This window comes from Dama dama, chromosome 14 (genome assembly GCF_033118175.1).
Source record: "Dama dama isolate Ldn47 chromosome 14, ASM3311817v1, whole genome shotgun sequence".
Lineage (NCBI taxonomy): Eukaryota > Metazoa > Chordata > Mammalia > Artiodactyla > Cervidae > Dama > Dama dama.
The window spans coordinates 72,799,678-73,088,035 of record NC_083694.1 but is presented as its reverse complement, the minus strand read 5'-3'; the positions used below and the strand labels follow the sequence as shown (position 1 = coordinate 73,088,035).

General features: G+C 43.8%; 1 protein-coding gene and 1 long non-coding RNA gene across 6 annotated transcripts; both read right to left on the bottom strand.

Moving 5' to 3' along the window:
- Nucleotides 1-94,357: 94,357 nt before the first annotated feature.
- Nucleotides 94,358-230,337, bottom strand: NEK7 (NIMA related kinase 7). Of its 5 annotated transcripts, none has more exons than XM_061161082.1 (10): nt 230,216-230,337; nt 173,206-173,290; nt 157,155-157,295; nt 151,023-151,085; nt 149,031-149,141; nt 130,378-130,486; nt 129,378-129,485; nt 114,904-114,998; nt 110,749-110,862; nt 94,358-97,256 (listed from the first exon to the last, which is right to left on the bottom strand). In XM_061161082.1, exons 2-10 carry the CDS (start codon nt 173,260-173,262, stop codon nt 97,146-97,148), a joined length of 909 nt encoding a protein of 302 aa, XP_061017065.1. In that variant the 5' UTR covers nt 173,263-173,290; nt 230,216-230,337; the 3' UTR covers nt 94,358-97,145. The 5 variants fall into 5 exon arrangements, with proteins under 5 accessions (XP_061017065.1, XP_061017066.1, XP_061017067.1 ...); XM_061161083.1 differs by lacking the exon at nt 230,216-230,337 and adding an exon at nt 220,963-220,984; XM_061161084.1 differs by lacking the exons at nt 173,206-173,290; nt 230,216-230,337 and adding an exon at nt 158,659-158,688.
- Nucleotides 145,133-147,580, bottom strand: LOC133069461 (uncharacterized). The gene is made up of 2 exons (XR_009695875.1): nt 147,339-147,580; nt 145,133-146,297 (listed from the first exon to the last, which is right to left on the bottom strand). It is a non-coding gene; the product is annotated as an uncharacterized LOC133069461 (long non-coding RNA).
- Nucleotides 230,338-288,358: the final 58,021 nt, after the last annotated feature.

Below are 288,358 nucleotides of genomic sequence, written 5' to 3'. Positions count from 1 at the left end.
ACTCTCTCAATTGAACAGAAATCTGTTCATCAGCAATCTTTTTAGTACAGAGTTCAAAATAGTGAATTTAAGTGACTCCATCATCATTTAGTCTATATTTCTCCCATTTATCTACCCAAATATCTAAACATATTTATCTAAACATGGAAACAAAGCATCTAAAGCATGTTTCCTATTCTTAAGTATAATAATTCTATCAAAAAAGGAAGGTTTCTGAAGCAGGATTTGTTCTCACTGACTTATTTTTAGGTTAAGCTGCACCCTGGAAAAATTCCAAGAAGCCTAGGTAAGTACTGTTTGCAAAAAAAAAAAAAAAAAAAAGAATTCAGGCAGTGGGTGAGGGGTGGGCAGGGCAGGAAGTCGGGGGCACTAGGCCAGGAGGGTGGGGGGGGCGGTTCTCCATGGGTGGGGGCTTCGTGCAGGAGTGAGCAGTCACCAAGTCAAAACTTTACCTGCTTAATTTCTTTGCAAACACTGGAGATCACATTTATTGATACTAAGTCCTTTTTTCCTTTTCGAAATTTGGAGTTGGGAGACAGACTCTGGATCAGTGTTGCTCCGGGTCCTTGTATTTCTAAGCTTGTCTGAAGGCCCAAAAACAAGAGACCCCCAGTCGGACCCTCAGACTCATGAGTCTCACCTCACCGGCTGGTGGCTGAGATTTCAGAGCGGTTTGCTTCTCTCCTGGCCCTCGAGACATTCACACAGTCAGTCTCGGAAACTTACTTCCTTCAGGCTTAGTTTCCAAAAAGGACGCTGAAGGGAAAATGTTTGTGAAAATACACGCAAAATAGTCACAGGAAGTCCAGAGTGCCTGCAGGAGCTAGTGAATTAGGCATGCGAACCCAGCGGCCTTGCTGTGTGTCTCAGCAAAACGTGGTGACATTCCTAGTGGGACGTCACCACCAGGATGACCTGCTCGTCTCCTTTTCATTATCCAGGCCTCAACCAGAGCATAATCCAAGTTTAATGTTGTTTCTAGGCCTCCAGAAAAAGCAACAATTTTCTTGCTACAGAAATCTCTCTCTAGAGAAGAGGTATGAATTATGTGTTGTCTTCTCATAAACCTTTTCAAAAACACTGTAAGTATGAGGGTGGCACACTCAACCCATGAGAACTTCTGACTCCCCCAAGAGGGAAAATGTCTCTTAGGAATATTGTGGGTGCTAGAAATACTTATTTCTAATTCTATAGCCCTCAAAAATTAGGAAAAGGAGTCCTTTTTTGAAATCTACTCAAAGCTTTAAATGTCAAGCACAAAGCAAGGTGGTGGGATTCAATTTTTTATTTACCCAAGGCAGAATGAAACTCTCTTGCTTGAAACATAAAGAAAACCTTTTCTCTCTGCTTTTTTACAGGTGCTTAATGAACAGACTAACTTGTCTCCTGATGCCACAGAGAAAAGTGTAAGGTAAGGAAGAGAAAGAAGAAAAACCAGAGAGTGGAGAAAGATATTCAAAATCCAGATGCAATAAAGAGACTTTAACATGGCAACAACATAGAATTCAAATCACAATACAGAATAAATAAAGCTCCCTGTTTATGCCACTGTAGGCTGAGGGTGGTGAGAATTCTCTTAACGATGCCATTGAGCAGCATCATTATTTCTTATTGCAATTTGGGAAATAAATGCAATATAGCTTTCTCCTCTCTGTCTCACTTCTAAAATAAAACTCTAGTAAGAGAATAATTGAATCTGAGGATCAGAATGCCAGATAAAAAAATACAGAATATTGGACACAGGTAATGAATAATCCCCCCTTAAGATAAGCAAATTTTCTTTAAAAAATGACAGTGCTTGCAATCGTGCATTACAGAATGTTTGAAAAGATATAAACAAAATGAAAAATAAAATTCCCCTGGCAACAAATGCATTTATTCCAAGAGGAGAAAGAATGACTCAAACTATAGTATTAAATTCTGAGTGCATAAACAGGAGAGACTCATTTGATGTTAACATTTTAACTTTTTAGAAAAGGAAATAGCTTGTTTAAGCTGATTTGTCTTTAAAACTAAATAAGCTCTGTCATCTTATTTAAACCACAGGTTAGTTTATTAAACCTGTGCAGGCAGAGGAGACTTGAGTCTGGTGTATTTGAGACACTGCAGATTTCACATGGATGGAATCTGATTCAGTGATGTGCTGCCCCACCCCTGTGTGGAACTAAATGGAGCTAACAAAATGAAAACTGGCAAAAGTTTGTACTAGCATTTAGTCAGACAGTGGGAAAGCATGAATTTTTTTAAGACTTGTACTTCCCAATTGCTTTCCAGAAATGCTTGCTTGTCACAATTAAATTTAAGCTTATACCAGCAGCAAAAGAGAAGAGACTCACTTTGCAACATAGTCACCAATCCTGGGGATCATTGCTTTATTAACTCTTACCAGTTAAACCCCTCAAGGATGTTACTGTTCTTTAATTTATAATTGTTAAATAGACAGGTAAGTAGAAACATATATAGATAGACGCCATCTTCTGTTTACTTTCAGAGTTTTATTATGGCAAATTTAAAGCACACAAAATTAGGGATCACAGTATATTGAATTTCCAAACAACCACCACTTTTAATTAATTTTTATTGGAGTATAGCTGCTTTACAAGGTTGTGTTATTTTCTACGCCATCGTTTGTTAAGCCAGGTTGCCAGGAATTTCTGCTAAAAGAGCCTTGATATGCAGAAATGGAAAACTCTCACAAAGCACTGATTCCCAAGAATCAACATTTAACGGAGCAGAGATTTTATTACTGATCTTGTTCGCTGTCTAACTAGAAGATAACTGCCTGAGAGCAGGGTATTCATCTGCTTTGTTCACTGCTATGTTTTCAGACTCTGGAAATGAGCTTGGCATACACAAGGTGCTCAGTAATTTGCTAAATGAATGAATAAAAACCTTGCAAAGGGCTGCTTACCAACGTCTGGGAGCGTGGCAGACTCCCTGGCCCTGTCCCATCCACGCTGGGCCTCTAGGGACAGCACGCTGACCACCAGCAGCTGGAGCAGATTTGGGTAAGGAAGGCACATGGAGAAGGTTCACCACGGTGGTCATAGGAGGACGCTTTTCTATCTTTCCTCTCTGAACATGAATTTTAAAGAATGACGAATAGACTTATTAAGTCACCAACAGCCTTTTGGGATTGTGTCTATTTAAGCAGAAATATAAAAGAAAATTGAGATTAGCTGAATACATCAAGGTCTTCCAAGCCCCTATTTTGCTATTTAAAGTTATGTTTAACCTCTGCCATTGCTGTCTGTTCTTTACTGCTGGTTACACTTACCAGAGAACACACTGGTCATAGCAAACACCCTCTTCCTACAAACAAGAGAAGACTCTACACATGGACATCACCAGATGCTCAACACTGAAATCAGATTGATTATATTCTTTGCAGCCAAAGATGGAGAGGCTCTATACAGTCAGCAAAAACAAGACCGGGAGCTGACTATGGCACAGATCATGAACTCCTTGTTGCCAAATTCAGACTTAAACTGAAGAAACTAGGGAAAACCACTAGACCATTCAGGTATGACCTAAACCAAATCCCTTATGATTACACAGTGGAAGTGAGAAATAGATTCAAGGGACTAGATCTGATAGACAGAGTGCCTGACGAACTATGGATGGAGGTTTATGACATTGTACAGGAGACAGGGATTAAGACCATCCCCATGGAAAAGAAATGCAAAAAAGCAAAATGGCTGTCTGAGGAGGCCTTACAAATAGCTGTGAAAAGAAGAGAAGTGAAAAGCAAAGGAGAAAAGGAAAGATATTCCCATCTGAATGCAGAGTTCCAAAGAATAGCAAAGAGAGATTAAAAAAAAAAAAAAAAAATCCTTCCTCAGCAATCAGTGCAAAGAAATAGAGGAAAACGACAGAATGGGAAAGACTAGAGATCTCTTCAAGAAAACTAGAGATACCAAGGGAACATTTCATGCAAAGATGGGATCAATAAAGGACAGAAATGGTATGGACCTAACAGAAGCAGAAGATATTAAGAGGCAGCAAGAATACACAGAAGAACTGTACAAAAAAACATCTTCATGACCTAGATAATCACAATGGTGTGATCACTCACCTAGAGCCAGACATCCTGGAATGTGAAGTCAAGTGGGCCTTAGGAAGCATCACTATGAACAAAGCTAGTGGAGGTGATGGAATTCCAGATGAGCTATTTCAAATCTTGAAAGATGATGCTGTGAAAGTGCTGCACTCAATATGCCAGCAAATTTGGAAAACTCAGCAGTGGCCACAGGGCTGGAAAAGGTCAGTTTTCATTCCAATCCCAAAGAAAGGCAATGCCAAAGAATGCTCAAACTACCACACAATTGCACTCATCTCACATGCTAGTAAAGTAATGCTCAAAATTCTCCAAGCCAGGCTTCAGCAATACATGAACTGTGAACTTCCAGATGTTCAAGCTGGTTTTAGAAAAGGCAGAGGAACCAGAGATCAAATTGCCAATATCCGCTGGATCATCGAAAAAGCGAGAGAGTTCCAGAAAAAACATCTATTTCTGCTTTATCAACTATGCCAAAGCCTTTGACTCTGTGGATCACAATAAATTGTGGAAAATTCTGAAACAGATGGGAATACCAGACCATCTGACCTACCTCTTGAGAAACCTGTATGCAGGCCAGGAAGCAACAGTTAGAACTGGACATGGAACAACAGACTGGTGCCAAATAGGAAAAGGAGTACGTCAAGGCTGTATATTGTCACCCTGCTTATTTAACTTATAGTGCAGAGTACATCATGAGAAACGCTGGGCTGGAAGAAGCACAAGCTGGAATCAAGATTGCCGGGAGAAATATCAATAAACTCAGATATGCAGACACCACCACCCTTATGGCAGAAAGTGAAGAGGAACTAAGAAGCCTCTTGATGAAAGTGAAAGAGGAGAGTGAAAAAGTTGGCTTAAAGCTCAACATTCAGAAAACTAAGATCATTGCATCTGGTCTCATCACTTCATGGGAAATAGATGGGGAAACAGTGGAAACAGTGTCAGACTTTATTTTGGGGGGCTCCAAAATCACTGCAGATAGTGACTGCAGCCATGAAATTAAAAGATGCTTACTCCTTGGAAGGAAAGTTATGACCAACCTAGATAGCATATTAAAAAGCAGAGACATTACTTTGCCAACAAAGGTCCGTTTGGTCAAGGCTATGGTTTTTCCAGTGGTCATGTATGGATGTGAGAGTTGGACTGTGAAGAAAGCTGAGCACCGAAGAATTGATGCTTTTGAACTGTGGTGTTGGAGAAGACTCTTGAGAGTCCCTTGGACTGCAAGGAGATCCAACCAGTCCATCCTGAAGGAGATCAGTCCTGGGTGTTCATTGGAAGGACTGATGCTGAAGCTGAAACTCCAATACTTCAGCCACCTCATGCGAAGAGTTGACTCATTGGAAAAGACCCTGATGCTGGGAGGGATTGGGGGCAGGAGGAGAAGGGGACGACAGAGGATGACATGGCTGGATGGCATCACTGACTCAATGGACATGAGTTTGAGTAAACTCCGGGAGTTGGTGATGGACAGGGAGGCCTGGCGTGCTGCGATTCATGGGGTCGCAAAGAGTCGGACACGACTTGAGCGACTGAACTGAACACTTACCAGATAATTATTATCTTGCAGTCATATTGTCTCAGAGAGCATGGCCTCCAGGGATGAAATTTTTTTTTAACGCCATTTGTTTCAAAACAGATTGTGACTGGGGATACAGTGTGAGGCCGGAAACGAGTTAAGACTCCATGAGGCTGGGCTTTCCTAGGGGTCCAGTGGCTGGTGTGAGAGTCGGAGTATAAAGAAGGCTGAGCGCCGAAGAAGTGATGCTTTTGAACTGGGGTGTTGGAAGAGACTCTTGAGAGTCCCTTGGACCACAAGGCGATCCAACCAGTCCATCCTAAAGGAAATCAGTCCTGAATACTCATTGGAAGGACTGACGCTGAAGCTGAAACTCTAATACTTTGGCCACCTCATGTGAAGAGTTGACTCACTGGAAAAGAGCCTGACGCTGGGAAAGATTGAAGGCAGGAGGAGAAGGGGACGACAGAGGATGAGATGATTGGATGGCATCACTGACCCAATGGACATGAGTCTGAGTAAACTCTGGGAGTTGGTGATGGACAGGGAAGCCTGGCGTGCTGCAGTCCATGGGTCGCAAAGAGTCGGACATGACTGAGCAACTGAATTGAACTGAACTGAAGTGAAATGTAAGCTCTGTGAGGGCTCTGTCCTTATTTTGCTCACCAGGTGCGTAGCACTCTGCTGGGTATATAGCAGATGTTCAGGAAATATATATCAGGAGGAAGGGAGGGAGGGAAGGAAGGTGAGAAGGAGGGAGGGAGGGAGGGAAGGAGAAAAGCAGGGAGGGCAAGAATCTTGCCCTCATTGCTTCTGATCTGGACAACTATCACTAATTTGTTTTAAATCCCAGAGATCTGCTCTAATGGATTCTTTCTCTGGTATCAGCCTCCTCCCCATGGCAGAATCTGGCTTAGAACAGTTGTGTATTTGCCTAAAACTCCAGCAGGCTCCTACAACCTTTCTCCACATCCTATCACATTTGACTTCCTTATATCCAAGCATCCCAGCCTGGGATTCCAGGCAAAGATGGATAAAAAGGCCCTCTGCTCTATAAATTAAAACTTCATAGCCTTTAATGTTCCTGATTGACATAAATGCTGCAGTGAATAGACGAGGAATGTGGAAACACGGTTCGATTTCTTTCTCCATCAGCAGCCGGGCCCTGTGATACTGCTCCTCCAGAAGTGCTCTTTGACGAATGGTACCCCAGTGATGCAAGTAGCTGATGGTACCCAGAGCTTCAGAGGTGGTTGCCTGGCCTCCTAACTGGTTGATGGATCTGCAGAGCCTGAGCGAGAGGGACCCAGAATGGTAACTGCAGCCATCTTTCTCTTTTATGATTTCTCTTTCTTTTCATTAGGTTTGACATCTTGGAGATTGAGCTTTGTAACTAACTATTAGCCCAAGGCAAGGACTGGGAAAATGAGACTTTTCTGAGAAAGTGACCCCCACCCTCGGAACACAAAGTGTGAACAACTGTACTTAGGACCTGCCATGAAAGGAACTCGGGTGTGGATTTATGTTCAGACATTGCAGTTGATTTGATGAAGGAAAATGAACCCAGCCCCCTCTGCACCTGCGAGCAGGGCCAGGGACTTTGAAAAAGAAATATTTCTATTCGTTCTATCTCTCTGTGTTGTGGGATTTGAAATGAAAGTCTGGGTCCACTCAGTACCCACAGAAGATGAACTTCTGCCATCAATGATGAGCTGGGAGAGGCGGCTCATAATAAACAAGCCACGAAGAGGAAGCACAGCAAACCAAAGGCGCCTTGTGAGGACCCTGCACATTTCAGCCCTTTCTTGAGGGTAGGGACCTTCCAACGCACTGTCTGTCTGTGGCAGATGTCCAGAAAGCCACCCAGTGACCGCTCAAGTGTGTGTTAGTCCGCGTGGTTGGGGTCCTCGTGTGTGATTATTCAAGTCTGAGTTCTGGGGAGCCCAACCAACGCTGCTTTGGATTTTTAGCTTCAGCTCAAAGGTTTTCTTTCCAGACTGCAGCAATGCCCTCAGCACAGCGACAACCCCCAGCAGAAAGACCACGCGCTTCTTCTAGGAAATCCCAGTAAAAACTCTTCCTCAAGTGCTTTCAGACATTACTTCCACAACATGAGAACATTTTTTTTTTCCTACTGACATTCTGAAGGGATAGAATTTCCCCACATAAGACACGTTTCCCCCGCACTTAGAAAAAAGACCAAAGATGCTGCTGGGAGGCCAGAAAATCTCAAGGAAACAGTTGAAAACAAGAATTCAAAAAAGAAAAACAAGAATTTCCAGAGGGCCTGGGGCCCCAACTGAAAGAGAATGCAGTTATCCTGATTAAAATAAATTAATTAGCCTAGTAAATGAGGGAGAGGGTGGAATGAGAAAGAGAATTAGCCTTGTTTAATGTGTTTATTCAGGCCCTGAGGGGACAGAGGGGCTATAAAAATTCTGAAGGGAATTAAAACACATGTGTACCAGCAATGTGTCGTCTCCTTTCTCCACCAAAGGGCCAGAAGCCTCCAGAATTCTGTACAAAACATTTACCTACAGAGCATCTATCAGAAGCAATCGATTTCTCCACTGAAGTGTATGATTGGTTACCTAACTTGTTTTTAGCAGTCAAACATCCTTGTCAAGAAGATTCCCTTATATACATACCATGTATAAAATAGATAACTACTGAGAACCTTATGTACCCTAGGGAACGCTATTCAGGGTGGTACCCTAAATTGGAAGGAAATTCAGAAAAGAGGGAATACACGTATACGGGTGACTGATTCACTCTGTTTTACAGCAGAAACTAACACAACATTGTAAAGCAACTAGACTCCGATAAAAATAAATACATTTTAAAAACTTAAAAATAAGTAAAAACTTTAAAAGCAAAGAATACTCCCTTATGATTTCAATAGTCTCTCTTCTCTCCAGAGCACTCAAGGTTTGTCTTTTTTCAGTATAAAAATAAAAAAAACAAGCAGAAATAAAAGTCTTACACAAAAATCTTTGAAAATGGTATTAAGACTGAAATTTGAATATGCTCAAAAATATTTTTAACTGAATGCATTAATATCTCAGCTGATTGGGATATTGGGAGAAGATATGAGACAGATTGCTTATTCTCAAATTTCTTACCAATTATTTTGATAAGCAGTTGATGATACACTTTTAAGATGAAAAAAATATAAAATACTTTCAGTAACCAATAATTAACAGTCAGATTTACTGAATGCTTACAAACTCTTTTTAAAGTATTTACTTATTTACTTATCTGCTGCATCCAGTCTTGGCTGTATCTTCGCTGCACCACGTGGGATCTTTTGTCGAGGTACACGGGACTCTAGTTGCAGTGCTTGGGCCCCAGAGAACATGGGCTCAGCAGTTGTGATACATATGGGTTCTTAGTTCCCTGACCAGGGCTGGAACTCACGTCCCCTGCATCACAAGGCAGATTCTTAACCACCACTCCACCAGGGCCTTCTCGGCAATTCACAAGCTCCTAACTGGGCTTTGAGGATGCACAAAGAGGAATAGTCCTCACCTTTGACAAGTGTGTAACTTAGTTGGTGGTTTAAAACTCAAACACATAGAAAAGTAACTTACCTCTGTAGGTAATAACGTCCAATAAAGCTTCTTTAAGGCCAGTCCCAGACCCCCTGGCACAAACCTTACACTGACCACATCTGATGGTCAAAGAAAGTCACAAGGCCATTCCAGACTCAAGGAGAGAGGAAATAGATTCCACATCTTCCTTATCAGAGCAGAGCAAAGGAAGCGATAGTGGCTTTTTTTTTTTTTTTTTTTGGAGATCATCCTAATCAGAGAGAGGAGATAGATTATAGCTCCTTCCTTGGATATTGAACTGTGAATATAAAAATCAACTTTTATTTGTAAGAGATTTTCTATGTGCTCAGTAATATACTAACCACAGGGGGAAAAGAGAAATCTATTGCTTGGTGTCAGGGTTCAGAGCTTTCAACCATTTTGTTGCTTTTTTTGGTCCTGGAATATTTTTCACATAGATTCTATGTCCAAATAAGATACAGTATAAAATTGATCAAAAATAAACCTTTACTCCTAAAGCAGAATCAAGAATATAACAGAAATCATGTCTGACACATGAAGATCATAAGCAAGTAGAAAAAACAATGGCCTGCAGAATGCTACCTGGAGGATTACAGATAGACTTCAGTCTTCAGCTGAGAACTTTTTACTCTTCAGTTGCTTTCCTGGTGAGTTGGTTACCCCAATTTAAGTAACATTTAAATCCAAATGCACATGTCTACTAGTTATCAGAAAGACACATCTTCAGTGGTAACTCATCAACTAAACAGACAGAATTATATCCCTGGGATGCTGCCCCATTCCTTGTAAATGGCCATTCATAATACAGATGCTGTTGGGATTTTGAGAACAACTAATAAATAATACTACTGTTTTCACCATTTGAATTCTAAGCCCAACAGTAAACAAAGAGTAATGCACAAAGAAATTAAAATATCAGCTTTGTTATAGATGGAGATTTGAGTTGGAAGATGTTGCTTAGTTCTACTGTCAAGGGCTTCCCAGTACAGAGCCTACTGACACCCAGCTCAGACTCTCTGAGGTGCTAGATCTGCCCCCTGCAAACTCTTCTGCAGGGAAGACCCAACCAGACAGCAGCTTGCTGAGAAAGGCAGGCTCCTGGAAGGAAAGAAGAAAACAGGACTGAGGGTCACACGCCTGCCTCCTCCTCCCAAATTAACAGCCAATTCACTCTGCCTTCTCCAGGGAGAAGTCAATGACAGGGTAGGCCAAAAGTCTTTTAGAAACATTCCCATCTTAAGGAGATCTGCTGAGTGGAAATGAACTGTCTTCATGAACAGCTCCTTTTAAATACACATACTTAACTAAATATTAAGATAAAATATATTAGTATTGGTTGGTTTAGTCACTAAGTTGTGTCTGACTCTTGACCCCATGGACTGTTGCCCACCAGGCTCCTCTGTCCATGAGATTTCCCAGGTAATAATACTGGAGTGGGTTGCCATTTCCTACTCCAGGGGATCTTCCCAACCCAGGGATCAAACCCAGGTCTCCTCTATTGCAGGTAATCTCCTACATTGCAGGCTGATTATTTACCAACTGAGCCATGAGGGAAACCCCTGTTATTATTAGAAATAGAGTGTAGATGCAACTTGACCAACCAGAACTGAACAGTTTCTTCCTAGAACTCTACCCTGTTTGCTATATCTCACTTTCTTGCATCCAATTTCTAAGTCCAGAAAAATCTCCGGAAGGTTGAAAATCAAGACAGCTACACACACACACATCATGTGAAAATGATAAGAAAAAATGTGAATCAAGAAAATCTTCATAGTGGTCAGCACTCTTGATATAAAAAGCCAAGGGAAAACGCTAACAACTGTACCTACACGTAATTGGATTTGCAACAGTAAGAGGAAGATAAGTGTCCTTTTAAGAAAGTAGGTCCCATGGGGAACTCTAGTCAATGTTCTGTAATAACTTATAAGGGAAAAAATCTGCAAAAGAAAAATTATATATATGTATATATAGACATAGAGCTGAATCACTGTGTTGTGTACCTGAAACTAACATGATATTGTAAATCAAGTATGAAGTGAAGTCACTCAGTTGTGTCCGACTCTGCGACCCCGTGGACTGTAGCCCACCAGGCTCCTCTGTCCATGGGATTCTCCAGGCAAGAATACTGGAGTGGGTTGCCATATACGTCAACTTAAAATTTTTAAATTTTTTATTGTGATAAAAGCCATATAATATAAAACCATATTTTAACATAAAAATGTTAAAAAATATTTTAACCATATTTAAGTGCACACTTAAGTGGCATTAAGCACCTTCACATTGTGCAGCTCTCACCATTATCCATCTCTTGAATTTTTCACCTTTCTAAACTGAAACTCGGCCTTCATTAAACACTAAGAAGATTTTTTTTTAAAGGTAAGTTCTGTTTGAACAAGAGCAAATAACTTTCCCTTCACATCCTGTGACAACAAGATGACTTCGAAAACTAACCCGATATTCCGAAGTGTCTGCCCTTTATGAAGAGTGCAATTCATGTTCTTCAAAATCTTATTATTGATGTTTATAAGCCAGTTCACCAGATCTTAAAAATCATCACTCAGCCCTCGGGGTGCCAGCAAGAATAGAGTCTGCACAACTGAGGACCCGGCCCTTTCGAGCCTGTGGACACAATCCCAAATCTACCCCAGTTCGGTGGTGGGGTCAGGGCCTGGCTTCTCTGCGTTTCTTCCCAGCCTTGGGCTCCTGCTCCCCCCAACAACCGCTCTGAGTTAACCCGTTCCTGCCTGCACCCTGGCCTGTTTCTGCCTTTTCCAGCCTGACAGATGCTCATCTCTGCCCCCGGCTTGCAGGTGGGAGCCTCAGCCGACGGGCCTTGATGTCAGGAAACCAGCGGCGGCTCGTATATCAGCCTGGTCATTAGCGGCGGATGGCGGTGGACCTTTGCCCAGCGCACCTTACCGAGGCAGGAGGAGGGCTATAAAACCCCGGGCCCTGTCAGCTGTTGTCACTGAGGTGAGAATTTATCAGGTCTCCGGGTGCCCTCTGACTGGATTATTATGAATAATGAATGAGGCTTTATGCTACACTGAAGCATTAATAAGATGGGGGTGACTTGGAGACATTCCGGGCACCGCAAACACCCCAGACCCCCGGGTGGGCGGCCCCCCAGCCGGAGGCCCCGCCGGATCTGGGGTCTGGGAGTGGGGTCTGGTCCCCCGCACTGACAGAGCCCAGCTCGGCGTCTGTGGCCCAGCTCATGGGTGGCAGTAAGGGACCAGGACGCTGTGTGTCCACCCTGCTCGGGCAGACGCAGCGAATTCCAGCATCCCTTATAAATAAAGATCTGAAGGTGTTATGCCAATCATCTCGTTTACTATCACTCCAGTGCAGATCCAGTATTGAAACAGAAGCCTTATAATAAACTTCTAGGATATAAATGCAAGGTTTTTTCATGACTCAGATATTTGGTGTTTGGAGAGGGGAGTTTTGCCTTGTTTTTTTCTTCTTTTCCTTCCTGGACAGAGGACCCTGTGAGCTACAGTTCATAGGGTTGCAGAGTTGAACAGGACTGAAGCGACTTAGCATGCACTCATGCATATCTATATCTATCTATATTCATATATATATATATATATATATATAGAGAGAGAGAGAGAGAGAGAGAGACATGCTATGGAATGAACTTCTTGGCCAACCCAACATGATTTTTCCCTATTCTTTTCCACTGTGGTTTATCACAGGATATTGAATATAGTAAGTTTTGCCACTTTTAATTTTATTTTATTGAAGTATAGTTGATTTACAATGTTGTATTAATTTCTGCTGTATAGCAAAGTGATTCATATATATTTTTTTTTCTTTCCATATATATGTATATATATTCTTTTCCATTATGGTTTATCACAGGATATTAAATACAATGAGTTTTCACCACTTTTCTAAGCATGGCTGGTCCTGGGTGAGTCTCGGAAATTTTACGTGACGCAAAGGGAAAGAAGGCTTAGGAAACAGAAAGGAGAGAGCCCCGGATCAGGCGGGGCACAGCTGTCTCCGATCCATCTGGGTGGAAATCATTTTCTCAGGCCGAGGGAGGACTACCGCAGAGAAGACCTGCTCCCTCTTCCAGAACATTTCCGGACATGCCAGCCACCTTCTTCCAGGGCTCCTAAAGGTTACTGAAACAACAAGGTTAGCTGAATATCCTTCTCAGGAAAACACTGTTCAGTGGAAGAAGGTGAAGAACAATCTGTGTTCTTCTGATTTTCCACTTAAACCTTTCATATTTCAAAGGCCAAGGATGAATGTGTTGGTTCATCTGCTATGATAGACTTGCTGGCCAGATCCCACTCAACCCAATTTCATTCTGCAAACATTCTCTGAGCCTTTAAAACTTTCATGACGGTGGGAAATTAAAAAAAAAAAATAGTACCTCTCCCTAAATGAGTTGATACTCAAGAATAATATATGGGAAGGGAATCCTTTTCCTAATGCACCAGTGGTGACCCAGACATGAAGACCCCCAGCTAGGAAACACTGCCACGCGGTTCCTCTTCCCGATAAGGTGTGGATCTATCCCCGGTCCCTCAGGTAAACAGAAGTTATCAAGTGCAGTCACCCAACACCAACTTGGCAGCTGTGCTTCTCAATGATCTTACTGCTGCTCCCTCCACCTAGGTAGAGCCCCTCCTTCCTCTTCCATTCCTAGACAGTTCTGTGGCCTAGAACTGAAGACTTCCAGCACTGGAGGGCATCTTGAGGAGGTCAAGTTCAATTTCCTGCACTGTCCTTTCTCTGAAAGCCACTCCAACAGTCTGATCACTCCCATCTGTCTCCATCTCCACCTACTCTGCTGCTTTATTCATTAGGTGCTTAAAAATGGTAGGGTTTCGTTGTTTTCTATAGCTTAATAACATTCTGTTTGTATATACAGGCATGTGACATCTTTTTAATGCACTCATCCATCAATGAACACTAGGTTGTTTCCGTGTCCTGGCTGTTGTGAACGATGCGGTAATGAGCAAGGGATGTGGATGGGTTTTTGTGTGTTTTTGTTTCCTTTGGATAAATACCCAAAATTGAATGGCATGATGGTACGTTCCTTCCGGTTTTGACTTTTTGAGGCTCATTCCATCCTGTGGTCCTCAATGGCTGCACCGGAGAATTGACTCTCTTCTTGCCCTTGTCCTGAGGACACGGAGGAGGAGGAGGAGAAACAGTTAAGTGTTCTAGAGCCCTCTTTGCTCTTTCCTGAAAGGGTCTGGTCAGAATAAGAGTTGCTACCATGAAAAGAACTGGAACCAGCTAGTGGACTGAAATTCTGTTCACACCGCTAGAGCTCCCAGCAGCTAGCAGCATCCACAGCATCAATGGGGGCTTCGAGGGGGCCTGGCAGGGAGAGGGGCTGCGGGCATCAGGCAGGCGTTAACAAGGGCGACCTCTCGGCCTCTCTTCTGTCCTGGGATTCCAGGCTCTTTGTGCTGAGGTCTCAGTGAATGCCTGCCCATCTCGGTGGGTATTTGTAAATGCTCAGCTAAGCAAAAGATCCTCTTATTCAGTCACTCAAGCCTCAACATCAGACCGAATTACACCTAAGTGAGCAGAGTTTTCTGATCATCGTGAGCAAATTGTGCAGAGGAGAAGCCATGTGTGTGTGTGTGTGTGTGTGTGTGTGTACCCAAGCCCATGCGCTCAGGCACACATGCTCTGCTAAAATATGTTGTCTGCTGGAGAGGGGGCTCCCCCCACTGAGCCAACACAAGTCTGTTATGCAAAACATTGGCACTGGCAGAGTTTCTCACCACCACTAAGCCGTAATCTGCTTGGCAGGCATGAGGAATGCCACAGAATCCCAAGGTTAATTGGGAACAAGGCAGTAAACACTAGCCTCTCCTGGGGCTCCCTTGGTACTTGGAAGCTTTATCTGAGGACAAGGTCTGTCTCATCATTAGTGGACAGAACTTCTATCTGCCCTGTGAAGGGTAAAGAAAAGCAGTGACACAAGTGTAACAAGATTTTAAGAAAATCGCACATTCTTTTACTTTTAAAACACTGAAAAGATCGTAAGGAGTTAGATGATACATCACCTGAGTGCCAAGCACAAGGAACACGTCTGGTCACAGGGCCACACACAGGCATGTCAGGCCACCCCGGAATGCCGTCATATCTGGATATTTATGGGGTCTCTATGTATCTGAGGCTAGTTTCACTCTTAATATGCAAACTTATGTGACTCTTCTGGGAGCTGAATCAATGCTTCCCACTGCATTAGGGAGGCAATTCATGGAGAAGGCAATGGCAACCCACTCCAGTACTCTTGCCTGGAAAATCCCATGGACGGAGGAGCCTGGTGGGCTACAGTCCATGGGGTCACAAAGAGTCGGACACGACTGAGCGACTTCACTTTCACTGACATTAAGAAGGACGGGTATACACTGAAGAAGTCTTCTCCAAAACACTGTCAGATGGAAAATAAGAGGAAGGGGGTGGGTGAGGAGAGGAAAGTGTAGGTGGGGTGGAGAGAAGCATGGAACGGAAGGAAGTTTGTGGCAACAAACACAAAACAGGATGATGACTAAGGTAAACCGGTGAATACCTTGCTACTCAGAATGAAAATCTACTCCGGACCAAAAGGGAAATGTTTGAAGGGAAAAAAATGAGTGACAACAATGAAAATGGCAAGATGAAAAGCAGCAGAGCCAGGAAAAGATAAAGGTTAGGACACCCTGTGAAAGGAAAGAGGTTGAAAAGGGCTAAACAGGAAAGAACAATATTATTTTGAACAGTAAAAAGAAGCATAAAATCTTTTCTAATCAGTGGTTGCTGTCTTGGTCCTTAAGAGCATAAACAAAGAAAGACAAGATGCCCCGAATGATTATTTATTCATTCCCCTTGCTTCGGTGGGGTTCTCCTGGCAAAATTCCAGCAGCTTTGCCATTTTCAAGAAGGGGGATTTTAGAGCGTGGCTGCTCTGCAGGTTTGGTCCTGTAATCTCCTTTTAATGTTTCTGCTGCAGTAAAAGGTCACTCTTGATTCAGCTGTTCATAAAATTGACATGAGTCTGGGGTCCCTTGGAGATCCAAAGCCAGGGCAGGCAGGGGGGTAGCTGTGATGAGGATCATGCCTCGGACAGAAAGGACCCCTCAGGGTTCTGTCATCTCCAAGGGTTTAATCATCGCTTTGCCACTCCAAGTCTGCACCTTCCTTCTGACTTATGTATGCATATATCCCACCACAAACCAACATTTCAAGAGGAGGCCATGATGACAGATTTAAACAAAGTAGCCCTCCATTGGACACGGCGAGGGAGAAGGCGGCAGAGGTGTCAGGGCTGAGCAGGGACCCGAGGTGTGCTTTTAATAATTACACAGGAACAGGATATATCTCTGTCTCACACCTCATGGCCCTGGGAAATTTTCCACTGATTGAGCCTCTTTGAGGTCCCAGGTCCTTTATATTAATCCATATGGTCTCTGAGAGTTATCCCAACCCTGTGAGTTGATATCAACATCCCCACCTTGTGTCAGAAAAGACTGGGTCTCTGAGAGTGTGAACTGGGGACATACACCTAGGAGGGGTGGCAGGTGTGCTCTGAATCCGAGTCTTACTGAGGGCCGACCAAGTGTGCTTTCAGCTTTACCACCTCAGCCAGACCTGCTCAAGACTGGGGGTGATGGTGTCCGCAAGTCCAGAGGCTGTCACTGCATGCTGTGTGTGTTAGGCTCAGGAGCAGAGACAGAGAGGACAGCAGGGCAATTTCTCCCTTTAAGACACTGACCGTGAAGTGAGGAGCAGACAAGTGAGCAATACTAAGGGCCCCAGCCCACCGGGGCTTCTCCTGAAAAGAATTTACACGAAAGTGAAAGTGTTAGGCGCTCAGTCTGTGTTTGACTTTTTGCGACCCCATGGACTGCAGCCCACCAGGCTCCTCTGTCCGTGGGATTCTTCAGGCAAGAATACTGCAACGGGTTGCCATTTCCTTCTCCAGGGGATCTTCCCGACCCAGGAATTGAACACAGGTCTCCTGCGTTGTAAGTGGATTATTTACCATCAGAGCCACCAGGAAAGCCCATTTAAAACCAATAAAACCATATATGTTTAATTTTTTAAAAATCTTCTTTTTCAAGGACATATAAAGACTAAGGTCATCTACCTAGCAGTAAGTAAATTAAGTAAGTGAAAGTCGCTCAGTCCTGTCTGACTCTTTGCGACTCCATGGACTAATTCATGGAATTCTCCAGGCCAGAATACTGGAGTGGGTAGCCTTTCACTTCTCCAACCTAGCAGTAAACCCATTTCAAATACCAAGCTGACTCTGAAAACCCTTTTCCCAGGGCCACTGACCACATTTCATGTGATTAACTAGACTAGGGAGCTTCAAACCTTGCCAGCCCCACTTCTGGGATAACAGCTATGGACGCAGTCTTCTCTCTTACCAAGGCAGGTCGGGACAAGGACACGGCGTGGAGTCTTTTTGTCCAGGCAGCTGTGATTTCAATGCCGCCAAAAAGGTCTTTGTGTGTGTTCTATATATTTCGTAGAGCTAACTGCCCAAAGCCAGCTTCTTTGCCTTTTCTTCCGTTTAACAGAGACATTCTCACAAGATAGCAGTGTGCGCAGGGGGAGAGGTAGACTGGAGGGGTTAGAAATCCATTGCCACAGGAGAAGAAAGTTCCAGAATAGTTGTCTCCACCTTGATGGAAGCTCTTAGCAGAAGACTGACCCAATGAGACTTCCTTCCCTTTCTCTCCCTCCACTAAACCTTCTGAAGGAGCCTCTGTGGGAAACACCACCAACCTTGAGGGCACTGCCACGCTGCGTCCTCGGCCGGCCCAGCCACCCTCCCATCCCTGTTTCCTGCACAGGAAGGCCAGTCCCCTCCCCACCTCTGTCCCCCTGCACACACCGTTCCCTCGGCCAGGAGTGCTCCTCTACAAGCCCATCAGCTGCCTCCTCGGGGCCAACGACTGTCACCCCTCAGGTCTAACCATCCAGCCAGGCTTCTGGGCTGCTCTTCTGACCGCACCCCTACACTGTTGCCAGGCTAGTCAGTTCCTCCCACCAAATTTGTCAGAGCCCTGCCCGCGTCTACCCCAATGCACATTAAATAGCTATTTGATGACTACTTTTGTCTACGTCTAGATGAAAGAACTGTAACAGAAGTAGTGTGTCTGCACAGAGCACCAGGGTACTCACAGCACGGCACAGTGCCTGGGAGGTCCAAGGCAAATATTGCAGAGTGAGCGATCAAACGAAGGGACCGATGGATCGATGGATGAACACAGAGCTAAAAGCCATCCCCGGAAGACATGACGAGGACTCCCCTGGTGGTGCAGTGGATAAGACACCACCTGCCACTGCAGGAGACATGGGTTCAGTCCCTGGTCCAGGGAAGATTCCGCGCACCATGGAGCAACTAGGCCCGTGCACCACAGGTACTGAGGCCATGCTCTAGAACCCAAGGGCCGCAACTACTGAGCCCGAGCACTGCAACTACTGAGCCCAAGCACTGTGGCTACTGAGCCCAAGCACCTAGAGCTGGTGCTCTGCAGCAGTAGGAGCCACTGTGTGAGAAGCCCGAGCACCACAAGGAACCGGAGCCTCCACTCACCACAGCTAAAGAAAGCCCGCACGCAGCAGTGAAGACCGGCACAACTAAGAAAATTAAACAAATGAGTAAATTACTTTAAAGAGAAAGATGAGGAGTTGTGCCAAAGAAAGCTGACTCATCAATAACCCGAAAAATCAATTTCTACATATTGTCTTGCAGTAGTTTGGTGAAAATCTATGCATAAAAACATTCAGAAATCGCCATGAGATAAATGAATCTCCCTGCTAACAAGAAAATTCTGCTTATATAGACACACAAAATATTTTAAAAACTATGTCATAATTCAGACATGTGTTGATCAAAAAGTATAAATACACTTAAATACAAACATATTTAATAAAACATGAAGAGGTTTTGTTCTTCAATGGAATTCATGACTAAAACTGAAGAATTACTTTCATAACAATGAAGAATTGAAAATATTTTTGGAATTGTAATGTATTAGAGCAACAAAACTTTCAAGTGGATTAAATCATGATCTTCTATTTATAAGAGAATTAATTTTAACTTTTCTGGAATGATGCAGTCTTTATTTGAAACTTTTAATCAAATAAAGTATTAAATAAAATTTAATAATGATCCAAGTTAAGATTATCATCAATTTACAAAAATCATTTTATCTAAAATGCTCAAACATATTACTGGAAGTAAAATAATGCTTCTCTGAGGAATCTGTAATTAGCCCTTCCATCTTTCTTAAACATATGTACTGTATTACTTGTCTGAGAGTTTGCAATGACTCAAAATTCTCCATATAATTACATAATTAGGTGGTTTATTTAAATGAAGAACATGTACTCAAATGAAATATATCTGTTTTATCATGTCAATATATTATCAAACTGTAGACATTTCAATAAAATTCTGGCCAAAACTCATATTAAACGTACAGAAGATGCCTTTTAGGTTTTAGGCTACTGAGAATTTTGTAAACATTACATCAACTAATTTTACTAGCAAAAAAGACTCCCCTAATATTGTATAAATCATGAGGATTATATACTTGGGGATGAAATAAAAATAAACCTCTTCTCAAAAGCATAAAAAATCAGATCAACCTAAAACATTTGAATTTATTATAGAGCTGCATCTAGTTTCTGGAATTATATTCTGATCAACATTATAGTAGTCAATCACTCTCTTTATCTCAATGAACAAGTATAGAATTTCTTCTAAATGTCTGAGGATTGAATTATCCACAATATTTTTATAAAGTAGATTTTATAGTATCTCCAGCCAAGAATGTATCTATGGATAACTAATTCACTTATCCTACCATAGGTGGTCCCTTCCAAAAACCTTCACCTTTTAACTCAGAATTATAGATGGATACTAGTTTGATTAATTTTCCAAGAACTACATCAAAAAATAACTCAGAGTCTTTAAATTTATCTTTTTAAAAATCAGTTTGAAAGTTTGTTTTTACTAGTTGCAAAAAGAACGACTGAATCTCTCAAAATTTAAAGTCTATTAGATGTGTCCTGTTGAAAAATCTGTCTGTTGCTTTCATAAAGAGTCAAAACAAAACACCAAGCTAACAACAGATATTTCTTACACTAAACCACAGTCTGTGTGCTATTTTCTTCCTGGCTTAAATATGTTCCATGTTCTTTTCACCCTAAACTCATTTGGCTTGAGTTGTTGATCAAAGAAAGTTATGCATGAGAGCCCATTCTGCACAGGAATGAGGGTCTGTCATGCCCTGAAACACCCTTGTGATTTATAATATATGAACTTTCTGTGTGAAGAGGGGTAAATAAATTAAAGCAATTTGAAAACAGCTGGAAAACATGCTGTGTATACAATTTATCAGTCTCACAGCCATGGACATAATATTCTGATCCAATTTTAATTTCTAAAAATGCTTGGATGATATGGGCAGAAACAGTCCTAAATATATGTAAGAACACACACATACACACATGTCAAATACAATAGAATCACACTGGAGAAATAAATTTTCTGCTTATGTGACTTTTAAATGTGAATTTGATGCTTCCAAGTTCTTATTGGTGTAATTAAGTAACTTGTCTATTGCTAATAATTTTCATTTTTAACTTTGATTTCTGTAAGTAATTTGCAGTTCATCAGTTACTCAAAGCCAAAGTATTCTTTCTGCTAAACTAGGAAAGGTTTAAGCCACAGCAGTAACAAGCAGAGAGGAAAACAGCAACGTCAGTTCAGTTCAGGTTATTCTTGTGCATCAAATTGAAAGACGGGCCAGTTCCCTGCCTTGTAGGAAAGCAAAAGGGAGTTGATAAGGCAAGGTAATAGAAATTACAGGAATAAATTTGCAAGGACTCCTCAGTCAGGATTGTATCTTGACTTAAAGGTTGCTTTCTGAAAATTTTTGAATGAGAACTCAGATGAACTCGAAAGTGAACGCACAGCTTATTTCGGATAAGGGGACAGGCCACATCTACTTAACCGCAGCTTTGGGAAAGACCTTGAAAACAAGACCTCAGCTAATCTACATGCGGACTCCTAACTGGAGGAAATGATAAGGCCATAAGCATTCTTTAAGTCCCTAGGTCTTTAGAGCAAATGACGAACACATCAGGACTAGGACTAGACCCCAGTGTTTCTCTGCTTCAGCACACACAACTCTGCTGGCGATGTTCTTAAAACTATCTTTCAAGAATTACTTTCCTCACAACTTCCATTTTTCTGCATTTATTTTAAAACTTCCTCTTTATGAAGTAAGTCTGTGTTTTACTAGCAAGAGAGTCTTCCCCTCCCTTTTACTTCTGTTGGCAGAGTTCAGGACAGGTCCTGGATGCTCACTTACGGACAATGTAAACAAGCACAGTCGGTCAGAGTGTGTTTCCAGGGACTGTGCTGTTAAATACATGGCAGATGTATCTGCTCTTAGAACTCCACAAAGACTCAAATAAGCTGAAATACGAGAAATAACAGTCTCGTCCAAGGAGTACCCGCCTGCCTCCCCATTTTCCATAGAACCTGTGCTGTTCCCATGTTTTATCCAGACTTCTACTTACTCTGGTGGTTTGAGGCCTCCAGGTAGGGACTTCTTTTTTTTAAGCTCTTTTTTCATTTATTTGGCTGTGCTGGGTCTTAGTTGTGGCATGTGAAATCTAGTTCCCTGAGCAGGGATTGAACCTGGGTTTCCTGCATTGAGAGTGCAGAGTCTGGATCACCAGGGAAGCCCTTTCTACGTACGGACTCTGTGTCTCCTTTCATAGATTGCTATACAATCTTGGGCGGGTCACTTTAACTTTGCTGAATTAAGGCTAAGCTTGCTGAAATTCTTTTCTCCTTCACATGAGTAAAAATAATATACCTTGTGAGAGAACTTAGAAATCTTGGGAGATATCATTACTGAAGAGCATTTTATCAGATAGCACACTGTTGAATATATTATGCCACGTCTGTACAGAGAATGTGTGTTCATGAAGAGTCACTCTCGCAGCAATGTGTGTGTGCATGCGCTCTCAGTGATGGCCCTCTCTTTGGGAAACCAAGGATCGCAGCCCGCCAGGCTCCTCTGTCCATGAGATTTCCCAGGCAAGAATACCAGAGTGGGCTGCCATTTCCTCCTCCAGGAGATCTTTCTGATCCAGGGATCAAACCCACGTCTCTCAGGTCTCCTGCATTGGCAGGTTCTTTACCAGCTGAGCCACCGGGGAAGCCCCTCCTGGCGACAGTCATATCTGATTGCAAAATCAATCAATAACTCTGACTACATTTTTTGAAAAGATGAAATTTCTTTTGCCTGTGTGCGCTGAATCCTATTTACCACATAATGACACAAAATGCATAAAAAAGCACGCCTTATCACCAGAGATATCAGTAGATATATTATTTGTAATATGTGTATCAATTACATCAATTTGTAACATGTGTGATCATGATAGATTTTTGACCAAGCTTAGCTCAGGAAAAAAAAAAATGTCAGTATATCTTTTTAGTATCAATAAGCAATAGTTGGTTTTAAAAGATCCTTATTGTTCAAACAATTCCAAAGTGTCCTATTCCCTATATTTAATTTATCATTCATTTTTTTTGAAAATCAAAGATATGGGGAATAAATGAAATCTTATTGTGAAAGAATGTAAGAATAGATTTTAATTAGATCTCAAATGCTTTGAACTAGCAATTCTTAAAAAAAAAAAAAAAAAAAAAGACCCCACTGGTTGATATAAACATTGCACTGAATGACAGTCTACCTGATTCCGTCGAATAATCACAGTACATAAGCTGGAATCCAGATTGCCAGGAGAAACATCGATAACCTCAGAAACGCAGATGACACCACCCTTATGGCAGAAAAGGAGAGTAACTAAAGAGCCTCTTGATGAAAGTGAAAGAGGAGAGTGAGAAAGCTGTCTTAAAACTCAACATTCAGAAAACTAAGATCATGGTGTCCGGTCCCATCACTTCATGGCAAATAAATGGGGAAACAGTGAAAGACTTTATTTTCTTGGGCTCCAAAATCACTGCAGATAGTGACTGCAGCCGTGAAATTAAAAGACACTTACTCCTTGGAAGGAAACTTATGACCAACCTAGACAGCATATTAAAAACAGAGACATTACTTTACTGACAAAGGTCTGTCTAGTCAAAGCTATGATTTTTCCAGTAGTCTTGTATGGATGTGAGAGTTGGACCATAAAGAAGGCTGAGTGCCGAAGAAATGATGCTTTTGAACTGTAGGGCTGAAGAAGACTCTTGAGAGTCCCTTGGACTGCAAGAAGATCCAACCAGTCCATCCTAAAGGAGATCAGTCCTGGGTGTTCATTGGAAGGACTGATGCTGAAGCTGAAGCTCCAATACTTTGGCCACCTGATGCGAAGAACTGACTCACTGGAAGAGACCCTGATGCTGGGAAAGATTGAAGGCGGGAGGAGAAGGGGACGACAGAGGATGAGATGGTTGGATGGCATCACCGACTCGATGGACATGAGTTTGAGCAAGCTCCGGGAGTTGGTGATGGACAGGGAGGCCTGGCGTGCTGCGATTCATGGGGTCGCAAAGAGTCGGACACGACTGAGCGACTGAACTGAACTGAATCACAGAGCAACTTTGTTTCCCAGCGTGTGCGCTTAGTCGCTCAGTCGTGTCAGACTCTTTGTGACCCCACGGAATGTAGCCTACCAGGCTCCTCTCTCATTTCCCTGGTCCCCTTTAAATTGTATTCTGTGCAAATCATCTTGTCTCTGACTAACTCTCATGACTTGACTGGTCTAAACTTGCATAAGACAGCATCATATCGTGACTGTAAGTTGAAAGCACAGTCTGAAATCAGGCAAGAGTGTCCAGCCTCAGGTCATAATCAAAACTTCACACCTGATTTAAAGGGAAATTTCCCTCTCCAGCTGGGTCTTGCTGTGGGCTTGCCATGACTGTGGGGAAGGCAGGGCCCTCTTTCTTCCAGGATCATCCCTGCTCAAAGATGTTTCTGACCCAGCTGGGGGCAGAGAAGAGGGGAGGAGAAGAGGGGACGAAGGAAGCTCTGACCTGACTGGAGCTGTCAGAAGCCACCCCTGGCGCTCCTGAGGTGACAGGAGGTGACTGTCTCGAGACTCCTCCTTCCCTGGGGCACCAGCCCTGGGGCAGAGAGAGCGCAGGGACTCCTTTGATTGGCTGCTCCTGACATCTGCTCTGCTCCACCCCTGGACATGCTGGCACCAGGACATCCTTTCGGGGGCAAGACCCCTTCCACAGGGACTGATGGCCAGGCTAGGGTTACCCATCTGTACATTTGTCCTCTACGTCTGTGTCTCTATTTCCACTTTGCAAATAGGTTCATCTGTGCCATTATTCTAGATAACACATATATGTGTTAGTATATGATATATGTTTTTCTCTTTCTGACTTACTTCACTCTGCATGACCATCTTTAGGTGCATCCACATCTCTGCAAATGGTGACTTAAATGGAAAGGATATCCAAAGAGAAAGAGGAGATATATGTCTATGCATATATCTGATATACTTTGCTGTAGAGTGGAAATTAACACATTATAGAGCAACTATACTCTGATACCCTGGAGAAGGAAATGGCAACCCACTCCCGTATTCTTGCCTAGGAAATACCCTGGACAGAGGAGTCTGGCAGGCCACAGTCCGTGGGGTCACAAAGAGTTGGATAGGACTTAGCAACTAAACAGCAATAACAAATTGCATTTTATAGTTATTTTTTCACACCAAGTATTTTTTAAAAAACAAAATGTTTTACTATTAAAATAAAAAACTTTGTATAAAGGCAAAAAAAACCCCACCTATATTCCAATTTAAAAAATTTGTTTAAATTTGTATATAAAAAACAAACAGAAGAGAGTTCCTCATCTAGCCCTTGATATTCCACCGCATTTAGCTTCCACGCCGTGCTGCCCCATGCAGCCCGCAGCCCGTGGTCACGGGTCCTTGACAACGCACGTGCCCCATGCCCCGTGAGCACAGGGCACACGTGCTCCGAGGGGTCCACCAGGCCCCCGTGTGAAGCGTGGCGGACAAGGAAAGTGCTTCCTGCTCGTCCCACCGTCTCCTTCGCCAGAGACCTCACAGCTCAGTTCCCTCCGACCAAGTTCCCTTTATAAAATATCTTCGTCCCCCAGAGCCTTTGTATTCCCCTGGCAAGGATATGGGCCAAGAGTTGTGAAGCTATTTTTTTTCCTTAGTTAACCTGTTTTAAATTTTGTTTTTCTAATTGGAGTATAAATGCTTTACGACGTTGTGCTGCTTTCTGCCGGGCAGTGACGTGAACCAGCTACATGCAAACATACAGGCCTCTCAGCCTCTCTTCCGCCCCCACCCCACCCCCAGGTCATCACGGAGCACCGCGCTGAGCGCCCTGGGCTATACCGCAGCCGCCTGCTGATTATCCATTTTACGCACGGAGCGTACCTATCGCGCTACTGCTCAATTCGTCCCACCCCGTCCCTCCTCGCTGTGTCCACAGTCCGTTCTCTACGCCTATGTCTCTATTCCTGCCCTGCAAATAGGTTAATCTGTATCGTTTCTCTAGACTCCATACATATGCGCTAATACACGATATTTGTTTCTGTGAAGCCACTTTTTAAAACCCAGTTCTTTAGAAGGATGCTGTATTCTTCCTTTGGAGAATCTTATCAATTTCAGCTTCTCCTTCACCAAAATTTCCGACTAAACATACCTGAACCATCGTGGAAAGATCAAGTAGCATCTGGACACGTGATTCTATGAAACCCAGCTGTTCCCACGAGCTGTCAGACCTGCTCTCCTCAGAACATATACACTGAAAAAGACATAAGGCTTGTGCCTGCTTTTGGGAGCCTATTACAAGATAAACATAAAAAGGCCCCTTTCTGACACCTTAGATACCAGGGTTCAGCTGAGGTCAAAGTCATATGGCTATAAATTCCAGAAAAAAATATTACTCTTGAAGCACAGATGTAGCTTAAAAGGGAGCCAGTGAGCAGAGTGCTGGAAGAATAAACGCATCCACAGGCAGGCAAGAGTGAGCCATGAATGTGCTTGGTCACTTAGTCGTGTCCAACTCTGTGACCCCATGGACAGCAGCTCACCAGGCTCCTCTGTCCATGGGGATTCTCCAGGCAAGAACACTGAAGAGGGTAGCTATCTAGGTAGCCATCCCTTCTCCAGGGGATCTTCCCAACCCAGGAATCGAAGCAGGGTCTCCTGCATCGCAGGCAGATTCTTTATCAGCTGAGCCACCAGGGAAACTCAAGAGAGCTGTTTGAAGAGAGATGAATGTGTCTAAGCAAAGGTTTCCGAAAATTTTAATCAGTGCTTTACATGTATCATGCCCTAGCAGACTCGTTGCTGAAGGATATGTCATTTGGGGCATCATTTTAAGGTTGATTTAATGAATCACACATGGCTCTTGCAAGTTCCCATGATCTGCTACTGTGTAACAAACCACCTTCAAATTCAACACATCAAACCACAACCGTCTGTTGTTGTTGCTCAGGCACTAAGTTGTGCTGGACTCTTTGCCACCCCCTGGACTGTAGCCCACCAGGCTCCTCTGTCCATGGGATTCTTCAGGCAAGAATACTGGAGTGGGTTGCCATTTCCTCCTCCAGGGGATCTTCCCTACCCAAGGGTCAAATCTGTGTCTCTTACGACTCCCAGGTAGCTCAGTGGATGAAGATTCTGCCTGTAATACAGGAGTCTCAAGAGATGCAGGTTCGATCCTTGGGTTGGGAAGATCCCATGGAGAAGGAAATGGCAACACACACCAGTATTCTTGCCCAGGAGATCTCACGGATAAAGGAGACTGGTGGGCTAGTTCTTTACCACAAGCACCACCTGGGAAGCCTGGAAATACATCATGGGGAGCAGCTGATGCTGGAGGAGGTGACAGCGCTCCCCACCCCCAAGCTCTACTTTTTCTATACGGCATCATTATCATCGTGGACTTCTCTGAGCTCACTCACCCTGGTAGCAATCTCCCACTAGGACTTTAATCTTTCATCCATCTATCCAGCCATGAATTCAACACACATTCTAAGTATCTTTTATATGACCCAGGCTGTGCCCCACCCAAGTGATGTAAAAACAAGCAACACACAATCCTTTCTTTGCAGAAACTCATGGTTCCATAGTTACAACACAAGTTCAGGGGTGATGTAGCAAAGACCAGCAGAGCTGCTGCCTCCTCCACCCCTGCAGGGCCTTGGTGTCAGATCAGATTCTGAGAGAGGACATGAGCCAGCCTTCTGAGGGATGAGCAGGAGCTTGCTGGGTGCATGGAACGCACACAACATCACGGGGAAAGAGGAATTTTAAACTTGAATGCTTGGAAAGTTGAAAGTAGTTCTGTACAGACAAAGAACAGAGGATGTCTAGGAAATAAATGAGGGCTTCCCTGGTGGCTCAGAAGGTAAAGAATCCACCTACAATGCAAGAGACCCCGGTTCAGTCCCTGGGTTGGGAAGATCCCATGGAGAAGGGAATGGTTACCCAGTATTCTTGCCTAGAGAATCCCATGGACAGAGGAGCCTGGCAGGCTACAGTCCATGGGGTCCCAAAGAGTCAGGCAGACTAGACAACCAACAGTTTTACTTTTCAGGAAATCAAAGGAGGTCAAGACTAGAGACAAAGCAGGACTTCATACATCATTTTTAGGACATTGCATTTTTTTATTTCATTTTTTGATGCGGACCATTTTTGAAGTTTTTATTCAACTTGTTACAATATTGCTCCTGTTGTTTTACATTCTGGGTTTTTGACCATGAGGTATGTGTGATCTTAGCTCCTTGACCAGGGACTGAACCCACAGCCCTTGGATTGGAAGGTGAAGTCTTAACCACTGGACCGCCAGGGAAGTCCCAGGACTTTATGTTTTAAAGCTGCAAGTAAGCAGATGCCCTGGGCTTCCCTGATAGCTCAGCTGGTAAAGAATCTGCCTGCAATGCAGGAGACCCCGCTTCAATTCCTGGGTCAGGAAGATCTGCTGGAGAAGGGATAGGCTACCCACTGCAGTATTCTTACCTGGAGAATCCCCATAGACAGAGGGGCCTGGCAGGCTACAGTCCATGGGGTTGCAAAGAGTCGGACACAACTGTGTGACCAAGCACAAGCAGATGCCCCAGCAGGACAGGTACCTCCTGGATACTAGAAGGCATTCCTTAAGACTGTGGCTTCTTTCTTTCTTTTTCCTGAGCACCATTAGTCTTAGCACCTCCTTCAATGAATAATACTACAGGCAGCATGTTAAATGGTTCTGAATGCTAACAGTTATTATTTAATTACTGCTTTACATTTTTTTTCTAAATCTGAGTTTTAGGTGATGGGGACACCGTGGTTATTTATGCCCCATGGCCTCGTGTGTGGGTTTTCCTGGAGGCAGTTGTTAGGATTATTAATGTCCCACATAGAACTGTGCCACAGAGGTAGAGAAAGGGGAAGCAGCAGATAAACTAGAGAGAAGAAGGAAATGTGACATGTCTTCATGCCAAAGGCATAAAAACCAATCCCTTTGTTCTGTGCAGTGAAATACAGAGATGGCCGTTTAACCTCCCCGAAGAATAAACATGATATGCGCAATCAGAATTAGTTGAGTGATAATCAGGAGAGCAAGGCACAACTCAGGTTGATTAACACAACCCGGTCCCCCATTCGTTGTCTACTGACTATGTCCCAGGCACCTTGGACTCTACAGTGATACATAGAGTTCACTTGCTCTGCTCCTTTGGTGCTCACCAGCTTTCTCCAGGAGGGTGTTTGATGAGAAATTCATAATCATCACCTAGACCTCGTTTTCTTATTAATAAAGTAAGCACTGAGGGATGGGACTTTCCCCAGGGAATATAAGCACTAACATCAGCTCTTCCTCCTCTTGGCTTGGCAGGGATGCTGTTAGGACTCGCTGTGGTCACTACCTGGGGTCTTCTTTGTCTAGAGTCAGTGAAGTTGCTCAGTCGTGTCCCACTCTTTGCGACCACATGGGCTGTAGCCCACCAGGCTTCTCCATCCATGAATGGAGTACCAGAGTGGGTTGCCATTTTCTTCTACAGGGGATCTTCCCAACCCAAGGATCAAACCCAGGTCTCCCGCAGTTCGGGCAGACACTCTACCCTCTGAGCCACCAGGGAAGCCCCTGTCTAGAGTCAGGAAGGAAACAACTTGATAGGAAGGAGGTGGAGTCAAGGCAACTGCTAGTGAAGCCTGGAGTAAGGCTGGGACCAGGCTCCTCCTCTGTCCCACTTAGAAAATGTCTCTCTGAGTGCTTTCGGGGGCTTGAACATATGGGACACAAGGGGGAGGTGAACGTGGTCCTCAGGTTGTGTTCTTCCCTGGCACTCATTCTCCAGCGGAAATTAAATCTTGTAACGTTCTGAATCCAAGGAGTCTACGATCCTTCCCACTTCACGTGGAACTTAGAACCTGTTGCTGTACTCACTCGTGTTCAACTCTGAGTCCCCACAGACTGTAGCCCACCAGGCTCCTTTGTCCATGAGATTTCCCAGGCAAGAATACTGGAGTATGTTGCCATTTCCTTCTCCATGGGATCTGCCCAACCCAGGGATCTAACCTGCATCTTCTGAGGTTCCTCATTGTAGGCAGAGTCTTCACCCACTAAGCTACCTGGGAAGCCCAACTTAGAACCTAGTTTTACTCTGTTCTTTGTTTGGAATTCAGTCCCTTATTTCAGTACAGCTCATTGCCAAGAACTATTTGCCCAGTGATTAAAGACTGACTTTGGGGTCATTGTTGTAGAGTCTGGCATTACTAACTGTTCAAACTGCAAAAGCCTCAGAATTACAGGTTCAAAACCAAAGGCTCCACTTTGATGCTTCTTAGACACAACTTTTGGATATATGCCACTCAGTCTGTTGAGAGCTTGAAGTATATGGCATCCATGAAGGACAGAGATGATCCCGAAAAGAGCATACAGCCCCACCTTGATATCTAAATCAGAACTGGGGCTTGGAGTCCCCATTAGAATTCTTCAGAATTCTCACCTCTAGGCTTCTCACCTTCTCTAGGCTTATCTCACTCTGTCTGGACACAGTGGGTGGATCCTGTGGCCACTTCCCCACCAAGTATTAAATATCAATAATCTGTTCATTTTGGGGAGTTGGGGAACATGATGAGAATTCAATTACTCTGCTAAGATCAATGAAAATAAGACTCTCAAAAGACATTTTATAAGAGGTTCATTTCTACTCCCTAGCTCTTTAATCTGGCTCATTTAGTTTGACTCCATGCTGGAAGGCAATTTGGAGGGAAGACGGGCTTTTCAATTTCGGCCCCCATCTTTCTCCTCTCTTTTTATTATAGCCAAATGCAACATGCTGTTTTAAGATACTCTGGATTGTAAACATTTATGTCCGATCCTCTTTTAAAATTATTTTCTTTTCCAAATTGTAAGCGGCTAGACCTATTAAAAAGTTTAAAATTTCCTAAGTCTTAGTTTAGGGGGAAAAACAAAAATGGCCCTACTCTTCAGCCTTTTGTAAGAACCAATTCAAGGATCTGTTTGTACAGAAGAATCTTTTTCCAAATTTATTTCCAGCTACTTTTGTTTTCCTTGAGGGACCTTTGAAACACTATATTGCTACTTTTCATGTTTTTTATTTGCCCTGTGGAACAATAAAAGCTCAAAGGTTCATAAATATGCATTCTGTAAATGTATTATGCTGACAAAGTGTTGCTCAGATAGCTGGTTTTGCCTTTGGGAAATGAATAAGTTTACAGCATGCTTAAACAACACCGCAAGGTGGGAAGAGAGAAAACAGAGGAGGGGAGGAAGAGGGGAAAATTGGAGATAAACAAAAAAGAGGAGACAGAAATAAGGAAAAACTGAACAGCCACCACAGCAAAAGGCGGTGTGTGTGTGTGTGTTGTGGGGGTGGGGCGGGGCAGGGATCCACAGTGAATGAAAAATGCAGGAGAAAATTAAGAACAAAAGTGCCATCATATTTTATAAACATTTTATAATGTCAAGACAGGGAAAGAGATATTTTGCTACCAAAGATCTGAGGTTGTTTTTCTCCTTAAAATGATTTGAATGGAGCAATATACAATATCTATATTCTAATTTGTATCAGGCTTTTATTAATATAAATTTTGAACACCAGGTTTTTGTCCTTATTACTTCTAATCCCCTCTGGAATTAATCTAGTTCTGCTTCATTCATCTCAAATTAGATAAGCCATAGGCTTGATGATTACTGGTAAGTAAGGACTGAAAAGAGTAACACATTTCAATGACAGAAGTGAAAACACCCAAACACACAAATCTCTAGTGAACTGTGCTAATGAGCGTAAGTGCAGATATTAGGAAACTAGAGCTCTGATATGGATTAAGTTTGTCAGGTGCATAAATGGTTATTGGTTAACTCTGTGTTAATTTTTCTTCTCACGAGAAATTAACTGTGAAATTTAGAAATTCTTTACATTGTTTAAATAAAATTAATTTTATACCCATAACAATGCAAGTCGGAAAGAAGGTAAACAAAAATAACATTTATAACTTAAGGAAAAGGACAAAATACTTGAGATATCAAGATACATTGGGTAATCTGTGTGTGTGTGTGTGCCCAGTCATGTCCAATTCTTCCAGACCCCATAGACTGTAGCTCACCAGGTTCTTCTGTCCACAGGACTCTCCAGGCAAGAATACTGGAGTGGGTTGTCATTTCCTCCTCCAGGGGACCTTCCCAACCCATGGAGTAATCTCTAGTCTATCAGAAACCATTACCAGCTACTTTATGCCACAGACATTTCGTTAAATATGCTCAGTGAAAATATTGAAAATAACAAATATCCTTGACTTGGAGTATAAAGAATGAGAAGTTTATGTAAAAATTTTTCACCCGCACAACTAACTCTCTGGGGACTTCCCTTGTGGTCCAGTGGTTAAGCATCCGCTTTGCAATGCAGGAGATGCAGGTTCAGTCCCTGGTTGTGGAACTATGACCTCACAAGCCAACGAATAACTACTGAGCCCTCGGCCCACAACTAGAGAGTCTATGCACTGCAATGAAAGATCCTGCGTGCCACAACTAAGTCCCCACACGGCCAAATGAACAAATGTAAAATAAATATACAAGTTAAATAACTAATTTTTTTTTTTTAAGCTGACCTGTGATTTACCTTCCTGACATCTTCCTCTATGGAACTATCAACCACTGTCAGTTGGGTAGAAATGTCCTCCCCACCCACGGCCTTAATCCTGTTGCTTTCCTCAAGATCCCATAATTATGAAACCAAGGCATCTTTTCTATATTTTATACAAGTTATGATTTCACTTGCGTTTCTGCTTCGCTTCCTCGTGGACATCGAGAGTGGAAGGTTCTCTCACAGAGGGCTGTTCTCAGAGCAGTGTCTCGTGGCAGAGAAAGGACGCACAAAATCGAACCGGATGTGGTATGTTCGCTGAGAGAGGGAGAGAGCGCGCGCGCCAAAAGGCAACCGGAAGTGCTTGATTCTGCCGGAGAGGAGCACGGAGGAGCTGGTAGGTGCACCCGGCCTTCCAGGTTCATCGAGCAGAGAAACGGGAGTGGTGACCCCCAGAGGCACGGCAGGTTCAGAGAGCCCGCGAGGGCGCCGCTCGGTTAGAGCCCATGGTTTAAAGGATGGGGAGAAGGAGAGACGCGGCTGGGAACGCAGCGGGGAGACCTGGGAGCGAGCCCAAAGCCACCCCGAGTGTCGACTGCATCCTACAGGCCAGTGGCTTTCTTTTCTTTTCTTTTTTTTAATCTTTTTATTGTATTAGTGTGTTTCTATTTTTTCTTTTCTTTTCTTTTTTTTGAGATATATTATCTCTTTTTAAAAATTTATTTATTTGGCTGTGCTTGTCTTAGATATAGCATGCAGGCTCTTTAGTTGTGGCATGTGGGGTCTAGTTCCCTGACCAGGGATTGATCCCAGGCCCCCTGGAACAGGAGCCTGGAGTCTTAGCCCCTGGACCACAAGGGAAGCCCCTAGTCCAGTGGGTTTCAATTTCCAACCGCAATATGGCAGGAAATGCTTTCTATATGTATCGAGGTGCAAAATGTACATGCAATAAATTAAAGTTTTGCATAACAAAATGTAACCCTTCAGTTTGTGAAAATACTGATATCTCAAGCCTATTTAACCCTCTTTCATTTTGTGAAGGTCTGTTACAACCCACCAAATGGACCGCAACCTCAATTTGAAAGAAAATCTGCTACAGGCAGTGGGTGTTAGAATGTGAAGAATACATTTAATCTGAGTTTTAGAAAGAGAACTGGCACCATAGGAGAAGAGAGTTTTCAACGTGGAAAGCTAGAATCAGGCAGTAAAGTGGTCTGGGCAAAGGCTTAGAGTTAAAATAGCAAGATGCAGAATGTTAAGGTCAGATTTGGTGATTTTCTACATTACCATTTTCAGGATTATTCACATTTTCAAAGAAAATCTTTGAGAAAGGGAAGGCTGCACTGGGTCTTAGTTGCAGCACCAGAATCTTTCGTTGTGGCCTGTGAATTCTTAGTTGCCACATGTGGGATCTAGTTCACCAAGCAGGGCTTGAACCCTTGCCCCCACATTGGGAGAGCAGAGTCTTAGCCACTGGTCCACCAAGGAAGCCCCAAGAAAGGGAATTTTTAAGGCAAAGCAATAGCTCCTTAAGAGAGGAGATAATTTAGGAATATACCTTCCTGGAGCTACTCAAGATCCCCTTCTAAGGGGATCCCCTGCATAGGATCTGGGCTTTGATTGTGCACAGAAGTTGGGGTCAGGGAGGGTCTGTTAACAGATAGAAGTGTTATAAACAAGAGGGATAAATCATGGTAATGCATGCCTTTGCCACCAGTTTCTCCTCAAAGAATCTCATCTTTCCTGTGTCGGGGCAGAGTTCCCTCTGACATAAGGTGAGTGCAAGAAATCTATCACTTGAATATTTTCTGACTGTGTGTCAGACTTGACAGACTGAAGGAGGAAGACTCCACTTCTGCATCCTAACATGTGTGAGTCGACGTATCTTTTTCTCTAACACTCAAAAGATTGTATAAATGATGCTAAAATGACACAAAGAAAAAAATAGTCATTGTCTCTACCATAGCAATTATTTCCTCTTGGCTGTAGCCATAGTATATGCACAATTTGCATTCTCTTTGTCACCGCCTTCAACATTTCCACAGGGCCACATGGTCCCGGTAGAACTGAAGCCAGAAGCATATTCCAGTTCCCACTGACAGTGTTTACAGATGTTCCCCCGCTTTCCCCAACTCAGTTTTAAATTCACACCTCCATGCAGGTCCCTGTTGCCACAGGAGGGGACGAGTTTGAAACAGGAGAAAGTCACCGTGATTCACCTAAGGTCTCTCAGAAAGGCAGTTCTAGAATTTGAATCCAGTGCTGCTTGTTCACATGAGGTCTTTTCAACCCAGGTTCAAGACTGAGCCTCTTCTGCGCAGCCGATGTACAGAGAGTTTTAGAAGTAATGCTACAGTTCATAGACACGAAACAGAGTGGAAGCTAATTCTTTATTTTCCTCCTTCGTCTCGTCTAATTTAGATCGAACGCAAATCCTTCTTGTTACGCAAACAGCCTCCTTCTTTTCATGATGCCAGACCCTTCTTCAAAGGCCTTCTGTTTTCTGTGGTCTCCAGTATTTCTCCACTTCACTCACCGTCTATTCCCTCAGCCCAAGTGACATTCCCTTACACTTGAGCCTTTTATTCTAATGTTTTCCCCTCTTCCTTACTTTGATTTCATCGCCTTTTACCTTTTTCATGCTTTCAGAAGAGAGCCCTTCTCTTCTGAAGCAATTTCATCTCATTGCAGAGGCTCCTTTAAGGAAGAATTTTAAAAGCCAGCTTTAATGTGCTCCCCATCCTGCATCCCCTGAGAGCCCAACAAAATCAGCTCCTGCAGTACCGAAGAACAGATCAAAACCAGCCCCTGAGCCCACCTTCTTTATTTGTCGTATTTATTTATTTGTTGTGCTTTGCATTTAGAAGTGGATTCTGAGAATTCCTCCCGATTCTAGGGCATTCCTGGATCTGGATACCAACGTAAAATGTAAGTAAATGGAGAAAAGGAAGAAGATGGTAAACTGTCACCCAGGACTCTATCAGCCCAGAATCTCTGTCGCCGAGGGTGGGCACATCCCTCAGCCCACGGACATGACTATAGTGATGGGTCCAGCAGTGGCCGATTCACAGACCGAGGTCTGAGTAGGCACAGATCACTGTGTGCAGCGTGGGCCCACAGAGATGCTTCTTATTCCTTCAAAATCAGTTTTCCCTTGATGAAACTGAGAGTAGATGAGAGCTGTGTATAAATACATCATCCACACGTTCAGAAACTTTTGGAAGAAATCCCAAAATATCAATATTGAAACATACCACATATCCTCTGCACACTGGTTTTCATTCTTTGATTTATTCATTAAGTGGTGTGTTTCTTCTTGTTCTATGTGAAGCTTTGTGTTAAAAACTTTAAGTATAAGGTCTGCATTCCTATCTCACCCTCATAACCTCATTTCTGGAGCCAATGGCTTACTCTTTTCCCTTAGTTCTAGCAAATTCTCAGCGTTCATTACCTCTGCCTGGACTCTCTTCTGCCAGCTTTCCCTCTCTCGCTGTGGGCTTTGCCAGAAAGATTTCTACCTTTCCTTCATACATCTGCTTAAATTAGATCCCTTTGTTGGAATTTGGTGTTAACATACACATGACTATATATAAAATAAACAAGGACCTACAGTAGAGTAGGTACTGTAGAACTGTACTCAATATCTTTTAATAAACTGTAATGAAAAAGAAGCTGAAAAAGAATCACTAAACTAAAACTGAGTCACTTTACTTAACATCCAAAACATTATAAATCAACAATACATCAATAAAAATATGAATATAGTCAAAGCAAAATAAATATATAAATAACTCAAGGCTCTTTGGGATTAGAAGTCAATTTATTCCCTAACCTGACTCATACACTTTTCTACATGAACTATAACTTTGCCAAAAATAAGACAAGCCTAGTTATGCTCTTTACTACACAGAAACCTTATCATTCAAGCCCCATAGTAAAACTGACAATCAAAGCATTTATTTTTAAATGAGGTTAATTAATTATATCTTTGTTTTTCTGTAAACCCAGTCTAATCAGAGATATGTTTTTATTTGTGTGTTTGTTTCGGCCACACCGGGCATAGCAAGTGAGATCTTAGTTCCCAGACAGGGATTGAACTTGGACCTCTTGCAGTAGAAGTGTGGAAGCAGAGTCTTAGCCACTGGGCCACCAGGGAAGTCCCACGAAGTACGTAAGTCATACTTATTTATTTTAAGTATAACACTCACTCACCTAGGTGTAAAATGATTTTTTAAAGGGTTAAGTATTGTCCCTTCCTTCAAAATGCATGTGGTGGACTGAATAACAGCCCCTGAAGATACCCAGGCCTAATCCTGGGGCTTGTGGCCGTCACAACACATGTGGAAGGGGACTTTGTGGGTGTGGTGACGTTACAGACCTTCAGATGGGACTGTCACCTGGAGTGTCTAGATGGACACTCAGTGTAAATACCAGCATTCTTATCAAACGGAAGGCCACAGGCGACTTGAGGACAGATCAAAAAGGAGCCAGTCACGAGACCCGAGGAGCAGAATTGGAGCAGTGTGGCCACACGCAGAGAAGTGTCAGCAGCCGCCAGAAGTTCCGAGAGGCAGGGGAGCAGGCTCCCGTTCCTGAGCAGGAACAGCCCTGCCTACACCTTGACTCAGCCCCGATCTCTGGCCTCCAGAAGTAGAAGAGATTGATTTCTGTTCTTACGAGCCACCAAGATGTTGTTGTTCAGGCTGACTCCTTGTGAGTCCAGGGACTGCAGCACGCCAGGCTTCTCTGTCCTTCACTGTCTCCTGGAGCTTGCTCAAACTCAGGTCCATCGAGTCTACAACGCCATCCAACCATCTCATCCTCTGTCATTCTCTTCTCCTCCTGCCCTCAATCTTTCCCAGCATCAGGATCTTTTCCAGTGAGACAGTTCTTCACATCAGGTGGCCAAAGGATTGGAGTTTCAGCTTCAGCATCAGTCCTTCAAATGAAGATTCAGAGTTGATTTCCTTTAGGATCAACTGATTTGAGCTCCTTACTGTCCAAGGGACTCTCAAGAGTCATCTCCAACACCACAGTTCAAAAGCATCAATTCTTCAGCACTCAGCCATTTTTACAGTCCAACTCTCACATCCATACATGACTACTGAAAAATCATAGCTTGGACTATACAGACCTTTGTTGGTAAGGTAATGTCTCTGCTTTTTAATACACTGTCTAGGTTTGTCATAGATTTTCTTCCAAGGAACAAGCATCTTTTAATTTCATGGCAGCAGTCACTGTCCACAGTGATTTTAGAGCCCAAGAAAATAAAGTCTTTCAGTGTTTCCATTTTTTCCCCATCTATTTGCCATGAAGTGGGACTGGATGCCATGATCTTAGATTTTTAGATGCTTAATTTTAGGTCAGCTTTGTCCACCTTCATCGAGATGCTCTTTAGTTCCTCTTCACTTTCTTCCATAAGGGTGGTGTCATCTACATCTCTGAGATTATTGATGTTTCTCCTGGCAATCTTGATTCCAGCTTATGCTTCATCCAGCTGGGGATCTTGCATGATCTACTCTGCATATAAGTTAAATAATTTGCAGGCAGTTTAATTGGAGTACAGTTGCTTTTCAATGTTGTTAATTTCTGCTATACAACAAAATGAATCAGCCGTCTGTATACATATATCCCCCCGTCTCGAGCCTCCCTCCCAGCCCCCAGCCCACCCCTCTCGGCAATCGCAGAGCTCCACGCTGAGCTCCTGGTGCCCTCCAGCGGGTCCCAACTAGCTGTCTGTTCTGCACAAGCTGATGTACTCATGTCAGTGCTGCTCTCTGGACTCATCCCACCCGCTCCCTCCCCGACCGGGTCCACGCATCCGTTCTCTGCCTCTGCGTCTCCACTCCTGCCCTGCAAACAGGCTCACCGATACCATGTTTCTAGATCCCACAGATATGCGTTAACGTGTATGTTTTTCTGAATTCCTTCCTTATGTATGACAGACAGACTCGAGGTCCATCTGCGTCGCTACAAATGACACAGTTTGATTCCTTTCTGTAAAGTATAGCTTCTAAATGGCCGCGCCGTTCAGTTGCCTTGTGACGACCAACAAGTCACTGTGCGCCCCTGCTCCTGGCTCCGAGCACTTCCCTTCAGGTGCCGTCCCGAGGATCAAGCGAGCTGGCTTATGGAATGTCACAAAATGTCATGACCGCCTGCCTGGAGCAGATTCTCAATATGACCGTCCTTTTGCCTCAGGCCTGGAACCACCTGCCTCAGCAGACCACCCCCTTCCCCGCCTCCCTGGATGGACCACAGCTGCCCACTCCTCCTTTTACGGTAAGGACCAAGACCCATGGCACGCTGACCGCCTGTGAAAAATAGGCTAATCCTCAGGCTGTATTCTCCCGTATGGTGGACACGAGTCCCAAGTGGATACCGGGCTTCTGCAATGTGTCCAGTCTGAATTGAGACGGGGTGCAAGTGTGGAATATACACCAGATGTGAAGATGTCATGTGAAAAAAAAAAAAGAATGCAAATATCTCAGTCATTCATATATACATATATACACATATATATGGTGTATATATATGTATGTATATGTATATATGACACCACTGACACTACTCATGTACACACCACTGACACTATTCATTGTACACCACTGACACTATTCATGTACACACCACTGACACTATTCATGTACACACCACTGACACTATTCATTGTACACCACTGACACTATTCGTTATACACCACTGACACTATTCATGTATACACCACTGACACTATTCATTGTACACCACTGACACTATTCGTTATACACCACTGACACTATTCATGTATACACCACTGACACTATTCATTGTACACCACTGACACTATTCATTGTACATCACTGACACTATTCATTATACACCACTGACACTATTCATGTACACACCACTGACACTATTCATTATACACCACTGACACTATTCATTGTACACCACTGACACTATTCATTATATACCACTGACACTATTCATTGTACACCACTGACACTATTCATTGTACACCACTGACACTATTCATGTATACACCACTGACACTATTCATTGTACACCACTGACACCATTCATGTATACACCACTGACACTATTCATTGTACACCACTGTCACTATTCATGTACACACCACTGACACTATTCATTGTACACCACTGACACTATTCGTTATACACCACTGACACTATTCATGTACACACCACTGACACTATTCATTGTACACAGCACTGACACTATTCATTATACACCACTGACACTATTCATGTATACACCACTGACACTATTCATTGTATACCACTGACACTATTCATTATACACCACTGACACTATTCATGTACACACCACTGACACTATTCATGTACACACCACTGACACTATTCATTATACACCACTGACACTATTCATGTATACACCACTGACACTATTCATTATACACCACTGACACTATTCATGTACACACCACTGACACTATTCATGTACACACCACTGACACTATTCATTATACACCACTGACACTATTCATTGTACACCACTGACACTATTCATTATACACCACTGACACTATTCATGTATACACCACTGACACTATTCATGTACACACCACTGACACTATTCATTATACACCACTGACACTATTCATGTACACACCACTGACACTATTCATTATACACCACTGACACTATTCATGTATACACCACTGATACTATTCATGTACACACCACTGACACTATTCATTATACACCACTGACACTATTCATGTACACACCACTGACACTATTCATTGTACACCACTGACACTATTCGTTATACACCACTGACACTATTCATGTACACACTACTGACACTATTCATTGTACACCACTGACACTATTCATTATACACCACTGACACTATTCATTGTACACCACTGACACTATTCATTATACACCACTGACACTATTCATGTATACACCACTGACACTATTCATTATACACCACTGACACTATTCATGTACACACCACTGACACTATTCATTATACACCACTGACACTATTCATTATACACCACTGACACTATTCATTGTACACCACTGACACTATTCATTATACACCACTGACACTATTCATTGTACACCACTGACACTATTCATGTACACATCACTGACACTATTCATTATACACCACTGACACTATTCATTATACACCACTGACACTATTCATGTACACACCACTGACACTATTCATTGTACACCACTGACACTATTCATGTACACACCACTGACACTATTCATGTACACACCACTGACACTATTCATTATACACCACTGACACTATTCATGTACACACCACTGACACTATTCATGTACACACCACTGACACTATTCATTGTACACCACTGACACTATTCGTTATACACCACTGACACTATTCATGTATACACCACTGACACTATTCATTGTACACAGCACTGAAACTATTCGTTATACACCACTGACACTATTCATGTATACATCCACTGACACTATTCATTGTACACCACTGACACTATTCATTATACGCCACTGACACTATTCATTGTACGCCACTGACACTATTCATTGTACGCCACTGACACTATTCATTATACGCCACTGACACTATTCATGTACACGCCACTGACACCATTCATTATACACCACTGACACCATTCATCGTACACCACTGACACTATTCATCGTACACCACTGACACTATTCATTATACACCACTGACACTATTCATGTACACACCATTGACACTATTCATTATACACCACTGACACTATTCATGTATACACCACTGACACTATTCATTATACACCACTGACACCATTCATCGTACACCACTGACACTATTCATCGTACACCACTGACACTATTCATTGTACACCACTGACACTATTCATGTACACACCACTGACACTATTCATTATACACCACTGACACTATTCATGTATACACCACTGACACTATTCATGTACACACCACTGACACCATTCATGTATACACCACTGACACTATTCATTATACACCACTGACACTATTCATGTACACACCACTGACACTATTCATTGTACACCACTGACACTATTCATGTACACACCACTGACACTATTCATGTACACACCACTGACACTATTCATTGTACACCACTGACACTATTCATGTACACACCACTAACACTATTCATGTACACACCACTGACACTATTCATTATACACCACTGACACTATTCATGTATACACCACTGACACTATTCATGTATACACCACTGACACTATTCATTATACACCACTGACACTATTCATGTATACACCACTGACACTATTCATGTACACACCACTGACACTATTCATTATACACCACTGACACTATTCATTATACACCACTGACACTATTCATGTACACACCACTGACACTATTCATGTACACACCACTGACACTATTCATTATACACCACTGACACTATTCATTATACACCACTGACACTATTCATTATACACCACTGATACTACGTATAAAATGGATAACTAATGAGCGTCTACTGCACAGCACGGGGGACGCTACTCACCGTCTGTGCCAACCTAGATGAGAAGGAAGTCCGAAAAGGAGGGGACACATACCTATGCTGTGGCTGATCCACTGTGTTGGACAGTAGAAACTAGCACGACATTGTAAAGCAACCAGACCCCAACAAAAGTTTTTAAAAAACAAGATACGTAGTAATCAAAATAAAAACAAAAAATGATCTCATTTTTATGACTATCTAATCAAGGTAGCCAATGCAATGATGTACTGAGTTAAATATAGTACAGTATTGAAATTGATTTCACCCCTTTCTCTCCCTTTTCTAATTCGGTCTCTAGACAGTTGTGAACTATACAAGGAGCTTACGTGTGCAGCTGGGCCGCAGCCCTGTTCCGGAGGGGGCCCTTCTGCTCCCGCAGGGCGTGTGCTGGACAGGCTGCAGCCGTGTTCCACCACACATATGCTTATTGCCCGTTGCACTTGTTACCGTCATGATGCAACCTGATTAAATATGAAAATATAAACACGAGAAGAGGCCTGTTATTTCTAAGAAACTTGAAAATGGCAAGTTGCTAAAATAAGTTACTGTTAAGTGTAGATGTGACAAATGTAAAAAAATGGAGAGAAACTGTAAAATATAACTGTAAAATATATCAAACTTTATTGAATTTCTTACATGAGGCTCCTTATTAGCCCCACCTTACACAAGTGAAAACTGGAAGTCTAGATAATTATCAGTTCAGTTCAGTCACTCAGTCATGTCCAACTCTTTGCGAACCCATGGACCACATTATAGGCATGACTTAGGTAGGGCTTCCCACGTGGCTCTAGTGGTAAAGAACCCACCTGCCAACGCAGGAGATGCAAGAGATGTGGGTTCAATGCCTGGGTCGGGAAGAGCCCCTGGAGGAGGACATGGCAACCCACTCCAGTATTCTTGCCTGGAGAATCCCATGGACAGAGGGGCCTGGCGGGTTATGGTCTATAGACACTCCCATTTTTCTGCACTGCCTCTACTTTCTAAAGACAACTTAGCCCAAGATTTACAGATGAATGAAAATGTCTGAAAGTGAAGTCGCTCAGCCGTATCCAACTCTTTGCGACCCCACGGACTGTAGCCCACCAGGCTCCTCCATCCATGGAATTTTCTAGGCAAGAGTACTAGAGTGGATTGCCATTTCCTTCTCCAGGAGATCTTCTAATTCCCCTAAGAAAACATTGATCTCCACAGGAGTAATACTCGTGACTGAAATTAACCTAAAACCAAATTTTCAAAAGAGAGTCTTCATTGACCATATACAATTAAATTATCCTTTAAAAAATAAAACAATTTAGTCCAGGTGCAACTGAATTTTCCCGTTTGGCCATTTCTTCCTTATTTAGAAAATGTAAGCAATCAGTACAGAGTTTAATGAAGCCCAGCTATTGACCTCCACAGGTCAATATGGGTGCTCGGTATTAGTCAGACACAGTTCAGTTGTCAAATTTGCAATTGAGGAAAAGATGACTGCTTCAGTTCTTAGTATTTATTCCAGGAACCCACGGATTCCCTGTGGTTTTCTACGCAATGTATTTGTCATATTCAAAGCGAAGTGTGAAAGTGAAAGTGTTAGTCGCTCAGTTGTGTCCAAATCTTTGCAACCCCATGGACTGTAACCCACCAGGCTCTTCTGTCCATGGGATTCTCCAGGCAAGAATACTGGAGTGGGTTGCCATGCCCTCCTCCAGGGGATCTTCCTGACCCAGGGATTGAACCCAGGTCTCCTCACATTGCAGGCATATTCTTTACCGTCTGAGTCACCAGTGAAGCCCTATTCAAAGGGAAGCTGCCTTCACGTGCAATATTGACCTTACAGGGCCGTCCTGCAGGACAGAGAAAGTGTTCCTGGCCTGAGTCTCTGTGCGTCGGCCACAGATTTATCCTAATCCTCACCAGTCATCTCGCTTGAGAGAACCGGATGCTAAGGGGCACCGTTCAGGGCAGGGGCGGGGGTAGGGGTGGAACAGGTGGGTCTGAGCAGTAATAACAGTACCCTACCTTTCCTACATTTATCATCTAATGAAATCTAATTGCACCTCTTGTTCTAAAAGACAAATTAACTGGAATTTTCAGCTGTCAGGTGAAAAGACAACAGAAGACGGAAACTGGTCACGTAGACTGATGAAAACGCATCACCGTGAGGGAGGCTAAGCTTGGGGGGCAGGGGGGGCTCTTCTCTCCCGCAGGCACGAAGTCTCTGCCGTGGGGCTCCAGGAGGAGACACGGGGCCGTCCTGCCCCTGACCCAGAAGCAGAGGCAGGCGCTCAGGTGTTCGTGCACATCACATCTCAGGAAGGTAACCTCCAGGTGCAGTGCCTGCAAGCACCAGAAACACAACACAAATGAAGCGCCTGATAGAGGGGACCAGCACAGAAAGCTGCCCAGCAGGGTCACTTAGTCTGTGAACTGTAGTGGGATAGTCTATCTCAGGGGGTCAGATTTTGAAGGGAAAACCAGGTGAGTTTCAGAAGGCACTCATTCTGGGAAGGAAATATGAGTTCTAAGATTTGTGTGCCCAGAGACCATCTTGTCCTGCAAATAAAGCTGCATGCAGGCTCAGTTCTTAGTCATGTCCGACTCTTTTGTGACCCCATGGACTGTAGCCCTCCAGGCTCCTCCATCCATGGGATTTCCCAGGCAAGAATACTGGAGTGGGTTGCCATTTCCTCCTCCAGGGGATCTTCCAGACTCTGAGATCGAACCTCATCTCCTGCGTCTCCTGTATTGACCGGCGGATTCTTTACCACTGAGCCACCTGGGAAATCTCCGTAAGCAAAGCTTCTTCCCCTCAGTCTGCCTCGTCCTCCAGCTCCCAGACACGTCAGATGCTCGCCAGCCGCTCAGCCCTCCACGCAGGATGGGGAAGGGCAGGGAACACCTCCCCGGGTAAACCTCCATCGTCTCAGAGTCTTTGTGGGATGCTGATTAGACATTTCCACTCTCCTAGGATGTTTGAAAATCAATCACAAAATAATCTTTCTAGTGAAGCTGTGAAAAACATTTGGCAACCAATTGATAAGTGAAAACAAACCCAATGTCCGTTCATTAAGTCAGTGGGCCACATGTTCAGTTTTTATTGGGCATCTACTATGTGCCAGCAATAAGACAGTGTCTCACTGTTCACTGAATCACAGGTAAGCAAGGCGCGAGCGGGAAGCTGGAAGAAATCTCAGGAGCCGTAGGAACTGCAGACACATTTATTCTCTCCAGGCTGGCGCAGCAGCAAAAAGGGTTTCTCGGGTGGGGCTTGTACACCCTTACAGAACAAAAGCGGCCCATGGCTAAGCGGGGACCATGTGGCGCGCGTGCACATTGCTGTGTGTGACCCCAGCTCTCACATAGCCTTGCAGTCACTGTTCACCAGCTGTGGGGCCAGAGAGCCTGACTGACGCCACCTTGGCTACATGTTGCTTCCCCACAGATCGGCGTCCAGACACAAGAATCAACGAGATAGAGTCTCGGGCCCAAAGAGCTTGATGCCTAATGCCAGAGGCAAAGTGTAAATACAGCACAAGCGTGCAAAACAGAGGCATAAACCGGGTGGGCAGTCAGGAGAGACTCCCACACGGGAGAAGCAGAACTGGGTCTTAAAAGGTTAGTAGAACTGTGTCAGAGAATAAAGGAGAAGCACAAAGACTGGTTTTTGAAGAGATCTAGAGGCACGGATAGGTCTGGGAAGGGAAGCGCTGGTGCAGGCTGGGGAGAACAGCTGAAAGGTGGGAGGAAGAAAGGGAGAGAAAGAAAGAGGAAGAAGGAAAGGAGGGAGGCGGGGAGAAGGGAAGGAGCAAAGAGGGTGGGGAGAGACAGGAAAAAGGTGGGGCTCAGTCTGAAGACCACACACACCGCGGTGAAGGGCTGGACATTGGCCTCAGAGGTTGAGGTCAGCAGAGGTTTCTAAGCCTGAGAGAGAGGAGAGACAGATCGGATGTATGTGCTGAAAGGTAAACCTAACTCAGTGACCAGCGCAGTGACATTCCGGGCCCTCGGTAGGTATATGATCTCGAAAAACGGATGTCAAGACCATCCTGGAGGGGAGCTGCATTGAAGGAAAAGAGACTGGTTTCACAGTGAGTGGAGCACAGTGAGAGAGAGGAGGCCCCGCGGTCAGAAGAGGGGGATGAGCAGGAGGGAGCGGTCAGCAGGGGCTACGGGGTACGATGGCCATTGCTTGTTCAGAGGCTGCGTGTCAAGGAGAGAGGAAAGAGCCCTGCCGGTGTGAGTCAGAGGAGGGCGGTCCCTCTCAGGAGAGAAGAGAGGTCACGGGAGGATCAAGGCTTTCTGGGAAAGTCATCTCTGTCCTAAGGATGTAGGTAATAGTCATGAGATTATATCTTTAGTATGTCTTCCTTTAGGTTTTACATTTCATGGAGATCATAAAGGTCATGGCATGATGCTTGATGGTTTCCCAGGTGTCTCCAGTGGTAAAGAACCCACCTGCCAATGTAGGAATTACAGGAGATGGGAGTTCGAACCCTGGTTCGAAGAAGATCCCCTGGAGATGGGCATGGCAACCCACTCCAGGATTCTTGCCTGGAGAAGCCCATGGACAGAGGAGCCTGGAGGGCTACAGTCCTTGGGGTCACAAAGAGTCAGACAGGACTTAGCAACTAAGCAAAGGATGCTTGGTACAAAGTAAATGTTCTGTTTAATTTAGGGGAGAAAGGAAGGGGGAGGGAAGGAGGAGAAGAGAGGGGGAAGGGAGGCAGGGAGGAAGAGGGAAGCGGGCGGTTTGTGCACCTGGGTCTAGAGTCCAGGAGAGAGGTGCATGGCTCTGCAGATAGAATTGTCCGTACAAAACCCAAATTCGATGTGCACATTACCGCATCAGTGATGTTGTGCACATGCGGCTTTGCCTTCTCAAGCCCTGTACAGATTGTCAACACCAACAAATTGCTCCCCAGCTAAAGGGCACTTTTCCCATATGTGTCTGTCTCTTTCCAGGGAAGTTTCAACTACATGATTAATTCTGAAGGAAGTCTTTGTAACCGAAATGTGAGTCTTCTTAATTTCAAAGCATCCTGAAAGTGTGGTAGGAAATTACTGACCTTTATTTCACGGCCGTGTGGAAGACTAGTGTGTCTGCAGTAACACACTTCGCTGTCCCATTTCAAATGGGATGTTGTAAACATCCGGAAAAACCACAGGCGTTCTACCAGGCACCGTCTGAGAACTCCCAGGTGGCGCTAGTGGTAACGAATCTGCCTGCAGTACAGGCGGCATACCAGACACGGGTTCCATCCCGGGGTCAGGAGATCCCCTGGAGGAGGACATGGCCACCCACTCCAGGATTCTTGCCTGGAGAATCCCAAGGACAGAGGAGCCTGGCAGGCTACAGTCGATGGGGTCGCAAAGAGTTGGACACAACTGAAGTGACTTAGCACAAGCGCAAGGCAAAATGTCCAGGACCGACAACCCAAGGCCCCGCACAGCGTTAAAACATGGCTCCCACATCGCCAATGGGAAGACCACGTTGTCATCACCAGTATTCAGAAAAGGGGTTTGAAATGATTAGCACATTCCAGGAAGGAACAGAAAAGGAAAAATTACAGGAGGTAGGAGTCTAATACTGCCTGTTTTTATATGTGGAGTCAAATATTCTATGAGGGGCTCAATTTTGCCTTTAGTAAGCCTGACTTAATGGAACATGACTGACATCCGCCCCTATTTCATCTATTATAGTGTTCTTCAATTGCTTGAGCGTTCCTTAATCAAAAGGAGAGTTCCTCACCACCCTTGGGTATCAAAGAAGGTTTCTATAGATATTACTGAACTGAAGAATTATTCTTTGAAGAACCTAAGGTGAAACATTGAAAAAAATCCTTCCGGCTACAGATGAAAAATGCCACATGCATGTGTCTCCCAAGTATCCCGTGCAAACCATCCAAAGACCAATAAAAACACAGGCCCACACTGACTGCACACTAGTGTTCATGTCTCCTATTCTTCTTGAATTTCCACTTATCTGACTCACGTGGAGTCAAGAAGGACTAGGTAACAAGTCCATCCCTGATTAATGAGCCAGGTGAGCGAGCGACCCCTGAAATGCTTTCATTTCCATAAACCTTTTTTTTTTTTTTCCATAAACCTTTTACTCGAAGGAGCCAGGCCAGGGCGGAGGGATATCGCCATGGCAGAGCAAAAAATATGTAACTACGTAACACACGAACAATAGTGAGATTTCCTGCATTCAGGCAGGTTCTCTCTATGGCCATAATGCCCCTGGGTAAAAGTTATTTAATTACTTTGTTCTGAAAAACCCATGCCTTTTGGGTTCAAAAGAAACCTTTAGAAGGCCTGCTGGGAATTAAAATAATTAGCACATAGCCCATTATTTAAAAGCTCGATCCTGTGAGACTAAGTCATTACAAAATCGAGTCACAAATGACTTGACTTTTTTAATGCTGTGGCTGGCAAATGAAGTCCTTTTTTTTTAATTATTATTATTTCTTTTTTAAGATAGAAACCTACCCATTTGAAAACAGAAGCTGTTAACTTGCTCCTTGAATTTAACATCTGGTAACATTTTCATCTTTTGCAAACTAGTAAAATGTTATAGTATTTTTGACAGCGGGAGTTCAGTGCCAGAAGAAATTTTATCAGTACAAAGAGACTGCTAAATGGGTTTCTTACTGGGCCACGGGGTTTCTTAATCTTTATCTTACAGCATTAAAAAAAAAAAAAAAAAAGCGCTGCAGGGCGGGTGCTATTGCCTATAATTTCTCCAGGAATTAATTTAGGGAGAAATTAATGGCCAAACCATGGGCCACAGCTCGCCTCCTATAGTAGGTTAATGTGTAGAGTGAAATCCGCGGACATTTGAACGTCTGGGTTATTGAAAGCCTTTCTGACGCTGCACCTTCCCTGCCATCATCTGTTCCTTCTTTTTCTATCGACTACATCTATCCTTTATTGGACCACATTGGTCATTCATCAGTTTTGTCTGTAAAATAACCTTAATTACCATGGGACAGTCAAAGGCAGGCTTCCCTGGTAACTCTGTGGTTAAAGAATCCGCCTGCCAATGCAGGAGACCAGGGTTCAATCCCTTGGTCGGGAAGATCCCCTGGAGGAGGACATGGCAACTCACTCCAGTATTTTTGCTTTGGACAATCCTGTGGACAGAGGAGCCTGGCAGGCTACAGTCCGTGGGGTTGCAAAGAGTCGGGAATGACTTAGTGACTAAACCACCACCAGTCGAAGGCAAACATGCGAAAATGTGACCAGCAAACTTTTTATATGGAAACATGGAAACACTGGGGCATCAAGCAGAGCCTTCTCGGGGTGTTTGCTGAGCGGTCTGTGCTGTGAGCAGCAGGATTGTTTAATGGAAGAAGTTGTCACGGCGCAGCCTGACGCAGACAACAGCTATGGACTAAGAATCAGGATGCTGGATTCCGGTTCTGGCACCTGCCGGTTCTAAAGACTTCCTCAAGTCCCTCAGACTCTGAACTTCCATTTCCTCATTCGCAAAACTGGGGAAATAAGAAGTGAGGATTACAGTCATGATCGCTCTGCCTGGCAACGCTCGCTGTGGGTCCTGCTTACTCTTGTTGTTCCTACACAGGCACTTGGGAAGCTGCAATTAACAGTCATTATTTCGTATTCCTTTCTTACACCTTTTTTTTTTTTGCAGCACAGGATCTTAGTCCCCCAACCAGGGTTCAAACCTGGGTGCCCTACCGTGGAAGCTCAGAGTCTTAATCGTTGGACCACCAGGGAAGTCCCAATAATAATTATTTTAAACAACAGATACACACGGCTAGAGATGAAGTAATCAACGAGGACCTATTGCATGGCACAGGAGACTCTACTCAACACTCTGTGATAACCTATAAGGGGAAAGAATCGAGAAGCGTGGGTGTATGTAAATGCATAACAGATTCGCTTGGCTGTACACCAGTGCACACACAAAGTAGCACAACACTGTAAATCAACTCTACTTCGATAAAAAAAAAGGATAATAGTTTCAGTCTCCTTATGGTTTTGATCAGAAGAAAGCTAGAAGCACATACACTCACACACGAAGAGTCTGATTGACCACAGCAGTATAATGTGAGTCAAACATTTGCCTGCTCAATTTTCCGAAGCGTCTGTACACAAATAAATTATTCAGCAAGGACTTGGAAGCACAGATCGCTTCTCTGAGGACAAGGAGGGTCACGCCCTGTAAATGCTCTGATTGCAAGGCTCTGCCTCTGTCTGATCTGTCAGTGGTCTTATCGAATCAACTCAGAGGTCAGAAAGAGAATTAGCACCTTTTCAAAAGCAAAACAATTATTTAAAATCTTGGTGAAGGAAAAAAATAATGTTACCCTCACCCACGTGTTCTGTGCAGTCCTCACATGCAACTGAGGAAAAAACTCAGATAAGCAGGTCTCCAGGGCAGAGAACATGATTTCATTGTTAGTAAAGTAATAGAATTGCTAATATTTTTTGAATATTTACTATGTGTTTGGCATATGCTAAGTGATTTTCATGGGTTGTCTTATTGAGAAACTCTAGAATGAAATGGAAGCTTTAAAAGATTAGTAATTTGTCCCAAATCTCACAGCTACAAAGAGAAATAGGGGTCCAGTTCTTACCCTCAGTCTCTCTGCTTACAAAGCTGACAGCTCCTCACCCTACACTGTGCCCCTGAAATCACACTTTTAAAAAAAAATAATTTGTAAGATTAGAATAATTCAGGTGTCTCCAAAAACCTCTTTTTAGAAAAGAAAAAAGTATCTGGTATATTTTCATGAAAAAGAGGACACTACCTGTATAGCCCTGCAATTTTATGGAGTATAATCAAAGACGCACGTTACATCCATGAAGAAGGAAAAGCTGGGAAATGCATAGTCAAGTTTGCATGGACAATAGCCAAGAATTCATGTCACAAAGGTGGAGGAGAGGGATAAGGTTAAACTGGCCTTCAGAACATCAAATGACAGGCAGTAAAACAGCCTGAACCCAAAGCTGGATCAAAACTGTGGATCTGTAATGATAAACCCCTTAGCTGTTAACATCAGAGTGCAACTTCCCTCCCTGATTTCAGGACACAAGACAGAAAACTATTTGCATGTCAAGCCTTGAGCAGAGGCAAGAAGATGACAAAATTCACGTGATGCTGGAAGCGGAGGGGTCACTGGGCCTCCCCTGTTCCTTACCAGGGACCTCGTCGTTGTTCAGTCACTAAGCCGTGTTGACTCTGCACCCCACGGACCGCAGCACGCCAGGCTTCCCTGTCCTTCACTAGCTCCCTGCGCTTGCTCAAACTCATGTCCATTGAGTCGGTGATACCCTCCAACCACCTCATCCTCTGTTGCCCCAGGGACCTACCTCATCCTAGATGAGACAAAGCTGGTGGGCAGGGCTGGGTCCCTCTGTTTTCGGCACATGTGCCACTTTTAGCAAGTGGCTTACACCTTTTCTGTGTCAGTTCCATGATTCACCAAATGGGGAAAACCATTTCTATCTAGGGATAGCATTGATGGTATCTACTTCATGGGGCTTTGACAAAGACCAAATGATTTGCAAAGCACATAAAACAATAATCAACTCAGAGTAGGTTGGTTTTTGGTTAAATAAATACTTTCAGGTGCATATCTGTATAGACATATTCGACCTATAGATCACATCTGGAAACTATTTTGACTGCTTACCGTGTTCCAAGTGCTGGGATAAATTCTAGTTGGATGAGTTTGTTTAATCCTTGAAATAACGTGTGGAGGTGGTACTACTCAGATGAGCAAACTGAAGTTTGAGAACTTTGTTCAAGGTCACATGACTCATAAACCTTGGAACTAAGAGCCAACCCAGGCCATCTGGCTCAAGCCCTTGCTCTTAATTAGAAAACGGATAATTATTCTCCCAAGTACAGGAAGGAAATCTCGTCATTAAAGAACCAGGAGAATTGGTTCATGATAAGCATCAAATGATTTCCAAAGCTAGCATCTTAAAAACATTTACTGGAGTATGTTTGCTTTATGATGCCGGGCTAGTTTCTGCCGTGCAGCAGGATGAAGCAGCTGTGTGTAAACATGTGTCCCTCTTTTTGGGATTTCCTTCCCGTTTAGGTCACCCCAGAGCATGGAGGAGAGTTCCCTGTGCTATCACGGGAGTTCTCATTAGTTATCTATTTTATACAAAGTATCAATAGTGTATATGTGTCAACCCCGATCTCTCAATTCATTCCACCCCCCACGCCCCCACTCGGCTTCCATACATTTGTTCTCTGTGTCTACTTCTGCTTTGTGAATAAGATCGTCTATGACAGTTTTTGCAGACTCGATATATACGCATTGATATACACTATGAGATTTTCTCTTTCTGACTTACTCCATTCTCTATGACTGTCTATAGTTCCATCCACATCTCTACAAATGACCCAATTTCATGCCTTTTTATGGCTGAATAAAATTTCCTTGTATATATATATCACATCTTTATTAATTTACCAGTTGACAGATATTTAGGTTTAAATTTTTAAAATTAAAACAGAGATAACATTGTATATTGTCTTTCACATATAAGGAACATGGGCGTAATGTCAACGATCATTTATGTGATTCCACATGTATCTTTAAACTCTTATCCTTCCAATATTAACTGACGTCACTATAAACAAACCAGAAGAAAATAGCCTCAGAGATTAACAGTGACTTAAGTATATTAGCCTCATTCTCTACTGGAACTTTCCATCTTATTTATTAGGTCTGCATTAGACTAGAGACAAGCCCTTCTCTTCTTCATCATCCTCAAGTTACACTCTTAGACATCCACAAGGGGGTGACGATCTAACTGAAGCCTGTCCTCTCCCACATGCGGCCCTAGCTCACGGCTTTCCAAACCAGGTCCAGGTAAGAATGTCCTATGGGAAGTGTGGTCCCACAGGAATGAACGATCCAAGGAAAAGAAAAAAGTCCCAAACAAATAAATTGATATGTTTAACTGTGAACTGATTTCCCTTTATACTGCAGATTTGCTCAGAGTGACTCATAATGCCGGCCAGTGAGTGCGCTATGAACCTCCGCCAAGGGGATTCCATAAAGCAGTGTGTCCCACATTTGACCACAGAGACTGCAGATGCTGGAACACAGATTCCTATCTCCTGGAGGTAGGTGAGCCCCAGGGCACACTCTGGCCCCTGGCACTTTAGCAGGGGCTAAAGTGTGTGTGTTTTACACACAATAGTTTGCAAAGGTCCATACCTCTGCCATGAGACTGACCCTAAAGCTAGAGACACCAAGTGACTTGGTTGCAAGTGTGAATCGCTCAGTCATGTCCAATTCATTGCAACCCCATGGACTGTAGCCCACCAGGCTCCTCTGTCCACGGATTTCTCCAGGCAGGAATACTGGAGTGGGTTGCCAGGCTCTTCTTCCGGGGATCTTCCTGACCCAGGGATCAAACCCAGGTCTTCCGGATTGCAGGAGGATTCTTTACCATCTGAGCCGCCAGGGACGCACCAACTTGGCTGAGCTTGCAGTTATTAGTGGTTGCAGCTGGATTCAAACCCAGGTCAACCTGCTCCAAGCGGTCTTGCTCTTCCCACCTACAAAGGAACGGGCCAGACGCTCACACGGCAGACCGCCCGCTCACTCCCTGGTTTCCTGCCTCCCAGCCTTCTGGTTGCTGCCAGCAGGAACCTGACATCTGGATGAGAAGAGAGAAAGCCCATAACTGTATATTTGATTTTTTTCCTCCTCCTCCTTATCCTCTAGTGTAGAGTATGTCCTGTAAAGTTAACACCTCACACTGACACCGAGGATTTCTTTTTTTTTTTGGTTGTAATAGCTTGATTTTTGAGGCATAATTTCAAAAGCATTACATAATAAATATGCTTCAGTGATTAAAATTGATATATTCTGCAGAATAAAATAGAAAACAGCAAGAAAATATTTTTAAAGTTTTCATGCTGAAGAAATCATCTAGTTCATCACTAAGAAATCTAGCACGAAGACCAAAGATTTTTGAAAACACAGATTTTTGATCCACCAGAACATGAGTGCAAACATCCCTTTCAAAGACTACTAGGAACCCAGAAACATCCAAGTGTAGGTCAGATTTCCATCGGGAAAAATGCAGGTCATGTGGTCTATTGGTGGGCAGGCAGAGGTGGGACAGAATGCAGTCTAAGTTCATTTAGGAGCTCAAGAATCAGACTTTTACCTTTCTTGCAAGACTCCTGTCTCCTCGTGCATATAGTATTTCTTTCCTTAGGACAAATAAGAGCAGCCACATGGCTCATCCAGACTTTTCCTAACATGCTCAAAAATTGACTATTGCATGTTCAAGAGTCACAGGATTATTTCATTCACTCTAATATCACCCAAACTTTTCATCTTTCTACAACCTTCATCCTCTTACTTAATACTTTATTACCAATGATTTTATTGAGCTTCTACTGCATGCTGTACATATTCTTTCTAATGCTCGCAACGACTATGTAAGATACATAAAGAACAAGAATTTCTGGGACTTCCCTGGCTGTCTAGTGGGTAAGGCTTCACTCTCCAGCGCAGGGGGTGTGGGTCTGATCCCTGGTCAGAGGGTGAGACCACACATGCCTCCCGGTCAAAGAACCAAAAATGTGCAACAGAAGCAATGTTGCAAAAAGTTCAATAAAGACTTTAAAAATGGTCCACATCAGTTAAAAAAAAAAAGAAATCTTGAAAAAGATTAAGAATTTCTTAACCCCTCTGAGTACATTAGGATAAATTTTCTTGTGAAAACATTTTCTTAATATTTAATATTTATCTCTTCTACTCCAGTTCAGGAATTCTGTGGTTATTACAGAAAACATACTTAGGTGAAAGCGTCAGTCGCTCAATCACGTCTGACTGTTATGACCCCATGGACTGTAGCCCAACAGGCTCCTCTGTCCATGGGATTCTCCAGGCGAAAAACTGGATGGGTTGCCATTTCCTTCTCCAGGGCACCTTGCCAACCCAGGGATCAAACCCAGGTCTCCTGCACAGACTATTTTCTTTGGTGGAACAAGCAAACCTTACCGTCATTTCCATGCATACAGGTTGTGGTTTTCATTTCTAGGTGGGGAATGGGGAAGGGAATTATTCAGAATCTGAACCTTCTACACAGTTCTAAATTCAAAGGTCTCCATCTCCTTCAGCTCCCACTCAAGTTTTCACTGATAAATTTACTTTGGTCAAATCAACGCAGTCTTTTCTAAACTGCAAGGTAACAGGAACCTTGCAGATAACAGGTAACAGATAACAGATAACAGGTAACAGATCCTAAACACTGTGTGATAAAATAGATCATTTTCCCTTGTGTTCACGCATCTGACATGGCTTCACCGTATAAGGAGGTAGCATTTCTCATTTTTCACCACTGATCTGTTCTCAGCTTCTGAAATTTTTGACAGCAAAGCCTCTTGAAATTTGGTTGGGAGTAAAGGCTGAGACAGCATGTAATCAACCAGGCTAAACATAAATTCCTTTTTCAAATGCTTGCTTTTGAGTTGTTCTCAAAGTATCTATGGCTCCATAATACACAAAAGAAATGAGAAAGCAGGAAGTCTACACTCCCTGCAAAGTAAATTCTTCAACTATTTTAAAATTTGCCCCCCAAATCCCAATACTTTATATTTTACTGTATTTGGATGTTTGCACAGTGTTCAAACACTCTTTGAGTAGAATTATGAAGGTACTTTTCATAAACTCTGTTGTCAACACCTATATGTTTTTGGTAGCTAATAAACATTACCCAAAGAAGCTGCTTTTTTCATTTGCTAATGTCAAGTTTAGGGAGTAAAAGATATGAAGTCGTGAGTGTTTAAACTTGATGAAGCAGGTAGAGGCGGGGAAGCAGCTGAATTCAGACACAGTCTGATGGAAGGTTGGAACATGTGCTCTGGGTCTTTCTGTTCAAGAATGAATAAAAATAGAGTAAGTGGGAAGGGGCAGAAATGAGAGAAGTCACAGATTTCAACACAGGGTGGGATCAGTTCCCACTAAATGCTCCATGTTTAATAAATTCATCTACTCTCAGGAGTAATAAGTCTTTTAGAAGGCAAAATTTTATTTTACATAAAATTCATGCCCAAATACAAACATGTATTAATTAACAGTAACCATTTTAACAAAGAAGACATGTAAGCCTTTAATGGCAAAAAATCTAGTTTTAAATCATTAACTGGCATATTTCAGACCCAAGAGAGACTTGACATTATGACAACTGACTCGCAGCCGCAGACAGAATGCTCTATCAAGAAAATTCCCTATAGCAAAAAACCTCCAGAGTAAGATACTTGTCTTAGGGGGAAATACTGAGGCTAGAGACTTTTCAGATGAAAACTCCTGTTTTCTTCGCTGGAAGAGAGCCAGGAAAAACTGAGAAACAGATAAACAGTGGTGGACGTGGTGGGTGAACCGCAGGAAGGGGAACTTTTGCTTTCTTATGGAATTTGGTAAAACGTCCCCAAGTTCTGTGATGGCAGGTCATGCTCGCTGCAGTTAATGGGGGTGCCAGTCGGCATCTTCTTAGATCAAGCTGCCAGTTTAGCTCAGAATGTGGAGAATGACCAATCCAATTCCGTACAAAGAGGAGAAGGATGGGGGAGCAGGACGAGGCAGAGAAGAAGGCTCTAGGAAAACAAGAAATACACGCTTTCCAGGGCCAAAAGCCACTGGAGACGACAGGTACGTACACAGCTCCAGACTTACCCTGAAGCTCAAGATGTGGCCCCTCACGGCGTGGGCTCTTCCAAGGTCTGGGGTGATGACCCAGAAATGTGTTCACGGGGGAATATAAGTTTGTAAAATTTGAAAAGTTTGACTATTTAAAATACAACAGGCTTAAGATTTTGGTCATCTCCTACTCCGGCTCTCGCTCGTTTTCCCTTTTGTTAAAGCATGCGGAGAAGCTAGGATGCCTGCAGCTGAGGGGCAGTTGAGATGGGGGTACATTTGATCTGGGATATCAGCCTGGGTCACAGCAGGAGATGAGTGCCGCGGTCATTTTAGGTGGGAAGACTTAACTCACAGAATTATTGACTGGGAAAGTAGATGGGAGTAAAGAGGGACTGGCTGGCAAGAAAGAAAATCCTAAAAAAAAGAAAAAACCAAAACCATAGGAATGACAGAAATCAAGGACAGTCACCGCCCCAGGGCTGAGATCAAGTGTGGGGCAGGCAGGGAGGGGGGCATTTCCTTAATAGAGAGCCTGACTTTGCTGACAAGAGCAAGAGAAGCAAGCAGCTAATTGATAAGAAATACTGTTACTTGCCTGGGCTTCTCAGGTGACACAGCGGTAAAGAATCCACCTGCCAATTCAGGAGACGTAGGAGACACGAGTTTGATTCCCTGGGTCAGGAAGATCCCCTGGAGGAGGAAGTATTCTTCCCTGGAGAATCCCTTGGATGGAGGAGCCTGGTGGGTTCCAGTCCCTGGAGTTGAAAAAGAGTCATCTAAAGCGACTGGGCATGCACCCGCGCCTGCATGATATTCGTCAGCATTTTAAAAGTTTTTATTTCTTGTATTTTCTTCCCTCATTCTGGATACCTGTATGCTTTTGTATTGAACTCTGCATTGATAATTTTGTATACTTCTCTTTAAACTTTCCAAAAGCATGTAAGCTTCAGGTCCATCCAAACTTGGATCTACCCCTGTGTATATGAGTCATACAAACATGGGTCTTGTAACGGCAAATCAAATCTGATGATTTAGTCCTTACACATGTTTAAAATTAAGCATTATTTAGATACTCATCCGACGCTTTTGCTTTTTTTAATCCTAAAACAGTAAAAGCAAATCTAAGACTTCTAATTATTATGGAAATACTGAGCTCCATCAACAGACTACCTTCTGCACCAAGACTAGCACAAAAACCAAGGTCTTGGCTTTCGTTAAGTTTCTCACATTACGGTGTTACATTTCTTAAACATAAACTTTATTAAAATCAAAACTAAAAAAAAAAATTGTTTTCTCAGCCTCACTTCAAGTCCTGGCAAGCCTGTGTGCCATTTAGAGTCTCATATTTGTTATAGTATTTTCCCAGCAGGTGGCAGTAAAGAGTCTAGTTCGAAATCAATTAGTCTATTACAGTTTCTGACCAGATGAAAATAAAATGTTCCGAGGGCAGGGATGCTGCTTTTCTGATTTAGACAAAGGTGCTACCTGGGCTAGAGTCCCTGCTGAGCTGTTTCAGTTATTTGGGAATTCTAACCTAAATCAGACGCACATTCACTTCTGTGAGCCCGATGTCTCGCAAAGCTACCCAGAGTTGGGGATTACTGAGTGTGCCTTGGAGGAGAGAGGACAGATATTGGTAGCATCGTATTGTTTCTTCAGGGAGGACCTTGTTGCATCCCTAACGAGGAGGTATTTCTCTGGATCAAATTACAACAACTCTTGGAAAAGAACTCTAACCTGTTAAATATTAATGCTTGGTGACTCTCAGCAAAACCATTCATTGAATAAGGTGAACAAATATTCGCAACATTGTGACTTGTGATACCAATTTGGACCTGCTTTTCATTTTATTTAAAGCTCTGGTCTTCATATATATATATAGTCTTCCTTATTTTATAATAGTTTTCTTTGTTTACACACACACACACACACACACATATATAACTCTGGTATTCCTTATTTTATATATATATATATTCCTTTATATATATATATATGATTATTTGTTATCATATAGAAATGCAGTTATCAGATATATAGTTTAGAAAACCAGAATTTTCATATGTTAAAAAGGAACAGATGGTCCTATAAAAATTAGTATTTGTATGGTATTATTGTAAGCAATGAAGTAAAAGAAAATGAGTTGAAAACCAAAGCTGACAAACAGCAAGAATATCTTACATGTTGAATTTAAGATACAATGTGCAGCTGTGAGCTTTGAGGTTAACACCTCCTGGAAACAAGAATGAGACAATTCTGAATAGTCTAAAGGCTTAGACATCAACCTCAACTAAGAGACTTATATGGATGTGCTGGTTAGTTATTCTTTTAATTGAAGACTGATACAAATTGTTCCATTATTTTAGCTGCATAAGATACCCACTTGTTTGGTATAGCTTTTGCTGGCCTCTTGACAAATTAGACTTAAAAAGTCTCATTTCAAACTAAAAAGCATTATTAATATAATCACATTAAAGACATTTGACAGGTGAGCACCTCCTTGTTAAGTCCTTTTTCTGGTGTCTTCAAAATCTAAGAATGGTACAAATTAGGCTGTTTGTACTTAATTTTCATCTTTGACTGAAAAACTCAGAAAGTTTAAAGAATCTATTCACCATTGATTTGTCTGTCAGTCAATAAGATAGACTTTCTTTTGGGAATTCTCTCTTCTCTCCCTGCTCTTTTGTGATTCTACACTGCACAGAATTCTTAAACATCAAAAACTATATATTCTTCCTGAATAACCCACCCTTCCCACTCCTATAGTCTCATTATATACACGTAGTGTGAGTTTTCATTGTTGTTTTTTGTGTTTGGTGCATGAGTGTGCACAGGGGTTTGGGGGAGAGTTATTTTATTTGTTTTGGGGGTTTTTTGATTTGAAGCAAGTACCCGAGCCACATTTAAGAGTTTGCTAAATCAGACTTCCTTTGTGGTTGCAAACAAACATCTTCTCCCTCCAAAGACTACTGCCTATTAAAGAGTGGCCTCATCTTTCCCAACAAATAAAAAGTTACCCAAAATAACAGTACCTTAGGAACACTTCATTCCTGAATGTTCAGCAACCCAAGAAGCAGTTAAGTTAGAAATACAAATGCAATCTTGTGTGCCAGTGTACTGGAAAGTTCAGTCGCTCAGTCGTGTCTGACTCTTTGCGACCCCATGAATCGCAGCACGCCAGGCCTCCCTGTCCATCACCAACTCCCGGAGTTTACTCAAACTCATGTCCATCGAGTCGGTGATGCCATCCAATCATCTCATCCTCTGTCGTCCCCTTCTCCTCCCACCTTCAATCTTTCCCAGCATCAGGGTCTTTTCCAATGAGTCAGCTCTTCACATCACGTGGCCAAAGGATTGGAGTTTCAGCTTTAGCATCAGTCCTTCCAATGAATATTCAGGACTGATCTCCTTTAGGATGGACTGGTTGGATCTCCCGTGCAGTCCAAGGGACTCTCAAGAGTCTTCTCCAACACCATGGTTCAAAAGTATCAATTCTTCGGCGCTCAGCTTTCTTTATAGTCCAACTCACATCCATACATGACTACTGGAAAAGCCATAGCTTTGACTAGACGGACCTTTGTTGGCAAAGTAATGTCTCTGATTTTTAATATGCTGTCTAGGTTGGTCTTAGCTTTTCTTCCAAGGAGCAAGCATAGAGTCAAGGGTACAACAAAATATGAAGATACTTAAAAAAACTTTGCAACAGAAGGAGGATGGTTAAATGAGTAACTACTTGTTACAGGCAGCTAAAAGGGGGCTAAAGTCAAGAAATTGTTCTGCAGATCAGAAAGAGTCCTTTTAAAACTTATATTACCATATGCAAAATAAGATAGCCAAGGGGAATTTGCTCTATGTCTCAGGGAACTGAAACAGGGGCTCTGTATCAGCCTAGAGGGGTGGGGGTGGGGGGGGAATGGGAGCAAGGTTCAAAAGGGAGGGGAGGGATGTGTGCCTATGGCTGATTCACGTTGAGGTTTGACAGAAAACAGCAAAATCCTTCAGTTAAAAAATAAATTAAAAAAAAAAAAAGAAAGAAAGGGTCCTTTTAAAGATACTTGTCTGAATACTGCTTGATAGCATTTATACGAGGTACCAGAAGAGTCACCTTCATAGAGTCAGCAAATACAACGGTGGATGCCAGGGCCAGGGGAGGGGAGGGTGGAAGGGGCAGATGGAGCGTTCCTGTTTCATTGGGGTTAGGGCGTCCCTGGTGGCTCAGATGGTAAAGAATCCGCCTGCAATGCGGGAGACCTGGGTTCGATCCCTGGGTTGGGAAGATCCCCTGGAGAAGGGAAAGGCTACCCACTCCAGTATTCTGGCCTGGAGAATCCCATGGACAGAGAAGCCTGGCGGGCTGCAGCCCGTGGGGTCGCAGAGTCGGGCACGGCTCACTCACTTCACCCACTCAGTCCAGCTGAGGAAGGTGAGTGTCGTAGGAGACGGGTGATGGTGAGAGTTGCACCGCTGAGCTGTACCATTAAATGTGGTTAAAACCGTATGCTTTCTATTATGTGACTTTTACCACAATTTGAAAAATATTTTAATAAATAAATATAAAGAAACTCGTCTGGAAGGGAGAGCCGTCTGTTCTTTGTGGTATGAGGCACCTGGACCCTTTGCCACCCAAGGTCCCTTTGAATCGAGGAGCTCTTTGACACGTAACATGATCTTCCTTAGACGAAGGAGACTCAGAGGGAGACGCGGAGACACAGAGGAGACGTGAGCAGGGCGGAGGGCTGCAGCGCGGACTGAAAGCGGAGCAGGTGATGGAGAGGGGTGGCCCGTGAGCTCCTGGGGAAGGCGCTAAACCGGGCTCAAAACAAGACTGACTTAGACATTCTCTTCCTCGGTCACCCTGAAATTGGAAATGAAGCTTCCCAAAGGAAGGGCGGCTTCTGAGAACACAACCAGCGGCTGGGCACAGACACCACTTCAAGGATGTACTCAGACATCCTTGTCAACAACGCACCTGTAGCCAGTATCTTCCGGTCCCTGCTGGTGGACCGTCTTCTCAGGGGCGTTCCTGCAGGACCAGGAAAGCATCCTTCCGTCCACCGGACGGTGGGAGACTCCCCCCGAGACTCTGGGGGTGTCAGCTGCTCTGCGGCTCCCCCGCCCCTCCTCATCCTTTACCCATCACTCAGCTTCTTGTCTCGTTTCCCTCAAAGGGGTGCAGGGGACAGAGGGATGAAACCATCACAAAGAAAACACGCAACCGGCGCGAAGATGCTGCTCTTCTCTCGTGACTTCCTGACCTCTGCCCGATGGATGTTCTGTTCTTGAGCTTCAGGTGAGCAGGGAGGAGACGCACCCGCTGGATGCAGGACTCTCCACCAGACTGAAACCCACAATCGGCTTCTCTCCGTCTTCCCCAACCATCTGCTCAGGAACTGAGGGGCGCGGGGTGGAGCGGGGAACAGCACTGGCTACGGGTGCATTGTCAGAAATGAAATATAGCATTTCAACTTTAGAGGCCTTTTGGAGTAGGTTTGAAGACAATTGTTGAGAGTTCTGTAAAGTGCAATTTGTGAAGCTGGAACTCCAGAGGTCAGCCATTCTTAGCTGAATAAAATGCATGACTGACCTCCTAGGGCCGACCCTGCTCGGATCCTGTCCCCTAATGATGCCTTCCCACGCAATCGTGACATCTGAGAGAAGGACAAGTCTCATATCACTTACAGGTGGAATCTTAAAAGTGATACAAGTTAACTTATTTATGGATTACATTTGAGAATCTGAAGGATTTACATTAGTGAGATTCATCATCACAAAACTCTCCATGCTTTAGAAAAATGTATATAATCTGTAGTGGAGGATTTGCCAAACCCCTGATCTTGTCTAAGTGTATGGATTCATTGGAGACAAGGATGCAAAAAAAAAAAAAAAAAAACAGCATGATTAGTAATCAGGGGAGGTTGACTTTGGTTCAAGAGCTGTTGTTCAGAATGCCAGTCCCAGGACTTCCCTGGGGGTCCAGGGAATGTGGATAGAGAACATGCCTTCTGATGCAGAGGACATGTGTTCAATCCCTGGTCAGGGAACTAGGACCCCACGTGCTGCAGGGCAACTAAGCACCCAGCCACAACTAGAGAAGCCCCCCTGCGCTGCAACTAGAGAAAGTGCAGGTCACAACGACGGCCCAGCATGGCCAAAATGAGATAAAATAAATAAATAATAAGGTACCTACACGTTAAAAGGGAGCGGGGGAGGAGAATGCCAGTGGCCAGCATGGCAACTCAGACACAAATGGGTGAGAGAATCAAAGAAGAACTCGGGTCCCTCCTAGGCCCCTACCCCGCCAAGCAAAGGATGAATGCCTCTTTGCTCAACTTTTCCGTATTCAGAGATAGGTACACAAAGCCCCTGGTCTCTGGGCAACGGGTGATGTGTACATTCCCTCCTCCGCTCGGTTCTGCTCCGAGAGCTGCCTTACTGAGCCCTGCGATAATGCCGTCCACAGGTTCCTGTACCCGCTTCTTAGCTCTTCAAAGAATAAGGAAATCAATCAAGTTTTCTCGTTTGTTTACTGCAATCTGGGATACCGTCACTTCAAAACCCCCTTTCCCTGCTGGCTGTACCGGCAGAGGGGAGGCGGGCGGGTAGGAAAGCGTGTCTTTCTTCCCAAGCTTCGTGATCTCTGCCCCTGTTCCCTGCGGCTGACGACGCGATGGCTCTGCTTGCGCGCGGCGAGGGGGTGTCGTGATGGGCTGTGACACCCCCGCCCGGGAGGAAGGCGAGCCCAGAGCCCTGTGACGGCCGACTGCAGGAGCCCTCACTCGCCAGCAAATCTGCGGCTCTTCCGGGTTTGGGAAGATAGCGTTTTCTAGCAGGAATTTCTATTTCTCTGTGTTGTCAGGCTCTTTGACCATATAAGCAATCATTTCTGATGGCTGCTGTGTACTCTGCCGGCCTGCAGCCACTGGGAGCTTCTGAATAGAGCCAGCCAAATGGCTACTGCTTAAAAACTAAGTTTTCTCTTTTGTTAGGATTCTGCTTTAAGTCAAAATCCCCCTCCTGGTTATTTAAAACAAAACATTAAATCTGACCTTCTGAAGGTTCTTTCTTTGAAAATAAATAAATAAATATATTAGTTCAGTTCAGTTCAGTCACTTAGTCGTGTCCTACTCCTTGCAAGCCCATGGACTGCAGCACGCCAGGCTTCCACGTCCGTCACCAGCTCCCGGAGTTGACTCAAATTCATGTCCATCAAGTCGGTGATGCCATCCAACCATCTCATCCTGTGTCGTCCCCTTCTCCTCCCACCTTCAATCTTTCCCAGCATCAGGGTCTTTTCCAATGAGTCAGTTCTTTGCATTAGGTGGCCAAAGGATTGGAGTTTCAGCTTCAGCATCAGTCCTTTCAATGAATATTCAGGAATGATTTCCTTTAGGGTTGACTGGTTGGATCTCCTTGCAGTCCAAGGGATTCTCAAGAGTCATCTCCAATGCTACAGTTCAAAAGCATCAAATCTTCAGCGCTCAGCTTTCTTTATAGTCCAACTCTCACATCCATACATGACTACTGGAAAAACCATAGCTTTGACTAGATGGGCCTCTGTTGGCAAAGTAATGTCTCTGCTTTTTAATATGCTGTCTAGGTTGGTCATAACTTTTCTTCCAAGGAGCGTCTTTTAATTTCATGGCTGCAGTCACCATCTGCAGTGATTTTGGAGCCGCCCAAAATAAAGTGTATCACTGTTTTCATATTTTCCCCCTCTATTTGCATGAAGTGATGGGACTGGATGCCATGATGTTAGTTTTCTAAATGTTGAGTTTTAAGCCAACTTGTTCACTCTCCTCTTTCACTTTCATCAAGAGACTCTTTAGTTCTTCTTCACTTTCTGCCATAAGGATGATGTCATCTGCATATCTGAGGCTATTGATATTTCTCCCAGCAATCTTGATTCCAGCTTGTGCTTCTTCCAGCCCAGTGTTTCTCATGATGTACTCTGCATAGAAGTTAAATAAGCAGGGTGACAATATACAGCCTTGACGTACTCCTTTCCCGATTTGGAACCAGTCTGTTGTTCCATGTCCAGTTCTAACTGTTGCTTCCTGACCTGCATACAGGTTTTCAAGAGGCAGGTCAGGTGGTCTGGTATTCCCATCTCTTTCAGAATATTCCAGTTTGTTGTGATCCACATAGTTGCCCAACGTTTGTTTGGGTTTTTCTGTAAGATGTTATGGAAAACCCAAATGAATGTTTTGGCCAACCCAATAGTTGAGTTTACCCTTAACTTAATTGTCTACTAAAACTGGGGTCGGGGGACCACAGTTCTGTACCAGTAAACTGTAGGCAGGGACAAGTGTGCTTCTTGGGTGCAAAGGTAGGGCACTTCTGCAAAAAAAAAAAAAAAAACAAAAACCACCACCTGCCCTTATATTCAATATTAAATATATATTACATGTGTCCTTATTCCCCTTTCATTTCATTCTGCAGTGCAAGAGAATGTAGCCCATAACCCACAAAGCTCTGTCTTTCACAAAATCTTTCTTGACCTTCCTAACAAGTTTCAATTGTCATTTACTTCCTCCTAAGCTTCCAGATGGAGAAGGCAATGGCACCCCACTCCAGTACTCTTGCCTAGAAAATCCCATGGATGGAGGAGCCTGGTAGGCTACAGTTCCTGGGGTCTCGAAGAGTCGGACACGACTGAACGACTTCACTTTCACTTTTCACTTTCATGCACTGGAGAAGGAAATGGCAGCCCACTCCAGTGTTCTTGCCTGGAGAATCCCAGGGACGGTGGAGCCTGATGGGCTGCGGTCTATGGGGTCGCACAGAGTCGGACACGACGGAAGCGACTTAGCAGCAGTAGCAGCAGTAGCAAGCTTCCAGAGTCTTTCATTTGATCCCCTTTAATAGCACACATTTTCTTCCTTGTAGTGTATTTACCAGCTGAGCCACAAGGAAATCCCAAGAATACTGGAGTGGGTAGCCTATCCCTTCTCCAGCAGATCTTCCCGACCCAGGAATTGAACCAGGGTCTCCTGCATTGCAGGCGAATTCTTCACCAACTGAGCTATCAGGGAAGCCCAGTGTGTATTATCAGTGTATGATGTTATACCCATGGTTGAAAAAGAGTCTTTGCCAACAAAAGCCGTCACTTACCCATTTTTGGAATGTCCATAGTGTATAGAACTGAGTTGTCCATGATGGGTCTTCAAAAGATGTTAAATGTAGTTTTATAGGAAACTTATTTACCCAAATGTATCCCAAGTTAGCAAAATATGTGGTGGAAATAGTGAACAGGGGGTAAGTTTCCTCCCAGCCGCCTTCTTCTTTCTCTTCAGAAGAGGGTATGTTTTTAAATGTGGGTTCTATCCTTACGCAAGTAGGGTGAATGGACGGATCAGGACACAGGTGTCGTTGGAAGATGGTTTGTTGCTCACAGTCCCCACGGGAAGGGGTCACACCACACCACACGGGAACCACAAGGAGATCCCTGGGCAAGAAACTTTACTGCGGCTCTTGCAGGAACTGAGTCGGTAAAGAATCCGCCTGCAATGCAAGGAGACCCCAGTTCAAATCCTGGGTCAGGAAGATCCACTGGAAAACGGATAGGCTAGCCACTCCAGTATTCTGGCCTGGAGAATTCCAAGGACTTTATTGTCCATGGGGTGGCAAAGAGTCGGACAGGACTGAGCGACTTTTGCTTTCGCTTTCACTTTCAGGAAAGAAGAGAAAAGGTATGTTGAGCAGTTGAGCAGGATTGTGAGTGTGTGAGTGTGTGTGTGAGTGTGTGTCTGTGTGTGTGTGACAGTGTGAGTGTGTGTGAGAGTGTGTGTGTGTGACAGTGTGAGTGTGTGTGAGTGTGTGTCTGTGACAGTGTGAGTGTGTGAGAGTGTGTGTGTGAGAGTGTGTGTGTGTGAGTGTGTGTGTGTGTGTGTGTGTGTGCGTACGCGCATGCTCAATCACTTAGTCGTGTCCGCCTGTTTACAACCCCATGGACTGTAGCCCGCCAGACTCCTCTGTCCATAGGATTTTCCAGACAAGAATACTGGACTGGGTTACCATTTCCTACTCCAGGGGATTTGGACCCAGGGATTGAAACTGCGTCTCTTGCATTGGCAGGCAGATTCTTTACCACCACCTCTTACCACCTGGGAAGCCCTAAGCAGGATTAAATCAGAATAATGTCAGTGAACTCTGGAGTGTATGGCTCCAGCAATCCCTGGAGGCTCAGTGGTAAAGAATCTGCCTGCCAGTGCAGAAGATGCAATAGACACAAGTTCATTCCCTGGGTGGGGAAGATCCCCTGGAGAAGGGAATGGCAACCCGCTCCAGAATTCTTGCCTGGGAAAGCCCACGGACAGAGGAGCCTGTCCGGCTCTGGTCCATGGGGTCATAAGGAGTCAGACAGGATTGAGCGTGCATTCTGGAAGAGCCTGATACGGAAGCAGCTGGGGGTGGGCGCTGGGTTGGCTGCTTTGCATATGAAAGTGCTGCCCGCAGGGGAGTCCTGTGGCGTCTCCAGGAACTGTCTGAACCTGGGAGGGGCAGTCTCTCCAGGGTCAGCAAGACCCCAGATGTCAAAGCACCGGAAACCTTGAAAATAAATAAAAGAGCATAATTCCTATGGGGTCTCTTTCCTCCTGGAAGCTCCCACCTCTTCCTCACAGACACCAACAACCTCTCTCTGTGCGCTCCCCTGTTTCTGCCCCATTTATCTATAAATAACAGTCCAATAGCACCAACAGGAAAATACATTTTCTATAAAATTTACAGAGAATTTAGAGGTGGTCTTTGAGACACCATGATATTCATCTTTTAAAAATTGAGTTACACTGTTAATATCTACAGAAAAACACACTCACCCTAGGGATATATAGCTCTATGAATCATCAGAAAGTAATGATGGTCCTGTTTTATTCTAACCACATTATGTGACATTTTTGGAAGCACAGTACACGTTTCCTTACAGTGTCGCCTGAGGTGTAGACTCAGCCCCAGAGTGTCTGAGTTCTAAATCCTGCCTCTGCCACCCCCCATCTGTTCCTGGAAGGCGTGACTTTTAACCTTTCTGTAAAGCCTTCTCAATTTTCCCATGTGTAAAATGATAATAGTAACAACCTCGTGGTGTCGTTGTGAGAAATAAAAAAGTGCCTAGGACAGTTCCAGGTATCCAGTGCACTGCTCAATAATATGTGCTTCTATATTACTGAGAAACAGTACGTAGAATAATGATGAATTTTCCTTGACGACGATACACAATGATGCAATGGACACAGAAGACAACTCCAGCTGCCGGCTTGCCAACCTAGTCTCGTGGCTATGCTCTTGGCATTTTGCTATCTGCTTTTTGTAGACTTTACTTCTTTTTAATAAGACAGACCATTAGTCCCAGTGTCTTTGGGGGGACTTTCCCTGGCAGTCCAGTGGTTAGGACTTTGCCTTCCAGTACAGGGGCTGTGGGTTTGATCCCTGGTCAGGGAGTTAAGATCCCATTATGTGCAGTGGCAAAAAAAAAAAAAAAAAAAAACCATAAAACAGAAGCAATATTGTAACAAATTCCATAAAGATTTTTAAAGTGCTTCATATTAAAAAGAAATCTTAAAAACTGTCTCTGGGTTCCTTCTTACTTCCATATCCTCAGGACCTGAAGCAGAACTTAAAACATACCTGTGTCCATTCGACGTTTTTGAAAGGCCAGATAAACTATCATTCCTTGCTTTGGCCATTGTACTTGCTTCCAGCACCAAGCAGCAAAATTTGTTGCTTGTGATCTGCTCGGTTCAGGAAAACCAAATACACTGTCAGGAAAGGATGAATCAAACCCAAGAGGATCTCTTTATTAAGCTTGAAGCACCGTTTTGTGAGTAACCTGATTCTGCCCCTGATGCAGCACTGGGTCTTGCCGGGGCTCCACCGGGCCGTGAATGAACGTTGACAGCCGCATGCGGTGGACGCCAGCGAGCTGGCTGTGGTGTGCCCGCGCCGGGCACAGCTCGGGGCAGAGGCTTTGCTTTCTCTTGGTCTTTCCCCCACTTCTCCACCGGTCGCCTGGGAAGATGCTTCTTCAATCCTGGCCACTGAGGGTGATGACGGCTGGTAGCCCTGAGACCCAGTGACAAGAACAGGGACCAGGGGGACCCAGGGGGAGACAGAGCCAGGTCAGCCAAGGCGAGGGACTCGGGGGGATGGCCTCTGTGCCCGCTGAGGGGGCCATGCCTAGTGAGGTGCTGGCGGGGCTCGGCAGAGGGTTAGAAGCAGGTGACTGGACTTGGAACTGAAAAGTAATGAGATGGTCCTAGAAGTCCTTTTTATTTAACAGATATTATGGTAGGTTTCCAACGATGTCCATACCCTCATCCTAGGAGCCTGTGAATGTGTTACTTTATTTGGCAAAAGAGGGGACTTCCCAGGTGGCTCAGTGGTAAAGAGTCTGCGAAAGAGGCTGCGGGTGTGACTAAAATCCAGGATCTTGGGATGAGGGAGTTGCCTGGCTTATCCAGGTGGACATAATCTAATCACACGAGGTTTTAAAATCAGAGAGTCCTTCTGGGTTGCAGAGAGAGGGCGGCGTGAGACAGACGTCACACTCCTGGCTGGATTGACGCTGCAGGAAAGGGGGCTCGTGGGGGTCCTAGAAGCAGGAAAGTCCAGAAGGGTTTCCCCCGGAGCCTCCAGAAGGAACACAGACCTGCCGAGCCTTGATTTTCAACCAACGAGACTCATGCAGGACCGGCTTCCGCCCTACAAGGCTGTAAGGTAATGCATTTGTATTTAAGTCATCAAATTTGAGATAATTTGTTCTAGCAGCAACAGCGCCTGCATGCATGCTCGTTTGCTCCGTCGTGTCTCTCCCTTCGCAACCCCACAGGCCCTGGCCCCCCAGGCCCCTCTGTCCATGGGATTCTCCAGGCAAGAATACAGCGGTGGGTGGCCATTTTCTCCTCCAGGGGATCTTCCTGACCCAGGGATTGAACCTACATCTCTTGCTGGGCAGGCGGACTCTTTACCGCTGAGCCCCCTGGGAAGCCCAGGAGGAACAATACATGAATATAAATATTTATAGAGTCCCATCTTGGGCCCGCACTGAGCTAAATATTAAAGCTACAACAGTATACAAAGTAAACCTGATTTCTGCCCTAATGAGGCTTACTTACAGACTAGGATCGAGAGTCGTCAACCAGCTGAAATCTACAGAACAAGATAACAAGGTCTTGTTACAGCCGTTCACCTTCTACTGTATTAACTCTGCAAACCATATTCGGAATCAGAAGCAGTTTCTAAATCAGTTTTTCTAATGAAAACATGTGCTCGATAGAAGTAGAACGTATTTGTGTGAGTAATTTCTGACTACTGAGATGGAGTAGCACTCAAAAACTACTTTTTAAAAAGGGCGAGCAGCTCTACAATATTAGCAAGAACCGACAGAGGGCATGAAGAGCCGACAAGTAACTTGGAAAAGGTAATAAGAACAGGTGACTGTGGAATTAAACACAGAAGGGTGACAACTTTTGTCTAGTTTCATAAAATTGGTTATTCATGAACTACTGTAACCGAAAGTGCCGTCTGGCTGCTGTCTGCTCAGAAGCCATTAAAGAGGCCAGGTTGGTGGAAAGGAAAGTTTGTTTTATTTAGGATTTCGGCAACTGGCAGCGGGGTGGGGGAGGGCGGATGCCAAAGGCTGACGACCCCCTCCTCCCACCCACCTGCCCCAGTGGGCATCAGCTTTTATAGACAGAAGGAGGAGGCTACATGCAGAAACAGCACAGTCAGCTCCGACAGTCATCTTCAGATTGGGCACAGAAGGTCTGACCAGCGTCATCTTGATTCACTGCAGTTAGTCTTCAGTTCCAGGGTTGGTTGGTTGGTTGTTTTTTTTTTTTTTTTTCCCGTTTCTTGAGGCCAGCTCTCAGAATTGTGGCAGCTAATGTCATGGCTACTGTCTGTCATTATGTAGTTAATTTCTTCCCCCTGGGGGAGTTTTAGTAACTATAAGACAGCTCACAGGATATGGCTCAGCAGATTATCTGTAGCCCTTGAGAAGGACCTAAAGGTCCTTGACTTTGCTTAATGACTGTTATTACTTGGTCTCCTTTGTTTACCTTTGTTTCTGTATTTTCTCACTTCTCTGATTAAACCTATCCTTTGGCTAAAGTTTTTCTGGGGCTTCCCAGGTGGCTTAGTAATAAAGAATCCTCCTGCCAACAGAGGAGATGCAGAAGTTGTGGGTTCAATCCCTGGGTCAGGAAGATTCCCTGGAGGAGGAAATGGCAACCCACTCCAGTATTTTTGCTTGGAAAATCCCCTGGACAGAGGAGCCTGGTGGGCTACAGTCCATGGGGTTGCCAAGAGTCAGATGCAGCTGAGCACAAGCACACACAGTTTTTCCATAGACAAAGGGCATGAGGGGCAAGGATCACAGAGTCCTGCTCAGGTTCACTACCACACAGAAATATAACTACATATAAACTTATAATGTGTTGACTAATGGATCTGCAGGTCACAAGCATCTCAAGAAATGAAGCACATTTTTTATTGATTTCAAAATTATATTGTGTATTTGAACTTAACGTGTGTAAAATATTAAAGGGGAGCCATTTCCTAAGAAATGAGATATGCTTGTTTTCGGTTATCACCGATATCTCACAGGAATGAAAGGCAAGTTACAAGGGGGCAGAGCTACTATTGCTTATGCTATTGACTTAGCTTGGAAGACGACAAACAAAACAATTTTTTTTTGCATTCTCAACTATATCATATTATTTTTCCTTTTGCATTCTCAACTACACCATGTCTCCTTGTAGAAATCCAGCCTAATTTACATCATGATGAATTAGGAAGGGAGGCGGGGTCCTTATACATGGTAGACTTAGAGAATGAGCCTTCTATTTGACTTCAGTAAAAGAACACTTTTAAGGGCAATTATCTTATATCATATAACTAACAGCTCTCAGTCTGATAGTTTTCATGGCCACGGTCTTCATGTAGGAAGTCAGCTTAGTTCCCAGTTTCCCCTGTTTCACAGCATCTCTCAGTGTTCCTGAGTGCTCTTGACCTCTGTGTCACTGACATCTGGGGCTGACCTGTGCCCTGTAACATTAGCAGCATCTCTGGGTGTCACCCACCAGATGTCTGCAGCATCTTCTTCCTGCTCATCATTACTCCTAGGCAATGTCTCTAGATATTGACAGTGTCCTGTGGGTAAGGAGACAAAATCTTAGTTGAGAGTCACCAGCCTAAGTGATTAATGTAAACTAAAGTCACAGAAAAGAATAACTTCAGAGGCATGAAGTCACCCTGTAATTCTTGGTTGTGCTTCCTGTTATTAACTTGGTCTCCTGTTAGCAGGACACAAGGGAATTTTCTCAGCGTGAACCTTGTAATGCATTGACTTTTGATTGAGCACGGACCCACCTTTCATTGCAGTCATCAAGGTCTTTCATCTTCATAGCCAGCACTAAAATAAAACTTTATAGATACTGGGAACTTCTAGAAAAACCACAATATTCTGTCAGTCACTCTCCCATGTCTTTTTATAGACCCCGTTCTAGTTTAATCAAAGGACAGTCATTTATGACTTAAAATATAAAAATCTTAATAGAGGCCCAAGAATTATTTAAATAGTGTGTATATTACCAAGAGTGAGGACTTTAAAAATCACTGAAAAGTAGGTGCAGAGTTAGAGAAATGACAAGGTTTAATCTCCTGTCATGAAACAGGTGAATGACTCAAATTATGTGGGAGATAGGATGTACAACATCACATAAAACGTTAGATACATAAAACTCCATTTTTTCATTAGTTTGAATTTAAAAAAATGCTTAGTGCCCATGGAGGGACCAGTATGTGGCGGTGGAGGTGGGGTGGTGGTAGGGAAGGAAAAGAATTCCTCAAAGAACTGCTGAGTTATGTATCATTTCTTTTATAAATTGAAGTATAGTTAATTTGCAGTGGTGTGTTTCAAATGTAGAGCAAAGTGATTCAGTTATACATATATATTCTTTTTCAGGTCTTTTCCTTTATAGGTTTTTACAAACTATTGAGTATAGTTCCCTGTGCTACATATCATTGCTATTCATTCTCTAATTAGAGTGACTTTGGGTTTATTTACATCACAGAGAGACAAGGGTTTTGAACAGTAATGCCTGCTTGGTGTTTTTAAATGAATAGTGTCAAAGAATCGCTAGATTCTTTTTTTTTCTGTTTTCTTTTTTAATATAATTGCTTTACAACGTTGCATTAGTTTCTGCTGTAAACCAATGTGAATCAGCTATACACACACACACACACACACACACGCACACAATCATACATCTATCCCCTCCCTCTCCAGCCTCCCTCCCGCGCCTTCAGCCCACCCCCCAGGGCATCACAGAGCACCAAGCAGAGCTCCCCACTAGCTGTCTGTTTTACACTGTAGAGTATATATGTGCTTCTCTCTCAATTCATCCCACCATGGAAAGAAATGAAATTGTGTCATTTGTAATGATGTGGATGAACCTAGGGTCTATCATACAGAGTGACATAAGTCAGAGAAAAACAAGCATCATATATTAACTCGTATACATGGAATCTAGGAGGCTTCCCTGGTAGCTCACAAGTAAAGGATCTGCCTGCAATGCGGGAGACCCAGATTTGACGATCCCTGTGTTGGGAAGATCCCCTGGAGGAAGGAATAGCAACCCAACCCAGTTCTCTTGCCTGGAGAATTCCATGGACAAAGGAAAAATAAATGGTACAGATGAGCCTATATGTAGGCAGGAATAGAGAGGGAGACATAGAGAGTGTATTGTGGACACAGTGGGGAAGGAGAGGGTGGGGTGAATTGAAAGAATCTATCCTTTAAGTGTGGAATAATATACCCTGAAAATGGAAAGTCTCTTCATGTGATCAGTTCAGTTCTCTACAGACATAGAGCAGAGGCTCCGTCTGCAGAAGCTGGGGAGCTGGCACAGCGCTGCTGTTACAGTGGTCACACCTGTGAAACCAAAAGGCCCATCATTAGCTAATTGGCAGAAGATGTATTTCAGAGAAAACCATACAGTGTAGAAGGCAGAGGGAGCAAGGGTGTCCTGGACATACCACAGTAAGGTTAGCTTCCAGATTTCTAATCACTTCCGGAGTCTCACAGCATCAAGTTGGAGAGCATGGCATTCATCAAAAATCTCATGGAAAGCAATAAGCATCCTAGGTCGATGATTTATTAGAAAGAGGTTTTAAAAAAAAAATCAAAGTTTGTCACCAAAGGCACACACAAAACGGGGAACACAGTTTTCTGTAAGGACTCGGATCAAACTGAAGCACGCTCATTTCACAACCCTGGCATGGGTGTGTAATCCTAGGTCTCAGGGTACAAAGGCATGTCTAAAGAAGACTAAAGCCTCTTCAGAGTGAGGACTTTCTGAATTCCTCATTTTTAAGGTACCAGGTGCATTCCTGTGGCTTAGCCTATGAGAAGACACGACACGCACACACAAGCCGGTGACACGTCCTTTTTGCCCTCAGGAGCCTGAAATTTCATTTCCCAGGCTGGTGGACAGGTCGGCGATGGAAATCAGACTGCTCTCTGCCTCTCGAAGCGCGGGTGCAGGGCCGCGCCCTCTGATTGGCTGTCCCCGGGGCGGGGGCGGGGCGGGGGGCCCGAGGCCGGAAGCACCTGCGCCGGCAGCTGATCAATGGTTAGTCAGCGGGGCTCTGTTTAATGAACCTTCCTCCCGCGTCCCCGCCTTGCTGACAACAGTGGGTAGCACCAGTGCCAACGCCGACGACGCGGGATCTATTGGAAGGCGAAATAATTGCTTCATTTTGTGGTACAAAGGTATAAGCCTGATTTTTGTGTACATAAGAGCGCGCTTTCAATCCTTAGCTGGAAGAGAGCCTGGCGCGGAGCACAGAGTGAAACGGGGTAGAAAGAGATCGGCCCTCAGAACTGCAGGAGAATTGCCAAGGGCTTTATAGTCAAGGGGTTCTTGGGCTCTATGGGCCAGCACCCAGCCCGAAGCGTGCTGTCTCCGTCACAGAGGGCAAAATGGTTGTTTCCGTTGGTGCCTTTCCACGATGAAGTGTTTTGACAAATCAAGAGAAGCAGGGAAAACCCCACTGATGAGATTTGCACCTAATTTGTCTCGTTACTGCCTCGTTATGATGGGGCGTGCGCAGCAGGACCCCCGTCCCCAGAGCGGTATCTGGCGCACGACTGAGGGTTAGGAGGAAAATGAATGTGACAGCCCGAACCCAGAATATTCCTGTCATGCCTCCTGCTTCCCTGAATTTCCTTGAACTGCCTTTGTGTTGGCGAGTGAAATTATGAGGCAGTTGTGTCCTTTAAAAGGTGTGTTTCCAAATGCTGCTAAGGTTAAGATTAAGGCGCAATTACTCTGAAACGTGAACACGTGCGTGCTCAGTCATGTCTGACTCTCTGCGACCCCATCATGGACTGTAGCCTGCCGGGCTCCTCCATCCATGGGATTCTCCAGGCAAGAATACTGGAGTGGGTTGCCATTTCCTTCTCCAGAGACGTTAACACAGTGCAGCCTGAAATTACGGAATTCAGGTGATTATGTCAAATAGTATTCATACATACGTCTAGATTTCTATACCATAGCCCATTTGTATTTGATTTTTTAAAATATACTATGCTTGTTTTTAAGCATTAGGATAAATCAGTCCTTCCCTAGATATTTGACAACTCACAAAACAAACCCAACAAACTCTGAAATGACACTGCTGTAAAAGGTAGGTCCGATCCCTGGGTCGGGAAGATCCCCTGGAGAAGGGAGTGGCAAGCCACTCCAGTGTTCTTGCCTGGGAAATTCCATGGACAGAGGAGCCTGGCGGGCTACAGTCCATGGGATCTCAAAGAGTCAGACACGACTCAGTGACTGAGCAACAACAACGGTCCCAGCTTTAGGCAAAACTGCAAAGAGGCATTTTTCCTTGTACTCTCCCCTGACCCCTTCTGTTCCATCGTGTCTTCTGTGGATGGGTCACCATCCTTCCTCAGCCCTCACACTTTACTTTTCAGTGAAGAATTCCATTTAGCCAAATCCTTTTTATTAGTAAAATGAAAACCAGTCATCCCACAGTAACTGAGTGCTCAGATTCTGTCTGGACCATGAAGCTTTAGCAAGGAGAAAAGTCCTCTGGGGAGCCCTCTGCACTGGACACTCTTACTCCTGGCTACCTTCTCCTCAGCTGCCGCTGGCCGGCCAGCTTCTCCAGCGTGCGGTCTCAGCATCCATGTTTGATCCCCGCTGCCCGCCCCATGCTCCTCTCCTGTGAGAGCGAAGGAGGCCTGGGAGAATCTGCCCGGTCCCCAAGCGTGCATGGCTGGAAAGTGAGGGAGCTGACATCGCAGGCCAGGGCCTAAACCCCCTTCCACTCCCCAGGAGGGCGATCCCACGGATGCGTTCTCGGCCCAGAACGTCTCGGAGGGGATGAGCTGGAGGGAGCGCTGTGTTGTCTGTTCTTCCTTTCCTCCTGAAGCCTTTCCTGTCCCTTGGTCTTGCTCCATCTGATGACCTCCCAAAATAAGTCATCTGTGTCTAAGGTGGGTTATCTCTAACAGCTCCTGGGGCACGCCCAGGCTAAGGTGTGTACTCGCTTGAATCACAACAAGCAAGGAAGATTGTGAGATGATTCCAGAACGCATTACATCCTTTTTTGTTTTAAATCTGGTTGCGCCAGGCCTTAGTTGCGGCACATGGGATCTTCGCTGTGTCACGCGGGATGTTTCAGCTGCAGCAGTGGACTTCCTCGTTGTGGCTCACCACTCACATGTGCTCTAGTTGCTCGGAGACGCGTGGGATCTTCGTTCCCAGCCAGGGATCAAGCCCTTGTCCCCTGCATTGGAAGGTGGATTCTTAACCACAGGACCACCAGAGAAGTCCCCAGAATGTGACACAAGCTTTAAAGAAGTAAAGAGGGTAAAATGGAAGTGACCGTTATTAAGGTCAGGATGCCCGTGTGAGGGGGTGTGGTGACATCCTCTAGGGTGGTCCGTGACAGTGTCTTCAAGAGAGACCTTGAAGTGATGCCTAAATGACGGGAAGGAGCTGACTGTAGAAAAGCCTGGAAGGGAAGAGGTTACCTTCCGTCAGAACAGAATGTGAGCTCCTGAGGGGGCCTGGACAGGTGCATCTGGAAACAGAGAAGAACCTCAGTGTGGCCGCAGCAGAGCGGATGGGAGGGAGACTCGGAGGCCTTCCCAGGCTGCGGTGGAGTTCGGATTTTATTTTGTGGGTGACAGGATGGTACTGAAGGATTTTTGAGCAGAGAAAGTGAAGTGCTGTGAGTTCTGTGATAAATAGTTCACGCTGACTGTTGTGTGGAAAACCACGGGCCAGGTGGATCAGTAGAGAGATTTGGGTGATGGGTGATGTGGTCCAGACTTCGATAGTGGCGGAGGCAGGAGAGAAAGCCTAGGCTTCCCCTTCCAGGAAATATTTGGGTTTAAACAACTTTAATTTGATGCCCTGCTGGTTGGATGTGTTGGTACGTGTGTTTCTGGCTAGTGAGGGTCAAAGGCCTTTTCCCTGCTCTGGGGTTCCCTACACTATAGGAATTTCACTTTTAAAAGACCATGGCTTCTCTTTTTGTCTTGTTTTTCTTCAAACTGTGCTGCATGCATGCAGAATCTTAGCTCCCTGACCAGGGATCAGATCGAGGCCCCCCGCATTTGGAAGCAAGGAGTCTTAACCATTGGACCACCAGGGACGTCCCTGAAAGACTACGGCTTCTTAATTTAGGATATATTGCTCATGAAATAGTGCATTCCTATATGCAGTGTATTCTGTTTATATATATATATCAGAATAACTTCAGAAAAGTCGATTTGCATCATGTGCCAGTCTTGCTACAGTGCTGGTGTGAAGTGCCTACAGGGAGGGAATTTTGCAGACAGCAGAAGAGGAAAGATCCATACCCTGATCTGTAGGAGAAAGAAAGAAGGACGTTTGCTTGAGAAAATAACAACAGGAGTTTCGTGATCTGACTGATGCACATTCTTAGATGAATAAATATTAGCACAGAGGTGAAATGTTAACTTTACAGAAAATAACAGAACACTAACAAAGAAGAGTAACTAATATTCTAAGAAGTGGGAACAACTTTCTTGGAATATTTGTTGCACTAAATGAATAGATTATTGAGGGGAAATATTTGATGGCAGGACATCTGCATACATATTAGAAATATTATGGAGAGAACACATTTGCAGAAACTATTGTGGGAAATTTTTTCAATTTAAATGAATCCTCCTGCTTGCCTGATTTTGGTTAGCTTATATGAATATATATGGGTTGATTATTGGTGAACAATTTCTGTTATATTTGAATCTAAAGGTTTGCTTTAAAATTTCTTCTTCTTTAGAGTTTCCACCACACATGGTACATTGTATGAGTTCATGCTTTAATTGAAGTACGGTTGATTTTCAATGCATGTTTCAGATGTACAGCACAGTGAGACAGTTATATTTATATTTTTAAGCATATATATTCTTAATCAGATTCCAACCCCTGGTGGTCTAGTGGTTAGGATTCAGCAGTCTCTCTCTATATATATCAGATTCTATTCCCTTACAGGTTATTGCAAAATATTGATTTCCATACTGTGCAGTGGTAGGTCCTTTTTGGTTAACTATTTTATATTTGGCAAAGCGTATACATTAATTCTAAGCTCCTAATTTATCTGTCATTTCCTCTTCCCCTTTGCAACCTTACATTTGTTTTTACTCTGTGAGTTGATTTCTGTTTTAGGAATGAGTTCATTGTACAATATTTTTTATTTTCCAAAATTGTGTGATATTTGTCTTTCTCTGTCTGCCTTATTTCACTGTGTATGGTAATGTCTAGGTTGATCCATGTTGCTACAAATGGCATTATTTCATCCTTTGTTATGGCTGAGTAGCATTCCATAGTATATATGTACCACATCTGCTTTATTGATTCATCAGTGGATGGATGAAAACATAGGTTTTTCCCATGTCTTGGCTATTGTAAATAGTGCTGCAATGAACATAGGTGTCCTTGTATCTCTTTGAATTAGCATTTTGTTTGAATATATGCCCAGGTGTGTGATTGCTGGATGATATGGTAGTTCTATTTGTAGGTTTTGAGAAATCTCCATACTGTTTTCCACAGTGGTTGAACCAATTTGCATCCCCACTGACAGTGTAGGAGGGTTTCCTTTCTCCACACCCTTGCCAGCATTTATTTGTAGAGATTTTAATGATGGCCATTCTGACTGGTATGAGGTTTAGTACCTCATTGTAGTTTTTATTTGCATTTCTCTAATATTAGTAATATTGAGCATTTCTTTACGTACCTGTTGGTCATCTATATATCTTCTTTAGAGAAATAGCTACGTAGGTCTTCTGCCCATTTTTTGACTGGGTCATTTTGTTTTCCTGTCACTGAGTTGTATGGGCCATTTGTATATTTTGGAAATTATGGTTTTGTCTGATGCCTCATTTAAAGATATTTTCTTCCAGCCTGTAGATTGTTTTTCCTTTCTGTTTATGGTTTCCTTTGCTGTGCCAATACATTTAAGTTTGTTTAGGCCCCACTGGTTTATTTTTGTTCTTATTTCCATTACACTAGGAGCAGGATCTACAAAGATATTGCTGTGATTTATATCAAAGAGTATTCTGCCTTGGTTTTCCTGTAAGACTTTTTTACTACCTGGTCTTAATTTTGGGTCTTTAACCAATTTTGAGTTTATCTGGGGATGTGGTGCTAGAGACTGTTCCTGATGCATTCTTTTACATGTAGCTTTCTACTTTCCCCAGCGCCACTTATGGAAAAGACTGTCTTTTCTCCGCTGTATATATTCCTGCTTCCTTTGTTGTAGATTAATTGACCTTAGGTGCATGGGTTTGTTTCTGGACTTTTATCCTGTTCCACTGATTTATATTTCTGTTGTTGTTACATTCAGTTAAGTTCAGTTGCTCAGTCGTGTCCGACTCTCTGCAACCCCATGAATCACAGCACGCCAGGCCTCCCTGTCCATCACAAACTCCTGGAGTTTACTAAAACTCACGTCCATCGAGTTGGTGATACCATCCAACCATCTCATCCTCTGTCGGCCCCTTCTCCTCCTGCCTCCAACCCCTCCCAGCATCAGGGTCTTTTCCAATGAGTCAACTCTTCCCATCAGATGGCCAAAGGATTGGAGTTTCAGCTTCAGCATCAGTCCTTCCAATGAACACCCAGGACTGACCTCCTTTAGGATGGACTGGTTGGATCTCCTTGTAGTCCAAGGGACTCTCAAGAGTCTTCTCCAACACCACAGGTCAAAACATCAATTCTTTGGTGCTCAGCTTTCTTCACAGTCCAACTCTCACATCCATACATGACCACTGGAAGAACCATAGCCTTGAGTAGATGGACCTTTGTTGGCAAAGTAATGTCTCTGCTTTTTAATATGCTGTCTGGGTTGGTCATAACTTTCCTTCCAAGGAGTAAGCATCTTTTAATTTCATGGCTGCAGTTACCATCTGCAGTGATTTTGGAGCCCCAAAAAATAAAGTCAGCCACTGTTTCCACTGCTTCCCCATCTATTTCCCATGAAGTGATGGGACCGGATGCCATGATCTTAGTTTTCTGAATGTTGAGCTTTGTGCCATTGCCATGCTGTTTTTATTCCTGCAACTTTGTGGTATAGTCTGAAGTCAGGGAGTGCAGTTCCTCCAGCTCCATTTTGCTTTCATGAGACTGTTTTGGCTATTTGGTGCCTTTTGTGTTTCCACACAAATGTAAATGTTTTGTGTTCTAGTTTTGTGGAATAAAAAATGCCACTGGTCATTAGATATAGATTGCTCTAAGTAGTGTAGGCATTTCAGCATTATTGCTTCTTCCCATCCAAGTGCATGGTCTGTCTTTTCACCTGTATGTCAGCTTCCATTTCTATCATTAGCATCTTCTAATTTTCAGAGTAGAGGTCTTTTGTCTCCTGGGTAGGTTTCTTTTTCTGTTGTTGTTTTGTCAACTTAAAGCAGGTAAAATTAGTGATCAGAACAAAATGGGATTAACTAGGAAAAACTGAACACAAGAGATGCTTTACAGGATAATATATCCTTTTCATGTTGATTATTTTGACCGGGTTTAATACAGGTGATTATTCTTCAGTCTTATGAGTTAAAATTGTTCAGGTAGCCATAAAGTATGAAAATATAAACAAATATACATAAGCAGTTTACTGATCTTCCACGATATGTTCAACATTCCTCACTAGCAGTTCATAATTCAATAAGCAAATGTGCACTAAAACAGCACTCATTGGTGCTTGTACCTCCACTTACAGTGCATTGTTTCGTATGATTTGTGTGTCTAATTCTCCCTGAATAAGCTTGCACCTTTAGCATATCCAAGAAGTGATCAAAGGAGCCCAGTCTACTAAGAGATACTACGTTGTCTATGTTCCCAGACTTTGTGGTCACCAGTATTTTATTTTTTATAAGATTCACCTACTGTAAGTCTTATAAATATGTTTGCCATTTACATTATACCAAGAAAAAAATGAATACTAAAAATGAGATAATGGAAAAACAAAAACAGATTTCTTTTGCTTTCAAATGATTCTACACCAAAACATTTTGCTAAAGTGATTTTAATTTATAGATGGCTTTCAAATGATTCTACACCAAAACATTTTGCTAAAGTGATTTTAATTTATAGATGACTTTTTAAATGGTACTCAGAATACATTACAGATTTGGTTTTAAAACAGATTTGAGCTTAGAACAGGTCTCACAATGATATCAGAACACAATGTGGAGGTGCAACAATTATGTGATGACTTCTTAATTAGTCAAGGGGATAAAGATCTTCTTCAAATATGGATAGAAATTAAGTCCTTCTACAGTATTAATCTCTAAGAGCTATTTTCCTTTGTAGACTACAATATTATTGTTGGTTTCATACACTTTTACCTTATAAAGAACTACCACAGGAAGAAATTTCTGGAGGTTTTCCCAGGTATAAATGTCTACATTTTCTGTTGTGCTTACAATGTCTCTGCAAAATACGGCAGGTCCAGACCCAGATACTTAATGGTCAAGGGGCTTCACAATTGCCTCTTCCATATACTCTTGGAGGTCGGTTAAATTCATGACCACTCCTGTAACAGGACCAATTTCTCCATGTACTGTCACCACAACTTTATAGGTAATTGAGCAGAAGGTTATCACTGAGTTTAGTTTCCATGAGTAACACTTTGTACTGGTAAAGCTCGGTGAAATTCTCTCTCTCACCTGTTCTGCTGGTGATAATTTATCAAAGGAAGATGGAATTATGTAGACAGGTCCTCTAGCAAATATTGTAGTGTGACAGTTTGGGTGAATAGAAGAAAGCATGCTATGAGCATGTTTTATACTCATAGAGTAACGGTGTTCTCTGTAATCTTCTGTAATCTTCTTTAATTGAATGATAATTTTCTTAGGAATGTAGGCTTTCAGTCAAAGCTATTTACTAAACATTAGCCTACATCTTGGTACCTCTTTTAATAAAGTAAAATGAAGGAAAATAATACACGGAATCATTTTCATATTTTAAGACATACAAAGGAACTCTAAAGTGGACAGATAGAAACCAGTGTATTTGTTACCATTTTCTGTCTCATGTCTTTCTGGCTTAAAGGAAATATATGATGAAATCATCTGTTTTAATTGTTCCACCTTTACTCAAAAGGATTTCCTGGTGGCTCAGCTGGTAAAGAATACGCCTGCAATGCAGGAGACCTGGGTTCGATCTCTGGGTTGGGAAGATCCCCTGGAGAAGGGAACGGTTATTCACTCCAGTATTCTGGCCTGGAGAATTCCACGGCCTCTTCCATGGGGTCGCACAGAGTTGGACACACTGCGTGACTTTCCCTTCACTTCACTTACTTGAAAGTGTAACTGTTGTTGCACTTCCCGAATAATTTCAAGTCTTCCTCATCACTCAGAGATTTGCTGTGGGGGTGATGGGTTGTGCTGAAGGAGACAAGGCAGGATGCTTGTGCCTTGGGCGAGGACCCAAGCCTGGGCTCATGGCTTTACATCCTCACCCCCTGGCCAGCGTCTTAACTCCCTGGCCTGTCGCCAGGCTGGCATGGGTGGAGCCTCCCCCACAGCTTCCTTAGGTAGGCTTAGTCCCAGGAAGTTTTCATCTTTTTAATGCAGTGGTAAATGGGATTACTTCCTAAATTTTTCTCTCAGCTCTTTTGTTGTTAGTGTAGAGAGATACAACAGATGGCTCTGTATGAATTTAGTTTCCTGCCACATTACCAAATTCATTGAGGAGTCCTCGCAGCTTTCTGGTAGCATCGTTAGAAATTCCTATGTGTAGTACCATGTTATCTGCAAACAGTGACAGTTTTACTTCTTTTCCAGATTTCTGTCTTGATTGCTACTCTGATTGCTATTGCTAAGACTTCCAAAATACGTTGACTTAAAGTGGCAAATGTGGGCATCCTCATTTTGTTCACAATCTTACAGGAAACACTTTTAGCTTTTCACTGCTGAGTATGATGTTCGCTGTGGGTTTGTCATATATGGCCTTTATTACTCCGAGGCATGTTCCTTCTATGTCCCTGCTCTCTGGAGATTTTTAAAAAATGCTGTATTTTTGGCCGCGCTGGATATTCGTTGCTATGCAGGCTTTCTCTCGTTGCCATGAGCGGGGGCTACTCTTGGTTGCAGTGTGCAGGCTTCTCACTGCAGGGGCTTCTCTCATGTCGGAGCTCTGGCTCCAGGCCTGTGGGCTCGGTCGTGTGGAGCATGGGCTTCAGTTCTTGCACACAGGCTCAGGGTTGGGGCTCACGGGCTCGAGAGCGCAGGCTCAGCAGTTGTGATGCTCGGGCTTAGCTGCTCTGCTGTATACGGGATCTTTCCAGACCAGGCATCTGGAAACCTGTGTCCCCTGCATTGACTGGCAGATTCTCAACCAAATGCATTTTCAGGGAATTCCCTGGTGTGTGTCCCGGCAAGAATACTGCAGTCGGTTGCCACGCCCTCGTCCAGGGGAATCTTTCCAACCCAGGGATCGAACCCATGTCTCTTGCATCTTCTGCATTGTCAGGCGGGTTCTTTACCAATAGCACTACCTGGGAAACCCCTCGACCTCTGGACCAACAGGGAAGTCCCAGCACTTTCTGGAGACATTTTTTTTTTCTCATACATGGATGTCAAATTGTATCTAAAGCTTTTCCTACCTCTGTTGAAAGGATCATGTGGTTTTTATTCAGTTGGTTAATATGGGGTATTACACTGATTTACTGATATTGAAAAATCCTTGCATCCCTGGAATAAAGCCTACTTGATCGTGGTGTATAATCCTTATAATGCATTGTTGATTTGGTTTGCTAGTGTTGTGTTGAGGGTTTTGGCATCTGTGTTCACCAGTGATATGGGCCTAAAATTTTGTTTTTCGTGTGTGGTCTCTGTCTGATTTTTGGTACCAGAGTGATGGTGGCCTCATAGAACGAGTTCAGAAGTGTTCCATCCTCTGCAGTTTTTTGGGAAAAGTTGCAGAAGGATAGGCGTTAACTCTTCTCTAAATATTCGGTAGAATTCCCCTGTGAGGTCATCTGGTCCTGGACTTGTGTTTGTGGGGCGCCTTTAAATTCCTGATTCAATTTCAGGAATAGCAATTGGTCAGCTCATATTTTCTAGTTCTTCCTGATTCAGTCTTGGGAGGTTGTGCCTTTGTGAAAACCTGTCCGTTTCCCCTAGGCTGTTGGTTTTATTGGCAAGGAATTGCTAGTAGTATTTTCCTGGGGTCCTTTGCATTTCTGTGATGTCGGCTGTTAAGTGCTTCCTTTACGTTTCTACCTTTATTGATTTGGGGCCCCTCCCTTTTTGTTTTGTGATGAGTCTGGCTAAGGCTTATCAATTTTCATCTTTCCAAAGAACCAGCTTTCAGTTTCACTCATATATTCTTTGTGTGTTTTTTAAGGGCTCAATTTATTTCAGCTCTGACCATTATGATCTATTATCTATGCATTCATTTTATTTTTTTTCATTATGGTTAATTACAGAATATTGAATATAGTTCCATCTGGCATACAATAAGACCTGGTTCCTTTCTAAAAATTAATCAATTTTTAATTTAAATTTAAATCTTTTATTTTTGAGTATCAGTTCAGTTCAGTCGCTCAGTTGTGTCTGACTATTTGCGACCCCATGAATCACAGCACGCCAGGCCTCCCTGTCCATCACAAACTCCCGGAGTTTACCCAAACTCATGTGCATCAAGTCGGTGATGCCATCCAGCCATCTCATCCTCTGTTGTCCCCTTCTCCTCCTGCCCCCAATCACTCCCGGCATCAGGGTCTTTTCCAATGAGTCAGTTCTTTGCATTAGGTGGCCAAAGTATTGGAGTTTCAGCCTAAGTATCAGTCCTTCCAATGAACACCCAGGACTGAACTCCTTTAGGATGGACTGGTTGGATCTCCTTGCAGTCCAAGGGACTCTCAAGAGTCTTCTCCAATACCACAGTTCAAAACATCAATTCTTCGGTGCTCAGCTTTCTTCACAGTCCAACTCTCACATCCATACATGACCCCTGGAAAAACCATAGCCTTGACCAGATGGACCTTTGTTGGCAAAGTAATGTCTCTGCTTTGTAATATGCTATCTAGATTGGTCATAACTTTCCTTCCAAGCAGTAAGCATCTTTTAATTTCATGGCTGCAATCACCATCTGCAGTGATTTTAGATCCCCCCAAAATAAAGTCTGACACTGTTTCCACTGTTCCCCCATCTATTTCCCATGAATTGATGGGACCAGATGCCATGATCTTAGTCTTCTGAATGTTGAGCTTTTTCACTGTCCTCTTTCACTTTCATCAAAAGGCTTTTTACTTCCTCTTCACTTTCTGCCATAAGGGTGGTGTCATCTGCATATCTGAGGTTATTGATATTTCTCCCGGCAATCTTGATTCCAGCTTGTGCTTCCTCCAGCCCAGCGTTTCTCATGATGTACTCTGCATATAAGTTAAATAAGTAGGTATAGTTGAGTAATAATGTGTTAGTGCAGATATACTGCAGAGTGATTCAATTATACATATACATGTATCTATTTTTTTCAAATTCTTTCCCATTTAGGTTATTACCAAGTATTGAGCAGAGATCCCTGTGCGATACAGTAGGTCCTTCTTTATTGTAAATATAGCAGTGTGTACCTGACTGTCCCAAACTCCCCATCTATTCCTCTTTGCCACTCATTGCCCCTGGTAACCACAAGTTCATTTTGCATTTTGTTTGAGCCTATAATCACTGTTTTAGATTCCACAAATAAGCAATCTCATATGATATTTTTCTCTGCCTGAATTATTTCACTCAGTATGACAATCTCTAGGTCTATCCATGCTACTGCAGATGGCATCACTCCATTCTTTTTTATGGCTGAGTAATATTCCATTATATATATGTACCCTATTTTTATCCATTTCTCTGTTGATGGACATTTAGATTGCTTCCATGTCCTGGCTGTTGAGTTCTGCAATGAACACTGGGGTGCATGTATCATTTCAAACCATGTATTTCTCTGGATATAGACCTGGAAGTGGAATTGCTGAATTACACACTAGATAAGTCATATGCTAGGGCTTCCCTGGTGGCTCAGGTGGTGAAGAATCTGCCCACAATGTGGGAGACACAGGTACGATCCCTGGGTCAGGAAGATCCCCTGGAGAAGGGACTGGCAACCCACTCCAGCATTCTTGCTTGGAGAATTCCATGGACAGAGGAACCTGGGGGGCTATGACTGAGCAACTAACATTTCATAGTAGCTGTACCAATTTACATTTCCAGCAAGAGTGGAGGAGGGTGCCCTTTTCTCCAGGACCTTGTTTTTTAATCCACATTGTGTATTAACAGTTTGAATCTGCCAACCCCAAACTCCCAATCTAACTCTCTGCTCCTTCTCCTCTCCCTGCCAACCACCAGTCTCTTCTCTAGATGCTTCCCTGGTGGCTCAGCTGGTGAAGAGCTGAGCTCACTGCAGCTCTCTGCCTGCATGTGGCAGACCTAGATTTGATCCCTGGGTTGGGAAGATCCCCTGGAGGAGCCAATGGCTACCCACTCCAGTATTCTGGCCTGGAGAATTCCACGGACTATTCCATGAGGTCGTGAAGAGTCGGACACAACTCAGCGACTTTCACTTTCTTTCACTCGCCTCTTTCACCTTCATCAAGAGGCTCTTTAGTTCCTCTTCACTTTCTGCCATTAGGGTGGTGTCATCTGCATATCTGAGGTTATTAATATTTCTCCCGGCAATCTTGATTCCAGCTTGTGCTTTATCTAGCCCGGCATTTCTCATGATGTACTCTGCATATAAGTTAAATAAGCAGGGTGAAAATATAGAGTACTGACATACTCCTTTCCCAATTTTGAACCAGTCCACGGTTCCACATCCAGTTCTAATTGTTGCTCCTTGGCCTAAATATAGGTTTCTCAGGAGGCAGGTAAAGTGGTCTGGTATTCCCATCTCTTTAAGAATATTCCACAGTTAGTTGTGATCCACACAAAGGGTTTCATGTAGTCAATGATGCAGAAGTTTTTCTGGAATTCCCCTGCTTTTTCTGTGATCCAGTGGGTGTTGGAAATTTGATCTCTGGTTCCTCTGCCTTTTCTAAAACCAGCTTGAACATCTGGAAGTTCTCCGTTCACGTACTGTTGAAGCCTGGCTTGAAGGATTTTGAGCACTGCCTTTCTACCAAGTGAAATGAGCACAGTTGTGCAGTAGTTTGAACATTCTTTGGCACTGCCCTTCTTTGGGATTGGAATGAAAGCTGATCTTTTCCAGTCCTGTGGCCACTGCTGAGTTTTCCAAATTTGCCGGCATATTGAATCCAGCACTTTAACAGCATCATCTTTTAGGATTTGCAGTAGTTCAGCTGGAATTCCATCACTTCCTCTAGCTTTGTTCATAGTGATGCTTCCTAAGGCCCACTTGACTTCACACTCCAGGCTGTCTGGCTCTAGGTGAGTGATCACACCATCGTGGTTTTGAATACTATATGCTGGTGGTAGTCTAGTCTGAAGACAGGGAGTGTGATTTCTCCAGCTCCATTCTTCTTTCCCAAGATTGTTTTTGTTATTCAGGGTCTTTTATGTTTCCATACAAATTTAAAATTTTTGTATTCTAGTTCTGTGAAAAATGCCACTGGTCATTTGATAGGGATTGCATTGAATCCGTAGCGTGCTCTGAGTACTGTGGACATTTCAACAATGTTGATTTTTTAATGTGGATTCTTTACCTCCAAGAACAAGTCATTCTTTCCATCTGTGCGCGGGCTTTGATTTCTTTCCTCAGCATCTTGTAGTTTTCAGAGTAGAGGACTTCTGCCTCCTCAAGTAGGTTTATTCCTAAAATATTTTCTTCTATTTGATGCGATGGTAAATGGGATCATTTCCTGAGTTTCTCCTTCGGCTCTTTCATTATTATTGTATGGAAATGCAGCAGATTTCTCAGTAGTAATTTTGTGTCCTGCAAGTTTACTGAATTCACATTGTTGTTTAGTCACTGACTCGTGTCTGACTCTTTGCGACCCCGTGGACTGTAGCCCGCCAGGCGCCTCTGTCCATGAGATTTTCCAGGTAAAAATACTGGAGTGGGTAGTCATTTCCTTCTCCAGGGGATTTTCTGACCCAAGCATCGAACCCACATCTCCTGTGTTGGCAGACGGCTTCTTTACCCCGAGGCACCAGGGAAGCCCTTACTGAATTCATAGATGAATTCTAACACTTTATTGTTCACTTTTTTAGACATTCAGTGCATCATAATATGTCACCTGCAAGCAATGACAGTTTTGCTTCTTCCTTTCCAATGTGGATTTTTTTCTCTTCTGTTGCAGTGGCGAGGACTTCCAAACCTACGTTATATAAACGGGTGAGAAGGGCACATTCATGATCCTGTGGTTCAGCATCCCAGAGAAAATCCTTTCAGCTTTTCACCAGAGTATGATGGTAACTGTGGACTTGTATCTGGCTTTTTTTCTTTTAGTTGTGATGGTAAATAGGATTGTTTCTTTAATTTCTCTTTTTCATCTTGCATTCTTTGTGTACAAAAGTGCAAGATTTCTGTGTGTTGGTTTTGTATCCTGCAAATTTACCAGATTCATTGATGAGCTCTTGCAGTTTTCTGGTAGCATCCTCAGGACTTTTATATATAGGATCACATCCTCTGCAAACCTGGACAGTTTTACTCCTTTTTGCAATTTCGCTTCATTTTGGGGTTTTTTTTCCTCTGATTTCCATTGCTAGGACTATGTTAAATAAACATGACAAGAGTTGACATCCTTGTGTCATTCCTGACCCTAGAGGAAATGCTTTCAGCTTTTCACCATTAGTATCAGGGTAGTGATAGGTTTTTCATATGTTTCTGGGAGTGTTTATTATGTTGTTGTTTTTCTGACCCTAAGTTGTGTCTGACGCTTTGTGACCCCATGGACTGCAGCACGCCAGGCTTCCCTGTCCTTCACCATCTCTCTGAGTTTGCTCAAACTCACGTCCATTGAGTCAGTGACCCATCCAACCATCTCATCCTCTGTTGTCCCCTTCTCCTCCGGCCCTCATCTTCCCCATCATCTGGGTCTTTTCCAATGAGTCAGCTCTCCAATCAGGTGGCCAGAGTATTGGAGCTTCAGCTTCAGCATCAATCCTTCCAATGGACATTCAGGAATAATTTCCTGTAGGACTAACTGGTTTGATCTCCATGCTGTCCAAGGGACTCTCAAGAGTCTTCTCTAGCACCACAATTTGAAAGCATCAGTTCTTTGGTGCTGAGCCTTCCTTATGATCCAACTTTCACATCCACATATGACTAATGAAAAAACCATAGCTTTGACTATATGGCCTTTGTTGGCATAGTGATGTCTCTGCTTTTTAATATGTTGTCTAGGTTTGTCACAGCTTTTCTTTCAAGGAGCAAGCATTTTTTAACTTCATGGCTGCAGTCACCATCTGCAGTGACTTAGGGGTCCGATAAAGTAAAATATGTCACTGTTTCCACTTTTTTCCCCATCTATTTACCATGAAGTGATGGGACTAGATGCCATGATCTTCATTTTTTGAATGTTGAATTTTAAGCCAATGTCGAGTTTAACAACCTCTTGATGAGGGTGAAAGAGGAGAGTGAAAAAGGTTTCATTATAAATAGGTGTTGAATTTTGTCAAAAGCTTTCATCTATTGAGAGGATCATATGGTTTTTATTCTTCAGTTTGTTATTGTGTGTATCACACTGATTTGTGCATATTGAAAACTCCTTGCATCCCTGAGATAAATCCTACTTAATAAATATAACTTGATCATGGTGTATGATCCTTCTAATGTGTTGTTGGAGTCTGTTGCTAATATTGGGTTAATGATTTTGAGATCTATATTCATCAGTGATATGGGTCTGTAATTTTCTTCTTTGCATGTGATCCTTTTTGGGTTTTGGTATCAGGGTACTGTGGCCTCACAGAATGGAAGTGCTCCTTCCTCTGCAATTTTTTGAAAGATTTGCAGGAGGATAGGTGTTAGCTCTTCTCTAAATGTATGGTGGAAATTCCCCGTGAAGCCATCTAGTCTTGGATTTTTGTTTGTTGAAACTTTTTAAATTACTGATTCAATTTCAGAAATTGTAGTTGGCCAGTTCATATATTCCAGTTCTTCCTAGTTCAGTTTTAGGAGATTGTACCTTTGTAAAAATTCATTAGTTTTCTCTAGATTGTCCAGTTTATTGGCAAACAGTTGCTCATAGTGGTCTCTTAGGCTCCTTTGTATTTTCATGGTGTCAATTGTGTGTGTGTGTGTGTGTGTGTGTGTGTGTGTTTTAATTTTAACATTTGATTTGGGCCCTCTCCCTTTTTTCCCTGTAAGTCTGGCCAAGGATTACAAATATTGTTTATCTTTTCAAAGAACCTGGTTTTAGTTTCATTGATCTTTTCTTTGTTGTTTTAAGACTCTATTTATTTCTGTTCTGATCATTATGATTTCTTTCCTTTTACTAACTTTGGGTTTTGTTTGTAAATTTTTCTCTAGTTACACTAGGTGCAAGGTTATGTTGTTTGAGATTTTTTCCTTAGCTTGTATCACTGAGAAGCTTCTTAGAACAGCTTTTGCTGCATCCCATAGGTTTTGGGTCATTGTGTTTTTGTTTTCATTTGTCTCTAGGGTTTTACTTTTTATTGATTTAATTGATGTGTAGCTCATTTACAATGTTGTGTTACTTCTGCTGTGCAGCAAAGTGATTCAGTTACACATCTGCTTGTCTATCCATTCTTCTCATTTTCTTTTCCATTATGGTTGATCACAGAGCATTGAATACATTTCCCTGTGCCTTACAGCTGGACCTTCTCCCTTCCACTCTGTTCCAGAGTTTGCATCTGCATCCCCAAACTCAACAAGGTTTCTTGTTTCTGGTGTCTGCTCCCTGTGGGTGAGGCTGTTTCAGAGCCTGGCCCCTGGCTGCTGGGTGGGACCAGATCTTGTTGCTCTGGACTCAGGCAACATGTCTGCCTCCAGTATGAGTCTGAGTGGATAAACCCTCCCTTATATGTCCGCCCAGCTTTGGGGACCCCAGGGAGAGAACAGCTTCCCCCTGCCTCCCTAGGAGACCCTCTGACACCAGCAGGTGTGTCTGGAACAGACGCCTATGACGTCACTGCTTTGCCCTGGGTCCCAGGACCCCCTTTGAGTGGAGCCTGTTTCCTCTGTCCTGTGAAGCCCCTGCAGTCAAGTCAGTGGGATGGCTTGTGGTTCCTTCTTTATGTCTTTGGTTATAGAATATCTTTTTTGGTAGGTTCCAATCTTTTTAATCCATGTCTGTTCAGCAGTTAGGTGTGATCTTGGAATGCTTGTCTGAGGAGGTGAGCTCAAGGTTCTTCTACTCTGCCATCTATCCAGATTACTTTTTAAGAACAATCACAATTCACACTGCCAACAACAAGCAGAAGGGTGCATTTTCTGCATCTTCTTCGGCACCTGATGTCATCATTTTTCACATGTACTAACTGATCTCTTTTGCCATGGACTATTAATTCATAGGGCTTCCCTGGTACCTCAGCTGGTAAAGAATCCACCTACAATGCAGGAGACCCTGGTTTGATTCCTGGGTCAGGAAGATCCCCTGGAGAAGGGGTGGGCTACCCACCCCAGTATTCTTGGGCTTACTCTGGTGGCTCGGACAGTAAAGAATCTGCCTGCAGTGCGGGAAACCTGGGTTCAATCCCTGGGTTGGGAAGGTCCCCTGGAGAAGGGAAAGGCTACCCACTCCAGTATTCTGGCCTGGAGAATTCCATGGACTATACAAGTCCATGGGTCGCAAAGAGTCGGACAGGACTGAGCGACTTCCACTTCATTATACACCATGGCAGGGGGGCTCTCCTGGGGGCACACCACCACACTGAACAACACCGTAATATCTGTCCCCCTGGAGCTCAGCGTCCAGCAGGAGACTGCAAGTAAACCAAGAGTCACACAAACAACCATTTGGCTGCAGTGGGGTCAGCACCAAAGGAAAGTGTAGAATGCCACATGAGCATCTCCATGTGGAAACAGGAAGTTTGGGCTTCCCGGGGGCTCAGATGGTAAAGAATCCGCCTACAATGCAGGAGACTCGGGTTTGATCCCTGGGTCACAAAGATTCCCTGAAGAAGGGAATGCCACCCCACTCCAGTATTCTTGTCTGGAGAATCCCATGGACAGAGGAGCCTGGTGGGCTACAGTCTGTGGGTTCGCAGAGTCAGACACCAGACACGACTGAGTGACTACCATGGATGATTACGGGGTGTCTTTCTGGTAAGAGGGAAGAGCTTTTAAGGTGCACTGGCCCAAAGGTGAGAGAGAACTTGAGACCCTTGAACAACCAGTCTCACAGGCCTAGGAGGGAGCGAATTGGCAAAAGTAGATGAAGACTGGAGCCAGAAAAGATGTATATGGCATAACAACAGCTCCTTTTAGCAGGAATCACTTGGTACCAGGCACTGCGCTCAGCCTCTCATTAAATGCACTGCAATTTAACTCTCTTGTAGAACTAGGAATTTATGTCCCTACTTTATACTTGAGAAAGTGAGCATTAGAGAAATAATGTATGAACAGGGTTATGCTTCTGGAAAGAATAAAAAAGAAATTACTTTCTAGACATTGTAATAACTCGCAGTGAAAATAATTTACTTAAAAACCCCTGGTTACAAATGTGAACTTTCACATTCCTTTTTTATTTTTCTCTTAAGGATTAAAAGTAGATTTAGAGACTCAGGTGAAAGAGTGAAATGGGTGTGTAAGAAGACCGAAAAGAAGCTCAGATAAACCTGTCAATTAAAAATAAACTTCACAGATGTTTACATCTTTCTCTGAAAAATAATCTCAGGAGTTTAATTCACCATTAATTGTGCCAGGAATTCACATGTAATTAGAAACAGGTAATGCAACAACTCCGCGGATATTTTTGAAAGTCTCACGGCTCCGGATCTTTGTCGCCACGTGTGGGGTCTTCAGTTGAGTCATGTGGGATCGGCCTCTGACCGGGGATCGGCCCTGGGCTCCCTGCACTGGGACACGGAGTCTTAACTGCTGGCCCACAGCGGGCTGAAAGCCCACCTGTGCACTTTTCCTTACGTAACTGTGTTTATTCGTTTTTGGCGTGCTGGGTCCCTGCCGCGTTGCGGGCTCTCTCGCGTTGCGGCGATGGGCTTGCCCGTGAGCGTCTCCGTGGTGCCTCTCTTGTTGTGGGGCACAGGCTCTGGGCACGGACTTCAGCAGTTGCAGCGCCCGGGTTTGCTAGTGGCGGCGCACGGGCTTAGCTGTCCTGAGGGGTGGGAGTCTTCCCGGCCCACGTAAAGAACCTGGGTTCCCTGCTTCGGCAGGCAGACGCCTAATCACTTGACCACCAGGGAAGTCTGCCCCGTGGGCATTTTCTGATAAGGTTTTGTGAAGGTAATCTTTGTCCCTATATCATCATTTTGACTTGAAAGTTACTGCATCAGTTTGGTAAAGATAGCTATACCAACTAATGACACATTTAAACATCTATGGCTGGTATTGGCTTTTCTAGTTAACAAACATACTTTGAGATAAAACCTCAACTGCTGCTGCTAAGTCGCTTCAGTCGTGTCTGACTCTGTGCGACCCCATAGACGGCAGCCCACCAGGCTCCCCGTTCCCTGGGATTCTCCAGGCAACAACACTGGAGTGGGTTGCCTGCCATTTCCTGCTCCAAGGCTTGAAAGTGAAAAGTGAAAGTGAAGTCGCTCAGTCGTGTCCGACTATCCGCGACCCCATGGACTGCAGCCCACCAGGCTCCTCCGGCTGTGGGATTTTCCAGGCAAGAGTACTGGAATAGGTTGCCATTGCCTTCTCCGAAAACCTCAACTAGTCCCACTGTCTTGAACCTAAAATTTCCGGTGACTTATGATCAGGCACACACACACACAGTGGGACTGCAGGTTCCTCACCCAGGGTCCTAGGTTACAAACCAAGCTCTTCTTCACCCGTTTGGAATGTGATTCTGACATGTGAGGATCACTCTGCCACCAGCCCAGCAGACGCTATCCCATTAAGATCCTTCGGTCTCAGAGTCTCCGGGCATGGCAGCAACTGTCACTTATTATGTGAAAAGAACATTCAAACCATCTGTAGTATCAGTAGGGGTATATTACAGTGACAGGAATAGAATCTGTTGCCTGAGTTTTAGATACTTTATAGTTTTAAGAAATTTTTCTTATTCAAAGACAGCAAATGATGTATCAAAGAGAAGAGGGACCTGTGAAGTCATGCCTTAGTTTAATGCATATTTAAAGACTTCCCTCTTAGGGTCTGTCAGCCCTCCATGGTCATCCCCTGACTGTTTCAATATTTAGCCATCTCCAAAAGGATAAAGAAATAATTCATGGAAATGAGTTAAGAACTGTTTCTGTAGGTTAACTGTTGAATGAAATAAACAGTGGTAGAATTTAGTCGGGGGGGGGGGGAAATCACAGATACATGAAAAACTTATTATGGTTATTTTTAATTTTATATTTTTATTTATATTAGGATATTATACAATTTTCAAAGCTAACAACAGAGTCTTTAATATGTGTATTTGAAGCATAACAAAATAAAAGTATTTCACAAAAGTCCATATTACAGTACTATTGAAATATGAGGCATAAGATAATTATTCATTGGTGGGATATAAACATAATACATTCATTTTAAAGAAAAAACATTTAATATGAGTAACATTTGGTTAAAATAAATATGCAAATGTTAACAGCAACACCTGAAGTGTATACGGATACCAGAACGGTGTTTTGTAATGGATACTGTGTAGGACGGTAAGCAGTCATGAAGGGGCCGTCATATCTCACTGAACTCACACCAGGGCCCGCTGCTGAGCACTTTATGTATACCGGGACACCCTCAGCTCACCATTCCTGGGCCTTGGCGCATGAGCCAAGGTCATCCCACCTTGTGCCCTGGGGAACTGGTACCAAAGTCTAAATAAGGGCTAGAAATCAGATGTACCTTTCATTTTACTGTTCCTCATATCAAATCACATGTTTTATTTAATCAATACAAAATTTACTTATAAACAGAAATACAAAGAGAACATTTTATAGGTGATTATAAAAAATTAAAACTTCTAATCATCTTCATAATTCTTTGAAATGATCCCATTCAGAATTAAAGTTTGTTTTGTGCACAGTGGTTTCTTCCAGAAAAATATGAACACTGAGATTAAAAAAAAAAAGATAAAATATCCAAGACAGAAAGTTTCCACATGTAGAAAACAATAATGGATTCCCCTGATCATTAAAATCTTCCCAATTTCCTTCTAGCAGATAGGTTCACTTAAAAGTTTAAATCTGCTTAGAAGTCCTGTGAGGGGGTCCAGCTAATGGCTTTTAGATGGATGTATTTTTAAAGATTGCAAGAAAAACGAGCATATTTGTTTCAAATAGAGGACATCTCATCTCCATGAGTCATATTACATTAAAATGAACACAACACTAAGGTCAACAGAGACAGTTCTACGCTGGAGACGCGTGTGGGGGTGCCGGGGGCCCAGGTGTCCCTGCAGTCCGGGATGCAGAGCCACCAGCTCTCCCCTGCCTGGCCTGGGATAAATCACCCTAATTCACAACTGACACCATAGCTGATTAAATTTAGAAAAACAAGGAGTAGACACTTTGCTTTGTACATTTTAAATGTTTACAAATGAAAGTATTCAAATGACTTTAAGAAAAATACTTCTATGGAAAAAACAAAACCAGCAGTTCTATGGGATGAGGGCAGGCGCTCTCTGAGCATGAGGGGTCCCGTGGGCAGGGTTACTGGGCAGAGTCCGTGGTGGCACGGGGTCCTTAGCTGGTGGCGGCCACGTGGCCGTGTTGCAGCGTCCGGGGCAAACGTCTCCATGACGGCACGTGCTGAACTCTGCCCGCTCCCGGGAACTACACTGCCTCGGGCGACTTCGGGCATGAATACAGTACTTGGTGAGAAGCTTCTCAACAGAAATGTTTAGCTCATGAAACTTCCGGCTGCAGGAGTGGCTAGTTCACTTGGTTAAACATATTCTAAAATTGCAATCTTGTCAGATGAACTGCAACGGCATCAACATTCACAGGAACAGGACAACACACACCCCTCTTCCTTTCTAACAAGACAACGCGTGAACACACGGGGCAGCCCAAATTTTAAAAAGTTAAAAATGTTTTCCTTCCAGGAGAAGTGTTGGCATACCAAATATTCTTTTAAGGCTATAATGTTGTTAGAACATCTGAAACATTAGTGGATAAAACTCATGTACAATATAAATAGGAAAGTAACTTGAAGAATATAAAAAAACTTTTATAAGGGGACCAATCAGAATTTCAATAAAATCTATGAATAAAAACATATGCTTATATACTATAGTGCACGATCATGAGTAGAGCATTTAAATTCATAAAGGAACTGAAATATAGTACTGCAGGATTATTCAAATAATAGTCTTCAAATGTACAAACAACAGCAAGAACACACAAAAAAGCCTTGGGCAATGTGCAACTTTGAAAATTACTATCACACCAGCCAAACAAATCCTTAACCACTTTTTAAATGGATTCATTTATACCATTTTAATGCAAGGAGAATATCAAAGATACTAAAATAAAGCAAAAAACTCTTCAGTGTCTGACTCACATTTTGTCCCCAAATCTTTTCACATTTAATAGTTGCATTTTGAATGTATAAGCTAAGGATTTTAAATTTCTCAAATAGTTCATGAATGAAAATATAGTTCATGTGTATATTCAGCTTTAAGAATTCTATTTGAAAGCTACAATGCTAAGAACTAAAACACATACTTCAAACTTCTGAAAATAAAAGAGTCACAAAAGTTCACAACTGTGTTCATCTCAGATGTCCACACATGACCGGAAAGCACACAAGTCATGTGCTCAGATACCGTCCTCGGGCTTGTGTGTCTGTCCCGATGGGGCCAAGCCAAGTCACCGGTGTTTGGCACTGAGAGTCTATCTGAACACGACTGGTGAGCACAAAACTTGAAATCATTCTAAAAATTCTTAGGCATTAAGAACCACTGTGTTGTCTGCTCTCCTAACATGCAATCTGACTATTCCAAAGTCATTGGGGCTTGCAAGAAGGTGACTTAAATTGGTACAAAATGAAGCTTAGATGAAAACTGGTTAAGGATTCAAAGCACGTTAGCTCTGAAGTAGGACTCTTAACACCCAGGAGGGGGAGGTGCGCTTTGCTCAAGAACACTGGAGTGCACGTCGGCTGTGCGCTCCGCCGGCCGCGCTCAGGCGCTGGCGGTGCAGGCGTGCATCCGCTTGGCCACGTCGTACACGTAGGTGATGTCCGGCCGCTTCTCCGGGTCTGGGTTGATGCACATGTTCACCAGCTGTCGCAGCTGCGGACAAGAAAACACAACCTGCTTCAGGACCCACCCCGGGCGGTGAGGAGTGGGAACACGCTTCGCACAGCTCTGGGTTCACCAGGAATGTACGTGTGCTGCTAAATATTTGGCTGGAAATATGTGTGACCGCTGTCAGTGACTTTAGTTAGTTGAAAGCTCTAAGAAGCATATTCACTGGTGAGTGTTCAGGTCAAGCGAAGAGTGTTCTCCACAATATAGTGGCTTTCTGGTGACCTGATTCTCTTTCAGAGAAGTCTGATCAGAGGACGGCAGTCACAGGAGATAGGAAGTTTTAAACTCCAAGTCTCCGAGTTATTAATGACTCTACACATTAGATCTCTACACATTGTTTGATCTAGAATTTACTACAACAACCTTCATTGTGAGTTTAAATTTTAATAACCAGCTTATTGTATATCTGAATTTACACAAAGAAATGTTTTTTTTATTATAGTAAAAGCACTCCTTCAAACTAAGAATAATAAATTATAAGCAAGGTAAGTAACAAATAGTGCTCTAATTCTCAACTGTATGAAGTTGCACTTACGTCCTCATGTTATAGATGATAGGACCGAGGTTTACTTATTTACATCACAGAAAAAAGTATATTTTGATAAATTAAGAAAATATCCTTCCATCTGACCCTAGAGCCAGTGAGTGAAGAATAGGGCACTTCATTCTTAATTCTAATTGCTGTGATTTCTGGAACCACATGTCTTCACAATCTGGTCTTTCACAGGACAAGCCAAATCGAGAGGAAGGACCAGACTCCTTAGCATTTAAGTGCTGTGCTGTGCTCAGTCCTGTCCAAATCTTTGTGACCCCGTGGACTGTAGCCCTCCAGGATCCTCTGTCCATGGGGATTCTCCAGGCAAGAATACTGGAGTGGGTTGCCGTCCCCCTTCTGCAGGGGACCTTCCCAACCCAGGGATCGAACACAGGTCTCCTGCACTGCAGGCGGATTCCTTACCGTCTGAGCCACCAGGGAAGTCCTACATTTAAGCATGTCTTTAATAAACTACTCAGAACTCTGAAAACTTGCATTACTCTTTCTCACCATAGTGGCACAGTTAAATTATCAAATTACTATTTGATAAGTTAAATTATCAAATTACTATTTGCTAAGTTAAATTATCAAATTACTATTTGCTAAGTTAAATTATCAAATTACTATTTGCTAAGTTAAATTATCAAATTACTATTTGATAAGTTAAATTATCAAATTACAGAGTTTTCAACTTCCACCAAGAAGAGTTTTTCATCTGGAGGAAAAAGAAACTAAGGCTAAAATCTGTGGGCTGAGTGTGTTAACAGCAGAGAAGCCCACGGCCAGTGAGAAAAGTCTGGAAAGAAGGTGTGTGTAAGGAGGCCCCCAGGGGACAGAAAGGGAGGAGCCCGTGGAAGCCCACTGGCTCAAGGCACTGTCTGGAGAGGTTTGTTTCTTCACTGATTCAGGACAAGGGCTGGAGGAGATGATGACCTGTAAGGATTCTTCCAGTGCTAACCCTCAGGTGACGTGATTCTATCAGAATGAAGCTTCAGGAGTCAGCTTCACATCTGGCAGTTCAAAGACCTAATGGCAGACCTACTGGCAGGGGCCGAGGATTTCGTGGTCTGTTCTCTGCAGTGGCGCAGGGGACAGCATTCAACATCCTGAAGGGGTATGGCCGTACACAAGCCTTTGGGGTATAGGGATCTGAATCAGAAAGAGGTTGTTGGCATTTTACCCATTAAAATAAAAACAAATACATTCAGTTATACACAAAGTAGAAGACTGGAGGGAAAATATTTATACTGATACTTATATATAAAAAGACAATGCTTTCGAACAACAGGTTACCTAGTGGTCAGAAATTTTGTTTAGAGATAAAAACGATAAAAGGAGCAGAAAGGATAACTGTGGTACCCACATTCATTCCACTTAACCAAGATCCAAGCAGATGCAATAGCCATTTTTTGACTGAATAAAAGTGCTACACCCTTCAGGCTGGTCAAGACACCTTACTTTTCCTAATAATTCGAAATAGTGTTTACTTTCCAATCGACTGTAGCAGATGCTTGGCCCTCACCACTTCTGCCACGAGAAGAAAGCAGCCAAGATTACAGACGCTCACTGTTTAATTTCAAATCATGATCACTAGAAAGGGATGTCACTGGGTTAAGGTGTATCTGAGTTCCACTTAAGAGATGAGTTTCTGGGTTCTGAGAGAAAATGGTGGTTAGTGGGGGATAAGAAGTGGTCATTCAGAGGAGAGACACTAACATCTCAGGGACTTCATGCAGGTACTTGGAGGCTGGTCTGACTTCCAGCGGGTGAGCAGAGTGGTAAGACACTTCAGCTTCGATCAAAGGTGTCAGCCTGACTTGCCGTTTAAATCAGCAGAACAGAACCTATCAACGCAGGTCCTTGTCAAGGAATACACAACAGTGGAGTGAATATTCAAAGGTTTGAATATTCAAAAATGTGAATCCGAAGAGTATTGAGAGGTATGACACGTGGCTCCTGTCAAACATGTAAGAGCGTGGGAATTTAGGGAAGACTCAGTAAGAGACATAGTTCATCCTCATGCTGTTGTTCAGTCAGCTCAGTGGTGTCTGACTCTGTGACCCCCATGGACTACAGCCCGCCAGGCTCCTCTGTCCATGGGATTTCCCAGGCAAAAATACTGGGGCAGATTGCCATTTCCTCCTCCAGGGGATCTTCCCGACCCAGGAATCGAACCTGCGTCTCTTGCACTGGCAGGCAGCTTCTTAACTGCTGAGCCCCAGGGAAGCCCATTCATCCTAGTAACTTGGGATACGCCAATGCTGGGTATATTACTCACAGACCCTTACAGGTGATAGTCCCATCATAATTCAGCAGGAGAAAACTCCATCTTCTCTGAGGAACAGAGAAGGTACACTTCCCTCCTTAAAAACATGGTCTATTTCTGTTTCCTTTGAAACCAGGCAGACCTGCCGCAGCCGCTCTGCTGGTCAGGAGGGAAGGTGTGTTTATATGCCCTTCTCTCCTTGGTTCTGCACTTGACTTCTGTTTCTGTGTTAATAACCTCTAACCTGTGTCTTCTATTGTAAGTCAGCTCAAGTCCTTTCTGAAAAAAGGTGGACTGTAAGCATGTTATGGGAGATTTACCCAGGCCTGGATTCTTAGTTTGAGGGACGTTTCTCTGATATTTGATAACTATTGGTTGTTCTAAAGATACATTTCAGTAGATGTATTAACCCAGAGTGGGGGAAAGCCAGTTTCAATAGTCTTTTGGCAAAGGAAATGGGGGAAAAAATCCCACAACAAATAACTTACTACTTTTATATTTCAAATGGCCACGGACGAAGTTTTATGCCTTTAACTAATAATCTGATTTTAAAAAAATGCAAAATTCACACGGACCCATGCATAGTCTCTTGTCACACCGAGTAACAATTTTAAGTTCTGGAAGTAAGGTCACCTCTCACCCTTCTTTTAGTGTATATGAAAGGACAGTACCTCTGCGACATGGTAGAGTTACGTGTGCTTCTAACATGATGGAGACAAGGATAAAACAGTCGCCCACACAGCAGAATATAGGAATGACATTAAGAGATAGCAGTCGGGGTTAACAGTCATTAATTAGAGGATGAGAAAAAACTTCCCTTTGCTTGACAGCCTCCAGCCTTTAATTGTTAAATAGCTAAACGTGACAGGCTGACTCACTCAGTACTCTGGGCGCACTTTCTGCAGCTGGTGGACAGTCTGGAGGCCGCACTGCCGAGACGGACGTGGTCCTAGGAACTGGCAGTGATTTCTAAGTTTCCAGGGGACAACTGGAACCCCGTCTCCTGAACATGTTCAGATAAAAGGCATCTCTATGTGCCACGAGGTAACTCTGGGGCTTTGAAGCTGCTTCTGGTGCCAGAGCAGAGAGAGGACCATTTCCTGAAAGCTGTTGCTGATCTAGTTCTGCCCTTTCTCACAACTGGATCCAGCTCAGAAGCTCTCTGCAGGGTGGCATGCAGGAGGTGACATCCCAAGGTCACAAAGGTGGTAAGGGGCCCCGCCTGGATCAGAACTGAAGTGTCCCGGCTTCAGACACCTGGCTTTTAAAATTACTGCTCTCCTGCCCCAGGGAAACCCTGACCTGGTCTGCTGGTCCCCGCACGGCCACCTGTGCACAAAGCGAGGTGACCTTCTGACAGGCAAAGGCAGGCAGGTGGAATGGCATCACCGAATCAATGGACATGAGCTTGAGCAAGCTCTGGAAGATGGTGAAGGACCAGGAGGCCTGGCGTACTGCAGTCCATGGGGTTGCAAAGAGTCAGACGGGAATGAGAGACTGAGCAACAACGACAACAGGTGGTCTGATTCTCAAAAGATGCCAGCTCTGATGCTGGTTCATCTGGTTCCTAAAGTGAATGGGTCGCCCTCACAGTTCACAGCCAGCTCCAATCTAAAAACAGACCAAAAAATCTTCTCTAGGGCTCTGCCCAACATCAAGACAAGGGCCTTACATGATACAAAGCTATTCAGATTCATACTCTGACTAGAGTGACCTCATTCATTAAAGTGACAGACTACCTCCAGAGAAAATGTACTTGAGTTTTCACATTGAGCCATTTTTTTTTAATACCAGGTTAGGAATTTACACAGTGACATGATGCATTAGAAAAAAAAAAAAGCCTCTAAGTTTTCTATCAGACATTACATAATCATCTTAGTGAGCGCTCTCAGTGTTAGTCTTATATTTAAAAAAAAAAACTTTCTCTTCCTGCAAACCGCTGCAAGAAATTACTTTAAAAATTCTGAACGACTATCCAACCTTTTGAAATACTTCTAAGTACTACATTATTAAGTATGGTTAACGAAGACATCTGTTCATATAATCACTTTTAAAAATTTTATATATATTCCTACATGTCAGGCTTTAATTTCTCATAATATTGTCAAGCAATCACTTGCTCAAAGAAATTTTGTGTTTGAATGGAAGGAATTAGCTTCCCATTTATTACTTTGTAGAAGCAATTCCCAAATCTGTGGATATTAGATTAATAAAAATAAACAGGAATAAGTAAAACATTTCATGTAAGTAAAGACATTTCATAGTTTACATTATCTCAAGAAAACTGTTGAATTTGCATTACTTTACAAGTTTATAAAAACAAGTACTTTGTGTTGTTTTTAAACTTTCATAGAACAAGCTAAAAATAAGGTAAAAAATAAAGGTCTGAATTTGTAGGAGTCTTTACAAAATCAGAAGAAAAAGCTTTAATTCAGATGTTTAAGGGAAATTTAAAAAGCAACACAAACATTTAAATGAGAAAAGTCATATAAAGTAAAAATAAAATGAATTCCCTGACATTTCTAAAGGATTATGAAGTCATAAGTCATATGGAAATAAATGAATATTTTCAATAAAACAAAATGCTAATACAGTCTGATCGATATATTTCTAAAGAAATACCAAAGCATATAGGTTGGTACTAGGCATATTAAAAGGAGAGTGTTGACGGTCCCCACTGTCGGGTGATGAAGCATTGCGCTCAGCCGCGTCCAGGTGACGACAGCGCGCGCTGTGTGCCGCCTGGCCCTGGGTGGGGACACGACCTCGACAGGAAGGCAGGCCCGGCTCCGGGCAGAGCTGCTCTCTGACCCCGGCCCCGTCGCTCTGAGGCCAATTATGATGCATCCGCTCCCGGACACACCCCGTCTCCATCGAGCCAGGGACACACTGCAGCACCCCGAAGTGGGTCTAATGCATCAACACACACTGGCTGTCGAAGCTTTAGAGGTTTATACGAAACAAGGAGGCGGATTCGATGCGGAGGCCAGAGTGTCACCAGTGACTGACTTGGGGGGCGGCGGGAGGGGAGAAAGCCCTCCCACACACAATCCTTACATGGTGACACGATGGCTCCAGTCCGCAACTGAAGATCACTCAGTGTCTTCTGAAACCTTACAGAAGCGTCTTAGAGAAAGTTAATGGTTTCACAGGATCCCAGAGGATGTATGAAATGTAGGGCACCGCTTTGGATTCATCTTAGAGGAGAGAGTCCCCAGTGTCGCTTCAGAAGCATAAGTGAACAAAGGACCTGCTTATACATATTTTTTAAACAAAAATGAACATTCAAAGTTTAAAGATCTACTCTTACATGGCAACTTTGAGTGAAGGAAGGTGGTCAACTGATATTATAAATGATGGGAGTATCAAACTTCCTAAAACCGTTTTCAGGAAGGAAAATCAAATGTTCCTAATAGTGTCTGACGTAATATTAACTTCAGTAAATCGTGGCATGGTTATAGATTATATTTAATATTATTAGATATCCTCCTACATTTTAAAGTAAAATATTCTTGGGACTTCCCTGGTGGTTCAGTGACTCCTCACTCCCCAGGCAGGAGGCCCAGGTTTGATCCCTGGTCAGGGAACTAGACCCTGTATGCCACAACTAAGACCTGGCGTAGCCAAAACTTTTTTAAGAAATAAAGTAAAATATTCTCATATCACTTAGCATGGATTACATAATTATAAGAACTAGAGAAATATTTGTGAAAACAGATGTACTTCCAAATATTATTTGGGCCATATAGTCTCATTTAAATATTCTTATAGAATGATTTAGACTGATCAAATGAATAAAAAGATTTGAATTTCAAAGTATACAAAAACAATCTGTACCTGACACTTTTTTAATTTACGTAAAGTAGCTCTTTTCCGAGCTAAAAAAAAAAAGTCATGTTTTTTGTTAATGAGGCAACTTTCTTAAAAAGCCTCTTTAAGCGTATTCTGAATTTTAGAAATTACTTGTAAGTGCCAGTTTAAAACACCAGTTATGGGGCTTCCCTGGTGGTTCAGTGGTAAAGAATCCGCCTGCCAGTGCAGGAGACCCGGGTTTCAGCCCCAGCCCGGGAAGATCCCACGTGCCGCGGAGCAGCTAGGCGGGCGCCCCACAGCTCCCGCCCGGCGCCCCGCGCTCCGCAGCAGAAGCCGCAGCGAGAGAACAGCCCGCACGGCAACGAAGACCCAGCTCAGCCGAAAATGAATTCCTTGAAAAACCAGTTATGGTTTTTAAAGCTTTCATTCAGTACTTTCCTTAAGGGTAACCATTTGGGAAATGAAGCCTAAGTAAAATTACAACACACTGTAAAACAATTTTGTTTTTTGTTCAGCACAGCTATGGATCAATACTTCTGATACCTTATTTGAAACACGTAGTCGTTTCCACATATTCCAATATGTAAAAATCATTCCCGCCCTTCTGAAAAATTCCCTCCCTTTTTCCCTTCAGTGTGACGTGGCCGAGCCACAACCAGGCGGAAGGGTGTGCTGAGCGAACTGTGGGCCCCAGGGAAGCAGAGCCCGGGGGAGGCGGCGGCGGGGCTGGGGGCGAGGGCAGGCCCAGGGACCACAGGCGCCCAGGAGCCGGGGGCGGGACCACACGTGACCCCTGAGAGCCCCCCTCGCCGCTTGCTTTGCCCTGGCACAAAGCAGGGAGGGCGCCCTGTAGTCTACGGTTCCCTCTGATACTGTCGGGTCCCTTTCTGCTCACGTGTGAAACGGGAATAATGCCGCAGACCTACTTTCTCTAGCAACAAAGTTCTTATGTGGGTGAAAGAAAATGGTGATTTCACAAGCTGAAAAAAAACCCTCAGTATTCCAATTTTACTTAAAGCCATGTAAGTATATTTATACTCTGCAATAACCTATAACTATCTGAAGTCAGTTTAGTTCAACTCAAAATATATTATTATTTTGTTACTCATATATAATAAAGCAGAGCAAGCTGTTTAATCCTTATATTGTAAATACTCTGGGGAAAAAAATCAATATTTATCTAATCTCAAGAATAATGAAAAATTCCATGATGCCGTATCACTTTACACTGGTTAGAATGGCCATCGTCAAAAAGTCCACAGATAAGAAATGCTGGAGAGAGTGCGGAGAGAAAGCAACCCTCCTGCACTGTGGGCGCGGATGTACATCCGGGCAACCGCTATGCAAAACAGGACGCAGGGTCCTCAAAAAACAACTTCCAGGTGTCAAAGGGCAAAGGAAGGGGAGGAGGGGTCAGTTAGGAGTTTGGGATTAACAAATATAAACTATTGTACATAAAGCAGGTAAGCAACAAGGATTTACGTATAGCACAGGGAACTATGCATAGTATCTTATAACAGGTTATAATGGAAAAGCATCTGAAAAATATACATGCATACAACTGAATCACCCTGCCGTACACCTGATACACACTGCGTCAATCACAATGCTGCTGCATTTTTTTTTTTAAAGGAATCATAAAAATGATGCTGGAAATTCTTACTCTTCTGAGTGAAGTGGTAGGGAAGACATGTCCAGTGTGTACTGCTGAGCTGTTCCAGGGGGAAAAACCCTCCTCTCCTGCCTTTCATTTCTCTAACTTAAAGGGGGAAAAAAAAAAGAAGAGAAAGGGACTGTGTCTAAGAAGGAAGAAAACATAATGGAAGAAGCAATAAAAAAGAAAGAAAAAAAAGATGATTTTGGAGGTGAACATTTATGAGACTCCATCCATTCTCTACTAGACCTTTTAAGTTGGTATTTTAAAGGATTGATCGCATTATTTGAGAAGTAGTCTCATTAACTGAGTTTTATTAGAAACAGTTATTTTTCTGTCTGTGGGCTGGAGATATAAAGCCACAAAACAAACAAACTTAATGTACAACAAGAGAGGCATTAAATAATGTGAAAAATGATTACTGGTCTAATAATTCTAATCCCAAAATTATATATACATATATATATATATATACACACACACACACACACACACCTATAAATAAATTTAGTAAGAGCTACTAAATTAGCAAGCTTTCAAAAATACAACTATAAGATAACCACAAATACTGTATCCTGCAAAGATCTTTGTCATTTACTTTAACAGATTTAAAGTTACTAGTAAACAGATAAGCATTTGCCTAACAGTTCAGGTCAGGAGGCACTGTTATAATGACACCATCCACTTCATTAAAAAGATTTAACCATCTCACCATGTTTTAATAGGTGCTTAAATTTCTTTTTCACTCGTACTGTTTTCAAATCTTCAGATTCTCCCTACTCTATATTCTCAGACCAAGATCACTCTTATTCTCTCTACTCACTTCCATTTTTAACTTTCATCAGCAAACTCTTGATTCAACTTTTCAGAACTTCCTTCCAAACCTCTGAGGCACAATTCTCTCCAACTTTTCCTGTGTCTTTTCTATTTAGGCTAGCTAAGATTTTTTAATTAAAAAAAAAAAAAGCAAAGACAAATATATATTTTGCATGGTGTTAATGCTCAGATTTTCAGATATCGATTAAAAAGAACCAGCTCAATAGAGAACCACAGTGTGCACTTTCTCAATGACTTTCAATGTAACTATTCACTATTTTTTTAATCTTAGATTTTCCTGAGATAATTTAGTAAACGAGAGTGAAAAATGCATAATTCTGATGATTACTCCAGTGTCTCCCAGAGAAACTAAACATTGAAGGGGAAAAAAAATCTGTCTTATTTCCTAGTGAATGGACATGGACATTCTAGATATGATATAGCTTGTTTACAAGATTGAAAAAAATCACTTGCAGGTAGTATCAATAAAAGAAACATCACACCCCTGATCTGTCTTTTGAGTAATTTCTTCCTTACTACCTAGGGTTCTGTAAGAACATTTGCTCCCTCATTCCACTGACATTAATTGGTTCATTCATTCTTTTTCTCATTTATTCCTTTAACTCACTTTCTCTGTTGACTGATCAATCACTGAACCTTTTTAGTGTGCTGGGCCCTAGAGACACACAGATGAAAAGCAGTCACTACTGTCCAGGCACAGGAGCTAGACAGGTCCGGAGGTGGAGCCACTGAGCAATGAAGACCAGATACACATACGCGATGGAATACGACTCAGCCGTAAAGAAGAAAGTTTGCCATTTGCAACAAGATAGATAAACTTGGAGGGTATTATGCTATGTGAATAAGTCAGGAAAAGACAAATACCCTTTAAAAATTGTGACTTACTATGTTGTACACCTGAAACTTACATAATACTGTAAATCAACTATACCTCAAAGGAAAAAAAAAAAAAAGGAATTATAAAGCAGTGTGATTGCCAAGGGAAGAGGGCCTGAGAAGTGGAGAAAGGGAGCAGGATGACTTTAAGGGGGAGACAATGGCCAGGCTTTGTTCTAAAGAGAATGAGTCCACATGATAGGGCACAGAGGGCAGGGCATGTCAACAAGAGGAGACAGCGCCCACAGAAGGATGGGAATTCCTGGGCCTTCTGGGAGAACCTGCATGCTGGAGTTCAGGAACGAAGAGAGGGTGCTGTGACCAGAACAGCTGGGCAGCTCAACCCGGATCAGACTATGAGAGGCCAGGGGAATCAGGACTCCCTGGACACAGTGAATATTCAAAAATTGTTTGCTGCACTGATGTTAATTTCTTCATCACCAACAATTTTAATGGCTGCTGTTTAGTCGCTAAGTCGTGCCTGACTCTGAGACCCCGTGGACGGACTAACCCACCAGGCTCCTCTGTCCATGGGATTCTCCAGGCAAGAATACTGGAGTGGATTGCCATTTCCTTCTCCAGGGGATCTTCCCAAATTACCAACAATACTAAATTTCATTAAAACTAAGACAGAATTCAGGGGAAATATCCATCTTTTCAACCAACAATACTTCTATTGTTAAGTACAGTAATTCCCTATCATACATGGATGAGACCACTACTAGAAAAGAATACTGATCACCAAAAGTCATAAAGCTATTATTTTAGGGAACTCTAAAATACACATTCTAAATATCAGTCATGTGTAGCTGAGATGTTTCAATCGAGAACCCTAATCATTTGTACATAATTACAGCAGCACAGTTCAACAGGAAAGATCTGACAGACAACTTTATTTTTCCAAAGAATACTAGCAATACTTCTCAGTTTTGGTTTCTAATGCTTAAGTGAATCTATGTCTTAGATTATAAGAAATGAAAAATCCCAAGCTCTTAAGCTCTTCCCCACAGAACACCCGTATCTGGAAATAGACCTCGTAGAGCTCCTCAGGACGCCTACCAGTCGAGGCTGGTTGGAGGCACAGCTTTTATTCTCATGAACAAAAATGTTCCCTGTGTGTCTCCTCTTTGGGCAGGAGCCTTAAAAATTTAGCAGTAGCTAAATCAAACTGGTAAGCTTTCAAACAGGTATCTGGTGGGAAATTAATTTTGCTTAAAAGTTTCAATTTTCAAACAGATACAGAGTCTGTTGCCATCTGATGGAGTGATCTTTTAATTAAAAGTTTACTGTTTAAAACCTTTATATTTCACTTTTCTCTGTTTCCTAAATTTTTGCCATACTAAAAAAAAAGAATTAGACTTCTAAAAGATCTAAAAGGCATACTATATAAAGCAGTATTGAAGATACGGTTGAAGTATGGCAGTATGGCATCTGTTCAGGTTTTTTGCTACCATAAACTCTGAACAATTATCTTCCAAACAAACTGAGTTCCTGCTTATGGAGAGAAAATATTTATCAGCACATCTGCACTTCAAAGCTCTTGTTCTGGGAACTTCTCTAACTAACGGAACAGATTAAAGTAAGATCATTAGTCTGTATTTTTTGTAGCTCATTTCTTCCATAAGAATTAGGTTCCCTGTTTACCAACCTACTACAGCTTTCTGTTTTATTGCTGTGCAGCAGCAGGATTTACCAATCTGAGGGACCATACTAGCTTCTTTTGGTAAGTACATCATATAACGCGTTTTGCTTCATACCTCGTTTCAAGACTGGTAAACTATATGGAGGGAAGTAAAAAGTGGAATCTCTTTTCCTTTCCCAACTGTGAGACCTTCTTCTGTCTGGGCCAGACTTTGATATGTGCCCCTTGGCTGAGAACCCGCGAATCCAACTTCACACTTAGCTGCAGTGAAGTAGCCCTGCAGGCAGGCCGACTTCAACGAACCACCAGTGGCATCATCATTAAAATCCGGCTGGAGGTCGCCATGGTAACCGCCTGCTGAGGCTCCGCTGCTGCGCGGGCATCTCCTCATCAGCTACCATGTGAAATGCAAATGAAGACGGTCTGAAAATTAGTCAAGAGGAATAGTGGATGAGGATGCAGATACGTGAAATATTCATGCGCTTCGTGGAAGAGAGGAGACAGCGTGAATGACACAACAAAGAGCGGCCCCTGACACCCTCGCCATCATTCTGCACGACTGTTCACACCCTCCCGCATTTGTGGGCCGAGAGTGCTAGAGCCGGTTTTGTGAAATGCCGTATTTATATTCCACACCCAAAATAGTAATTAAAAATGACTAACATAATAATAGCATTAACATCAAATAAAGATAATGCTTCTAAAATTACCAGCGCTGTCTTGTAAGAGTTTACTCTAAGCACCTGAACACAAGTGTTGTGGAACAAAAAAATCCAAGTGTCCCTGATTATCAGCATCAAAACGATTAGGGGAAAAAAGTACTTTCAACATCCTAGGACCATGAGTGCTTTTTCCATATGGTAAAAATTCTTCAGAGAGATTTTATTATTCAAGTTACATGGACTCAATCTTCCTTATATAAAACTAGAACCAACTGCATTTTGAAATAGAGTGACAAGACCAACTGAAAGGTGAATGTAATTGCTTCATTTTTTTCCCTCTGCACTTTTCCATTTTCCTTGGGCAGAACCCCTGCTGCCCATGAGCAGGTCCCTGACACCGTGCTTTCTCTGGGTGGGTCCCCAGTGAGCTGTCCAAAGAATTATGTGAACACATTAGTTAACCTGAGACACTGCTATTCTGCAGTATCTCCTCAAATACTGGTAAAATCATGATGCATTAGGCAAAAGTGGGAGATGTTTTGTGCAGGGGAACCCTGGATGTCAAACAACTCATTTCAGTGGGTTCCCAAAGCAAGCAAGGACCCTGCTCAGATCTTCAGTAGGTAACGTCTTCTATCATTTTCAGTTCCTTCCAAGGTACTTTGTTACCACGTCTACAGTGATGACCTCAAACGTTTCCCACAGTAATCTGACTGCAGAGGGGAGGTGGTTATGGGATGGGCCTGGTGAGAGTAAAAAGAGTGAGGATAAAGCTGAAGGAACAAGGCTGAGAGACATGCAGCTAAGAGATGTTTGCTTCCATTCTGGGAAAATGTGGGCAGGAGGGAGGTTCTGCCAGAAGAGGGAGTCAGAGCTGCTCTGAGACCATGGGCATGGGGAGGGACACTGGATGTGCTGGTCACCCAGAGCCTGGGCGCCGTGGCCAGGAGGCATGATCAGCCACCGTTCCCATCACACCCACTGTGACACCGCACGTGGTGTGGGGTTCCTCTCCATGTGATGGATGAACTGTGGGCAACTTTTAACAGCCAAGCCTCCGAGAGAATGAAGGTGTTCTCTCTGCCACCTACACTCGGCATGTGCATCATGGGATAGAGAAGGGCCCAAAATAAAATGCAAGCATTAGCAAAACGAACAACGTGGACACACAAACTGAAAGATGACTTACTTCCTCTGAATAGTGGTCTGAAGGGAGAGGCGGGTAGTCACACTGCTCTATCTTCTTACACAGCGAGTACAGGTTCATCTTGTCGCCATAGAAAGGACTCTGTAAGGCTGCCATCTGCAAAACGCTCCCAATGAAACTGATACACTTACACGCTAACTTTAAAGGAGGTTTCATCGAGCATATGACACTGGAGGGGAGGGGATAATTACAAACATTTTAAATAAAGTTCTCCAGGCATTTGGCGTTTCATGAACATCCTTTTCAGAGAATTAGTTCATAAGTCCTAAAATGTCTTACTTCAATTTTTGGTTATTATTTTTAACATTTAAACTTTCCTAGAAGGGAGAAATGGTTAGCACAGAATTATATATACACACCCACACACACTTAGGCAGCATTAAATTAAACAGTATTACAAAAATAACATAACTTAGGACTCTTTGTAAATACAGTGCAATAGGAACAACTAGTGTATCTCATGACCAGACAAACATGAATGGTATAATATTAACCATTCAATGGTTAAAATACAACAAAAATGAAATGAGCTAAAACTGCAATATAATCCAGCAATGGTTTAGGGAACGGTACACATAGCATTTTATCTCAGGACAGTCTCTGCAGGAAAAGGGTATTCCGAGATTAAAAAAATGTCCTCTCAATCTGAATGATCTAACTGATACTCAAACTAGTTCACAGTGAATTAGAACTCCTTTCCTTCTGTGACAATGTCTCAGAAACACTAAACATGCTCAAAAGCCCTAGGAGTTGTGGCCACTAATTCAAGGCATCCAAATGGGATTTTTATGCAGGGGGAAAAAAAAAAACACACTCAAAAGAATGAATGACTTTAAAAAAGACATTATCGAATTCAACTTTAAGACCAGGTTCTAACCTGACATTTCAAGTGCAAGCAAGGACTGCGGTAAGCGGGGTTACAAACTCAAGATTCAATTGAGGATGTTTGCCTCCTGTTCAAACCTCCTAAATCTCTGAACCGCGGCAGCATGACTACAACACGGAGTGCAAGGCTGCCCCCAAGTCAGTCACCCTTTTCTACATGTGCTAATAAGTTTGATTTTGGAAGGACAATGTGTACATTCCCCAGACAGGCCGGGCGTGCGTGCAACACGCTGGGCCGAGCAGGGCTCCTCGGTGGGCGTCAGCGGGGATGGGACGAGCTGAAAATGGCTCTCATCTGTCGGGGCTGCATCAGAGCTTAACTCCTTCCGGGCCTGGACCGCGGGGCTGGGGGATGTGGACCCGCAGAGCCGCCCCCCAGCTCTTCGCTACAGCTCCTGCCAAACCACCTTCAGAAGAGGTGTTCCCCATGACGAAGAGAAATCCCCAAACCAGGTGTGTGTCCCTAAATGTGTAAAACGCTCCATCCGAGAGGACATTTCCAGAAGAGCGGTTACAATAATAATTACGTCTTCTGTTAAGATACAAGGACACTCTGTGATAAGACAGAATCTTTTAAGATGCCCCCTTAAAAAAATAGACTGTGTGTAAACTATTGTCTCCTTGTGTTTGCAAAAACCCTAAGTAAATGTACGTGTGTTCGTTATCACGTGCCAGGAGCTCATTACGATACTTTTGTCTCAATACGGCAGTGTTAAAAAAAAAAAAAAATCTGAACGTCCCCTAAGGAGTTAAACAGGAATAGTATATTTTCATGCATCTCCTGCTTTGACAGATGAAAAATGTCAACTGTCCTGTTTTTATTTTCAAGCTTTTGCACTATTCATCTGGTTCATTAGTGCATCTCGATGCTGCCCCTGACAGCTGCTCGCCCTCTCCTCCCAGCAGCTGAATTTTTCAGGCTAATTTGATCCTCCACACTGAGACGATCGCTCGAATGATTGACTTGCTCCCTGACCTCCAGGGTCCGACTTCCCTGATTAGTATTCTGGGGGTGTCGGAGGGACGAGAGCCCACTGTCTGTCTTCGGGGCTGGTGGCAGCTCTCTCTTTTTTTTGAACTGTAAGCCACCAACCTACAACCCTGGAAGGATGCGATTGCTGCACTGAACAATAAAGGAAATGTGTAAAACCTACTTTTCCATGTAAAGGTCCGTGTAGCAAAAGCAGAGCATCTTGATTTTAATTAGTAAAGTCTACTTTGTTGCATATCAATTAAAACTGTACTGCCAGTTTTTTTTGCGTGTGTGTGTGAGGTTTCAGGAATATTTGAAAGTCTAATTTGCTGAGTTTAAATTACATTTTCAAAAAAGGGTTCCCACTCCTTCGTTGTGAATGGTAAAGTCTTAGTGGGATACAACAGAAAATGTCTAGGAGATGCTATGGCCAGTTTTCTTAAAGATAAACTAATGGGTATTTTTATTGACATTATATTAGAAAGAGATACAACATCAAAGTAAATTAAATCCTTAGAAGAAATTCTAGTTCTTCCCAATGACTTGCATAGAACAATTGGGAAAATACTCTGAGCTGAAAACTAATGCCAACACATTAAATACTTTCACTCAAAATCATTCCCAACACATAATACGCATGAATGTGGGAGCATCCAAAGAAATAATTTTTATTTTGGTGATGATTTCAAGTATACATAAAAATGGGACGCTGCCTCTCAAAGGCAAATTCATAATGTGAAGGATTATTTCAGTTTTGACATGGGAATCTGCTGGTCCTAAAAGAATTATGCAGACTTCTCAAATAACAACTGAACTTTTTCTTTTTCATTGCTAAATTTACTCTCCTTAGTGGAAACCAATTTGCAGTTTACTTTGAGGTATATAAAGGGAAAATGTTGCTTTGATAATTTATTAGACTATGGCCTGAAAGAATCTAAGGTTGCCTAAATAGGTATAAAATATTTTAAAATGTACAAAGTGCCTTTTAAACTTTACAATAACAACACAGTCAAATCAGTGCAATACTGTATGAAATTATTAACAGAATATAATATTACTGAGCATAAACCTCTTTTAATCTCATGTGAACAGTGAATACAAACAAAAATGTATTTTATTCTATCACTGATTCATAACTTTTCTTAAAAAAATTATCCCAGGGATATTATTTAAAAGCTCCTAAGTGGTTGTTATTTTAGTAGGAAGAACACAATAATCTCAGGTTCCTTACATTAAGGAAGTCTGACCTTCAATCTGTAAACAATAATTAAAGATTATGACACACATTTTAAAAAGCCTTTTGATGCTCTACTTCCAAGTAAAGATGGAACAATTAAAATACATGATGTCATCATATTTTATTTAAGCCAGAAAGGCAGGAGACAGAAAATAGTAACAAATACACTGGTTTCTATCTATCCACTTTAGACTTCCTTTCTATGTCTTAAAATATGAAAAGGATTCCATGTACTATTTTCATTTTATTTTATTAAAAGAGTTACCGAGATGTAGGCTAATGTTTAGTGAACAGCACTGACTAGAAGCCCACATTCTGAAGAAAATTACCATCAATTAAAGAAGTCCCTAGCTTGAGCCTTCTCTGACACCATTACTATATAACGAGAATAAAACATGCTCATAGCATGCTTTCTTCTATTCACCCAAATTGTCACACTGCAATACTTGCTAGAGGACCTGTCTACATAATTCCATCTTTCTTTGATAAATTATCACCAGAACAGTTGAGAGAATTTCACCAAGCTTTACCAATACAAAGTGTTACTCACAGAAACTAAACTAAGTGATAACCTAGAAGAATTATCTCTTTATAAACTATCCTGAAAGCTGAATTACTTTACATAAAAGTTTTAAAAAATTGATAAAGATATTTATCATGCTTTCATATTTTAAATCCATTCCATTGTCATCTCTCCAGCTATGCATGGGCAAGTTTTTTTTTTTAATAGATGTTGAAATGTATATTTTTATAAGATTATGCAGCAACATTATATTAACATAAAAACATTTAAGAAATTAAACTTCGATCAAAAGGAAACAATTTAAAATTATATTAGAGAAAATAAATGTGTAGAAATGTGTAGTTACTAAACTACATTATAAAACCAGTTACTAAGTCAATGAATTAACTTCCTCATAATTAAAAAGCTAATTCTTAAACATCACCTAGAAAAAAATTAACTATATACTAAAAGGACAGGGGAAACACATTCCAGTAAGTAAAAGCACTTGAGTGTACCAAACTTATCAGCATTACCTACCTCATACAGTAGACAGCCAAGGGACCAGATGTCAGACTTGAAGTTGTACCCATTTTCGTGTATTCTCTCTGGAGACATGTAATAAGGTGTACCCACTGCAAAAAGAAACCAGACATAACAAGAGGAGGATAAAAATGAAGATGCAGCTGTGGTAAGAAATTACATCCAAAATTTTAGATTAAAATGTCATCAAAATAATTAAGATCAGAAAACTGTTCTGGGGCATACTCCAGAACCTTTAAATTTCCTCTTTTTCCCCTGATCCGGAGCAGCACATTTACATCTGTCCCACATTAAAAAGGGGGAGGTGAGTGCCACTTTATTTTATTTCTTTAATTCAGGTAGAGTCTAAGGAGCACAGAAGGAATTAACAAAATCTACTAAAGTGGCTCACATTGGTTTCATTTCTTAATTTTTATAAACATGGCTTGTATGTCCCAAATAATCAAGCATGACAACATGGCGATTTTAAAATACATAGTAATACATAACAATTGGTGGAGTGTGTATAAAGCATACCTATCAACTTTTACAGAAACATCCCTTAGAATACTGTTGTGACTCTTAAAATTACAAATGATATAGTCACCAACCGTCAGAACCTTACTTAACTCCCACTTTAGAAGGAATAAAACAGAATTTTGTATATCAAAGGGTTATATAATAACATATGTGAAAAGGTCACTGACATCTCTGGAAGAATGTCTCAGACTGTTACTACTGAGACCTTTGTAGACACAAGGTGCCCTGGATAATTTGGGGTTTGTTTTGATGTTAGCTTCTTTTGCATACACTTTCTTTTTAATATATTTAATATTTATTAAATGTCTTAAATAAGACATTCACATATTTTCAAGGGCAGAAATATTTAAGTAACTTTTGAAGGGAGAATCTTAAAATCTCAAACTTAGATGGCTATTATTTCACCATCATTTTGCCTAAGGCTTTTTGCCAAATAGAAAATCGAAGTTTGAGAACAATATTTAGAAATCTTACTTGCTTGAGGCAACAGCTACCAAACTGTGCTGCTACTCACAGAGAAAAGCTCTTTCCCCCTCTTCTACCAATTGTTAAGAACTCCCTAGGAGTTCACAGTAAATCTCGTGAGACTGTAACTCGGGATGCTCAACACGGGTGTTGGAGTAGAGGCAACAAGGATGGACCCAACGAAGTCAAGGCGCCGTGCTCAAAAACATCCTCCTCCACAGGGACGGCGTTATAGGCGCTGGGGGCGGAAACGACACTGGGCTAAAAGGGGAAGACACCACGGAACCACCCCTGCACAGGAAATCCTACCGACACTGGGACCCCTTTTTCAAACTAATGGATGGCCCTAGTCAGGATGGATGGAAGGGGAGGTATTCATAAAAATGAGGAAATGAAAAAAGGAGTGTGCAAACAGGAGGATAAAACTGAAATAAAGTATGACACGTTCGGATGCTATCAGAGGCAGACAAGACATAAATGATTTAACTGCAGCATTTCCTGTGAAGACGAGTAAATTTGCCGATTCCCCTCGGGAGGAGAAAAGCCAGACAACCAGTGGAAACGGCTGGGTGTGAAGAACGTGCAGTATCCCAGAGTCGGACACACACTCGCTCCGCGGCCCCGGGAGCCGCGAGCCCTCTGGCCCGTCGTGTGGGCTGACTGGACGCGCGCGTCAGCGGCGGCGGCGGCTGTGCCTCAACTCCCGGTCCAGGGCCCGGCGCGGGGGGCCGTGACCTGCGGAGAGGGGCTCCCCGGAATCCACCGGGGAGGCGACGGGAAACACTGAGGCGTGAAGGTTCAGGGTTTACCAGAGGCGAAGGTGATTAGCTCAGGGAAATCTGCTGATACCTCAGGGGTCTGAGGAGAGTGCAAGATGGATGAAGAAACGCTCGCGTTTGCCCTGGCATCACACTTGGACCGCCGCCGGCCCTCGAGCCCAGGGGCAGGGAGGCCGGATGACGGCAAGGGCTCCAGGACACTGCACCGGAGTCGGCGAAGGCCTCAAAGCACAGAGGACTCGCTTCCGGGGCGCTGCGGGCGGTCACCGGCAACGGTCACACCCGCAGCCCACGCTGCGGCGTCCACTCGACGCTGGTTCTCCGCACGTCACGTCGGAAGGAGCCAACTCTGCCGATAAGCGACCAGTGGAACCGCACTTCTGCCAGAATGCCTGCTCCTCCCGTTCTGTGTCCTGCTGCCATCTCAGAGCGGAAATCTGAGCGACACCCCAGGTCCCGGGGCGTCGTCGGCAGTGAGGAGGAAGGCTGCCTCCCGCATGTCGGCGCCGAGGGGGGCGCTGCCCCGCGCCGGGCGCCCTGTCCTGGACAGCGACCTGAGCACAGGCGGGGTCCCTGCCCAGCAAGGACCCACCCTCGCCCCCTCTACCTGGCAGGGAGCCCGCAGAATTCAAGCACTAGGAGAAGGTGAGATGCATTGAATCTCCATGTTTCAAACTTAATGAATATACGATTATTTCCTAAAAACCCTTCTTAAAAGAAAATCCTGACAGCTGTGCTGCCTCCAGCATGTGGAGACTCCCTAACAGCTGTACAAGGCGGAGGTGCGGAGGGGCGGGAGACGTTAGAGCCACCACGCGACCCCCGGGGCGCGGAGGCGCCTCAGAGGGCGGGACGCGCGGTGCCCGCGCCTTTCCACCTTGGGGGACCGCCCGCATGACGGGAATGGAATTCACCACAGCAAGGACTTCTGTCGTTTCAACCTCCCGACATGAGTAGAAGTGAGGAACGGATGATAACACCATAAAAAAACAGAAAGGCCGATACCACACAAAAATGGTTAAGAAATGAAAATGCTATCTGACCTTTCTTTAAAACATAGTAAGACAGTCATTCAAATATATATATATATAAAAGTTTTCATGACGTTAATTGACTTATTCTAGCTATATAAGAAGAGTTTTACACGGAAAGCACTCTATTAACAATAAATACGTTCGAAATGTATCCCTGTACAAACGAAGACTGATGTTCACAAGTTCTACAATATGTTAAGAGAGCCAAAGAATTCTGTTAAACTGCTATTACACAATATATGACTAAAATAGTTAATAACTTACATTTCATCAGAATAAGTTACATACAGAATTTTCCCAATAGTTTAGCTAAACATTTAGCACTGCCATTGCTGCAAAGATCTGAATGAGAAAAAATGACGTAACCACTGAAACGTCTTTTTATACAGTTAGATCTGGGCTGCTATTTTTGTTTTGTTTAAGGGAGGGAAGGAAAAACCAGTCAGAGGTCAGGAAGTATGTTTCACATCTTACCTTTGCCATGAGCTAACCAGGACCTCTAAAGTCTTCTTTCTACTCACTCACCTCATCTGTAAGATGCAGTGATGAGGAAGATGAGCTCATTTCTGAGATCCCTTTGCTCTACATTCTGTAGCACTCTTAAAAACCCTACAAATGCCCATACAAAAAGTGAAGTGGAGAAAAGTAATATATTCCTATTTTAAACTATCACCTAGGACAGCTGACTAAGTCGGGTACAAACAAGCAAAGTCAGTTTAGAAATGTTGCTTCTTAGAATAAACTGCAGAAGAGAAAGCTTTGAACATTCCTTGTTGGGAAAACTGAAAGGGCACAACTCATCTTAAACATCAATTTGATTTAAACATGCATGTGCACCCCCCCACACACAACTTCAGGGAATAGGAATTAACTTTCATTTTTTCCTTCATACTCGTATGTCAGCCCAGAAATTATGTTGGCAGACTTCATGGAGAGAGGCCAAATTTATTTAATTGTAAGGAATATTATCTCAGGTCAGTACAGAATGTCTCAGTAGCAGATCAATATTTCTTCTATGAAAGACATTTATTAAATAAATTTTTATTCTTTCCAGTGTAACTGATAACATTTAAAACCCAGATAATTTTAGTTACTGTTTCTCTGCTCCAGGCACTGTGTTAAATGGATCACATGTATTATCCTGTTGAGCTTTCAACAATGTTTATCAGGGTCCCCTGCACTGTTCAAGGTGCTGGCGAGACAGAAGTAAACAAGCCAAGCCCCTTGTGGGGCTCACTGTCTAGAGAAATGGGGGCCATTTCATGAGATATTCCCACTATTATCTTGTTGTAGGGAAGATGCATAAGGAAGTCAGGTAATCTGCCAAAGGTGACAAAGCCAGTAAGGTATGGACCTAGAATCCAGCCAGGTTGTCCTGTCCATTGCATTTCAACAGTTATTTTGTCAAAAGTGACCACTGTGAAACATGACTGGGAAAAAAAAAATCTGAATCTTTCCAAATTAAGAAGCAGAGAACTCTTCTACAAGTCTCAGCATGTACACACGAAAGGCCACGGGTGAGGGTCAGGGATCAGTGCTTCTCTGCAGCTCCTCTGCTTCAAATAAATACTTGTGATGGTAGTTGAGAGGTTAACCATGCACAGTTTACAATTAGGTAACAGCTTCCTCCCAGCGTGATGATTTATGTCAAGAAAGGACTGAAAGTTAAATAAACCAGTGCAAGTAGCCTTCAATACTGACCCAGCATATGCTGTCTTTACGGCTCCATCCACACTGAACTGAAGGGTGACCAGCCAAGGAGAGCCCACAGAGAGGCATGAGGGAAGGTGTGGGAACAACAGGCAAGTGACCGCAGGTGGCACTTGGCACCAGAAATGAAACTGCTTTCATGCCTGGTTCAAGAACACTAATTTTCTAAGTTGCAATTGGAGGATGTATCACCCTCGCAAATAGTGTGGGGAACATGAATTGTACACTCAAGAGACCCCAGTGTGAAAATTCTGAGGCTGGCTGAACGGTGGCCATGCGTTTACCCTGCTGGCAACATCACAAAATCAGAGAACCATTGTCTCATTCTGAATGGCAAAGAGGAGTTCAAACAATCCTGTAACACAAACAACAACGACATCACAATTACCCCCCAAGGGGTTTCAAATATTTGTCCAGCATGAGGACCAGTCTCAGAGCACTGTAGCCAGCGCTTTGTAAAAACCCCTTCCATCCTCAGGAGGTGCAGCAAGCATATATAACAACTAAATCACACATGTACACGCAAAAAGAAAATTCTCCATCTTGCTCTTCTGGGAGACATTAAGAAAGCAAGTAAAATGCCAAATTAGAACATGATGAAGCCTTTTTTTCCCCCCTTTTCACTAGAACAAGCAGTGAGACAGGAAATACTTCACTGTATATAATAAATGCAACTTTGGTGCAAATGGATTTGCCTGAATAACAGATAACTACTCTTAATTACTTATATACACCTTTGGAGTACATGATGTGGTTATATTTCATGGCAGTTTAATTTCTCTAAGTTTTGTTAAAATTGCTTTCTCTTATATTCCTGTCCATGATGTACCCAAAAGTACAAAGGGGAGATACCCCCTGAGAATTAAATAAGCATTTGTAAATAATTTAGAAAAACAGAACTATTAATAAATTAATAGTAATGCTAGAAAATGGCTTTCTTGCTAGAAACTTTTATTATGACAAGTGTGGTATTTGCTCCCTTGAAAAGTAAACGTGTATCACCAACAAAGGTCTATAATAAAAAAAAAAAGGTGAAATTTTAACACTAAAACATCTGCCTAAAAAAGAAAGCACTTAATTTCAGTAATAGAAACATCGATTGAAGCCTCTGACCAAAACCATGTCACCTCGTCGGGTTTTAGGGGGAAGACTGTCAAGAGGACTAAACCAGGGAGCAGGAAGATCTCCACCCCTGGGGTCACACCTGTGTGCATCATGTTACATGGCAAAAGGGCTCTGCAGGTGGGAGGTGATGGATCTGAAAACAGGGAGACCACCTGGGACTGTCCATGCCACATGCAAGGGTCTATACCTGCCATGCTGGCTGTGAAGATGGAGCAAGGAGGTGGAGGTCACTCCCACAAGGGCTGCTGCTAGTAGCTGACAAGCATACTCAGGTGACACGGGCAAGGGACAGGGGCCTTGGTCCTTCAAGACGGAAGACCTGGCTTCCCACAACCTGGAGAAGTCTCCCCTTGAAACTCCAGAAAAGAGAGCAATTCCACAGACGCCTTGATGGCAGCCTAGGGAAAGCAATGCTGGAATCCTGACCCACAGAACTGTAAAAAGCGTACATCTCTGTTGTGTTAAGCCACTACATCTGTGGGAACTTGTTAGGGCAGCAAAAGGAATCTGACACGAATGCACTAATGATTTACACACCACCTGGGCCAAGTCCACGTGCTGAGTCAGCTGCAGGCCAAGAACCCACCAGGCGCTGGGGGAGGCGGAAAAGCTTGTGACCTGAAGCATCCATGACCTCTGAGCTCACTGGACAGTCTTGGGGGGTGGTCAGTTCGGTCTGTGAGGGCTTTTTTTTTCTGGGGGGGGGGGGGTGGACGGAGAAGCCAGTATATTTACCATAAGACAAATGAAAGGATAAAATGACCATGTATAATTTAAAAGCACACTGGTTGTTCACTGACTGCTAAGGACCCTAAGCCAGGTAATCACAACCACTTTAAAGACTGAATTAGAGACACAGAAGAGAAAGCAGGTCACATGCTACATGGCACTCAGTTCACAGCTGATGTGTGAAGCTTGGTAAAAACAATTTTTATTATAAATGTTTTAAATTGGCCAAAATAAGGTTCCCATCATGTGGATGAAGCACAAGCTGGAATCAAGATTGCTGGGAGAAATATCAATAGCCTCAGATATGCAGATGACACCACCCTTATGACAGAAAGAGAAGAAGAACTAAAGAGTCTCTTGATGAAAGATAAAGAGGAGAGTGAAAACACTGGCTTAAAACTCAAAATTCAGAAAACTAAAATCATGGCATCTGGTCCCATCACTTCATGGCAAATAGATGGGGAAATAGTGGAAACAGTGGCTGACTTTATTTTTGGGGGCTCCAAAATCTCTGCAGATGGTGACTGTAGCCATGAAATGAAAAGACGCTTGCTCCTTGAAAGGAAAGTTATGACCAACCTAGACAGCATATTAAAAACCCAGACAGCATATTACTTTGCCAACAAAGGTCCATCTAGTCAAAGCTATGGTTTTTCCAGTAGTCATGTATCAATGTGAGAACTGGACTATAAAGAAAGCTGAGCACCAAAGAATTGATGCTTTTGAACTGTGGTGTTGGAAAAGACTCTTGAGAGTCCCTTGGACTGCAAGGAGATCCAACCAGTCCATCCTAAAGGAAATTAGTCCTGAACATTCATTGGAAGGACTGATGCTAAAGCTGAAACTCCAATACTTTGGCCACCTGATGCAAAGAACTGACTCATTGGAAAAGACCCTGATGCTGGGAAAGACTGAAGGTGGGAGGAGAAGGGGACGACAGAGAATGAGATGGTTAGATGGCATCACCAACTTCATGGACATGAGTTTGAGTAAACTCCGGGAGTTGGTGATGGACAGGGAGGCCTGTAGTCCATGGGGTTTCAAAGAGTCGGACATGACTGAGCGACTGAATTGATCATGTGTATGTCCAGGAGAGAAAATCACCGATTTACTGATCAAGAGAAAACTCACCAGGGATCAAGACTCTAGCATACCTCATGAATTATTCTGGATTAAAAAATTATCCCTCTGCTCAGAATCTCCTAATTCAGAATGATGGACATGCCCCAAAGCCATGTATGGTTCCCTCCTCTTTCCTTACCACCATACAATCCCATCAAGAGAACTAAGTACTCTTCAGGTACAATAGCTACAAATATGTCACAAAAATAAACAAGGAGAGAAAGAGTACAAATCATACAAAAAACACACAAAAACCCCGAGGTGTTTTTCCTCCAGCTCATGGTCCTCACTGCTTCTGGTTCTCCTCTTCCTGGACATGGGGGAATTACTATGTCCACTCCTTTAAGACAGGCATGAACAAGAGACTTGTTTTAGCCAATAAAACATGAATGAGAATCAACCTGTGTTACACTCAAGCAGAAAGATTTATCTGAGAGTCAGTAAGTGAATTCTCCATGTATCTCTTCCCCTTGTGAAGATCACACAAGACGGAAACCCCTGAAATGCCAAGTGACCACGTGGAAGCAGGGCGGCCACCTGGGCCCACAGTGGACTCTGGATAACCACAGAAATAATATGCTTCAGTGCTGACTGCCGTTGCTTCCTGCAGCGTGCTCTAACCTCTGCTTCCTGATGGACTTAGTTAAATCCACCCTCTGAGGCCCAGCCTGCCTCTAATTCATTCACTCAGGAGGTACTGAGCCTCTACTCTACGTTATGTCCTCTGCTAGGCACTCGGAACATAGGAGGTGGGAACCCAAACCACAGAGACTCGGTCCTCATCAGGATACATGTCGTGAGGGAGGGAAAAGGAGAGGACTAGGCACAGTGAGTGAGTCACATAGCGTGTTCAAAGATAAGAAGTCTAAGAAAAACAGAAAAAAAAACCACGATAAAGATCAGGAACTCTAGGGGTGGTGTGTCAGGGGCAGCAGATTCATTATTAAATAGAGTGAGCTCAGGAATCGCCACCCAACCCCCACACAACGTGATGCCTGAAGAAAAAGCACCTTCAGACTGCTTGAAATGGCAAACTGCTGTGCCCATCTTCACTGCCACAGCGGCTGCTGGACTGCGGAGCAAGAGAGGATTCCTCTGGGTCAGTATCACAGGAAAGACAGGTAGTTCGACAGGGCTTGAATAACAATCATATATTTTTTTAAAAATCATACATTTGGATTATTTTAAAATAACCCAAGGTGACAAGAGAAAACGCACACCTTGACTGCCATGTTCCTACTTCACAGGTTTTAGTTTCCAGTCTTGAAGGGGCACTTCCCTGGAAATGTCAGCCCCAGCTGCGGGTCAACAGGAGGGTTATGAAGAAAGACCTCCGGATCCTGCTCACTTCTGAGGCTTGGGCACGGAGAGCAGGCACGTGCAGGGCAGGAAACAGCGCGTACACCTGAGTCTCCTCAGCTGCGTGCGGAGTGGGATACGGTGACCCCAGGGAGGTGAGGAACAAGTCGGGAAAGTGGCGGAGTCAGGACCATGCCACCACGTACCGGTCCAGTGCACCCACAGCGCTGGACAGGGGCGCGCCTGTAGGCCAGGAGGGACGCCTCTCTGCCTCCCGGGTGGACAGCCCACCCACCCCCAGGCCTCAGGCTCCTGGACTCTGGAAGGCAAAGAGTCTGCACCTGCAGCTCGTGCCCACCTGCCAGGCCCTCAGGGAGCCCAGCGACTGTGAAGTGAGCACGACAGTCACACACGTGAGTCCCGTCCTCACAAGCACCGGCAGCTCTGTGAATGACTGAGTCCTGTCTGACCACCTGAACTGGCCCGGCCAACAGACTGCCTAACAGGAGGCAGATAAACAGGACTCGGTCCTTTTAAGTAAATGGAACAGCACAGAAGTACTGTAAACACAGGCTAATGTTTTCCAAATTGCAGGTTATAACCCATTAATGAATTGTGAAATCAATTTACTGGATTGCAAATAGCATTATTTTTAGTAACATAAAATAAAAGAAACCATATCAGGAGGAACTGCAGTTTAACAGGGAATTTCCACTTCAGTTCTGTGCAGTTAGGTTCCTGTGGGGTCATGGTGCAGGGCTTGGGGGGCTGGGGCACACTATCGGGAAATCTGGGAGCACCTTACCGAGAGAGCTTGACTCAAGGGGGAGATGTGCCCTCATCATAAAATTAGAGATACATACACACACACTTGTCATTCTCTAACAAGTCTTACATCTGTAAGGCTGATAAACAATAGGAAAGAAGGAAAGAATAGACATATACCAACAAGGAGTCTCCCAGCCACACCCTCTTGTCCAATTCGATACAAAAGCACTAAATGAAGATCTGACTTAACCTAAGTCCATGGAGAAAACAAAAGGGGAAGCGGACACAAGCCGAAGAACCCCGAGAGCTCAGACCACACACGGGAATAAACTTGGCGTGTGCTGGGCTGGTGAGCACAAAGAGGTTTAGACTTTGCTCAGCTCCGTGAAGCACATGCTAAGGGGCCGTAGAAGAGCCACAGAAGAAGTGGCCAGCACAGGGGAGCCCCCGAGGAGAGCAGACCACACTGGGTGTGCTGACCCCAAGGGCAGGGGAAGGTCACGGCTGGGTCCTCCCGCCAAAGCTGCAGGGCTGGCCGCTGAGCTTGGAGGAAGGGGTGAGCCACCCCCATGTGTGGCTGAGGCCCCGGACCTGCAAACCTCCTGCAGAAGCGCCCACCCTGCTGCAGCCCCTTGTCTGAACCACCCCCGGGCAGCCTGGGAGGTCACTCCCTGGGCCTCACTCTACCCTCTCACCCCCGCTCAGACCCACATCCTGGCAGGGGTGTGCCCTTTCTAAAATACTCCCCCTGCTGGTCACTCCGTGTGCAGGCTAACAAACCCTCTTCTTGTCTGCTATTCATCTATCTCCTCCCACCACAAGGTGAGAACCATCAAGAGGAGGACTTGCCTTGTTGAGGCTATGTCCAGGACCCTGAAATGGCACTCTTTTTTTCTGAAGGAATCAGTTCAGCTGTTTCAAGAGGAGACATAAATTGCTCATAAATTGCTTCCCCTTTCTTTTTCTGTCTCCTCCACACCACTGTCACGATCACAAAGGCAACTTAGCATTTATACAGCATACCACAGTGCTTAGAAAACACGTTTACCTTCATTTTATTAGGTTAGGGGCTGGTTAACATAGCACTGTTACTACCCACATTTCTAGTTGTAGAAACCTGGAAACTGAACCTGAGAAAAGTGGATAAATGGCTTGATCAAGGTCCTACAGCACAGCGGGCAGGTCAATCCAGAAATGCGCCATCCTCTACAAACATCCTTCAGTCCCACGTTCAGAACAAGGCAAGAAGCAAAGCATGGCAGACATCATGGAGGAGGCGTGTAGCCAAGGATGGCAGTGGGCCAGAGGACACCACCCCCAGAGGACCCCAAATGCTGAGCCAAGGACTCTTCATGACAGTCCTTAGGCCACAGAGAACAGGTGAAGATTTGGGGGAAGTGAGATAATCAGATAATGTCTTTAAAGGAGATTTTCTCTGCTGGGAATATGGCAATCAGAATGGATTAAAAAGGAATATTGCAACAGAAAAGGATCCTTTCCTAGTCCAAACAGGAAGTGCTTACAGTTTGAGGAGGACAGAAAAGAAAGTGGAGAGGGTGGGAGACAGTGTGTGTGGTGGGGGCAGAAATAAAACTAAAGGCTTCTGAGATTTGTTTTTTTTCCCTCCAGTTTTGAACATCTGGACATGATCTGAACATCCAGCGACATCATCTTTGGTATGTAATTTTTAACCCCAAATTTAAGGAATTATTATTGCTCCATGTTGACGTATTTTTAAGTTAAAAACTTGGTTCTGAAAACTGGCTGGGAACATGGCTGTCTATACAACCTTATCTGCTACAGAAAATGTGACAGAACCAGAGATTTTACTGCAGGTTCACACATTATCATGGAATTAAATGATACATATTAGAGATAGAAACTGGAGTGACAACTAAAAAATCCAAAGATTTGATCATCTCTTAAGGATTGTTAAATACAAAAAACTTTGGAAGTGTGTTCCTTATAATGATTAAATCAAAATAAGTGAAAATAAGTGAAAAAAATTTGATTTTTGAAAAAAAGACATTTTAAAATAAACAAAATATAAATGCATAATTACAGTTTCTAGAAATCCTAGGTATTTCTGTCCTATTGACTTAAATTCCTGAAAAAAAATCTCCTTTACAAAATTAAATGAAATTTAGCTCCAGAATAGAATTCATTCAAAGTAAACTTTTTCGAATTTTCTTTTATGAACATACACATCTCTTTTATTTGTAGTTTCATAATATTTAGACCTGAACTGTGAATAAATCATGCCCTACAGATTTAATCCTCAGCAAAACCAGAAAAAAAAACCAACCAACATACAATAAAGCATAGAGCTTATCAAATTTTCTGTGAGCAAAATAAATTTATGTAGGTGACCACATTTTCAAGTACTTTTTGGAACCAATTCTTAAAAGCAATCTTTTATTTTTAGTTTTTTAAATGGAAGTACAGTTGATTTATAACAGGTGTACAACATAGTGATTCAGTATTTTTATAGATTATACTCCACCTAAAGTTATTACAAAATAATGGCTAAATTTTCCTGTGCTGTACCATAGATCCTTAGTATTTATCTTTAAAACAATCTTTCAAATTTGCTCTTAAAAACAAAAGTATAAGTCAATAACACAGGAGGGCAATAATTTTTTAAAAGCAAAAATTAAGGTTAACCTGTCCACAAATGCAAGTCTGTGTCACAATTTCTATCCTTGTTATTTTATACATATTCTTTGTTAGCAAAGAATTTTTCCTGATCCTTCTACATAAGATTTTTATTGGGTCCAAACACCTTGTTGGGCTAGGTTCAAACTTCAGTTTCAAACCATCAAAACTTTTACTTCACAGAAAAGACAGGCAGAAATACAAGATGTTTTCTTATGTTAAGAATACTTTTCTCAAAATAACACAGAAAACAAAAATACTTGGGAAAGAAATTATTTTCCTATTGATTCATTCATCAAAGCAATCAGTCTCATTGCTACTTCCTCACTGGCTGTGCCTCAGGTGTGCCTCAGAGTGTTTTATGATTATGGGCATTCCCCAATTCATGTGTGTGTGTGTGCACGTGCACACACATATAAACTACATACAACTACATGACCCTACGTGAACTGGTTTAGATAAAAACTGACATTAGAAATTCTTAATTATTAAATCTATTAAAATTTTGCTCTCTATAATCACATAATTTGGAATAATATATCACCTAAACCTAGAGATGCATATACATTTGTAAACCCCATTAAGAACATCTGTAAGAAGCAGTGGCAGGCAAGCTAAAGAAGTACACTTCCAAAACTGGTTTCACATAATAATGCTGGATCTTCAGGGTCAGGCAACTACAGCATGCACAGAGCGACAGCCGCAGAGCGGCATGTACACAGTACACATGCGTGTGCGGGAGCTGAGGGCATGTGCAGTTGTGCACGCGTGTGTGCGTGCATGTGTAATGATGACCCAGCATTTTTAAGTATAATAGATTACAGAGTGCTGTCAGGACATTCCGTTCAGGTGAGTAACAAAGTCAGCACAGGTTATCTTTCCTAAGGGCCAGTGGCACTGGCTTGGAACAGTCTGAGTTTTTCTTCACAGAAGTCCTCTACTATTTGTGTTGTAAGAATTGGAACTTCCATATAAAACTTTATTCAAGTGCTATGCAAATTCATGCAGTTCTCATGGAATTTAATATCAAATTTCCCTACCCCCCTCAAAATTGCAATGTTCTGTGAGAATAAATATGAAGTGAAAGAAATAACTGAAGCAGTATTACTCAGCATCAGTTGAAATTTTATTTTCTTAAAATACTAGACAAAACTGAAACTCTGTGTGGAGGGAAAAGTATTATCTTCCCACCACTCCTTAATCTAGGATCCAATGCTCTGTCATCCACCAAATATCATCTGTGTGCCACACACCATCCTGGATGCAGAAGAATCAAGCAACAGGTTCAAGGTCTCACAGAGCCTCAGCAACAAAAGTCAGAAAACTTGAAAAATGTCTAGTCACCTAATTTGGATCCTCGTTTTATTATTTTGTCACTTAGTGAAACTCATTCCTCATCAGACCACTTAATTTTTATTGCTCACTTAAAAACAATAACTTAATTTTTAAAAATCAATTGTTTTCAATGAAATTATGACCACAAAGATGAGGCATCATTACATAAAAGCCAAATTATTTTTATCTTAATTCTTATTTTGATGGTTACCATTTTGTCAAAGTCTTATGTTACAAGGAAACTATGATTTGAAAACTTTTAGGAGAAACTCTATCATTCCCTTTAAGTTATTCAATCTAAAAATTATTTCTTCCCAGTAATTGCTATGTTAATGGAAAACCAGTTTACATTAAGGTAATGCTGGACTGGCTACCTTCAGTTCTGTTTTAGGTACAAAGGACACTGGTATGCTATCAGCCCTAGCGTCAGTAAATTACAAGTGTCTTCTATTGTACTCTTAAAATTTAGGGGAGTATTTCCTCCCAAGCCACAGATCATCTGTAGGTCCCTCCCTAGAGCAATCACAACCACCTACACCGCTTTAATAAATCTGCAAACTACTCTAACATTTTTAAATGGTCAGGTGAGGTCCTCTTTCAAGACATGGATTATTCTTCATACTATCTTAATATTATCAAACATAAAATAAAAGGGAGGGTCCAGGACAACAGTTAAAACCAGATTTGTTCACTGGCATTTTCTTTTACTAAGTGACTGCCTGATGGTCAAAGAGAAGTGTCCAAGTGTCACGTGAATGGACACATTACACCTGATAGGTTTCAGCTCAGGACCTGAGGATTTTTTAAATGTTGATATTTTTATTTAGACAATAAGAGCTGGCATATAATTCGTATGTCCCTTATATTTTAATCACGTGGGTGGGGGTGGAGGGAAGCGGATAGATAACTGAAATTATACTGTGTCTCTTACCTAAAGAATGTGCAGCTGTGGTTTTGGAGCTGAAAAAACGGCCAAGCCCGAGATCTCCAAGCTTGACCACACCAGTGGCTGTAATGAACACATTAGCTGGTTTAATATCTGTGAATAAAAGAAGGCATTGGGTGAAAAATGATGTCAGTGTAGGTATATTCAAGGGATTAAAAATACTTTTCATTGTAGAACTTAAAATATATCTTAAAAATGAAAGTCAGTTTGAATTCTGAACCAGTTATTTATTTTGAGTAATTTTCACATATCCTAGTATTTCTGAGTTCTCAGTCCTTTGATAGACAATCATCAACACTGGATGATGAGCGCCATTAATTTTCATTTAAAATGCATTTTTTCCATTTTCAAATGAACTTCTGTGAAATTCAAAGCAGAAAATAAACGTGTGCCCTTCTATCAATTTTAAACATCCTACTAAATAGTAATTTATTGACATGTTTACATAAAATATAAAATCAAAACAGATGCAGATAATTACTTAGATGACATTATTTTAATTGCTTAAGTCAACTATACGAAATTTTTTACATCCCAAAATGAAGGGATCACTGCCTCAGTGATGTAACCTTCACACATTTGGTCTGACCATTTGACTGAGAATCATGAATATATTATGAGTGAATAATGAACATTAAAAAAATCTAAGTCATTATAAGGTATACTGTTCATTAAAAAAAAAAAACAACTCTTACTTATGCATATTCAACTGCTTTCCTGCATCTATTTTTTTTTCTTTTACTTTTACCAACATAACCAGTTAAAAAAGTTAAACAGAAAAATAACTAATTCTCATTCTTATTTAAAACCAAGTACGGCTTTACTTAAAGGCTTATCATTCTGGTACTAATAAGATTGTAATTTGGAAATAAATCACCTAGGAAAGTATGATATCACACAATGACTGGAAGGAATTTATTTGTAAACTGCCTAGTGCCCTGTGACCTTTACAGCAGCGTGAAAAGCTTCTCAAGCCTGGACTCACCCCGGTGCATGACTCGTCGAGAGTGCATGTGCTCCAACGCACTGCACAGCTGCACAAAGTATTTCCAAACAGTTCTTTCAGGAATTAGCCTCTTTTGTTTCTTAAAATGCTGTTTAAAAATTAAAAAGAAGATTAAAAAAAAATTTCAAACTAGATTCTGACTTAAGTCAGAAAAACACCTATTCTCATCTACCTATTAGAAACTAAAAAACATATGATTTTTCGTAGTGAAGTGATACCAGGATTTGCACCTGATATCATACCTTAAATTTCTCCCTACTGTATCTAAAGTCAGCACAGGCCATATCAGGCTACATCTCTGTGATGTCCACCTGTTTCAAAAACAGGTTGAACTTTCTTTTTTTTAAACATCCATATAAGGTGATTTCTTATCTAAAAGGAGGATGTCAAATTTAAGAATAGCCAGAATAAGAAAGTCTAGAGACCTGGAGGTAATTGTGTTCATTACAAGACAGTGCTTCTCTTGACAGAAGGTAGTGAAGTAGAATTCCTTTTAAATACTGAACCACCCTTGGTGATTTGAAATATCACTTAATTTATTAAAAATTAAATAAATAAGAGGGAGTTGCATGAAAAGTTTTCATGAATATTTCCACTGCATATTCCAAGTCAAACCTGCACTTTGCTTTGAATGAATGAAACTAAACATGGGAGCAAAACATGACAGGAAGACCAGGGTGGAAAGCTGAGCGTGAACATCCTAGTTTGGAAAGACTGCATCATCATGCATAAGAGGGGCCATAACTGAGTCACTGCAAAACCCAAGGGACATATGTGTGCCCATTTTTCTGCATTGTATTTGCTAGCAGAATATACTAATAATATGCTCATTCAAAAACAAAGTTCTTAGTTTCATAGGATTTGTAAGGATTCTTTACATAAAAATTATTTTTCAAAACCAAAAATGTAACTGGTTTCTTAGCAAAATTTGTACATGACCAACATGAAAAAGTATTGCATTTAAACAAATTTTCAGACGATTTTAACTTTTTTTATATTTACATAGACATCAACATTTAAACATGTGCTTTAAATGCACTTTATCTGATGACATGACATTTTAGAAAGTTCAACTGTTTTGATTTTTTTGGTAACTGAATATGGAGAAATGGTATTTCAGACGATTCCAACACAACACACTCTGTCAGTCCCCACCCCTGTGACCAGGCGAGGGCAGGGGAAAGGAAGAGCAACAGAGGGAACGCAACCTGCCTGCCCGCCTCCTTCACGCTCCGCACGGGGTCAGGCCCACTGACTCACACACACACGCAGCGCACCGAAGGGCAACTCGTACGGAAAAGCAATCCCTTTAGGTTAATCTTTATCGGAACATGTACTATAGAAACGAAGTTATTAGCAACTTCAATGACTATTACCTCAGTAGCAAAAAAACCCAAAAAAACAAGTTAACAATCAGATGACCAGGTAATTAAAAAGCAGATCAAGATTATACTAAAATGGTAAAAACCTCCCAGATCATGTTTCAATGTTAAATCTTATTAACCACAGCCTGCGTCAGCATCAGTTTTCATTCTATGGGGGCAACACTGCAAAATCAGTTTTAGACACATAATTTTCTTTCAGACTTGGAATGAGTCCAAATAAAGCCTGTCTATGTGCTCTCCCTGACGCTGGATTAGCATATCAGAAGACCGTTTGATGTCAACAGGAAGATGGGGAACAGGCTTCTTTTCATTCAAAAATAAATATACCATATCATGTAAGTTATCAGACCATGAAAGAAGAATTTTATGCTTTAATATAGATTCTGAAATCATCATAATTATAATTAACCTGACAGTTTACCTTTAAAGTTCCATTATTAAAAAATAAATTGTATATTTAAAAAAGGGCACAATGAGAAAACTGCCCTCAAAATGGAAGATGTGATCAGGCCAAGGACTGTTTCTTTCAACAAGTTAAAGATTTTAACAATGAACTGGCATCAATATAATGCTAGCTAGACAGAATGACTTGGCAAAGTATAAGTATCCAGATTAGTAACATGTTTTTGAAGAGTAATTTTATGAATTTGACTCAATCAGTCATAAATCAAAAGCAGTTTTAACATGTCATTGGTTATCTCCCAATATTTTTTACATGCCTGTTTAAACATGCAGTTTTTCAACCATCCTTGAGAACAAAAAAAAAATTTTTTTTGAGAAAAACCAATATCTATGATGAGAAGAGCCTGTCTGTTCTGATGGTGGCACTGTTGGCTATCTCTTAAGAGGATGAATAGAAAAAAGGCAATAAAAATCTGAATTCTTTTTACTACTGGTAAAATTTATATTAGCACTATAAAAGGACTCACATAATGCCAATTTTTTTTTAAAAAAACCTTTTCTTTACTTATTCTAAGATATATGTATCTTTTAAAAGTTAATTATCTAGTCAAATAGCGTTACTGTTCAAAAATCCTATCTTTCTCTGAAAAAAAGACAATTCAGCTCCAGATTTGGGGGAAGAAAATCTAATACTAACATATAGGAATAAAAAATGTACATTTATTTGTCATGTGGTACATTTTTAATAAAGCTAAATCATTTTAAAAGGTTACTATTAATAAAGATTTCTATGAAAAAAATTTAAAAGATATGTCACTTTTACTATGTTATAAAACAGAATTTTAACCACTTATATCTGAAAATAAAATATCTAAAAAGTCATCAAAGACAGAAATTAGCACTCAGATATACCTGATCATTTGGACAGAATTTTTATTGTCTTTTTTTTTAAGGTGGGTTCCATCTTTTTTTTATGCAAAGCTTCAAATACTGTTTATTTTAAAAGCATATTTTCTACCTCCATCAACATTCAAACAAATATTGAACATTATTCATATCAGAAAAAGAAAACCAGATATAACAAAAAGCTAGCCAGTGTATTTGTAAAACACATATACCAACATCAGATCATACTGTTCTCTCACTTAGATGTAATAAGACGACCAGCGTCTCGTCTAGGTGGAGCTCAGCATCCTTGGTAAAACATGCAGTCACTAAGGCGAGGCTGGATGATGCAGGCTGCCTCCACACGAAGGCTTTTTGGAAAATGGGCACAGCTTTTTTTTTTTTCATTGTCAAACATTCTCTTACAAACTAGATGCCCCAAAACCAAATTATACAGCAGACACTGCCTAGCAAGTACCAGTTTTGGGGAAGGAATCACTTGATTCCTCAGTCTGGACACTCCTACTCCAAGCAGAACATACATTTCTTATTTCTATGTTCTGCAATTCCAGCATTCCTCCTTGGGAAAAAATTTTATCACTATTACACAGCATAAACTCATCAACAGAGAAAGGATAGAAAATTATCTTGTTGGATCAAAAAAACAAGCTAATTTCTATAGTGTATCAAAACATCTAACCCTACAGTTTAGTATGTTCCTGTTTAAAGAAGGACGTTTCAGACAAAACACCTAGATCCATAGGGTCTGCTTCGTGAGTGTGCGGCCTGCATGGTCACACGGGCCCTGCGCTGGGTCTAATGCTATTTCACCAGCTAGAAATTCCTAGTCATTTGTTCCACGGGGACCCGAGACAGTGTAGCTGGTTCCAGAAGTACAAAACCAACAACTTTGGAAAACAAGGTACTGCTGTAATTAAAAACACAAAACCAAAGAACAATAAACACAGTCCTGGTAGGCGAGTCGTTCTCAAAGAAGATTAGGAGAAATGGTAATTAAATAGTAAGAAATAATGAAGTTATATGAGAACTGGCATTGCAGGCACCAGCTGTTTTCCATCTTCCAAGTATCTAACACGAGGAAGGAGGTGACTTATGTTCAGTATTAGGAACTACTTCCTGCTCGGGAGTGTCGTCAAACGTTTACTGTGCCACTCACATAATCCACATGCACCTTTCATAACAGACCTGATGATGAGCCTTAGCAGCAATGGCTGTGTGACCTTGAAGAAGCCACTTAACCTTGCTGGGCCTTGGTTTCCTCACTATATTAAACCGTTTTGGAGATGAACAGAGCACGTGGTGCCTGCTGCCTCTAAAATATCTCGGTTACAAACAAAACACAAAAAACAAATGCCTGATTGGCACATTTTCACACTGAAAAATAACAAATTTTAGTATGTACGGTCCTTTAAATCTTCAGTTAATAACAACAAAGCAAAAATAACAATCATAACACCTCCAAGATCCCCAGAGGTCCAGTTAATCCTATGAATGGTCTTCACATGAGATGACAGGTCAGATTTTTATAATAAGGTAATTACAAGGTAATTAGATCAAACCTTTACCAACAGAAGCAATATTATGTTCCCAAACATCTCTGTAATTATAATGCATTTTTATAAGACTACATTTCACAGAGCTTCTTTCAAAGATTTAAATGCAGAGAGACTGGATGATGGAAAAGACAGGATGCTTCCAAAAGTATTAACTGGCAGTTCTAAGTGTGATTTCTATTATGGATCAATCTTTCTATGGAAACACTTTTCTTCCAAGGGTATAAGAAGGTCTCAACAGACTAAAGTGTACATGAACTTGCCATACACAACTCTGGGTATTATATAAATGAGTAAAATAGTAATGTAGAATTTTGGTATGTGATACTAATTTGCAATGTGTGAACATTTTCTCCCTTGGCACTCTGAATAAAATTCAGGTATCCTAAGTTGCTTTAGAAGATGCTAGTAGAATGGGCCCGGCAACCAGGGGAGCACTAAAAAAAAATAAAATAAAATGCCACCTGCATCTAATTTTATCCTCTTTGATAAAATACTTCCCACCCAAGCTCTACTCGTCTTTTTCCTTTCCTATAAATGTCAGAAAGCTAAGTGTACTCAGCTGCTTCTAATTATAATTTAATAGACTATCAATGTAATCCATCTATTCCCCAAAGTCAAAATCATACAGGTTAATAATAGAAGTAGAAAACATATTTTATCTTATGTTAGAAAATGTGAAACATGTAAGATTTTTTTTCCCCTGAGTAATTGAGCCTTGGGGGAAAAAAGGAGAAAACGTTATTTACCAAACAAGAAAAATGAGCTCCTATAAAGTCACAATGTTCTTCAGCCTAACCCACAAAAGTTGCCTTCTAAATGTTGGTATATCATTATCAAATAAACTTGGAATATTTTTAAAAATCAATGAAAAGAGGAATATATCAGAATTACTAGAAGGAATGATATTGCATTGCTGCCATGTGGATAACCTTGAAGCTTCCAAGTACCTAAAGCTGATGAGAAAATAAATACCTGAAAATACTTAAGACGTTGCCTCTACTGCATTAGAGGACTAGAGACAGATGGCGAGACGAAAAAGCGGGAAGTCCATCTTGAGGGTGACGTGGAAGGCTACAAAGGCAAATGAGAACACTTGTCTCTGTGATGCAGTCTTTCTGGTTATGTTAAACCCGACAACAGTTAAGAGAGAATACGGAAATATATTCTTAATGGACAAGGAAAACAGTGGAATAATAAGGGGACAGTAAAGTCTCTCAGTAGAAATATGAATGAAAAAAATGAAACAAGCCTGAACCCCTTCTCTCTTACTTGTCTACAGCTACCAGCACTGCTGTCTGTGAGCATAAAGTTCACAAAGGCAACTTTCCATCAATATTACCTTCAAATAGGAGCAAAAAGTTCCCTTCTAATTTTTTCCTAAGTAAACACAGTTCAAAACTTACACACAGTTCAAAGACTTAACCCCCTTTTCACTATGCTTACATATGTGCTTACTATGGCACATAATTTTCAATTTATTAAAATCCCTAAGTTCAATACTATTTCATTACCAAATGTTTTAGGTTTCAAAGAAAACCCAAGGGATATTTTATCAGCAATACTGCTTCTATAAAAATAATGCTGTATAACATACCTACATATGCATGCCACAGAGACATAAACCTTTTTGGTTACACACACACACAGGTGTACATGCATAATGTATAGGTACCTATATACAGGATATTCAGTTCTGCATAGCTTTTTCCAGACAGCGCCACTAATTTGTAACTTTAAGACTTCTGAGTAATTTTGAAGATGCAAGATAACATAAGATAGGTGGCCATCTTATGGAAGCGACCCGGCAGGAAACATGCTGTGCTGGGGAGCACTGGCGATTCCCCCTGTGGTCTGGCCCGGGCGGCACACTTTATCCCAGATGCGGAAATGGACAGTGTCTGTACCCTCCCAGCCATAAATCAGCGTCAGCAAAGACAGACGGTACTGCTGGGGAGACTCTACTGCTTTAAGGGTCCAAAGGTCAAGAGTGTAGAAGACATTTCTAAGTGCTTTTCTTTCCAGTACAGCATCTAAATTTAGATAAGAACAGATGAGAATATGTCTGCAGATGTAAAAAAATCAAAAAACAAAAACAAACAACCACACTAAGAGGGTGAACAAGATTTACAAGTTGTAATATTTGAAGACAATAATTATCTCCAAGATTTGTTGATGTTTTAGCTAATTTATCAAAATCTGTGGTGTACCAACCTCTCCCCTTGAGTGTGAGCTGGGTTATGAACGTGATGAACTGTCCCCTCTGTATTAGGTTATCTTATGTGACAGAAAGGATTCTGCAGATGTAATGAAGGCTCTAATCAGAGGTTTTTCAGTTAATCACTAGGGAGATTATCCTGGGTGGACCTGATCTGATCAGGTAAGCCCTTCAAAGAACTCAGAGAAATTCAAAGCCAGAGACTCTCCTGCTGGCCATGAGGGAGCAAACTGCCATCTGCAGAGACAGACACGCAGCCTCAAGGATGGCTCCCAGCTGACAATCAGGAGGCGAGGAGAGACGTCAGTCATGCAGCCACAAGGAACTGAATTCTCCCAACGATCTAGTCAACAAGGAGGAGAACCCTAAACCTCGGATGAGACACGGCCCCAGCTGGCACCTCGATTTCAGTTTCCAGCATCCTGAGCAGAGAACCCCCAAACCAGGATGTGAACTCATTAACCCCCCAAATTGTGAGAGAACATATTTGTGTTGTTTTAATCTGCTAAGTTTGTGATAATTAGCAATTAAAAGCTAATAAAAAGTGCATTTCTACAGACAGCCAAAAAAAAAAAAAAAGTTTATGTTTTATAAAGGAAAAGAGTCTTAAGGCTCCTACCAAATTTAAAGGAAATGCCACACAAGTGATAACAATGTAGAAAATACAAAGTCGACCATTCAAGAATAAATCTGTATCTAAATATGTTATGAACAAGAAGAGAGGGCCTATCTCAGGAACAAGATGTGGGATCTCACTCTCTCCACCTCTATTCAACACAGCCCTGGAAGAACTGGTCAGAGCAATCAGACAAGAAAACAAACAAATAACATGCATCAGAACTGAGTAGGAAGAAATAAAACTGTCTCTGTTTGAAGATGACATCATTTTATAGGTAAAAAAAATTCTAAAGACTCTATCAAAAAAAGTTCCAATCAACAAATTCAGTGAAGTCACAGGATAAAATAATTAACATTCAAAAATCAGTAGTGTTTCTATATAGCAGTAGTGAATTATCTGAAAAAAATAAAGAAAATGTATTCCATTTATAATAAGATATTTAGGAGTAAGCTTAACTAAGGAGGTAAACAGCCTCTATTCAGAAAACTACAAGATGAAGAAATAAATCAAAGACACAAATAAATGGAAAAGAATCAAATGTTCATAATCAGAATAATTAATATTATTAAAATGTCAATACTACCAAAAGTCATCCATAGATTCAATGCAATCCATATTAAGATTCCAATGGAATTTACCACAAAACAATTTGAAAATTTCTGTGGAGCCACAAAAGACCCCCCAAAGCCAAAGCAATAGAGAAAGATGAGCAAAGTCAGAGGCATCACAATTCCTGATGAGAACCGCATTATGAAGTTAACAGCAATCAAAACAGTAGGGTACTGGCATAAAAACAGACATATTAATGGAAAAGAATTGAGAGCCCATAAATAAGCCTAAGCGTTTATAGGTAACTAATATTTGACAAGAGAGCCAAAAATACTCAATATAAAACTGACAGTCTCTTCAATAAACAGTGCTAGGAAAATTGGACATCCACATGTAAAAGAATAAAACTAAAGCCCTAATTTTCACCACTCACAAAAATTAACTCTAAGCAAATTAAAGACTTAAATGTGAGACCTGAAACTATGAAACTCCTAGAAGCAAACACAGAAGAGCTCCTCGAGGATGATTTTTTTCGATATGATACCCAGAGCCTAAGCAGCAAAATAACAAGCAAGTATGGTGACATCAAACTAAAGATCTTCTGCACAGCGAAAGAAGCAATCAAAAAGCGAAAAGGCAACCAACAGAGTGGGAAAACATATTTGCAAATGTGTCTGATGAGGGGTTACTATTCAAAATACAGAAAGAACCCACACAACTCAATATCAAAAAACAACCAAACTAAAAATAATAAGTCAGTTAACAAGCAAGCCAAAGACCTGAGTAGACATTTTCCCAAAGAAGATAAAAGATTGGCCAACAAGAATATGAGAGGATGCCCAGCATCACTCGTCGTTATAGAAATGCAAAACAACATCACAACGGGATGCCATCCCATGCCTGTTAGAGTGGCCACCAAAAAAAGACAACAGGCAACAAACACTGGTGAGAATGTGGGGCAAAGGGAACCCTTGTACACAGTTGTTGGGGTTGCAAATTGGTGCAGCCATTATGGAAAACAGTATGGAGGATCCTTGAAAAGTTAAAGTAAAACTACCATGTGATTCAGCAATTCCACCTCTGGGAACATATCCAAAGGAAACGAAAACACTAACTTGAAAAGATATCTGTACCCCCATGTTTACTGCTGCATCATTTACAATAGCCAAGATATGGTAACAACCTAAGTGTGCGTCATTGGAAAAGGCCCTGATGCTGGGAAACATTGAAGGCAGGAGGAGAAGCAGACAGCAGAGGATGAGGTGGTTGGATGGCATCACCGACTCAGTGGACATGAGTTTGAGTGCTCTGGGAGTTGGAGATGGACAGGGAAGCCTGGTGTACTGTAGTCCATGGCGTTGCAAAGAGTCAGACACAACTGAGCAACTGAACTGACTGGCCAATAAAGCAGTTGCCGTATGTATACAATGGAGTATTATAAAGTCATAAAAAATGAGGATATCCTGTCATTTGCAAAATCATGAACAAACCCTGAAGGCACTGTGCTAAGTGAAATAAGTCAGACAGAGAAAGATAAATACTGCATGATGTCACTTACACATGAAATTTAAATGTGCAAACACACACACACACACACACACACACGATCTCATTAAAAAGAAAAAAAAAAGGAGGTCAGATTTGTGGTCACCTGAGGCACGCGGTTAGGTGACAGGGGGAACTGGATGAAGGGGGTCAGGAGGTACAAACTTGCAGCTCTAAGGTAAGTACGGACCAGGGATGCGATGCACAGCATGGTGCTCCCGACAACACTGCTGTCTGATACAGTGGAGCTGTTGGGAGAGTAAAGCCTAAGGGTTCTCATTAAAAGAAAAAAAAGTTTTCTTTTTTTGCTAGGAACTAGGAATCTAGGTGTTCTATTAGATGAGCTTACTCATCTATTAGATGAGTAAGGAGATCCAAGAAAAGCGTTTCCTTCAGGAAAGTCATTTGTTTGCACCAAGGACTGACTGCACTGAAGACAGAGTCGGCACCAAAGCGCTTTCCGTGGCGGGTCTGAGGGCGGGCATTCTAGCTCTCCCCAGGGGCGCGCTCTATGTGCCAAAGCACCCCAACCGACAGCTTCCCACCCAGCATATTGCCCCGCAGTGTCCCAGGCAGAAAACACACGATCAGGACAAACTAAACCTTTCCAGTAAAGAAGCTGTATGGACTGGCTGTTTTCTGGGGGGTGAGTGGCACAAGTATACAACTCATTATGAACACCAATATAGGTGTTCTATTAGATGAGTTCCTAGTAAGGAGATCAAAGCGAGTCTTTTCCTGCAGAAAAGTCACTTGCTTTCCCAAGAACTGACTCTAGTGAAGAGAGAATCAGCACCCATGGTGTTTTCTTGGGTGATTTTGAGAGTGAAACATTTTGGCATTTATAGGGTGAGAACACTGTTTTTGCCAGTGGACCCAAATTGGCAGGTTCACACCCAGCATTGTCTAGCACTGAATATACACACTTGAGAAAAACGGAACCTTTCCATAAAGGAAGCTGTGTGAACGGGTGGTTCTCTGGGTGGTGTGTGGCACAGCCATACAATACATCATAAACCTAGGGATTTTATTAGGTGAGCTTATAGTAAGGAGGTCCAAGCACAGTGCTTCCTTCAGAAAAGTGACTTGCTTGTGACAAGAACTGACTAGCGAATAGAGAATCAGTGCCCAAAGTGTTTTCCTAGGAGGGTTTGACAGTGAAGCCGTCTAGCTCTTCCTGGGTGAGAAGTGTTTCTGCAGGCAGACACAACTGGCTGGTTCACGCCCAGCATATTACCCTGCAGTAGTGTCCCAGTACCAAAAACGCACTCAGGATGATGGAACCTTCCAAAAAAGGTAGCTGTGTGAACTGGCTGTTGTGTGTGTCGTGAGAGGCACATCCATGCAGCACGTTATGAACCTGGGTGTTCTATCAGACAAGCAGCTAGTAAGGAGACCTAAGCACAGTGTTTCCTTCAGAAAAGTCGCTTGCTTGCACCATGAACTGACTGAAATGAAGAGAAAATCAGCACCCAAGATGTTTTCTCAAAATTCTCCAAGCCAGGCTTCAACAATATGTGAACCGTGAACTTCCAGATGTTCAAGCTGAATTTAGAAAAGGCAGAGGAACCAGAGATCAAATTGCCAACATCCGCTGGATCATCAAAAAAGCAAAAGAGTTCCAGAAAAACATCTACTTCTGCTTTATTGACTACGCCAAAGCCTTTGACTGTGTGGATCACAATAAACTGTGGAAAATTCTGAAGGAGATGGGAATACTAGACCACCTGACCTGCCTCTTGAGAAACCTGTGTGCAGGCCAGGAAGCAACAGTGAGAACTGGGCATGGAACAACAGACTGGTTCCAAATAGGAAAAGGAGTACGTCAAGGCTGTATACCGTCACCCTGCTTATTTAACTTCTATGCACAGTACATCATGAGAAACGCTGGGCTGGAAGAAGCACAAACTGGAATCAAGATTGCTGTGAGAAATATCAATAACCTCAGATATGCAGATGACACCACCCTTATGGCAGAAAGTGAAGAAGAACTAAAGAGCCTCTTCATGAAAGTGAAAGAGGAGAGTGAAAAAGTTGGCTTAAAGCTCAACATTCAGAAAACTAAGATCATGGCATCTGGTCCCATCACTTCATGGCCAATAGATGGGGAAACAGTGGCAACAGTGTCAGACTTTATTTTTTTGGGCTCCAAATCACTGCAGATGGTGATTGCAGCCATGAAAATAAAAGACGCTTACTTCTTGGAAGGAAAGGTATGACCAACCTAGACAGCATATATAAAAGCAGAGACATTACTCTGTCAACAAAGGTCCGTTTAGTCAAGGTTATGGTTTTTCCAGTAGTTGTGTATGGATGTGAGAGTTGGACTATAAAGAAAGATGAGTGCCGAAGAATTGATGCTTTTGAACTATGGTGTTGGAGAAGACTCTTGAGGGTCCCTTGGACTGCAAGGAGATCCAACCAGTTCATCCTAAAGGAGGTCAGTCCTGGGTGTTCATTGGAAGGACTGATGCTGAAGCTGAAACTCCAGTACTTTGGCCACCTCATGCGAAGAGATGACTCAGTGCAAAAGACCCTGCTGCTGGGAGGGATTGGGGGCAGGAGGAGAAGCGGACAACAGAGGATGAGATGGCTGGATAGCATTACCGACTCAATGGACATGGGTTTGGGTGGACTCTGGGAGCTGGTGATGGACAGGAAAGCCTGGCGTGCTGCGATTCATGGGGTTGCAAAGAGTCGGACACGACTGAGCGACTGAACTGAAGGTGTTTTCTCAGGTGGGTTTGAGAGTGAAACATTCCAGCTTTTTCGTGTACCTAGATGAGATGATGGATGTTAACTAAACTTACTGTGATGTTCATTTCACAATATCATACAGGTAAGTCAGACCATTATACTGCACACCTTAAACCTACAGTCATGTAACTCAACAAAACTGGGTGGGGGGAAGAGATAACCTTAAGTAATTATCTGAAATTACGCCAAACTCTTGGCACAAAATAGAGTTCAGTTTAAATTATCTGTATTGCATATGTCACTAAAAAACATCTGTAGCAATAATATTCATTTCCCTGTTAGCCAGTCAGTGAGCTGTGGCATGACAACTTTTTGGCAGATGAAATACTTCGAGTTCCCCTTCAAGGGATTTATTATACTGGGTTATATTTTGTTTTACCGATATTTTAGTAAAATATAGGTTTTAAAAATATGTTAAATATATAAACTTATACTCTCCTCTATCTGATTCAATCTGACTTTCTAAAAGGCAATTATAAATAAAGGAACTTATAAATAGTTCAAAGAATAAACTATATTTTGGAATAATGGGCTACAAAAATTTTAAATATATTTTAAGAATACTTCTACTGACAGTGAAATGAACAAAGCTCATGCTTATATAGTTCTGAGATTAGTCTCTCATCTGCTCTATACTAAGTCTCCATCACCAAGTATGTTTCTTAGCAACAGAAAATGAAATATATAGTATTAATAAGGCGTACTACAAAATGGAACATGTACTGGTTCAATTTAGGACACAATAAAGAAAATGTACAGCATATATATCACAACTGGATAAACTGTAACCCAATCGCAATTCTGTAAGAATCTTTTCCTTTAAAATTCTGATTACGGATGATGAAGAAATACATGATGAAAAATTCTGGATTTCCTTTCATCTGAAAACTCATCTGGGAAGTATTTCATCTGACCACAGCCTCAGGTATTCCTCTGTCACTAATTAGAGAAATACTGAATATTTCAACTATAAATTGCTTAATTATATTTGTCAGCCTGCTCTAAACCAATTAATTATTTACTTGTAAAAATCTTTGATGCAATGCTATCCAGAGGTTCCTTCCTGGAATACAGACCAGGAGCGATCTTTCCTCTTCCACCCCAATTAAGCAGGAGCGTTGAGACAGTGGGGTATGTTCTGGTGCAGATGATTTACAGTATCACGTCCCATCAAGAAATGAACCGCGCTCCTTACAACCCTCAGACCTATTGCTATCCTTTGCAAAGCATCAGATCACTGCCACACTCCTTCATAAAAGAAGTCCCTATCATTTTTTATTTTTTGGTAATGTAGTCTCTTGTATAAAGAACGGCATACAGCACAAATTAGAGTGTTGAGAAAACAACATTAGCATTTCTTAGGGCCAAAAAGCCCCTTCCTGTATCAGAACGCTGTCTCCTCTCCTGCCACATTCCACTTGGATGTGAGCAACTGGTCGTGGGACTGCAGTGTGAAACGGCATGACGCTGTGTGCCTGCTGGAGCACCAGCCACGTTTCCTGGCGGGCCCCTGGGACAGAGGGTGGACGAGGAGAGGGCATCGGGCCTCACACGGCTGTCTCCAGCATTTCCTAAGCTGCTGCCGTCAGCCAGGCGCCCCCTAGAAAGCAGCCCAGGGCGCAGAGCAGGCAGTCCCCACACTCAACAAGGCCACACGGGAAACCCAGCCATCAGGAAAACAGCCCCATAAGGAAACACACGACCGTGTAAGGAAGAAACCATCTGAGACACCGTCCTCGGTCCTGGTCTCAGAGACTGTCCCGAGGAAGCGGGGAATGAGCGGGGAGCAGCAGGACTGACGGACTCACGCCCAGCCTGGGGGACAGAGCACCCGTGGCGGGCAGGAGGCGGCCGACTGCAGCAAGTGTCCCCTGAGCACCTACTGTGTGCGTGAGGACACAGGGCAGGCAGGCGCGCCTTCCCCCAGGGTCTGCTCTGGATCGCAGCAGCGGGGGTCAACGGGGGCGCCAGGGCGGTCTGGGGGCAGAGGCTTTTCTTCTCTCTCTGATCACCTCTCTTAGAGACTCTGATGGAAGCGGACGTGGGGGGTCCTGGCCGCGGGGAGATGAGTTAAACAGCTCTCGCGTTCTAGGTGACAGGTGCCGGTCCTTCCCTCAGAGGAGACAACGGAAATGAAGCTGATGGAGAAATCTGAGCAGCCTTTGGAAGGGGAGGCAATGGGACTCTGAGCGCGGGCCAGCTCCATGGGGTCTCACGTGGGACACCGCGGTCTGGGCGGAAGCGCGGGCTCAGATGCACTCAGGGTGCAGACAGAGCTCCACCCTCCAGACAGGAACCGGGTCCCCGGGAGCCCAGGCAGTTAGAAATGCAGAGGAACGAGCAAGGCCAGCCCAGAAAGGAGGGGAAAGCAAAAAGCGAAAAAACCCGGGCCTGAAGCTCTGAAAGCTCTGTCAGGAAAGACCAGGAGGAAGAGAACCCAGTCAAGAAGAATCAGGAGCGTGCGGGGCCCCAAGGAGGAGCGCGATGGGACTCTGGGCAGGGAGGGGCCTCTCGGAAGGAGGGGGGAGGCAGAGGCTCGTGCGGCCAAGGACCAGGCAGAGCCGTAACACGGGCCTGGGGGGTCAGCAGGCTGACCTGTAAAAATACAATATAAAGTTGCAAAGGTTTTATGCACATAAAAGTCAGCGGTTAAACTGAGAGATGAGAACATAGGGCAGAAAGTTAAGGATCTTCACCACTTGAGAAAACTAAAGAGAGACATTATATATTAAAAAATAAATAAATAAACCCTAACCTTACTAAGTCAAATGAAAAGAAACGTCACAACTCGGTGTTCAAGTGAAATGCAACAATCCATCATCAGAGTGATTTTATTTGCTGAAGGACCTGGGGAGATCCCACAGGTTAGATTCTCCCAAGTTAATAAATTACTCCTTCCCAATACAACTAGGCATTTTGTTCAGGTCTGAAATATCATCCCGCAAAAGACTTCCAGGGCTATAATCAGGAGGTGAAGACATTCCACTCATGTGAAACTGCGCAGTCAAACTTTCCGTTCTGCACGCTGGGCAAGCTTTCTGTTACAGTCATTACACTCAGAGTATCGTCTGATCTACAGGTTTGATAATAGGACTTTCGGCCTTTAGAAGGGCCCCAAGAGGACCTGGAAAACCAGGACCAGAGCGTCTTCTTTCTTGACAGGCAAACTGATGGCAGCTCTGATGACGGACAAGACCAGGACAGGCTGACACAGAGGAGCCCGTGAGGGAGGAAGCAGGGATGACGGTGCTAACCCTTTAACCCTTTAAAGAAGAACCGCTTCAGTCTTCTACCAAAGCATGCTAAGTGGCTCTGTAAGCGTCTTACTAGGAATCAGTTGATACTTTCTAAAAAGTTTTTTTTTTTAAGTTTTTTTTTTCTTTTAAAAAGCTTCCGAAATCCTCTTCATGATGGATGCTTTAAGGGTACAGCTGTCAATTCTATAAATGGTTAAGTTACTACTCATCGCCAAACAGAATTCTGTTCTCAATCTATCTTACCAGATCCACTGAGTCAGCTGCTTAAAAATTTTCTTGATAATGTCAACTTACGACAAGCCTGTTTAAGCACGGAGCTGAGTTCATCGCCACAATAAATGTAAGTTCACACTGACAAATTTTTCCTTCTTCACCTGGCCAGAGAAACCCGAGTCTGCTGACGGCAGAGGTTAACAGTGCTTCTGTTAAGGTCCTCCAGTCTAGAGTTGGTTTTCTCGAGTGGTCGGTGGACAGGAGTATTCTCCCAAAGTAAATGTTACAGCCTCAGGCACCAGGCCAGGAATGGCAGCCTTGACGTGTGAAGGAAGAGCAGCGAAGGAAGAAAAGCAGCCAGAACAAGAACGCAGACTCTAAAACCCCCCAGTCATCGAGCACTGAGTCTGGGGTGAGACTCCAACTGAAATGCTGTTTCTTCTATCTGCTTCAGCAGGTATTTGCCCAATAAGGACATGCCCACTTTCCTTCCCCCTGTAAGTAAGTAAATTAACTCTTATACCTAAAGGTTCAAGCAAAGAATTTTACCCTCCCTTCCTGGTTGATCTGCTTCATGCCTGTGGATCAGTTATCTCTAGACGTGTGTTGATCCAGTTTCTTATCTTCAGTGTGGGTCTCTGTCTGAGTCCTGGGGGCCTGCAACACCCCACGTCCACACAGGGCCCCGTGCTCCCCCTTCTCTGGGAGGGATCATTTACAGCTGTTTTTATATGTCTCATCTTGATAGACAGCTGCTTTTCTAAGAGTTTCCTTTTGTGTATTTGCATTTCTTTTTTTTGTTAATTAAATTGCAAAGACACATTTTTGTTGGTGGTTAGCTCTCTGTGGCAGGGGGTGGGAAGTCCCTAAAACAGAAAGCTGACGAGCAGTGAGTCATCCTACCATGGGACAGTCAGCTTGATAGCGTTCTGTGATAATGAGAACACTACCTTCCTTTTATGTAGACGTTTTATATTTAGAGATTGTAAAACTCTCCATCTTACAGATGAGGAACCTGGGCCTAAAAGAAGTTCAGTGATATGACAGTGTAAGTGGCTAATGCTAAATTCACACTGGAAAGCAGGATCGCTGCTAGCAAATACACCAACACCTTGATCAGAACATCTGCGAAGGCTTGGAATGGAATGCAAACTGTGTATGCATCAGCATTTTCCAGGTAGAGATGGTCAAAGGTTTTCATCTGATTTTTTCAAAGGAGCTTTGTGATACAAAAATTCTTAAGGGCCTTGCAAGGAAAACACCTGGATTTTTGCATCAGACAAACCTAATTTCCAACAGAGTTCTTCTATTTACTAGTAACGACACTTCTCTAGGTGTCAAAATTACCTCCCAAAATCACTGTAAACAAGATAATGCATGCAAAGCACCTAACACCGTTTTTTTTTTTTTCTAACACTGTTTTTAAAACCCCCTTACGAGAACTCCATGTGGCAAAGACTACGGGTTGTGCTCAAGTAGCCACTGAGAGACTGGATATACAGACAGACAACGGACAGAGCACATACAAAAACAGACCTTTGAACCACAATCGGGAGCAACCTGGTCAGGAAGCCAACCTTTCCACTCTAGCAAGCAGCCCGAGAAGCCAGCCTGCTCCGTCTGACTCGCAGGAGGTCACACTGCTCTCTCTAGTGACAATCCAGGAAGCTAAACAATAACTTCTGTTAACAATTAGCCCCAGATGGCCAGGACTCAGTAACTGACAGCTTCCTCCATTTCTGTCCCTGCTTCCAACTTAGGACCGACCAAAGGAAGCCAACTAGACACATGCAAGCCAGTCACCTGATGCGTGGCTGCAGCAGGCTCAGTGGCGGCCCCAGCACGCCACGGCCACCCATCGGGGCACACCCGAGCCCCCCTCCTTATCCACCGTGAAGACCCCCTCCTCTTGACCGGGAACCTTGCCCACACGCTGGTGATGGAGTGGGTCCTTTGCTGGAGCAGGCTCAGAGCTCACAGCCCTGACTCTTCTCATTCTGTTGGTCTTGGCTGGTTTCTGCACCATTCTGCTCGGCTTGCAGAGTAAGAGAAGGTTAGCTCGCAAATGAAGAGCATGCAGGCCAGCCTCCCTGCACCTACACCTGTTGCTAAGACGACATTCTGGCCAACGGCGTGAAGCGGAAAACACTGTGTGGCAGCAAGCACCCGGTGACGTGTCCACAAACACAGCCGTCAGGGGCCTGTCTCCCCTCACGTCTCAGCCCGAAACCTGAGGTCACAACTGCCATGTCAGTGCCGGCATTGTACACAACAGAGAAACACACGTAACACAGAATACAGCAACGGCCTCCTTTGACACAGTGTTCCTATGGGGGGCACTCTTCTGAGTTCTGCGGTGAGTGTATACATACATACAAATCCATGTGTGTGTGTGTGCATAAGTTAACTGATCATTTAAAACTACCCCATCTATTATTAGTCTGTTTCAGGGGAATGCAGTGCACGGAAGTGAAGTTGGGCCAAGGCCAGCGATGACCAGTTCTTAGGCTAGTCATCAGGCAGTTTCTGTAACTTGTAGCTGAACTTAAACCCCGTGGTTCAAATGAATCTGCCTGTAAGGCGGGAAACCCAGGTTCAATCCCTGGGTTGGGAAGATCCCCTGGAGAAGGAAATGGCAACCCACTCCAGTATTCTTGCCTGAAGAATCCCATGGACAGAGGAGCCTGGCGGGCTACAGTCCTCAGGGTTGCAAAAGAGTCAGACACCACTGAGCGACCAACACTTTCACTTCCAGAAAAGAAAGTTAAATGACTTCTCGGGGGTCAAATCAGGGCATGACACGCAAGACTGAGCGTGAGGCCCGCTCTCCTCTCGACCACGACCCTCCCAAGAGCAGGGGCGGCCTGGCCAGGCTGCTCCACAGTCCCCGCCCGCCCCTCAGCCTGACGCCCAGGCACGTGGGACGGAGGGTGATCTGCGTGGAGAAGCCAAGCTGCAGAGCTGTACCATCAGCTGGTACACAACACACCCTCGGTCTATTTCCAGTTGGTTCTGGGGTGTTCATCCATCCCAGGGGACCACTTCACCAGGTCCCTAGCTTCATAATCACAACCATCACCATGGCCTACCATTTGTTACATGGCTACCACACATCAAGCACCGCGGTGAGGTCTTTCAAGCATCCGATGTGCCTATGTGTGCAACATACAACTCTCAGAAAAGAGTAAATCTTTAGCTTTTTGTTTTTAAAAAAACAAAAAACCTTACCTTTATCATTCTGGATAGATCACCAGCATCAGCTAATTCCAAAACTATGTTCAGTTCATTATCTTCAATGAATGATGCATAATATTTAATTACATTTGGATGGTTGAGTTGCTGAGAAAAAAAAAAACTGGCATCAAAACGTTTTCTTACTATACGTTCCCAAGAGTCACTTACAGTTTTGTAACTGAAGAATACAATTAGTTACTGCATTTCATTTTTAAGTTATAGAAATCTTAACATGACTGTGTTTTTGTTTCATCTAGTGAATTTTGAAATAAGTATTATAATTATTGAAAGTAAAGCTATACAACAATTATTTTTTAGTAATATTCTTAGAAATCTTAGAGTATGTTATACACCTGAAATTTTTAAAAGTATTGCTATGCCCAATGAGTATATAAACTATGCATATAAATGAATGACCAAACTAAATAGCCAATTGTTAAAAATGATATCCTTCTAAATGATAACTGTCATTAAAGGCACTCAATGGTGAGTGCACTTTCCCTTTTTACTATTTTGAAGTTAAGGCTGATCCTAGTATAACTTCAGCCAGTGATAAAAATCTGACATCTACTATATCTAAATATTGCCTTTATATCAAATACTACAAATATTCTGAACCTATCTGTGGGGTTGATTATTAAATTATCTTAAAAAAAAATCCACCTTGTAGAAATATGCATTAGTCTACACATATTTACAATCTTTTCTAACAATCTTTTCATTCGATCTTTAAGCAAGGTAATATAAGACAAATCATTTCTCAAAGAAAATTATTCAAGAATTATCCCAGAGTATACACAGGCTTTTCTTCTCTTCTTCCTACTTATAGAAGATAGGTTTTCCTCCCACATTCTCTGTGATGATACATTATTTCTCTAACAAAGGTTTGTTAAAGCAGTCACTTCTTATTCCAGGAAATAGCTACAATAAATAGAACAGTGGGAAGCATGGCTTATTTTGAGCGTACTTTATCTTTTTTAATAAATCTGATTCATTTTGGGCACAAACAAAAATGGACAGCATAAATATCATCCAAGCTTTATCCGAAAGTTAAAAATACAACATAAGCCACTGCTGCTAAGTCGCTTCAGTCGTGTCCGACTGTGCGACCCCAGAGACGGCAGCCCCCCAGGCTCCCCCGTCCCCGGGATTCTCCAGGCAGGAACACTGGAGTGGGTTGCCATTTCCTTCTCCAATGCATGAAAGTGAAAAGTGAAAGTGAAGTTGCTCAGTCGTGTCGGACTCTTAGCGACCTCATGGACTGCAGCCTACCAGGCTCCTCTGTCCATGGGATTTTCCAGGCAAGAGTACTGGAGTGGGGTGCCATTGCCTTCTCCAACATAAGCCACAGCATACCTCAAAAGAAATTTCATATAACAAATGCAGTGTGAGGGTAACTCAAACCTCAGACCTATTCTCTAAGTGGGCAAGAAACTGACATACTCTTTACACCAGCCTTTCTACATCTGGAAAAAAGATACGGAAATATTATTATTTTTTTTTAATTCCTTTAGTCTGTTTTTATATTCACTATTTATATGATGTTTTATTTATTTATTTATTTTTATTTTTATTTTATTATTATTATTTTTTTTTTTTTGTCGTTGTGAACCACTTGGATCAGCTCACATTCTCAATACACCACACCAAATATGCATTTGCATTATCTAACATTTAGAATATGTCTAATTGGGATGGTCAAGAAAAAAATTTCTTCCATGTTTTATTTTTATGTCTATTTCTAGTTTGAAATGGGGGAGGGAGTTAATCCTACCAAACATTGCAATTAAATTAGTGTACAGTGAATCCAAAAGGTAACTGCATTCTTCAATATACTGATTTCAAATTTATACATTATTTGAAATCAGTGTGGCATAAGCTACATCTCAAAAACTATTTTCCTTATAAGTGTGAAATCTTAATAAATCACTTTTATCAACCCACTCAGTTATGTTCAAAACAGTCAACAGTTCATTTGTTACTTACCTTAAGGAGATCTATTTCTTTGATACAATCAGCACGTGCTTTGGCATCCATTAAATCAAATATCTAAAAATAAAAATCAGTTTTACTCAAGAAAACAGTAATCCACGGCTCAAACTACCACGTAAGTCCATTGTAATACTCTACACATAATTACACACACATTTAGAAGTGTACTTTCCAGGTAGCATTTAGGAGCTATGCAGATCAACAGGTAATTTATCTCACATTACTACTAGAGGGTATACGTTTTTCCCTCCAGAGGCAGTCAGTATTAAAAATGGGAAAAGAGAACAGCTACATATTTCATACATAACACAAAGTACTTTAAAATGTACAAAGAAATCTCTCAATGTTCCAAGCATGTGGAAAATTAACAGTAAAAACAAGCGTCATATGTTAACACATATATGTGGAATCTGAAAAAACTGGTATAGACAATCTTACGAAGCAGAAATAGAGACAGAGATGTAGAGAACAGATGAACGGACACCACGGGGAAAAGCGGGGAGGGGTGGGATGAACGGGGAGATGGGGACGGACGTGTACACAGCGCCGCGTGTAACGCAGCACTGATGAGGACCCACTGCATGCCCCAGGGGCCCCCGCTCTGCCCTGCAGGGACCGACGGAAAGGAGTCCGAAAGAGGAGGTGCGTGTGCACACGTGGCCGATTCACTTTGCCCGGTAGCAGAAACCGGCACAACAGCATAAAACAACCAGACTCCACTCAAAACTGTCTCACATGGCTACATAGTTTCAAAAACACTTACCATTAAACTAATTTAGAACTACAAATGAAACTATCTCTAACTGAATTCTCAATACCAAAAGTGACTTCCAAACAGTGAGGAATGAAGTTTTGCTGGCACATTTAAGGCAAAACTACACTCTGAGCCATAGATAACATTTCACTGGAAATTCAAAAGAATTTTATCTTCCTTTTTCTCTTAGGCAGCATTTCAAGACAAAAATGAAAACTGTATCTTTAGCTTAAATCATTTCCAGACATAGATTCAAACCTGATTACACGAGCAAGAAAATACAAACAGATATGGGGGGAAAAAATATCCGGATTCTCACAGACTGTTTACAGGGTTGTCTCTAGAAAGCATCTTCGCAGCTCTATCTATCCAAGTTTCTGTGGGTTTTTAAATTATATTTGAGAAAAGCAAAGCAGTGTTTAGGTAAGTGATTGGCTGATAAGCTCTTGGTATTCTCTGGATCATTTTAAAAGTTTTCTTTTGTCATCTTTAAATTTTGCCAGAATTATTCACAACTAATTAAACTGAAAATGGTAACACCTATATCGTTAGGAAGAAAAGGCCTTCAAGTGACTTAACACAAATGTCCTTGAAGGGCATCTATCAGAAGAAACAACACTTAGAATGTAGTAAAGAAAGTACTTAAAAATAACACTAAGAGAGTGACAAAGTGTCGCATCTTACTTTAACTGAATCTTGCATAAATGGAATCCCAGCCAGGAGTCCGGGGCCCATGGAGCCTGCCGAGGCCTGTTCTCTGTGGGGTCCCCCACCCGCCCCCCACGGTCCCCCTTCCGCCCGGTTCCCCTCCTCGCAGCCCCGGCCGCAGTGGGGTCCAGGCCCGTCTCCTTCGCCCAACAGGCCTGGCCGAGGGCAGGGAGACCGTCCCGGTGTCTGAAGGGCGGAAAACGCACGGGAGGAGGAAACCCCCGGGGAGAAGGGCTGTGGCCTCTCAGACAGAAAGGAGAATCCCCGCTCCACACACAGGCCCCAGGGCTGCGGGGGCTGGCGGGGCCGCGGGGCGGAGATGCGTCCAGCGGGCGCGGGGGCTCCCCAGGGCCCCGGCCCCCTCTCTGCAGGGGCCTGCACGTCCCGAGGGCGCATCAGAGACAGGCCTCAGTGCTGCCTCGTGGGCTCCTTAAGGTCCTGGCAAATGACGGCATGGAACGGGATACCTGTCCGTGTGTCCTTTATTAAAAACCAGAAACCCGTTTCCAAGGGGATGCCTTCTAACTGCTCAGCCTACAGTGATCTGCCTCCTGGAGCACCAGAAGCCCCACGTCCTTAAACCCAGAAAGCGTGGGAGAAGCACCACCGGAAATCCATACTTCGTTTGAGAGCCTGACGCTCAGCCAAGTTTAGCCAGGGCTTCCAGGGGTTCAGAAGCCACCGTTCGGAGGTCAGCGAAGGTGGCCCAGCAGCTGCGAAGGAGCCAAACCCTGAGGGTGAGACCTGCCCGGAAAGGCAAGGGGGGGAGGAGGCGCCATGGAAGGAAGGAGAAGGGGACCCCAGGGAGAGGGGGACCCGAGCCCGTGCAGGGAAGAGAAGAGGGCGCTGGAGCGGCAGCGGCCACGGGACGTTGATGGCAAGGGGTGAGACTGCGGGAGGAGGGAACGGGACAGAAGAGAAAGCCCCGCCCCCCAGCACAGGCGGGGGAAGGGGAGTGACGCGGCCGCGGTGGGAAGGCATGTGGCCGGTGGGCGCTCCGCTGGGCGTGACGGCACGCAGCCAGGCCGAGGCACTCCCACCGCCAGCACTGCCGTCATGCACGCCTGCTGGCTTGGGTTCTGCTTATCCCGTGGCTAAAATGCATCCAAGTAGGACGTGCAAGACAGTGCATCTCCTGAGAGAGGGGAGCAGCGCCCCTCGGGGCTGTGGGCATGGGACAGGGACTCCTGATGAAAGCGGAAAACATGCGGCAAAGAGAAACCCTGCCCGGGGCTGAGCAAGACGGGACGATTCTGAAATGGAAACATCCACGATGCTCTCATAGCTGACAAAGGTCCAAGTAACGTAAGCAGACAACTGAGGCCAGACCTGAAGTAAGAGGTCTAGAGGATGTGGGCCAGTGTGCCGTGGTCAGGATGGAGTCAGAGGCAAGGTCTGGTGGGAAGAGAGCATGAGGCAGACAGGAGAGCGGATGTGGACGGCTGAGACAGAACCCCCCGAGTGCAGTGAGGGCCGGGACGCGACTGAGAGCGGAGCGACCAGGGGCTGGGGGCTGGCGTGGGGAGAAACCAGGATTCCTGGTCTCGGCAGAGACAACGCGGTGCTGGGAGGGGGCACAGCAAAATAGGAGTGAGGGGCTGAGAACACACTTAAAAGAAAAAGGTCCTGCAGACTGGAAGACAAGGGACAGAGATGGAGCCAGATATTTAACTGGGATGAATTCCATAATCACAGTGAACTCTGAAAGAGACTGCATATATGGCCATAACGGGTTAGAGATACATTAAAATCACTTCATGCATTAGAAAAGAAACTGCTATCCATAAATTTTTAAATGCATGAAAATCCTAATGCAATCAGGACTGCATGCAAAATATACAGAATGTAGTATCAAAAAGTAACACAGGTAAAAAGGCATTAATATGCTTTAAAAAGGGATAGCTTTTTTAAAGCTTGAATTATGGAAAATTTGACCTGGAACTGATTTTCTTGATGAATGCTTTAAAATAGCTATTAAATATAAGCAAATATGGGGCACCCCTGGTGGTTCAGATGGTAAAGAATCTGCCTGCAATGAGGAAGACCCAGGTTGATGCCTGGGTTGGGAAGAGCCCCTGGAGAAGGGCATGGCAACTCACTCCAGTATTTTTGCCTGGAGAATCCCACGGAAAGAGGAGCCTGGTGGGCTACAGCCCACAGGGTCGCAGAGAGTCAGACAAGAATTAACGGCCCAACGATGGAAGAGCTGAGTATAATTAAAGAGAGATCACCTGGACCAGAGCAAAACAACTGGCTACCATCTTAGGACACAACTGCAGTTCTGAGACCCAGGCCGAGCACCCTGGGAAGCCTTTCTCAGCCTCCCCTCGCTCTGGGCTCCTCTCTGCAGACAGGTCTGGGCTGCACCTGCACTGGGAGCCCTGAGTCCTGTTATTTTGTTCATCTTGGTTCTCAAAGCCTTTGGTGCCGACCACTGAACACCAGACGCCCGCTCCCACTGGAGGAACAGCAGGAAGGGAGGCGGGGAGACAGGGCAGCAAGGTCACCTGTGCCCCCCAGTTAAGGGGCACCGTAACGGTGGCGAACAAACCGTGACGGGGTGGGGCGAATTCTCCAAAAGACCCGATAGTCCTGTCATCACCACAGGCTCCCGACCCCTGTATGATCTCGAGAAGGAAGGTGCACTCAGCACACACTCCTTCCCTTGCACACGCAGGTCCCAGGCACACGTCCAGCAAAGTCACTGGGGCTTCCAGCGAGCCGGTCACGGCAGACTGAAACCTGACACGTGGCCAAAGCACAGACGCGCCCAGAGAACGACACGGAGGAGCCTGGACGCTGCTCCCGAAGAGTCTCACGAAATATCTGTGAGCAGAGCACCGAATTACAGACGCAACGCTCCAACGCAGGGACCCCACTGGGAAGGGGCCTGGATTAGCTGGAAACTGTGACGCAGCCCTTCAGGCCAGAAAGAAGCCTTACAATAACAGACTGCAGGAGGAATCCAATGTCTGCTTCCTGGTGACGTTTCTCAAGAGAGGCTGGGATGCTTCAGACAGGAAAGGAGTCTGGTCAACGGTATTTTAAAACACTTTCATACTAAGCTGCAGAGGTGGCTTATTAAAAAGGAAGAACCCTGGTCTCTCTAGTTAAGCACGAATGTAATATATCACAAAAATCAACATGTCTGAAATGCAAATATATTTCTTCCTGTAAAGCTTTAAGATAACTGTTCCCTAATTATATAAGCTAAGAATATCTTCACAGCATCATTTCTTTCTTGCATATATAGGGAGTTATGCTTAAACTAGAAGAGGTCCCAGTTGCAACACAACAAAGCAGAGAGGAAGGCTCAACGCTTCCGTCTCAGGCACATACAAAAGGGAGACTTCTGCATGTGTGTGCCAGGAGACACACAGGACGTGACGTGAACACGACAGAAATACAACAGCAAACAGCCGTATACAACCAAAACTAGTAGACGTAATGAGAACAGGATATACACACACACGACATGTGACACTACACACATACATGCCTATCCACACGCTGAACACTGTACGTGTAAAGATTAAAGCGTAGCCACACACCAACATGTGACAATATTTACGCAAGTTCAAAAATGCAAAAGCAAACAGCAGATTCATTCAGAATTTACACAGGTATGGAGAAAACTCTAGAGAAAAAGCAAAGGAGTGATACAGAGAAAACTCAGGACAGGGTGACCTGCAAGGGAAGGGAGTGGCAGGTATGCGGGCATCTGCTTCAGCCCTGACCTCTGACACGCGTCCTGTAAATGCTTTCATAAATATTTACTGTACAAGGGGAAACTGTTCACCTCTGCTGGGATGGCTGTCACAAGGACACTGATCCTTCATGAAATTAAATAGTAAGAGGAAGAGGACAGAGAGAAAGACACCAGGTAGCAGAGTAAAACGGGAAATCTACAGGCGAGTGTGAACAAGAACAACCTTCTCCCTGAAAAGAGAAGTTAGACTGCACGACATCAAACACACTCTGAGGCACAAAGGCGAGAGCATGCCAGACCAGCGGCAGTGGGCCCACAGGGGCAGGGCCGGGCCAGGGGAGCTGGGCAGACCAAGGAGCCTGCACACGGCCAGGGCTGGAGGGCAGGGCCGATGCCAACACAGCGTGGGCATGTACGTGGGACAGCAATCCCCTACGTTCACCCATTTCACTTTCCCATCTCCTCCGGTAAATAAAGTTCACCCTGGTTTTCTTTCTTTCATTGCCAGGCTGGTTCTCCCCTAGCACGGAGCCCCGCCCCAGAGCATGCCCGCCGAGTTCTGGCTTCAGGCGGTGCGTTCCATGAGCCGGGTCTCCTTGCCCGAGGCCTGCAGCTGAGGCTACGACGTGCAGCCACACGCCCTGCTAGAATGCATGGTGACAACTCCAATCTGCCTCTTAAAACCAAGAGCTGTGAAAGCTTTTCTAAGATCATTCCAGTCACGACTGAACCCGGGTGAGCAGAGCCAGCTCAATTTCAAAAGTAGCATTACAACTAAAAAGGGATTTCCACCATACACGACACTTAATGCAAGTGTTTACAGGACAATTTTTATTCTTTCTCATCATTCTCAACTCGAGACTGTCATGACCCAATCGTTCAGAACATACTTTTCTCCATTTATTACTCACAGAGTATAATTTTACATGGATTTATAGAATTAAAGTCATCTTACCTGTACTTTTTTTAAAGCTACTGGTACTCCATCCAAGAGACAGGCAGCCCTATAAACTTCGCTAAATTGCCCGCGACCAATTTTCTTCTCTATTCGAAAGTTGGCTAACGTATTATAGCCCATATCCGGTCGTAAGGCCTTCTGTAATTAAAAAAGTCAGAAAAGTTTTCAATCACACAATATGCAAACAACTGTCGATTGTCTTCACATAAGTAGGTGATTTCTATGGTAAACCTGCAGACAGTCACTTGTTTGACAGGTATTTATCAAACTATTCATATTATATAAAAATAAACACACACACACACATGCACACACACATTCACTTAGTCCAACCTGCCAACTAGCACATGAAAACTTTCTAAACTTCCTGATGATACTTAACTTCTGCAAAGAACAATTCCAGGGGCAGCGAGTCTACCACCTCATCATTACTTTTTTTTTTTAAGACCTAATTTTTTAAAAGCAGAATATTAAGAGGAAGGTAGAGAGGGTCCCGGTACACCCCCACCCAGCCCAGGCACTGCTTTTCTCATTATCAACACCCCATCAGAGCCGGACCCTGGTCACCACTGATGAAGCCCCACTGACACATCACCATCACCCGAAGTCCACAGTTAACACTGGGCTTCACCCTTGCTGCTGGACATTAGATCAGTTCAGTTCAGCCACTCGGTCGTGTCCGACTCTTTGCGACCCCATGGACTACAGCACGCCAGGCTTCCCTGTCCATCACCAACTCGCAGAGCTTGCTCAAACTCATGTCCACTGAGTCGGTGATGCCATGCAACCACCTCATCCTCCGTCGCGCCTTCTCCTCCAGCCCTCAGTCTTTCCCAGCAATCTCTACGGGTATGGACGATGGATGACGGCCTACATCCATAATCAAGAGTGCTGGCGTGCATGCTCAGTCACTCAGCTGTGTCCAGCTCTCCGCGGCCCCGTGGACTGTAGTCCACCAGGCTCCTCCGTCCATGGGCTTTTCCCAGGGAAGAATACAGGAGTGGGGTGTCATTCCCTTCTCCTGGGGGTTTTCCCGACCCCGGGACTGAACCTGCATCTCCTGCATTGGCAGGTGGATTCTTTTATCCCTGAGCCACCTGGGAGGCCCCCCAGAATCTTAGCATCAGTACATTTTCCCTGCCCGAAAAACCCTCTGGGCTCTGCCAGTTCACTCCTCGCTCCCCACTGATGCCTAGCAGCCACTGATCTTTTCACTGGACCCACAGTTCTGATTTTTCCAGAATGTCACATAAGAATCATACAGTATGTAGCCTTTCAGATTGGCCTCTGTCACTTGGAGAAGGAATGGCAACCAGTACTCTTGCCTGGAAAATCTCATGGATGGAGGAGCCTGGTGGGCTACAGTCCACAGGGTCGCAAAGAGTTGGACACGACTGAGTGACTTCACTTTCTTTCTTTCTGTCACTTAGTACATAAATATCTTTTAAACAATATATATTTTTGCTGTTCATGGGAAAAGTCATTTCTTTTTGAAACTCACACTTTTTGTACTCATTAGACGGCAGGCACTGGACTAGCCCCAAGGGGAACGGATGCATCCGAAGAAGTGCTTCTGCTTGGAAAGAGCCCACGTGGCCACACGAAGGGGCCTTAACTGTGCACGCCCCCGGAAGGCGGCCTCTGCAGTGCCTCGAGGCACTCCTGCTCTCCCTGCAGCATCTGTCCACTGAAATAGAACGAGACAGCTCGGCCAGCACATGGGCTTTTCCATCTTCTCTTTTTTTGGCCAAACACTCATGGGCCTCTTCCAAATCCCGGGATTCCTGATAAGTAGACCCTTCTTGGCCTGGTACCACTATGCTCACATCCGAATGGATCTTCTCTACTCTGGGCCGACTTGGAGTAAATATGACATTCTTGTGGGGACTGACTCAGGTCGACCATTAAACACCTACTGGTGCAACCAAAGGGCACAGGGGTTCCTAAACCCACTAAGGCAGCTTGAACTCTTAGTCCTCACATAAACCTTAGTTAGGGCTGATGACCCCATGACATATTTAAGAGGCTGTTTTGACATACGGGCATTACATTAACCGCTAATATACATTAACTCCTTGTTCATGTCACTATATCAATCATGCTAGCAAAAAATTGTAAAATTCTGCTGGAGTTTCACTGCCATACAAATGCAATGTTTCTCAAAAACGAGGGGAAAAGTAGCAATAACTTGTTACCATGCATTGCTTTTCTTCTGAAAAGTGAAAAATACCACTCTTCAAGACATGCGAAATAATCAGAATACAAATTACACAAATTCGTTATGTGAATATAAACCATAAATAATTGTCAGAATAGAATAATAACACTGCCACAATTAAAAAAAAAAAAGGCTCCATTTGGGTACCTCTAATGTAACAGGTCCTAAAAATCAGTACTTGTTATGCTATTTAATTCAATTCTCATGAGGATCCTATCAGGCAGATGTTATCACACCAGACCTATGGCTAGCTGATGCCCAAGCCCCAGTTCTTAAGCACAGGCTTAGCCATCCTCTGGGGTTACCAAACAGCCACCTACAATGTAGTAGATATTACGGCACCCTATGATGATCCACAGTATTTTCAATTTTAGGCCTTTTGATGAAAAAAAACAGAAATGGGACTAGAAACACACATACCAAAACTGAAAATAAAAAATAGGAACGAAATCATAAAATAAAGGGAGACTACTTGCCACACTGTTCAAGTATAAGATTTCTTTTTGTGGTCACTGAGATGAATTTATAACTGTCACTGTAAAGTGAAGTAAAAGTCGCTCAGTCCTGTCTGACTCTTTGTGACCCCAAGGACTCTACAGTCCACGGAATTCTCCAGGCCAGAATACTAGATTGGGTAGCCTTTCCCTTCTCCAGGGGATCTTCCCAACCCAGGGATCAAACCCAGGTCTCCCACACTGCAGGCGGATTCTTTACCTGCTGAGGCACAAGGGAAGCCCAAGAATACTGCAGTGGGTAGCCTATCCCTTCTCCAGTGGATCTTCCCGATCCAGGAATCAAACCAGGGTCTTCTGCATTGCAGGCAGATTCTTTACCAGCTGAGTTACCAGGGAATTGTCACCTACTTAACAAAGGAAACTTATAAAGTCTCACTTCTCAGATAGAGTCAATGGATATTAGCAACCTCTAGCTTTCATAACTTCATTTCACTCGAGGAGGAGAGATTTTCAATTGTCCATGCTTTTCTAACAAATTTCTTTTTTTTAAATTTACACACTAGGACAGACTGCAACGTCGAAGAGGTGGGTTTCCTTCCTCTCTTCCAAACATCTCGACCGCTCCTTCTCCGGATGAAAACGTGTCGGTCTCCGGGGTGACGCGCGGCTTCCTCATCGGGACGCTGCCACGCAACCCCGCACGCACTTCAGGCCTGCCCGGGACCCGGTCCGCGCGGTAACTGACAAACCGGCGCGGGCTGCCGAGGCGCTGCGACGACCGCACGCTGAGCGCGGCCGCCTAATGTGTTCTGGCATGCAGGCGCGTAATCACACATTTACATATGCAATGACCTACATTTGCATGTCAGAGCACACACCGTCTGGGCTTATTAAGGCTGGGCGCCTCCCTGCGCTTGGCGGTCGGAGTGGCGAGAGGGCCAGAGGGCGGCGTTTCTTTGGCAGCGGAGGGATGAGCTGCCACCCAGGATTAGGCCGATACGGCCTGAGCATTAGACACTTCATTAGACGTAATCTGTTTAACAGTGGGCAGTGTATGTAAACTTCGCAGCCCATTTGCGGCACCCTTTCCCCCGTGGCCTTTCTTCAAAGGGCAGAGCGGCTGACTGACAGCCTGTCTCATCTGCTCCCGTGTCCTGTCGCCCGGCGCAGACGCGCGGGGCAGACATGAGGCGGGGCCGGGCTCTCGTCCCGGCACCCCCGCCCCGAGGCTCGGGCGCTGCGGCCATCTGCAGAAAGATCAGCCTGGGCGCCGGGCGGTCTCCTTTAAGAGGTGGCCGGGCAGGTGTCACACACACCTGGGCGGTGATGCTCGGACGCCGTGGCCAGTGCCCCACTGCGTGTGGGTGAGTTACGTCCCGGGTAAACAGCACTGTGTGAATGACCAGGCTGTGTGTCTGAGTGGCATGAAATGACTTCTAGAAAGATGTCAGTCATTTAAAGGAGTTTCAGCTTTTATGAAAGTAAAACGCCACTCTGTCTCTTCCATCACACACTGACGCCCACCTACACTGGAAGCGGGGGTCTCACAGTCACCCCACACCTGCCCCAGCCGCCCCACCACCCTCCCCGTCTGCCGCCAAGTCCGGCGGCAGCTCACCCCTCCACGCACAGTGTCCACCAGGCCCGGCCTTCTGGGGACCTGCGCTCTGCACGCCTGGCCCACCTCTGCTCACCGTGGGGACCCACCTGACAGCCTTCTCAGGGGCCCTGCCCTGGGCCCACCGTCTCCAGCAGCAGCCAGCTCTGCAGACAGCTGTGCAAGCTCAGGCACCCGGCTGGGTTCCGGATCTCACTGGCTTTTATTTGTTTACAGGTATCTATTTCTCCCTCCAAGCACAGCTTCTCAAAGGCAGAAACCAAGCTTGATCTTTGTGTCCAGATGCCACAAAGACGGCGTGACATGAAACAGGCAGGAAGTATTTACTAAACAGGTGAACGCAGCTGAAAGAACTCCCTCTGCCCTAGCAGTTTCCAACGGGTGAGACGGAGACTTGCCTTGCACCCCCGCCAGGACGGGAGACAAGTGCTAATCCACTGTCCCCGCTGGGGTCATACGGGAAGCCCTGAACACTGCCGGCTAAGGCCTGACCTGGCGGTGATGTACTTTAGTCACTAAATTGTGTAAGACCCTTTTGCGACCCCACACACTGTAGTCCAGCAGGCTCCTCTGTCCATGGGATTTTCCAGGCAAGAATACTGGAATGAGTTGCCATTCCCTTCTCCAGCGGATCTTCCTAATCCAGGGACTGAACCTGAGTCTCCTGCATTGGCAGGCGGGTTCTTCACCACTGAGCCAGCAGGGAAGCCCCAGGCCTGACCGAGGTTCTCACAAAGCCCCAGAGAGACAGTGCAGGGTCTGGAGTCACTCCACAAGGCTGGGCTGGAGCCTCAGATCTGATTCTCAGTGTCTTTCTCAGCTGGGCAGCTGCCCAAACCGTGTACCCACTTCTCCAGGGCAGGCGGGAGCCCACCCAAGGGCGGCCTGTGAGTGTCACCAGGGACAGAGCCTCGCACACGCACGTGCTCACTGTCACCTATGCCCCTTTCCTGGGACCCCGCGGTCACAGCCTGCCACCGACCCTGTCTCCCCTCAGCCTCCTTCAAGTCGAGGCGTCAAGACTGAAACTCCCTGGTCCTGACCTCGATTTTCTTCTGTGGCCCTCCTTCTCTGGGCCCAGACAAGCTTGAATCGACAGACAGACTTCCGTATGCCAGCAGCCTCCTTCCTGGGGTCTCCGAGTAGTGCCCAGTCCTGGGCTCGCCTTCCAGCCAGACACTCCAGTTAGCATGTGGACTCTCGCCCTGATCCATGAATGAACCCAGCTGGACCCCTTGCATATAAGGCTCCTTGGAGGCATACACTATATCTAAGTAAAATTTTCCTGCCTGAAGGCCTTCTAATTACTGGGGGGGGCGGGGGGGGGGAAGGTACAACACCTAAAACCACGTGTGGTGGCAAGTCAGCTTCTGGTTGGAACGTGGTCACATTCAAGTTTAAAGTCCCAGGCAAACTGAAGAGAGCAACTGCTTGAAAGCCTGTAAACCCTCCAACTTTGAAACTGCAAGCTCTTGGTGACAAGAGAGACTGAGGGACGTGACTAATTCAGCACAGAGTAGCTTCCAAAATTACTAAATAAAGACCACGCACTCCATAAAATATTTTTCAAATGGATTCCTTTTTGGATTGAGTCTTAAAATGTAACTATTCAACATGGATAACATAACTGTAAGCTTATGCAGGTTTCGTTACTGTTTGATTGTTTTTACCGGTGTCATTTCATTTCTTAATTACTAATATAAGACACCCGTGACTCCTTAAATAGAGGGCATGGTTATGACTGATGCTGGAAGCATGTGCGTTACATTTTTGTGGTAAATGATGTTTAGTCTCCTGAGATGTGTGAATCCGCAAGTTAAAAGAATCCTAAAATCTCAGAAATGTAAAATAAACACTCAAAATCACATATGACGACTAAAAATATCAAACCCAAGAGTGAAGGAAGCTTTATGTAACACCTAAAATGTCCAGCATTCTCATTAAGGAAACTCTTGTTGATCTGAATGCGCTTTACCTACCTACCAACAGATCATGCTAACTAAATGGGATTAACTTCCACATGTCAGTCCCCTCCTGCACGTAAATACTTTTCATTTTAAAATAAAATGCAGTCTGTTGTGCCACTGGCTTATACTCCCACAGGTGCAAACTCGTTAAACAACAACTTCCCAGGACTAAACTAATTTCTCTAATTTCTTTTAAATTTGAAGGCAAGAACATTTAATGAGCAGTAAGATAATTCAGGGTAACATGATGATAATAGTTCTCTCTGGGGAAATTAGAGGAGCCCTGCCATGGACTCGACAGACTCCCCGGGGAGAAAATCCTGTCCTGACAATTCCTGGAGGTACTGTTATCAACAATCTAATGTACAAGCCAGGATTAACAATACTTAACACCATTAATAAGGTTTTCACTGTTACTGCAAACTCGTCTCTTACTGGTGATTTTCATCTTACCAACTGTGTAATCTAACAAATATTATACTTTATGTTAATATTATTAAATTTCTCCAAAATTTGAAAGTAATGAAACTTTAAAATGTCCTTCAATTTTATTTGGCAATAAAGCTCATTCTATGGATGATCTTTAAAGAGACATTACTCAGCTCCCAACTACACAAACTGCCACAACTACAAAATGCCCTTTTGACAATATCTCACACAGAGCTCTTACACACAACGTTCTCTATAGACCTCACCAGAAATTTAAAAAACATGTTAAAACAAAAACATCACGTGTGCCAGCAATCTAATTAGTCATTCTTCTTCCCATTTGAAAAATCATCTCCCTAAAATTTCTTAAGTAACCTGTTTCAAAAGTAACCTATTCTTAAAGACACTAAAAGTCTGAGATTTAAGTCAGCTGGAATGATGTGCCATTAATCACTATAACTGGCTTTTTATCAAACAAAGGAGAGAATTCACTACAGCATAAGAAAAATGAGTGATCAAATGTAACCAATTATTTAAACATTTATAAGATCTTGGTATTTGTATCATCTAACCATTATTAGCTATACTACCCAGCATGATAATTACTATACCCAAATTATGTAACCAAAAATACCGGTTACCTCTCCTGGCATTTCAGGACCACGGTAATGACAGAGACACTCCCACTACCCCTTGAGCACCAGCAGCTACAGCTGGTGAAATTCAACACTGCGAGCAGAAGCCTTTCACTGTGATAAACAGAAGGAAGATGTTTTCTTCAATTTATTCATTTATTCCACAGTTATTAATAGAGGATGGGGCTTAAACAAACATGTAATCCAAAAACAGTAAAAAGGCAGTAAGCAATATTAGAACCTGATGGCAACTGACTTTGGTATTCTTGCCTGGAGAATCCCATAGACAGAGGAGCCTGGGGGGCTGCTGTCCATGGGGTCGCACAGAGTCAGACACGACTGAAGCGACTTAGCACGCATGCATGCATTGGGGAAGGAAGTGGCAGCCCACTCCAGGGTTCTTGCCTGGAGAATCCCTGGGACAGAGGAGTGGTGGGCTGCCGTCTATGGGGTCGCACAGAGTCGGACACGACTGAAGTGACTCAGCAGCAGCAGCAAGATTAGTATCTAATATTTAGGTACTATGCAGAGAAATAAAATAGAGTGATATAATAGAAAATGAATGATGGTTATTTTGGATTGGATGATACTGGGATGACCTTGCGGAGGAGGTGACATTTTGGTTGAGATTAAAAGACCAGAAGGAAAAGAAGTGCGGAAAGCAGCCCTGGGGGAAACGTCTTCAGGGAGGAACAAGCTGGGTGTGCTGGAAGAACACTGGCTGGAGGGTGGAGAACACTGGGGTCGCGGGTAAGGACCGGGGTCAGCATGGGTGCGGGGTGTGGGTCTCCAGCAGAGAGGCTCGGAACTCAGGAGCCTGACCCTGCGGGGAGCGAGGCAGGGAGGGGAGAGCCGGGAGCACGAAGGCCTGGCCCGACCCGACGGTGAGAGCGAGACGCGCGCAGCGGGCGGACCCCGACGCGACCCCCGGGTGGACTCCGAGGACTCAGACTGCGGGAGCTGAACGCGAGGGCGAGGGGAGAGGGACGCCAAGGACGGATCACGGGTTCGGGAACCGCTGACTGGGGTGTGCTGGTAACAGAGGTGTGACAAAGGATGGACCACGACACAGAAGCAGGCGCGGCAGAGAGGCCTGCGTCGTCTCTGCCGCACGCGCCCTGGCCCCGAGAGCCAGCATCTCGTCCACTGTCCGCCTGCCGGGCGCAGCACTTGCAGGCTTCAGGGCGGCGGCTCCGTAAAAAACGAGCGCTCCTCTAACCCCCGGGCGGAAGAGCGAGGCGGAGATGTTCAGTAACCTGCGCTCCAGCGCGGCCAGGAAAGGGGGGGGATCCAAGCACTTACACGGGGCAGTCCCACGTCAGGGCTCAGGCCCTAAGCCACCCCGCGAAACGTCCAGCCCTTCTGTGCCCTCCCGGCCCCCTAGACGGGCCCCCTGTAAACGCTGGCATCCGCGCGGCGCTCACCACCGGGCCACGCAGCCCCCCGTCCCGCCTCCCCTCCGCCGGCGCTCGGAGCTGGGGTGGGCTTTCACTGATCCCGTGTGACCCCGACCCCCTACTGGGTACCGCATCAGAACTCTCCTAGGAAGTCCTCGTCTTCCACCTCCTTGTTCTCCTGCACTGAACGAGACCCAGTCAAGGGAGAAAAAGAAGGCGTAATTAAACGTAGTGCACACAAGCGTTCCTGGAAAAAGAAGGACTCATCAAAACTTCACAATCAGGGTAACATTTGTTTTATGAACACTTCGTGAGAGCGCTGTATGAAGCATGCCCACAGGTACGTGAGAAAGTCACAATATTCACATAATAAGGGTATAAAGGGAGACAAAATATAAAGGAATCCTAAATGGGAAATGATACAACTGATTTCTCACAAACATACTAGATTCTGTACATTCAATGTTGCCCTTCAAACAGGCCCCATGGGAGCATGTGGACTTATTTCCAGAAAGGCTTCTGATACTGAAAATCCATTTGAAATCCCTCCTCGGTTGTAATCACTTTGTGAACCATGGAAACTACTGGTCTCACTGAAGAAGAGATCTTCTGACTGAAAGAAGGCCAAGACACTTTACTTTTTCACCAAGTACAAACTCGGCTCCAGAGGATTTCTAAATATTCCAAATATCAAGTTCATCCTCAAAAATGGAATCATTTTCATCACTGAATTTATTACAACTACATTTCAGGCTCTGCATGCAGTTCCAAAAAGAACTGGGAAACTATTTTCATTAATGTATACCTCATCTTTGAACCAGTCAATCCTAAAGGAAATCAACCCTGAACATTGATTAGCAGGACTGATGCCGAAGCTCCAATACATTGGCCACCTGATATGAAGAGCAGACTCACTGGAAAAGACACTGATGCTGGGAAAGACTGAAGGCAGGAGCAGAGGGCAGCAGAGGGTGAGATGGCTGGATGGCACCTCTGATTCAACGGATATGAATTTAAGCAAACTGCAGCACACCAGCAGTCCATGGGGTCACAAAGAGTCAGACACGACTTAGCAACCCAACAACAGCCACATCATCCTTGAACACATCAGACTATTCAAACAGAAATTTCCAAGACAGCAGATGAGAGAACTCTTACTGTATTTCCATTCTTTTAAAAATCATCTAAATTTCTCAAGGATTTCCTTTAAAAGTTGAGAAACATCTAGCCCTAGATACGTTAAGTATGAACAACCGATCTAAATTCAAAACTCAGTCAAGCTTTAAATATTCTGATGTCACTTCTCATTTGACAGAGTTCTTTTTAGTCTACATTACCATAGTCCTTTCCTAAAGTAACTTTCAATAACTAAAATCCATACAATATTAAGATAATTAGACTGATCAAAATTTAGCTTTCATTTAGAGATTAATTCATTCATCCTACAAATATCTGGGTAGCCACGACCTATCACTCATTAATACAAAGCACGGTCTGCAGAAGTGAACACTGCACTGCTGGTCCAGCACATTCTTATTTATTGGAAGCGTTCAGTGTAGGAAACTAACCAGTAGTCATTACTTTTCTGAGAGTAATCTTTCTGCTGTCTTCCAAACTACATGCTTCCTCTAGGATAACACTTTCCTTAGGACCTCTTCCATCTAGCTCACATACATTATCATGAGCCTTTATGCTGATGACGGCCCATTAAGGACTAAATCTCCTTGAACAGCTCCTGAGACCGTGATCAAAGCACCTGAAGTATGGAGTTGAAAGACAGCTCAGTATAAGCAAGATATGACTGAATCTGTGTCCAAAATAGGGAAAGACACAACATGCAGCTGAAGAAGAAAAAGGAGACCTAGCGATGTAAGACCCTCTGCATCGCACAAGGAAATGGAGAATCCACCCTCAAGTCCAGAAATCAACGTTTCCAGGAAGTGCAGCTCAGCGGTAAAGAATCCACCTGCAACACAGGAGATGCAGGTTCCATCTCTGGGTCGGCAAGATCTCCTGGAGAAGGAAACGGCAACCCACTCCAGTATTCTTGCCGGGAAATTCCATGGACGGAGGAGCCTGGCGGGCTACAGTCCTTGGGGCTGCACAGTCAAACACGACTCAGTGACTAAGCAACAACAAATAATAATAAGGATAAAATATACACTTTGGAAAGATGACTCTTGCTACAGTGTGAAGACTGAACTAGAAATGGCAAAGTGAGACGTAAAGAGACTGGTTCAGAAGGTTCCACAATAATCCAGGCAAAAGGTGGCACAGTCACCTTATTTAGGCACAGTCGGGATGCACAGAACTAGCAGATTCCAGAGCTACTTAAGGAGTAAAATCAAGACAATGTGAAAACGGCCTGCATATAAAATATGTGATTCACCTGTCTGCGGAGCAAGAGGGATGGTGCTAACAGTCACAAGCAAAAGGGCAGCCTTGGGCAGAATGTAATGCATGCCATCCTGAAAGCATGAGCTTGCGGGAACTGTGAAAACATCAAGAGTCATGGTGACTGAGAAGATCAGACTGGGCAAGAGATGGATGAGATGCTTCTTCTGTGAAACCAAAGCGTGAGGCAGACCCGGCTTGAATCCCAGCCCCTCTGCTTACTGGCTACATGACCAAGGGCGAGTTAGATCACTGGTCTGAGCCTCGGTCTCTTCGCTTGTGAAGTGTGACCAATAACATCTCCTGCAGCTTGGGTCAGGAATACAGCAAGGCCCCTACACACGAACTTCGAGTTGCAGACTTTCCAAGATGAGAACCTGCCTCTAGTTCCAGCGAGAAACCAGAACCTGTGCTGCGGGCGTCAGGCGTGAGCGGCATCGCGGCTTGCCCGCCGTCTGCTATCGCTGGCGACCCTTCAGCTCTGCCGTCTCCCACGCCTTCTCCCTCCTCCATCAGTGACTCCTCCGGCCTGCTCACTGGATGCCAGCCCCTGTGTGCCAGCTGCTGCACCGTACTACTGCACTTTTCAGGGTCCTGCACTGTAAGGTTAAAAATGTTTCCTCTGCTCTCTGTGTTTGGTTTTTATGCATTGTTTGCCTGGAAAGCATTATAAACCTGTTACAGTACAGGACTATACAGGTGACTGCTAGTTGGGTGCCCAGGCTAACTTTGTTGGACTTATGAACACGCCCTCGGAATAGAACTCATCTGTGTGTCGGGGTGCTTAGCTGAAACACACGCTCACGGTGTTCAGCGCAGAGTGGTGCTCTTGGAAGAACTCCCTCAGCAGCAGGGCTTCTGCCCTGGACAAAAGCCAGATGACGCTGGGAAGGAAGGCGGGGGCCGGGGGTCAAGCATCCAGCTTGTGTGAGGGCTCACAATGAGGTCAGGCGACAACAGCGACAAGGAAGGCGAGAGCCCCTTCTTCGGGGGGGCAGAGCCTCGAGGAAGAGGGTCTTACCCCCGACACCCCAAAAACAAGGAGGAGTCACGGGCTGGAAGAGGCTCTGTGGATGGAGAGGCACCCCCCCAACCCCCGACTCTCATGGTGCGCAACTTCTTATTAATATCATCAGAGAACCAGCAGCCTCCATGGGAAAGGAGAGAGCAGTCTTGGGGCAACCAGCCGGGAGGCTTAAAGGGACAGCCGGCCAGCCTCACCACTTACTGCCTACTCCCAGATGGGATGCTCGTACCTTCCTAGCAACCAGGATGAGGAAGGCCCCTCCTCCTACCTGTACCCCCGGGATGCTTCCCCGCCTTCACAGAGAGCCCCAGGGTTACACTAGACAGCTTCAAGTTTACATATAGTAGGCATGACCTAAGTCCTGGTGATGATCATAATTAAAATAAATCCACCCTCTAGACACACCCAGAAATTCTTAAAATTTCACTTAAAATTCACTCTGATTATAACTGCTTCATAGTTAACTTTATGATAAAAAATGAAGGCAGCAGAGAGCTCTTCAATGACCAGAAATGCTAGTTGCAGACTTCTATCGTTTAAAATCAGCCTCGTACTAAAATGTAAATATCTTACCATTTTCTGTGTCATCATCAATGATAGTGTGCAGTTTTTTTAATTAAACTATAATAAATTCATTGTTCCAAAAACAAGAGTCCAAAAGCAACATGAACATAACAGTGTGCAAATCTAGTCAAAATATCCTGTCAGTTCTTTTGAGAGTTTAGTGGAAGGAGTCAAAGAAGGAAAAAAGGAAGGAAATGGAAGATGATAGGGGAAAAAAAAAAAATTCCCTAAGTTCAGTGAATGACAATAATACCAACAACAAAAAATTAATAGAGATACATAAATCTCACATCCTAAAGCATGAAAAGGAAAGGAACTCATACGGCACTAAAAGTGAGACCACACATACGCATTGCAGGGTTAAAGTATCCATCTCAGAGCAAGAAAAAGAAAGATACACTGAGAATATACACCTATACACCACGCGTCGTCATACAGGGAATGGGGATCTGACACTTAGAAGGCACACTTCCTCAGTTTCCTGTTTATGAGCAGACACGTATTAGCATCACACAGCGGAAGGAGTCGCTCAGCTAACCATATGCTGCCTCATCACCCCGTTGTTCGGGCCAGTGGTGTGGAACAAAACAAAAGGTTGTCAACCCGGATCAGAAGCTGTCCTTCGCCAGCCTTTGAAAATCCTGCTCCTGAGAGCGGTAACATTTTTCAAAGACTTAATCAGCAGAAACACTTGTGAACTCTTGTCAGGTAATTTCCCACCATCAGTCTGGATGCAGAGACAGGGGTCCCCCCACCCCACCCCCTGCCTGCATGGGCGACACCAACCTATTTCCCAGGAGAGTGGGGTACCTCTGCCCATCGGGGGGCAGAGGCGGGATGAAGGAAACTTTGTCAGAGATGCAGAGCCACGGACGCAGCTTTAGACTCATGCTGCAGGGCAGCCAGGTCCCAGCAAGCCAGGCCTCCAGGCTGGGGAGTCAGCAGCAGCAAAAACCAAAGTACTCCTTTTCCTTTCCTTTGAAACTTGGAGCTGTGCAAAACAGAATTTCAAAATCATGACATAACTACCTAATTTTAGTAGCATTGCTTTTACCGTCTGCACAGAAACAATATACAAAACAGTAATGTATGTGTGTGTGTGTGTGTGTGTGTGTGTGTGTGTGTAAAACTGGCACAAAGATACGTCTGCATCTAGTAGAAACTGCATACTAGAATCTCGGATATTTTATGACCATAATATAAAATATGTATGATAGATTTGAAAAAACAATCCTCTTGAAATTAAAATACTGGCCTTACTTAAGCTCTTAACGGTCTCTTTTGTGAATACAGTACAGAGAATTCAGATAAGTGTAACAGAGGAAACAACGTAAAATCCAACTCAGTCAAGGACCAGCAGACACGCTCACGTGCAGGCGTCCCGGAGGGCTCCGTCAGGTGTCCCCCGGGCCCCTGCTGCCATGAGGGACCTGCAGTGTCACAGGGCATCCAGAGAGAGCAAGACAAAGGGCAAACCCTCAAGGTTTGGAAAGAGGCTTCCTATCCTAACCCGATAGGAAAGATGAGGTTTTATGTCCATGTGAAGTGACACAGGGCTCAGAAATACCAGAAGAGACATTACCAAGGATGCACCATCATGTCTCCAAGGAAAAGTATTACATTCACAAAATCAGAAAGAGCTTCATAGTGGAGACAGCATTTTAGACGGTCCTTGAAGGGTGGGCAGATTTCAAAATCTGGAGAGGAAAAAAAAAAATCTGGAGAGGGAGAAGAGGGGGCAAGCAAAATGAGTAGTCACACAAGCAGAAAGTTCAACTCAGCCACTCAGTCGTGTCCGACTCTTTGCAACCCCATGGACTGCACACGAGGCCTCCCTGTCTATCACCAACTCCTGGAGCTTACTTAAACTCATGTTCATAGAGTCAGTGATGCCATCCAGCCATCTCATCCTCTGTTATCCCCTTCTCCTCCTGGCCTCAATCTTTCCCAGCATCAGGGTCTCTTCCAATGAGTCAGCTCTTCGCATCAGGTGGCCAAAGTACTGGAGTTTCAACTTCAACATCAGTCTATCTGATGATATTCAGGACTGATTTCCTTTAGGAGGGACTGGTTGGATCTCCTTGCAGTCCAAGGGACTCTCGAGAGTCTTCTCCAACACCACAGTTCAAAAGCATCAATTCTTCGCAGAAAAGACGGTGGTATTTCCTGGGCTGTGCCCTACAGACACGGATTCTGAGAGAAGCCAATAGATGTGCTTACAAAACAGTCCACAGTCAAATAAGTTTGGAAAATGCTAACCCCGCCTGGAAATTCACAGTGCGCACCAACACAGGGGAGGTTCTGAGGAAACAACTGTGCAAACCCAAGCCTCCCAAACTCATCTCACTCACTGCAAAGCACATCTGTGAAAGACCGATTGCAAGTACTGAAACGGAATCTGTGATTTTAAAACTCCCAACAAACAAAAGTCCAGGACCAGGTGACCTCGCAGGCAAATTCTACCAAATACCTGGAGATGAGTTAACCCCTGAAACTATTCCAAAAATCTGCAGAAGGAGGAACACTTCCAAACTCACTCTGTGAGGCCACCTTCACCCTCATACCAACACCAGACAAAGACACCACGAAAGAACACTGATGGATTCTTCATTTCCAGAATGACTATCAAGCAGAGCTGGAACAAGGCTAGCAGAGTAAACCTGGGACACTGTACAATGCCTCCAACGCCGAACTGAGAAACACAGAATTTATGAATGACAGTTGTGCAGGGGTGAACGTGATTTCAGACACGTTATCATACACTGGGGTTTCAGGGCAAGTGTCCACAGGGAATCAGCATGCTAAGTAATTCATTTCAATAGTGTGTGTACACCTTCTGCTGAAACCTTCCTTTAGCTTCACTTTATGGTACGAAAGAACAAGCAACTACGAAACAGGAGAAACACACTGCTGGTCAGAGAGGACGAGAAAAGCCATGGCTGCGGACGGCGCTGTGGGCAATGTGGGACCCCGGACTGAAGCAGAGACAGGCTGGACACAGGCACCGCCTCGCCTCTGCTCCTCCTGAGCCCAGCAGCAACTCCCAAAGCCTGCAGGTCGTCCACGTCAAAAGCTAAAGCTGCCTCCTTTCTTTTTTTTTAATATATGTCCATGAGAACTAAATATTCTAAAACAGTATTTTATGTTAGAAACAATTCTGATTTAAGCGTGGAAACTCATAATCAGCGTGTTCAGCACCTTATTTCCTAAAGGAACTGTACAGGTTCTGCTTCCTTCCTCACTGTACCTGTATCCACTTGTGAGCACGTGTGTGTGCGTGCACACACACACACACACTCTCTCTCTCTCTCTCTCTCAAGGCAGCATTTATTAGAACAAGTTACCTGTGGCTGGAACTGAGGAACAGGTGGCCCTTGCATTCCTTGTGATTGCTCATCCATTGTCTGAAGCAACAGGAACTTCTGAACTCTGCAAAAAATGTCAAGTGGAAATTTAAATAATGCAATCTTTACCACAACACAATCCACACTTGAGATGAGCCCAGTGCTTCAAAAATGGCCATTAAGCATTCCCTACTCTCACCTGCCATTTGCTAAATACAAGTTCTGTTTGGCTAACACAAGTAGTTACTGTCTCAACTCATTTTATCAAAAGCAGCATTTCCCACTTAGAAAATTCTGTTTTGTACAATGAAATCCTCTCTTCTCCATTACGTTTTACAGATCAAAGAGGCTCCCCCTCTCTCCCCAATATGAGAAGGCAATCACCATGGAAGGCTTCCTGTAGTCATGAGCAATGCTTTACATCCTCAAACGCACCTCATCTTAGGCTCCACACATATTAGCACTTGTGTTCTTCAGGTCCAACTGAACTTCTTCCTGTGGTTTCTAGGCCTATGTTTAAAAGGCCAGTCCTCATAGGAGGACTTACGCAGACCTTCCTTGTGATTATAAGGCGTCCATCCATTAATTCAGTTAACACAAGCTGAAAACCATATGCCAAGTCCTGCACAAGGCTCAAGAACTGAGCTATAAATGAAACAGCAAACGCCTGTGTCCACAAGCCACTTCTGATTCTACACAACACCACGTATCTCTAGGCTCTTCACAAGTGTAATTTTATAACTAAAATCTGTGGGTTAAAAAACTAGGGCCCATAAGGATCAACAGACAGAGAAACTAAAACACATTTTCACTTCATTATACCCTGTAAAAAGCTATAAAAAGGTTCTAGACATGGGTCATTTGTATTGCAAATATTTTTCCATCCTGTAACTTGTCTTTTAAAAACCTTCCCAATGGCATCTTTTAATTAACTTGTTAACTTTTGAAATTTAACAAGTTCTAATTAACCAATCTTTTCCTTTATGGTTAATGCTTTTATATACAAAATGCTTAAGTAAGAATAATTTTCCTATTGTAAATTCTCACACATTATCTTCCAACATAAGCTTTACTGCTCTGCCTTACATATTTCTTTTTTTTTTTCATTTATTTTTATTAGTTGGAGGCTAATTACTTCAAATATTGTAGTGGTTTTTGCCATACATTGACATGAATCAGCCATGGACTTACATGTGTTCCCCATCCCGATCCCCCCTCCCGCCTCCCTCCCCATCCATCCCTCTGGGTCATCCCAGGGCACCAGCCCCGAGCACTTGTCTCATGCATCCAACCTGGACTGGCGATCTGTTTCACACTTGATAATATACATGTTTCAATGCTATTCTCTCAGATCATCCCACCCTCACCTTCTCCCACAGAGTCCAAAAGTCTGTTCTATACATCTGTGTCACTCTTTCTGTCTTGCATATAGGGTTATCGTTACCATCTTTCTAAATTCCATATATATGCGTCAGTATACTGTATTCGCCTTTTTTGCCTTCCATATTTCTATCTGCAATTGGCCTGGAATTAAAAGTTTTGTACAATGTAAGGTGAAGTCAATATCAGCTTGTTTCTCTACATGGCTATCCAACTGACTTCAAATCATTTACTGCAAAGATTACCCTTTATCCTCCCACGTCTCACTACAGTGCTACTATACCCACCTCAAAATATATCACATGACTGCACATATATATATACACTATACTAATGTCTGGTGTAGCTTTATTATAAAGTCTAGATATATGCCTAATCATATTTCTGATTTTAATATAAAGTTTAGAACCAGCCTGTTTGTTTCTACATAAAAAAAAAAGTAAGAACTACTGGGATTTTGATTAGGATTACAACAACTCTACAGATCTGGAGAGACCTTTCATTTTAATAATATTGGGCCTTCAAACCCATAAACATAGGATATCTTATTAACAGGTTTAATTTCTTTCAAGAATGGTCTTCACTTTGCAAACTGGTATTTCACATCTTTTTTTCAGGTTATTTTCTAAATATATCTTATAAGTGTTTTTATTTCAATTTTCTGATAGTGTACAGAAATACAATTGATCTCTGTATATCGACCCTTTATCTTACAAACCTGCTAAGCTCACTTAATGGTTCAAGTAGATTTTTTTGTAGATTCTTGTCTTCTTGCAATGGCTAGAACTGCCAGTACAACGAACAGAATCGAAGGCATCCTCTTCTTGTCCCTCTCTGAGTACGGAGGCCTTCAGTCGTTTACACTAAGTATGATGTAAGATGGGCATTTTTCATAAATGCCCTAACTTATCAGGATGAGACAGTACCCTTCTGTTTTCACTTTGCTGGAAGACTTTATGAATAGAAGTTAGGTTTTAGTCAAATTCTTCTGTGTCTGAGCTGATTAAACACTTTTTAAAAATGCTAAATTTTGGTGGCTCATTTACTTTGAATTTTGAACATTCCTTTTGGCAAATGTTTAGCCAGTATTTCTGGGATGAACCCCCATTTAGTCATGATATATAATCATATTTATGTATTGTTGGATTCAACTTTATACAGTGTTGAATTCAAGGAGGGAGGAAAGGGAAGAAGAATGAGAAGCCCAGTAATGAATTAAGAATAAATTTTAGTGTGAAATCTGAATCATTAAACAATCAAGAAACAATGATTTAAGGCTACACTGATTATTTAAAACGTGTATAAACAACAAGGACACTTTTGCAAAAGGTAATATAAACAGTATCTCCAGCTTAGGAAAAGAAAAACTATTACAAGCCAACTACACATCCAAGATGGTGTCTTACAACTTAATGCTATTATTCTAATGCAGGACAGATTATTGCTCAAAACTGCACATTTCAGAACATCAATAAATTTTCATTTTTTAAAGCAAGGTGACATCAGAATAAAGACTTTTAAAATAAAAATAAATAAATCTATATCATTAAAACCAGTATTTCACATCTAGGCCCCATACAGTTTACATGAGACAGTCCATGGGAAAAAAGGCCTCCTGGCCTGACACCTCTGTGAAACACCACTCGCTCTATGAAGCTCTCTTAGAGGGTCACAGTAAGTACTAGCACACTAAAAGATCCAAGCAGGCCTGCAGCTAAAAGAGAAAACAAACAAAAAACTTCACTTACATTCAACTTATTTAATCACAAAACACTTTCTTTGTGCAGCATATTTTAATAGCCCACAGCTTGCCTAACTGCAAGAAGACGCTATGGGAAATGAGCTAGATTATAACAAAGTGGGTTTCATCATACCTCCTGGTATGCGCAATGCCTAAGCAAATAAAATTATGAAGAAAAGAAGGTAAAATGAAAAAAAGAAAGAAAGAAAACACACAAAAAGAAACTTAAAATTCAAAGAAATCTTAGAAGTGACTGATAGTCTGCATCACTGGGAAATCACTTCTACAACATCCCAGACCAACAGCCCCTGCTTAGTAAAGGAAAGCCTGTGTGACATTCTCATACTGCACATAAACTTGGTAATACAATGAACAAGGAGCAAAAAAATTTTCTTTGCATAATGTCTAATACGGCTCCAGGTGTCACTAGATTCTAACTGCTTCTGTTGAAAAAGATTGTTATCAGTGCTTACATGCTGATCTAATATTATCATGTTTTCAAAGGCCATACATGCTTATATATTATCTTTCAGGTAACCCCTCATAAGTAAAGACATTTAATGTGTAAGTGTTAAACATACACTCCGTCTTCTAGATTGTAAATTCCAGGTTGCAGGGACCTGTGTTCATTGTCCACAGCTCTGCTCCCAGTGCTTAGTTCAATGCTTGGCACAAAATGAGTGCTGAGCGAATATTTACTGAATAAATGAATGAATGTATCTCTATCAAAACATCAAATAATAACTGCTACAGTTTAGTAAGTCTAAAATCAACGGTAAGTAAAATTATGATCAAATTCAACAAATCTGGCAACCAGTCCTTCCATCAAAAAAGGCTGCCCAAAGAAGATGCTACCTGAACTGGGTTTTAAATAAAGAGGAGACACTCACACAGGTTAGATGAGGCAAGGAAGACAGGAAATCTGGAGAAAGGAAAGAATACATCAAAATACCCAAAAGCAGAACACAACATCATGTAAGTAAAATTAAAATTGGCAAGTGGTGAGAGATAGCTGGGGGGAGTTAGGCTAACTTTTATGATAGCCCCTTTATTCAACTGCTCTCAGAGAGCTAATGCTGTGTTTCAAGCAGCTAAGACAGGGAAGTGACCTTTCTGAAACACAATCTTTCCTGCCATATGACAGAGGAGAAGGGCTCACAACTTCAAGACAGACCTGTCAAGAAGCGACTGTAACAATCCAGACAAGAGATGATAAGGGCCCTCACCAAGGTCCTCCGATCTGACCTCAACCAGCATTCAACACAACTATCTCACTTTCTGGAAATGTTCTGTGCCCTATGTACTCTCATATAATAACTTCTTTTTCTAAATTCCTTTTCCAATCTAACATTTATGTCCAAGTGCTCTACGATATGAATCTTCTTTTTTTTTAAAACCTACATTCTTTCAGGTCATCCTTTCCAGTCCCATGACTTGATTACTATCCATCTATGATTACTCTGAAATTTATCTCATCTGTTCTGAACTCTGAACCACAAACACCAATAGCCAAATGACCACCTAGTATCTTCACAGTTTTTGAACAGAAGATCCCATCTGCCATTTCTAAAAAAAAAAAGAAAAAAAAGTAGCTAAGTTCTCTAATCATCTTTCTCTCCTTACATTACCACCATCTTCTCAGCTGATCCAGCCCAAACTTCTCAAACTTCTGGATCTCATGACCTCTTTATCTGAGAACCCCAAAGACCCCTTCTTGCTCACGGGGGTCATTCAAAATGGAGAAATGTTTAAAATACATACTAATTCATTTACAAATAACAGCAATAAATCGTTATATGACTATAACATTTTTATGAAAAATAGCTATCTTTGCAAATACTAGAAGAGGACTGTTTTCCATTTTGTTAATTTCTTTAATGTCTATCTTCAGAAAAGCAGCAGCTTCTTCATTCAAGTTGTTGAGATATGTTGTCTTGGCTGAGGTGTGTTTTAAAAAATCTGGTCTTACACAGATATACAGCTAGAAAATAGAGGTGTTTTTTCATACCCACTGTGGCTATTCTTCTTTCACAATACAGCAAACTTGACAAGCGGCAGATTTGTAAAGGTTAACTGCAACATGGACTCTCAAAAATTATCAATGAACTTCTGTACTCTGATGTGAAAATCTAAAGGGCTCTCTCGCCCTCTCAATAGATCCATATTCATGCATGATCTTATAACATCCGTGCATGTCACCTGGAAAACTTTAGCTCCTTGGGTTACACAGATCCACTGAATGTTGACCATTTCATTATACAACATTCATAAACACACTCAACAGTGTCACTACTCATCTCATCAGAAATCTTCAAGTACCAGGAAGATGTCAAGGTCATAGCGATCAATATAATTTTTCCAAAATTCCAACGTTCACATTAGAAGTTCAAATTTCATCATGAGTAACAAATAATGTCACTTGTTTTCCCTTAAATGACAGGCAAACGTCTACAAAAGACCCAAGTTTAAGTGTTGGTTGGTGTTTCAAGTGAAAACAGTGTCCAGTGAAAACATGAGCTGGCCAGGCGGCTCCTCCAACACCTGCAGAGATGCTCTTCCTAGACACAGCTCCATCTGTTGCCATGGTGCTTCATGTCAACCTCCCACTGCATCATGCAGATTAAAGGACTTGTGCTCAAAGGTCGAAATGTGATCAAAAATAGTACTCTTTAACTGCTTCATCAAATACAGGTTAAAAGGAAACTCATAATTTTTACTACAATTTTATACAGGTAGATAAGACAAAGACTAGTAGTTTCATATCACTGCATCATCTGAAGCTAAGGCATCAGTGCTTTTACAAATTCATTGTTCAGTCGCTAAGTCGTGCCCAACTCTTTGCGACCCCATGGACTGCAGCATGCCAGGCTCCCCTGGCCATCACTATCTCCCGGAGTTTCCTCAACTTATGTCCATTGATTCAGTGATGTCATCCAACCATCCCATCCTGTCACCCCCTTATTCACCTGCCCTCAGCCTTTCCCAGCATCAGGTCTTTTCCAATGAGTCAGCTCTTTGTATCAAATAATGTCTTAGTATTACAAAAATCATTTGTTTATGCAGACCACAAAAATGAACCTCAAGAACCCCACCCAACTCCTAACCCCCACAATCCGCCAAAGTGGACAGACAACACTTTTCAAAGCTCTGGTCTAGTCAAAAACCTAGAATTCATCCTGATTGTTCCCTTTCCATCATCTCTCTGCTCCCCATTCCAACACATCAGAAAGTATCATTTGTTCTCTTTCTAAAAGAAATCTGAAATTTGTCCATGCTCCTCTAGCACCACTAATACAACCCAACCAGGTATCTCTATTTCTGCCAGGGACTGCTCTCATATCCCATGAAATGGCCTCTCTTTTTCCACCGTTCTCTTCGCAGTGACATTTGACAAACACAGATCAGCTCATGATGCTCCCACCGCTCTTGGGTTAAAACCCCAGCTCCTTGCCGAACACGCAGGGCCCTCCCTGTAACTCATCTCCAGCCTGCCTCGCCCGCAGCCGTTCATCCCAGCCTCTCACTACCCACCTTCCATCAACACAAACCCCTCCTCTGTTCGTGAAGACTGCTGACGTCCTCCCTGGCTTCAGGGTCTCTGTACTCGCTGTCTCCATGCTAAAAATCCTCTCCAAAGTAGGACCCAGACCTCCCCTAGCCCGTTTACCTTTCACATCATCACTCTATTCAGATTTTTTGCTCATTTTTAAAATTTACACTGAGTTGTATGAGTTCTTTATATATTTTTGGAGATTAACCCTTTATCAGACAGTTCAGTTCAGTTGCTCAGTTATGCCCAACTCTTTGCAACCCCATGTACGGCAGCACGCCAGGCCTCCCTGTCCAACAACAACTCCTGGAGCCCACCCAAACTCAAGTCCATTGAGTCGGTGATGCCATCCAACCATCTCATCCTCTGTCGTCCCTTCTCCTCCTGCCCTCAATCTTGCCCTGCATCAGGGTCTCTTCCAATGAGTCAATTCTTCCCATCAGTGGCCAAAGTACTGGAGTTTAAACTTCAGCATCAGTCTTTCCAATGAACATTCAGGACTGATCTCCCTTAGGATGGACTGGTTGGATCTCCTTGTAGTCCAGGGGACTCTCAAGAGTCTTCTCCAACACCACAGTTCAAAAGACATGTCATTTGCAAATATTTTCTCCCACTCAGTAGGCTCTTTTCATTTTGATTTCACTCTCTGTGAAAAAGCTTTTAAATTTGATTAGGGTCCATTTATTTATTTTTGCTTTTGTTTCTCTTTTTGGAGGAGATAGATCAGAAACTATATTGCTAAGATCAATGTCAAAGAACACACTGCCTCTGCTTCCTTCTAAGAGTTTTATGGTTTCAGGCCTTACATTTAGGTCTTTAATCTATTTTATTTTTGTATATTGTGTAAGAAAATTTTCTAATATCATTCATTTACATATAGCTGACCAGTGTTTGCAACACCATATATTAAAAGAGACTGTCCCTCCCTCATTGTACACTCTAGTCCCTTTGTTATAGATTAACTGACCATATAAGCATGGGTTTATTTCTGGGCTTCCTATTTTAGTCCACTGAATTATGTGTATATTTCTGTCCCAGTTCCATAATGTTTTGATTACTGTAACTTTGTAGTTTAGTCTGAAATCAGACAACATGGTACTTCCAGCTTTGTTCTTTTTTCTCAAGAATGCTTTGGCTATTTGGCAGTATTTAGTGTGAAAGTGTTAGTCACTCAGGCATGTCCAACTCTTTGTGACCCCATGGACTGTAGCCTGCCAGGCTTCTCTGTCCATGGGATTCTCCAGGCAAGTATACTGAAGTGGGTTGCCATTCCCTTCTCCAGGGGGATTCTTCCACACCCAAGGATCAAACCCAGGTCTCCTGCACTCGTAGGCAGATTCTTTGCAGTCTGATCAACCAGGGAAGCCAACTTTAGATAGTGTAGTAACACCAAGTCTTGTCTGAACAGCATTAATGTCTGTTTTATTTATTCCATTCTTTTGTGGTTCACACAAATTTTAAAATTATTTGTTCTAGTTGTGTGAAAAATGTCATGGGTATTTTAAATAGGGATTGAATTAGGTCTGTATATTGATTTGGGTAGTATGGACATTTTAACCATATTAATACTTCCAACTCATGAATATGGTATATCTTCCCATCTGTTTATATCATCTTCCATTTTTTTTCATCAATATTTTATACTTTTCAAAGTACAGGTCTCTCACCTGCTTAAATTTATTCCTAAGTATTTTATTCTTTTTGATGCAGTTGTACGTGGATTTTTGTGATTTTTCTAAAAATAGTTTCATTATTAGTGTATAGAAATGCAATAGACTTTTGTATATTAATCTTGTATCCTGCAACTTTACTGAATTAATTTACATTCTAATAATTTTGGGGTGGAGAACTTCAGGGTTTTTTATATACAGTATCATGTAACCTGTAACAGTGGCAGTATTGTTTCTTCCCTTCCAGTCTCGGTGCTTGTATTTCTTTTCCTGGTCTGATGGCAGTGCCTAGGATTTCCGGTATTATGCTGAATAGAAGTGGGAAGAGTGGGCATTATCTTATCCCTGATCTTAGAGGAAAAGCTTTCAGCTTTTCATCACTGAGTATGAAGCAAGCTTCGGGTTGTCATTGTGGCTTTTATTATGTTGAGGTGTGCTTCCTGTATACCAACTTTGTTGAGAGTTTCTATCATAAAGAATGTTTAAATACTACAAATATTTTCATGTAGATCCACACTCAGTGCACATTAAAGTAAAACAATCTTCCCATATTCTTGTGTGTAGTCACATTTTGCAGAAAAGAAAACTACAAAATTAGGAATCTGAATCTCAAGATATAAAAGCTGAGTGACAAACTATTTTTACGCAGTTGTGTCTGCCAGTGAACTGAATTTCATAATTCACATGACCCTGGAAAGAAAATTATTAAAAATCAAAACAATATATATATAATAAATAATATAGCCCTCTGGGACATGGTATGAAATGGCCATCTTAATTTGAACACTGAAACACTTACGGCACATTCCCTAAGTGAAAACAATACCTTTCCTAGTTCCCATATTTTAATAAACGTATAAAATACGAAGCCCTGAGACTGTTAAAAGGAAATTAAGTCATGCTGACTACATACTTCTTTCTGCATAATACTTGAAATAAATAACTTCAGTTAATATATTCACCTTAGATAAAATCTTCAACAAAATGAGAATCTTTATTGTGTCTGCAGACATCCTCAATGAATTTCACCTTTAAAACTTTTTAATTTTTACATAAACTGACTTAAAAATCATACATTTCAAAACACAAACCTGACTTTTTGTCAACTGTAAAATATGGTACTGAAACATATGTAACAGAATATAAAAAGATGAGACTTAAATATGTATTTGTAAGAAAATCATTTAGTGAATTTTATTTGTGATCATGATGTTGGTCAAAAATCATAACTAGCCATTAAATTTTAAAAAGGTAACTATTGTTAACATTAAAGAATACTGAGCTAAAGAAAAATATTTCCTTCATTCTGCAACAAAAATTACCTAACAATGAAGACATAAAGGCCAGTCAATTTTGCCATCTTTCAAGTTCAATTTCTAACTTAAAGCTTTAGTAAATCCAAATCCTAATAATGGATATGTATAGGTTCTGTTCATTAAAAATCTTTTTCCTTCTGTTTCCACACATATATTTTGATAGTTTCATCATACTAGCCAAGTTCTCTGCAACCAGTGGGGACATAGTACGAAATCCTAAATACTCAACTATGTAGCAGCAATCTCAAGAGAGATTTAAGATAAACAATGATCAACTATATGATTCCTTCTCTAACTAACATATACTTTTCATTTTATTAAAGACTTCAGAAGTTATTTCCTGCTACTCATTACAGAACTTTTAAAAAAGTATTCTCAACAAAGACAAGTTAAAAATGGCAATCCAAGTATAAATAATACAATTATAGCACTGGAAAAAAAAAAAAAGATCTCATTCTAGTTTTAAATCTAACACTACAGTTTCATTCATAAAGCAGAATGTCCTGTCTTAACATTGTGTATAGTTTATAGGCACAAAGAAATGTACATTAGAAATAAATATAAAACATGTTGAATGTCACTGATAAAGAAATACAAATTTAAACAATGACAAAGTATGCAATTGATAACCTTTCAAAATGACACATATTTTAAAATTATATGTAATGCTTATATATATGTAATAACCTTTCTAGAAAGCAATACAGAAATAAACATTAATAATCATTCATACCCTTTTACTCAGTACTCTTAATCCCACAACTCAATCCTAAAGAAATAAATCAGTGACTGAATTCTGGATTACATACAAGAATGTATATTAAAAGACATTTATCAAAAAGGAAAACTATGAACAACATAATGGTTCAACAATATGAAAATGTCTAAATAAATTATAGTAAATACAGAAAATGGAACCCTAGACTGACCGAACGTTTATAAAAATTGCAATGATAGTTAAAGATGTACCCAGTACAATATGAAATGAAAAAGCAAGATTCAGAGACAATTTCCATGTTAGATGTACTCGAAGTATACTGTTTTTATCACTAACAATTAGATAATCACGCACTTGTTCAAGCTAACTCTCTTGCCAAAATATCAGCCAGGTAAGGGTAGGAATTTGTCTATTCTATACATCACTGCACCCCCACGATACCTGGCATGGAGTTTAACATATAGTAAATATATAGTCATCTATAATTCTAATATTAATTCATAATATATTAAATCAAAAATAGCAAGTTACAGAAATATCTTAACAGTTTTTTTTTTTAAAGCACACGTGAATTACACGTATGGGAATAAAAAATAATACAGGCAAACTCCACTTCCGGAACGGCAAAAGGACAATTCAGAGAATCCCCCACCCCCAGGAGGACAGTTAGTTATACACACGTTTTTTAATCTGCTTTAATGCATCACAGAGTTTGGAAACAGGGAAGAGTTAAAGGACCAGTACCTGAGGGGTGGAGGAAAACCCGGAGACGCGGGTCTACCATCTGGGCGCTCCCCACCAAGCACAGACTGGCCGTGCGGAGCGTCGGGATGCCGGGTGGCTGCAGAGCACCCCCGGCCCTGCGGACTAGAGAGACAGACTGCAGTCCACAGCTCACCACCGGGCCTTGGCGAACACCCCCGCCATTTGGGCTGGGACGACCTTCAGGGCATGACATCCCCCGAAATTGGACTGAGGTCATCTCTGAGAGCTAATGGGCTTCCCAGGTGGCTCAGGGGTAAAGAATCTGCCTGTCATGCAGGTGACATGGGTTCGATCCCTGGGTCGGGAAGACCCCCTGGAGGAGGAAATGGCCACCCACTCCAGTATTCTTGCCTGGAGGATCCCATGGACAGAGGAGCCTGGGGGCTACCGTCCACGGGGTCGCAGAGAGCCGGACACTGAGTGACTAAGTACGCAGGCACACACAGAGCTAACACCTCCAGGCCCCTGGCAGAAACACATGGAAACATGCCCTGGAGAAAGAGATTATCTCAGGCTGCAAATCACTTCTCCTATCAACCCTAAACATATAATGTCAGACAGGTAACAAAAGATAATCAGGTACTCTAGCAAACAAGACCACATGAACAAAAACCAGCACGGAACAGACAGAATGAAAACTCTCTCAGAGAGAAGGCGGAAGATGCAAAAAGGAATCGAAAATTCGAGGCAGACATTTGGCAGACATTTAAGTAAGTGTTATCGCCATGAACCAACAGATAAAAGTGACAGCTGGGCTGAACACGTGAAAACTGCTACGTGGGGATAAAGTGCTATGAGGTTCCTCTTAGAATGTCTGGAAAAGAGAAAGGTACAAATTACCATTATCTTTATTTACCTTGTTAGTCTATACATCTTGTCGAAAACTTATTTTAGCACTTTTTTATTATAATTTATACACAGGAAAATTTCCATTTTCCTGTGCGATTTTCATACGTTTTGACAAATTTGGCCTTGTAACTGCCACCAGAATCAAAATTAGAAGGTCTGTTGGCCCGTACAATTCTGTGTCCCTTCATAGTCAAATGCGCCAATCCCTGGCAACCGCTCATCTGTATTCTGTCCCTTTCAGTTCGGTTCAGTCACTCAGTCATGTCCGACTCTTTGCGACCCCATGAATTGCAGCACGCCAGGCCTCCCTGTCCATCACCAACTCCCGGAGTTTGCTCAAACTCATGTCCATGGAGTCGGTGATGCCATCGCTTTCCCTTTCCCAGGAGAGAGTGTAGGTGGAGCCACACAGAACAGGGCCCTCCGAGCTGGGCTTGCTCAGCACAGTGCACCTGAGACGCATCTATGCCGCCGCACACGGGCTGCTCGTTTTTACTGTTTGCTTATCCATTCTCTAATCAAAGGACATTTGTTTTCCAGTTCTGGGCAGTCCTTCACACAGGAAAATATCTAGGAAAGGGATTACCTGGGTAACCTTAAGATTTTAATAAAGCTGCTTGCAAAACAGAAGGTCTTTATCTGGTATGCGGAGAAGTAAGAAAACCAACAGGACCTGCTATCAGTCTGCTTTCTGGACAACTCCCTGCGGTCTCAGGGAGCTTCTCCTTCCTCATTCATTCTGTGTTTACCCTAGTAAGATGATCGTAAAAGACAGGGTACCGTATTTGCCTACAGGATTTGTATTTCTGTCAAGTCATCATGTGAGAAACAAGGAAATAAGAGACAGAATTTCTAATAAAAATTACGGCAAACTGAGAAATGTGTTGAACCTTTCACTTTTCTGGAAAGGTAGATATAACTGTCCCGTGATTATTCAATGACTCAGAATTGGCCTAAAATAAAATAGATAATAGGCTGTGAAAGAGTGTAACTGCTGTATTTTCACTCTGAACAATTAAGCCCAGTATGAGGACAGTTGTTTATGAATTCCTATTCCCACTTCTATAAAATGCATATGCTTGCTGACTGGTCAATAGGAGTGAAATATGGAAAAAAAGCACAGACAGCCAGAGATATGTTTAAGTAGTTAAATATAAACTTTCTGGATATGGAGTAATTTACGGTGAATTTTTTTTCAAGAAAGTGAAAAGAAGAAAAGTTCAGTATACTTGGCAAACATGTCCTTCTCTGAACTAAATCTTTTTAGAGCCACTGCTACACTTCAAACATGCTCCCTAAAATACCTGAAAAGAAGGATTTGTCACGAGAAGGCAGAGAGGTATCCACTGAAAAATCATTTTAATGTTGTTTTATGTTAAAGAATCACTGAAAAGTAACTAAACAAAGGTTGAGATAATCAGGGCCAATGTTTTCATTATGGTTCTTGTGACACCTGCTGGTTTGATCTTATCTTCATCCCTAATATACATCCATGTGTGAGACAGAAGCATTTTATATACAAAAGTCTGTAGCACATGAAACAGAATCCTGAGATTAATCAAGGGACCAATGAACCAAAAACTTAATGAGCATACGTAGACCAACTAATCACTTCTCACAGCCACTGAGTTACTGAAATCAGTGTTGTTGGGTTTACCTGAAGTCACTTCCCAATGAATTTAATGAATACAAGCTGTCTGTGACCTTAATTCTGACATTAAAGTTACATTTTTAACCTTCAACTGCTAATGACACTAGAGTATGCTATTAGAATTCAAAAATGCCAAAAAGTGGATGTCTTTAAATATATTATCTAGGATAATTTTCTGGTTTGTTTTCAGCAAATTCAAAATAGTGCCTTTGTAAAATAAGATAACACACACCGCTGACTAAGTCAGCCCTCACATTTTTACCGCCGTCCCTTCCTCCCCCTCTTCCCTGAATCCACATAAAACACGATGTCAGGGCTTTAAGATCACAGCCGCCACTGCGCCGCGGGCTGCACTACCGATCCCATCAGAAGCCGCGCAAAACACCCGAGCGCACGAAAAACTCCAGATGGAAACAACTCTTCAGGGTTATAAAATCCTAATAGAAAAAAATAAAATAAAATAAAATTGTAATAGAACTGCAAGGAAAAAGATTCTCTAACACTGGATTTCATAATGCTAAAAAACACTGCATTCCACAGTTGCCTCACCCTCTGAATAAATATATCAAACCTGAGAAAAATAAAATTTCTTCTTCCTAGGAACTTTAGTGTTTCATACTGCTAACATTAAAAAAGAAAAAAAAAATTTAATGTCTCTAAAGAAAAAGAAATACTCCAGTAAGTCCTCTTTTTACTTGCTACTCTTTCCCTAGTTCAGCAAATCTATTAAGCCACAGGCTCCACACACCACCATTCAGTAGAGGCTGGATTAATTCAAACCCAAGAGGGTGCGCAAGGATACATAAAAGGAAGTCAGAAAACGTGCAGTGTAGGTGAGGAGTAAACACATTTCCTTCACTTCTTAATCATGCATTGATTCTCACGCAGCAAAGAGCCTAAGTGAGAGTTACTTTCTAACAGACCATTCTGAACAAAACCAGTCCTGGATGTGGCCTGCGAGTCGGCCGTTCTCGGCCGTGGTTGACTACGTTGCTGCTGTTTAGCTGTCGGGCGCCACCCTGATTTCCCGCCCCTGATTCCACCTGAGCAGTCTGCAGTGGGACCCGCACCTGTCCACTGAAGAATAAATATATACATAAAAGGTACACAGAGGAGGACAGTGCATGACTTGATTTGTGAACCACTCAGCATTAGAACTTAACAGGCTCTGTCCCGCTTGCCCTGGTGTCCAGCGCATCACTGCAGCGGGGTGACCAGCACTCTGGCTACCAAACCTGCCCCGCCGGCCGGGCCCATCAACCAGGCCGCTTCAGACACGGCAGACAGGCGGCTCACGCTCCTCTGTCTGAGTCTAAATTGGACCCAAACAGAAAGAAACGGGGTGGGGGGGGGGGCGTGGTTATTCCAGGACACTGACCAGTGATGGGGGCGTTGGGGGGGAGAGGGCGGGAGCGACCACAGTAGGAGCTCCAAACTCCCTCGGTGGATTTCTGTTGTTAACATATTATCGTATGTTACTTTTTTTTTTTTTTAAGTAAAATTAGAAGGAACATAAACACCTCTTAGCACACACAGAAGTCTCTTCTGAACGTCTCCCAGCTCCTTGTTTAAAGGAGCTTGTTTAAACCAAGATCATCCCTTGGTTTCAAAAACATGTATGATCTAACTCCCTAAATTACAATGTTTGGAAGAGTCATTTCAGACCATACTTACAAATGAAGTATCTGAGTTTGATTTTTAAAATAACAAGTAGGTAGGTCTAAGCTATGGAGCCTAAGAGCCGTCAGCATCTTCCTGTCTGACGGTTCCGCGCGGCAACGGGTCAGGGCTGAGACGTGCGCTCATCTCTGAGCCCCCCACGGTTTCCAGGGTGCACACACCACTGCGTTCCTGGAGAGGACCTCTGAGAAGGAAAGGCTCGGGGAAGGAAATCAGGAGGGAGGGAAGAGCAAGAAGGAGGGCGGCAGGAGGGAGCCCAGTGAGGCAGCGCGGCCGGGTCTGAGCGGCAGGACCGCTCTCATCACAGCAGCATGCCCCGGACAGGGGGCGGGACGACCGGGCCGTCCCTCCATCCTTCCAGCCGCAGGCCTGTCCCGATGGGGAAGTGTTCCGGGAACCGGGCTGAGGTCCTCAGCACCCCGCACTGAGGTCCCCACTCCCCGGACAGGGCTCTCAGGCTCCGAAGGGCAGCAAGAGTGGCCGAGCGAACAGGAACCCCGTTCTCGGCAGAGATGGAAGGCCCCATGGCACACACTCTTGCTGCCCCCGGGCAGCGAGGCCCCCCGGGCAGCGAGGTTCCCGAGTGCTGGGGGGGTCCTGTGCGGCTTCTCCAACCTCCTCCAGCGCGGGAGGAGCTGGACTCGGGTCACGTCGGGGATAACTTCGTTCCCAGTCACCGGTTTCTGTTAAAACCTGCCAAGTTTTTACTCTCTTTTGCATCACACAACCCATGCCACCCCCACCCCCCCCAAAAGAAAATAATCCGTGAGAGCAACTAACACCCCAGGAAGATGGCTCCAGAACCAGGCTCGCGAGGCGCGGCCCCGGGCAAACATGAACCGCGATAACCTGACGCCCCGGCCCTGTGGGTGCTCCAGCGTGGATGCGCGCGCACCGCGCCATCTATTTCAGCCCCCTTCAATTTCACACCGATCCCTGAGATTCTGAATGGACTTTGGAAATCAATGGCGGGGAGAGAAATGATTATAATGCAATCACACATCATGCAATGTGTGAATGCATGCAAACTGCATATTATTTTATTCTAAAAGCACTTGTGGTTCAAATGTGCCAAGTCTAGCTCAAAGCCAGAAGCAGCCGTTAAAATTTTTTCGCAACAAATTTTTGTTTCTGGTTTTTCCCTTCACCCTCTTCCTTCCTGACGTTAGAGTGACATTAGGCAAGTGCGAGACTGCGGAGGACACTGCTGCTCTCCACCACCCAGATCCCCAAGACTCCCGGCCAGACCAGCCCGGTGGGACCATTCTAGCAAGACCATCCAAGCAGAGACTGCCTGGGAGGCTGTTCAGGTGAGACCCCCGGTGAGCGGGTGCCAGGAAAGGCGGGGGGCCAGGAGTGCAAACCGCGCTCCAGAGGTGCGACCGTCATCGGCTTCCAGCCCAAGATCACACCTTCCCGAGCATGGAGCCTCCACACGGATTTCCCGGAGACTGGGAGGGGAACGCCGGGGGCCCGGGGCGCCCAGGCAGCCCTTGGCATGAACAGAGGCGCGGGCCGCGTTGGTTCGTGCTCCTGAGGACACCTGACCCCGAACAGGACAGCTGATGCGTGTGAACACCCGGCTGCTGCGTGCGCCGGGGCAAGCAACGCGGACCGCAGCGCTGCTGAGGCCACGCCTGAGCTACTTCTGGTCTGGAAACAGAGGTGGCGCAAGCACCCCTGACTTTTCCGGCGCAGCCACGGAGAGTCAGCAGCCCGCAGGCCTGAGGCAGAGAGCTGCAATCAGGGGTCCTCAGACCTGACATGTCAGCGCCGGCTGAATCTAAACCGCGCTGCTCTCTGCACTGCCGCGGGGGTCATTAAAAGCCCTGCTGAAGGAAGGGCTCCCCAACGCTGATGACTCCCAGCCGGAGGGGTCTCACACCAGCCTAGTCTCTGCGGCACTCTGAACAAAGCTTCCGGGTGACCTTCCCAGGCTTCCTGTCTGTGGCCTGGGACGGCAGGCACACCGCCCGGTCCTGCTGCTTCGTCAAGGCTCACACAGCCCCGGGCAGACTCGCTGCCTGACCGTGCCACTCGCCCTCTCCCGGAGGAGTATCCACAGGGTGAGATTCAGACAGAGGAGAGACAGAGCCGAAAAAAGCAGTGCCCCAAAACTGAAGGCAGGAGGAGAAGGGGACGGCAGAGAATGAGACGGCTGGATGGCGTCACCGACTCCATGAACATGAGTTTGAGTAAACTCCAGGAGTTGGGGATGGACAGGGAGGCCTGGCGTGCTGCAGTTCATGGGGTCACAGAGAGCCGCACACGACAGAGCAACTGAACTGAACAAGAAAGAAGAGACAGAGGCTTTTTTCTCTTTTTTTAGTGGTGGCCAGTTTCATAGCATATTAATGAAGGGTTCTGTGAAGGAATTCAGTCACTTAAGTCTCATGATCTGAAGCAGGGACTGGCACACTTCTTCAGCAAAGGGCCAGAGAGCAAGCATTTCCAGCTTCCCAGGCTGGAATCAGCTGCAGTCCCTGAACCCTGATGCAAAGCCGCCGTGGACCATCCAAGGAAGACGGCGCTGTGTTCTCCTGTAACCTCATTCAGGACAACCAGCTGAGGCCACATCTGGCCACAGGCCATAGTCTGCGCACCCCTGAGCTAAAGCAAATGTCTGTCACACTTTGGCCCAGTGAACATCCAGTACCTGGGAAATACTACATTGGCCCTTTTAATCTGAAACCCTCCCCACGAACCTTGGAGCCTGCCCACTCCACTAAGTACTCCACTACATACTCTGGATTTATCAAAGCAATAGAGTGAATCAATGAGATAAAACAGGATGCAGACCTATTACATTTATACTAAAGTTAACACTGAACTTGCCTGGTGGCTCAGTGATACAGAACCCACCCTCCAATGCAGGAGACCCGGGTTCGATCTCTGGGTGGGGAAGATCCCCTGGAGAAGGAAAAGGCAACCCACTCCAGTATTCTTGCCTGGAGAATCCCATGGACAGAGGAGCTGGCAGGCTACAGTCCATGGGGTCACAAAGAGTTGGACACAATTAAGCAACTAAACACCACCACCAAAGACTGAACTATTTTGTGGCTACCCTACAGGGTTAATTCTGGTAGGACTCACTTCTGCTGCTCCCTCCTTACTACAATGCATGCAAATACAACCCTCTTCCACTAAAAACCCAGAAATTAAAAAAATTATATATAATAAACTATAATCTGTACATCATAGACCACAAGAGTTACTATCTAAAAACTAGGAATCTCAACAACTCAACATGAACAAGGACAAAATCGAGGGAAGGCAGCCGGTAAGAGTAAGTCCAAGATGACAACCTAAAACCAGAGAGAAAGCCACTGCTGACAGGACAAGAAGCAACAAAGAGATCCCTGCAGAACCCTGGAGCTGGGCAGACAGCAAGAGTTCAGAGAGCGCCTGAGGGCAGAGGTCTGGGTGAGCACCCAAGGCAGCACTCAAGACCTAGGATGACCAGCCTCCACTGGTCAAGACGAAAGGTGACGCGCCTTCCCGAAAACCGAACCCTCCCTGGAGAAGCTGACATCATTCAGGGCCTCTGCGAGCGTTCATACACAGGGTCTGTTGTGCAGTAACAGTCACCAGGCTGGCCGGGAGACCAGACAGGCAAGCTCAAGAGCTGGGGGGGACCACTGGGGGATGGATGGGGGAGTGGACAACACAGATGGTCTCAAAAGTGAACCGGATCTTAGAATCATCAAAAACAAACCTTAAAATAATGATTACTATGTTCTATAAATTAGTTGAAAACACAGAGAAATTCAACAGAAAACTGAGATCTATAATGAGACAATGCACTGCTCATGAAGAGATAGGAGTCCTAATTTGACGCTGGCTCTAACAGGTCAGGGAAGTATGGAAATCTCCCCAGCAGGCGGGCACTCTCTTAACAGAACACGGAAAGAATGTATAATTAGCAAGGTGACGGGGGCAGGGGTGAAACCGCAATACCAATAATGGAATGATTGACAAAGGCACAGGAAAGGAGGCAAACAGCAGCAAAGACCAGCTGGAAGAGAGGAAAATAAATACTAAGATGACAAGCTTAAATCCAAATACTTCAGTAATAGCACTAAAACTAAACGTGTGTGTGTTAGTTGCTTAGTAAATGAATGAACTATTAGCTCCAACTGTAAGATGGAACTGGAACTGATCAGACCAGATTTTCACCAATGATTCATCTCCCAGCCTGCCTTTCCGAAAGGAAGATGGACCATGGGACCTGGGTGTGCAAACACCAGCAAGAATCTCTTGCCCCAGGGAAAGCTGCTACCTCTCCTCCGCGTGCCTCCCGCCCACAAAGGGGAGGCCACGTCGCCAACGGGAGCGGCCATGCTTCTCCTTGAGAAAAACGCCAAAGAGGCACAGACCCCCGCCCCGATGCCTCTGGACAGGGCACCACCGCCAGCAGCTTCCTCCATCCAGGTTCACCATCACAGGAGAAAAACAAACCTCTGTATGTTTGTGCCACCACCATTCTCTGACGCCAACCGCGTCCCTAACAGATCTGTCACGGAGGGAACCCAGGGGCAGTAAGGTCCACCTCCGACATCAAACTGGATGGCTTGTCTTGGGAAGTTTACTCCAAACTGTAAATGTATCATTTCCCACATACCCTTATTATTTCAAAGCTAGGCAGCTAAAACTTGGACAAAATCAAGAAGTCATTCAAGAATTCTGTTCTCTGGCCATTTTCCACTTGATTGCTGCCCCAAACAAGCCTGCAATGACCCTTTCTGACCCTTTCCTTCCCTGAAATATAGCTTTTTACATACTAATCTGTAAACAATAATGTCCTCTGAGTGGCTCAGAAGAATTTAGAACTAGTAACATTAAACTCTTTACCATTTTCCTAGAATACACGAGTCCCTAAAGGTCTGAATTATTTTTAATTGGCAAATTATTTACTTTTAATCTTCACAGTAAGAAAAATCTGAAGATTAAACGCCTCTGAAAACAGAAGTTATAGCAGAGGTGACATTAAAGCAAGCACCTCAGATGATTTTAAGACAATTACTTTTCTTCCTTAAATATGGTAGATCAGTAAATGTCTTCTTCAAGGGAAAACACCAGCTCATACTCAGTGTAAATGTTAAACACAAACTAAAATTGGGTTTAAAAAGTCAATCTTTGCCCTCTCTTCACATTAAAAAGTAAAGTTCAGTACAAGACAACAGGGGAGTATTTTTAGCAGCTGAAACAGGCAACTCTCTAGAATCAGACTCGACGATGAGCTTTTCTCTTCAATCATGTGTGCCTCACAAATCTCAGAGGCAGTCATTGGGCTGAGTCCACAAACAGGTATCTCGCACTCTGACTGCCTGGGGCCTCGGAGGAGGAGACGGTTCCTGGTCCTGCTTCTCGGCTGGAACGCGAACGCGTCAGTCACTACAAACCGGTGCCCAGCGCCCCCGGGAGTGCCGAGTGGTAGCACTTATGTACTCAGTCGTGCCCTACTCTCTGCGACCACACGGACTGCAGCCCACCAGGCTCCTCGGTCCGTGGGATCTCTCAAGCAAGAATACTGGAGTGGGTTGCCATTTCCTCCTCCAGGGGATCTTCCCGACCCAGGGATCAAACCTGTATTTGTTGCGCATCCCGCACTGGCAGGCGGGTTCTTTTATCATTTGGGCTGGCTGGGAAGTACGAAGAAGGTCTTTTTAATTAAATGGAAACAGGGATGGTGGTGGTGTTGGTGGGCCAGGACGGATTCCCCTGACCTACAGGCATTCTGTCTTTCCCTCTCCCCACCACTCTCTACTGTCTCTATCAACAGCAAATACCAAAACCAGGACCTCAGGGCCAGCTTGCTATCCAAAAGTGAACTCGACAGCTTCCCCCAAGCTGCTTCCAACTATCTGCACTTCAGCTGTTAAACACTACCGTCCACCTGACGCCCACAATGGAAACCTCGGCGTAGAAATGCAGCCCTGCTTCCCCACATCCAATCAATCTCCAAGTCACACCAATACATTAAAAAGAGAAGAGTGCGGATAAGTGACATGGAAAATGAAGACAGTGAAAACTCCACAAAACCAGAAGCTGGCTCCTTTAAAAAAGATAATAAAACCCGACAGACCTACGGCAAGACTGATTGAGGAAAAAAGCAGACTGCAGAGAGAAATGATAACTACAAATTCAGCAGAACAAGAAATGTGGGGGGAAGACGAGAGAGAGGATACAAAAATAAACATTTTTCATCAGTAAATCTAAAACCTGAGATGAGATGGACAAATTTCTGGGGAAAAAGTGTGTGTTTGTATGTCTATGAAACTAATTCTAAAATATGAAAGAAAAGGGAGCCAAAAATAGACAAGAGAGTTTTGAAAAACACCAACAAGGCAAAGGGCAGACAGAGATGAAGATGTATGGAAAATGTAACTGCGGCAGGAAAAAGCAAAGCCCAGTGAGCGGACACAGAGCCCAGAACGGAACTGCTCCTGTGTGGAAACTGCACGCGACCGAACAGGCGCGAGGAGCGAGGGCAAGGTGTGCGGGGACGGGGCGGGGCGGCACCGAGGTGACCGGGCACTGGGCACCGGAACGTCATACATGCTCACACGTGCATATACATGAGGAGGGGACCACCGCCTTCCACGACACAGTGGGCCGGGGTGGCTAAATAGGAAAAACAGACCCGTATCTTCACAATCTCAAAGTAGAAGGAAACGTACTTCACGATAAAAAGAAGAACCAGGAAACACTGAGAAAGTTCAGTGATATCTATTCATCAAGGGGCACAACTGAAAAATGCAGAAAAGTCATAGACCATGAAAAATAATACTCGTAACACATATACCAACCCAGAACCAACATCCAGGATTTGTGAAGAGCTCGATAAACAAGTCAAGCTGATTTTTATTACTGGCAAAAGACATGAACAAGTAATTTCCAGAAGAGTATCTGAAACAATATTCAGTATCAGCTCTTTAAAATCAGGGATAGGCAAATTAAACTAACAAAAAGACACTGTTTCATATGCATCGGACAGGCTAAAATTTTTGAATTCTGGCAAAATAAAACCAAGATATGGAGCAACTGGAATTCTCACATACGGTAGGTAGGTAGATAGAATATCGAGAGGTCAATGCCCCTAAGACCTCCCAATGCACCTCCCTATATGTGCAAGAATACAAGACAAAGACACACACGAGAACATGTACGACTTGTTTCTAAACATGTTAAAAACATAAAAGATACTATGGGATACATCAAATAAAATAATATCAAAGGCACTACACCCCTCTAAGTCTAAAAAACACGGTATGTGTGTATGTTGGTTGCTCAATCATATCTGACTCTCGGTGATCCCATGGACTGTAGCCTGCCAGGCTCCTATGTCCGTGGGATTCTCCAGGCAAGAATGCTGGAGTGCGTGGCCATGTCCTCCTCCAGGGGATCTTCCCAACCCAGGGATTAAACCCAAGCCTCCTGCATTGCAGGCAGATTCTTTCCCATCTGAGCCACCAGGAAAGCCCAAAACAAAATACTACATAAAATTTATGACTGGGACTTCCCCAGTGATCCAGTGGCTAAGATTTCTCACTCCCAATAGAGGGGCCCAGGTTCAACCCCTGGTCGGGGAACAAAATCCCACATGCTGCAACTAAGAGTTCACAGTTCAGTTCCATTCAGTCGATCAGTCATGTCCGACTCTTTGCGACCCCATTAACTGCAGCACACCAGGCATCCCTGTCCATCACCAACTCCCAGAGTCCACCCAAACCCATGTCCACGAGTTGGTGATGCCATCCAGCCATCTATCTCATCCTCTGCCGTCCCCTTCTCCTCCTGCCCTCAATCTTTCCAGCATCAGGGTCTTTTCAAATGAGTCAGCTCTTCGCATCAGGTGGCCAAAGTACTGGAGTTTCAGGTTCAACATCAGTCCTTCCAATGAACACCCAGGACTGATCTCCTTTAGGATGGACTGGTTGGATCTCCTTAAGAGTTCACAGGCCACAAGTAAAGATTCTGCACACCACACTGAAGAGCAAAGATCCTGTCTGCCGAAACTAAGACCCAGTGCAGCCAAGTAAATATAGTTTTTGTTTTTGTTTTTTTAAATTCATGACTGTCCCTTTGCTGTTTACCTAATAGAAAACACAGCAAAAACTTTCTACTGATTTAGAAATGTCAATATTCTGACAACTCCCACTTGCCAGAAAGAAAACAAAATTTAAAACAAAAATCATTCTTCTCTTCTTGGGCCAATCTTCTAATAAATGGTAGAAAGAAAAACAAAACACTTCCAGGGGAAAAAAAATGCTGAATCTCTAAAAGTATAATTATAGTGATACTTATTCATCTAGAAAAATTGTTATTTTAATTCTAGCATTCCAGCACACAGCATACTCAATAAACACAGGTTTTTATTAAAGCTTAAGTCATTCAAAAAGCCTTAAAGAAAACTAATGGCATAAAAACTCCTCATCTCTGACAGTTCGAGTGCGCTTGCTCGCCTTGTGAGAAAGTATCAGCGAGTGGACTTAGGAAGAAACTCGACGCGTCTCGTGAGTCTGCCACGCCTGCGGCGGCGGACGGAAACCCGCCTCCTTTCCGGGGTGGCACGGCGGATTTGGACTGCACTTCTCAGTCTGGGGGCGGGCGAGGGCGTCGCCAGGTATCTTGTATGCATCTCCAGAAGAAAACTTGGTGCTACAGTAATATTCTCATCGCAACACTGTCTTCCGGTTTCACCTGATTCGGGCCGGGGACAAGCACTTTCGGGAACAGCATGACGGCGCGCGCAGAGAATGACTGGCGGTGCCGGGAACGGTGCATTTTCTGTGTCAGGTTGACTGGGTCACAGCTGCCCGGGCCATCGGCTGGACGTGATTTCTGAGCATCTGGGAGAGTTTCCAGCGGAGGCGGCAGTCGGAGCACGGAGTTGAGCCGCCTGCCCCCGACACGCACGCCGACCCCCAGTGCGGGGGCGCACCGCCCCACCCTTCGAGGCCGAGGAGGACTGACGGGCGGGGAGAGGAGGGCGTCCCAGAGCCGCAGAGCCAGCGTCCTGGCCCGGGCAGGACCCCGCGCCGCACGCCGGGTCCTCAGGCCTGCAGACTCACCGCCCACCCGCAGCACCCATGCGGCTGGTTCAGGAGCCTCCGCACTCGGATCCGACAACGACACCACCAGCTTGCCGATGGCAGACCAGGGACACCCCAGCCTCCGTGACCACGTGAGCCGATTCCTCAGGACAGATCTTTCTATAGATGTGTATCTGTGTGTGAGTGTGTAGACCTTGATACGTGGCAGGCTACACATATTAAGGTAACCACATGTACAGAGAGAGGTGTAACTTGAGAGTGTGTTTATATACATATCCTCTTGGTTGGGTTTCTCTGGAGAACCCGGACTAATAGAGCACTGTGGTCTTAAATTAACAAATTAACATGTCTGTTTGTACTGCAGTGGCAATATGGATCAAGTAATTTAGGCAAACACAAAACGATGACACCCTCCCCCCCTTCTTTTTCTTAAATCAGTGAAATCTAAAGTTTAACTTTTAAATGACACAAATTCTTTATTCATTCTAACAACTTCTTAAAGCACATTCAAAGTCGTTTAACCGAGTCATTACATTCCCTATTTTTTTTAAGTGTATCATCAGAGCTTAGCAGCTATTCCGAGCGTAGTACTCAAAATGATGCAGCCCCTCCAGGAATGAATGAAATAATTTTCAGTTGTTGGTCCCCAGGGAATAAATATTTTGAAATATCTTAAAACATAAAATCTGACTTCATCTTAAAAGCCCTTAACGTCCATCTGACTGTTTAAAGAGGCCTGTAAGTGGGTCATAGGATATGTGTTCCCACACTGAAGATCTGTATACAAATTGTTCCCTGGAAAGAATGTTTAACCAGAGGTTATAAAAACCAAAAGCAGGATTAACAATGGAAAGTCAGACCTAACGTCAGCTGGCCCTGCGACGCTGCAGCCAGCGGTGTCCGGAGCCTGCTCACTCGGAGTTTGGAGGGACGCTAGTCCATCTCACCGCAAATATGCAAGTGTCTTCTTTATCCCTCAGTTGTGCTTAAAACATAACTAATCAAAGAAAAAGACACTGGTTTACACAATCAACGATCAACTACGCTGTCATTAACCAAAGGCAGCAAGATTCTCAAATGTCTGTTTCCAATGACAGCCCTGGGTTCAGGAGGGCTGACCCAATTCCAGGCAAGCAGAGGGGCCGTCCAGGCCCCCACTCGGCTCGGGGGCGGGCCTGCAGCAGGAGGGCTGACAGCGCCGGGCTGCTGCTCCCACCGCCAGCAGCGCCTCCTCAGCACTGGCTCCATCTCTGAGCCTCCCCGCCCACCTGCAGCTCCCTTGGTGCAGGGCACGCCAAGCTGATCACTTTCCACTGACTGCAAAGTCCAGGCAGTCGCTCTGCCACTTAACTTTCGAGTCTCAGTACTGACTCCTTCCCAGCCTGCAAGGCAGCCGCCAAACAACAGCACTGAAAACAAGAAAGAGCAGCAGCTGCACGGGGCTGGGGCAGAGATTGATTCTATCAGACCACAGACTGATACATCTAATCAATGTCAGACCACAGACTGATACATCTGATCAATGTCAGACCACAGACTGATACATCTGATCAATATCAGACCACAGACTGATACATCCGATCAACATCAGACCACAGACTGATACATCCGATCAACATCAGACCACAGACTGATACATCCGATCAACATCAGACCACAGACTGATACATCTGATCAGTATCAGACCACAGACTGATACATCTAATCAACATCAGACCACAGACTGATACATCTAATCAACATCAGACCACAGACTGATACATCCAATCAATATCAGACCACAGACTGATACATCTTATCAGTATCAGACAACAGACTGATACATGTGATCAGTATCAGACCACAAACTGATGTATCCGATCAATCAGACCACAGACTGATACATCCGATCAATGTCAGACCACAGACTGATACATCCGATCAATGTCAGACCACAGACTGATACATCCGATCAATGTCAGACCACACAGACTGATACATCCGATCAATGTCAGACCACAGACTGATACATCCAATCAATGTCAGACCACAGACTGATATATCCAATCAATCAGCCTGATTATATTCTTTGCAGCCAAAGATGGAGAAGCTATATACAGTCAGCAAAAACAAGACCAGGAGCTGACTGTGGCTCAGATCATGAATTCCTTATTGCCAAATTCAGACTAAAATTGAAGAAAGTAGGGAAAACCACTACACCGTTCAGGTATGACCTAAATCAAATCCATTACAATTATATACTGGAACTGAGAAATAGATTTAAGGGGCTAAATCTGACAGACAGAGAGCCTGATGAACTATGGACGGAGGCATGTGACACTGTACAGGAGGCAGGGAGCAAGACCACCCCCAAGGAAAAGAACTGCAGAAAAGCAAAACGGCCGTCTGAGCAGGCCTTACAGATAGCTGAGAAAGGAGAGAAGGAAAGGCAAAGGAGAGAAGGAAAGGTATTCCCATCTGAATGCAGAGTTCCAAAGAATACAAGGAGAGATAAGAAAGCCTTCCTCAGCGATCAGTGCAAAGAAATAGAGGAAAACAACAGAATGGGGAAGACTAGAGATCTCTTCAAGAAAGTTAGAGATACCAAGGGGACATTTCATGCAAAGATGGGCTCATACAAAGAACATTTCATACAGGAATGGTATGGAACTAACAGAAACAGAAGATATTAATAAGAGGTGGCAAGAATACACAGAAGAACTGTACAAAAAATATCTTAATGGCCCAGATAACCATGATGGTGTGATCATTCACCTAGAGCCAGACATCCTGGAATGTGAAGTCAAGTGGGCCTTAGGAAGGATCACTACAAAAAAAAGTTAGTGGAGGTGATGGAATTCCAGTTGAGCTATTTCAAATCCTGAAAGATGATGCTGTGAAAGGGCTGCACTCAGTATGTCAGCAAATTTGGAAAACTCAGCAGTGGCCACAGGACTGGAAAACATCAGTTTTCATTCCAATAACAAAGAAAAGCAATGCCAAAGAATGCTCAAACTACTGCACAATTGCCCTCATCTCACACACTAGTAAAGTAATGCTCAAAATTCTCCAAGCCAGGCTTCAGCAATATGTGAACTGTGAACTTCCAGATGTTCAAGCTGGTTTTAGAAAAGGCAGAGGAACCAGAGATCAAACTGCCAACATCCGCTGGATCATTGAAAAAGCAAGAGAATTCCAGAAAAACATCTATTTCTGCTTTATTGACTATGCCAGAGCCTTTGACTGTGTGGATCACAAGAAACTATGGAAAATTCTGAAAGAGATGGAAATACCAGACCACCTGACCTGCCTCTTGAGAAACCTGTATGCAGGTCAGGAAGCAACAGTTAGAACTGGACATGGAACAACAAACAGACTGGTTCCAAATCGGGCAAGGAGTGCATCAAGGCTGTATATTATCACCCTTCGTATTTAATTTATATGCAGAGTACATCATGAGAAATGCTGGGCTGGAGGAAGCACAAGCTGGAATCAAGATTGCCAGGAGAAGTATCAATAACCTCAGATATGCAGATGACACCACCCTTATGGCAGAAAGCAAAGAAGAACTAAAGAGCCTCTTGATGAAAGTGAAAGAGGAGAGTGAAAAAGTTGGCTTAAAGCTCAACATTCAGAAAACTAAGATTATGGCATCTGGTCCCATCACCTCATGGGAAATAGATGGGGAGACAGTGGAAACAGTGTCAGCCTTTATTTTTTTGGGCTCCAAAATCACTGCAGATGGTGACTGCAGCCATGAAATTAAAAGACACTTACTCCTTGGAAGGAAAGTTATGACCAACCTAGACAGCATATTAAAAAGAAGAGACATTACTTTGCCAACAAAGGTCCGTCTGGTCAAGGATATGGTTTTTCCAGTGGTCACGTATGGATGTGAGAGTTGGACTGTGAAGAAAGCTGAGCACCGAAAAATTGATGCTTTTGAACTGTGGTGCTGGAGAAGACTCTTGAGAGTCCCTTGGACTGCAAGGAGATCCAACCAGTCCATCCTAAAGGAAATCAGTCCTGAATGTTCATTGGAAGGACTGATGCTGAAGCTGAAACTCCAATCCTTTGACCATCTGATGAGAAGAACTGAGTCACTGGAAAAGACCCTGATGCTTGGAAAGACTGAAGGTGGGAGGAGAAGGGGATGACGGAGGATGAGATGCTGGATGGCATCACCGACTCAATGGGCATAAGTCTGAGTAAACTGTGGGAGTTGGTGATGGATAGGGAGGCCTGGCGTGCTACAGTCCATGGGGTCAGACACGACTGAGGGACTGAACTGAACTGAACTGAAAAACAAGATAAAACGACAACCACCTGTTCTTCACACAGTACCCTGGCATTTCAAACCTTTAAAGGAAACTGTAAAGGCAAGAGGAAGTTCAACAAATCAGAATACTTACTTCAATGGATTTAGTGTTCTATTTCACCGAACACACAACCGAGACGCTTTAATAGCTGAGTTCATTAGGAAACCGAAAACTAAGAAGGAAGATAGTATTTCAATAGCTACAGAAATAATCTCAAATACATCCTTTCACAGGTAAAAATAATTTCCATGAGTCAGTTTACTGTTCTAAACTTACTGACCGTAAGTTTAAATAAAACGACCATTAGAAAGGTGATCTGGTGACATAAATCTTCTGGCTCATTGAAGAAGCGCAGCCTAAGTTCTCCCTTCTCTGCAACGTGTAACTCCTTTGAGATAAGGTATCTTCGAGGGCCAAGATTCTGGGTTCATGTTTTAACAAAGAAAATGATTTACAGATTTTCATTTTCACATTCAGTATTTCTGCATGCACCCAACGCTATGGCCTCAGGAAATTGAAATAGAAATGACAGGTTACCTGGAAGACAACCAGCAACCAATCACCAATCAAACTGAACAAATCCTTTCTTTTAATAAAACCCAGCTCTACATATTTATACATAACTTTTTATACCAACGTTGTTTCCAGTGAAACAAGTAATAAGACTACCTCTCTCCCCACTCTGGTCCCTTTCATCAGCTGTTGTTCCTGCACCAATTTGTAGGTAAGCCTTAAGCAACCATCATATTAATACACAGAACCAATGCCACATGCAGACAACATGAAAAAGAGATCTGTTTCTTTACCAAATTCAATAATTTACAGCTTTCTGAAGCCAGTTCCCTGAGTGACACCTCACAGCTAGCAAGAAAGCGTGAGATTACAAGAGCAAGTGTACACATAAATTAACTTCTACTGATAGCTCATTTGGTAAAGAATCCGCCTGCAATGCAGGAGACCCCGGTTCGATTCCTGGGTTGGGAAGATCTGCTGGAGAAGGGATAGGCTACCTACTCCAGTCTTCTTGGACTTCCCTTGTGGCTCAGCTGGTAAAGAATCTGCCTGCAGTGTGGGAGACCTGGGTTGGGAAGATCCCCTGGAGAAGGGAAAGGCTACCCACTCCAGTGTTCTGGCCTGGAGAATCCCAGGGATTGTCTAGTCCATGGAGTCCGACACGACTGAGCGACTTCCACTTTCAGTGTGTTTTGCTCACACGTATATTCTGTGCTCAGTCCAGAACTCTGATTAGTGTGAGAAAAGTTCAGAATAACTGTTTTCAACGTTTAAATCAGTTTGGGCATGATTAAAAACAAGAACGTTTTAAAAAAAACAGAGAAAGAAATCTCTTTGAGAGCCTGTCCTCTTATATCTCCACCATCAAACCTATTTCCACAACTCAGCAGCTATCAGAAGGTCACCGTGCCAGGCAGTAAACAATCACAAAAATAGTTTCCAAATCCATGAGACCCTGCAGGGGAGAAGGAGAGCCACGTTTTCCAAGAAAGGAAACACCGAAATCAGATACCGCGGTGAACTTTTGCGGAGAACCTGATCAGGAAGGCCGGGCAGGCTCCCACAGGCTACAGACCCACGGCGGCCGGGGAGACAGCGGCGCCGTCAGCGAGCACACCTGATGCGTGGACAGCTGCAGTCAGGACAGAAATAAAAAGCGAGCAGCTGGTGGGGAGGAAGGCCCCGGGGAATTTATTTCCAGGTTCGCTCAAACCCACAGTGGGAAGCCGGTCAGCACGATTATAAATCTAATCTTAAGGCATAATGTGACTTTTAGGATTTTCGGCAATCCCCATAGCATACCAACTCTTTCTTCTTCATTCTCAGATTGACTTGACTTGTGTTTCACCCGATGTCATGAACATGGATCCTCACAGACACAGATTAAGTGTTTCTAACGGGTTTCCAGTCTCCCTGGTCAGCACACGGACACTATTTACCAGGGCCTGTGATAAGCAGACTCGGCCTAGGCACAGGGCACCTAGCCTGCACAAAACGGACAGGGCCGCCGCCCTCAGGGCGTCCGCAATCTCATGGGCAAAGCTCACCACGAGGGCCAGAACAAACGCGGTCCACCTGACAAGTGAGCAAGGCCAAGTGATAAGGGGCATGTAACAGTCTGGGGCAAGCGCGTGGGGGTGTCCAGGAATTCTCACACTGAAGCCTCACGGGTCCGGGGAGGGGGCTCACTTGGGGAGGGAGGCAGAGAAGAGGAAGAAACGGGGCAGACGGGACTCCTCCCAGCAGCGCCCCCCAGACAGGGTGTTCGGTCTGTTCTCCACACAGGGAGGCTCCACTTCATGGGTGGCCAGGGGAGGCTGCGTCCTTCTGTGTCGAGACACCGTATTTCTTAAACTTCAACTGTTCTTACATCACAGCACTGTAGTTCAAGAAGTGAGATTCTGAGTTCTGCAAGTCAGAACAAGACTTTAAAAGAGCCATCAAGAAAGCTTTGCGGGGGAACATTCTGAATTGGGAGATTCATTTCCTCCTCCCAGAGGAGTGCACAGTGAAAATTTTCCTTATCAGGTAGTTTCATGAGGCTGACCCACACAGAACGGGGGCAGCCACTGAAGACACGTCTTTAAAGCAAACCATTCACCAGCAAACCTCACTTATCAACTGAGGACACAATTCCCCGTTCCTGACAGAACCAAGTTCAAATCCAGACGAGTGCGGCACAGTGCGTAGCTGTGTCCGACTCTCTGCGATGCCGTGGACTGCAGCCCGCTGGGCTCCTCGGCCCATGGGACTCTCCAGGCAGGGGTACTGGAGTGGGTGGCCATGCCCTCCTCCAGGGGGTCTTCCTGACCCAGGGACCGAGCCCAGGTCTCCCGCATTGGGAGGTGAATTCTTTACCACTGAGCCACTGGGGTACAGAACTAGGTCAAAAACAGAATCACTGAGCAAAGAGCTTCTCTTCTGAAAAAAGAGACAGTACAGAACGCGGACAGTACGTGCTGAGAAGACAGTCCCCGGGGAGGAGAGGCAGGCGGCCACACTCAGGCCCTCACTCTTCACAGGCGAGCCTGTTTGTGTTTTGAAAAGAGCCGAGTGAAGACACTGTTTTTAACATGGATTTTTCTAGTCGCTTTCCAAAGTGCACTGTCACTAGACTTTCCCAGAAGCACCGTGATGCCCCACTCTGGCTGAGAACATTGTGTCGCGACGTCACTGGACCTAAGGACAACCTTGCTGGTCCTGCCGCCATCGTGTCCGCTGTGTGTGGTCGGGTTCCAGAATTGGTAAAGCCACTGCGAACACAAACCAACTGCATTTGGGAATCCTTGGGTCAACCATTAGTCACAAATATTCTAGATTTTCGAGTGATCTACAGAAATAATGAAAGTTCTCTGAATATATAAGCAGTTTGACTATTTTAAATTGAAACTATATTCTGAATTTTCCAATAAAGCCATTTAAAATCTCTCAAATAGGTTGACAAGAAGTCAGTCAAGCCTGTCAACTGAAGAAAGGAAGTTCCGAGCTCCACAGCATTTATTAATAGGCGCCTTCAGAAAACGGCGCTGAGTCAGTCACAGATTTACTATCATGAAGAACTCCAGTGTCTGAGGAAGTGAAATACTATGCACGCTTATTTATAATGTATTTACCATTTGTGAAAACTGCCCAATGAACAAAGTCAAAGCCTCGCGTTCTGCGAGAGTGCCTAGTATACCGTGAATAACCAGGGAGCGCTAAGCACCCACAACACTGACACATGTTCCTAAGAACTGAAATCTGGCAAGGGCATATCTTGTTACTAAATCACTGGAAAGTTATTGCTAATTAAATACCAAACTGTTAAACGGTCTGGGTACCACCAATGCTCACAATGTCTGAGGACGGCCAGAAGAGGCCCCTACACTCCCAGACCTCCACTGCCGATGTCCTTCAGAAACACATGAAGCGAGAAAGGGAAAATGTTTCTTTACTGCCACGTTCTCTCCACATGATTTTCGAGCCCCTCTAGGGTCCTCAGTCACTCAAGCATTGAAAATGCTTCCTGCAGTCACACTCTGTGTCCTCTACTGCCGTGTCCACCAACGCTTAGAACACAACAGGCTCAGGGGAGACATTCAAACACTTGCCAAAGGAATGAAAAAATAAAGCCTACCTAATCCTGCTTCGGAGAAGGCAGTGGCACACCACTCAGTACTCTTGCCTGGAAAATCCCACGGACGGAGGAGCCTGGTAGGCTGCAGTCCATGGGGTCACGAAGAGTCAGACACGACTGAGCGACTTCACTTTCACTTTTCACTTCATGCACTGGAGCAGGAAATGGCAACCCACTCCAGTGTTCTTGCCTGGAGAATCCCAGGGACGGGGGAGCCTGGGGGACTGCCGTCTATGGGGTCGCACAGAGTCGGACACAACTGAAGTGACTTAGCAGCAGCAGTCCTGCTTTTTCTCGGTGAACTTAAAAAGCAGTGGTTAAAATTGACCCTAGGTGCTACTTGAGAGTAAAATTAAGAAGAGCAGCTGGAGAAGACTCCTGAGAATCCCTTGGATGGCAAGGAGATCCAACCAGTTAATCCTAAAAGAAATCAACCCTGAATATTCATTGGAAGGACTGATGCTGAAGCTGAAGCTCCAATACTGTGGCTACCTGATGCGAAGAACCGACTCACTGGAAAAGACCCTGATGCTGGGGAAGACTGAGGGCGGGAGGAGAAGGGGAGACAGAGGCTGAGACTTAGTGGCTGACTGACAAGAGCAGCAAGGGGCGGCCCCACCACTGAACTCCCACAGACGTCTGGGGCTGCACATGTGCATTCACTCTGAGGCGTTTCAGAACATGATGTTTAGAAGCCTAGCACCACAATAATCAACTGTTGATAAACATCCTAGAATACCTTCACCATATCATTCTTGTGCTTAAAAATGTCTAATTGTTCTCCACCGTTTTTAAAATTAAGTACAAATTCCTTAGGCTGGAATTACAGTCCCATTTATCCTACAGAAAGGTACTGACTCCCTTCTGCGGAGCTGGCGGGTGCCAAGGATAACGAGACAAACAACAAAAGGAGCCTTCCCTGGAAGAGCTCCAAGCCCAGAAGAGGCTTTGGAGGAGAAGCAACCCGTGGAAAGTCAAGGGCAGGCTCGGGTTTCCTGCTACTGGACGCAGCCTCGGAAGACTGGCTGGTTCTCAGACGGGGCGTCAGAGCTGGTTTTCCATTTCACAAATTCCACTTTGGCAGCCACAGATGGAATGAATCAGAGCCTCCTGCCCCACGCTTTTTGCCAAACTGGCCCGTTTTTGAGCTGCAGAAGTCCTAACTTCACCCACCACCAGGGCTTCCAGGCGAAGCCCAACAGGCAGGGGCCCTGCCCGCAGCGTCCCCTGGAGCCAGGAGGACGCGCCCCCTCGAAGGCCCCTCCCAGGCCTCATCATGCCATCAGTGACACCATGGCTCAGGGCTACCAAATCCGTGATAACAGACAGCTCAGTCTCCCTGCACAACGCGCCTTCACCAGCTGCAGGGCCTGACGGCTGCTGATTAGCTGGATTATGCTTCCCTGAAACAGTCAGGTCTGGTTAAGTCCCTGAGTAGATATCATGGAACAAAGGACAGAGGGTTGAAAAGTAACAGTTTCTAAAATCTAAAACCAGAATATTTCCAAAAAAATAAACCTAAAATCCCTGCAGGACTTTTTCATATGGCTTAACTATACGTGTAACACCTACAGAAACCAAAATCACAGGCCACACCAACTGAAAACCGAGCAAGTAGTAAGCCAGGACCAGAAGGAGGAGAAGCCAGGCCATGAGGAGGAGGTGGGCTGACACCAAGGCAGCCTTTCTCTCTCCCACACACCCCCTTACTCACCACTGTCCTCTCTCCAGTTCAAAGCCTAAGAGATTAAAGCAGGCTTGCACACTTGGAAACAGAGGCCAAATAGACCTACTTATTATTTAATACATGACTTAAAGAAAAGAGAAAACTCAAGAGTGGCAAAGCCATTATCATGTCCAAGAACACCCTCCTAACTTGAGAGCTGGCTGTCAGATTATGCACATCTTTACGTCTTAGGGGATTTACAGTCTTTCTTAAAAACGGTTTTCCTCACTTGGCTGCACCAGGCCTTATCTGCAGCACGCGAGCTCTGTAGTGGCATGCGGGATCTTTGGTTGTGGCCTGTGAACGCCTGGCTGCGGCGCATGGGATCTAGTGCCCTGACCAGGGATCGAACCCAGGGCCCTGCGCTGGGAGCACGGAGCCTGAGCCACTGGACGACCAGGGATGCTGCGGACTTTTAGTTTTGATATCAAAAATGTTCATTACAGTCGACTATGTGGAACTTGACGCTTCTGTTTTAATATGTCAAAGGTATGTCAAAGGTTTTATTAACATAAAATCCAGTGTACTAACAAATGTAGTTATTTCATTAATTGTCAAAACTTAACGAGGTCTTCAAGCACAGCCCCTTTCATGTAGAAATTGATCTGCTTTACGGCATTTTGTTAAATGTTAACAGATCATATTTTAAATACAATTTGTGGATTAGTCTACCACCGAGGAGAAATTTCTCAAATAATCATTTCCTCTGTTACAGCCCTGAATGAAATCTAAGAGTCCTACAATCTGCATCTTTAGAACTTTACTGCTCCTGTTCACTTCTTGGGTGATGTTATTAAGGAGATGCTCACAAATGTAAGTAACAGCTGTGGGACAACAGTATTTGAATACGACAGAGAGAATACAACTCAACCCACTTTTACCAGGAACCTTCTGTGTAATGTCTGACTGAGGGCTCTGAGCCTCAGTCACCTCAAGTATCGAATGAAGGTACTGGATGGCCTGATTTCCAAAGTCCCTTCCAGTCTCAAACGTCCGCCAAATTCTAATTTCCTCTAAAATAAGTAAGTGGCACTGCACAGATGCAGAGCTTCCTGACGTTCTGATTCAAGCGGAGCAGCTCCAAGCCAGGAGCCTGGGCTGCTGGAGTTCAGTTCCGACCTCGAGAGCAAGCCCAAGGAAGCCGTTCCTGAGGGCCCTCCGTCAGTCTTCACAGACGAAAACCCACCGAAAAACAAACCATGACTGATTAATCTGAAATCTGAAATCCCAAAAAGGAATAGTTTTGCTTTGCTTAGTTAGTATGACATTTCAAATACAGGCTTGAGCTCATCAAAAAAAAAAAAAGTTAATACTACTGGGTTTGCTATTGTCTACTGAACTATTTAAAGATGATGTGATGCTCTAAGATTCTTATTTATAATTATTTATCTCATCAAGGTAGCGAGGGAACTATTACATATATAAAGTTAATGGGGTAAACCATATAAAATGGTCGACATTCTCAGTTTCATAACTTATTCCCTTTTAACCTTTTCCATATAGATATTTCTTCTACATTAAAAGAGAGGTCCATCAGTTTATAAATGCATATTTAGAGCATCATTTCATGAAACACTTTATATACAGTTTTTCCTATTATAAATCAACATGGAAAAATGTGTGAGCTATAAGCCCATTACTTATTCACACTTTTATTTTTAGTAAATGACTATATGAACATAATTTATTTAATAAGCCTGAGAATTTGTTTTCTCAAAGGAAAAAAATGTATGTCCTCTTATAGAAAATAATCCATGTGGCTTCGTATTGTGATTCTTTAAATCAATAAAAAAAAAAAAAAAAGCCAAACACCATTTGACTATCTTCCTAAAAGACTATTATAATTATGAAATATTATTACAAAGTCATGATCATCAGCCAAAGATGCTGTACTCAAATGGGGAATGTGGTAACAACAAAAATTATGAATTCCAGTGATGACTCTGTCACCATCCAGCAAAAACAAGCCTGGAAGTCCACTTGCCTTCTCAGTGTCTTTCCGTTACCATCTGCCACGTGAAGAAAACCCTCCGAGCCATTCTTCAAGCACATTGTTACAGAGAGAAGAAACCTGGCTCAAACCTCTTCCGTCATGTTCACCGAGCTATACAGTCCCTGATGTTTCAGATGGTGTACAGTCTGCCTGCAATGCAGGAGACCTGGGTTCGAGCCCTGGCTTGGGGGAATCCCCTAGAGAAGAGAATGGCAACCCACTCCAGTATTCTTGCCTGCAGGATCTCATGGACACTCTACTTTTTACTACACAGTTAAAACAGCAGATTTTTTGTGTAAATACTGAATAGAATAACTAACAAAATGTTAGCAATGTAAATACTGATTCTTAATCAAGACATAACTTTACTATTAATTTTTTTTGTAATACAAAGTCTTTTAAATACTAGTAAATACTGTAGTTAAAACTACATGCTTAATTTTTACTTGAAAACCCAAAAGGAAAAGGAAAAAAGATCTTCATGTTTCCTTAATCCTGTGATTTTTAGGGTTTCCAAATTCTAAGTTCATATGTCCTCTTCCAGTAAAATAAGTACCAATATGCTTCACTGACCTCTTACACTTAGAGTTTTATAATTTTAAAATGTTACCACAGGCAACTTCTCAAAACATCACAGTGCAGGGAGGAATAACTTCCAGGTCACAGATGAGAAAACTCCAAAGAGAGAAGTTACATGACTTATCCAGGACTGCCACAGGAGAAAGGAATGGAATCCTGACTCCTGTCAGTCAGTGTAAAGCTCATCCTGTCACACACACACACACACACACACACACACACGCACACGCACGCACACACAGACACACACACACGCACAGACACACACACACGCGCACACACACACACACACACACACACACACACACACGGCCTGAGTAACGGCAGCTTCTTCCCAAAGACTGCAGAAATCTGCATATGAACATTTTCTCTAGCTCTGTAAAGCCACAGTTCGGAGCTAGGGTTTCATGGGCTGGAATGCAGTCCTCAAGACCATAGAGAAATTAGCTCAAAAGCCAATCACATCCTGGGGAGTTCTGAGCCAGCCTTGGGTCCCCAAATCCCCTGATTTCCTAAATGAACACTTCTTCCTCTCAGGCATCCTGCTTTACCAAGAAGAATCCTTCTGGCCAGGATACCGCTTTTTAAAAACAGTACTTGTAAATACCCCTTTATTGCTCAAGAACGTTTATAAATGCCCCTGTCACTTGACTGTGAGACAAGATTTAAATCCACCTCAGAGAGTCAAGGTGTGCTGGACAAATGAATAAAGTAAACATGTGGGCCCATCCTGAAAAGTGTCTGTATCAGTTTTGAGAAATCGTGTATTTCACACTTTAAAAAGATTTTACATAAAGAAAAATCATTTTTACTATAATCCATTTTAATCTAAAATTTACATAAGGATACACTTCCAAATAATGTTCTCATTTGACAAACTGCTATAGAATGCATAAAATACAAGGTCCTATATTAGAATGGGTGACAAAAAATGTAAAAATTAAGTTTCCTTCTCTCAGAGCTTAAAATACAGTAGATAAGAAACAATAAGGATGAACTTCTATGAAATTGCAACAAATTATGATAATGACCATATTCCATATCAAACGAGAGCCCCAATTTTCTAAGAGGCTTTTTTTTAATGTAAAAAAAAGGGGGGTTAGGTACTAAATGACATTATATGCTTTTCTGCTCTAGCAAGCTTATCAGACAGGTTTTCTTACTGAACCAAACGAGGTAATGAATCATATAACTAGATCTTTCCTATCAGGCCATCTTCATATGCTCAGATAAGCCTTTCTTGGTCAGATAAACCTTCTGTGATTAATCAAAGATTCTTCGACTGTTCTTAAGTCTTCATTTTATTACAGAGTATACACCGGTATTCATCAGTGTCTTCCAAACTGTCCTTTAAAACACCAGATCCCCTTAAGTTGAGAGAGAGAGGAGATGGATCATAAAAGTGTCTACAAAATACTAGGCTAAACTAATACTGGGCTCAACTTCCTGGAGACCCTAATATGCTAAAGAGTGCACTGTGACTCTCCAAGATGGTACCCTACACAGATTTTTCTAGATTGTCTAGGCACTAATTTCTTCCACAGAACTTCTATTAATATCTTGGAGAACTCTGGTCATCTGTAGAACACAGTTTGGTTGATATTTTATTTAAATGTTCTCCTCTGGTCCAATTTTTGGTATTAAAAATATACTAATTCAAGAGCATGAATAGAAACATTTCCATTCATTTAATTTTATGAAACACATATAAAAATGGGGCCTAAAAGTCTGCTGTGACGGCAACTTGCATAACTTCCATTTTTTAGTTACGGTCGGCTAATTACTATAGTGAGTCAACTTTGAAAACCTGTCCCTTATTGTCCTTGGTGCTTCTCTTCTTCACTCAATTCTACTTTGGAGTTCTCACTGTAACCTTCTGTCTTTCTGTTGCATTTTCCTTATAAATCTTGACCTACCTTTTAACCTTTCTAGGTTTCTTTGCTCTAAAGTATCTTCTGAAAACAGGATGCAGTTAAGGATTATTTTTTAGGTTGAGTCCATCTTTTAAAACAGAAATTTAACATGCTTAATACATTTAATATATTAAATACATTTAATGTAAATTGGTTTACTGATATTTGTCTTTGAAGCCTTATTGTTTCCTTTCCTCCATCTCTTGCCACGTGGGAACATGCCTGATTGCCTTAACCCTATCCAACTACTAAGAAAACAAACGTGCCCGTGTGTCTGTGTTGCTCAGTCATGTACAACTGTTTGCAACCCCACAGACTGTATGTAGCCCGCCAGGCTTCTCTGTCCACGGGTTTCTTTAAGCAAGAATACTGGAGTGGGTTGCCACGCCCTCCTCCAGAGGATCTTCCCAACCGAGGATCGAACCCAGGTCTCCTGAACTACAGGCAGATTCTTTAAAGTCCAAGCCACCAGGGAACCCCAAGAAAACAAACATATATCCCACTCTATTTTAAATTCTGCTCTCGGTGACTTTCAAGGTTTTCTGAGTTCTCCATTAACCAGTTTCTGGCTGATCATCAAGGGAAAAATGAAATCCATCTTGTGACACACAGTCCAATCCAGGGCGGCCAAAGACTGACAATGCCATTGCTTTCCCCCTAATGCTCACCCCGTCCCCAGACTCTTAGACCACAGGTTCTATGGCCAGAGCCCGTCTAAGTGATTCCCGGCATCCTTACTGTTTCGAATCCTGAATGACTCCTGTTCAGTCTTGCTTTTACATGTCATTTGCTCCCATGCTCATTCCCCGTGCTTTGGTACAAAGATGGCCCCTTCCCAAGCTTAGTTTTTTTTTGTTTTATTTTACTCCTATCGTACATCTCTAAGTATTTTTTTTCCTAAAGGGCACACATGCAACACATTTTCTCTAATCCTTGAAAAACCTAAAACCATCACTGCCTTTTCACCACATGTGAATAATAATTTGGCTGTATATACATTGTTTTAGCCACAACACTGTGTTTTGTTCTCTGAGGTAGTTGGTCCGTTACTTCCAGTATTTTGTGATACTAAAGAGAACATATTGATTCCTTCCAATTTCTTGGATGAAGATCCAAGTTCCAGGGACTTACTTTTACCAATTATTGGCTACTGTATTTACTACTACTTAATCTAGTATCTGCCTGAAATAAATCAAGCTAGCAACCTGAGTCACCACCATAAAGGGCGTGATAAGGAAATTATTTCATTTCCACGCAAAATACATCTTTTGCTGTATGATCAATGAGCAATTCTGCTGATTGCTCAGGTCTCCTTTAATGGCAAGTCCCTTGATTATTTAAATCAATACGGATGCATTTTCGGCTGGGACAGAACCTGCCTCCTACACACTGATGATTTATGATTTATGAACTCGCAGCTCTGGAATCTCATTCCCCACCCTGCGGTCCATCTCTCTGCCTGATGAGCCAAAGCAGAAACGCCCACGATCCCAACCCCCTCAGATCCTTCCTACTCTGCATCCCCTTCTCAGGGAAGGGCACCGCCGGCTGCCTGGCCACACAGTTCCCAGGCCACACCAGACCTTCAACTCCCTCACCTCCGCGAGTCCCCACCGCCCCTTCGGTCTACCTCCCAGACCTCCCTCGGCTTCTCCCAACCCCTTGCGACTGTTATAATCTATGAGGTGTTCTTGGGTAATGTAATTCCTGCTCTGCACACCCACCGTCATGATCAATCTAAAACGAAAACATAGATACGTCACAGTCCCCTAAGACCCTTTGAGGAGCGAAGCTCTCTTCTCAGCCGTGCTCCTTACTGGTTCGCATATACATCCTCCTCCCTGGCCTTAACGAACCATCGTCACTTCCTCCAAACACTAGGCTCTTCGACGCCTCTGTGCCTCCGACAAAGGGCCATCCTGGCTGAAACTCGCTTCCCAGCTAACCCGCCTGGAGACCCTGCTTCATACTCAGGTGACCCTTTAAAAAACACCCTCTAAGTAACCTGTCCCTGGGCATTTTAATGAAGCAGTCATCTAAGCATCTGGGGTCCAATACCTCCAGGTCCAATAACAATATTAGCAACTCCTATTTAAGAGCAGAATCGATTGCTTCTTTTTTTTTTTTTTTTCACCTCCAGTACACAGGAAAGTCCTATAAACACACTTGTTAAATAACCAAATTTAAAAAACAAGAAGTTACATGGAACACAGGTCTAACAGTCAGGACCTAACAAGTTCAAATTCACATGATCATCTGCTTTTGAATAGTATACTATAATAGAATACTAAATAATTCATAGTGCTGAATTCTATCATAACAAAGCTGATAAGGCCCCATGGAATACAAGCGAGGACTCAGAAGTACTTTAATGAGTATGAATTATGTATTGTAAGGTCATCTGTTCTAACAGTCTTTTGCCTGTAACAAGCACTCCCTAACCAAAAAATCATTACAAAAAAATGAAAAACACTTCTCATTTAAATAAAGGAAAAATTCAATAGATCTTCCTGAATTAACTCATGATTTTACATTTTATCTTTGTTATGAAAAAAAAAAAAAAAAGCTTATTAACGGCTGCTTCTTCATTTGTTTGGCACATGTCCACTACGACAGACACAGTTCTATATACTGTTACTGAACTTGCAAAGTCCTCCTTTCTTTCCAGACTAGTTTACAGTAAACTACAAAGTGGTTTTAAAAGACTTCTTATCACCCCCTTCCTCTGCTGCTCCTCAACACCAGGCCAGGAGAGGAGCCCTGGAGAAGCCAGGTTGCCCACCCAGGTCTCCCCACATCCCCGCCAGGAAGCTTCTCCACCCAGGCCCCACCACACTCCCTAGACCTGCATCAGTCATAACAACAGAATAAACCTAATGGAAAATCAGGAGAGATGGACACAGTCAGTATCCAGCAAAACATATCAAATGTGTCCCTCCGTGTCCATGAGAACTGCTGCCTTGCCCCCTTCCTGCCCACCCTCGCCCCTCAGAAAAAGAGGAAGAATAATCAGAACTCTGGGTCACCTGACCTCCTCTTTACCGTGCGCAGACTTTGACAGCCAATTAAAATTAACAGAAAATTAAGAAAAGAGGGAGAAAAGCAGGCAGGAAAAGCCACTGACACCACAGTTACACAGAACTGTCCTAGCTTTTAATAAGATTTCTTGATGGACTTACTTATCAAGTAAATCGTGGTTAAATTGTATATTTTAAAGTTTACCTTCTGAGAAACTAAATCTGATCACTGGAAAGGGCACCATAAGCGAAGAAAAAACAGTTACTATAGAGTAGGCAAACAATTAATACCCAGAATACATAAAAATAAAACTCCTACAAATTTATAAGAAAAGGACAACCTAAAGAGTAGAATGGGCAAAGGGCATATTCTGGTTATATCCAGACAAAGCTATAATTCAAAGACACGTGCACCCCAGTGTTCACCATAGCACTGTTCACAATAGCCGCGGCACGCAAACTACCCGGACGTCTGTGGGCAGATGAATGGATAAAGAGGACGTGGTCCATGGACACAGCGCAATACTACACGCTCACGTTCTTCCTGATGTCACAGAACCCTACCAGGCTTTGAAGGAATTCCGGGAGGCGGAGGCTGGGCAGACATCCTCAGCCAAGCCCTGTGGCTCCTGCTGCCCCGCCCCGCCCTGCGGCCCTCCTCACCCCCCACGCTGCAGCCCCCTGCCCCGCACCCAGCAGCCCCTCCTGCTCTTCTGCACCCAGACCACAATCACACCCAACTTTTGCATTCAGCAGAAACAAATCTACTTTCTCTGGCACACGTGTCATGTGACGCTATGACTTTAGGAAGATACTATCCAAAGAGTAAAGATGACTATTTAAAATTAACAGCAGGAATAACAAACACGTGATGCTGAGGAAGCTACTGAGACTTTAAACATAAAGGATTCATAAAAGTTTGAAAATCTGATTAATAGTGATGACAGACGTACACACAAAATGGAACTATATAATTGACAGCTACTTAAGTTTTGTTTTCAGAAACCTTCTGACTCCGCAGAAATCCATTTCTCTGACTAAAGAAATGATAAAAATTTTACCAAGATGGCAGACAGTAAAGAGGCCTTAAAAGCACAGGTTATTACTATATGTAAAACAGATGACCAGTGCAAGTTCAATGCAAGAAGCAGGACACCCAAAGTCAACGCTCTGGGACAGCCCAGAGGGGTGGGGTGGGGAGGGAGGTGGGGGGTGTTCAGGATGGGGGACACATGTGCACCCGGGGCTGATTCATGTCAATGCATGGCAAAAACCACCACAATATTGTAAAGAATTAGCCTCCAAATAAATTTTTTTTTTAAAAGCACAGGTATGTTAAGGCTGAAACAGCATACAACATTACATGCTGTACTTATAGCTCAACTCAGGCAGTAACACACAAGCTAACTCTTCATTTCTCCCAGGATTCATGGAGTACCAACCTACCTTTTAGTGAAACTACCCTTGTACACTGGAGAAGGCAATGCAACCCACTCCAATACTCTTGCCTGGGAAATCCCATGGACGGAGGAGCCTGGTGGGCTGCAGTCCATGGGGTCACGAAGAGTCGGACACGACTGAGCGACTTCACTTTCACTTTTCACTTTCATGCGCTGGAGAAGGAAATGGCAGCCCACTCCAGTGTTGTTGCCTGGAGAATCCCAGGGACGGGGGAGCCTGGCGGGCTGCCGTCTATGGGGTCGCACAGAGTCGGACACGGCTGAAGCGACTTAGCAGCAGCAGCAGCAGCCCTTGTACACGAGCAAAGGTGAAGAGCCGTGGCCATGCCCTCCCAGAGAGGCTCCCCCGCTCCCCTCTCCACACCAGTGACCCCAGAGCTGCACCCTCACCAGACCCCTCTGCAGGGTTCGAGCCGCTGTGACCAGCTGTCCCCACAGAGTGTCACCAGGAGTCCCCCAGGCAGCCAAGCTAGGGCGGCACGGAGGCCGGGTTTATCCTGAACTCAGGTCGCTGTGAGGAGGAGACAGAACTGGGGAAGGCATCCTGTGCCCGGTGCAGACAGCAGGCTCGCAGCTCGATGCTGATCTGGGTGCTATCTCTTCTCCCTGGTTCTCCACCGTCAGGCCCTATGAGAACTCTACCCCAAACTAGGCAAAACCTCTGCTTCCTCTCCCTTGAAAGGAGAGCATTTCAACTCTCCCTTCCCCAGCCAACTGGAGGAACTCACACCTCTCTGACACTCATTCTGATGTGACGGTGCCCGGCGTGGGCGGTCAGCTCAGCACCACGAGGGCCCAAGAAGACCGCGGCAAGGGCGCTGTGTGTGCGCAGAGCTGTGAGACGCCTCCGACGCCGCACGAGATGGTCTGTCCCTCCTGTAACCCCGTGATCACCCTCCTGTGTATGAAGGAGGGCAGAGCCACAACCGCAAAAACTAGGTGTTCCAATAAACGCAGAGGCGAATAAAGCCCTTTACAAAGACATCCACTCCCCTGCCTTCAACAAGGAAGCATACACCATGGCACAGATAAACCGTCCTAAGAACCTGCAAGAAAGTGAAGTCTCTCACTGCTTTATTTCACCCCATTTCAAGGAAGAGCCGCAGCTACTCAGAGATGGGGGACAAGGAGGCCGAGAACAAAGTGCTGGAGCTGGAGGTAAACGATGCCCCCAGACCCGTGCGCAGACGGAGGGCCTCCCTGGACAGCCGGTTCTCCTACTTCTGATCTTCCCCGACTCGTTCGGCCACCGTGTCTACGGCTGCTGCTGAGAACACGAGATGCACAAAGAGGGAGGCAACCGCGACCCCTCAGGTTATTCGCGGGGGAGACTGAGACTTCACAACATCAGGAAACCAGCATTCCACCCGACGCCAGGGCAGGGGACCAGAGCTGTGACAGGGCAGGCGGCGGGCCAGGCCAGCCTCACCAAGACGCCGCGAAGGACAGTCTAGAGGAACGTGTGGGAGCCGACCGAGAGCCGGGCCACGGCGGAGCAGGCACCGACGCCCGGCCGTGTGGCCAGGAGACCAGTGGAGGAGGGCGCGGCACCCACTCCAGGGCTCTTGCCTGGAGAGCCCCATGGACGGAGGGGCCTGGGGGGCTGCAGCCCACAGGGCTGCAAAGAGCTGGACACGACCAAGAGACTTCACTTTCTTTCTTTCTATAGTTCCTTTTGCAGAAGGAAATGACAACCCACTCCAGTGTTCTTGCCTGGAGAATCCCATGGACGGAGCCCTGGTGGGCTACAGTCCATGGGGTTGCAAAGAGTCAAACACGACTAATCAACACACACACACAGGAGACTAAGGGAGCGGAAGGTATTCTAGTGACAGTAGTTGGAACACTTGAAACGAGGGGAAAAACCTACCTAGAAATGGGGAGGTCTTGAATGAATCAACGGGTAAACAGATAAACAAATAAATCTAATGCAATCCTAAATTTTAAAAGGGGAAAAGAGGATACTAAAGGGGAATCTGTTTTTAAAAAAGAAAAAAGAAAGAGCCTCTCTTCTTGGTAATTTTACTTTTTCTTGGTAACTTTAAAGTATACTATAGTATCACTGAAGTCTGGATTTTCAAATATAAACTAAACTTCTTCAAACATCTCATAAGCCAAACCAAGCTTAGGAGAGTTTTTTTAACAAATGTATCTGAGGTTCCCTTTACAACCACCTTGATTCTATTCTGATGCTAGTTCCTGACCTGCCATTAACTAAGAACCAAATAAAGCGGTACCAAAGCACTACAGTTTTCACTGCTATTAAAAACAGAACTTGAAAACACTAAGGTACAAGTAACGCTTTACCATCACATCACAGGAGAGGGAAGGGTCAACCTTCCGAGCAGTATTCAAGGCCTTTGCTACACGATCTCTGGGTGTTTTCCCGGGTTAATTTCCTACATGCTTCTTCCAGAGTTCATGAATATACAATGTACCACTAGTCCATGTGGCTTGGTGTTTTATAAATATCTTAAATGTTTTTTAAAATATTTATTGACATTTTGAGTGTCCTCTTAAACTTCTAGCAATGAAAAATATGAAGATACTAAATAAAATGTATCTGTGTGGAAGTGGAACAAGTTTTTACTATGTCAGCATCTGATGACCATTAATCAAATGATAATTTTCCATCAATTCGAAGGGTATTCCCTGATGGCTCAGCAGCACGTAAAGAATCCACCTGCAGTGGAGGAGACACAGGAGATCCAGGTTTGATCCCTGGGTCAGGCAGATCCCCTGAAGGAGGAAATGGCAACCCACACCAGGATTCTTGCCTGGAGAACCCCATGGACAGAGGAGCCTGGCGGGCTACAGTCCAAAGAGTTGCAAAAGGTTGCAAAGAGTCAGACTAAGCACAACACAAAGTATTCCTAAGAAGAGAATAATTTCAAGTATTAAGCTAGTGATTTCTTCATTAACTTAGTTCAACATTTTCCCCATGAGGGGATCATTAGAACATCATAATGGAATTAATTCAGCAAATGTATACATAAGCGCCTTCCATGGACAGAGAGGTCCCTTTCCCTTTTACAGAAAAGCCAAGTTGCTCCCTTTGAACTAGGAATGGGCCAGCCCGTAAGGAAGGGAAACAGAAGGGTACTGAGAGAACATCTCAGCAAATCAGACTCAAATCAGTTCCATCTGACTCCGTGTCCTGGTTTACTGTCCTGCAGTTCTTTCTTTGTTCCTGGCTGCCGAGCCTCTAATCCATACCTCACCGCCCAGCCGGTCTCTGTCCTGACTCCACACCCCTCCCGTCCCACCAACTTCCTGCCTGGCGAGCTCCAGTTTCTCCCAGTCCTGGCTCTCACCTCACCCCACTCTGATATCTTGCAAAACTTACAATGCAGAGTTCAGACACCAGGCCCAGACCCCTGGCTGACAGTGAGCACCTGGAGGTCAGACCTTCGCCCTTTCACAGGGTAAACCCCCCTCACCCGAGACCCTGGGTCTGCCCTGCCCCCTCAGGGCCTGAGGTCCACCGCTCAGCCCTCTGGGGCCCCCAGGACCTCCGCCGCTGCAGGGATCTGCCCGGGCCTTTGCCTCACACGGGCGCTGGGGCGCCGTGACCTGCCTTCCCTGAACGGCTGGGCCCAAAAAGAAAGGTCCCAGGCCCTGCAGGAAACACAGATGTGCACAGGGCGTGATTCACACCTTCCAGAAGCATATGTTCCAGGAAGGACGCTGAGACAAGCACCACCGAAGGCCTAGAAAAGAAGGAAGAGGGCTTTGTGCTTTTTGTATAACATGTGAGCACAGCCTTAAAGGATAAAGATGATTTTTAACCAATGAGCTTTAACAACTGAAGTATTAAAAAAAAAAAAAAAAAAAAAAAAACAGGCATTAAAAACAGTGAGAAAATCATAAAACAAAGAGGAAAGGATACAGAAGTCACCAAAAAATGAAGAGTTGAGTTGTCAGATGGGACTAACATTTAGGGGAGAATAAAGAAGCGAATCTGGAAAGGTAAGTCAGGGTCCTGACTGGAGACACGAGAGAGCCAGGCGAGATAAAACAAACTACTGCTCACGCCTGTCTCCCATCTTCTGCAATTCATCAAAACCGAGAGTGTTTTCAGGCACAAAGATAGACCTGTGTTTAGATGATCCGTCTACTCACTTTGAGCTACTTACCGATACCCTCAAATCTCTGTCTTCAACCTGTGAAGCGGTGGGACCCGTGGGGAAAGTGGGGCGAACAGTGAGGGGAGCAACTGGAGAAAGGAGGGTCCCAGAGTGGACAGAAGCCCCGAGTCACCCTTACCGCTGCGGCAGATCTCCGGAGAGCGAATGGTCCACAGCCAGGCCTGCAGTGAGTGTGCCTTCCAAGTCCAGAGAAAGCTTACCTCGACTGAAACGAAGTTAAACGTCAAGGGCTGGGCAGCCAATTGGATCCTCTTTCCGACTGTCTCGAAATGCATATGCAAATACCCCCCCAGAGTTCACAATGAAGAAGAACTGGTGTCCAGGGCTGACTCTGGAAACACTGACACTCCAAGGCTGACAGCCCACCTTGCGGACAGAAGAGGCCTCGGACGGCAGCGTGCCCACCTGGCACCACGCCCGGGGAGTCAGGGCGCGCTGGCACCCTGAGCGCATCTCGCAGCCCAGGCGCCTTCCCACTAACCGAACCGTCAGCCACACTCCCGGCTCTCCCTCTGCAGCCAGAGTCCTAGGCCACGGTCTGTGCGTTTTAACCCAGCTCACCCCGAGACCCTGTGCCCGCCTTCTCAAAGCAAACAAAAGCGAACCGGACTCAGCCCAGGACTTCAAAACCTACTGTGCCAAGCTGCCTCTTCTGGTATTATTTACGATACGCACACACACATATACATGTGTATATATATATTTTAAGGTAGGGGGGTAGAAATGGTGGGAAAAGGGACCTGGATTTATTGATAAACTCCAAATTAAAGAAAAAGATAAAGAAAAAAACCACTGAGAGAGGGACTTCCCTGGTGGTCCAGTGGTTGGGACTCCATGCCTCCAGTGCCGGGGGCGTGGGTTCAATCCCTGGTCGGGGAACCAGGATCCCACATGCCATGTGGTGTGGCCCAAACAAATAAGTACCTTTTTTAAAATGACCACGCAGACTCGCTCAGGTGAAGAACATGGCTCACACGCACAGGCTGCGCTGAGGGACGAGGAGGGAGTGAGCAGGGACGAGGAGGGAGTGAGCAGGGACGGCAGTCAGCCACGTTATCGATGGAAATTGGATGGTCATGGAAAGAGGAACAGGTGAGTCATCGCGCTTTTCCTGAATGCGGGCCAGCTCAGCCAGCTCCGAGAGACAGGAAAGCCTGGTGTGGCCAAGCCCCGGGGCGAGCGCGGGCTGCAGTGGGGCGGGCGGAACCAAGTCTCTGCTGGGGCCCAGGGCTGTGGCCTGAAGCAGAGCAAACCATCGCGGGGCGGGGGCAGCGGTGAGCGTTCACACTAAGGAAGACAGCCTGCGTGTGCCCCTGATGGTGAGACCAGCAACGCAGTGCAGCCCCCAGGGGTCGCTGGGTCAGGACAGAGCTAAAACCGACACGCAGGGTCCTGTGCCCGTCCACCGGTCTGAGCCGATTCTCTCTTTGGTTATTGCTCAATTCTCATGCAGGTGTGTGTGTGTGCACGCACACGGGTGCAGAGAGGTAGGGGTGTGTGTGTATATGTGTGTGTGTGCACGCACGCAGGTGCAGAGAGGTAGGGGTGGATGTGGATGTGTGTGTGTGTGTGTGTGTGTGTGTGTGTGTGCACGCACGCGGGTGCAGAGAGGTAGGGGTGTGCGTGTGTGTGTGTTAGTCGCTCAGTCGTGTTTGACTCTTTGTGACCCCATGGACTATAGCCCGCCAGGCTCCTCTGTCCATGGGATTCTCCAGGCAAGAATACCGGAGTGGATGGATTACCATTACCCCCTCCAGAGGAACTTCCCAATCCAGGGATGGAACCCTGGTCTCCTGCCTCGCAGGCACATTCTTTACCGTTTGAGCTACAGGGAAATCTCTAGAGTTATATGTACTTACCTCATTTATTTTCACTGATGATTAACAGTGATGTCGATACTACCTGGCCAGCAGCTGAGCTGAGAGGCTGGCTGTGCTTGCTAGGAGGGGCTGATTCTTAAGCATAAACTGCCCCAAGAACTGCCCACCCCCGGAGTGGAATGATGGGAGCAGCAGGGCCAGACACCCATCATAAACAAATAATGCTTTAAATTAGCAAATCTTTTCTAAAAAGACCATGTGGCATTTCTTCTTGTTGCCTGAGGAACACAGGACTGCTAACTCAACAGAAGTAAAAAACAACACACCGTGCCCACCACTCAGAGCCTCGCAGAGGCACGAGGGACAGTGTGGGCTGCTAGGGGATGCGGTGGGATGCGGAGGAATGTGGGTTAGCAAGTTCACATCCTTGGGCTTCACTTTATTCTCACATTAAATGAAAAGATCAGTTTAGACGATGTTTAAGTTTCTTCCAGCTCTGAAAGTATCTGATTCAGTGAATTACGTACTTAAGGTCTCCTAAGGGAAACCACAAAATAAGGGTGAATGGAAAGCTGATTCTGGAACAGCTGTTCTGGGGCAGCTGTAAGATACAGGCTGCAGAGGACATGCATATACAGCACGACCTGGGCGCCTGCATCCCTCTGGTACTGACACAGTACCATCCCTGTACAGCCTTAAAATACTCTGTTCAGAACAGAAAGACCAGAAATCTAAAAACCTTTGGTGTGGTCAAGAAACTGGAAGGAAAAAAAAAGCTTTCAGATCATGTTTGTTAAATTTTAAGCATAAGAGATCAGAAGCAAAGATGAAGCCATCGGACAGCCCTAATCCAGTAAGCCTGGCGTCCTTTTGAGGAGAGGAGGAGACACAGGAAGGCGGCCGAGTGGCAGGGCAGAGACGGGGATGGCCGCCCAGCACGCAGGGTCCAGAAGGGCGACCAACACGCGGGCTGAGAGGCACGGGGCCCGCAGTCCCGGGAGCACGGCCCGGTGGACAACCCGACTTCCGACCTTCAGAACCTTCAGAACGGTGCGTGTAAACCTCTGCTGTCTGCAGCCATCCAGTTTGCGGTTAACTCGCTGGGGCCACCCTAGGAAACTAACACAGGAGGTGCTGAGTGCCAGAGCCCGGAGCACCCTGGCCTGGACCCCAGCAGCCAGGTCTGTCCCTGGGACCCCGGGAGGGCAGTCCCAGCCCCAGGCTTGCTGCTCACAGAAGAGGCAGCAGCCTCTCCCTGGGGGCTGGGTGCTGGGAAACTCTGCCAGAAGCTCAGACTCCCTCCCACCCACGCACCAAATACCACTGAGCACAGTGTAATAAATGCCTTGCGATGAGAGAGACAGAGAGAGAGATCAGAATGATGAGAAGACCAGTGGGAGAACCACCTAATAAAATACAGCTCATCACCGATGGCTGATACCCTGAACACTCCAGGGCTCAAGACGACAAAGTGAAGTTGAAAACAGTATACCATTCAACCATCAAAATACTTATCAACTGGAGAAACTTTACTAAAGCTCTCAGATGCACACAAAAAAATGTTTTAAAAAGTGCCATTTTCACTGAATACTTTCCCTGCCACCATTCTCTTCTAAACATGTCTTAATATCAAAGACTATTAAAAAAAAATCAAAAGAAGTGAATCTATAGGTGACCATATGAAATTGAAGATGAAACATCAATTTATTGCCATAAAACAATCCACCAGGAAGCATTCTCTTTGTACAATGTCCTTCAATTTACTTGTATTTGTTAAGTAGCAGAACATGCCTAAACATGACTATTTAAAATAAGGACGTGCTATTTGCCTGAAATAAATTACCTACTGTCCAGTTCTGGGTATCTTTATGACAGTATGCAAATGTATCACATTATTTTATTATAGGGCCCAGGAGTTAGACAGAGAAGCAACGGAAGAGTCACAACTCCTTACATTTCAGAGGTATGACAGTTTTTCATAAACATGTCTACATGTTGAGTTTTCCCAATAATAATATAATAGGTGATATGTGGCTTTGTTATGGTTATGATCAGAAAGAAACTAGAGTTAATTTTCCAGGTAAACACGGGAGTATGAGAAAAACAACAATCTAAAAAAAAAAAAGAACTGGAAGCACAGTAGAAATATATGAGAAAGAATATTCTAACTTTTTCTATTTTTCAATCAGTATTTAAGTATCTTTTTGCAGCTCTCATCTTTTTTTTTGTCCAAAATATAACCCCCAAGCCCCTTGTGGTTTCTCCCTACCTGAGGAACTAAGGATTACTGCCCCTCTCCCAAAAACACAGTAAAAAATTAACTCCTATTGGGAACAATTAGATTACAAATATGAACATCACAGGGCAAGAGGGAAGGAGAACTACGGCAGAGAAGATGGGGCAGCAGGGCCGGAAGGAGCCTGTCGATGAGGCTGGGCCGGGGGAGGGCAGGCACCAAGGTCTCCTGGCAGAAGAGACAGGGAGGACACGGGTTCCCACCACCAAACGTCCTTAGAGAAGAAAGGGGAAAGGAAATTAACACCACGGAGCCTCCTACCGTACTCCTAAAAAGGTCACTTACTCCTCCAAGCAATGATGGGACCTGAGCTGGGAAAACTACGGTCTGAACAAATCGACTAGCTCAGCCCAGGTGACCGCGGAGAACAGAAACCTTGGCCTCAGTCTTTTTCACGTCACGGTAAACACGGAAAATGGTATTTGTGCAGCAAGGTCACAGAGAGAGGAGAGGCTTGTGGCAGCTGGTGGCAGTTAGCCCCGAAGCCCCAGGCCCCACCCTGAGGGGTCACTATTTCTGCCCACCCGGAACCTACTCGAGCTGGGCTGGGAAATCGTGTGTAAGCGCACAACTGTTGCCTTTTCCATTGCATTCAAGCTCTTCCCAGTATCTACACCCAGGTCAGCGGCGGCTAACTCGACTGAACGCCAAGGAAAGAGTTAGGCAACCTCCAAGCACACCCTAGGCCACAAACGCCCAGATGGTGGCCTCTCCTTACAATGCAAGCCCTTTTTAGAAGTTTAAAAAAAAAAAAACTGGAAAAAAGTCTTTTATAAAAAATATTAAGTCAGTTTTTCTAAAAAGACAAAAATCTGTGCATACTCTTACTCATGCCAGAAATTCTCTCTAAAGGCAGCAAAGGCAGCCATTCCAGTAGGCTTAGAACAAAAACTGCTAAAGAAACACAGCAAAAGACATTCCTTCCAGTGTTATCTGTCGGTCAAGCAAAGATGAATGTCTGACATCAGGGTCCATCTGGGCCTAGCATCAAGAAGGAAGCTGAGAGTTGGCACATCACAGGATGGGTGAGGGGATCCCCCAAGGCAAAGAACAGCAGAAATCCCTAAAAGTCTAACAGACATTGAAATGTTACGAGGTCTCTGAGATTACACACAAGATCTGGCAATGAATAACTGAGCATTATTCTGAGAGGATCGGGGAAGATCAAGAGATTGTCACAGGGATCAAAGGACCAGGAAAGGCTAAAATGCCACCCTGGAAAATCCCTACCAGCCCAAACACCAATCCTGGATCCAGCTTTAGATCTGTGTGTTACCTTCCAGGGCAGGAGGGGGCCTCCAGCCTGACTATAAAGTTTCACTGGAAGAGCCATACCCACCTGTTCAGGTCTGTCCATGGGTGCGGTGGCAGTACCTATCAGAGAGACCACAAGGCTCACAAAGCCAGAAATATTTACTCCCTTGCCCTTCTGAGACAGTCTGCAAGCCCCTGTTCTATACAAAAGCAGCCTGGAATGAAGAAGTTTCTTCAATGACTCACAGTGATTATCAATAGAAGACCACCGGCAAGATTCACAGAAAGGACTGTTTCCACTAAATAACAGAAAACATGTACATTTCTAAAACTCGATAGACCAATTAAATACCAATTTTGTGTTCCATTCATTTGCACACTATTCTGATGAACACACTCTGGACAGCTATTGCCAAACAGCTTGTTGTATCAGTTCATTATATAAGTAGTATGCCAGAGCTGGTATTTTAACAAAGGTTAAAAAAAGAAGTTATCCTGCTTGAAAATATGAACAAATGCTTCAAGGCCACCTATCTGTTCTCCTCATTCCCACTGCTCACTGAAAACAATGGAATACATTCTCTGTTTTCCTTATAATGAAAGATATATAGTACACAGGGACAGTCAAACTATTTAATTGCCAAAAGAAAATCAGCAATCTAGAGGTTTTATAACTCTAAGAATGAATGGTCCTCCATTAGTTCTATGTATAAGTTTAAAAATTCTCAACTGTTGTACCCTGCCAATAAATTTGATTACTATTATATAAATTCCCTTTAAAATTGAAGGGATAAGGAATTAAGTTGAAACTTTCAAAAGTAAGAAAAAACACTTAAAACATCTTACTGTATATTTATAAAAATGCTGAAAAATAACTGCTGATAAGGCAATCCAGAGCAAACAGTAATCATACATCCCATTTCCAAAACACTTAGTATTTTACTAACTTTGTTGCCATATTTCATGTATAATATACTAAAATACCTTCCCACATAACTCCTGAGCAAATATTTGAAGGGACAAATATTTTAATTTGAGTGAAACTAGGAATGTGGACAGAGTATCACTTTGTGCATCTACACTTCACATTTTTTAAATACCAAAGCCTATTTAAAAAGAAAAAAAAAAATCAAATTAAAACCTAAAAGGAATTCTGGGGACTTACTATCTAATTAAGTAACTTCTTTTCCAAAATTGCAGTAAGTAAGCATTTCTGTTCCCTCCAGATGCCCTTAAAGGGTGACTCTGTTAGTAATACTAGAAAAATACATTTTAAAACATCAGAGAATTTCTAGAAAAAACAGCTTTCAGTTCTAGGAACAATCTCACTGTAAATGTAAAAGCCTGTAGAAGTCTCACTGTAGTGACTGACATCTCAGACCACTTATTTAAGTGAAAAAATAAATCTACATTTCAGTAAATATACAACGGTCAAGAAGAAAATACGTGAATATTCCCAATAAATCAGTGCCTCAAACTGCCATCTGCAACCACCAGAAACAGAGAGGGAGGGGAGTATGAGGTGAGATACTTAAGTCCACATTCTGGTCGTGTGAAACTGCAAAACTGAGTTCTATTATTCGGGGACGTTAACACCGAGGCCCCCAGCCTCCCCTCCTCCACTAGAACGCAGCCATCATACCAGGCGTGCCTTCCTCATTCTTGCAGTAAGTGCTGCTTTACTGGGCTGGAAAAGGGCTCCCAAGACGGTCCAGCCAGGAGAAGCTGTGAGTGGTGGAGAGGCGTGGAGGGCAGCAGGTGCGATCGGGATCAGTGGACCCCAGCAGAACAGTAGTGCGGATTAGCAAATGAGTCTGCACTCGGGGGCTTCGTCTTCGCTTTGGGGACTGCAAACCACTTTTTGTATGTGGAAAGCGTCCCAAATTAATTGTAAAAGCGCTTAAGGATTTGGAGTCTTAACAGTTCTCGGTTTGCATTTTCACACGATTTCAAAGAACAGCCCCCCCACCCCCACAAACATCAGTCACACCAACTGGGGAGCCCAAGGTGCAGCTGAACCTTGAAAGGAGACGAGCACCGGGCGGGGGGCGGATCCCAGGACCTGCTGTCGCACCCCCCACCCCCTTTATGTGTTTAACTGACCAGCTCCCCCCATCCTCCTTTTCGGATTTATCTCACAACTCTCCCCACATCTCCCTTATCTTGCGTGTTTACTGCGCAAGCCCCGCCCCTCTGAAGAAAAGCTCCGCCCCCTCCCGCCAGCCCCGAACGCCGGAGGAAGTGCCCGCCCCCCACAGCGGGAGCCGCGGCGTCCTCGCCGCCCATTGGCTGCGGAGGCCGCCCGTCTGCAGGGGGCGGGGCCTCCCGCGCGAGGGCGGAATCCCAGGCCCGCGCCTCCGGCAAAGGTCCTGGTCAGCCCCGGACCCCTGGAGAGCGAGCGACCAGTTTCCACTAAGGGTACCTTCGCCTTTTAATTTCGCCGCCTCCTCCCGTCGGCCCCATGCAGTTTAAAACTTTTTCAAAGCTCGAACCTCTCCCCCCCAACCCACCCACCCCAGCAAGCTCCCACCCAGTCCAGGGCCAAGTTGAGGATGCTGCGGTTTTAGGAGTGAAGCAAGCTGTGGACTGGATCTCTGGAAATGAAATTCCTTACGTCTTCTGTTAACTTGTTTTGGGTGCACTGGCCTTCATTAAGTGTTCCGGCCAAGAATACTCGGCGTCCATTCACCAGGAGTCACAGCAAGCATTACAGAGTTAACTGTATCTCGTAACTATTCACCCGTTTCACAGTCAGACTGACCCAAAGGTACTATAAATTTTTTGAGGGAGAGTGCTAAGCCATTCTTCGACCACACCCGCAAGAGCTCAAGCTCCCTTACAGAATGGTCACGCACACATTCTGTACTTTATTCTGTAACGCAACCTGGCGAGACGCGCAGTTGTAGCCTAAAGGGAGTATGCATACTTCTAGAAACTGCAAATTCCTTGGAGAAGGAATGATCAACAGTGGTTCTAATTATGGCGGGCACAGAATGCTCTACAAACTATGGGTATTTGTTTCAACTGCATCCTTATGATCAGTAGCCTCAAAGCAGAGGAAAAATCATTTCGTTTCTGCAATGTTTCTTTAAATTCGGTCACCAACAACGCTCAAGTATGGAAACATATCTTACTGTAAATAACTATTTTAAGTATCCATCCCTAACTACAGCTGGGCAAGAACAAGACTCATCTGTTTGAAACATCATCTCCCTAGGCCTACAGTTTACAGGAAAGAGGTAACAGGGCTTCTTAAATCTCACTGCAGCATCCTTCTCTAGGTTGTGTTCCCTTCTTGACACTGTCTGGGGACAGTGTAGTCTTATCACTTTTTCTCCTTTTTGCCTTTGAGCTCCCTTTCGTCTCTGATTTTGGCCTCAATGTTCAATGACTTTATTTCTCTTCTGTTACCATTAGCACCACCACCATTTGCTATTTGCCTCGCAGTCCTTCTCTCTGACGTCTCCTAGTCCTGACAGAGCCTCAGTAAAGCACCTTCTCCAAAAGGTAGGTCATCCTCCCCGCACTCCTCCAAGCCCGTCTGCAAAGCTCCCACCACCCACTTCTCCCTGGAAGTTCGCTCTGCCCCGTCCCGCGGTGGCCGATGGCTGACAGCTGGACCCAGCCAATCCGCGCGGAATAAATAAGAGGCGCAGCCAATGAGCATGCGACGGGAGGCGGGACTTCGCCAAGTTCCTCTGGTCCCTAAACCCAGACCTGTTGCGCCGCCGCCGTGGCTGCCGGAGTTTCTTAGTTACGGCGGCGGGCTCGGGTGCCCGAGCCGCGCGGGGCACAAGGCTCTCCCCACGGCCCACGAGTGGCCCGAAGCCCCCCGGCAGCGCGCGCCCCGCACCGGCCTCCCTTCCTCGCCCCCACCCCCGGCGTGGTCCCCAGGCCGCCTAGCGCGGGCCCGACCTCCCCTCCCCGCCTGACTCCCGCGGGCAGCCCCACCCGGCGGGGCCCCGGCCCGCGCGCCCGAGACCCTAGCGGCAGCTACTCACCAGGAAGCGGGGATCTTTGCGTCCTCCGGCCCGCACAGGACCCGGAGCGGGCGGGCGGCTCGGCCAGGCGGCGCCGCGGACAGGCCCGCTGGGCCCGGGGCTGTGGCTGCGAGGCCCGGAGCGCTGGCCACCTCCCGCCGCGCCGCTCCGGCGGACGCTGCAGGCGCGGGCACCCACCCTGCGCACGGCGAGGCGCGTCCGGAGCGCGAGCCTAGCGGCGGCCCATCCTCCCACGACTCCCGCGCCTCCTCCCCCGGCCGCGGCTGTCAGGAGTGTAAACATCCCGGCATCCCCGAGGAGGGGGCGGGGCGGGCGCCGGCCCCGCCCCGCGCTACGGCCCCGCCCCGCCCCGCCGGCCCCGCCCACCAGAGCCCCGCCCCAACCCGGGCTGGGATCGCGAGGCTCAGCTGCTACCCTCAGACCTCAGCATCGGAGCCCAGGCTCTGTGGAAGCCTTCCTGTGGTCAGGCCCAGCCCTAGTCCCCTCTTTCCGGCCACCTTCCCTCCAAATCGGGGGTCGGCTGCCTTTTGAGAACTTTAAATGCCCAATGTGCAAGCGGTCAGCGGAATTGGTACGTCGCTTTCTTCTGGATTATCGAGTTTTTTATCCCAGCCTAGAGGACAGTGGCCTTTAGGACATTTCTAAGAAGTGAACTACCTGGTATGGTCCTGGGAGTATTTGGTGGGGGGTGGAGAGGTATATATTAAATCCCAGAACCTTAGAATATGGAACTACAAAAGGAATGCTGTGAATCCAGCCGCTTCGCTACTTCGGTAACCCAGGGACATGGCTAGGAAGGGTCAACCTCACCTTGATTTGAATCTCAGCTGGTACGTGAGCGTGCTGTCTCTTCAGTTGTGTCCGACTCTTTGCGACCCTCTGGACTGTACCCCGCCAGGCCTCTCTGTCCATGGGATTCTCCAGGCAAGAATACTGGAGTGCGTTGCCAACCATGGCCTCCACCAGATCTTCCCCACCCAGGGATCGAACCTGTGTGTCTTACCGTCACCTACATTGAAAGGCGAGTTCTTTACCACTAGCGCCACCTGGGAGGTTAACTCTGATCTGGCAGGACAAGTTATTTCACCTCTCCTGGAGTCACACTCTGTAAGAGGACAGTAGTAATAATACCTATCTCTAGGGCTTCCCTCAGCTGGTAAAGAATCTGCCTGCAATGCAGGAGACCCCGGTTTGATTCCTGGATGGGGAAGATCCCCTGGAGGAGGGCATGGCAACCCACTCCAGTATTCTTCCCTGGAGAATCCCCATGGACAGAGGAGCCTGGCGAGCTACAGTCCTTGGGGTCACAAAGAGTCAGACACGACTGAGCCAGTAAAGACAGCACTCGGACTGCACTAGAATTCAATGAGATACAGCGAAATGCTTAAGCACCAGAGCCTGGCATAGAGAAGTGTTCACTGAGTAGCTTCTATTACTCCTAGGCCTGTTCACTAGTTTGGCTCCCCAACCAGCAGATTCGAGCCAAGAATGAGTAGATTATAGCTCAAATGCTTGAAATGTTAAACCTATGGAATTAACATTTGGAAGGTTTATTTTTAGAGAGAAAATAATTCAAGATCTCAATAGAAGACTTTTATTTCAATGGCTAATAAAGTATGAGTAAATCTGCTAAGCACTGTTCTAAGAAGTAAAGCAGTTACCAAGACACAAAGTCCCTGATCTCATGGCCTTTACATTGTAGAAAAGGCAATAATAATACAATAAGCCAATAAATGCATACTATGTCAAATGGTGATTCGTTCAAAAATAAAGCAGGGTGTGAAGAGTCATTTGGAGGGGTGACCAAATCCATTTGGGTTTGCAGAAAAGAGCTCTGCTGTGGAGAACAGACTGCAGGGTTGGAACTACTAAAATGGTTAAGAGACTATTATAAGGATCAGGTAGACGATACTGTGACTTAGACCACTGTGCTAACAGTGGAGATGTTAAGAATGGTCAGGTCCAGATACGTTGCTAAGGTACAGCCAGCAAGATTTACAGATGAATTGAACGTGGGGTAAGAAGGTAGGCAAGGGACTTCCCGGTTTGTCCAGTGGCTAAGACTCCATCCTTCCAATGCCCAGCTTCTATCCCTGGACAGGGAACTAGATCCTGCTTGCTTCCACTAAAAGAATCCATGTGCCACAACAGAGATAGACGGTCCCATGTACCACAACTAAGACCTGGTGCAGCCAAATAAATAAATATTTTTTTTAAAAAAAAGTAAGTATGCAAGAATGAAGTCAGTGAAGTCAGCATTTGAACCAGATTGCTCTGTCAAACCAAACTCAGTCAAATAAGAAGTGTCACTTGAGTTATACACAGGCACACCCAGCGGGAAAAATAACAGAGTATTCCCAGGGTGAAGCTATTTCAACCTGGTTAAGGTTTTCAAAAACCGTCTTTTGTAACACCTTTTAGAAATGTACATAGATAATAAAACAGCCCTAATTAAAGTACACATTCTGGTGTACAGACTAGATACTTCATTGGTATAAGGAAAACACATATTTCTTATGAACACTGACTAACAGGGAAGTGGATCAAAATGAGCCCATGAAGCCCTGGGAGATTCCTATCATGGCTGTATGGTGCCCAGAATGTTGACATCATCATCTTCACCTTAAAAGAATACAAAGCTGCAGCTAAATAGTGTACAGTGCTTCAGAAGTTGTGGAGACTGTCTATATACAATGCACTTTCTCTTTATGACTTTTCATCACCTCTTTGCTGATAGAGAGGGCTGTGCCCCTGCCCTGGGGCCCCTGGCCTGGAGGAGATGCTCATGGAAAAGCGGAGAAAAAAAGTGAAAGTGCAAGTCACTCAGTCATGTCCGACTCTTTGGGACCCCATGGACTGTACGGTCTATGGAATTCTCCAGGCCAGGATACTAGAGTGGGTAGCCTTTCCCTTCTCCAGGGGATCTTCCTGACCCAGGAATTGAACCAGGGTCTCCTGCATTGCAGGCAGAGGTCTAGCCAAAGAGGCTCCTCTGGTCCCAGGAATCATCGGAGCAGAGTCGAGCTTTACCTGCTTGTCCTTTCAGCTCCCACCAAGCTTGCTTCAAAAATGCTTGCCTGACTCCATGAAATGCACTAATTACACTCCTTTATATGTGCTGCTGCTACTGCTGCTGCTAAGTCTCTTCAGTTGTGTCCGACTCTTTGCGACCCCACAGACGGCAGCCCACCAGGCTCCTCTGTCCCTGGGATTCTCCAGGCAAGAACACTGGAGTGGGTTGCCATTTCCTTCTCCAATGCATGAAAGTGAAAAGTGAAAGTGAAGTCGCTCAGTCCTGTCAGACTCTTCGAGACCCCATGAACTGTAGCCTACCAGGCTCCTTCATCCATGGGATTTCCCAGGCAAGAGTACTGGAGTAGGTTGCCATTTTATATGTGCTACTTAGTGTTTATACCTAATTACCAGGCAATACATACCATTAACTAGCAGATTAACTTTTCTGTAAATGATATTTTATTATGACACTTAAAACCTTTCAGTTAACACCCCGTCTGTGTGTTTTGTTGTTAATATAAGTCTGCCGCGCATGCATGCTCAATCGTGTCTGACTCTTTGAGACCCCATGGACTGTAGACCACCAGGCTCCTCTGTCCATGGGATTTTCTAAGCAAGAAATACTGCAGTGGGTTGCCATTTCCTCCTCCAGGGGATCTTCCTGACCCAGGAATAGAACCACGAGTGTCTCCTGTGTCTCCTGCATTGGCAGGTGGATTCTTCACCACTGGGCCAGCTGGGAAACCCATAGCTCTGCTGGCCCAACACAATTAAAAATAAAAAAGTAGAGACAGTATTGAGTATCGGAACCATTTTCTTTTTAACCTGCAGGTTAACCCAGACCTGGAGTCCCATATCGGGTTCAGAGTCCATGTACCATCTCTGTAAGGAGAGAAGCTTGCTAGATGAAGAACGAAGGATGATGAAGTCATATTCAAAAGAATTCTCCTTTGAAAGAGATCCTTGCCAGTGGGATAGACCAGAAAGCTCTAGCCTTCCTGACTCACACATAGCGCTGGCAACAGGTGTACGTACGGAGCTGCTAGTGACCCTGGCAGCCACTGAATCTGGCAGCTGAATAGTGACAAGGCTTAGTCAAGCTGTTGAAATGTCTGGACTAACCTGGGCCAAGAGGAGGAGGTCAAAGGGCAGCCTGCAGACAACCCCAGGGAGATCCCTTTCCCCTGAGCCTGGCCGTGGTCGCCGTACAGTGGCAGGGACCCCGTCTCTCCCAAACTGTGAGAAGGCTCAGGAGGAACTCTGAAAGCTGCATCTTCACTCTCAGGACCTCTTGCACCGAACTATTAACAGAGCATGCAGATGAACTACCCGTTCAAACAACAAAGTCTGCCTTCATTTCGTGCTCTCATCAAACCCCTGGAATTCACAGTCATGGAAAGGCAACTCTGCTCTGTCCCAGTTATCTAGTTCTGTATTTGGAGAATACAGTTCCTGGTTAAAAATAGCAGCATACTGACAGAGGCTTTTTCCTAGCTATTTTTGTAGTAGTTTTAAGACTGAGGAAGCATTTCAATATCGTGTGTGTGTGTGTGTGTGTGTGTGTGTGTGTGTGTGTGTATACACATATATACATGTATGTGAAGTGAAAGTGGCTCAGTTGTATCTTACTTTTTGCATTTCCATGGGCTGTAACCCACCAGGCTTCTCTGTCCCATGGAATTACCCAGGCAGGAATACTGGAGTGGGTTGCTATTCCCTTCTCCAGGGGAGCTTCCTCACCCAGGAGTTGAACCTGAGTCTCCCTCATTGCAGGCAGATTCTTTACCATCTGAGCCACAGCTGCTGCCGCTGCTAAGTCGCTTCAGTCGTGTCCGACTCTGTGCGACCCCAGAGACGGCAGCCCACCAGGCTTCCCACCCTGGGATTCTCCAGACAAGAACCCTGGAGTGGGTTGCCATTTCCTTCTCCGATGCATGAAAGTGAAAGGTGAAAGTGAAGTCGCTCAGTCGTGTCTGACTCTAAGCCACCCCATGGACTGCAGCCTACCAGGCTCCTCCATCCATGGGATTTTCCAGGCAAGAGTACTGGAGTGGGGTGCCATTGTCTTCTCCCCTGAGCCACAAGGGAAAACCCATTTACATATATACATATATTTAATGTAGGGATGAAGCACAAACTGAAATCAAGATTGCAGGGAGAAACATCCATAACCTCAGATATGCAGATGACACCACCCTTATGGCAGAAAGTGAAGAAGAACTAAAGAGCGTCTTGATGAAAGTGAAAGAGGAGAGTGAAAAAGTTGGTTTAAAGCTCAACATTCAGAAAACTAAGACCATGGCATCCGGTCCCATCACTTCATGGCAAATAGATGGGGAAACAGTGGAAACAGTGGCTCCAAAATCACTGCAGTTGCTGATTGCAGCCATGAAATTAAAAGACGCTTACTCCTTGGAAGGAAAGTTATGACCAACCTAGACAGCATATTAAAAAGCAGAGGCATTACTTTGTCGACAAAGTCCGTCTAGTCAAGGCTATGGTTTTTCCAATAGTCATGTATGGATGTGAGAGGTGGACTATAAAGAAAGCTGAGTGCCAAAGAATTGATGCTTTTGAACTGTGGTGTTAAAGAAGACTGTTGAGAGTCCCTTGGACTTCAAGGAGATCTAACCAGTCCATCCTAAAGGAGATCAGTCCTGGGTGTTCATTGGAAGGACTGATGCTGAAGCTGAAACTCCGATACTTTGGCCACCTGATGCAAAGAGCTGACTCACTGGAAAAGACCCTGACACTGGGAAAGATTGAAGGTGGGAGGAGAAGCGGACGACAGAGGATGAGATGGTTGGATGGCATCACCGACTCAATGGACATGAGTTTGGGTGGGCTCCAGGAGTTGGTGATGGACAGGGAGGCATGGTGTGCTGCAGTTCATGGGGTTGCAAAGAGTTGGACACGACTGAGCAACTGAACTGAATGCAGGGAAATGTAATATTTTATATTGGTTGCAAAACAGGAAAGGAACAGCACAACTAGAAGTTTATATCATGATTTCCTCTGGTCAACAGAATTTAACTGAATCTCTGCTTTTTTGACTCTTTCCCGGTTGGTTCAGCAGGTAAAGAATCTGCCTACGATGCAGGAGACACAGGAGACATGGGTTCGATCACTGGGTCAGGAAGATCCCCTGGAGAAGGAAGTGGCAAACCACTCCAGTATTCTTGCAAAAAAACACCCCGTGGATAGAGGAGCCTCTTGGGTCACGAAGTCTGACATGACTGAGCAGCTAAGCACAGCACAGCACAAAAGCCAGACGGCCAATGTGCAGTGGGCAGTGAGTCAGAGCAATGAAGGAAACACTCAGGAAGGATTTCCCTTTTCACACTTGTACACTCCTCTCTTGGTGTGGGGCCCAGCTGAGGCCACTTCCCAGGATACGCTTTCCTCCACGTTGGTGGCAGTTCCGCAGACCTATGCTAATGGGGAGCCCTGGTGATACAGTAATCAAATCCCAAAGAATTTGAAGAATGCGGGTTTCTCTGGAATATTTTGTGTGTGTGTATCTACCCTGCAAGGGGGATGCTACAAGTACCTTGTGATCTCACAAAGCTGAACGGGAAGATCCCCAAGAGTCCTCTCTAATTTCTGTCACCTTCAACCTGCCTGTGCTCTCGCTTCTGCCTTGCGATGCACCAGATTCTTTCAGGTCTGAGCAGTCGAAGCAGTTGTCTATTCCCTACGAAGGAAAGAAATGGGAAATGACGTCTTTCTTCTTACTTTTAGTATTTCACATAGATAAATGGAGTGGCTACCATTGGACTAGGAATCTGCAAGTGCATTCCTAACAAGGTCAATAGAAAAGGTGAAAGCCACATCCAGTGTTGTTCTCCTTTTTCTGATCTCTGCTTACTCTCGAGTCTTTATTGCTTAAAATATACATCTCTTTGCAGCTGTTATACTTAAGGGCGGAAGTGCATTTAAAAATACCTCGGTGATGACTTCTTCAGCAGTTCAACTGCACGGTTAGTGTTCCATCTATTTGGAAATACAGGATGTGAGTAAAGCCAGATTTGGAATCATGCCACATCAAACTCAAAGATACAATGAAAGCAGGCTCTCCTTGTCTTTATGACAATGAGATCAGTTAATCATAAACACTCTCAACACCCTCCATAATTCTGCCATTAAAATCACCTGTCGTGAAAAATTCAAATTATGCAATTTATTTCTTTAATCACACTGTCAAATCAGAGTTTCTGTGTAAAAGTTAGCATTATGTTGGGTAAGAGGCGCCTGGGACACCACTTCCCAGAACAAAACAGTCATTTCCAAAGCTTGAGTATTGGGTGCAAAAATTGAAAGTAATGTTTAAAAACTTGATGAAGTTCTGGTCCTTAAAATTCAAGGCTAGAAACTTTAAATGCATAAGCATTCAGGAACTGGGGGAGGCAAGCCACTATTTATCCATAGGCTTATGGGATAATTCGATCTTTGAAAGAGTAGAAGACAAACAGTAGACTGTCACCCATGGAAACCTCAAGCAGTCCTAATTGGACAATTTTGTTACATTTGCCCATGAGTGTTATTTATCATATATAACTGATAGGTGTATTTAATTGGAAGAACTTTTAAATTGTTTGTATAAATATCTACTTATTTTATATTATTATTTTTTAAACATAAATTACTTTTCTTTTTTTTTTAAATGGGAGAAATCCTTTATGGGAGATATATTTCTAACTGTCACAGCAAAATATTAGTAACTTAAAAGTTATTTAAGAATATATAAGTATACACACAATTTATAGTTTTGGCAACCAAAATATGCAAGTTTTAAAAATTCTGTTCTGTTTTTGTCTTTCCCTCAATCAGGTTGAAAGGTAAAAGCAATCACTTTTTTCTCTAGATAAAGAAATAATAAAAATGTTACTTATTCATGTTCTAAAATATGTGAAATTAATACTTCCATCAAGCCTGTATCATGTAACTCCAACCTAAATAGTTAGCTATGTTTTACTGTTTTACAGCAGGAAGTTTGTACAACTGTCAGAATATAAACCAGACATGACTGGAACAAAACATGAAAATTAATCATGTCATGTCAATGATTGGTGTAAATTCCCTATATAAAATTTTAAATAGACTTTCCTGTGGTTACCACATTATCAAACTTTTATTACTAATACCTAGCTAGTGAGATTATGGACAATTATACTATCTTGAAATCTAAATAGGCAGAGAGATTATATTAAGTCAGTACAATCATATTACCCAAATCTTTGCTTCTGATTTTCTAGCCCTTGAAGGCTAGAATCTACTTTTATTACTTTCAGAATCTCATATTTTAATTCCTTTTATGGATAACCTATGTATTTTCCTGTTTCATGATTCTCTGAAGCTATGTGTACAAACTAAACACAAATCAAAACCAATGCCCTCCTGTTTCCTGACTACACTGAGAAAAATCGGCTGCCGTACTAAGAGATCGTCACACCTGTGATGGAGCGTCAGCTCATGGACCAGTCCTGAGACCAGTGCAGCTTTGGGATAGAATTTCATCCGTGTTTTGTCCCTGAGATGTTTCTACCCGGGTTGATAGGGTGTGATGTGAGGCAAAGGAGTAGATGGTGGGGCTGGGGTGGGGAACAGAGATGTGGCCTGCAGCAAAGCATGTGGAGGTTTTCCAGTCATTATCTCCCAGGGTTGCAAAAGGAGGCTGACCCTCATGCACCAACAGGCTCACTGTTCTCCTTCACCAGTAAAGCTGAGTCATAACAGTGTCTTAAAGTAAAACATGAGAAACTTACGAAAGATACGGCCTAAAACTCACTGCAGGAGAAGAGTTCATAAACTTGCAAAGTCGGCTCACAAATATCCTTCTCTAGTGAAATTTTAAAATGGAACTTAGCTCTCCCTTCTGGCCTGTCCAAAAGCAGAAAGATGGGCTGGGATCACAAAAGCTTACCTATTAGCTCACATAAGCCACAGAAATCTTGCACACAAGCCCGTTAGCAGGCCAGCTCCAGGAAAATATGGGAGTAAGTCAAGTTTATTCTTCCTTCATTCTCACTGGCCTTGGGACAGAGCTTGGTCCTGTTTATCATCGTGTGTGCGCGCTTCATTCGCTTCAGTCGTGTCTGATTCTTTGCAACCCCATGGACTGTAGCCCGCCAGGCTTCTCTGTCCATGGGATCCTCCAGGCAAGAATACTGGAGTGGGTTGCCATTTCCTCCTCCAAGGATCTTCCCAAACCAGGGGTTGAACCCACGTCTCCATCTCCTGAGTCTCCTGCATTGCAGGCGGATTGTTTACCCACTGAGCCACCTGGGAAGCCCTTATCTCCATGGATTAACTATAATTGTTAAGTTTCATAGGTTTAAGATTATCCCATGTTAGTGCATGTGACTGTGGGTGTTTTTTTTTCAATCTGAAACTTGTAATTAATATGTAGGCTTGCATGCCTTTGATTTCTAGATGGTTTTTGATCTTTGATATCACTGTCAAAGTATACATGCTTCTGGAAATGAGTTATACATGAAGCTTAGTTAATGAGTCCCCTGTGGGGATGAGACAGTCTGGAGGGAACCAAAGATAAGAAACTCTGAGACGGAATCACGTTACTGTGGGCAGTCAGTCCGGGAGTGCTTCTCGGAGGAAGTGACATAAAGTGAGATCCAGACAGAAGGAGGCAGCAAGGCACAGCCCCTGCACCAAGGTCCAGAGGCAGCCGCATCTGATTTTCTTCCTTCCACGTGGAAGAAAGGAATGCAGAAGCTCATGGGCCTGGGATTACAACTCAGTGGCTTCATTTTTATTAACTCAGAAATGTCAAATTACTGTTGATGTAATGCATCAAATTTCCATCCTTGAAAAGGAAAATTGGAAATATTTCTCATAAAGAAAGCCTCAGAATTATGTCCATCCTTTGGGAAAACTATGTCGTTTTCTTTTCTGCCCTTTTTCTTGCTTTTCTTCCTCTCCTTTTCTCCCCTCCTGTCCACAATCTTCTTTCCTCCTTCCTTTTTTTTTTCTCTTATTTCTTTCTTCTTTTCTTCCACAGACATATTTACTGACTGTCTCCCATGAACTAAGACTCTTTTGGAATCAGCAAATACAGCATTTCATTGCTCCTAAGACACTTTTCTTTTTTAACATTTAACGTCTGCAAAGTTGGAATGTTTCTCATATTTCGTGATGTCTAACCACTAGACCATTTAGACATGACCTAAATCAAATCCCTTATGATTATACAGTGGAGGTGATGAATAGATTCAAGGGATTAGATCTGGTAGACAGAGTACCTGAAGAACTGTGGATGGAGGTTCTGACATTGTATAGAAGATGGTGACCAGAACCATCCCGAAGAAAAAGAAATGCAAGAAGGGAAAGTGATTGTCTGAGGAGGCCTTACAAATAGCTGAGTAAAGAAGAGAAGCGAAAGGCAAAGGAGAAAGGGAAAGATCTACCCCACTGAATGCAGAGAGTCAAGAAGAGGAAAGCCTGGCATGCTGCAGTCCATGCAGTCATAAAAATTCGAACATGGCTAATGAACAACAGCCAGCAAAGAATCAATGAGCTATGACACAAAGGTCCCGAATGATAAATCTCTGCTTTTAAAAACACAGAATAGTTTCATCAAAATCTGAGTATAGAATGCAAATTAAAAGTAAATTATATACAAGAATTAGGGGAGAAATTACCAAACCAAATATTTCTAGTTATTCCTTTGCAAATTCTATTTAGAATTATTTACTTTACTAAAAACTTACTATTTGCTATTTTCATTTTTTAATTTTAGAAATCTGAAAATCATGGGAAAGCACTTTTGAGTAGACCTCAAAAATCTCATTTGGTAATTGGCTGTTATGAATAAAGTATCTATCACCACCAAGTGGCTTTGTAACTTAATTGCAGGAAGGAGTTTAAAAAGAAAGAGATCCTTCTAGATGATAGCAAATAGACTTACATACTGATAATGATTATAACTCCACATTTCCAAAAGAGGAGCTGAGAAAGAATAATAAATGCCCAGAACAAATGAGGATACAAAATACTTGTGACTCCAGCAAGTTCAATGAATATGGACCCCCGGACTTTGGCTCAAACCCTTAAGAATAAAACCGAATCCCAGAACTCTCAGGTGCCTCTCAGCCCTGGGTCCAGGGGAACCTGCATGAACGTGAAGGTGATAGGTGGGGAAGCGGAGCTGAGAAGCAGAGGAAGTCAGGTCCCTGACCTTGCCTTAGCCATGCCGGACATCAGCTCCAGTGTGTCTCTCCATATCATAGGTCAGTACTCTGGTTTTCAGCTTTGCCGGTTTGAATAATGTTCCTATGCCTGTGGTCTAAGAAGCCCTAGTCAGGGTTGTACTGCATTGCATTCCATGCGTGCTCACTCATGTCCTACTCTTTGCAACCCTGTGGACTGTAGCCCACCAGGATCCTCTGTCCGTGGGATTCTCCAGGCAAGAATACTGGAGTGGGTGGCCATTCCCTTCCCCAAGGGATCTTCCCGACCCAGGGATCAAACCCGTGTCTCCACATTGGCAGGCGAATTTTTCACCACTGAAACACCAGCGAATTCAGCCTTGTATCCTGTCATCAATCCATCCCTGGAAGACGGATGCCTAGGTTATGAAAACCCCGTGCTTGAAAGAGAGGAAGGTGACAGAGGAGCCGCAGGCAGCAGTCTGCCGCGTGCTCCCGCTTGCAGCCCCTCGTGTCCACCTCTGCTTGCAGAGCATGGGGGTCTGTGCTGATGGGAACGGGGGGGAGCTCGGGAGGAACGGAGCCCCTGCTCCTTCTCCTCCTCCTACACATTCCGATGAGCTGGAATCAGCTCTAAGACTTCGGCCTTAGGTAATGAGACCTGGTGGAGGAGGAAACGGCAGCCCGCTTCAGTATCCTTGCCTGGAGAATCCCATGGACAGAGGAGCCTGGCATGCTGCAGCCCACGGGGTCGCAAAGAATCGGACACGACTGAGCATACACGCATGTGCAATGAGACCTGGGGAGTCCAAGACCACGGTGAAGCCCTCCTGAAATCCAGAAGCCATATAGAAACCTGCAGCCCTACAGAGAGATCTCACGCCCAGCCTAGGCAGCAGACCCAAGTCGAAATTTAGGCTGGATGTTTGCACACATTCAGATTCTTCCTCCAGGGTTGCATTGACTGCCTTCCTTCACTGCTGAATCCCAGGACCAGGGAATCAGGGGTTCTGTCTACACTCTACAGAGCGTGTACACAATTCACAGCCACATGCAACACACTCCAAGTCTTAGCCCCCTCGTCACTATTTACAGTGTGTGTGTGTGTGTGTGTGTGTGTGTGTGTGTGTGTATGCTCTATCGCTTCAGTTGTGTCTGACTCTTTGAGACCCTATGGACCATAGCCTACCAGTCTCCTCTGTCCATGGGATTCTCCAGGCAGGAATACTGGAGTGGGTTGCCATGCCCTTCTCCAGGGGATCTTCCTGACCCCCAAGGATCAAACCTGGGTCTCCTGCACTGCAGGCAAATTCTTTAATGACTGAGCTACCAGGAAAGCTTCTAGCTATTAGGTGTACTGAATGAGGTAAAGCCCAGTTTACATTATTGTTACACTAATACAGAAAATATACGTGCCTGGTTTTCTCCCGTTTTAAAATCATGAAGATTCCCAGGACCTACATATATAGAACAGAGAACTATACCAATGTTTTGTAATTTCCTATAAAGGAAAGAATTTTTATTTTGTTTTTCATATTTATTTATTTGGCTGCACCAGGTCTTAGTTGTGGCATACAAGATCTTCAAACTTCACTGTGGCATGCAAGCTCTTAGTTGCAGCATGTGGGATCTAGTTCCCTGGCCAGGAGTTGAACCCCGAACCCCCTGCACTGGTAGCTCAGTCTTTAGCCACTGGACCACCAGTGAAGTCCAAGGAAAGGAAAGAATCTTTAAAAGACTATATATATATATATATATATATAAAACTAAATCACTATGCTGTGATAGTGAAACTAACATGATATTGTAAATTAACTACATGTGAATTAAATGAATAAAATAAAGGATATTATTACTTTCTACTTTATGAAATAGTTATGAACTGATTTATGTAATATTTCCTTTTTAACAGTCAATATTGAGGTATGATTATATAGAGTAAAAGATACAAATATTAATTGTTCAGTTCAGTCGCTCAGTCATATCTGAGTCTTTGCAACCCCATGGACTGCAGTACACCAGGCCTCCCTGTCCATCACCAACTCCCAGAGCTTGCTCAAACTCATGCCCATTGTACACACTGATAATTTTTGACAAATATAACCAAAGTATACCCTTCATCACCTCAGAAAGTTCCTTCCTGCTCCCTTCCAGTCAATTCCTCTCATTCTGGTCGATTCATATCATCCTATATTAGCATTACCTGTTCTGGATTTTCTCATTAAATGGAATCTCACAGTTTGTACACTTTTGTGCTTCCCAATAGCAATGAATAAGAGTTCCAGATGCTCCACAACTAAACCAACATTTCGTATTCTAGTCTTTTTTATTTGGGGCCCCTTTAACAAGTGTGTAGTTATATTTCATTGTGTTTCTAACTTAATATTTCTTTTTATTCCTCAAGTCATCATGTTTTATCATTAAACTCATCCTATCCAATTATCATATCAGAGTTATCAAAATAATCACTTCTAATCTTAGTTTTTCAAATTCCAAATTCAATGGTAACTATTTCATTTAAATAATACACTCAGTGTAAATTGTCTCAGGAAGGACCCTCTGAGGCTGTAAACTAAGTCATGGTTTCTAGACCAAACATTTTATTATGAATAGCTATATTGGAGAAGGTTTGCCTTAAACATTCAAGAAAAAGATGCTCCTTCATTGACTTGTCATTGTATTGTCTCAGGAGAATCCCACAGAAACACACAGGTGCACACACACACACACTCAGAAAGTCACACTCAAGAGAGTGAGAATTCTAGGGCCTCAGATAGTAGATGCTCAGAAGATAATTGAATCATGCTTTCAAAATCTCAAAAAAAATTACTTATAATCCCTACTCTTACATCCAGAAAAAAAGTCAACCAATTAGAACGGCAAAATAAAAATATCTATTCAGACATGTAGGGATTTAGAAAATTATCTCCCACATGGCCTTTCTTAGGGAATTGTTTGAGTATATACTCCTAAAAATAAGGGAATTACACAAAAAATTGAGGCAAAGACAGAAAATGCAAGAATTAGTGCATATAACAAAGGAAACTGGTGAAAGAAAGTCTGGGAAACAGCTTTACAGCAGGCTCAGGTGACAATTAATCCTGATTGGAACCAAAGCTTGGAGATGAGAACTGGACCATAAAGAAGGCTGAGTGCCAAGGATCTGATGCTTTCGAATTGTGGTGCTGGAGAAGACTCTTGAGAGTCCTTTGGTCTGCAAGGAAATCAAACCGGTCAATCCTAAAGAAAATCAATCCTGAATATTCATTGAAAGGACTGGTGCTGAAGCTGAAGCTCCAATCCTTTGGTCACCTGATGGGAAGAGCCAACTCATTGGAGAAGACCCTGATGCTGGGAAAGAGAAGGCAGAAGAAGTGTCAGCAGAGGATGAGATGGTTAGATAGCATCACTGACTCGGTGGACATGAATCTGAGCAAACTCAGCAGACAGTACAGGACAGGGAAGCCTGGCGTGCTATAGTTCATGGGGTCACAAAGAGTCAGACACGACTTAGCAACTGAACAACAAAGGAGAAAATACAGCATCCAGAGATTTGATCATACTCATAGATTTAATGTATTGGGTGATCTGAAGAAAGAAATAAATCCTAACAATATAAGAAGCAAACAGTGACAACAAGACACTCAAGGATAAATCAAAAAGATACAGAGGGTAGTTCAGTTCAGTCGCTCAGTCGTGTCCGACTCTGTGACCCCATGAACCGCAGCATGCCAGGCCTCCCTGTCCATCACCAACTCCCAGAGTTTACCCAAACTCATGTCCATTGAGTCGGTGATGCCATCCAACCATCTCATCCTCTGTCATCCCCTTCTCCTCCTGCCCTCAATCTTTTCCCAGCATCAGGGTCTTCTCCAATGAGTCAGCTCTTTGCATCCGGTAGCCAAAGTATTGGAGTTTCAGCTTCAACATCAGTCCTTCCAATGAACACCCAGGGCTGATCTCCTTTACGACAGAGGGTATTTATGCTGCACTAATTGGATTTGAAATAAATAAGATTTATGTGGTGAAACCATAAAGTTCAACTTTCATTGACATAACTCCTAGAATTACCTTACAGACAAAAGATTTAGTTATGGTTAAAGTGCCAAATCATAAATGTTATCCACCTTCATTCTCTACAAGTTCAAGTTCAGATGACTGCAGTGGGAAGGTGGAGAGTTCAGTTGGTAGGAAAGACATGGGTATCAGTATCCTCATCTTAGAAAATCTGGAGTGAAAAAAGGACATCTCTAGTTGCCAGCATTCATCAAGGGTGTCAGATGCAAGCCAAGGAAGGTGACTCTGACTTTACTAAGAAGAAAGGAGATCACTAAAATCATAGTGGAAAGCTAAAAATAAGAATTTAACTCTGGAAAAGCTGGGGGGGATAAAACAGGCTCAGAGCTGTTTCTAAAAGTCATATCCAAAAAGCATGTTGCAGAGCAGGTCTGATGGACGATAAAACCCTCAGCTGCTCCACTCAACACTGGAAGGACCTGCCTCTGCCTCCCATCGACTACCGGTCTGTGCCAGGAACTCGATCACGCAGCCCCGGGAAACCACCACCACCCCTGCCGTCAGCCGGCATCCTCTGCCTTCCACACACTGCACACATGTGAGCAAGGAAGAGCCTGTTTCTTCTCCCTTACTTTGTTCACGGGTAACCGAGACTCTGAACAGAAGCGTCTGATTGGCTGAAGCCAGGTCACGTGCTGTCACAGCCACCAGGGACCATCGCTTAGCGTCCAGAGGAGGGAATCACCATGTTGCTCTCCCCCCAAATATGATATTTCAAAGGTCACCCGAGGTGATGACCGATGTCTACCACACTGATGAAACATGAGAACGAAAGTCTGTTCTTTCAAGTTGGGAGAACAACTTGGAGACTAAAATCATTGCGTTATTTATTCGTCTCTCGTTCCCACAACCTGAATCCAGATCGTTAGGAAATTCTGTTGGCCGTCCTTTCAAATTCTGTGCAGAAAAGGACTCATCCTAAATGCCTTCCCTACTCACATCCTCCACCACTAGCCAGCCTCTGCCCTAAATGACTAAAATAGCTTCCCAGCTGGTACCCCTGCTTCAGTCTTTGTCCCTTTAGAGAATATTCAGACCCGCAGCCAGAGAATTCCTTTCAAGGTGGAAGAAAGATGCTGTTATATCTCTGCTCAAAGCCATGCAGAGACTTCGCAGGTGACCCAGAGAGAAAGTCTCAGGCCCTTCATATCTGCTGCTCTCCCCACCCGGCTGTGACATCATCCTCTCTTGTCCTTCAGCCAACGTCAGCGGCAGCGTTGGCCCTGAGCGCTCATCCCTCAGGTGTCTGCAGCCCCCGGGGTCTCTCTTACCTTCAAGACCACCCTCCCCTCAGACCTCCTATTCTCACCCTGTTTTACCCAGTTACCTTTTCTCTGTAGCTCTGATCACCTTCTAACACACTAGATATAATTTACTTAATGATGCTCTTTACTTTCTCTCTCACGAAAGGCAGTTATTGTCCCTCTTTTATTAGCTGATGTTACCAGGCCCCTAAAAAAGCTTCCTGGAATAGGGAAATAATAAGCCATTCTGAGTAAATAAATAGATGGATGAACGAAAAATCGCTCTTAACTTGTAGGGAATGTTTGGAGGATGCTAATTTACCTAAATTCTTGTTCATCAGAGCAGAAAGCTGACAGATAGACCCTAAAATGGATTGATCAAGAAATATCAGCCTATATTATTTAGAATTATGGCCATAACTACAAGAAGAGATAATGAATGAATGCGTGCGTGCTCAGTCTTGAGCGATACTCTTCGACCCTTTGGACTGTAGCCCACCAGGATCCTCTGTCCATGGGATTTCCCAGGCAAGAATACTGGAGTGGGTTGCCATGACCTCTTCCCGGGGATCTTTCCAACCCAGGGATCGAACCCATGCCTCCTGCAGCTCCTGAAATGCAGGCAGATTCTTCACCCACTGAGCCATCTTTGAAGCCCAAGAGATAAAGTAGAAACATTTCAAAGTGGTCATGTCTGCAGGACGGGACTGGGAGGAGAAAAAGTAGGGCAGAGCTCTGTGGCTTTTAAACCTTTCTGAACTCTTTGATTTTTAAATAGTCATGTACATGTAAGACTTTGACAAAAACTTATGTTTTTAGTACAACCAGTTAAAAGGAAGATATAATGGTGCATTAAAAACTTGAATAATGAAAAATCCATTATATTTCTGTTATTAGTAGGAGATAGACAATGAGAAGTTAACATGGGCTGAATGTTTGTGTGTTCCTCCAGCTCTCATATGTTGAAGCCAGATCCCCAGTGTGATGGTGTTTGGACGCGGGGTCTTTGGAAGATAACTGGGTTTGGATGAGGTCCGGGGGAGGAGCTGTAATGGGACTGCTGCCCTCTAAGGGGATGGAGAACCCGGAGTCTCTCTTTCTAATCAATGTGAGGATGTAACACAAAGTTGTCTGTCTACCACCTGGAAGAGGGTTCTCACCAGAACCTGACGATGCAGATCTCAGTATTCCAACCCCTAGAGCTTCAAGCGTTAAGTTTCTGTGGTTGATAAGCCACACAGCCCACAGTGGCTTCCCAGCTGGCTCCGCAGTAAAGAACCCACCTGCCAATGCAGGAGACACCAGAGACGCAGGTTCGATCCCTGGGTCAGGAAGATCCCCTGGAGCAGGAAATGGCAACCCACTCCAGTATTCTTGCCTGGAAAATCCCATGGACAAGGAGTCTGATGGGCTACAGTCCAGGGGGTCACAAAAAGTCCAAAGAGTCAGACACAAATGAATGACTGAACAATCACATGATCCCATGGTACTTTGTTAGAGCAGCCCAAACCGACTAAAACAGGAGTAAAAACATGGACACTAAAAATAGTGAAGTGACTTCTATATTCTTTTGGTCAAAATATCTTCCTAAATTTTTAATTTTTAACATGACACATTTCAAGCAAAGAATGAATATACCCACCTCTTATGAATATAAACCAATTCTCTTGGTGTCATCAAATTTTAACATTACACTTATTTTTACATTCCTACTCTTTGATTTGCCTTGTGTGAGTCCCAAATATGTAATAGTGGTTCATGAGCTCCGGGAAGGGGGGTTTGCCTTTGAAATAATGTCAGATGACTCTTACAAATTCTTAAAAGGTAATAAATAGTAGCACATGGGGCACTCTAAAGGGAATTTTGTACATTACAGGTAGAGTAATACTGCTGAATTTGACAAGGCAAAACGGTGGCTAAGAATTGCATTTCTAAGTTTGTTTTTTTTTTTTTTTTTGCAATAAGGCATACTGACCAAATCCTAAAGACAGTTTTTTATTTCCTGGCAACTCAAACATATACATGGAATTTATAAGATGTGTCTGTAAATGGGAGTGCGGGATCTGAAAAGTATGCTGTGAAGATGGAATATACCCTTGTGCATAACTAAAACTCAATATTGATCCTAGAAGGGTAATTGTTGGGCTTCAAGTTCATGCTTTACACAGTAGCAGCAGTGAATCTCAGTTGTTCGCATCAACTTGGGAGTTCAATCTATTATCGTTAGGTAGGATGACATTTTGATAAGAAATGTGTAAGAATGCCATCCTTGCTATACGGTATGGCTTCACGTTGCTCTTGGCAAAGCGTGTCTCTTACCTGGTTATCATCTGGCGCTCAGTGAGCGTCAGCTGACTGACTTGGGGGACAAGGACGCCGCATGGCTCTCCAATCTGTCCCACTTGCCCAGTTAATGAGCTGTGTTACCACCTGCCTCGGGGGAGTGCGTGTGATCAGTTCTCCTACTTCTGATCATGCTGTCATGATGACGAATGGCTGGGAGAGAGGTTTTGGAGAAAGAAATCTAGTTTAGTTAAAAAAGAAAAAGAGCAGAGCTGATTTTAATAAGAGGAAAAATTGGTATTAGCAGTCTTAACCGCTTGGACCTACTGTAATCCTCGAAAATATTTACAGGAAAACCTCACTGAGTTAACTCTTCCTTCTTGTTTACACTCCTCCATGATGAATGACTCAGGAGGACAGCCTAGGTTTCAGGCCACTCGTCAAATATAAAATGTACGTGAACAGAGAGAGGTATTACTAAACGTGGTGGCTTCTGGTGAATTCTCAGTAGAAAAACATTGACATAGAATCCATAGAATTACAATATTTGAGTCAAGATTTTACAAAGCTTACATTATGAACCAAATATTTGGTTAAAGACATGAGAAAGCATTTATTTTCTTCTTTTGGAACACCTAATACTTCATAACATCTTCATGTCACCTTAACATTTTTAAGGACTTCATTTATGCTTCCATCAATTACAAAATACAAATTTTATTCTAATTCTTTTTATTATTGAGATAGATATAAGGACTCCCCAGACAAAGGGCTCTAAAAATGCTTTTTCTTTTCTAAGGTTATCATTTCTTGGGAGAATATCACAAAAACCAGTAAGATTTATATGAACTAGGACATGTTGTGCAAATGCAAGTCCAGAGAAAGTCATGAAATTGAAAAGAGCTATCAGAGATTACTATAAAATTTAATTCAACATAGATAAAAGGCCAAACTCAACTTTAATGACTAACCTTCATAGCAAATTGGGCATATCTCAAAAAACACTGTACTTGTTAAATGATTTGAGAAAAATCACATACCAGTGGAATTTTCAGAGCACTGTTTTTTCATAGAGATTTAAAACAAAAGCAAACAGAAAAATTATCATTTCTCTTCCAAAATTCTATTTCACATTCTCACCAGTGAACAACACTGACAACTTTTATAATAACTCTTTAAAAACCAAGCTTCACTTTGGTTCCTTAAGAAGGAAACTGACTCTCCTGTGTTTGTTTAAGGCTTCTATTAAGGCTTCCATAACAGACTGAAAAGTAGTTCAATGGTATTGTAAGACTTCAGATGTATCCCACCCACCGTTACATTCTAAGATGTCAAATTCATTGGCAAGGGCTGCCATATAACATACCACAGACTGGATGGATTAAACAACAGCAGTTTATTTTCTCAGAGCTCTGGGGGTGGGAAGTCCAAGGTCAAGACGCCAGCAGGGTGCTGGGGCCAGTTTCCGTGGAGGCATCTCCTTGGCTTGTGGATGGCCATCTTTTCATTGTCTTTTCTCTCTGTGTACAGACGCTCTAGGTGTCTCCTCTTGTGGGTATTTTCTTCTTTGTATAGGAACATAGGTCAGATTGGCCATCAATGTTTTGGCCACCTGATGTGAAGAACTGACTTATTGGAAAAGACCCTAATGCTGGGCAACATTGAAGGCAGGAGGAGAAGGGGATGACAGAGGATGAGATGGTTGGATGGCATCACCGACTCAATGGACGTGAATCTGAGCAAACTCCGGCAGACAGAGGAAGACAGAGGAGCCTGGCATGCTGCAGCCCATGGGGTCACAAAGTTGGACATGACTGAGAGACTGAACTGAACTGAAGTCAGATTGGATTAAGGCCCACCCTCATAGCCTTTTCTTTTTCGATTGAAGTATAGTTGATTTATGATGTTGTGTTAGTTTCAGGTGTACGGCAAAGTGAGTCAGACGTAGAGATACATGTATGTGCGCTGCGCTCCGCTAAGCTGCTTCAGCAGTGTCTGACTCTTTGCGACCCCGCAGACTGTAGCCCACCAGGCTCCTCTGTCCGTGGGATTCTCCAGGCAAGAATACTGGAGTGGGTTGCCATTTCCTCCTCCAGGGGATCATCCTGACCCAGGGATTGAACCTGCATCTCTGGCATCTCCTGCATTGGCAGGACAGTTCTTTACCACTAGTGCCACGTATATATACATAACGTATATACATGTATATATGTGTGTGTGTGATTATATATATATTATATAATAATTATATATATATATATATATATATATATATATATATACACACACAGTTTCTTTTTCCTTATAGGTTATCACAAAATACTTAGTTCCCTGTGCTATATAATAGGTCCTTGTTGATTATTTATTTTATATATAGTAGTGTCCATATTGGAGAAGGAAATGGCAGCCCACTCCAGTGTTCTTGCCTGGAGAATCCTGTGGACAGAGGAGCCCGGTGGGCTGCCATCTATGGGATCACACAGAGTCGGACACCACTGAAGTGGCTCAGCAGCAGCGGCGGCAGCAGCAGGGTCCATATGTTAATTCCAAACTCCTAATTTATCCCTCCCCTCCTTTCCCTTTGGTAAGTATCAGCTTGTCGTCTACGTCACAGTTTTCCTCTAAATTAATCGCCTCCTTCAAGGCCCCATTTCTAAACCCAGTAACACACTTCTCTCCCTCCCCGCTGCCTACTCCTTCTCTTTCTTTTTCCTCTCCTCCTTTTGCCATCTTCTCAACAATCCAATAATTCAAAGCCTACTTAGGGAAGAAGGAGAGAATGTCTAAATTGTGTTTTTTTCCTGCATTTTCCTCTAAGTTCAGATCTGTTTCACTAAAAGAAATCATAGTTTCAACGCTGCTCTCTCAGTGCCTCCCACCCTCGCCTCCCCACGTTGTGTCCACAAGTCTCTTCCCTACGTCTGCTTCTCTATTCCTGTCCTGCAAATAGGTTCCCCTGTACCAGTTTTCTAGATTCCACATACATGCATTAAGATCCGATATTTATTTTTCTCTTTCTGACTTCACTCTGTATGACAGACCCTAGGTTCATCCACCTCAGTTCAGCTGATGCAAGGAGCTTAGCCTGGTGCTCTGTGACAGCCGAGAGGGGTGAAATGGGTCGGAGAGGGAGGGCCAAGTCGGGGGATGTATGTATACTTGCGGCAGAAACCAACACAACTTTGTAAAGCAATTATCCTCCAGTTTTAAAAAAAAGAAATTATAATAAACTCAGGAATCATAGGGAACGTCCAGCAAGGAACTCTGAACGCTCTGAGGGTCTGAATTGTTTCAGTGTCTCCTTGGCATGCTTTGGCAGTGGTGTCACATTTCTGGCGATGATGTAAATTCATAATAATTCTTTAGATCATCACTTTAGAATTTTCTGGTATTAAATTTTCATCACTTCACTCTGGTCCTTGGAGTCTCCCTGTTTAAAATGCTAGCATGTGATTTCAGTTTAAAAAAAAAGTTAAAGGAAAAATAAGCCAGTAGAACTTTCCCAAGAGTGTTTATCCTGTGGGATAAGACTGTTTCTGAAGTTAAAATTCTCCTTCCTGGTTTCCCATTGTGTCCAAGGGGTCTCTATTAAAGGTGAAGGAGAGTGATCATGCTAGTGAAGGCGAGCCTGCCTTCTTAGCCCAAAAGTCAGCCAGCTGCCGTCTAACGCTGTTGCTCTGACAGCTTCTGATTGTCTAGTACATCCCACAGGACGCTTTCTTGAATTATTGATAAATCTGTATAATTTGGGGAAGGAGAAAATGGTAATGTGGTAGAATTAATAGTAGTTCTCACGCTCTCTTCAGGGATACAGCATTTTTACGTGTTGCACAGAAGGAAGATCTTTTAAGTTAAGAGTTCATTTGTAAGAAATATGTTTGTGCAGGAAGATATAAAGGCTACTTGGAAGGAAGTCTTGAATCATTCATCAGTGTGTACCTCTGGGTACTTTACACTTTATAGTGAGTTTTCAATATCAGCTGAACAAATAGATGAATTTACCTGGAGGTGAAGCAGATTCAGGCTTGTCAAAATCCAGATTGTCAAGAGCACTGATTCTCAGTTCTGATGCTGGTATCAGATTGTTGTTCAGTCGCTAAATCGTGTCTCTGTGACCCCGTGGACTGCAGCACTCCAGGCTTCCCTGTCCTTCATCCCTTTCTGGAGTTTGCTCAGACTCATGTCCATCGAGTCGGTGATGCCATCCAACCATCTCATCCTCTGTCACCCCCTTCTTCTCCTGCCCTGTCTTTCCCAGCATCAGGTTCTTTTCAGCTAGGCATGCCATAAATAGGGATATCCAAAATTTCTCATTTTATGATGCCGTTAAGGGTATCAGCAATTTTATTACAAGCACCTTGGCAAATGAGAAACAAACCAAACCCCCAACTCCCCCCCAAAACCTTGAAAAACCAACAAATATCAAACAAACACCACCTGCTGATTCACTTCACCAAGTAATTAAATCTTAACCATTTAGTATTTATGTCCTAATTTAGCTTAGTAGCCATTTGGAAAAAATTATATGTATACTTTGAAAGTACAAGTAATATTTTTATTTTATTCTTAAATAATCACAGTTACTTGCTGGTAAGATGCACATCTGGTGAGCACTGCACAGCTCCTTAACCCTCAGAATCCGATTGGACACCCCCACATCATTTGTGGTTCTGTGATACTCTGATCTTTCTCATGATACTTGCCTTTTTTTAAAAACATAAATGCTTACAGCAGCTTTACTTGTAAAAACTAAAAATCAGAAACAACCTCAAATGTCCCTCAACCAGTGAAAAGATAAATTATGGCTTATCAGTAATGGAATACTAACCTTCAATAAAAAGGACCAAACTGCATACACCTTAAACAACATGGATGAATCTTAAAACCAACATGAGAAATAAATGTAGTCAGACCCAGAACAGTACTGTGTGATTCCATTTACATGAAATTCTAGGAGAGGCAAAACAAGTGTAGAGTGTCAGAAAGCAGGTGAATGGTTGCCTGGGACTGGGGGTGGGGTAGGCAAAGAGGTAGGAAGGAAGTCAATTTTTCAGATTTTTGTTGGAGTATAGTTGGTTTACAAGTTATGTTCACTTCTGCTCTACAGCAAAGTGAATCGCTTATTCGCACACCTATATCCACTCTTTGTTTTAGATTCTTTCCCATTTGGGCCATCACAGAGCATTGAGGAGAGTTCTCATGCTACACAGTCGGGCCTTATTAGTTATCTGATTTATACAAGGCAGTGTGTGCGTGTCAACCCCAACCTCCCAACTTGTCCCTCACGCTCACTTTCTTATTGTCCCCATTTTTCTGAAGGGACAAAAAGAAATGAGGAAACTTGAGGAAAGGTGCTTTCTAAGATCACACACACACAGACAAGCTAGAAGCTAGATCTGGGAGGCTGACTCTCAAACCTCCATTCTTATTTTTTTTTTTTTTAAGTACAGTTGACTTACAATGACTCCAGTGTGCAGCAATGTGATTCAGTGACACAGACACACACATGTATTCTTGTCCAGATTCGTTTCCATCACAGGTTATTCAGATATTGAAAGAAGTTCCCTGTGCTATACAGTAGGCCCCTGTTGCTTACCTCTTTTATGTAAAGCAGTGTGCATCAAAGCAAACATGCGGTTACCAAAGGGGAAAGGGGGAGGGGGTAAAATTAGGAATCTGGGGGTAACAGAAGTCTGCATTCTTAACCACCATGGAATGCTGCTTTCATCTGATTACAGTCGAGAAATTCAGTTCAGTTCAGTTCAGTCGCTCAGTCGTGTCCGACTCTTTGCGACCCCATGAATCGCAGCATGCCAGGCTTCCCTGTCCATCACAAACTCCCGGAGATTACACAAACTCATGTCCATCGAGTCGGTGATGCCATCCAGCCATCTCATCCTCTGTCGTCCCCTTCTCCTCCTGCCCCCAATCCCTCCCAGCAGCAGGGTCTTTTCCAATGAGTCAACACTTCGCATGAGGTGGCTGAAGTATTGGAGTTTCAGCTTCAGCATCAGTCCTTCCAATGAACACCCAGGACTGATCTCCTTTAGGATGGACTGGTTGGATCTCCTTGCAGTCCAAGGGACTCTCAACAGTCTTCTCCAACAATACCACAGTTCAAAAGCATCAATTTTTCGGTGCTCAGCTTTCTTCACAGTCCAACTCTCCCATCCATACATGACCACTGGAAAAACCATAGCCTTGACTAGACGGACCTTTGCTGGCAAAGTAATGTCTCTGCTTTTTAATATGCTATCTAGGTTGGTCATCACTTTCCTTCCAAGGAGTAAGCGTCTTTTAATTTCATGTCTGCAGTCACCATCTGCAGTGATTTTGGAGCCCAAAAAAATAAAGGCTGACACTGTTTCCACTGTCTCCCCATCTATTTCCCATGAGGTGATGGGACCAGATGCCATGATCTTAGTTTTCTGAATGTTAAGCTTTAAGCCAACTTTTTCACTCTCCTCTTTCACTTTCATCAAGAGGCTTTTTAGTTCCTCTTCACTTTCTGCCATAAGGGTGGTGTCATCTGCATATCTGAGGTTATTGATACTTCTCCTGGCAATCTTGATTCCAGCTGGTGCTTCCTCCAGACCAGCGTTTCTCATGATGTACACTGCATAGAAGTTAAATAAGCAGGGTGACAATATACAGCCTTGACGTACTCCTTTTCCTATTTGGAACCAGTCTGTTGTCCCATGTCCAATTCTAACTGTTGCTTCCTGACCTGCATACAGGTTTCTCAAGAGGCAGGTTAGGTGGTCTGGTATTCCCATCTGTTTCAGAAATTCCACAGTTTATTGTGATCCACACAGTCAAAGGCTTTGGCATAGTCAATAAAGCAGAAATAGATGTTTTTTTGGAACTCTCTTGCTTTTTTGATGATCCAGTGGATATTGACAATTTGATCTCTGGTTCCTCTGCCTTTTCTAAAACCAGCTTGAACATCTGGAAGTTCTCGGCTCACGTATTGCTGAAGCCTGGCCTGGAGAATTTTGAGCATTACTTTACTAGCGTGTGAGATGAGTGCAATTGTGCAGTAGTTTGAGTATTCTTTGGATTGCCTTTCGTAGGGATTGGAATGAAAACTGACCTTTTCCAGTCCTGTGGCCACTGCTGAGTTTTCCAAATTTGCTGGCATATTGAGTGCAGCACTCTCACAGCATCATCTTTCAGGATTTGAAATAGCTCACCTGGAATTCCATCACACCCACTAGCTTTGTTCGTAGTGATGCTTTCTAAGGCCCACTTGACTTCACATTCAGGGATGTCTGGCTCTTGGTGAGTGATCACACCATCGTGATTATCTGGGTCATGAAGATCTTTTTTGTACAGTTCTTCTGTGTATTCTTGCCACCTCGTCTTAATATCTTCTGCTTCTGTTAGGTCTATACCATTTCTGTCCTTTACTGAGCCCATTTTTGCATGAAATGTTCCCTTGGTATCTCTAATTTTCTTGAAGAGATCTCTAGTCTTTCCCATTCTATTGTTTTCCTCTATTTCTTTGCATTGATCACGTTCAAACCCGTGTGAGGACCTTGATAGGAGAGACGGCACGGCCTGTTTCCTGGGCGGCAACTCAGAGCAGGTCTGGGTGGCTGCAGAGACCCGAAAGGAGGCAGGACACTGGCCGGAGGGGAGGGATTTAAGAGACACGGGAAGGGTTTTGAAGTGCGCCGTGGAGCTGAGGAGAAGACACTGAAGGCCTTTAGGCTGGAGACTCACCGTTAGGACTGTTGGAGTGTTAATGGTATGACGCCCCACACGGACACTCCCTGGCCTCTGCGCTGCCAGTCTCCAAGTTCCTTTCTCTGCTCCGTTTACTTAACCTCTAACAGCACTTTCCTTCTTTTTCAAGCATGGTCTGCACTGGCTTCTTCAACACTTCCTGCTCCCGGTTTTCTCCTCCCTCTGACAGGCCCTTCTTGGTCTCCTTTGCGGCCTCCTCCTTCATTATGTGGCTTCCCTGGTGGTTCAGGCGGTAAAGAATCTGCCAGCCATGCAGGAGACAGAGGTTCGATCCCTGGGTCAGGAATATCTCCTGGAGGAGGGAATGGCAACTCACTCTAGTATTCTTTTCTGGAGAATCCCATGGACAGAGGAGCCTGGCAGGCTACTGTCCATGAGGTCTCATAGAGTTTGACAAGACTGAGTGACTAACAGGTCTTCATTATTCAGTCTTTACATTTAGCAGTTCCTCAGACTCATTTCTGCATCTGCTGCTATACCTATATTCCCCATCTTCCATCTTTAGGGCTCTAAATATGTTGAGTCCCAAATTTATTTGATTAGCCCAAACTCCTTCACTGTGTTCCAAATTTATGTGGGTAAGTGAATCTCCAGTTGAATGTACTAGATGAGGGGCCCCCACACTCCAGGACCTAATGCCTGATGATCTGAGGTGGAGCTGATGTAGTAATAACAGAAATAAAGTGCACAATAAATGTAATGGACTCGAATCACCCTGACACCATCCCCCCTACCCCACTTCCATGGAAAAATTATCTTTCATGAAACCGGTTCCTGGTGCCAAAAAGGGTGGGGTTGCCGTATTAGAGGCATGACCCAATGAATATACCCCAAATGAAATTTCTGCTTTCTTAAACTAATTCCTTTCCCCACCTCCCATAATTCTCCACTATAGTCTCTCCCTAACTTCCCACATCCAATCCATCAGAAATGCTTGTCAATTCAACCTACGAGAGCAACTTCCCTGGTGGTCCACTGATGAGGACGTCACTTTCCAGTGTTGGAGGTACAGGTTTGATCCCTAGTTGGGAAGCTAAGATCCTGCATGCCTTGTGGCCAAAAAATCAACACACACAGGAAAAAACAGAAGCAATATTTTAACAAATTCTATAAAGACTTTAAAAATGGCCCACATTAAAAAAAAAAACAAAAAACAAACCTATGACCTGTTTCAAGAACTTGTCCCCCTCTCATCACTGCTTTTACCATAGCCCCAGCCTCCATCACACTGCATCTGAACCACGGCTAAAGCCCCCTCATCCATTTCCACACAGCTGTCAAAGCAACCTTGAAAAGGGAGAGTCATGCATACGTCTTTCCCACCTGAATCTCTTCAGTAGCTTCCCTTCTCATTTGGAATAAAATTCAAGCTTTTCCCCAGGGACCACCAGGTCTTTCATGTCACAGGGCTAATACTCGGGAGAGCTAAACTTAGTATTTTTTTTTTTTACAAGACAGCTTTGGCTAACTAGAGGAAAAAAAGATCGAAAGTGTCCAAGGGAAGTACAAGGACATCAGTCAGGGAAGGTCTTGCAAAAACTCAGGCTACCTGTGATATTGGCCTGATCAGAGAAGAGCTAGAGAGCAGAAAGGGACAAATGGGCTGAGATATTTTTATTTTTTTATTGCTTTAAAGTGTTTCTATATGGACCATTTCTAAAGTCTTCACTGAAATTGTTTACAACACTGCTTCTGTTTTATGTTTTGCTTTTTTGGCCCTGGGGCATGTGGGATCTTAGCTCTCTGACCAGGTACTGAACTCTGAATTGGAGGGCAAAGTCTTAACCACTGGACTGCCAGGGAAGTCCCAAGATATACTTACTTTTAATGATATAAATATACCATCGTGAAAAATAAAGCACCCACAATGAAAGGTTAAGTAAAGAAAAGAAAATTGTAGAACAATATACATGCACTGCCTGGAGAAGGAAATGGCAACCCACGCCGGCATTCTTCCCTGGGAAATTCCATGGACAGGGAAGCCTGGCGGGCTACAGTCCACGGGGTCACAAACCGTCGGACACAACTTAGGGACTAAGCAACAATAGCAACAGCCAATACATGGGCTGATCCCGCTGTGGTACTGAATTTGCAGTAACTGTGAATCATTCAAGTGGATATCAAATAGGCAGTTGATTATATGGGGCTGAATATGTAGGTGATAATTAGTCTTGAAACACGTGTAAAATGGTAAATGAAGCCAGGAGGTGGCTATCACTGCTGAGAAAAAAAGAAATGTAGGATTAGGATAATGCCAATGATTTATGCTCAAATTTTTGAGCAAGGTTTTAGTGTCTGATTCACTTCAAAATTTCCCACCTACAATGTTGACTGTAATTGTTCTAATACTTGCCAGTTTGGAAGGAAAAAACTAAAGGGTCATTTCATTGTTTTAACTAATAGTTCTTTGATTATTTATAAAATTATATGTGTATTTTCCATCTTTATTAATCATTGACACACATTTTAATCATAGAATCATTTGTTCCTGCCCTGGTTTTAAATTGTTAGATAAGATTTTTATAAGCTAAGAAGGAAATGGATGTGAACTTTCTGCAAACATATATTCAATCTTAGAAAAATTAATATTTTTATTTAGATTTATTGATCTAAGAGTTGACAGATTCCATTGACAATTGATGAGCTTGATGAAAACTAAAAGTACACATTTTTGAAGGAAGGGGCAGTATTTCTGAAACTTCCTGAACGTGTCTCTCTTTTCTAAAAATTAATTTTACAGGCGTGTAGTTGCCTTACAACATTGTGTTAGTTTGTGCTGTATAGTAAAGTGAATCATCCATATACATGTGTCCCCTCTTTTTTGGATTTCCTCCCCATCTAGGTCACCACAGAGCATTGAGTAGAATTCCCTGTAGTACACGGTAGGTTCTCATTAGCTATCTGTTTTACACATAGTGCACAATATATATCTGATCACACTGATTAAGGGAGGGGGAAAGAGAAGGAAATCAACCCCGAATATTCTTTGGAAGGACTGATGCTGAAGCTGAAGCTTCAACACTTTGGCCACCTGATGCGAAGAGCTGACTCATTAGAAAAGACCCTGATGCTGGGAAAAATTGAGGCAAGAGGAGAAGGAGGCGGCAGAGGATGAAATGGTTAGATAGCTTTACTGACTCAATGGACGTGAGTCTGAGCAAGCTCCGGGGGATGATGGAGGACAGGTAAGCTGGGCGTGCTGCAGTCCATGGCGTCGCAGAGAGTCCGACACAACTTAGCGACTGAACAACAGCAAAGGAGAGGGAGGAGCAGCTGGGAGAGTAGAATTAACACAAGCACACGACCGCGTGTGAAACAGACAGCGCGTGGGAAGCTGCTACGGCCGAGGGGCTCAGCCCGGTGCTGTGATGACCTGGGGGGGTGGGTGGGGTGGGGGTGGGAGGAAGGCTCAAGAGGGAGAAGACGCGTACACTTACTGCTGACTCACTTCATTGTACAACAGAGGCCAGCACAACGTTGCAAAGCAATTAGACTCCATTTAAAAAGTTTTAAAATGCAGCTGCATTGTTTTGAAATGAGGAAATGTGACCAAATACACGATCAGAAGCCTTGTGATGTCGAAAATCTGTGACTGCTCACAACGTAATGTAATCTCATCACCACGCAGAATCACACACTTCATTATAAAGAATTAGGGAGCCCGCAAGCATTTACTGTATTTCAAAGGCCTGCCTTGTACTGTAATTCATTCTCTGTAGGCTAGGCATTGTTGTAGTTGATATTGTGCGTAATGAAATACTGCATATTACATAACACATGAGAGTTTCTTGATAGCGTATTAAATAACTCTTCCCCAACATGCTCCATTTTACAAATAAGGAGGAACACTGAGAACTAAGCACTTTCGAAAGGTCACTCAGATAACTGGACGGCTGGCAGGCTGATAGAGAAGACCATGCATTCAATCTGAAGATATGGAGGGTCTGAGGAAAAACCTTGAGCCAAAAGTCACTCTGAGAGTAGCTGCACAGTAAAGTGAAATCGTACAAGAGTCATTTTTTCTTTTTTGTTTCCCTCCCATTCAACCATAGGCAACCTGGGCCACAAGTAGATGAAAGGTGAAAGCAAACAAAAATTCAGTAGTCAGGTTTTCCATTTGAAAAGTACAATAGGTCTCTGAGTCTGTGTCAGAAAACCCAGCCAAGCCAGATTTTCCAGCTCAAAAGGAAGGTGATCAAGCCATCAGGGAGATGAAGTTTGATGAGGGAGTGATTTATTACCTCACAAAACTTTGTGTGTTGTGGGGAGAGGGGGTGGGCTGGTTAGCCCATAATTGGAGGCGGGACCCTGGAGATAAAGGAGAGGGAAATGAATTGGAGGTAGAGTGGCCTTGGGGTCAGGAATTCTGAAGCATCTTTCACCCTGTGGTTAGCAAGGCTGAAAGTGGTGTCATTAGAGACAGATTTGGTGTCCTGAGCACGGGGGTTTATTCTTACTTCCTGCCTGAATCTCTGGGAAAAGAGGACGTCAAAGTCTGTGCAAAAAAAAAAAAAAAAAAAAAGACATGGGATGGAGCCAGGAAAGTGCAAACAGTGGTCTGGCCAGTCTGGGAGGAGAAAAGATGATAAGGTCACCATCCAGAGCACCTCATGCCCCAGCTGCAAGCACCCCACCTCGACTCCTGCCCTGGGGGACGAGCCAGTGATGAGAGACACGGGAATCTGGATGAGGAGGTAGAGTGGCCAGAAGAAACCCAGGATGTCCACTTAGACGTAAATCTCAGGTAAACAACACATAATATTTTAGTGTGTCTTATGTCAGTGTTAGTAGCTCAGTCGTGTCCAACTCTTTACGACCCCATGGACACTAGCCCTCCAGGCTCCTCTACCCATGGAATTCTCCAGGCAAGAATACTGGGATGAATTGCCATTCCCTTCTCTAGGGGATCTTCTCGACCCAGGGATCGAATCTGCGTCTCTCACATTGCAGGCAGATTCTTTCTGGTCTGAGCCAACAGGGAAGCCCATGTCTTATGTAATACTTAGACTAAAAAGGAAATTGTTCTTTATTTATTGAAAATTCAAATTTAGTAGGGTATCCTTGTTTATATTCCTTATACCTGGCAACTCTGGTGTAAAATTATTTCCCAGGCTGATATGTTATTAGCACTCTGAAGGTTCGGAAGTTCGGGGAGACTTAAACATTGGTGGCTTGGAAAAATCTCTACGTCTGTACTGAATTGGTCAATGGATCATGTTTTGAATTAAAATTCCTTCCCACCAGTAACTTTATCATTTACTTTCTCTGTGTTTTCAAATATTTAAATTTTCGGAATCATATTTTTCTGCCGCTAATAATGGTAAGAGTCCATGCTTTACAAAATAAGTGAGATTAAAGTGAGGTGTAAGCTCATATTAACCATTAGAAAAAAAACAGAACAACCTAATTTCACTGGTTGACCTTTCTGGATTATAAAAACATAAAATCATCCTAACAATATTTTATGAGATTTGGATGGCTAACCCAGCCAGTTAGTAATTACCCAGAAAATACCTGACCTAGGGGGTCACTGTTATTATTGAAAGTGGCTTAAAATCCATAACGAATATATTACATAATCCACGTTTTATGTGTGGAAATGTGAGACGTTCTCTGGTCACTTGCCAGCAGATTCTGTGGTGCTCCAAGTTCTCGTCATTTTTAAAAAGTAGTTTAAAGACTCCTGGAGAAACCGATTGGAAAGCAAGGTTTCATTCCCAACATTCCATTAGGTTTATAATATACAATAAACCTCGGGCTACTACTTCTCAATAGCCCTGCAAATTAGCCTGTCTACAGCTAGGTCGGAAACCAAGCCAAAAATGGAGTGTGAAAAGAAGTTGAAATGGTCTCTGTTTAATCTGTAATTTCTGCAATCTGGACCACACCACCATCACGACTAAGGAATGGAAGAGGTTTTCACGCTGAGCAGTTCAACACTCTGCACCAGGAGGAATGTGACAGTGAGGAGTGAGCCCTGAGGGCTTCCCAGGTGGTTCAGCCCCAAAGAATCCGCCTGCGATGCAGGAGACGCCAGAGACACGGGTTCGATCCCTGGGTCAGGAAGATCCCCTGGTGCAGGAAATGGCAACCCACTCCAGTACTCTTGCCTGGAGAATCCCATGGACAGAGGAGCCTGGAGGGCTACAGTCCATGGGGTTGCAAAGAGTTGGACATGACTGAGTGTGCGTGTACACACACACACACACACACACACACACAGAGTGAGCTCTGATGTCTCAGGGACCGGGATGCCTTGATGCAACACCAGCGTCCAGGTTTGGTATTTACAGCTCATCCTGTTGAGTCCTCCGTATTTTGAGTTGAGTTTTTCACCCTCAGTGAAGACATGTAAAAGTGTTTAACTCAGAGTTGCTTGTGTCCAGGGCTCAATTTACTATTGGAGAGTTCAGTTCATTCTCAAAAGAATATTTACTTATGGAAACACTTAGCTTTCTATACTTCCTATCCTCCACCACCCACTGTAAGACACTAGATTTTAAGACAGCTTTTGGGGACCAAAAAAGAAAGCTGTAATCATTGTATATATGATATCTTAATGTATATAATATAATTAATAACCTGTGTTAAGTGGAGATAGTAATTGTAAATTTATTTAAATTTCAGAGAATTAAATGTTTCCGTTCATTCACCTAATATTTATGGAGTTCATGCTGTTGTCAAGTACTGTTTTAGCAAGACACACTTACAGTCTAGTAAATTAAGAAGGTCTGTCTTGGAGCTGAAGAAATGCAGTATGTTAATTGTTTAGAATCAGTAACCGTAAGTAATCATGCCTTAGTGGAAAGGAAGGTGCTCAGAAGTATTAAAGGAATCTTGAGCCCCGCTAGTAAATAGGCAGATTCATTATCTATATGTGAAGCACCAATCACTGGCATGGAATTTGGATAGTAATTCTACTTTATTTATTTATTTATTTTTGGCCACACCGAGGGGCATGTGGGATATTCCCGACCAGGGACTGATCCCGTGCCGTCTGCAGTGGAAGCACGGAGTTTTAGTTGCTGGATCACCAGGGAAGTCCTAAATTTGAATATTAGATACACTTTTGGTTGGTTAATAAGTGTGGCTGTGTATCAGACACCATTTTCATCATTCTATCAAAATTATAACACGCAGGTTTTTTGTTTGGCACTAGAAGTAACTGACACTCTTATTTCCAAAACTCTAAACTGAGCCACCTGAATATAGTTTTGGATGACAAACTTCCACTAGAAACTTCAGCTCTCTGAATTGAAGATGACATATTTGTCCCTAGTTTAAAATAAGTAAATATCTTCATTGCTTTTTGCGGTGGGGGAGGGGGCATGGATAATCTCAGGTTCACAGAGAAAGGGAAATACACAAAAACAGCCTGTGTGTTGTGACTCAGTGCCTTAAATATTATCATCACCTCTTCTATTAACTTCTCTTTGCTTGCCAGTTTCCTCATTTGAAAGGACTTTCAAGTTAATGCTTTTGTAAGAAATGAGGACTAGTCACTGCCGGTACTATCCTTTTTTCTACAATTAGTATTTCTAATCACATTAGACATGTTTTCAGTATCTAGAGAGGAGGCCTGCTCCCTACAGCTATCATGAGCCATTAGCTTTAATTAAAATTTACAAGTCTAATGTTGTTACATCTGCTAAATGCATTAACTTCCATGTTAATTACCAAAATGTTAATGTTGCATTAAAATAATGTTCCCTTTTGACAGTTCATCTATAGTTTAATTATTTATTTTGTTGGGGAATATGTTCTAAAAACTGAAAAAAGAGTAGACTAGAAAGTCAAATTAGAAAAAAATGATACAGAGTAGCAAAACTTCTAAGAAGAAAACCCTACGGTTCAGGTAAAGATGGCTCCTATATAGTTCAGGTAAGGATGGCTAAAGCACACTCGTGTTTACCCTGAATTGAAAGGAATAGGTCTTCTTATCTTATATCTAACATATTTTTTTAGAATAGTGCTTCTCTTTTTTTGCAGCTAGTTTATAGTGAAAGCACTAATATTCATGCTCAATTCCTCAACTCCCAAGAGTTTACAAGGCTACACATTCGTTTATCCATATAAATCATTTAAAAAGAAAGCTTCAGTTTAAAAAATCAGCTTTCTATGTTTTCTATATAAATGTTTATTTTTTTCTTTAAGACAGATTTGTTTCAAGAAGCTAGCCAGCATACTTCTGAGCAAATAAAAATAACCCAAGGAAATTCTCAAAGATCTACATGGATCATTGCAGTGAGCTGCTCAGTATGAATATCATTAAGACAGCTCACATTTCACTGAAAGGAGCTCAACTGTAATTAAACTGATATGTAGTAGCAACATCTTCTCCTCATGGGTGCACTTGCTGGTTGTATCCTTTAAATATGTAATTCTATGTACCTGAGTTAATTTTGAAATGGGATGAACCCTGTAAAATGAAATCTTAGTCCAGTTTATAGGTCACATAAACCTTGTCTGTGATTTTTATCTCTGCCCCCAGTGGCTGGAACCATGCCTAGTATATGGCAGACCCTTAGGAAATTTTGACAGTTGCTTGAATGCCTCTTTAGATTTTTGTGGGGGCTTATAGTTTGTACATAGCCCTTTCTTTATCCACTCATCTGTTGATGGACACTTAGGTTGTAAATCATGCTGCTATGAGCACTGGGGTGCTTGTATCTACTCAGATTAGTGCTTTTGTTTTCTCTGACATAAATACCCAGAAGTGGAATTGCTGGATCATGTGGTAGCTCTATTTTTAATTTTTTGAGGAGCCTCCATACAATTTTCCATACTGGCTGCACCCAATTTACATTCCCGTCAAAACGGATGAGGGTTCTCTTTGCTCCACATCCTCACCAACATTTTTTGCTGTCTCTCTGATAATAACCATTCTGACAGGTGTGAGGTGATATTGTGTTTTTTATTTGCATTTCCCTGATGGTTAGAGACATTGAGCATCTATTCTTGTGTCTGCTGGACCTCCGTATAACTTGAAAATACGTCTATTCACATCCTCTGACCATTTTTTTAATCAGATTGCTTTCTTATACTGAGTTGTGTGAGCTCTTGTATAATTTCAATATTAAGCCCTTATCAAATATATTGTTTGCAAGTATCTTCTCTTACTCAGTAGGCAGGCTCTCAGTTTTGCTGATAATTTTCTTCTCTATGCAAAAGATTTTAGTTTAAAGTAGTCTCGTTTGTTTAATTTTGCACCTAACATAGGAGCTGGAGAAGGAAATGGCAACCCACTCCAGTGTTCTTGCCTGGAGAATCGGGGACAGAAGGGCCTGGTGGGCTGCCGTCTGTGGGGTCACACAGAGTCGGACACGACTGAAGTGACTTAGCAGCAGCAGTAGCAGCAACATAGGAGCATCTATATAATATAAAGCAAATATTAACAGCCGTGAAGGGAGAAATCGACAGGAATACAATACCAGTAGGAGACTTTTAGCTAAAAACTTCCTTAACTGGGTGAAGGAAACAGACGTTCAAGTCTAGTATCTGTCTCCTTTGGCCAGGGACACAAAAGCCAAATTGAGTGTTTGTCTATTTATTTGGCTGTATCGGGTCTTTGTCGAAGCACATGGTCTTTCCTAGTTGTGGCTTGAGTGCTTAGTTGCTCCATGGCAGATGAGATCTTAATTTCCTGACCAGGGATCAAACCTGCATCCCTTGCACTGCAAGGCTTAGCCACTGGGGAACCATGGAAGTCCTTGCTATCATTATTACTAATAAAAATCTAAGCTAAAGAGAGAGAAAAGAGAAATCTGAAGGTAGCACTTAAGGAGAAAAAAAGCAAAAGGAGAAGCCTCATTCAATAAAGAGCAGTTGTAGTGAGAACAATTGAGAAAATTATCTGGACAGACAGGAGATTCTAGTGAAAGAATGTGATCTCTGAGTCATTCGCTTAAATTGTGCAGTGGTTTCTGGTGAAAATCAGGTTTCACACAGTGGACCTCAAAGTTGCTTTGCCTAAGAATCATGTGGGAAGACTGTTAAAACGCCTGATCCCAGGACCCTTTCTCCAAAAATGTTATTCCGCAGAACTAGGCAGTTGATCTTGGAATCTATTTTCATCAAGCCTCCTAGACCGTCCTGGTGCAGCCAGTCCCTGGACCACACTTTGAGAATTCTGGGCTAGACCATGCCTCTGGCCAGTTGACCTGGGGCAGAAGAGGAGGTTATCAGAGATGAGAAGACCAAGGAGGTGAGCTGACCTTACTCAGGATGGAGACCAGACAGGGTGGAGATAGGCTGGTGAGCCCGAGGGCAGAGTCATCACTGGATGGGGCGGTGTGGCGAGGGGTGGGGAGCAAAGGTTTCTGGGGGCCAGAGAGGACCTGGGGTGAGGGCAGGGGGTTCACCGGATGGCCCGAGTCTTACAGGAGCAGGAAAGTTTCAAGAAGGTGAGAAAGCCAGGGTCTGGTGTCGGCCTTCAAAAGCAGGTTAGTCACTAAAGGAATGCGTAAGGGGATATTTCTAACACAACAAAATCAAAGGCTACCATTGAAGAAGGCTGTTGGGAAAGTCACGTACCTAGGAGAAACTGGTTTTGGTTGAAGAGTAGGGTATGGGCTTTCCTGGTGGCTCAGATGGTAAAGAATCTGCCTGCCATGCAGGAAGCCCAGGGTTGATCCCTGGGTTGGGAAGATCCCCTGGAGAAGGGAATGGCAACCCACTCCAGTATTCTTGCCTAGAGAATCCATGGAGAGAGGAGCCTAGCGGGCTACAGTCCATAGGGTTGCAAAGAGTCGGACACTACTGAAGCGACTTAGTACACATGCACATAAACGTATAACTCAATCGTTTTGCTGTATAGAAGAAATTAACACAACATTGTACATCAGCTACACTTCAGTAAAAAAAAATATTAGTCTAAAAGAGAGAGAACTACAGTGCATGGAGTTGAATGAGAGTTTTAGGAGAAAGAAATAGCTGAAACAGAGAGGCTGACTATGTCAGAAAGGAAATGGATGCAACAATCCAGATAAACGAAGGACCTGGTGGAATTCAGTGAGCAGCTGGAGGACTCAGCTGTGAGTTGGAGGAGGGAAGCTTCTTTCTCTAAGACCAGCGGGTGGGTGGGACTCAATGTACAGAAGTTTTGCAATGGAGGAGCATCAAGTTCAGGCATTGATGCACCCCAACCTCTGTCTTATCTGTGATTTAAGAAGGATGCCCGAACTCAGGGATTGAGAAAGAAGAGCTGTGGGTGAGGAATGGGGCCATTTCTGCAGGACAACTGGAGAGTTTGGACATGCAGACAAGTTGCTGGACGACAATCTTACATTTTAAAAGAGCATCATCGCCAATTTAATTTTCCCTCCTATTAATGTCATTAGGACTGTCAGTGAATAAGACAGAACATAGACATCAGCTCAGGCAGTGGAAACTTGGGATACAATTATGCTAAAGCGTGGAGATATTTTTATTCACTTATCAACTAGCACAGGGGTTATTTTAGGGAGAAATCTTTGTTGGGAAAATTGATTTTAAAAATTCCCTTGGGATTTGGAGACCTGGTGTGTCCTCCACGTGGGTGGAACTGATCTACTGCCTACAAGGACAGGAGCATTCCTTTGTTTCTTATAAAGGTAGGAAGAAAATGCACAAAAAGTGCAAGGAAGACAGCAAGCTAAGGAAAGACTGCATTCTTTTTTGTGTGACCTTCAAATCTTGAGTGAAATTTCTAAACTTTTTAAATGGTTGGTTCAGGCAGGTTTGGTTTGTTTTCAGGCATGCTCACGAAGGTCTGTGTTTCCAAGCTGGGTTGATGAATGCTGAATCAAGCTGGGTTGTGAACCAAGGATCTCAGAGCCGCCCAGGGCTGGAAGGTTCTGGGACTGCTCTGCGGGCTAATGTGAACTTCTCTCGGAGGGCTCATTCGCCGGCGAACACATGTACTTTTCTGGTCATCCTCTTACATTTATTAAAGTAATAGCAGAAAAGAGAAGTCATGTGGGTAAAATAAAATGTAAACCAGATTTCATTTACCATGGCAAATAACCATTTCGCTCATAGAAATTATTATTGGGACTCAACTCTATTGGCACAATGTCTCTATAATGTTTAGTTCTGTGTTTTTTCATTCAAACCTATGTGGCTCTTTCTTTCAGGGACTGGCTGTATGCTGTCCAACAAGAGAATATTGGTTGTAATCATTGAACATTCATCTACTGTACCAGACATTCCTTTCAGATGTGTGTCGCTTTGAGGCTACATATGACAAAATAGTAAATATATTGGTGTAAGATGGGGAGAGTTAACGATTATCATTCCATGAACAATTTCGTTCATTTGAGAAAAATAATGCTGTCCCACTGGTGCCATTTCCAGCTTTGGACTCCGGGAGGTCTAGGATATTATGCAAATTCTCTGTAGTGTAATTTCATCCTCCTAACAACCTGTGAGGAAGCAGGGAAGGGTGTTGGCTTTATTGTTTCAGAGACAGGGCAGGTGACATGACCAGGGCCACATTCAGTCATTCAGAATTCTCAACCCAGGTATTCTGCAAATAGGAGTGTGCTGAGAAATGTGGATTCCTGCAGCCTTCAGGCATCAGCTCTTCCTTTTACACACACAGGCACAAGCAGGGGACAGCTGCTACTATGTACCAAAAACTACCATTTGTTACTGTGCTTTACTTCCCTGGCAGCTCAGAGCTGCCATTATTTTCTCAGTCATACACTTGGAAGACATAAGCGTCTGCCTACAATGCAGGAGACCCGGGTTCAATCCCTGGGTCGGGAAGATCCCCTGGAGAAGGAAATGGCAACCCACTCCAGTATGCTTGCCTGGAAAATCCCATGGACGGAGGATCCTGGTAGGCTACAGTTCATGGGGTCGCAAAGAGCTGGACACGACTGAGCGACTTCACTTTCACTTTTGATGGGCTTCCCAGGTGGCTCAGTGGTGGAAAAAAAAAATTAAAAAAAATCCGCCTGCCAATGCAGGAGTCATAGGAGATGCAAGTTCAATCCCTAAGTCAGGAAGATCCCCTGGAGAAGGGAATGGCAACCCACTCGAGTATTCTTGCCTGGAGAATCCCAGGGACGGAGGAGCCTGGTGGGCTACAGAGCCGGACACAACTGAGTGACCGAGCAGGCACGCACACACACTGTTCTTTGACAGGAAAATGTGGAAGGGGGTTAGTCTGACTCTGAGTGTACAAGTGTCCAGTTAACTCTTCAAGAAAACCACGGGCGTGTTTTCTGGCAAATGCACTGCTCAGGAGAGGGCTTGAACTCCATCCACACGTGCTCCCTCTGTTGCACGCCCTTCCTATTTGTTTAGCTAGCTAGCCGTATGGTGTGCCAGTCACTTTCTGGGCCGAGATACTTCAAATCTCAATGGTGACAGAGAATCAGTGGGCACTGGTGGGAAAATACCAATGAATTTGTTTCCAAGTCCATTAGCATCTATCTAGTCAAAAAAGGGCTCACTTATAATGCCTGACCTGACACTGAACCTTACAAATCACACGCAGCAGCTGGTGACTATAGAATGCACGTCCACGTCCTTCCAAAATCCGTATGATGATAACTTGATGTCCAGAGAGATGTAGGAATAGGGCCTTTGGGGGAGAGAGGTAGGGGATGGAGTCTTTGGACAATGATCAGATCATGACGGCAGAGCCCTTATCAGAGAAGTCTAAGGAAGGTCCTCTGTCTCTTCCTCCGCGTGAGGCTACAGACAAAAGACGACCGGCCAAGAGACGGGCCCTCACCACACACTGAATCTGCCAGCAGCTTGGTTTCGGACTTCTCAGCCTCCACAGCTATGAGAAATGCGCTTCTGTTGACCATGAGCTGCCCGGTCTGTGGCGTTTTGTTGGCAGCCTGAAATCGGTGAACACAAAGTCCTCCACGCCCGTGTGTTAGACCCTCCCGCGTGTCTTTGTCACTTCTCTTACCCACTGTGCTCAGCTCAGCTGTGTGCGACTCTGCCACCCCTTGGACCGTAGCTCTCCGGGCCCCTCTGTCCATGGAATTTTCTGGGCAAGAATACTGGAGGGGGTTGCTCTTTCCTCCTCCAGGGGATCTTCCCGACCCAGGGATCAAACCTCCCACGTTGGCAGGTGGATTCTTTACCAGGAGAGCCGCCTGGGAAGCACCTCTCTTACCCAGAGGTGAATCTTTTTCCCTAACTCCTGAATCTGGGCTCTATTTGTGACTTGCTAAGACCAATAGAATGTGACCCATGCGGTGCTGCCAAATCCCGGAGCCCAGGTCTTCAAAGGCCTCATCATGTCCATCCTGAGTCTCTTGGAGGGCTCTCCTAGGCTACCACGGCCTAGAGAACTCCAAGTCAGGGAATGACTTGCAAGAAGGGTGCCAACTATGCCAGCCGAGAACAGAAAACAGATGGAACCAAATGAAGGAGCCCAGGTGAGCCCAGCTAACCCACAGAATTGTGAGAAAGCATTGTCACCGCTTTAAGTCACTGTGTTTGGGGGAGGTATTTGTTACACAGCAGTAGATAACCGAGAACTCTAGGCAGATGCCAGGGTATGTGTAGAGCTGCCCATTATTTTCTCAGTCATACACTTGGAAGACACAAATAAGTCAATGACATTTTTAGATTCTTTCTACCTCTCCTTGGGTTCTTAGATCTACTAGCCTTTTCTGAGAGCCACTTTCAGAGGTGCAAATATTTTGCTTTTGGCAACAGTTCACTTATGCATTCTTTTTCCAAAGGAGAAAAAAATATAGATGACTTAGAATTGTGCTTGTTGGTAACGAAAAGCTATTGAGAAAATGCACATAATTTCTGAAGGCCATGGAATGAATTCATCCCACTATCTTTTCTGTTTTTACGTTGCCTCATCTCTTCTTCCAGGAGGAAGGGTGCAAATAATGATGGATTCGTTTTCCTTTAGATACATTTAAGCTCATTTTAGAATCATTTTACTTTGCATGTCTTTAATGCAGAAGAATAGTTTTCTTTTAAAAATTTAAAGAATTTTTAAATTTTAAAATTTAAAGAATAATTTTCAAGAACAGAATAAGATAAAGCAAGTTTTTAGGGAAATCTTTTTTTTCTAAGTGTATAGCTGAAGGCAGCCTTATTCCTGGGTTTTGTTAAGTTTCATAGGTTTAATTGCCTGGAGCAGGTCTTCTAAAGTTAAGTTTACTAAAATATGGACCTTTGGGACCATATTTTCTGGAAACAAATGCTTTTCAAACATCTCATTTTATAATTTAGTTGTATCCGGGCTCTGCAGAATGTGAATATTTTAAGAATTAAGCCATTGATCTGAAATAAACTGATATCAAATATACAATTCCTGCAAGTCCCCCAAATTAAGGTAATTTTTTGCACATTTAAATGTTACGACCATTCCTAACTTCCCCCAACCCCCACCTCATGAGCCTTTTAGCTCTTAAAACTGTCTGGAAACCAAACTGTACTTTAAAAATTATTTTTATGGGGGAAAAATGAAAACACATTTCACTTTTCTTTCTGTGAGATGGGGCAGCTTCGCACGGCTCCTGTGGTTTGCCAGAGACCAGGAATGGACTGGTCACACACCAAGTGCCAAGAATCAGACAACCTTTGTTTTCTAACCCAGAATTCCTCTTCAAGAGGATCAAAATGCCTGTTCCAACGGCAACTCCAGTTTAACTCTGCTGCACTTTTTTTTTTTTAATCCCACGTGGGTTTCATTTTAACTCTTTCCAAGCAAGCCCAGACCTGTTTCTCTCATCAAGAACAGGGTGGGAGCAGGGGTGGCGGGTCCTTGTCAGAATAAATTACAATTTTTGGCAAGCATCTGTGTCTCTTACCCACTTAGGAACTAGAATATTGCCTTGTAAAGCAGTGCAGCCTCCTATTATAACTTAATTATGAGGCCAAAATAAGGACACCATTTTATAGGCGCTTTTAAAGTATATACATAAGATTTCCATCTTGGAACAAATCAAAAGAGATTAAATTTTTCCTAGCCACCCGTGGGCTGGTTCTGATGACACCAGCTCAGCAGACTGGTCTGGGACGCCAAACTTGAGGTCCCGGTGGAAGTCACACTGCACGCTTTCGTTGTCTACTTTCTCCTCCCATGAATGAAAGGTTCACACAGCTCACGCCTGAGCCAGGAAACCGCAGTTCCCTTTCTTATGACGCCACTGCATCTGAGTCCCTGGAGAGGGGTTCTTGATGATTAATCCCTGATGCTGGAGGAAATACACGGCTGCCCAGCCAGGTGAGGCCCTTCTCGAACTCCCTCCAAACCTTTCTCTCACGACACACAGGTAGGCTGTCTCTCACCTGCTCCCGGGGTCACCTGGAATCTGGCCCCTACCACAGTCTCTTCCCCGAACTGTGCTGCATTGTGCTGGAAAACGGAGCAGACTGTACAAGCCCGAAGAAATGACATTTGGGCAAGAACAAGGGCTGCTTGACACGTGTCTGCCGGTCAAGACGGGATCCCCCACTCTATCGTGGATCTCAGCGATGATTTCTTCAGGATCAGTCATCTTCTGGGAGAACTGGCTGATGCCAGCAGAACTCAAGCGGGAAGGATATGAACCAGAAAATGTATTTCATATTTTAAAACAGTAAATCTTGACTGACCTGCCAATAGGTGTTGAGTACATTTTTTCCCCCTTAAAAGACGTTTATTGAGGAGACAGAACATCTAAATGGCTTGGTGTGAATACGGGGATCCTAGATGAGGGCTGGATCAGTGGAATGTGGGCGGGCTCCGTTGCTAAGTTGTGTCTGACCCCTTGCGACCCCATGGACTGTAGCCCTTCAGGCTCCTCTGTCCAAGGGGTTTCCCAGGCAAGAAGACTGGAATGGGTTGCCATTTCCTCTTCCAGGAGATGTTCCTGAACCAGGGATCGAACCTGGGTTTCGTGCCTTGCAGGTGGATTCTTTACCGTCTGAGCCCCTGGGGCAGCCCTCCGTAGAATGAGCCTCTCTAATCAGCTGCTCCATCTCTCATGCCCTGCCACCAGGAGGCCTAATCAGTCCAGATCAGATCCTGCCCAGGGCTTTACCCAAGCTGCCTTCCCAAGGATAGGATCACACCAAGAGCTCATGAAATGTGCTCCAAACAAGACCGTGTCTCGTCATCTACTGCAGACAGCAATAGCAGGTTTTTTGCACTTATGTCTGCACTGGCTGTCAAGTTATTTGAAACTGGTGGGGAGGGGCAAGGTGAACTTAAAACTGACCTTCAGGTAAGAATTTTACATTTCATTTGTAATTAACCCTATTCTTTTATCAGAGTGCTGGTATCAAACTCTCTTGGCTATTTCTATACACGCATATTTCTACATATATGTATACATTGTATGCATATGTGTAAACATTCAGCAAAATGTCTGGAGAATGCTCATCAGGTGGGGTTAGAACTGTAGTCAAGAAAGACCAGCTTTTTGGGAAGTAGGCTCAGAATCTTGGAGTAATCTATGATGGAAAAGAATCTGAAAATCTTTGCTATATACCTGGAACTAACACAACACGGCAAAATTGTGAATCAGCCATATTTCAATAAAAATATTTTTTAAAAAGAGTATCCTGGAACCTCATGGTCAGAAACAAGGACCATATTGTTTTATTAAAGTACCCTGTCTAGAGCTTCAGACTGAAGCCAGCTCTTCCAAATGACCCATTGGCAAACACTGCAGGATTTCACTCCAGTGGGGGCCCTGGAGGTGACAACTCACAGACCAAACTGGACGTCAGTGCCAGGGGCAGTGGGCGGGGGTAGGGAGTGAGACATTCATGGTTGCGGCATTTTGGTTTTACAAGATGAAAGTTTCTGGGAATGGTGGTGATGGCTCCACAAGGTGGTGAATATACCTAAGGCCATAAAGGGGATGTGATGTGTGTTTCATTTCACTTAAAATAAATTCTTAAAATGAAAAAGTAAATGAAGAACTCTGCCTATTCCTGTTTGAGACCCTCTCAGAATGCCCGAGACCCTGGTTTTCAAAGGTAATTTAGCCAGAACACATTGTATTTGGCCCTCTACACCTTAGCGCCAGGCACGGACTCTGGTTGACAATGAGAATCATCATTGGTCAGGGGATGCCCACTGAGAGGTTCTCCAACGTCACTGATCAGATTCAGCCCACCCAGGCGACTCCGGCTGGCCTCGTGAGAAATAACAGAGCCAGACGGGAACTCAGGTCCTCGACCTCCACGTTCTGCATTGCCTCTTCCACGATTGCATTTTGTTTTTCCATTCACCCAGCATTTATGCCATTCTTTGGAAACCAAGGTTAGGCTTGCCTTCTCTCTGCTGAAAAAAATGTAATTCCATTTTTGTGTGTGTGTGCCAGAACCCAAGACCACTTAGAAATTCACCGTCTTCAGCTCCCATTTTTTACAGAGTAATGGCAGTTTGCAATAAGTGACATGCAGAGCGGATGTTTCCACGTGGCGACCACATGAGACCCAAAGTCATGTGGCACAAGAAGCAAAAAGCTCCAGGCCACAGCGAGGAAAGCAAGGTGTATCTAATTTTGCATCTGTTTCTCCATCTCTCTCTGATGCTGGGCTATTTAACTGCTCTGCATCCCTTTTTGCAATCTTTACATTTGTAATCTTTACACTGTGTAGGTGGTTATCATCAAAAAGATACAATTTTCAGCTCACATATCAATGCCATAGACTTCTGGTTGACAAACGGCATTGCACCAAAATGCCTAAAGCAAAAACTCTTCAACTATGGGAGAAATGGACAAAAGTGTAATTTTAATAGTAAAGCTACCCCTCATGGAGTGGGAGCTGGCTAACTGCAGTGGGGACAGGAGCTATTTCAGATGTTCTCCAGGATTCTTCCCATCAGGGGAGCCGTCTCTCTGATTATGAGGTCCATGATGCTCTGTCTGCACGTAACAAGCCCATCCACCTCGGCATGCCCAGTGCCACGGAAAGTGCAAGGCGGAACTCCCAGACTCAGCTTGATTCAACACTCCTCTTAGACAACGCCACGCCCTCAGCAGCAGCAGCATCTGGGACTTCAGACCGTTTTACAGATTTGATTGCTGGTGAGTAGACTTCATGGTTTTGAAGCACTGAACATATTTTTTTCTGATCTTTCCAGAGGTGTTGTTTGTATGCTTGACTTAGCTTAAACGCATCACATGTGTTTTCTTTAGTATCTTTCTTTTAGTATATATTTCCTTGCCATTTTCAGTGCTTTGGACTGCCTCCTACTTCCTGGAATCACTGGGCTTAAACCTAGATTGAAAGTTACAGCAAAAGTTAAAACAGTTTGGAAATGTGGTTAAGCGGTGCTGTGTGACTGCTTTGAGCCAAAGTGCTAAAATTGTCAGTGAATCAGAAAGGAGAAGACAGAGCGTTTGCCCAAAGCAGAATTTCACCAACATGAATAATTTTTCAGAGCTTAGGAGGCTGTTAAACCTTTTCTTTGTACATATTTCTAAGCTCCACTGAGAGCTTGCACTGAATTCACAGATGTTTATAATATCTTGATGAGTCAAGCAATGTTCAGTGTTAGCGTCAAACTGTAAGGCCCCTCCAGCTCAGGTTTTTTTAATTTTATTATCTTTACTAACAGGTCTGGCAGGCAGCTTTAAGACCATAATGTGGAACAGGGTTAGACAGATGGTTGAACTAGTGGCTTATGACCTAAGTCTCAAGATTTAGGCATGTGCTAAATATAATTACCCAAAGAATACATTCACAATTTTTTATTTAAGTTTTTATTTAAACAAACAGTGACTGAGTCACCGGTCTCCTCCAGTGCCTGCCAATGTGGCTCCTTGGACTCATGTGGAAAAGTCTTAAACAGGCTCCACGTTTGTGCAGCTAGTTTAGTTCATAGTTTTTATGCTGTAAAATTTCTTATTTCACCTCTCATGGACTAGTGCCACTGTTCTTAGACTCTAAAATCCTAGGGACAACCAGCAGACGATGCATCCAGGATTACTTCAGTGTGGTCAGGAAACGCAAGGCTTTTCTGCAGTTCTGATTCTCAGCACCTCCTTTGAAGATGAAGAGTCAGGACCAAGACTTCCCCTTACCCACCCGAGGATACAAAGAGACCCCAGTTCCCTTTGTAATTCAGGGGACCACTCTTTGGATGGTCCCCCACATCTCAGAGAGAAAAGAGAGGATGGTCATTTGCCTGTGTCATCCTGAGACATTCAGGTGGTTACCTTAGAAAAGATGCCAGAGAGTGTCTTCAACCAGAAAGGACAGAGGATAGAAAACTGAAATTGTACAGTGACTCCATATCCTTGGTTACAATGACAAGAGCTACAATTAGTAGTTAATGTGATTCCTAAATGGGCATTTTCAGAATCCTTTTGTTTCTTGAAGTTTTGTGGGGACCATTGGAACACCTTACTTATTTAACTTATATGCAGAGTACATCATGCAAAATGCTGGGCTGGATGAAGCACAAGTTGGAATCAAGATTGCCCGGAAAAATACTATGACCTCAGATATGCAGTTGACACCACCCTAATGACAGAAAGCAAATAGGGACTAAAGAGCCTCTTGATGTACGCGAAAGAGGAGAGTGAAAAATCTGGCTCAAAATTCAACATTTAAAAAACGAAGATCATGGCATCCGGTCCCATCACTTCACGGCAAATAGATGGGAAAACAATGGAAACAGTGACTTTATTTTCTTGGGCTCCAAAACCATTGCAGATGGTGACTACAGCCATGAAATTAAAAGACACTTGCTCCTTGGAAGAAAAGCTATGACCAACCTAGACAGAATATTAAAAAGCAGAGACATTACTTTGCTGACAAAGGTCCGTCTAGTCAAAGCTATGGTTTTCCCAGTGGTCATGTATGGGTGTGAGAATTGGACTATAAGGAAAGCTGAGCGCTGAAGAATTGATGCTTTTGAACTGTGGTGTTGGAGAAGACTCTTGAGAATCCCTTGGACTGCAAGGAGATCCAACCAGTCCATCCTAAAGGAGATCAGTCCTGAATATTCATTGGAAGGACTGATGCTGAAGCTGAAGCCCCAATACTTTGGCCACCTGATGTGAAGAACTGATTCATTGGAAAAAGACCCTGATGCTGGGAAAGATGGAAGGTGAGAGGAGAAGGGGATGACAGAGGATGAGACGGTTGGATGGCATCACCGACTACATGGACATGAGTTTGAGTAAACTCCGGGAGTTGGTGATGGACAGGGAGGCCTGGCGTGCTGCAGTCCATGGGGTTGCAAAGAGTCGGACACGACTGGGCAACTGAACCAAGTTGACTGGAACAGAAGTTATACCTAGTACCCGTCTGACTACTTCTTTTTTAAACTCCGTCTTTTAAAGCCCTTTACAGAACTTATAAAAAAGAAAGAATACAACAAAGCACTTCCCTGGTGGCTCAGCGGTAGAGAATCAGCTCGCCAGTGCAGAGACAGGGGTTCGATCCCTGATGGGGGAAGATCCCCCATGCTGAGGGAGAGCTAAGCCCGTGAGCCACAACTACTGAGCCTGTGTCCTAGAGTCTGGGCACAGCAACTGCTGGGCCCATGCGCCTCAACTACTGAGCCGATGTTCCGCAACAAGACAAGCCCCTGCAATGAGAAATCCGCGCACCGCACCTAGAGGGTACCCCAGCTAACAACGGAGACACAGCATCGCCACATAAATAAATAACTAGATTTTTTTTAAAAAAGGACGAATACAACAAAAAGCTGGTGAGTGGTCTTGAAATCATGAAATCATATCTTTATTCGAACTATGCTTAGCTTTCCTGGCATGTTTAGGGCTGAACAGGTTGAGGGAATTCAGTACAAATAACCTGGGTTGGAAGAGGATCTGAACCTCAATTGTGGGGGGGACTGAAATTTTTTTTTTATCAGATCCTGAACTCATTTCAGCAGCCCTGGCTAGATCTCTAAGGTTACACCTCCATGCTACATAGAGAAAATGCGCCAGAATTTTCTCATATAATTACAACCAAATCTGCAGCCTCCATTGGTCCCTATCAAGTTGCCACGGGGTTATAGTTAACATTTCATGCCATGAAGGGTCACTGTCAATTTTGTAGTCAGAAAACAGAAAAAAATACAAAAACACCACAATCCATTCCTTCCTTGAATGTCTTGTGATCTAAATACAAGCCCCGATAACTTTTGTCCAAAATAATCAGGACACAAATAGTCTGAGTCCAATTAGAGTTGCTCAGCAGATTTAATACACAATTAAACTATATTCTACATGTGTCTCCATTTTATTTTCTTTATTAATTTTTAAAATAAATCAGTGGAAGAAAATTCTTGAGTAGCTTTTTTTTCTGTTGTTACAGGGAGGCCTGGTGTGCTGCAGTCCATGGGGTCGCAAAGAGCTGGACACAACTTGGTGACCGAACAATTTTTTTCTGAAGGCAGGATATAGGTCAATTTGGGTAAAATCACGGTGGGGGCTTCCCAGGCAGAAGTGAAGTGAAGTGAAAGCCACTCAGTAGAGTCCGACTCTGCGAATTCCCCAGGTCAGAACACGGGCGTGGGTAGCCTTTCCCTTCTCCAGGGGATCTTCCCAACCCAGGGATTGAACCCAGTTCTCCCACATTGCAGGCGGATTCGTTACCAGCTGAGCCACTGGGGAAGCCCAAGAATACTGGAGTGGGTAGCCTATGTGAGAGTGAAGAACCTCTCCAGAGGATCTTCCCAACCCAGGGATTGAACCCAGTTCTCCCGCATTGCAGGTGATTCTTTACCAACCGAACTATCAGGGAAGCCTCACACGTGGCACTAATGGTAAAGAGCCCGCCTGCCGATGCAGGAGATGTGAGAGACGTGGGTCGATCCCTGGGTCAGGAAGATCCCCTGGAGAAGAGTATGGCAACCCACTCCAGTGTTCTTGCCTGGAAAATCCCACAGACGGAGGAGCCTGGCTGGCTACAGTCCATGGGGTCACAGAGTCAGACATGACTGAGCAAACAACACACAGACACACAATAATCTGAAGGGAAATCATTTAGAAATGCCATGTGATGACTAATAGCAATAAATATACTTGGCCTTATCCTAACTTATCAAATCCTCATTCTCCTATCATTTTATTTGAAATAAGAGCTAATAGAGTATTATTAGCTGCTTGTCCATATCAACAATGAACTGTTAAGTTACAAATTAGACCTGTTTGGTAGAACTCTTAAGCCTCAACCTTTAAACTCACATAATCTGATTTCTATGGTCAGTAAAGATGAATAATTCATCTTATATGCCTCAAATATAAAAAATTAGTTAACATATCACCTGCTCTTCTGATTATGCATTCTTCTAGGACTACCAGTAATTTTGATTTACTGGCAGAGTAATTTTGATTTACCGGCAGAGAGCATATGTTTTGTTTTCGTGACATTTAGCAAGAACATGCCATTAATCAGCCTTTTGTTTTTCCCAAATCTGAAAATTCATTCCAAAAGAGTTTCATAGAAACTCTTAATGACTGAAAATCATGGTTCTGCTGCTACATAAGGTTCAGAATAATAAATACTATACTTAGGGGGATTAATTATTAAATCCAGCTAGCAATCATAGCTTTCCTAAGGCAAATAATAATAATCATTACACATAACAATGTGTAACATCTATGATGGGTACCAAAGTTGGCAGTGTGTTAGTGCACATCAGAATTGTAAAGGAGATGCTATACATTGCAAGAAAATAATTCTAAGACTTTCTCCAAGAGAAGTAACTGCTGGTCAGTGAGCATAACAGAAGCATGGAACGTTTACAGCTAGCAATCTGTGTATCCTTCATGATCTATCTTAAATGACTCTGCATAGAAAGTCAGATGAGTTAAATGGCTCTTCCAACCCTAAAATGCATTCCTACCCCTTGTAGGTGAGCATGGCAAGGATGGGATAAGATAATACAGTAATGCAGGCTTGGGGGTTAGATGCTGTTGAGCTTAAATTCTGGCTTAAGGTGCAGCTACCTATGAGGTTTGTGATCTTGGGCCAGTTAATTTCTCTTAGTCTCCTTATTGACATGGTGAGGGAAATGATACCTATTTCAGGTTGACAACTAGGAAAAGCCTCATAGGAGGTAACATTTTTTGCCAAGTCCTGCGTGATATAAAGGGTTGACATTTCTAACAGGTACACAAAATCTCAAGCTCACAAAGGAAAAAATAATAATAATTTCTTTATACACGCTGGGAAACCATAACCTGCTTTGCAGGGAAAATAACAGACCCAGAGATAAATTCTTTAATTCGGAGCTCACATAAACCAGTAAGAAAGGGAGCAATCAAATGAATTTAAAATGGGGTATAAAAAAGCCATTTAGGAAAACATAACTACGGTCAGTGAGCAGAAGGACAAAATGTCCAACTTCTCTCTTAATATCAAATAATATCAACTAAAAATCTAGGAGATATGATTTCTCACTTTTCAGAAATTTAAAAACAACAAACAAGTGCTGTCCAGTTCCAGAGGTGTGTCCAGCTGCTCAGCGGTACCCACCTCTCTGCAACCCCCTGGACTGAAGCCCGCCAGGCTCCTCTGTCCACGAGAGTTTTCAGGCAAGAATCCCGGAGCAGGTTGTCATTCCCTCCTCCAGAGGCTCGTCCCAGCCCAGGGTTGGAACCCGTGTCTCCTGCCTATCCTGCACTGCAGGAGGATTATCTATCCTCGAGCCACCTGGGATGCCCCCATGACCATAGCAGGGGTCAGCAAATGACGAGCCTGGTGTAAATCTGGACTTCTGCCTGTTTTTCAAATTAAGTTTCACTGGAACAGGGGCTTCCCTGGTGGTTCAGACATAAAGAATCTGCCTGCAGTACAGGAGACGTGGGTTCCATCACTGGGTCGGGAAGATCCTCTGGAGAAGGACATGGTTACCCACTCCGGGATTCTTGCCTGGAGAATCCCATGGGCAGAGGAGCGTGGCAGGCCACAGTCCATGAGGGTCACAAGAAGCTGGACACGACTGAAGCGACCTAGCCCGCACGCACGCGTGGCTGTTTTCGCACTGTGAATGCAGGGGTGACTGGTTGCAAGGCAGACTGTGTGACCGCAAACTTAGAATCCTCACCAGCTTGGCGCTCTACAGAAAAAACATTGCTAACTCCTCATACACAGGAAATCTACTCAATTTTATATATTAACTGATAAACAACTTCCTTTCTGAATTTTCTCAATTTTTAAAAATGATTTTTCCCTTTCCTTGGGTTTTCTAGGTTAAAAAAATCACATCACATGCAAGCAATGATACTATTGCCTCTTCTTTCCTTTATTTAATGTTTCTGTTCTTTCTCTGTTCTAACTGCATTGGATTGAATTTCCGGAGAACTGCCAAATAATTCTGGTGGTAGCAGGCATCTTGGCTTTAATAGAGATTTCTTCTAAAACTTCACTGAAAATTGTGACTCTGGATTTTAGCTTGAGATAGATAAATATTTTTACCATGGCAAGGAAATATCAATCCATTCTTATTTTAAGAAGTTTTTACACCAATCAGTCTTGGCCACTCACCTTTATCAAGGAAACTTTCAACACTTATGATCTTAAAAATCTTAACCCATTCCTAAAGCACAGTGGGGCTTCCCTGGTGGTTCAGACAGTCAAGAATCTGCTTGCAATACCAGAGGCCTGGGTTCCATTCCTGGGTTGGGAAGATCCCCTGGAGAAGGGCATGGCAACCCACTCCAGTATTCTCGCTTGGGAAATCCCATGGACAAAGGAGCCTTGTGGGCTACACTCCATGGGGTTGCAAAGAGCCACACGTGACTGAAGCAACCGAGCACTCATGCACGCATGCATGCAGAGCACATTAATAAATGTCCTCATGTGGTCGCCCTGGAGACCACCCATCCACATCTTCACGTCCGGCTGTAGGCAGCAGCCTCTCCGTGGCCACCCCTGCCCCGTCAGACACAGATCTGGTGACTGAAGAAGACAAGACGTCGGCTCCTTGAGATTTATAAGCCCCGCCCCCAGCCTTCTCCTTCCTACATTTATTAGGGATGTTGATCCCTAATAAATATCTTACATCCCCAAGCCCCATCTCTGCACAGGCAGCCAGAGACCCCAACCTGCTCATCGCAGGGAGTTACTGAAGGGCTGCCTCTGAAGTCGTTGTCCCCCCACCTACAGTCCACATCACTGTGTCTCTGGATTCTTCTCTGCTCTCCCGCACACTGTGATCAGCCCCACACACCGCTTCCCGCTCTCCTACACCACGTCGTGTCCTGTAGGCTCCCACCCGAAGACCTTGCACTCATGGCCCCCTCTGTCGGGACCCCTCCTCGTCCAGCCGTTCCTGGACTCCAGCCCTCAGCTCATTCAGGCTGCAGCTCAGCTGCCTCCCCATCTTCTGATGGCTGGATGTCACCCCTCCCACTCAACCCGGCTCATCATTCATTCTCTCTCAGTTCAGTTCAATCGCTCAGTCGTGTCCGACTCTTTGCGACCCCGTGGAATGCAGCGCGCCAGGCCTCCCTGTCCATCACCAACTCCCGGAGTTTACTCAAACTCATGCCCATCGAGTCAGTGATGCCATCCAACCATCTCATCCTCTGTCGTCCCCTTCTTCTCCCGCCCTCAACCTTTCCCAGCATCAGGGTCTTTCCAATGAGTCAGCTCTTCGCATCAGGTGGCCAAAGGATTGGAGCTTTAGCTTCGGCATCATTCTCTTTACCCTGTTTCTTTCTTCAGAGTGGATCACAAGCTGACATGAGTACTTTGACTGATTGACTGATTACTCCTCTCCCCAGCTTTTATGGAAGCAGCACTTTGCTATTTGATTCACTGAAACAGTCCCTGGGACAGAGTAAGCGCTCAATATGTAGTATCTGTGGAAGGCATAAGCAATTCCCTAAAAATAAATTCTCATACTACAGGGTCAATGACGTCTGACGCAAATTGCTATAAAAAACTGAATGTAAAAGAGTGTTGCAAGCAATCCTTTTTTGCTCTTGACATAGAATAGCATACTCACTTGGAGGGGTTTTCTTCATTTATTTTACTGACTCTAATTTTCAGAGACCTAAAATTGGGGTTTAAATTTTTCTACAGTTATCCTTTTCCTACAAATAATGAGGAGGTAGTAAACTCCAAAGCCTTCAAATATGATTGTAAAGCTCAAGAATAGAAATAATTTTCTTGTTATATAAATAGTTCTATTTTTAAAATAATTTTCATTAAATCAATAGAATGTGATTGCATTCTTTCAGGAAAAAACTAAAGGTTAATGATAAACCCAAAGTGTACTTTGACTTTTGCCTCCAGGATCAGTCCCCTTTCTCTCACCCAGGCAATAAACATCATTAACAGTTTAGATTCATCTAGACCTCTTCCTGTGGACTACTTGCGTATATAGTTAAATGATATTTATTTATGTGTACTGGTTCATTTCTTAAGTGTATTAACTCATTTAATCCTTATAGAAGCCATACCCAGGAGGCATTATTTATTAAATAACAATATTCTATATCCTATATAACAATAACAATATTCTATATCCTATAGGGTTATTTTTTAAATTAATTAACATATTTTTATTGGAGTATAGTTGCTTTCCAATATTGTGTTAGTTTCTGCTATATGACAAAGTGAATCAGCTATAAATAAATATAATCCCCTCCCGCCCCTTGAGGTCAGCACCGCGCCAAGCTGACTCCTTGTGCTCGGCAGCAGCCTGCCACTGGCTGTTTTACGCACGGCAGTATACACGTGGCAATCCCAATCTCCCAGTTCACGCCCAAACCCCCCACCTCATGTTCACATGTGCCTTCTCCACGTCTGCCCTCTATTCCTGCCCTGCAAGTAGCTTCATCTGCAACATTTTCCCAGATTATACCACTTGAGGCAGGAATTCCACTACTGAACATATACCCTGAGAAAATCATAATTCAAAAAGATTCATGCACCCCAACATTCACTGCAGCACTCTGTACAGTAGCCAGGACATGGGACCACCTACACATCCATCAGCAGATAAAGGAGATGTGGAACATATATGCAATGGAATGTTACTCGGCTGTTAAAAGGAACACAGTTGGGTCATCTGAAGAGATGTGGATGGTCACAGGGTTATTTTAATGATTAAGAATTCATGTGAGTGGGAACACTCAGCAGTGTGCTTGCTGCAGCGTAAACACTTCTGAAGTGTGAGGGGTGATTAGCCACCAGGGATGTCCCTATTCTACATTACACATTTTTAATATGAAAGCACTCATCATCACTGACGTGGTACCTATATCCAATTCTTGAGATGAAAAGGGTTTTTAAGATATCCTAAGGAATTGTCATATGTCACAGAAACTTCAGCTTCTAGTAGTTCTACTGTTAGTGGCTTATAGTTTTCATTTAAAAATATAGCCATTTAATCTCACTATAGTTAAAAAATAGTTTTGTGGTTTCAATGTAAATCATCCTTATTAAATAGTAAAATACTGCTAATATTTCATGACCTTTTATTGCAGGATTATTTATTGGAAATAACTAAATATCTAACAATAAGGAAACTGGTAAATAAATTGTGATATATCCATGTCATGAAATATCTTGTCACTCTTCCAGTGATAGTTACAATCATTTTTAATGATAAAGGGAAAAGGCTGAACTACTATGTAGCTTAAAAAATAATCTGTAATGATTTTGTACTTAAAAGAAGAACAAGACATGTGCTCCATTTGTAGACAGTGATGAGTGTAGAAACCACAAACCTTGTTCTCTGGGGAAAAGAAATGATCAGAATACAAATTGTACATACAAGATTCAACTTTGTAAAAAAAAAAAATGTTATGGATTAAGAGATAAAAAGAAATAACCCAATATGCCAGCAGTGGTTATCATTTCCTGGAAAAAAAAAAGAAAGATGATTTTAAATTTGTTTACCATACACTTGTTCTTATAATCAGAAAAAAATACTCTTTTAAAATATTTTCATTGGTTTCCTAGTGACCCCTAACTCAGTCGTACATAATATAATTTGAATCTCTTGAACTTTATGCTAGTGGGACTCGTGGACTTCAGAAAAGGTGCTCAGTAAGGCAAATGCCATGTTGCTGAATATAAATTATCTCTTGGGTAAGAGGTCTAGCACTCGATACTTATAAACTGTACAATTAGAAGCATTTAATAGCGACTATGGTATCCGAAATTATTTTTTAAACCAGCCTCATAACTAATTATATTTCATGTTTATACTCTGAATTATCTTAAATAAAAGTCTGCTGTTTTATTCCAAGTAGCCTCTCATATCAGCCACACTGACAGACTGAAGAGAACTGAAAAGGTAAACGGGTGTGCCACTCAGCTCAAGCCTGCTGTCTCTTCCTTAAAGAGATGTCATTAACTGGATGGAACTCTGCCTCTTGAGTGGCCTCACCCTCCTGTGAGCTGGCTCCTCAGGTAAATAGCCCGTGGAGGTTACCTGTGAGACAAATTTCTCCTCGGCTTTCTCCTTCTGCAAAAGGGTCCAGATCTCCCCACCTCTCTTTTCCGCAACTGCTTGTGGCTCAAGATGAAGCAAGAAATGTAGTTAACAGAAAATATATATATAATAGAAAAAAGTGTACAAGGATATATAAACACAGACTATCTATGGTCACTGAAAATACCAGTAAGAAATCTTGGTGCTTACTAAACGTCCCTCCCCTCCCAGAGGGTCCTGTGAAAGGAGGCAATTCCCCTTTGCCCCACCCCCAACCCCAACCACAAGTCTTGGCTTAACCTGCTGTTTCTAGGCTGTCTGAGCATCTGTATCCCCTAAGGGTTATCATCCACCATGTAGAAAACAGTTGCTGTGGGCTTGTGTGCACTCAGTTGTGTCTCTCTTTGCGACCCCATGGACTGTAGACCACCAGACTCCTCTGTCCATGGGACTTTTTTCAGGCAAGAATACTGGAGTGGATTGCCCTAAGAGTTAAGGGCCATTACAGGGGGGAAAAAGAAGAAGAAAAGGAAAGAGAGAAAGAAAGAAAACCTCCAATCCTCCTGCAGGGACTGTCAAGTTTTGTCAAAGCCTTTTCCCACTTCATCGCTTCTCCTCAAGATCTCCAAGGAAAGAAAAGAATTCTTCTGAAAGTTGGGGCAAGTTTCAAACCCTGGCTAGGTCTCCCCCTAGTGACAAAGTCAATCCATTTCTTCTGAGATAGATTCTTTTTGCTTTCAAATTTAGTTATTCCATAAATTGCCAGAGGAAAATATCTTCTGGGGTGGGAAACCTAGATAAATTCATTATAAAAGGGCTATGGAATGCATATGGACAGTATTAATGGCAATCCTGATTACACAGAAAATTGATATCACAATTTTAACTTTGGGGCATAAGTCATAACAAATCAAGAACATAACTGAAAGGATCTCCGAGTTACGGGCAGGCAGTTATGTGGATGAAGTCATAAATGCCATAACAGCAAAACTCTAAAATTAGTTCTCCCAACCCCACTGCAATATTATTACTCCTGTCGTATTTTTCCTTTGCATCATTTCCCTGTGACGGTTTAAGAAACGGAGGCTCAAAGAGGTGGATGTGTGTGAGACAGCGTAGCCGCGTGTGGGCTTAGGGTCCGGCTCTCTGCATGTCCAACTCTTTGCGACCCCCTGGACTGTAGCCCCCAGGCTCCTCTGTCCACGGGATTTCCCAGGCAAGAACACTGGAGTGGGTTGCCGGGCCCTCCTCCAGGGGATCTTCCTGACCCCGGGATTGGACCCGGGTCTCCTGCCTGCAGGCGGATTCTTTACCACCGAGCTGCCAGGGCAGCCCCAGGCAAAGGCAGTCCGGGGTGTGGGTCCCGCCTCACTTCCCGGACCCTGGGCCCCACACCGCAGTGCGAACCTGACATCGCCCCTCCCTGCCCCCCGGCCGCCCGCCGTTACCGTCCCTGCCCCAGCTCGGAAGCTGGACCCAGGCTTCCTGTTTCTGCGCATTTCTCTGCTCTAATAACTCCTGCTCATCCTTTCAGCTCATCGCCATCCTTGCTTCTCGGAGCCCATGTTCACTTGGCCCTCAGGCTCTCACTCTAGAACACCAGCCTACCAGAGAGCGCCCATCACGGTTCTAATCAAGCCAAAAGGCACCTTGCTGGATGTCGCCTGCCTCCACCCCCGCCTCCCACACCCCTCAACTTAAGTTCCATGCAGAGAAGGACCATGCACAGAACAGGTGATCGTAGATGTTTGCTGAGTGAAAGAATGAGTGAGAGAATAAATCAGAAAACCTCACTCAGACAAGCTATGTTTCTAACGTCCATTTTTCTGTTGCCTCTGTCTAGCCTGAAACTCCAACCCTTGTTTCTGACTCTGATCTGATGACTCTGACACTGACTTCTGACGACATCCTTGCTCGAGCATTAACATTTTCGGATCTGGGTTGTTTCCTGGGTATCGTACCTGTAGCTCTTCCCTCTTAGCGGGAAGATAACAAACTCTTTCCTAGATTATAGTCAGTGCCATTAATGGGGGAAAAAGGATGAGAGGGGCCCAAGTCTCTGGGGGTGCTCCCTAGATTCAACTGTCCCAAAGAAATGTAAGAAAACACATTTACTTTGTAACCCACCTCCTGAGAAATCCATCTGTTCTACAGACCCAGAGAAAAGCAACTGGAGGGAAGAGAGCTCACTTGAAATCTTTCAAGCGTGGCTCTCTCTTTTTTTAAAAAAAATTTTTGGATCCTTGCAATATGTAGGATCTCAGTTCCTCACCAGGGATCAAAC

Coding starts and splice junctions, on each gene's coding strand:
- NEK7 (XM_061161082.1), bottom strand. CDS start 173,262: ATGGATGAGCAATCACAAGGAATGCAAGGGCCACCTGTTCCTCAGTTC. Junction 157,296..173,205: donor TTCCTCAGTTCCAGCCACAG/GTAACTTGTTCT, acceptor TTTTAATTACAG/AAGGCCTTACGACCGGATAT. Junction 110,863..114,903: donor TTGGCTGTCTACTGTATGAG/GTAGGTAATGCT, acceptor AGCGTTTTGCAG/ATGGCAGCCTTACAGAGTCC.